Source organism: Camelina sativa, chromosome 8 (genome assembly GCF_030686135.1).
Source record: "Camelina sativa cultivar CO46 ecotype springtype chromosome 8, ASM3068613v1".
Taxonomy (NCBI): domain Eukaryota; kingdom Viridiplantae; phylum Streptophyta; class Magnoliopsida; order Brassicales; family Brassicaceae; genus Camelina; species Camelina sativa.
Genome location: NC_141887.1, coordinates 3,634,748 through 3,858,217, shown reverse-complemented (window position 1 = coordinate 3,858,217; position 223,470 = coordinate 3,634,748). Strand labels below are relative to the sequence as shown.

The 223,470-nt window shown below is 36.0% G+C and overlaps 47 protein-coding genes, 2 long non-coding RNA genes and 7 pseudogenes across 88 annotated transcripts; 34 read left to right on the top strand and 22 right to left on the bottom strand.

Moving 5' to 3' along the window:
- Nucleotides 1-2,161: 2,161 nt before the first annotated feature.
- Nucleotides 2,162-4,363, top strand: LOC104706078 (WUSCHEL-related homeobox 12-like). The gene is made up of 3 exons (XM_087461416.1): nucleotides 2,162-2,943; nucleotides 3,223-3,398; nucleotides 4,210-4,363. Exons 1-3 carry the CDS (start codon nucleotides 2,343-2,345, stop codon nucleotides 4,225-4,227), a joined length of 795 nt encoding a protein of 264 aa, XP_087317542.1. The 5' UTR covers nucleotides 2,162-2,342; the 3' UTR covers nucleotides 4,228-4,363.
- Nucleotides 4,364-5,223: 860 nt separating this feature from the next.
- LOC104706077 (transcription factor MYB56-like) lies at nucleotides 5,224-7,770 on the bottom strand. The gene is made up of 3 exons (XM_010422206.3): nucleotides 7,040-7,770; nucleotides 6,202-6,660; nucleotides 5,224-5,592 (listed from the first exon to the last, which is right to left on the bottom strand). The coding sequence occupies exons 1-3, from the start codon at nucleotides 7,422-7,424 to the stop codon at nucleotides 5,429-5,431; spliced, it is 1,008 nt and encodes a 335-aa protein (XP_010420508.1). The 5' UTR covers nucleotides 7,425-7,770; the 3' UTR covers nucleotides 5,224-5,428.
- Nucleotides 7,771-12,764: 4,994 nt separating this feature from the next.
- LOC104706076 (zinc finger protein VAR3, chloroplastic) lies at nucleotides 12,765-15,847 on the top strand. Of its 2 annotated transcripts, none has more exons than XM_010422205.3 (5): nucleotides 12,765-13,375; nucleotides 13,466-13,589; nucleotides 13,684-13,958; nucleotides 14,189-14,287; nucleotides 14,386-15,847. In XM_010422205.3, the coding sequence occupies exons 1-5, from the start codon at nucleotides 12,918-12,920 to the stop codon at nucleotides 15,719-15,721; spliced, it is 2,292 nt and encodes a 763-aa protein (XP_010420507.2). In that variant the 5' UTR covers nucleotides 12,765-12,917; the 3' UTR covers nucleotides 15,722-15,847. The 2 variants fall into 2 exon arrangements, with proteins under 2 accessions (XP_010420507.2, XP_087318702.1); XM_087462576.1 differs by having other exon boundaries at nucleotides 12,777-13,375; nucleotides 13,466-13,584.
- A 396-nt stretch (nucleotides 15,848-16,243) lies between these two features.
- Nucleotides 16,244-18,344, top strand: LOC104706075 (putative lysophospholipase BODYGUARD 4). The gene is made up of 5 exons (XM_010422204.3): nucleotides 16,244-16,771; nucleotides 16,873-17,204; nucleotides 17,305-17,492; nucleotides 17,578-17,900; nucleotides 18,012-18,344. The coding sequence occupies exons 1-5, from the start codon at nucleotides 16,366-16,368 to the stop codon at nucleotides 18,044-18,046; spliced, it is 1,284 nt and encodes a 427-aa protein (XP_010420506.1). The 5' UTR covers nucleotides 16,244-16,365; the 3' UTR covers nucleotides 18,047-18,344.
- A 215-nt stretch (nucleotides 18,345-18,559) lies between these two features.
- LOC104709195 (NADH--cytochrome b5 reductase 1) lies at nucleotides 18,560-21,166 on the top strand. The gene is made up of 9 exons (XM_010425847.3): nucleotides 18,560-19,141; nucleotides 19,338-19,479; nucleotides 19,705-19,795; nucleotides 19,880-19,957; nucleotides 20,059-20,139; nucleotides 20,225-20,314; nucleotides 20,410-20,475; nucleotides 20,591-20,677; nucleotides 20,885-21,166. Exons 1-9 carry the CDS (start codon nucleotides 19,024-19,026, stop codon nucleotides 20,975-20,977), a joined length of 846 nt encoding a protein of 281 aa, XP_010424149.3. The 5' UTR covers nucleotides 18,560-19,023; the 3' UTR covers nucleotides 20,978-21,166.
- A 2,076-nt stretch (nucleotides 21,167-23,242) lies between these two features.
- On the bottom strand, nucleotides 23,243-24,140 carry LOC147939643 (uncharacterized). The gene is made up of 3 exons (XM_087463097.1): nucleotides 24,110-24,140; nucleotides 23,470-23,921; nucleotides 23,243-23,347 (listed from the first exon to the last, which is right to left on the bottom strand). The coding sequence occupies exons 1-3, from the start codon at nucleotides 24,138-24,140 to the stop codon at nucleotides 23,243-23,245; spliced, it is 588 nt and encodes a 195-aa protein (XP_087319223.1).
- Nucleotides 24,141-25,178: 1,038 nt separating this feature from the next.
- Nucleotides 25,179-27,339, top strand: LOC104706073 (AAA-ATPase At5g17760). Its single transcript, XM_010422203.3, has 2 exons — nucleotides 25,179-26,330; nucleotides 26,580-27,339. Exons 1-2 carry the CDS (start codon nucleotides 25,332-25,334, stop codon nucleotides 27,090-27,092), a joined length of 1,512 nt encoding a protein of 503 aa, XP_010420505.2. The 5' UTR covers nucleotides 25,179-25,331; the 3' UTR covers nucleotides 27,093-27,339.
- A 672-nt stretch (nucleotides 27,340-28,011) lies between these two features.
- On the top strand, nucleotides 28,012-29,590 carry LOC109126061 (AAA-ATPase At5g17750 pseudogene; annotated as a pseudogene).
- A 763-nt stretch (nucleotides 29,591-30,353) lies between these two features.
- Nucleotides 30,354-34,665, top strand: LOC104709193 (AAA-ATPase At5g17740-like). Of its 5 annotated transcripts, none has more exons than XM_087463174.1 (4): nucleotides 30,354-31,364; nucleotides 31,481-31,824; nucleotides 32,120-32,141; nucleotides 34,491-34,665. In XM_087463174.1, exons 1-4 carry the CDS (start codon nucleotides 30,377-30,379, stop codon nucleotides 34,637-34,639), a joined length of 1,503 nt encoding a protein of 500 aa, XP_087319300.1. In that variant the 5' UTR covers nucleotides 30,354-30,376; the 3' UTR covers nucleotides 34,640-34,665. The 5 variants fall into 5 exon arrangements, with proteins under 5 accessions (XP_087319300.1, XP_087319301.1, XP_087319299.1 ...); XM_087463175.1 differs by having other exon boundaries at nucleotides 31,481-31,847; nucleotides 32,136-32,145; nucleotides 34,505-34,665; XM_087463173.1 differs by having other exon boundaries at nucleotides 30,354-31,379; nucleotides 31,481-31,847; nucleotides 32,136-32,145; nucleotides 34,505-34,665.
- Nucleotides 32,488-34,288, bottom strand: LOC104709192 (AAA-ATPase At5g17740-like; annotated as a pseudogene).
- A 1,827-nt stretch (nucleotides 34,666-36,492) lies between the features above and the next one.
- LOC104709191 (uncharacterized) lies at nucleotides 36,493-39,877 on the top strand (annotated as a pseudogene).
- On the top strand, nucleotides 37,269-39,274 carry LOC147939642 (uncharacterized). Its single transcript, XR_015564610.1, has 2 exons — nucleotides 37,269-37,650; nucleotides 37,802-39,274. It is a non-coding gene; the product is annotated as an uncharacterized LOC147939642 (long non-coding RNA).
- A 215-nt stretch (nucleotides 39,878-40,092) lies between the features above and the next one.
- LOC104706072 (AAA-ATPase At5g17750-like) lies at nucleotides 40,093-41,893 on the top strand. The gene is made up of 2 exons (XM_010422201.3): nucleotides 40,093-41,162; nucleotides 41,248-41,893. The coding sequence occupies exons 1-2, from the start codon at nucleotides 40,164-40,166 to the stop codon at nucleotides 41,686-41,688; spliced, it is 1,440 nt and encodes a 479-aa protein (XP_010420503.3). The 5' UTR covers nucleotides 40,093-40,163; the 3' UTR covers nucleotides 41,689-41,893.
- A 1,878-nt stretch (nucleotides 41,894-43,771) lies between these two features.
- LOC104706071 (AAA-ATPase At5g17730) lies at nucleotides 43,772-45,479 on the top strand. Its single transcript, XM_010422200.3, has 2 exons — nucleotides 43,772-44,831; nucleotides 44,938-45,479. Exons 1-2 carry the CDS (start codon nucleotides 43,860-43,862, stop codon nucleotides 45,334-45,336), a joined length of 1,371 nt encoding a protein of 456 aa, XP_010420502.1. The 5' UTR covers nucleotides 43,772-43,859; the 3' UTR covers nucleotides 45,337-45,479.
- Nucleotides 45,480-45,881: 402 nt separating this feature from the next.
- Nucleotides 45,882-46,704, bottom strand: LOC147939641 (uncharacterized). The gene is made up of 2 exons (XM_087463086.1): nucleotides 46,264-46,704; nucleotides 45,882-46,118 (listed from the first exon to the last, which is right to left on the bottom strand). Exons 1-2 carry the CDS (start codon nucleotides 46,702-46,704, stop codon nucleotides 45,882-45,884), a joined length of 678 nt encoding a protein of 225 aa, XP_087319212.1.
- Nucleotides 46,705-47,884: 1,180 nt separating this feature from the next.
- On the bottom strand, nucleotides 47,885-51,007 carry LOC104709190 (splicing factor SF3a60 homolog; annotated as a pseudogene). The gene is made up of 8 exons (XR_015564495.1): nucleotides 50,936-51,007; nucleotides 50,551-50,664; nucleotides 50,188-50,283; nucleotides 50,074-50,108; nucleotides 49,138-49,576; nucleotides 48,889-49,047; nucleotides 48,645-48,785; nucleotides 47,885-48,567 (listed from the first exon to the last, which is right to left on the bottom strand). The product of XR_015564495.1 is annotated as a splicing factor SF3a60 homolog (transcript).
- Nucleotides 51,008-63,551: 12,544 nt separating this feature from the next.
- Nucleotides 63,552-65,975, top strand: LOC104706070 (uncharacterized). The gene is made up of 3 exons (XM_010422199.3): nucleotides 63,552-63,899; nucleotides 64,504-65,004; nucleotides 65,564-65,975. Exons 1-3 carry the CDS (start codon nucleotides 63,648-63,650, stop codon nucleotides 65,780-65,782), a joined length of 972 nt encoding a protein of 323 aa, XP_010420501.1. The 5' UTR covers nucleotides 63,552-63,647; the 3' UTR covers nucleotides 65,783-65,975.
- Nucleotides 65,976-71,579: 5,604 nt separating this feature from the next.
- LOC147939640 (uncharacterized) lies at nucleotides 71,580-72,545 on the bottom strand. Its single transcript, XM_087463083.1, has 4 exons — nucleotides 72,294-72,545; nucleotides 72,162-72,180; nucleotides 71,758-72,076; nucleotides 71,580-71,640 (listed from the first exon to the last, which is right to left on the bottom strand). Exons 1-4 carry the CDS (start codon nucleotides 72,543-72,545, stop codon nucleotides 71,580-71,582), a joined length of 651 nt encoding a protein of 216 aa, XP_087319209.1.
- A 10,137-nt stretch (nucleotides 72,546-82,682) lies between these two features.
- Nucleotides 82,683-85,834, top strand: LOC104706068 (protein DETOXIFICATION 25-like; annotated as a pseudogene). Its single transcript, XR_015563927.1, has 8 exons — nucleotides 82,683-82,848; nucleotides 83,072-83,363; nucleotides 83,782-84,323; nucleotides 84,689-84,775; nucleotides 84,899-84,959; nucleotides 85,058-85,303; nucleotides 85,405-85,523; nucleotides 85,636-85,834. The product of XR_015563927.1 is annotated as a protein DETOXIFICATION 25-like (transcript).
- A 504-nt stretch (nucleotides 85,835-86,338) lies between these two features.
- Nucleotides 86,339-89,045, top strand: LOC104770079 (chromo domain-containing protein LHP1). Of its 2 annotated transcripts, none has more exons than XM_087461903.1 (6): nucleotides 86,339-87,056; nucleotides 87,450-87,475; nucleotides 87,576-87,662; nucleotides 87,769-88,521; nucleotides 88,605-88,665; nucleotides 88,756-89,045. In XM_087461903.1, exons 1-6 carry the CDS (start codon nucleotides 86,703-86,705, stop codon nucleotides 88,801-88,803), a joined length of 1,329 nt encoding a protein of 442 aa, XP_087318029.1. In that variant the 5' UTR covers nucleotides 86,339-86,702; the 3' UTR covers nucleotides 88,804-89,045. The 2 variants fall into 2 exon arrangements, with proteins under 2 accessions (XP_087318029.1, XP_087318028.1); XM_087461902.1 differs by having other exon boundaries at nucleotides 86,442-87,056; nucleotides 87,555-87,662.
- A 74-nt stretch (nucleotides 89,046-89,119) lies between these two features.
- LOC104709188 (disease resistance protein RML1A-like) lies at nucleotides 89,120-93,663 on the bottom strand. Its single transcript, XM_087461901.1, has 4 exons — nucleotides 92,874-93,663; nucleotides 91,695-92,799; nucleotides 91,296-91,595; nucleotides 89,120-91,205 (listed from the first exon to the last, which is right to left on the bottom strand). The coding sequence occupies exons 1-4, from the start codon at nucleotides 93,347-93,349 to the stop codon at nucleotides 89,196-89,198; spliced, it is 3,891 nt and encodes a 1,296-aa protein (XP_087318027.1). The 5' UTR covers nucleotides 93,350-93,663; the 3' UTR covers nucleotides 89,120-89,195.
- An 11-nt stretch (nucleotides 93,664-93,674) lies between these two features.
- On the bottom strand, nucleotides 93,675-95,368 carry LOC104706066 (uncharacterized). 2 transcript variants are annotated; one of them, XM_087461904.1, is made up of 6 exons: nucleotides 95,207-95,368; nucleotides 94,916-95,088; nucleotides 94,762-94,814; nucleotides 94,515-94,622; nucleotides 94,289-94,411; nucleotides 93,675-94,204 (listed from the first exon to the last, which is right to left on the bottom strand). In XM_087461904.1, exons 1-5 carry the CDS (start codon nucleotides 95,321-95,323, stop codon nucleotides 94,311-94,313), a joined length of 552 nt encoding a protein of 183 aa, XP_087318030.1. In that variant the 5' UTR covers nucleotides 95,324-95,368; the 3' UTR covers nucleotides 93,675-94,204; nucleotides 94,289-94,310. The 2 variants fall into 2 exon arrangements, with proteins under 2 accessions (XP_087318030.1, XP_010420498.2); XM_010422196.3 differs by having other exon boundaries at nucleotides 94,502-94,622; nucleotides 95,207-95,366.
- A 4,215-nt stretch (nucleotides 95,369-99,583) lies between these two features.
- LOC147939639 (uncharacterized) lies at nucleotides 99,584-101,736 on the top strand. The gene is made up of 4 exons (XM_087463081.1): nucleotides 99,584-99,782; nucleotides 99,929-100,002; nucleotides 100,313-101,212; nucleotides 101,293-101,736. The coding sequence occupies exons 1-4, from the start codon at nucleotides 99,584-99,586 to the stop codon at nucleotides 101,734-101,736; spliced, it is 1,617 nt and encodes a 538-aa protein (XP_087319207.1).
- A 2,790-nt stretch (nucleotides 101,737-104,526) lies between these two features.
- LOC104706065 (uncharacterized) lies at nucleotides 104,527-107,069 on the top strand. Its single transcript, XM_010422195.3, has 8 exons — nucleotides 104,527-105,253; nucleotides 105,456-105,512; nucleotides 105,607-105,682; nucleotides 105,957-106,036; nucleotides 106,154-106,203; nucleotides 106,301-106,385; nucleotides 106,491-106,589; nucleotides 106,671-107,069. The coding sequence occupies exons 1-8, from the start codon at nucleotides 105,005-105,007 to the stop codon at nucleotides 106,890-106,892; spliced, it is 918 nt and encodes a 305-aa protein (XP_010420497.2). The 5' UTR covers nucleotides 104,527-105,004; the 3' UTR covers nucleotides 106,893-107,069.
- Nucleotides 107,070-107,121: 52 nt separating this feature from the next.
- LOC104706064 (uncharacterized) lies at nucleotides 107,122-109,015 on the top strand. Its single transcript, XM_010422194.2, has 3 exons — nucleotides 107,122-107,438; nucleotides 107,963-108,262; nucleotides 108,479-109,015. Exons 2-3 carry the CDS (start codon nucleotides 108,004-108,006, stop codon nucleotides 108,715-108,717), a joined length of 498 nt encoding a protein of 165 aa, XP_010420496.1. The 5' UTR covers nucleotides 107,122-107,438; nucleotides 107,963-108,003; the 3' UTR covers nucleotides 108,718-109,015.
- A 4,115-nt stretch (nucleotides 109,016-113,130) lies between these two features.
- Nucleotides 113,131-115,677, top strand: LOC104706063 (uncharacterized). The gene is made up of 3 exons (XM_010422192.3): nucleotides 113,131-113,539; nucleotides 114,105-114,776; nucleotides 114,865-115,677. Exons 2-3 carry the CDS (start codon nucleotides 114,175-114,177, stop codon nucleotides 115,556-115,558), a joined length of 1,296 nt encoding a protein of 431 aa, XP_010420494.1. The 5' UTR covers nucleotides 113,131-113,539; nucleotides 114,105-114,174; the 3' UTR covers nucleotides 115,559-115,677.
- A 31-nt stretch (nucleotides 115,678-115,708) lies between these two features.
- LOC104706061 (xylulose 5-phosphate/phosphate translocator, chloroplastic) lies at nucleotides 115,709-117,118 on the bottom strand. Its single transcript, XM_010422190.3, has one exon. It carries the CDS (start codon nucleotides 117,116-117,118, stop codon nucleotides 115,856-115,858), a length of 1,263 nt encoding a protein of 420 aa, XP_010420492.2. The 3' UTR covers nucleotides 115,709-115,855.
- A 239-nt stretch (nucleotides 117,119-117,357) lies between these two features.
- Nucleotides 117,358-120,039, top strand: LOC104706062 (AUGMIN subunit 7). 3 transcript variants are annotated; one of them, XR_015564263.1, is made up of 8 exons: nucleotides 117,358-117,496; nucleotides 117,641-117,702; nucleotides 117,876-117,967; nucleotides 118,112-118,237; nucleotides 118,586-118,687; nucleotides 119,035-119,142; nucleotides 119,339-119,437; nucleotides 119,630-120,039. XR_015564263.1 is itself a non-coding variant. In XM_087462608.1 (8 exons), the coding sequence occupies exons 3-8, from the start codon at nucleotides 117,962-117,964 to the stop codon at nucleotides 119,819-119,821; spliced, it is 609 nt and encodes a 202-aa protein (XP_087318734.1). In that variant the 5' UTR covers nucleotides 117,358-117,496; nucleotides 117,641-117,702; nucleotides 117,876-117,961; the 3' UTR covers nucleotides 119,822-120,039. The 3 variants fall into 3 exon arrangements, 2 of the variants coding, with proteins under 2 accessions (XP_087318734.1, XP_087318733.1); XM_087462608.1 differs by having other exon boundaries at nucleotides 118,125-118,237; nucleotides 118,597-118,687; XM_087462607.1 differs by having other exon boundaries at nucleotides 118,597-118,687.
- Nucleotides 120,040-120,070: 31 nt separating this feature from the next.
- LOC104706060 (uncharacterized) lies at nucleotides 120,071-121,412 on the bottom strand. Its single transcript, XM_010422189.3, has 5 exons — nucleotides 121,216-121,412; nucleotides 121,072-121,121; nucleotides 120,656-120,761; nucleotides 120,511-120,569; nucleotides 120,071-120,339 (listed from the first exon to the last, which is right to left on the bottom strand). Exons 1-5 carry the CDS (start codon nucleotides 121,306-121,308, stop codon nucleotides 120,294-120,296), a joined length of 354 nt encoding a protein of 117 aa, XP_010420491.1. The 5' UTR covers nucleotides 121,309-121,412; the 3' UTR covers nucleotides 120,071-120,293.
- A 2,275-nt stretch (nucleotides 121,413-123,687) lies between these two features.
- LOC104706059 (RING-H2 finger protein ATL52) lies at nucleotides 123,688-125,240 on the top strand. Its single transcript, XM_010422188.3, has one exon. The coding sequence runs from the start codon at nucleotides 123,931-123,933 to the stop codon at nucleotides 125,059-125,061; it is 1,131 nt and encodes a 376-aa protein (XP_010420490.3). The 5' UTR covers nucleotides 123,688-123,930; the 3' UTR covers nucleotides 125,062-125,240.
- A 2,021-nt stretch (nucleotides 125,241-127,261) lies between these two features.
- LOC104706058 (uncharacterized) lies at nucleotides 127,262-128,249 on the top strand. Its single transcript, XM_010422186.2, has one exon. The coding sequence runs from the start codon at nucleotides 127,372-127,374 to the stop codon at nucleotides 127,951-127,953; it is 582 nt and encodes a 193-aa protein (XP_010420488.2). The 5' UTR covers nucleotides 127,262-127,371; the 3' UTR covers nucleotides 127,954-128,249.
- Nucleotides 128,140-130,248, bottom strand: LOC104706055 (BTB/POZ domain-containing protein At5g17580-like). 2 transcript variants are annotated; one of them, XM_010422183.3, is made up of 3 exons: nucleotides 130,125-130,248; nucleotides 129,958-130,030; nucleotides 128,140-129,889 (listed from the first exon to the last, which is right to left on the bottom strand). In XM_010422183.3, the coding sequence occupies exons 1-3, from the start codon at nucleotides 130,160-130,162 to the stop codon at nucleotides 128,306-128,308; spliced, it is 1,695 nt and encodes a 564-aa protein (XP_010420485.2). In that variant the 5' UTR covers nucleotides 130,163-130,248; the 3' UTR covers nucleotides 128,140-128,305. The 2 variants fall into 2 exon arrangements, with proteins under 2 accessions (XP_010420485.2, XP_087318727.1); XM_087462601.1 differs by having other exon boundaries at nucleotides 129,958-130,022; nucleotides 130,125-130,233.
- Nucleotides 130,183-132,908, bottom strand: LOC104706057 (uncharacterized). Of its 7 annotated transcripts, none has more exons than XM_087462606.1 (9): nucleotides 132,316-132,512; nucleotides 132,154-132,223; nucleotides 131,979-132,060; nucleotides 131,829-131,879; nucleotides 131,641-131,741; nucleotides 131,366-131,519; nucleotides 131,093-131,290; nucleotides 130,889-131,006; nucleotides 130,183-130,248 (listed from the first exon to the last, which is right to left on the bottom strand). In XM_087462606.1, exons 2-9 carry the CDS (start codon nucleotides 132,201-132,203, stop codon nucleotides 130,232-130,234), a joined length of 771 nt encoding a protein of 256 aa, XP_087318732.1. In that variant the 5' UTR covers nucleotides 132,204-132,223; nucleotides 132,316-132,512; the 3' UTR covers nucleotides 130,183-130,231. The 7 variants fall into 7 exon arrangements, with proteins under 7 accessions (XP_087318732.1, XP_087318729.1, XP_019083854.2 ...); XM_087462603.1 differs by having other exon boundaries at nucleotides 130,889-131,018; nucleotides 132,154-132,227; nucleotides 132,316-132,494; XM_019228309.2 differs by having other exon boundaries at nucleotides 132,154-132,227; nucleotides 132,316-132,490.
- A 7,459-nt stretch (nucleotides 132,909-140,367) lies between these two features.
- Nucleotides 140,368-141,627, bottom strand: LOC104706054 (protein BOLA4, chloroplastic/mitochondrial-like). Its single transcript, XM_010422182.3, has 3 exons — nucleotides 141,241-141,627; nucleotides 140,932-140,999; nucleotides 140,368-140,633 (listed from the first exon to the last, which is right to left on the bottom strand). The coding sequence occupies exons 1-3, from the start codon at nucleotides 141,556-141,558 to the stop codon at nucleotides 140,492-140,494; spliced, it is 528 nt and encodes a 175-aa protein (XP_010420484.1). The 5' UTR covers nucleotides 141,559-141,627; the 3' UTR covers nucleotides 140,368-140,491.
- A 45-nt stretch (nucleotides 141,628-141,672) lies between these two features.
- On the top strand, nucleotides 141,673-143,860 carry LOC104706053 (peroxisome biogenesis protein 19-2). Its single transcript, XM_010422181.3, has 5 exons — nucleotides 141,673-141,849; nucleotides 141,958-141,997; nucleotides 142,215-142,500; nucleotides 143,190-143,506; nucleotides 143,589-143,860. The coding sequence occupies exons 1-5, from the start codon at nucleotides 141,804-141,806 to the stop codon at nucleotides 143,632-143,634; spliced, it is 735 nt and encodes a 244-aa protein (XP_010420483.2). The 5' UTR covers nucleotides 141,673-141,803; the 3' UTR covers nucleotides 143,635-143,860.
- Nucleotides 143,861-144,439: 579 nt separating this feature from the next.
- LOC104706052 ((Z)-3-hexen-1-ol acetyltransferase) lies at nucleotides 144,440-146,442 on the top strand. Its single transcript, XM_010422180.3, has 2 exons — nucleotides 144,440-145,226; nucleotides 145,443-146,442. The coding sequence occupies exons 1-2, from the start codon at nucleotides 144,783-144,785 to the stop codon at nucleotides 146,340-146,342; spliced, it is 1,344 nt and encodes a 447-aa protein (XP_010420482.1). The 5' UTR covers nucleotides 144,440-144,782; the 3' UTR covers nucleotides 146,343-146,442.
- Nucleotides 146,443-146,708: 266 nt separating this feature from the next.
- Nucleotides 146,709-148,522, top strand: LOC104706051 ((Z)-3-hexen-1-ol acetyltransferase-like). Its single transcript, XM_010422179.2, has 2 exons — nucleotides 146,709-147,342; nucleotides 147,557-148,522. The coding sequence occupies exons 1-2, from the start codon at nucleotides 146,902-146,904 to the stop codon at nucleotides 148,499-148,501; spliced, it is 1,386 nt and encodes a 461-aa protein (XP_010420481.1). The 5' UTR covers nucleotides 146,709-146,901; the 3' UTR covers nucleotides 148,502-148,522.
- A 138-nt stretch (nucleotides 148,523-148,660) lies between these two features.
- LOC104706050 (uncharacterized) lies at nucleotides 148,661-153,407 on the bottom strand. 2 transcript variants are annotated; one of them, XM_010422177.3, is made up of 18 exons: nucleotides 153,261-153,407; nucleotides 152,573-152,776; nucleotides 152,305-152,371; nucleotides 151,930-152,110; nucleotides 151,661-151,713; nucleotides 151,344-151,432; nucleotides 150,997-151,227; nucleotides 150,810-150,874; nucleotides 150,612-150,672; nucleotides 150,423-150,540; nucleotides 150,270-150,351; nucleotides 150,096-150,168; nucleotides 149,962-150,023; nucleotides 149,642-149,737; nucleotides 149,413-149,567; nucleotides 149,244-149,340; nucleotides 149,068-149,145; nucleotides 148,661-148,989 (listed from the first exon to the last, which is right to left on the bottom strand). In XM_010422177.3, exons 1-18 carry the CDS (start codon nucleotides 153,265-153,267, stop codon nucleotides 148,882-148,884), a joined length of 1,827 nt encoding a protein of 608 aa, XP_010420479.1. In that variant the 5' UTR covers nucleotides 153,268-153,407; the 3' UTR covers nucleotides 148,661-148,881. The 2 variants fall into 2 exon arrangements, with proteins under 2 accessions (XP_010420479.1, XP_010420480.1); XM_010422178.3 differs by lacking the exon at nucleotides 152,573-152,776.
- Nucleotides 153,408-153,504: 97 nt separating this feature from the next.
- Nucleotides 153,505-156,351, top strand: LOC104709186 (maltose excess protein 1, chloroplastic). Its single transcript, XM_010425838.3, has 9 exons — nucleotides 153,505-154,011; nucleotides 154,128-154,301; nucleotides 154,434-154,724; nucleotides 154,859-154,948; nucleotides 155,389-155,490; nucleotides 155,582-155,700; nucleotides 155,799-155,861; nucleotides 155,948-156,009; nucleotides 156,104-156,351. Exons 1-9 carry the CDS (start codon nucleotides 153,733-153,735, stop codon nucleotides 156,184-156,186), a joined length of 1,263 nt encoding a protein of 420 aa, XP_010424140.3. The 5' UTR covers nucleotides 153,505-153,732; the 3' UTR covers nucleotides 156,187-156,351.
- Nucleotides 156,352-157,378: 1,027 nt separating this feature from the next.
- On the top strand, nucleotides 157,379-159,504 carry LOC104706047 (uncharacterized). Its single transcript, XM_010422175.3, has 2 exons — nucleotides 157,379-157,970; nucleotides 158,598-159,504. Exons 1-2 carry the CDS (start codon nucleotides 157,480-157,482, stop codon nucleotides 159,226-159,228), a joined length of 1,122 nt encoding a protein of 373 aa, XP_010420477.1. The 5' UTR covers nucleotides 157,379-157,479; the 3' UTR covers nucleotides 159,229-159,504.
- Nucleotides 159,505-159,897: 393 nt separating this feature from the next.
- Nucleotides 159,898-162,847, bottom strand: LOC104706046 (glycosyl hydrolase 5 family protein-like). The gene is made up of 5 exons (XM_010422174.2): nucleotides 162,310-162,847; nucleotides 161,679-161,926; nucleotides 160,989-161,315; nucleotides 160,540-160,736; nucleotides 159,898-160,445 (listed from the first exon to the last, which is right to left on the bottom strand). Exons 1-5 carry the CDS (start codon nucleotides 162,715-162,717, stop codon nucleotides 160,042-160,044), a joined length of 1,584 nt encoding a protein of 527 aa, XP_010420476.2. The 5' UTR covers nucleotides 162,718-162,847; the 3' UTR covers nucleotides 159,898-160,041.
- Nucleotides 162,848-164,509: 1,662 nt separating this feature from the next.
- On the top strand, nucleotides 164,510-166,702 carry LOC104706045 (DELLA protein RGL3). Its single transcript, XM_010422173.3, has one exon. The coding sequence runs from the start codon at nucleotides 164,930-164,932 to the stop codon at nucleotides 166,514-166,516; it is 1,587 nt and encodes a 528-aa protein (XP_010420475.1). The 5' UTR covers nucleotides 164,510-164,929; the 3' UTR covers nucleotides 166,517-166,702.
- Nucleotides 166,703-167,421: 719 nt separating this feature from the next.
- LOC104706043 (putative calcium-binding protein CML29) lies at nucleotides 167,422-167,913 on the bottom strand. Its single transcript, XM_010422172.2, has one exon. The coding sequence runs from the start codon at nucleotides 167,835-167,837 to the stop codon at nucleotides 167,586-167,588; it is 252 nt and encodes an 83-aa protein (XP_010420474.1). The 5' UTR covers nucleotides 167,838-167,913; the 3' UTR covers nucleotides 167,422-167,585.
- Nucleotides 167,914-171,242: 3,329 nt separating this feature from the next.
- LOC104709185 (putative calcium-binding protein CML32 pseudogene) lies at nucleotides 171,243-171,870 on the top strand (annotated as a pseudogene). Its single transcript, XR_015564605.1, has one exon. The product of XR_015564605.1 is annotated as a putative calcium-binding protein CML32 pseudogene (transcript).
- A 241-nt stretch (nucleotides 171,871-172,111) lies between these two features.
- Nucleotides 172,112-173,926, bottom strand: LOC104706042 (uncharacterized). The gene is made up of 4 exons (XR_015564606.1): nucleotides 173,798-173,926; nucleotides 173,383-173,599; nucleotides 172,570-172,829; nucleotides 172,112-172,475 (listed from the first exon to the last, which is right to left on the bottom strand). It is a non-coding gene; the product is annotated as an uncharacterized LOC104706042 (long non-coding RNA).
- Nucleotides 173,927-175,551: 1,625 nt separating this feature from the next.
- On the top strand, nucleotides 175,552-176,773 carry LOC104706041 (uncharacterized). Its single transcript, XM_010422171.3, has one exon. The coding sequence runs from the start codon at nucleotides 176,257-176,259 to the stop codon at nucleotides 176,476-176,478; it is 222 nt and encodes a 73-aa protein (XP_010420473.1). The 5' UTR covers nucleotides 175,552-176,256; the 3' UTR covers nucleotides 176,479-176,773.
- A 3,099-nt stretch (nucleotides 176,774-179,872) lies between these two features.
- On the top strand, nucleotides 179,873-180,561 carry LOC104706040 (putative calcium-binding protein CML32 pseudogene; annotated as a pseudogene).
- A 291-nt stretch (nucleotides 180,562-180,852) lies between these two features.
- LOC104706039 (uncharacterized) lies at nucleotides 180,853-182,695 on the top strand. Of its 2 annotated transcripts, none has more exons than XM_010422169.3 (4): nucleotides 180,853-180,956; nucleotides 181,058-181,137; nucleotides 181,387-182,236; nucleotides 182,346-182,695. In XM_010422169.3, the coding sequence occupies exons 1-3, from the start codon at nucleotides 180,907-180,909 to the stop codon at nucleotides 182,190-182,192; spliced, it is 936 nt and encodes a 311-aa protein (XP_010420471.1). In that variant the 5' UTR covers nucleotides 180,853-180,906; the 3' UTR covers nucleotides 182,193-182,236; nucleotides 182,346-182,695. The 2 variants fall into 2 exon arrangements, with proteins under 2 accessions (XP_010420471.1, XP_010420470.1); XM_010422168.3 differs by having other exon boundaries at nucleotides 182,338-182,695.
- Nucleotides 182,696-182,888: 193 nt separating this feature from the next.
- Nucleotides 182,889-184,686, bottom strand: LOC104706038 (heavy metal-associated isoprenylated plant protein 21). Of its 2 annotated transcripts, none has more exons than XM_010422167.2 (3): nucleotides 184,086-184,686; nucleotides 183,772-183,847; nucleotides 182,889-183,344 (listed from the first exon to the last, which is right to left on the bottom strand). In XM_010422167.2, exons 1-3 carry the CDS (start codon nucleotides 184,161-184,163, stop codon nucleotides 183,049-183,051), a joined length of 450 nt encoding a protein of 149 aa, XP_010420469.1. In that variant the 5' UTR covers nucleotides 184,164-184,686; the 3' UTR covers nucleotides 182,889-183,048. The 2 variants fall into 2 exon arrangements, with proteins under 2 accessions (XP_010420469.1, XP_019084574.1); XM_019229029.2 differs by having other exon boundaries at nucleotides 183,772-183,843; nucleotides 184,086-184,359.
- A 1,252-nt stretch (nucleotides 184,687-185,938) lies between these two features.
- Nucleotides 185,939-190,343, bottom strand: LOC104706037 (U1 snRNP-associated protein usp106). 10 transcript variants are annotated; one of them, XR_015564089.1, is made up of 15 exons: nucleotides 189,990-190,273; nucleotides 189,607-189,693; nucleotides 189,454-189,506; nucleotides 189,165-189,333; nucleotides 189,011-189,074; nucleotides 188,443-188,522; nucleotides 188,216-188,363; nucleotides 187,805-187,866; nucleotides 187,558-187,620; nucleotides 187,131-187,189; nucleotides 186,950-186,999; nucleotides 186,747-186,828; nucleotides 186,618-186,661; nucleotides 186,303-186,530; nucleotides 185,939-186,214 (listed from the first exon to the last, which is right to left on the bottom strand). XR_015564089.1 is itself a non-coding variant. In XM_010422165.2 (14 exons), the coding sequence occupies exons 2-14, from the start codon at nucleotides 189,649-189,651 to the stop codon at nucleotides 186,196-186,198; spliced, it is 1,287 nt and encodes a 428-aa protein (XP_010420467.2). In that variant the 5' UTR covers nucleotides 189,652-189,693; nucleotides 189,990-190,273; the 3' UTR covers nucleotides 185,939-186,195. The 10 variants fall into 10 exon arrangements, 6 of the variants coding, with proteins under 6 accessions (XP_010420467.2, XP_087318415.1, XP_087318416.1 ...); XR_015564090.1 differs by having other exon boundaries at nucleotides 186,950-186,996; XR_015564087.1 differs by lacking the exon at nucleotides 189,607-189,693 and having other exon boundaries at nucleotides 189,990-190,343.
- A 4,364-nt stretch (nucleotides 190,344-194,707) lies between these two features.
- LOC104706035 (AP2-like ethylene-responsive transcription factor BBM) lies at nucleotides 194,708-198,181 on the top strand. The gene is made up of 9 exons (XM_010422162.3): nucleotides 194,708-195,094; nucleotides 195,493-195,907; nucleotides 196,132-196,214; nucleotides 196,352-196,360; nucleotides 196,464-196,552; nucleotides 196,729-196,802; nucleotides 196,969-197,019; nucleotides 197,144-197,220; nucleotides 197,322-198,181. Exons 1-9 carry the CDS (start codon nucleotides 194,860-194,862, stop codon nucleotides 198,029-198,031), a joined length of 1,743 nt encoding a protein of 580 aa, XP_010420464.2. The 5' UTR covers nucleotides 194,708-194,859; the 3' UTR covers nucleotides 198,032-198,181.
- Nucleotides 198,182-199,137: 956 nt separating this feature from the next.
- On the top strand, nucleotides 199,138-204,268 carry LOC104706034 (cellulose synthase A catalytic subunit 7 [UDP-forming]). 2 transcript variants are annotated; one of them, XM_010422159.3, is made up of 12 exons: nucleotides 199,138-199,469; nucleotides 199,869-200,064; nucleotides 200,168-200,446; nucleotides 200,858-200,972; nucleotides 201,065-201,331; nucleotides 201,418-201,763; nucleotides 201,851-202,114; nucleotides 202,192-202,404; nucleotides 202,485-202,698; nucleotides 202,796-202,992; nucleotides 203,081-203,434; nucleotides 203,515-204,268. In XM_010422159.3, exons 1-12 carry the CDS (start codon nucleotides 199,395-199,397, stop codon nucleotides 204,094-204,096), a joined length of 3,102 nt encoding a protein of 1,033 aa, XP_010420461.1. In that variant the 5' UTR covers nucleotides 199,138-199,394; the 3' UTR covers nucleotides 204,097-204,268. The 2 variants fall into 2 exon arrangements, with proteins under 2 accessions (XP_010420461.1, XP_010420462.1); XM_010422160.3 differs by having other exon boundaries at nucleotides 199,226-199,469; nucleotides 202,802-202,992.
- A 54-nt stretch (nucleotides 204,269-204,322) lies between these two features.
- On the bottom strand, nucleotides 204,323-211,537 carry LOC104706033 (gamma-tubulin complex component 2-like). 6 transcript variants are annotated; one of them, XM_087462596.1, is made up of 22 exons: nucleotides 211,264-211,537; nucleotides 210,029-210,139; nucleotides 209,857-209,903; nucleotides 209,663-209,708; nucleotides 209,299-209,433; nucleotides 208,761-208,892; nucleotides 208,164-208,247; nucleotides 207,986-208,084; nucleotides 207,801-207,892; nucleotides 207,458-207,530; nucleotides 207,236-207,388; nucleotides 207,029-207,148; nucleotides 206,896-206,949; nucleotides 206,697-206,780; nucleotides 206,507-206,581; nucleotides 206,308-206,418; nucleotides 205,948-206,073; nucleotides 205,731-205,838; nucleotides 205,236-205,298; nucleotides 205,086-205,160; nucleotides 204,797-204,936; nucleotides 204,323-204,649 (listed from the first exon to the last, which is right to left on the bottom strand). In XM_087462596.1, exons 2-22 carry the CDS (start codon nucleotides 210,110-210,112, stop codon nucleotides 204,526-204,528), a joined length of 2,025 nt encoding a protein of 674 aa, XP_087318722.1. In that variant the 5' UTR covers nucleotides 210,113-210,139; nucleotides 211,264-211,537; the 3' UTR covers nucleotides 204,323-204,525. The 6 variants fall into 6 exon arrangements, with proteins under 6 accessions (XP_087318722.1, XP_087318724.1, XP_087318721.1 ...); XM_087462598.1 differs by having other exon boundaries at nucleotides 208,748-208,892; nucleotides 209,663-209,711; nucleotides 211,264-211,400; XM_087462595.1 differs by having other exon boundaries at nucleotides 209,663-209,711; nucleotides 211,264-211,400.
- Nucleotides 211,263-213,231, top strand: LOC104706032 (ADP/ATP translocase ER-ANT1). Of its 3 annotated transcripts, none has more exons than XM_010422155.3 (4): nucleotides 211,263-211,397; nucleotides 211,912-212,194; nucleotides 212,279-212,650; nucleotides 212,736-213,231. In XM_010422155.3, the coding sequence occupies exons 2-4, from the start codon at nucleotides 211,931-211,933 to the stop codon at nucleotides 213,015-213,017; spliced, it is 918 nt and encodes a 305-aa protein (XP_010420457.1). In that variant the 5' UTR covers nucleotides 211,263-211,397; nucleotides 211,912-211,930; the 3' UTR covers nucleotides 213,018-213,231. The 3 variants fall into 3 exon arrangements, with proteins under 3 accessions (XP_010420457.1, XP_010420455.1, XP_010420456.1); XM_010422153.3 differs by lacking the exon at nucleotides 211,263-211,397 and adding an exon at nucleotides 211,520-211,672; XM_010422154.3 differs by lacking the exon at nucleotides 211,263-211,397 and adding an exon at nucleotides 211,520-211,672 and having other exon boundaries at nucleotides 211,875-212,194.
- On the bottom strand, nucleotides 213,154-214,466 carry LOC104706031 (uncharacterized). Its single transcript, XM_010422151.3, has 3 exons — nucleotides 213,903-214,466; nucleotides 213,731-213,816; nucleotides 213,154-213,618 (listed from the first exon to the last, which is right to left on the bottom strand). The coding sequence occupies exons 1-3, from the start codon at nucleotides 214,384-214,386 to the stop codon at nucleotides 213,322-213,324; spliced, it is 867 nt and encodes a 288-aa protein (XP_010420453.1). The 5' UTR covers nucleotides 214,387-214,466; the 3' UTR covers nucleotides 213,154-213,321.
- A 1,279-nt stretch (nucleotides 214,467-215,745) lies between these two features.
- On the bottom strand, nucleotides 215,746-216,926 carry LOC104709184 (F-box/kelch-repeat protein SKIP6-like). The gene has a single exon (XM_010425836.2). The coding sequence runs from the start codon at nucleotides 216,839-216,841 to the stop codon at nucleotides 215,831-215,833; it is 1,011 nt and encodes a 336-aa protein (XP_010424138.2). The 5' UTR covers nucleotides 216,842-216,926; the 3' UTR covers nucleotides 215,746-215,830.
- Between the last annotated feature and the right edge of the window lie 6,544 nt (nucleotides 216,927-223,470).

The following is a 223,470-nucleotide window of genomic DNA, read 5'->3' as shown; positions in this document are numbered from 1 at the left end:
TTTCCTGCTGTGCATGAAACTAAAGGTATTTCGAGACCCTTCTGTAATATATGTAAATCACTATATTTAAAAGTGTCGGCGTTTTTTCTTTCTTCAGAGAATACTATAATATATCGGTGTTTCAGTTATTCTCGTTCATGATTTTACAAAGTGTAAAATAAACGTTGTAGATCTTGTCAAAAAAAAAAACGTTGTAGATCCAAAAAGAAGTTTTATGCATAATATAGTTAACAAGAAAATATTCAAACAGATTACACTATACTAAGAATCATTTTATAAGTATCAAAACAAAAAGTACAGAAATTATTATAATATAAAACTCTTAACTTAAGAAAAGAGAAAATGCTTATTAACTTGATCGGTTATAAGTAAATTTTAGAAGGTGGCCATGTGAGAAGAAAGAGAAAGTACAGAGAAATGAAACTTTAAAATAGTATTTTGAGGTAGTAATTAAACAAAAAAAAATTGAGCTGAAACAGCTAAGCGAGTAACACAAATCGTCAAAAACCAGAATGCATCTGAAAAAAACAGATTGTCGCCTATTGTATCTTTCGACGCTCTTACCTTTTAACGCAATTTTATATATGCATACGTACATGCACCAATACCAATACATACGCATACGGTACACGGACAACTTTGTTGTTAACAATCAAAAAGGAAGTGTATTTAAAACAAGACTCTTTTTGGCATTTTAACTTTTTAAGTAATGTTAATAGTAGAAAATTATTTTGTATCTTTGTCCCTCCACGGCTCCACAGATAACTAAGATTCATGGTTAATGAAAGTGGATTGTGAATTCTAGAATAAACTAGACTAAATTATGTACCACCTTGATCTAATTAGTAGTTATCGTGGATGTTGACTGAAAATGACAAATTGTTGTGTAAAACTTATTTTAAGAAAAAAAAAGAAGAAGAAATATCTAGTTTGTCAAGTACGTAGGCAATACTAGAGTGCTTTTATCTGAAGTCACTGGTTAACAATGCAAATGTTACGTTGGAAATCTAAATTCAAAGATTGAAACAAAATCCTAAGTATCTATTTCTTGTCATTTTTAATATTAGTTTATAAACTTCTCGACCAACTATGATTTACATAAAATAACGTTTCAAGATTCAATCCAGTACTATAAGAATCGATTCGGATGACATAATAACATAAGAATAATCAACAAAATCGCAGAATTAAACTAAATTATTTCCTCTAACAGCATAAAATAACTGTTTCTTTCATGTATTCAACTTTTTCCTTTGAGAAATTTTCTTTTACAGGATACGACTTTTTCAGAGTAAAACATATTAAAGTGACTCTATAATCTAGATAGTTTTGATCGGCTAACGTTGCTATATATATATATATGTGTGTGTGTGTGCGCGTGAGGAGTTAAAATCTTATGTCTTATCACTAGAAATCTCAATCTAAGACAACTTTTACTTGACAAACCAAATCTTTTTTGGCCTCTGTTGCATGACGTCACGATAATCTTTTTTCCACATTTAAAGCAACGAGGTCCGCCCAAGGTTTCGAAAAATTATTTGCTATTCAATAAATTTATAAAAGAACTAATAAATTTGTATCGCAGAAAGCAAGACAATCATAACCGGTATTTTTCCGTGTAATTAATTTTCGGTTAGGGCCTACGAACTTTTCACATTGCTTTTTCTAAGGTCACGAAATTTAATCACAACGGATTAGCATATATAATACCTTCGAAATCGCATTATTAGATAGAATAGGAACTATAGTACTATTAGAACAAACATGTCTGAGTATGACGTAGTTTACTTTTTTATATGTTTGATAAGATGATTGATATAGAATCCGTCATTTTACAATAACCTAATTGGATACTTTTCTCATTTGATAGATTTTGCTACTGGAGTTTGAATTTATTTGCATTGTTGTGATGACGCCGTTCTATCAGTGAGAGCATTTCTTTGCTAGTTTTATCATCAACTCAATGTTTGTTTCTAACTTGGTCTACTTAATATATAATGTAATGGTGTAAAGCATTTCTTTGCTAGTTTTGTTATATCATCAAATGATATGCAATCTCAATTTTTTAACCCGTCTGCCTCTCGGGAATACGTGTTAACATATTCGACCGTACCTTATATAATAATATTTATATATTTGAGTGAGAACACTCCAGTAGTGTAACTTAATATTTAAGGAAAACAAAGCGAAGATTCATTGCGAATCTCTCTCCTATAAATCCATTACAAAAATCTTCCCTCAAGGCACCACACAGTCTCCTTTGCGTTTACTTAATATCCATAGTCCCAAAAAAAACAAAAACAAAAACAAAAAACAAGCATATTCTTGAATCTTGATAAATAATGGATCAAGAAGGAGCATCGCAGAGCACCTCCACTTCTACCGAACCGGTACGGTCACGCTGGTCACCTAAACCGGAGCAAATCTTGATACTCGAATCCATCTTTAACAGTGGTATTGTTAACCCACCAAAAGACGAGACGGTGAGGATAAGAAAGATGCTTGAGAAATTCGGTGCAGTGGGAGACGCAAACGTCTTCTACTGGTTTCAAAACCGACGGTCAAGATCTCGCCGGAGACAGCGGCAGCTTCAAGCCGCCACCGCCGCACCCGCCACCTCAGGAGGAGCTGCAGACCACCAGCACATGACAGCCATGACCATGCATCAATATCCATACAGAAACAGCGAGATTGATTTGGGATTTGGAAGTTGTAGCAACTCATCATCAGCTAATTACTTCCTTAATGGAACTTCTTCGTCATCTCAAGTCTCTTCTTTTTTACTCGGCCTCTCTTCTTCAAGTGGTGGGTGTGAGACCAATGGCATGGAGAATTTTTTTACAATGTTTGGCCATGAATCTGATCATCATCATCAGCATAGCTCAAACGCTCATTCGATGTTTTGCCCTTCTGATGAAAACTCCAATTTCCAATACCAACAAGGTGAATCGTTCATTTGCATGGCTCCTTTTTTATTTTTTACACCGTAAAATTTTGGGTTTATAAATTATAAATATTTGAATGGCTCATGTTTTCAATAAACTAATTAAATACAGTATTTGAAAGTGTAAAGAAAGAAAGTCATGTTCCTTTTTCAGGTGGGTTTGAAGTTGTTTTTTTTAAGTTAATACTTATGTTAGGCTACCATCTTGTGTTTTTTGAGAGCTAACTCTCAAATCTTTGTTCTTGTATAAATTATTATACTTCTTCTATCACTTAAAGGGTTAATGACGGTGTTCATAAATGGGGTTCCGACGGAAGTAACAAAAGGAAGGATAGACATGAAAGCAACGTTCGGTGAAGATTCGGTGTTACTTCATTCCTCTGGTCTACCTCTTCCCACTGATGAGTTTGGTTTCTTGATGCATTCTTTACAACATGGCCAAGCTTATTTCCTGGTAACTAAATTTTAATTCACTATTTTTATTAATATATACACTATGAACAAAAAGTGCTGATGAATGTTTATAGATATGATTTAACCAAAAAAAAAAAAAATCATATATGATCTCTAGACCTTTTTCTCATGATGGAAGTCATTATTTTACCACATGTATTTCATAAATGAATTCTATAGTATTTCGTATTTCAAATTAGTCTGTGAAAATGGGCTGGAGCCTGTAACCTAATTCTGGTCAAGTCCTAATTGTCTGCATAAATTAATCTCAACCTATCTCTGATGCACCTGTTACTATAATAAAATAGTTCTGCAGACAATATAATAAAATAAAAATCAATATGATGATTGTCGGTTTACGTAATAAATGGATATCATTTTTTGTAGAAATTTAATATCTGTAACTGAAGTTTTGTGATTTAGTTAAGCTTTACGGATTGATGTCAGATGTATCGACCTTTTTGGTTTGGTTAAAGTTTTTTAATGAAAACATATACAATTTCTCGAAATATAAAGAATATAGCCAAGAAGTAAGAACACAAGAACCAATAAAATCCGAGTAATTATGCAAAACTATCGAGTATTTTATTGAGTTCATTGGTAAAAGAGACCTTGGGAATTTATATTCTCTCTTGATCAAATACATAGACGGTGTCAACATTTTCAGATTTTCTAGAAATATAAAATGTTTCTTATTAGGGTTTTTCAACATAATCATTAATTAATCACCAATAATAAAACCTAACACGATTACTATAATTATTTCCTAATTGTAAATCTGTTTTTATTTGTTTCATTTTTGTCATCGACAGGTACCGAGACAGACATGAACTACTGAACTGGCTATATCTTGTGTGGAAACATTATACAGTCGAATTATTATTTTATTTTCTTTTTCTTTACGTCTATTGATTTTGTGTCTTTCGTGTATAATTGGATTAAATAAATGTTGGACTCTGTCAGATATTTTGTTTTCTTGTCGATTCTTGCTCGCCTGAACACAAACCTTAACCAACAAAACAAGCCAAATCTTAATTATAGATCTAGTTTGTGGAAAAATATGTCCTTTGAACTCAAAATATTTTAACGATGATGTTAATTTTGATTTTGTTAATGTAATGCTAGATCTTAATTAGTACATTCCTAAAACTCAAAACAGTTCCCAAGCATATTCCGTTGTTTATACACAAAATTTTAAAGTCTGTTTTATGGGTTCTTTGGAGATTAACCAAGTGGGCCTATTAGGCCCTTTGAAATGAAAAGTCTGTTTATGGGTTTCTTTTGTATATCTGTGCCCAACTAACCTATGTGGCTGGTATAATTGAAGCGGACACTAGGGATCTGACCCGACCGAGTAATTGAGATTTATACAGTAAAACATCTTATAATAGTAATACTAAGTATAATATTTTACTAATTTCTATTATTTATTTAACTCTATATTGATTCATCTAACAGAATAGTTATTTTTTATGAAAGGTTATACTTTAACTTCTTACATTGATTATCAAATATTCATAATGATGATTTATAACAGAGATGACAAAAAAAAAAAAAAAAAAAAAAAGAAGTTCTGAATATGTTTTACATATAGCATATTCAAGAAAAAATATAACATCTTCCATATAATTATGCAATATGTTGTAATTTACTACCAAAAATTGATCAAAGCTTGTGAAATACTATACCAAGAAAATGATCAAAATTTGTAACTCAGTTCGAAACGTTAACACATATTCACGATGCAAATTATTTTGTAATTTTATTTTAATTATACTGGAAAGAGATTACTTATATTCAATTTTATTTCTTGACAAGTAATTAACTTCTAGAAAATTATTATTATTATTATTATTATTTTACTTTTTTAGTTTTCGCTAATACCCCCGGCTAATTTCCTCCAAAGCCCAAATTAAGATGTTAAACAAACATGCCTAAAATTAACCAGGAAAAATAGAAGAAACTAAACCCATATTTTTATCTCACAGTTCTCCCTCATCATTACTGAACCCTAGTTCTGCAACTAATTAATCAAGAAGCTCCAACTCCAAGAAAATCAAAGAAGTAAAAGCCACTCTTCATCTTCATCTCCACCTTTCTTTCACTGACTGAGATTGTGTGGTGATTTTGATGGTCCATCTTTTTACCATATATGCCATTTACTTCTGCTCTCTGCACACACTGACCATCTTTACCTGCAAGATTAGAAAAATAATTTCTCAGCCCCCACGTGAAATTTTGTTGTATTGAAATAGTAACGTGACAATAGTACTTCACCTCCTTATATTATTAAGCCTAAAGGTACTCTTACGATGTAAAAAACGTATTCTTACTCTCTCTTGTCATTCAAAATTTATAATTATAGCCATATATATGAAAATATAGGAAGTGGTCACTCATCGTCGGTTAAACAACATGCAGGCCAAAATTATCATTTAATATGCTTTCAACATTAAAAAAATAAATAAAAATCTTAACAAGACTGGAATCACTAAGCTAAATTTAGACCACAAATCATATTTGGTTCTACCGGTATAAGCATAAACTAATCATGATCAACGATACACCCAGTAAAGATTGCAATCTGATCTCGACCAACCGACCGAAATCATTATAGTTAGATTCACGAAAACACTTCTCAAGAAAACCAAAAAGAGAAAAACATTCCAAAATTTTTTTTGTTAAAGCAAAAAAAACATTCCAAGTTTCTATACTTTCAATGTCTCAACTCTCAAGGTCAATAGAGTTAAAATAAAAACAATAATAGTAAAAATAATAGCACAAGCTAACAAATAAAATGTTACCTGAGGCAAGGGTGTTATCGTAATTCAAGAAGCGAGGCTGGTAAGCCGAAGAAGGTGGAGTGAGAGAGAGCTCCGTCGTACAAGTAGAGACAGCTGAGCCATCGTCGTCATCTTCATCGTCTTCTTCATTGACGAAACTACCGTTCGCAACGTTACCGAAGAACTCCTCGTGATTATAGCGGCACGAGGACGAAACCGTCCTTTCAGCGTCTCTCGACGGCGCCTGAGGAGGCTGTTGACGTTGTCGTTGGCTTTCTCTAGTCCGTCGAGCCATGATGACGTGCCAATGGTTCTTGACGGCGTTATCGGTACGTCCCGGGAAGAGACGTGAGATCATAGCCCACTTGTTCCCATACGCTTGGTGAGCTGCTAAAAGCCTACACTCTTCTTCTTCCGTGAAGGCTCTCTTGTTAATTCTTGGGTCGAGTTGGTTAAACCATCTCAATCTACAGCTCTTGCCTGTAATCCAAGAAGCAACATTAGTTACGTATCCCTCATAATATATAAATTAGTTACTATCAAGCGTTATGTCACTAGCCATTGTATATTGTTGAATATTTAATTATATAGCCGTATATATAATGTAGTCTAACTTACTGATTACATACATATTTAAAAAAAAACTTTTTTAATAAAAATATCTAAACACGCACGGTTATGAAAAATGCTTAATAATTTTGGAAACTCAATTTCACCAGATTGTTTAGATTTCTTAACATATATGATTAATTTTCTTCTCCTTAACAATATTTGTTGACAATACTTACATTTACGAAATTTTGAGTAAAAAAGTGAAGGAAATAGTTAAGTTGACCAAGAAAAGTAAAAATAAATGTACCTGATCTACCAAGAAGGTGGTGAGCAATCAAGTTCCAATTTTGGGGACCAAACTGGGCAACAAGCTCCTTGAGTTTAGCATCTTCTGTTGGTCTCCAGTGTCCTCGTGAGCATACTTTTGTGTTAATTCCACTTTTACCCCTCATTCTCAGACTCTTTTCGTTTTCACCCTTCTCTTTCTCATGTTCATCTTCCGGCTCCAAGGCTGAGGCTGATTTGTTGTGAGGATGGAGTCTAGAGAGAGAGAGGTTGGTGAGTGAAGTTTTACGAGAAGCAGTAGTGTGTGAGTTTGGTAGAGATCCGAAGTTGTTTGCGTCTTCGAATCTTCTCGACCCATTGATAGGTTCATTACCCCTTAGATCTTTCTCAAGGAGATTTGGATTCATTTTTTTTTCTTCTGGGTTTAGGGATGAAAGGAAGAGAAACTAAGAATAGAGGGAGGAATAGGATAGAGAGAGAGAGACCACTTGAATGGCTTTTCACTGTTTATATGGTGGAAGAGGAAAGAGAGATTCTCTATAAAAAAATTATTGAGTTATATTTGACTGACATTTATTTAGAAATTAATAAATACAAGAATATGTAAGAGTAAAAATGATGATGAGTGGTTATTAAATGTTCATTGAGAACAAAATTGATAGCTAGCTGTTTATTCAAACACCAAAAGAAAATGTAAGGAAACTTTTATAATAGCATATGTTCAATCAAATGTTGTGTTAATTATCATCTCAGGCCTAATGATCCCATTAAAATGGTTTTATATTCGTTTCTTGGTGAAAACAATGGGTTTATATAATTAATTACGTACGAATACGATCTTAATTATTTGAACTACAGTATATTTATAGTCGATGGTGGTAAAACTCGTTCTTATAAGTTTCGAGCTAGGTCTGTAACCAATTTTAATAATTTTATATGTATGCGCTACTTGTTATCGTTTCTTCTGACAATTAGAAAATGTATTAGAAAGATTTAAGGTTCACGTTTTCCATAACGTTGCATTCTATTTTCTGTTGAAACGAAAACTTCGAATAGTGAGATACTTTTAGTACAACAACTAATCACTCACTCACTCTCTCTCTCTCTCTCTCTACACGTGCAAAAGTAAAGGCTTTGGAAAAGTCGGTGGGTACGTGTAGTGTTGATGCATGCAAAACGAGAGACCCGCTCGTGCGTGTGGAGGGTTCGATGACCATAGGTCCCACAGTCTCAACAGTCTCGGAAACTCCAAAAACATTTTTGAACCGCTCGTGTGGCTCTACTATACTATGCACACATACAGATATTGCACGTACGTTCGTGTGTGTGTGTGAGTTAATTATGGGAAAAAACAACAGAATCAATTTTTGTCTGTTTCGGACACAAAGCAAGAAAAGATCTCAAAGGGTGTGAAATAAATTGCTTTTATGAGTTTTCTGTTCTCCATAACCATAACGTATATGTGTGTATGTATATCTATATATATATATATATATTCGTCTTGTGTAGTTAAATTATAAAGTAATCATCATGATTAGCTCAACAACTAGTTCAAGTATCAAAAAAAAAAAAAAAAACTAGTTCATCAAGTACTTCAGAGATCTTTTGAACTTCGACGTCGTTTTCGATATAATCAGTGGCATTAAAGCAATGTTTTTTTTTTCTTCTTATAACTGAAATGCATGAACTCAAACCAAAGTTGTACGACATTTATTGGAAATACAGGCGTAGCAAACGGAAAATATATGCGCATCCTATATTTTTACAGATTTGGTGTAAATTTCTCCCAGGAAAGAAATATATCATCTTTAATTTGTAAACTTTTTTTTATTGTAACTATTGAATTGATTAAAATAATTATGGATTAGGTACGAAAAGTTAGAGAAAATAGTTTTCCTAATGTTAATGTAAGACAACTGAAAGTAAAAAAGAAATTGAGAATGGGTGACAAAGAAATTAAAGGTTCAATTAATTTCTTAAGAACTAAAATAGTTAAAAGAAAAACTACTGAAGACCATTATTATTCAATGATGTGGACCATTTATGCTCCCATTAAACACTATAAGTGGTAAACTTTAGATTCTTGCATATCTACTTTATAGTATTAGAATTGAGTGGTCATTCGTTTGAATGTATCTTTCATGCGTAACAACTTACTCCATAATCTTTCTTTAACTCCATAAATCTTGAACTGAAGACGAGAGATGTACTAGATTAGATCGAGTATGCCAATCACATATTTTTTCATGGATTAAAAATAGAGACGTAAAAGAGAGAAATCATGTAACTGATGAAACTCGAACTAAAATTAAATTCAACAAAAAAATAAATAAATAAATGAAGAAGAAAACAAAAATTAAACACGAATAAACGTTAGAAACTAGAGAAAACGACAGAAAAGTACCCAGACATATAAATTTATTGTGTCTTGTTTTTATTCGAGTTTCGGTTATGGGAACGGTTTCGTTAATTTTGAAAACTTTGTGTTTGACGACAAAACAAAAAAAAAAGGTCTTGTACGTACCGACGTGGAATGACGACATCATTGGCTGTTACACACGAGCGGATCGTGTTCTTACCTAACACGTGTACCGTCCTCACGATTTTCTGTTTCCGGTTCAAATAGAAAAGTTCCCCGAACCGTTATGGACCAATCCCACCTTTTTCTTTTTGTTTGTTTGTTTTATTAAGACTTTTGAATTATAATGCAAGTGCCTATTACAAATTTACAGTACAGAAATAAAAGAGAGAAAGCCAGCTTGTTTAGCTAGAAGAGAAAGTGGAAGAGGGAGTTTTTGGACTGTAAATTTATCTAGGGGTAAATGATATAGTATCAAAGAGATACACATACACAACAAAAAAAACATGGAAGATGTTGTGCAATGTGCATATATAATCATATATAATCATTTTGATTTGTTAGACCGAGTCCGGTGGGAATGCTTATTGGGTTACTCATGTTTTTTGTGGGCCAAATTTTAATTATAAATCTCAAAAGTTAACCCCACTAGGAAGAGAATTGTTTGTGAAATTGTTTGTTGTAGAAACGTTTCTCCTATTGTTTATAGGCCATACATAATTTTTATTAGTTTAGTTTTATTAAAAAATTAAAATATAACTATATAATTATTATTTTTTTTTTTTTTGAGAATCTCCTGCAATTTCTGTGTTGGACATGCCCTTAGTTTTTAGGGATTATAATTATATCTGAGATTACTATTTACACAAACAAATATATATATATATATGAGATTACTAAGAATTTGACGTCTTCAATTTAAATTTCTATTAGATTTTTTTTGCAATTGTTTTTAAGCTATAAGAGATGGTGGTATAGTTAAAATGGTAAAAATGTTTTTTTTAAACACGATATTAAGTTAAAAAATATCGGTTTATATTAATGTAATTGACATATATGTAAATGGTTGAAACCATATATATATATATCAATATATGTGTAAAATGTATTAAGGTAGAGTTAGAAGTTTTAGAACTTTAATTTGGAAGTAATTGAAAAAATTAATTTTGAATTATTTTTCACTTACACTTATAAATATTAGAAGTTAAGAAAATAAGTTGAACACACTTCTAACATTTTCTTAGACCGTGTATATAATTGTGGGTATACAGTAGTAGTTGGCTATGTCGCGAGAGTTGAACGGCCAAAACTCTTAGTATAGTACTTGCTTTTTTTAACCGTTATATTAAAGTATTACTTCACGAAAAATTTGGTACGCAAAACACAGAAACATTGTAATATCATAGTGGTACAAGGGTACAACGTCATTAGTTCCCTATAACTTCAAAAGTTAAAAAGATATATTAAAATAACTGTCATAGGGAAAAAAAAAAAAAAAAAAAAGAAGCTAAAATATACTGCAAAACGCATGATATAGACTTGAATATGGTACAACTGACACGGTGATCTAATAAAACTCGTTAGAAAAGATCCAGCTGCATTGAGTTTATTTGAATGAATAATAGGATTGCTTTTTCTACACAATTCGGAGTTTCGTTCTTTCTTTGTAGTTCGTGGATCCATCAGATTATGTTCGTCATTTGATAAAGTCGTCGGTGAGTTTTACGAAAATCGCATTTCTTTTAAAAAATTAAGTTTCTGTGATGTTGACAACAAAAAAGGTTTATAACCTCAACCGAAATGGTTAGTGGTTGTTATCGGTCCAAGTTATTGATCGACCAGCAGAAGATATGGTCGAAGAATATGATCATTAATTGGTTAACCATAATTTCTAACACTCGCACTTGTACCATTTTTTGTTAATGGAATTGTGTTTAACTTATCCTTATAAAAATTTGAGACAATCTTTCAACAGAACTATAGAAATCGAAAAAAGTGGAGAGAAAAAGGTAAAATCGAAACTCCAAATGGTAAAATATTGAACGTGCATGTAATCATGATTCATGAGATAAGTCACACTAATTACATTCACTTAGAGAAAGTTTCTTTTAAAACTTCTTGATTAATTTAAAAGAAGACACTTTAACTAATTTGAGGAATTTAGGGCTTTATCTCATGATGTAATGACATAAAGTCTCTTTATTTAAATTGAATTTAAATACAAATCATGCCAAAGTTGTTAGCCGGTCCATTGAACTAAAACATATCACATCAGCGTATAAATAGTAATTAATTAATGATAAAATACAGTGTTAGGGGAATTAATGAGGTTATACCTTACGGGACTAGATTGAGGTCATTATCAAGGCAGTTAATTGTCCACGTAGTCACCAATACTGTACTCCACATAGATCCAAACAAAAAATTTCGTTATTGCAATATAAATAGCTTAATGTATGCAAAAGTATTAATCAAAATAAACATTAGTCAAAAGTTGACGGCAGTGATCGGCAACTAATCCACACCCAACTTTAACTCACAGTGACTCCCACGTTCAAGATATTAAGATAAAACACACACTATTATTCTTTCCCTTTCACTCTAACCACTAATGTATTAATCTTCATTTTCTTTGTTTAAATTTCTATTTTTAGGTTTCATTATATACTATATTCTAAGTTTATATACTACAAGTTTCGGTGCGCACAAAAAAACAATATACTACAAGTTCTGAAACCAAGAAGTGATACATACACGATTGTAGATCCTCGAAATTGCTTTTCTCTGCAGTATAAGTGGAAACTTAATCATTTTTAAGTTTTTACGGCTTTAAGTGAAAAAAGAAAGTGTGCATGCGTGTGTCAACAATGTACATTTCAACTTTTTCAAGTCACGAAAATTGATGTTGAAGCAACGTGAAATTTAATAAAAATGCCGAATCAGGCCCTTTTTTTATACTGTAAAAATTGAAGATTTCAAGATACAAGACTCATGCTAATCTTCAAAACATGGCTCTGCTACTGTCTAGTGTCTACTGAAGGAAGGGATACTGTAAGATTGAATTACTATCAGTTGGTTAATTCCACTATTAGTACGATTCCTTTTAAAGGAATGAATTACATATTTTTGATTAATGAATAATTTTTTAAAAATAAAATAGATAAACATGCGGCCTCTGACACTGACACAGCTTTCTTCGTTTGAAATCTGTTGTTGTCTTAGTGAGCTCCCGAAGTTGATTACACGATCTTAAGAAAATCTTCACAACATCCTTCGATGGAAAGAGAGATTAACAAGTACCAAACACATTCATAATGATAAAGCCCAATTAGTACAAAACAGGACATGGGCTTGCTTTATAAACTATATATGGCCTATGTTAGCCATTGTAATCTATTTTGTTTTACAATTTACAGAAATGATCCTCGCCGATAAAAATATTACACTAACCATCCGAATAATAAAAGAAAAATAAAAATAAAAACCCGTCACACTTCTATCCTCTCCGCCGAGCGGCCACCGTCGAAGAAGGAGAGTGACGATGAACAACTCCACCAGACTCCTCTCTCTCTTCTCACCTCATCCTCCTCCTCCTTCTTCTATCTTCCTACTCCGTGGCCTCTACATCAGCCGCTTAACCAACGTCCGCCGTTTCCACCGCCGGGCGTATTCTCCTTCCTCCGTCGGCTCAACCAATAATGGTCACCGTTCTCTCCGTCAACTCGTCTCTTTACCGCCGCTTATTCCCACGTTTCCCATCGGACGGTTCTACACTCACCAAGCCCGTGTCTCCGCCGCAGATTTTGTTCCTTCATATCATCACCACCAGCTACCTGAATGGACAGAGCTACTCCAATCTCTCTCCCAAGCTGGTTACTTCTCAGATTCCGGTTCAGTTTCCGGTTCGGAAAACGAGTTCTTTCCCGGTTTTCCTAATGAACTTCTCCGTCCAGCTGTCGCTTGCTTAGCTCTAGCTCGTGATCGACCTGAATTACTTGAGTAAGTTTAGCTGCAGTTTCGTGGCTTCTCTATTCTCTTCTTGATTGAATTGTTCAATCTGATGATGTTACTAACTTACTATTTTACTAGAATGCTCTCGAGGAGAGACGTTGAAGTGGTGGTGAACAATGGAAAGCCATTTTTGTTTAGGAGTGGTCCAGATTCACTTAGAAGGTTGAGCCTTTATCTAAGAAGTGGCATTGGCATTGGTAAGGTAAGTTCTTTTAGTGGTGGTGGATTGTGAATTCTCGTCTTCAATAGTGATTTGTGCCCCCAGTGGTTTGATATTTTTGTGTGTTTCTTATTAGATACTGGATTCGGATAAGGCGAGTACAGTTGATTTGATGAGGCTTCTTTTGAGTTATGTTGTGGCTGTTGCTTCTTCTGAAAGGAGCAAACACCATAACCAAGATATTATGGAGTCATCTGTTCGAAGCCTCTTGAGCCAGTTAGCTAAGATGACTGTTCGTACTCCTGAGTTGAATGTTCATCGCGCGATTCAAAATCAGATGTCAGATAGTAATGGACAAGGGTCTTATCAGAAGAACATTGAGATGAAACGTGGTGACTGGATTTGCTCGAGGTATGAATTTGTTGAACTCTCAGTAGCCTTTTAACGCAAATCTCTTATGGCCTGCTGGTTGCTATACTTCTGTAGAAAGATATTAAAATTTCAGGATCTGAGCTTTGAATTTGTATATGGCTAGTTTTGTGGTTGAAAGCTGGTATCTTTAGAGCTAAGAAATCAGTAAGTTGTAATTGTCTTGCTGTTGTTTCGGAACCTATATATGATGTGGGAATTTGTTGAAACAGGTGCAGTGGCATGAACTTTGCGAGAAATGTCAAATGCTTCCAGTGTGATGAAGCAAGACCAAAGAGACAGCTAACTGGTAGTGAATGGGATTGTCCCCAGTAAGCAACTTCGTTTTCTCTCTACTGCTTTATGGTTAATGCAATGAGGAATGGTGAGTTTAACAATTCCATTCTTTCTTGGTTGTTTCACCCATCAGGTGTGATTTCTACAACTATGGTAGGAATGTAGCTTGCTTAAGATGTGACTGCAAGCGACCCAGGGACTTCTCACTCAATTCATCCAACTCGAGTTACTCAAATGATCCTGAACTTGAGAGAAGACTGGCTGAAAATGAAGAGAAAGCACAGAGGTGGTTTAATAAAGTAGCACAGGGTGGTTCTGAAGCAAACAATATTGATACAGATGAAGATTTTCCAGAGATTATGCCATTAAGGAAAGGAGTGAACAGATATGTTGTTAGCACTAGAAAAACACCTCTTGAGAGAAGGTTGTCTAATGCTGAGAACAGTGTAGCTACAGATGGAAACAACAATAAGGTTTTGGGAAGTAAAACACATAGGAGCTTGAATGAGATTCTCGGTTCTTCATCCTCTTTGGCTTCTCAATCTGATGACAAGAATGTATCGTCCAGGAGGTTTGAATCTTCTCAGGCAATAAACACCAATTTTGTCCCGTTTGTGCCACTACCTTCAGACATGTTTGCCAAGAAACCTGAGGAAGAAACACAGATAGGTCTGACGGAAAACAACCAAATGGATGGTGTCTCAAGTGACAGTCAAAATGTCTTCCAAGAGGACAGGTCAAATGCGAATCTCTCTGGCAAAGAAACAAATAACCCTGAAGAGGATGATAAAGAATCAGAGGAGAAAACTGCGAGGTGGTTCAAGAGGGTCACCGAACTGCATAACGTTTCAGACCTGGAAAACACGATACCGGAAGAGATTTCATCTGACAAAATGCCAATGCGGAAAGGAGAGAATCGGTTTGTGGTGAGCAGGAAGAAAGACCGTTCACTTACTTCTCCAGCAAACAAGAGACCACAAGATTCAGACTTTGTCCCCTTTGTCCCTTTCCCACCTGACTATTTCGCCAAAGAGAAACAACCCGAGCAAAAAACAGATACTATTCCACCTCCAGCTCCAGCTCCAGCTCCGGCAACAGAAAACATTTCTCAGGTAGTAGAAGAGGAACCGAAACAACCATCAAGCAACAATCCGGAAACAATGGCTTGGAGGAGCAGTAATAGAAAGAGCTTGGAAGGTTCCTTAGTGAAGGAACCTGACTTGTTGGACATGTCAGAGGAAGCAAAAGCAGAGAGATGGTTCAAGCGAGTGGCCGAGATTAAGAACATATCCGAGCTAAGTCAGATCCCGGACGAAGATTTCCCGTCGATAATGCCGATGAGGAAAGGAGTGAATAGATTTGTTGTCAGCAAGAGGAAAACCCCCTTGGAACGGCGTCTAGCTTCTCAACGACAACAGAGAAATCCTCAGATCAACAACTATGATCCTACCGGTGAAGGAGATAAATGACCTTGTAGCATAACATTTTTGCGGAGTAACATACAATTACGTTTTTTGTATTTCTTTAGTTCAACTTCTTAATATTATATTCTCTTAAACATTTATACACAAAATGGGTAAAAACTCCATTGTCCATCTAGAGTGAACAATAGCATCCTTTGAAAAGTTGATGTGCTTCTTCTCCCATCCGATGCACACAAGTAAAACAACACTATCACCACCTCAAATGGTCCATACGAACTAACACAACAAGCTTTGATAGATGATAGCAATATAGCATTAAGACAGTTAAACAGAAAGCTCTTAAAAGTTAAAACACAAAGAGAACCTCAATGTTAAAAAGGCATTGATACAACAAAACGACGTCGTTGTAGATTATGGTAAATTAAGAAAAAGAAAGAAAAAAAAACATAAAAACCCGCGGGTAAACAGGCCTTTGCTCATTTGGGCCGGCCAAGCTTGTGGCCTTTAAACATATCCGTAAGAATTGCCGACAAGAAAAGAAAAAACATTAAAGTAATTTCAGAGTGCATGCATTGAATATTTGTTGTTTACTTTGGTAATAAATTTCAAAAACTTCTCTCTTACGACGTGGCTTAACCACTCATCTCTCAAATTTCTCTGGCGCTCTAGATTCCCTCCTCCGCTTCTCTATGTCTTTACCGAGAAGATTCGGGACAGCCATTCACGCCGCCCTATCTTACATCGTATTCTTCTTCTTCGACCTCATCGATGCGGTTCTCTGCGTCGCTTACGAGTTCGCCGACGAGATTTTGGAGGGAAAATCCCAAGGCTGTTACTGCAAAACGTCTCCTCTACATACCACGGGTGAAAATGAGTGTTCGGAGACTTTATTCCAGAGGAATAGCATTTTCCGGGGAACGTGGTTTGTGGGATTCGCGAGAAATTTCAAATCCAAGCTCTCTCGGAGAATGCGAAAATCTAAGATTCATGAGTCGGTGAATAGATGGTCAGATTGTGGATGTCAATCTTGTAACTCGTGGACTAAAAACGAAGATAAGAATCTTCACGTTGTGGTCAAAGATTCAACTTCTCGAGGTCAAAGATTTAACATATATTTTAGTATTTTCTCTTCATCGTTTGATTAGTTTAATGTTTGCTTACAATTTGCATTTGATGTTACATGTTGAATTAAACAGAGGACTCTGTTCAGGAATCGTTAGAGAATGTAATATTCATACATGGTTTTATGGGTTCATCACATTTTTGGACAGAAACTGTGTTTGAACACATTAAGCAAGATCGTTATAGGCTCTTCGCGGTTGATCTTTTGGGTTTTGGTGCGAGTCCTAAGCCAAGTGATAGTCTTTATACATTGAGAGAACATGTGGATACGATAGAGAGATCTGTTATCAAGCCTTACCAATTAGATTCGTTTCATGTGGTTGCACATTCCATGGGTTGCTTAATTGCTCTTGCTTTTGCTGCTAAACACTCCAACATTGTCAAATCCGTCACTCTTGTCGCACCGGTGAGACATTACTTTTCTTTCTTATCTTATGTTTTCAGCCTAATCTGACAGAGATTCGATTTGTGAACTTATGTTTGTGTGTGTGTGTTTTACAATACAGCCTTATTTTCCTTCATCCCCCGAAGGATCAGTCTTGAACCGGATCGCTCGAAAGAGGTTATGGCCGCCACTAGCATTTGGAACAGCGGTGATGTCTTGGTATGAACATATCGGTAGATGCGTTTGTTTCATAGTTTGCAAGCATCACATGATATGGGAATGGCTAATAAAGCTATGTCTTGGTAAAAGGTAAAACGTTTGATCCGGTTTGAGTGATTTGCTTGGTTTGAAGCTATCTTTTTTTCTTTCAATAAAGGTTTGATGTTTTGTTTAGGGAGATTCCTTGGAAGATAAAGGACATAACAAGGCATACACATCACTCGGCATGGCATAGTATGCACAATGTGATATGCGGTGGCTCCAAATTCGCTGACGAACATCTCAAAACCTTGATTGATAATCATGGCGTTAAGATTCACTTGATACAAGGCGACTGTGATATGATCGTTCCTTCACATTGCTCCAGCAACATGAAGAGGAATTTTCCAGCTGTGGAAGTTGATATCGTCGCTGGTGCTGATCACGACAGTATGATAAGTGGAACACGAGAAGAGTTTGCTGAGAAATTGGCTAGCATATGGTGTTCACGTAGAACAGGTTCAGTTACTTATAACATTGAATTCAATTCAGTTTGCTATAGAACAAAACAAGAAGCAGGATTGTACTGAAACTAAACTGCGGTTTCTTGTTCTTTTCTTTGACATGAAGTGATGGATACCAAACTGGGAACACAAGCGAGGTGATAAGGCCACTGATCAAGCAAAGAATCAACCTGAATCATCTTGAACGCATCTCCTTTCACAACGTAGATGCAAGCTTTTCCCAATTTCATCACAAAGTACACATATTGTCTTGTAACCCCGGGAAATTAGGTACCGGAACCGCCATTAACGAACTCCATGACAGTATGACACATCCTCGTCCTGATCCTTTTCACAGTTAATAATGTTTCCTAGTCCCCCGAATCTTGATAATCTTTGTTGTACAAGATTGTTGCAACACTGCAAGCCTTATCTCCTTAAACCTAAAGAACTACTTGAGTATATGCCAAACTAAACAACACATTAGTCTCTCAAATAATGCCAATGAATTTGAAATAGTCTCTGTAATCTACAAGAAGAAAATTACTTTTTTATACAATGGTTTTGACTGTTAGAATTAATTTTTTTGTCACCATAATTCAAAATACTCTATATCCTATTTTGAAATGGAAGTCTTTTTAAAGAAAAGTTTACAAACTAGATATCACTTTCCCTACCCACTTTCGTATACAGATTGCACCAGTCAGTCAGAGCCGACATGTATGAGTCTAGTAGCCATCGAATTCACCAACCACCACCATACTCAATCCTTGAATGTAGTGTTTTTTTTAATCCACAAAAAAATTTGGATAGTCATATGATTTGATAAAATTGTGGTAGATGAGTGATTGAAAATTCTTTTTTAAATATTAGAAATTGTATTTTTTGGTCAAATATTAATTAATGGAATAATTAAAAAAAAAAAAGTTTGAAAGTGGTAACTAGAACGTGATGGGGGTAGGTCTACCAGATTCCATCCCATTCGTTTTAATGACGGAAATAACAAGGCAAAGATCCAACCCCAACTCCAAACCAATCCAAAAGCTCTGATTTTTACAACAATCCTTTTTTTTTTTTTTTTTTTTATCATTCAATTTTGATTCTTTTACTTCTTCCTTTTGTTTGTTTTGGGTTAAGCTATGGATACCGAGTTTCTCCGAACCCTAGATCGTCAGATTCTTTTGGGTGTCTTCGTCGCTTTTGTCGCCGCCGGTGCCGGTGCTGCTTATTTTATCTCATCTTCCAAGAAACGTAGAGGTTCGGTCTCTCAATTCAAAACTTTTCACTTCACAAATTACGTAGCTGACTGATTTGAGTATTCATTCTCTTAGAAGGCTGGTTGATTTCAAAATTAGGCAAAGAGATTGTGTTGTATGCATCTGTTTGGGAAGGTTGAATTAGTCCCATAGAAAAACGAAAAATTGATCCTTTTTTTTGGTTGGTTCTTGGATAGTGTGCTTGGATCCAGAGAATTTCAAGGAGTTCAAGCTTGTCAAGAAAGATCAACTTAGTCACAATGTGGCCAAGTTCATCTTTGAACTTCCTACTTCTACCTCTGTCTTGGGTCTTCCCATTGGACAACACATCAGTTGCAGGTTTGCGACTCTTACTTCTCTTCTTATCTATCCGCTCTGTATATTATGTTCATAATCTCTGAATTTTTTAGATCAAAGTTCAAACTCCTGCAAGTTGCTAGATACTAGTATAACCTTTTAGAAATTGCTATACTCATTTGTAGACTTTAGGTTAGATTTTGTGTTGAAATCCACTTGATAGAGTTTTGATGGGTGTTGTGATGAATATGTTGACTTTCTCAATAGGGGAAAGGATGCTCAAGGAGAAGATGTTATCAAGCCATACACCCCAACAACACTAGATTCAGACGTTGGACGTTTTGAACTTGTCATCAAGGTATATGCTTCAAAACACTTGTCAACTTGACTTGGTTTTTGAATTGCTCGTTCTTTCTCTTTTAACGTAAAATGCTGGAACTAGATGTATCCGCAAGGAAGGATGTCTCATCATTTCAGGGAGATGCGTGTTGGAGACCATCTTGCCGTTAAGGGACCTAAGGTATTTTTAGTTCAGTTGTTATGCTTAGTTGATCAAACTTGTTGGTCTTTACTTTTCTTGAATCTCAAACTTTTGTTGTTGTATTACCTTTTCTTTGATAGGGTAGGTTCAAGTATCAACCTGGTCAGTTTAGGGCATTTGGAATGCTTGCTGGAGGTTCAGGCATCACACCTATGTTCCAGGTATGTCTGATATGTTTGCGTTTAATGTTGTTTTTTTGTAGCCAATGTATATATTTGAAACGCATTTTATTTCCTATTTGTGAAGGTCGCTAGAGCAATTCTAGAAAACCCAACAGACAAGACAAAGGTGCACCTCATTTATGCCAATGTCACATACGAAGACATTCTTTTAAAGGTATAACGCTTCTCACCTGCTGATTCTTAAAGTTTTGCGTTTCCATCGACTATTTTCAAACACTAGATGTGAATTAATATTTTTCTTTTTTTCAGGAAGAATTGGAGAGTCTTACCGCCAATTACCCTGATCAATTCAAAATCTACTATGTTTTGAACCAGGTTAGCAAGGAAATAAAATGTTTTTGCGTTCCATCTAATGTAATTACCTAAAGAAAACTCTTCTTGATACCTTTTGCTCTTGGTGGTTTGCTTTATCTTCTGTAACAATGATTAGCCTCCGGAAACATGGGATGGTGGTGTTGGATTTGTATCTAAGGAAATGATTCAGACTCATTGCCCTGCACCGGCATCTGATGTTCAGGTACACCCTCCTCTGTTCTTGATTGAACATTCCCGACCATCATGGTTTCTAACTATAATATTGAAAACATCATCTTGTAAATGATAAGTGAAACAAAACTGCAGCATATGTCAATGTTTGAAACAGATCCAAGAATACTGAAGAGAATGAAACATTGAACAATATCAATGGTGTTTTAATCCTGTTATGTTTCATTTTATGTCGCAGATCCTAAGATGCGGGCCACCGCCAATGAACAAGGCCATGGCTGCAAACCTTGAAGCTCTGGGATACTCTCCGGAAATGCTGTTCCAATTCTGATCTACATCTCTGCGTTTGATTACTCCACTGTGGATCTGATTAATAATTTAGCCCAACTATAAGAGTTTGTGTCTTAAGTCTTGACTGAGTGAGAGTTGTATTTCTGTTGGATGCTTTATAAACCCTTTGTCCGTTATGTTGTTTCTTATCCCAATTGAAGTATTAATTGATTGGTTTACAATTTGGTTAGACATACGGTTAACGTATACCGGTTTAGTACTTGATAGTGCGAGTGGTGGACATACTGACATGACCTACCCTATTTGTTTTGGTGTTTTGCTATACCGTATAGCCTATACGTGAATCATCAATCCACTTTTAAAAAGCATTGCTACAAAAGATGATTGAAATATATTGGTAGAATGATTAACAAATTTATAATTTTTATAGACTGCTTTTACAAGTCGGCTTGTTCTTTTCCAAAAGCTTTTTTTTTGTTGAAACATATAATGCTTTATGATTTTTTAGTAGATTCATGATGAAGTTGGCAGTACCTTAATTCTTTACATGCAGAAATACAAGTTTATCTTCTCTTTTTTTATCCTCATCTTTGTAAAGTTTTTTTCCTTGGCAGTCATATACATAACTAGTGAGTAGTGACATTGTGAAATGAGATTCTAGTAGTAGAAAAATGAAAAAAAAAAAAAAAATTCTTAAGTTTCACGTTAGGAGTGAACCACTCCTATTCACTCCCTCTTAATTAACCAATCAAAATACAACAAACTGCCATGTCATATCATATTTATAAAATAAATCAAAATTAAAATAAAAAGACAAAACAAGTTAAAGAAACCAATTTTGTAGATTTTTTATTAGGGAAATGATGTTGGTTTAAGTTTATAAAATAACGATTAGAGTTTAGATTTTACAATTAAACGAAATCATATGTCGGTTTGGGTTTACAAAAAAAATGGTTAGGGTTTAGTTTTTACAATTAAACAAAATTATATGCCGTTTTGGGTTTACAAAAGAGTGGTTAGAGTTTAGGGTATACATTTTACAATTAAATGAAATTATATGTCGGCTTGGGTTTACAAAAGAGTGGTTAGAGTTTAAGGTTTAGATTTTACAATTAAACAAAATTATATGTCGGTTTGGGTTTACAAAAGAGTGGTTAGAGTTTAGGGTTTAGATTTTACAATTAAACGAAATTATATATCGGTTTTAGTTTACAAAAGAGTGGTTAGGGTTTAGATTTTAAAATTAAGCAAAATTATATGTCGGTTTGGGTTTACAAAAGAGTGGTTAGGGTTTAGATTTTAAAATTAAGTAAAATTATATGTTGGTTTGAGTTTACAAAAGAGTGATTAGGGTTTAGATTTTTAAATTAAGCAAAATTATATATCGGTTTAGGTTTATAAAATAGTGGTTAGGGTTTAGATTTTACAATTAAAGAAAATTATATTTTAATTTGGGTTTACAAAAAGAGTGATTTGGGTTTAGATGTTATAATTTAAAACTATAATATAATGTTTAGAATTAATAAATTTAAAATTAATTGATATACAGAATTTGTTTGCTTAATCAAAAATTTGTTTCTTTAACTAAAAGAGGGTGAATAAAAAGTAGTTAGGGGTGAACCCAAGAATTGTCAAAAAAAAAAATACGTAGAGTGTTAATAACCAAAATAGTTAAATGAGGCCGTATAGAGTTAAATTAGAACGAAATCATAATGGTACGTTATATAGCCTAGCTTGTAAACCTTTTTGTAAACGATAATATACAAATTATAACGAAAACGTATATATCAAAAGACAAATGTTTTTATAATGATCGTTCATAACTATGGAACCGTAGAGTGGTACTTCTGTCCTTCGACCATATCTCATGATACCAATCAAAATCTTAATTCTGTTATTTTCAAAATGTGCATCACATGACCACACCAGATAAGATTCAAGATTATTGATTCTATTATATTTTTTTGTAAGCAGCTTGAAAATGAGACAAGAGAAACTCAATTGATCGTTTTTTTTTTTTCCAAAAAGTTCATCTTATATATGATCTTATACTGTTACATCCATCAGTGAAGAAACCAAGTTGGAGAGACAAATTATTACAGCAAACTTGGACGCATAACAAACATTCTACAACATAGCTACCAAGATTAGGTAGATGATAGTGAAATAAGTCTGTCTTCATCACTCTCTCATTAAGACTATCTAATCAATGAAAGTCATTGCAGCCAGTCTTAAAGCATACTTCATAAGCAGGGGGGAATGACAGAGCCTTATACTTCACCACATCATCTTCAAAAAACAGTCATCAAGGTCTTAGTGAATTTCTTCCACGACCTATATCCTTCATCAAAATAACCAGAGCCAAGGCACCAAGAGGTGTGCCAGCATCCATTGTCAAGCTAAAGTAAAACTAACGAAAGAAACAACCTACAAAAAGCCTAAATCAGAAAGAGGAGTCTCAGAAATGAAAGTCGATTAGCTTCTGAGATTCCTGACTTGCTATTCATCTTTCCTGGAGGTTCATGGTCAAACCGGATAGAACCTCAGTCCTGGATCCTTTCTGCATTGACGAGTGTTCCTATCAGTCTCCATGTGCATCTGTTTCCCTTTTTTCCTTTTCGAGCTCTCCCCAATTTCATATTTTCCTTTAGGTTTTCCAACTGTAAAAAACAGAGGATCTGATGAGACTTTGATGGAGGTAGAACTTGAAGACGGAAAACATTGGAGGGGATTAGCAGCAAAAAACTCTTCCAGATTGGGCGCAGGAGTAGCGGGTCTCGGCGGCTGTGAGATAGGGGAGTACGAGGAAATTGCAGAGCTCTGATCTGATTTAATGTCTTCATTACAGCTGTTGTGAGAGGAGATCCCTTCTTCATCCTGACCAGGAGCCTGAGGAACATCGAGGTAGTCATCATCAAAAACCGGAGGAGCAAGATACGGACAGTGAGCCAAGTCGTGATTGAAGCGACAACAATTGGTGCAAACTTTTTTGAGTTTTTCATACTCAAGTCGTGATCGTTTATGAAATTTTTTTTAGTCCGCGCTTTTAACAAAAAAGAAAGAAGATAGGGACGTTTTTTCGACTAGAAAAAAAAAAAAGTTACTTTACTATTTTATATTTGGATAAAAAACTGTATTGTTAAATTCACTTTTGAAGTATTGGTGTACGTACGATGCAGAGCTTGCGTGGTTTGAATATTCATGAATAAAGTAACTTGATCTATTAATATCAAGCCACGGTCCAAAATGAACGAAACTATATGAATCCATGACTCATAGTACACTTATTAATTTTGATATTTTTTTCTTGGGTTATGAGTCGAATCATCCAATGATACTCTGACACGTACTTTCTCCTTTTCACATTCTGCACTTGTTGGATTACTACACGCAATTGCATTGGCCCCCCCACATGCCACGTCGCGACAATCTAGCGGAATCTTTTTTTCTTTGGTTTTGGTCTTTTATGGGTCAATCATTAAATATCTTTAATAATACTAAGGAATTAATTACTATACTAAAAACCCAAGTTTATATTGTAACCATAAATAGTTACTGTACTATATGGCATACGCAGTTATTAACATAAAAACACATCTACTAAAACTTCCCAAACTGTTTTGGAAGATAAAAGTGTCCGTGTAATAGGTTTTGCTCTTGAAGAAATTGTTAAAAAGACAGCAAACATTATTTTGGTAATCGAGCTTTAGAAAAAATCAAACTAGTTTTTGAGTATATAATGACTATGTTACGTAAGTGTATATTGTCCAAGTCATCTTCCACCTTCAACAAACAAAATCCAAAAACTTGTATAATCAAAACAATTTGTTTTTTTTTTTTTTTCCCTGTCAAGCTATAAACGTTTCCAATAATAACATAAGTAGTATACGACGTTGTATCTATGTAAAAAAGTCACAGACTATGCCAATTGGCTAAGTAATGGATTTATATCTTTACCACATATCATGCTCATTTTTTTGTGTTATGGATATATTATCGAGAAGTACAAATAAGCAACTTGTACTTCGTTTGCGATTTTGAATGATCATGATGCAAGCGATGAATATTTAAAAAATAGCACTGTTCATATGAGATAAAAATAGAAAATGGATGGACATGCTCTTCGTGGAAAGAGACGTGGAAATTTTCCATGAGTTTCTTTTGTCATCTTATTACTTACTTTTCCCAATTCTCAATTTTTTTTAATAATATTGTGGAAAAAATACACACATCCATTGAATAAAGACAGCAAGATAATTAACCCCACATGAAACCTTCTTTCTTAAGCTTCTTCTTTATATATCTCTTTCACCCTCTCTCGCTTTCACTCTCTCCATCTTCAAAGTAACACACACAGTGAGCAAAAACAGAGAAAAAAAAAACAGAGAGATACGATGATTTTCTCAAAAGATCTTCCTTCACCTACATCGGTTTTCACAGCTTACGCATCAATGGCAGGTTACATGATGATGATACGATCAATGGCTCACGAGCTAATCCCTGCTCCGATCCAAGAATTCATTTACAGGAATCTCCGGTCTCTGTTCTTCCGTTCTTCTTCCACCACTCTGACTCTAACCATCGACGACGACAACATGGGTATGAACAACGAGATCTACCGAGCCGCTCAGACTTATCTCTCCACCAAGATCAGTCCCGACGCAGTCAGGCTCAGGATCAGTAAAGGTCATAAGGATAAACATGTCAATTTGTATCTCAGTGATGGAGAAATAGTTAACGATGTGTACCAAGACGTGGAGCTAGTATGGAGGTTTGTAACCGACGGCGGAGACAAGAAAGGTGGTGGCGTAGGAGGAGTAGGAGGAGGAGGAAGAAGAGGCGGTATGGATGATGACGGTAAAAGCGAGTACTTTGAGCTAAGCTTCGACAAGAAACATAAAGATTTGATCTTGACCTCTTACGTTCCTTACATCGAGAGTAAAGCTAAAGAGATTAGAGACGAGAGGAGAATCTTGATGCTGCATTCTCTCAACAGCCTTAGATGGGAATCAGTTATTCTCGAGCATCCTTCCACCTTTGAGACAATGGCTATGGAAGATGACCTCAAGCGTGACGTCATCGAGGATCTTGATCGGTTCATAAGAAGGAAAGAGTTTTACAAGAGAGTAGGGAAAGCTTGGAAGAGGGGTTACTTGCTGTACGGACCACCCGGAACAGGGAAGTCTAGTCTTGTCGCAGCCATGGCTAACTACCTAAAGTTTGATGTTTATGATCTTCAGCTAGCCAGTGTGATGCGTGACTCTGATCTAAGGAGGCTTTTACTAGCCACACGTAACCGCTCCATTCTTGTCATAGAAGATATCGATTGCGCAGTGGATTTGCCCAACAGAGTGGAGCAGCCGGTTGATGGCAAGAACCGTGGCGAGTCTCAGGTTAGATTTCTCGTTTCTACTATAATTGGTTTTGGTATATGATTGGGCATTTTATTTTTAACCAAATTGAACCATACCAAAATCAGCACCAACCAAATTTTATATATAAACCAATAGTTTTTGTTTCCTATACCAAACTGAATAGTGTAACAAGACTAATTAAATCTGATTAGTGATCCATATCACTTGAGTATAATTAAATGGTTTTTTTTTGTTTTTTTTGGGTTTTCTATGACAATGTGTGTTTAGGGACCATTGACGTTGTCGGGGCTGTTGAATTTCATAGACGGACTATGGTCAAGCTGTGGAGACGAGCGGATTATAATATTCACAACAAACCATAAAGATAGGCTTGACCCGGCATTGCTACGTCCGGGTCGTATGGATATGCACATTTACATGGGACATTGCTCTTTCCAAGGATTCAAGACTTTAGCCTCCAACTACTTGGGTTTGAACGATGCCACAATGCCACACCGTCTCTATCCGGAGATTGAGCGTTTGATCGACGGGGAGGTAATCACGCCGGCGCAAGTGGCAGAGGAGCTGATGAAGAGCGAGGATGCTGACGTGGCTCTTGAGGGTTTGGTGAATGTTTTAGAGAAAATGCGGTTAAAATCCGAGGAGTCGAATCCGGTGATGATGAAGAAGAAAGAGAATAGAATGGAGATGGAAGAGATGAGCATAAGGCGTCGTGATACAGAGGGTTCTCCGAGGAAGAGCAGCAAAAGAATTAAGAAACTTGTTCTGTTTTGGACCTAATCGTACGTGTGTTAGTTACATGATCCATTAGTTCAAATGAGATTACGAGGGAACAAAAAAAAGTAGACGTAAGAGGCTAATTACAAATCTAAGTTAAGTTTCAAAAGTTTGGAATTCTCTGAGATGATGATATAAGTTGAGTGTTTTTCTTCAGAAATTTCTAATATGTTTATTTTGTAGGGTTGCATGTGAACCATTAATGTAAGACGCATTATGAAATATGAAACTTTATTTTTCTTTAAGAAAACTATTGAGATAGTCAACCATCACGTTGTGGGCTAGTGGTTCTAGCTTGGAAGGAAGAGTCGCCATGTTGGTTATCGCAAAATTGCTAGCTTTACCCTTTTGGCCACATGGATATGAACTTATTGCTTACGACGGTCTATTTAAAAGTTTGGGGACCAGATACCCTCTCCCCAAGGATTAGTTTTGGACCCCTCCATAAATAAAAAAAACTATTCAGATAGTCTTTGGAGGTACTTTACCAAAAATGTCATACAACACACTATCAATATACAAAGGACGAACCAAAATATAAGAAAAATATATAGAGTAAATCTTTTAATATCTTTTAATATCTTCTTAGTTGTTACACGGACTTTGAGAAGAGCAAATCTTTTAATATCTTACTTTATTTCTTTAATTTATTTATATGTGGTAATTAATATTCTAAACGGACTATATATTTAATGAAATTAGATATATATGTAGGCGAAACATATATATATATATATATACAAGAAAAAAAAGGAAATTGTTTATATCTTTTGTTCGGAAAATAGAAGGAAAAATACTTATTAAAAAATAAAAGAATTAGAATTTTTTTCTTTTTTAATATCACAATACAATTACAGTTTATATATAAACTCAATTTAACCAAAAGCCGCAAACGCACATTATATTGAACGGAGACCAAACCCTAAAGTCGGAAACGATGGTGTTCTCTGGAGATCTCCCTACTCCTGCATCGATATTTTCTACCTATGCATCACTAGCGGGAACCGTAATGATGATCAAACCAATGATTCACACGATAATTCCACAACCGGTGCATAACTTCGTTGTCTCTTACATCAAATCTTTAGTCGGCTCTCGTTCATCGACTCTCACGCTTGTCATCATGGATATGAACAAGACTGAGAGAAACGGGATGAGCAGGCAAAACGAGCTTTATTATGCGGCTCAAGCTTATCTCTCAAGCAAGATAAGCCCGGATGCATCAAAGCTAAGGATGACTAGAGACCCTAACAACAAGAACGTCAACTTAATTATACCCCAGCGAAGGAGAGGTTGTCTCCGATGTCTACAAAGGCATTGAGCTCAAGTGGCGGTATTTAGCTGGAAGCAACAAGAAAAGCACGGTTATAGATGGAGGAGTAGATGAGGAAACCGTCAATTGGGAATGCTTCGAGCTTAGCTTCGACAAGAAATACAAAGACTTGGTCGTGAACTCCTATGTACCTTACGTGGAAAAGAAAGCAGATGTGATCAAGAACAAGAGGAGAATCATCAAGATGCACTCCTACTCTCTCTATTCTTATAGCTGGCAATCTGTCAACTTCGAGCACCCTTCCACATTCGACACAATGGCTATGACGCATAAGCTCAAGCGTTCTGTGATGGAAGATCTTGATCGGTTCATCAAAAGAAAAGATTACTACAAGAGAGTTGGAAAAGCTTGGAAGAGGGGTTACTTGTTGTACGGGCCACCGGGGACCGGGAAGTCTAGTCTAGTGGCAGCAATGGCTAACTACCTCAAGTTTGATATCTATGATCTCCAGCTCGCAAGCGTGAAAGGGGACGCCAGTCTGAGGAACTTACTTCTCGCCACTAAAAACAGCTCGATTCTTCTTGTCGAAGATATAGATTGTTCTGTGGATTTACCCACAAGGTTGCAACCAGCAACCACGACCTATGGTGCTCCCGAGGTTTGGTCTTCACTTAATGGTTTTATGTTATGTAATCTATTTTGTGCTAGTAATACATGCATGGATCCTAAATAATTTTTGTATGAATAGGGATCAACACCACTAACATTATCAGGACTTTTAAACTGCATTGATGGGTTATGGTCTAGTTGCGGAGATGAACGCATAGTAATATTTACGACTAATAACAAGGAGAAGCTCGATCCTGCATTGCTCAGACCAGGCCGTATGGATATGCACATTTACTTGGGACATTGCAGTTTTGAGGGATTTGAAACATTGGCATCTAACTACTTAGGCTTGTCTCAGGACAATGGTGACACTCACCGTCTCTACCCGGACATCAAACGTTTGATTGATGGAGAAGTGTTGACTCCAGCTCAAGTCGCCGAGGAACTAATGAAAAATGAGGATGCTGATGTGGCGCTTGAGGGTTTGGTTAAGGTTCTCAAAAGGAAAAGATCAGAGTCGGAGAAATGTGATGATGAATCTAAGAAGAGGAAGATGCTCGAAGAGGGAGAAGAGGATAATCTAACATTGAGGAGACCTGAACAATCTAGAGTTGAGTGATTACAGTAAGGATTTTGGTACTTCATATAGTTTTTAGAGTTTCTGGTTTTGGGTTTTCAATTCTATTTTCTTGGTTCATCCATCAAACATTCTAAGGTTATATTTAAATTTATATTTTTTTGATAAGTAATATTCTCAAACTAATATGGCTATAATTATTGATAAGAATCAAACCACAATTTCACAACTGATCAATATCGAACAATCACAGCGATCGGATTACAAGATGAGACTCCAATGTTCGTAAAACAAGGAAGACTTGGATCCACCTTGAGAAGAAGAAGACTCTTCACAGAGATGAATCACCAACAAACCTAGAGAGAATCTAAAACGTTACAAAAACTTTTACAAATTCGCAATTAATGAAGCAGAAGATTCAAAACTTCTAATCGTTGCCGTTGAATATAATTTTAATCATCACGTGTCCACTCATTCCATATCAATTATCTATAGAGATCTACAAGTTACGCCTAATATAGTTTGAACTAAAAAATATCCAATGAAAAATAGATCCATACTAGAAAAATTATTAATTTATGTTTTATAAGATATTTATTTATAGAGATTTTACCTTATATTAAAAGGAAATATTCTATCGTTATATTATCACAAAGGAAAAAAGAAAAATACTCAACCAGAAAAAAAGGAAAAAAATATAAAAAAAGAAAAATTAAAGGAAAACTATCTCCCAATACAATATATAAACTAACAAAAATTAATCTAACTAAAAGCTTCAGACGCAACAACATATTGAAAAGGAGAGACCAAACCCTAATCTAAAAAACGATGGTGTTCTCTAGAGATATCCCTTCTCCGGCATCATCAATGGTCTCTAGTTACGCATCAATGATGGGATACATCACGATAATCAAGCCAATGATTAACACAATCATTCCACGTCCAGTTCAAAACTTCGTCGTCTCTTATCTCAAGTCCTTGGTTGGCTCTCGTTCATCGACGACTCTCACGCTTACCATCGATCAATTGTCAGCGGTGCATATTCACGACGAGCTTTACTACGCTGCTGAGGCTTATCTATCCACCAAGATAAGTCCAAATTCGTCCAGGCTAAATATAGCTAGAGACCCTACGCAGAAGGAGGTCAAATTTTACCTCAGTGACGGAGAGGTTGTCCCCGATGTCTACAATGGCGTTAAGCTTAAGTGGAGGTTTTTTGCTAACGACAAGAAGAATTCTATGGTTGATGAGTATGGGGAACGCTATCATGGAAACTTCAATCGGGAATATTTTGAGCTGAGCTTTGACAAGAAACACAGAGATTTGGTGGTGAAATCCTATATACCTTACGTGGAGAGCAAGGCAATGGTAGTTAAGAGCAAGCGCAGAATCCTCAAGATGCATTCCAACTTGCAAATGGCATGGAAATCCGTGAACTTGGAGCACCCTTCAACCTTCGACACGATGGCTATGAACGAAGATCTCAAGCGCTCTGTGATGGAAGATCTTGACAAGTTCGTCCGAAGAAAAGATTATTACAAAAGAGTTGGAAAGGCTTGGAAGAGGGGTTACTTGCTATACGGTCCACCAGGGACCGGGAAGACTAGTTTAGTGGCCGCTATGGCTAACTACCTCAAGTTCGATATTTATGATCTCCAGCTTGCAAGCGTGAAGGGAGACGCCGAGCTAAGGACATTGCTTCTCGGCTCTAAGAACAGCTCGATTCTTCTTGTAGAAGATATTGACTGTTCCGTGGATTTGCCTACAAGATTGCAACCTGTAACCAAAACAACCCAAAAGTCCAAAAAAACGTTATGTGCTTCCAAGGTTGGTCTTCAAGATGATTTTAATATGAGTTTTTGAATCATTCTGTTTCTTGCAAACGATACATGGGTCGTACCTATACTTTTTTTATGTGTGAATAGGTATCAGCACCATTGACGTTATCAGGACTTTTGAATTGCATTGACGGGTTATGGTCGAGTTGTGGAAATGAACGCATAATAGTATTCACGACGAACAACAAGGAGAAACTCGATCCAGCATTGCTCAGACCAGGCCGTATGGATATGCACATTTACATGGGACATTGTAGTTTTGAGGGATTTAAGACATTGGCGTCTAACTATTTAGGCCTGTCTTCTAAGGAAAATGGTGACACTCACCATCTCTATCCGGATATCAAGCACTTGATTGAAGGACAAGTGTTGACTCCTGCTCAAGTCGCTGAGGAACTAATGAGAAGTGAAGGTGCTGATGCGGCCCTTGATGGTTTGGTAAAGATTCTCAAGAGAAAGAGGTCAGAGCTAGAGAATTGTGACGATGATAAATCTGTGAAGAAGATGAAGAAACTTGAAGAGGGAGAGAAAAGTATAGCCGACGATGAGGATACAATGAAAGTGGATACTCCGGCTCAAGTTGAGGATGGGGAGGAACTAATTGATAGTGAAGATGATGATGTGGCTCCCGAGTGGATCTCGAGGCCGACTGTTAGGCGTGGATTCCCAGGGTTCCCTGGAAGAGGGTTTTCTGGAAGAGGAGGGTTTCCTGGAAGAGGGTTTTCTGGAAGAGGTCACAGTTTTTGAAGATTTGAGCCTGTGAGAAGATGATGAAGACACTTGCAATAAGAACTGATGAAGTTAGTTTTGCACTTGAATTTAATTTATTTTGATATACGGTTTTGAAAGCCATACATGGGGACAGGACAAAATTATCATGACACTTTCTTATCAATTTTAATTTATCTTTATAATTTTCATTTTAATATTATAATGTCACATATTGAACATTATTTTAAGAAACATTTGTGGCTCTGTAAACCACATAGAGAAAAACAGAGAGACTTCAACATGCTTAATAACACAAGCGTGTCAGTAAATATTTTTAATCGATGTTTAAAATAAACTAGTTGTTAATCAACATGCTCAAGACTAGCAAAACTTTCGAATACTCCTTAAGGAAATATACTCACAACCTCACAAGTATTTTGTCATCTTCGTCAATCTTACTTGATATTAAACTACTCTTCATCTCCAAAGTCCTCACCAAACCTTGGAGGGCGATATCAACGTCTAGGCTCTTCATTAGCTCCTCTGCGACTTGACCTGGTGTCACAGCTTGTCCATCAATTAAACGTTTGATATCCGGGTAAAGAGGGTGTGGGCAATCATTGTCATGAGAGAGGCCCAAGTAGTTAGACGCCAACGTTTTGAACCCCTCAAAACAGCAATGTCCCATGTCAATCTTCATATCCATACAACATAGCAATGTTGGGTCAAGACTCTCCTTGTTGTTTGTCGTGAATATTACAACGCGTGTATGGCCATAAACCCGAGATAAGCAACCTAACAGTTGCGATAATTCCACATTCGATCCCTGTTGATCATACACACACACAACAACAACAAAAAGGTAAAACAATGGTAATTAGTTTGTAAATATTCTCTCTTTTTGAAAGGGGGCTTATATCACTTTCAAATTAAATTGCGGGAATGGGTTAAAATTGATATCAATAAATAAATTTGTTTTGGAACAGTCTTTGTAAAAGAAAAGAAAAAAAAACATAACCTTAAAATTACACACTTTGCGAATTTTAAAATGTAACTTTTTGGGAGGGGTATGGTCTAAAGAGATGTGTGTAATTTGGAACACTAATCAAGCACAAGAAGCTTGTTAAAGAAAGCAATAAATATAATTTTGAAAAGAAATCAAGAAAAGGAGAACAGACCTCGAGGGAGCCGTCTATATCCTCTACGAGGAGAATCGAGCTGTCCTTGGCTCTGGAGATAAGTCTCCTCGGGTCGAAGTCAGTTTTCAACCCTAGAGGGAGGGTTAGTTTATAGACATCGAAGTTAAGATATTTAGCCATAGCAGCAACAAGACTAGTCTTTCCGGTCCCTGGTTGCCCATGCAACAAGTGAAATCTCACCCAGTGCCGCCGTCGCCGGTCTCTTTTGTAGAAATCTTCCTTGCTGATGAACCGGTCAAGATCATCGATGAGGTCACGCTTGAGCCCTTCCTTCATAACAATCGTTTCAAAGGTTGAATGGTGATTGAGGCTCTTGATTGCCCAAGAGTCTCAGAGCAAAGAGAGTATGTGTGCATCTCGAGGATTCTCTTCCTGCTCTTGGCCTGGCTCTCCACAAAAGGTATGTAAGAGTCGAAAACCAAATCTCTGTGCTTTTCGTCAAATCTCAGCTCGAAGCACTGCTTATTGATATTTCCAGTATTTTTGTTATCAACGAAAATCCTCCACTTGAGCTCGACCCCTTGGTATATGTCGTCGAACATACATTCACCGACGTAAAACTTGACCAAGTCGACTCTGATTTTACTGAAAAGATATGCCCGAGTGGCGTCATGGAGTACGTTTTGCGTCCCAGCATCCGTCTTTTCCTCGATGATAACCGTGACTTGATGATCCTTTATACCAGTCAGCGAAGGTAAGCCGACAAGATACCGGAGTAGGAGATTAACAAGTATTGTATCGGACGAGTTATTGCTTGAACCACCGATTTGATCAACTTGAGAATCATGATTTACCGCCGCCGACGAGAAAGTCGATGTAAAAGAAGAAGAGATTTCTAAAAAACTGAGACTTAAATAGGGTTTAGTTTTAGTTTTTAAATATCAAGTATTTTGATATTTCAATCTCAGTTTTTTTATCTTTATTTTCCTCTTTCTTTGTGTAAAAGAAAAAAAAAATTGGGATAAATCTAATTGCTAATGCACGTTATACGACATAATTGATTCAAAATATATTTATAAGTTAAAAATTAAGGTTATGTAATTGCATAGTAAAGAAATAAAAATATTTTCCTACCAAAAAAAAATTAAAAATATTTTGCATAACTTATGAATGTTTTAGAGAAAGTGAGACTAACATCTGAGGAATTGAATCCGTTGGCGATGAAGAAGAAAGAGAGTAGATTGGAGATGGAAGGACTAAAATCTGAGGAATCGAATTCGTTGGCGATGAAGAAGAAAGAGAGTAGATTGGAGATGGAAGAGATGAGAATAAGGCGTGATACAGAGGGTTCTCCGAGGAAGAACAGCAAAAGACTTAAGAAACTTGTTCTGTTTTGGACCTAATCGTGCGTGTGTTACATATTCCATTAGTTCAACGAAGATTATGAGGAAACAAAAATAGACGTAAGAGGCTAATTACAACTAAAAAAGTTTGGAAATTTCTGAGTGAGTGTTTTAAGAACTTTCTTTTGTAGGAATATTTATTAAAATAGGGCTTTTGTGGGTTAAATATTTGAGATTGGGTACTCTAGTCCGGACTCTCGATTTTAGACTTTTTGTGTCAAAGACAATTTTGTTTTTGCCCTTCTGTATCTTCTCATTCGTTCTCTTCACCAGACAAACAATAACCATTTTTTCTTCCGACTGCCGCCGATCAAAATCCTTGTTTCTTCTTCCAACCATGACCTTCAAAACCATGGCACATGCTCCATTAACACTATCTCTGTCACTTTGACACAAGAAATTTTAGCCTTCGAGATACAAACGCCCCAACACCATCTCCAAACCAATTGATTTAATCTATTTCTTTTTGGTTAAAGAAAACTAAACCTTAAGGAGATACTATCTAGTGAACCCGAAGGCTCAATCATAAACATTGATCAATCAAACTTCTTTAATTTTCCATAAACCAAACAAGAAACTATGAGATAGAAATAATTGGATGGGTTTTTTATCCATTGGAATGGGCGGCGGCCAGCGTGTATAAACTGGGAGTTACTTTAATCTCTCACAGATCCAAAAATATTCATCTTCCAAATCACAGATTTAAGTCACGGGGGAAAAATTAGCTGAGAAAACAGAGAGAAAATCGTGAGAGAAGAGAGAATCATGAGAGAGAAGAGGGGCAATTTTATAATTTTAGATCAAATTAGATACTTATTTTTTGTAAGTCCGGATAATAATACCTAAATTCATAAGAATTTGAGAATAATACCTAAATTCATACCTAAATAACAAAATTTGTAAGTAATTTTTTTTTCGTTTATTCAAGTTTGCGTTTATTTTGTGTAAAAATATGTTTCATCCGTGAAATATTTAAACGTGAAAAAGAATTTCAACGTTGTGGAGAAAGTTTTGATGTCATTTTTTGTGTTTCTAAAATCAAATTCACATTTTTTATGTTTCACATTATTATCTACATGACTATGTCACTAAATAGATAAAGTAATATTTTTTAGACCAATCAATTTAATTTAAACTAATCCTAAGTGTAAAAATGCAATGAGAAAAATGTATAAAAAGTGGTAAATAATTAAAAAGTGTAGCTCTGGTGGAAACTTATAGAAATAAATGATTGTCTAGGATTTTCAAAAAATTAAATAACACATACCATGTTAAGATTCTGAGTCACATATATTAAAAAAATTATTGAAAATTTTAAATAGGAGATGAAGTTTTGTTGTTCAAAAGTTTAATTGGTGAATAGATTTAAAATAGTTTGCTAGATGTTATTTATTTTTAAGATTATATTGTGATAATTAATTTTTAATATACATGAATAGTTATCAGATTTTTTTTAAAAGGAGAATAAGTTTTGCCTTTAAAAATTTAAATAGATGAATAAGTTTAAATTGTTTGTGGTATGTAATTTATTTTTATGATTATTGTGATAATTCATTTAATTATTATTTTAAATATAGTTGAATAGTCATAGACTTTTTCAAAACAGGACACTAAGTTTAGTATTTCAAAAAGTTAAATAAATGGTTTATAATTTTTGTGAAATGTAATTTAATTTTCATAATTAAATAGATTGTGAAAGTGATAATTAAATACATTTTTGGATTTTAATAGTTGATTAAATCTTTAATTTTATAAAATTAATAGAAATAAACATTGTCTCATATATTTTAATAATATATTTATGTAAATAATAATAAAAAGTAAGGAAAATTACATTTCAGGCTCTTCTCTCTTAGTGCGACGAAAAAGGCAATACTTTGAACGCAACCGTTTCGTTAATTTTTTTCTGGCCGGCATCACCTTTGGCGTCGACCATAATTCCAATTCATATTTCGTTTGGAGTTTCTTCTCTTTACATAAAATTCATTTAAATCCAGAGACCCTCAAATCCATCTTCTTTAATTCATGAAAAAGTTTCCAAGATTTCCGATGAAACGAGATGGGTTTCACCGACAATTAAATCCATGCAGTCTGCCTCAGATCTATTCCCCTAATCATATAAAACTGGGTTCGATTTCAGAGAGTCATGTTGCAGAGCCACCATCAGTGGCCTTGAAGATGGACCAAATTCCTCAGTTTCGGCACAACCGTCGAAGGTCTTGCGGGCTCAGTAGACCGAAATCTCTCTCTTCCATAATTATGCGTTTCGGTTGGCTATTCGTAGCCATCCATCTCTCTTGTAGAACGTTTTTCCGGCGATCACAATTGTGTTGTTGCCGGTGTTTCGTCTTCAATTATGTTTCATCTTCTTCTTGAAGCCAATTAGACATCATTGGCCTAAGAATGAAGTGGCATTTTCGGCAGTTGTCGTTTCCCTCCGCCAAATGGTATGTAGATGTAATTTGGATATTGATCCTGGTATCATTTGGATTTGGATTGACAATAAAAGCGAATGGAAGAGATTCTTAATGCAGACATCGGTTCATAGCCCCGGTTCGAGACATTGCCTAAGACCTTCCCCATCGGCAAGTTTATAGGGGAGTTCTTAGCAATTTGGTGGAAAAAAATAAATCAGAACAAAAGGAAAAATCTAAGAGAACCCCTTATATAGTATACCCATTTCTGATCTAAGAGACGATACGTGTCAACATTGTATTGGTCGAACAAAATACCCAAATTTATTTTCCTTATTTTTCTTCTTCTTCTTCTCTCCCTCTCTTTCGCGAAAATCTGCGAAGAACGACAATCGGAACGATAATCGGACGAGATCGAATCGTTATATGAGGTTATCGAGCGTTTTAGCAACATCTCCATCGTGGCTGAGTCTCAACGTGGACTATGGTTCAGCTAATCGGCGAGTCGGTTCATTGAAAACGTTGAGTCTCCTTCACCAAATCGAAGCATTTCTTTCACCAATTCGGAGATTTGAATCTACAATAGTTTTTCTCATGGTACGTTTCTATTTCTAATTGTGTAAATTAGTGTTTAGTTAAAGTTTAGAGATTAGACTTTGAGGTACACAATACACTTCAAAAACTTCTAACAACTGTCGCCATTGATCTCTTCGGATGGGTTTGATTCTGTTTATCCCATCTTTTTCAGGTAGAGGCACAAGACGCTGCGGAGCTAAAGCACAAGACGCTGCGGAGCTAAAGCACAAGAGACTCGTCAAGTTGTTGGGATACTGTTTCGATGAAGATGAAAGGCTTCTTGTTTCAGAGTTCATGCCTAATGATACTCTTGCTAAGCGTTTGTTCCATCGTATGATTCCTTCTCTCTTCATCTTTTTCTTTTGTGAATCTGAGGTTAAAGACGTTGCATTGTTGGTTTATGTGACATGTTTTGTTTTAAAGATGGTGTTAAAGTATCTGTTGTTATAGAATCGATTGAAACAGAACTAGCTAGCATCTTCTCTGTTTTGAATCTGGAGGCAAAGAGAAGTAATATTGGTGATTTATGTGTCACATTAAACATTGGTGAATCTGAGGTTTGTGTGTCAAGAACTCATGATTGTGCATGTAGAATTGATTGAAACAGAACTTATTAGCATTCTCGGTTTTAATTCTGAAGTCATAGAGAGGCGGCATTGGTGGTTTAAGTAGCATGGTTGTGCTTTGGATTCTTAATGAAAGAAACTTTTACATGACTAGCATGTATAAATGTATCTGCTTTTGTGGAATGTTTTACAACAGAACTTGTATCTGCTTCAAGAGAACCCAACTCTCAAAGAAGCGAAGAGAGAAACATCAGAGGCAACATGTATCAAAGCTGAAACACAAAGAAGAAGCTTCTTCAGATGCTATGGAAGTGGAAGACAAAGCCAGCGTTGACGGTCATGTCTCAGCACTGTCCACGCTAACCACTGCAGACACAAGACCTTTGTTCCACGGTCTGTTCATAGGGAGAAACAGACCAAATTTTATATCTTTGAGACAATGGAAATCAGGTGAATAAGCGTTCTTCTGCTTTTGGTTGTTAGTTCAATTTTGCGGGAAGGCTTCTGATTCCTAGAGGGAACTCATTGAAGCGAGTAGAAGCAACTACTGGTTGTCGTGTGTATATTAGAGGGAAAGGTGGTTCAGTAGCAAGCAGATTGAGGAAGAAGACTAGTGTCGAAAGCAATACTAAACCTTTCCATCAGCTTGATGGTGATGATCAATCAGAAGATGCATTAAACTTTTATGCTGTGTAAAAACTCTTAATCACCTCTTGTTTGTCTTAGGAATAACGATATGGGACTGCTATCACTCCCGTTGTTATATGGAACAAAGATAAACGATATAATCATTGCTGGAGAATGGTGGAGAATGGTCACACCCAAATTTCTGGTACAAGACCAACAAATTGGGTCTGTTCTCCCATTCTTTACTGTTTTAAAAACACACTCAACCAAAACACAGCTTGTTTAGAAACAGAACCTAAAAATTTGGCACAAATCAATATTACATTAATCATTTTCCCCATTTATGAATTGCACTTCTATTGTAATATGTATTAATGTTTTTATTATGTTTTGTATGTTTGAAAATTAATTAAATGCAATATCTTCTATTTTTATAAAATCTTAAATGTTTACACATTTATACCACTTCTATTCTATTTAAAAATTTTAAATTTCAAAAAAAAATTATTTTCAAAAATAAGATACCCAAAATTAGAACCTACCATTGGAGAAGAAAATTTTAACTAAGAAATCATGGGTTCTTATATTCAAAACAAAACACAATTAATTCATAAAATAACCAAACAGTGTTTAAACAACCCACAAATAAGAGACCACCGATAATCTTGCTCTAAGGATATGGTGGCGAGAGATCAGATTGTCTTTGATTTTACGAATAGACTTTAACAAATTTTTATATGGGTGCTTTTGGGGATGTCAGCATGGAACGAGATTCAGAAGATGATATTCAACATTTCATCATTTATGGGCATTAGCTATAACAAAAAAACATGTCATCTCCCGTTTGCTGGAGATGTGTTGTTGGGAAGCGATGCGACGTTTATTGGAGTTTCGTCAGAAGAACGATAGCCAAACAAGATAATCATGTAAGGAAGAAGACGAATAAGGAAAATAATAGATTTGATTATCTATTAGTTTGTAAAGCTTACAAAGAACAGCTGCGTTTATTTCACTTTTTCGATGGTGTTTTCTTCTTCTTAACTTTTAATCTTTAATCGTCTCTTTGTTAGATTTGTATGTCCTAGAATAATAACTATGTAATCTCTGTTTCAATTTTAATAAAGTAAAGTAAGATGTTAAAAAAAAAGTATGAACATTTATTAAAAAAAAAAAGTAAGAGCATTTATTAAAAAAAAGTATAGGAGATCTGTGAGGAAGAGTGATTCTCTGTTAATATATAGGAAATTTAACCATTAACCAAAAAAGAAAAAAAAACTCAATTTGAGTAGAAGCCGCAAACGCAACAACATCGAAGGGAGACCAAATCCTAAACTCGAAAAAATGATGGTGTTCTATAGAGATCTCCCTTCTCCTGCATCGTTATTCTCTACCTATGCATCACTAGCAGGAACCATCATGATGATCAAACCAATGATTCACACGATAATTCCACAGCCGGTGCAGAACTTCGTTGTCTCTTACCTCAAATCTTTAGTCGGCTCTTCTCGTTCATCGACGACTCTCACGCTTGTCATCAGTGACATGAAGGGGAATGAGGGAAGCGGGATAAGGAGGAAAAACGAGCTTTATTTTTCGGCTCAAACTTATCTCTCAAGTAAGATAAGCCCCGATGCATCAAAGCTAAGGATGACTAGAGACCCTAACAATAAGAACGTCAACTTATACCTCAGCCAAGGAGAGGTTGTCTCCGATGTCTACAAAGGCATTCAGCTCAAGTGGCTGTATTTAGCTGGAAGCAAAAAGACAAGCACGGTTATAGATGGTGGACAAGATAATGAAATCGTCAATTCGGAATGCTACGAGCTAAGCTTCGACAAGAAACACAGAGACTTGGTCGTGAACTCCTATGTACCTTACGTGGAGAGGAAATCAAAGGTGATCAAGAACGAGGCGAGAATCATCAAGATGCACTCCTACTCTAGCTATTCTCATCGCTGGGAATCTGTCAACTTCGAGCACCCTTCCACATTCGACACGATGGCTATGACGCATAAGCTCAAGCGTTCTGTGATGGAAGATCTTGATCGGTTCATCAAAAGAAAAGATTACTACAAGAGAGTTGGAAAAGCTTGGAAGAGGGGTTACTTGTTGTACGGACCACCAGGGACCGGGAAGTCTAGTCTAGTGGCAGCAATGGCTAACTACCTCAAGTTTGATATCTATGATCTCCAGCTCGCAAGCGTGCAAGGGGACGCCAATCTGAGGAGGTTGCTTCTCGCCACTAATAACAGCTCGATTCTTCTTGTAGAAGATATAGATTGTTCTGTGGATTTGCCTACAAGGTTGCAACCTGCAACCACGACCTATGGTGCTCCCCAGGTTTGGTCTTCACAATTGTTACATGTTATAAAGTTTGTTTTCTGCAACTAGTACATGGATCCTAAAGAAGTTTTGTATGAATTAGGGATCAACACCACTGACATTATCAGGACTATTAAACTGCATTGATGGGTTATGGTCTAGTTGCGGAGATGAACGCATAGTAATATTCACTACTAACAACAAGGAGAAGCTCGATCCTGCATTGCTCAGACCAGGCCGTATGGATATGCACATTTACTTGGGACATTGCAGTTTTGAGGGATTTAAAACATTGGCATCTAACTACTTAGGCTTGTCTCAGGACAATGATGACACTCACCGTCTCTACCCGGACATCAAACGTTTGATTGATGGACAAGTGTTGACTCCAGCTCAAGTCGCCGAGGAACTAATGAAAAATGAAGATGCTGATGTGGCGCTTGAGGGTTTGGTTAAGGTTCTCAAAAGGAAGAGATCAGAGTCGGAGAAATATAATGATGAATCTAAGAGGATGAAGATGATCGAAGAGGATATCCAAGATTGAGGAGACCTGAACAATCTAGTTTTCACTAGAGAGAGATTCTTACAAATCGAGGTTTCGATAAGGATTTGGTACTTCATATCGTTCTTCTAGTTTCGTGTATTCAACTCTTTTTTTTTTTGGTTCATTCATCAAATATATTTAAGTTATGTTTAAATTTGTATGTTTTTCAATTAAATATAATTATTCTATGGACATCTTTCAAAAACTTTGAATTCTTCGTAAATATTAACTACTAACATATAACATTCAATTAGTTTCTCTAAATAAGAAATGTCTTAATTTTTTTTTTACTAATATAAAATAATCAAATTCACACAACAATAATTATGATTTTAGTGATAAATACCAAAGGTGTTATTATCATTAGTTATTTTGTAAATTTGTGATTTTGGATTAAAATTATTTTCTAAATTTGTTAAGATCATAATCGAAATTTTGAGAGCATATTCAATATAATATTTTTTAATTTGTAAAAATATTACATAAATTGTTTACAAAAATATTTAGGGAGATATTTTGCTAAAGAGAGATTTAGGGAGATAAAAGAGAGATTTAGGGAGATATGATATTATAATGTCAAATTGAATATTTTTTAAACAAACTAGTCATTGTTTAAAGGTCAAACATTTGCCAACTTGGATATGTTTGAATTTGTTTGCAAAAAAAAAAAGATATCTCTCAATTTATTTAGGGGGTATATTCAACTAAACATTTTGACTGATTTGTTTAAAATTTACAAATTCCATGTTATTCAATCATGAATTTTAAAAAGTCTTCTAACATCCACTATTATTAAATTAATGATTAAAAAAATATACTTTAAAATCTACTCTTATTCAAAAGAGTTTGTGGATTTGAATTTTAATAATTTTAAAGGATTCTAAAGAATTTGAGAGTATTTCTTTAGTTAAAAATACAGAAATCCAAATTTCATGGTTTTAGATAGAATTTGAAAGAATTTAACAATAAATTATATCATGGATCAATTGTTCGCAACATGTACAAAACACCATATACTTATTATTCATTCTTCACCACATGTAATGTCAATACTTATTATGGGAATGATTTTATAGAGGTTAAATGTGAAGCAAAATACATATCATTTGTTTTAGATAGTTACCCGCCATATGTGGAGAAGGAAGCAGCTGAGATTAGAGCTAAAGCCAAATTAGTGAGTTTCTATGTGAATTCAAACTCTCTATAGTGGAATAATATTAGGCTTCTTCATCCATCAACCTTTGATACAATGGCATTGAACCAAGAAGCAAAAACTATTTTGATAAATGATCTTAAATGTTTCATTGGGAGAAATTAGGCCATTGTTTTATTATTATCAATATTACTGCCAAATTTAAATAAATGTAATAATTGCCACCTAAAAATGAATCTAGATTTTTTTCTAAATATATGTTATCCTTTAATTTCCACTAAAACATAATTTTATAATTTCCTGCAAAATTTCTAATTCCGCAATTTACTAATTGTCTTACAAAAATAGAATTAAAATAATAATAATCCAAAATTTTCTCAACCTTTGAGTTTTTATAAAATATTATGAGTTTGTTTTGAAATTTTGGATATTTAATGCTAATTTTGTTAAACAAAAAAAAGTGAGAATTTTTGTAAAGGAAATACTTATTATGAGGAAATATTTACTTTTTGTAAAGGAAATACTTATCATGATTTAGAGTTATGCATTTCTTTCCATTATATTATCATGAGAAAATACTTAATTTTTGTAAAGGAAATTTTAAGTTTATAAAACTTACTAAATTTTGTTCTTTTGATTTTTTTTTCTTTAAGTCTATTATCTTGAAATTTTTTTTTGTCTGAGATACTCATATTACAATTTTCATTATATTATATTTACATATTTAAAATTGGTATAAAAATCTGGTTCTAGTTAATAACATATTCTAAAACATTTTCTCAACCTCTCAATTATAAAGAAAGATCTACATTAATATGACACAGGTACTAAAACAATCCAATTTTACTAAATAAGATTTTCAATATATGGGTTGTTCCCCCAATTTTCATCAAGATAAATGATTAGCTCCCTATTGGAAAAAAAAAAAAAAAATTGATTAGCTCCCTCTCTAGAGTATTTATAAACCTCTTCTACTTTGGGTGCCTTTGGTAAATTCGGTGCGTTTCAGATCATAACGATGTTTTCTCTTAGAAATCTTCCTTCACTTGCACCGATTGTCTCGGCCTACGCATTATTGACGGGATACATCATGATGATCAAACCATTTCTTGATACAACAATTCCACCTCCGCTACAAAACTACATCATCGCTTATATCAACTCTTTCTTTATCTCAACTCCATCGACTCTAACTCTCATCATCGATGACCAGATCAAAAATGGAATGTACAACGAGCTCTACGGGGCTGCTCAGGTTTATTTGTCCACCAAGATCAACACCGACGCGGAAAGGCTAAGGATCTCTAGAGACCGCAGTGAAAAAAACGTCAATTTAAACCTCAGCGTAGGAGAAGTTGTCTCGGATGTCTACCAAGGCATTGAGCTCAAGTGGCGGTTTTGTGTTAACAGCAAGAAGAGCAATATGGTTCACGACTTGGGGGAACACTTTAAGCTAGACCCCGATAGGGAAAGTTTTGAACTTAGCTTTGAAAAGAAACACAGAGACTTGGTCTTGAATTCTTATGTACCTTACGTGGAGAGAAAGGCAAAGGTGATCAACAATGAGAGGAAAAGCATCAAGATGTACTCCTACTGTTACATGTATTCAAAATGGCAATCCGTGAACCTCAAGCACCCCTCAACATTTCACACCATGGCTATGAAAGAAGAGCTCAAGCGTTCTGTGATGGGAGATCTTGACCGGTTCATCAGAAGGAAAGACTTTTACAAAAAAGTAGGGAAACCCTGGAAAAGGGGTTACTTGCTATACGGCCCACCTGGGACTGGGAAGACTAGCCTAGTTGCAGCTATGGCTAACTACCTTAAGTTTGATATCTATGATCTCCAGCTTGCAAGCGTGAGGGAGGACGCTGATCTAAAGAGATTACTTCTCGGTACTACGAACAGCTCGATTCTTTTGATAGAAGATATAGACCGCGCCGTGGATTTGCATACAAGGTTGCAACCTAAGACTCATGAAGATTCTAAGGTTTGGTCTTCTTCACATTAGTAATTTTATTTTCACTAAAAACTACCATTAATTTATAGATTATCACGAAATGCTTGCAACCAATACGTGGATCCTTGGTGGATAGGGATCAGCAACGTTGACGTTATCAGGGATCCTTAATTGCATAGATGGGTTATGGTCGAGCTGTGGAGACGAACGCATTGTAATCTTCACCACAAACCACAAGGAGAGGCTCGATCCGGCATTGCTTAGGCCAGGGCGTATGGATATGCATATACACATGGGACATTGTTGTTTTGATGTATTCAAGACTTTGGCGTCTAACTACTTGGGATTGTCTCCCGATGACCCTCACCATCTCTACCCGGAAATCAAGCGTTTGATTGATGGAGAAGTGTTGACTCCAGCTCAAGTTGCAGAGGAGCTAATGAAAAATGAGGATGCTGATGTGGCGCTCGAGGGTTTGGTTAAAGTTCTAAGAAGGAAGAGGTCAGAGTTGGAAAAGTATGATGGTGAAATATAAGGAAAAGATGGAGAAACTGGAAGAGAAGGATTGATGAACCCGGGAATTGTAATCCTTTTATGAGTTACAATCTTGATTTAAACAATAATACTACACAAATATATAAACCCTGTTTGTTTTTATTTATCATCCGAGTAGTCAGTCTAGATTTGTGGTTTGGCATTAAAGTATTGAGTCTAGATTTTAAGCTTCAATTGCCCGATTCTAAAATCAGTTTAGAATTAGAACTCGGATTCTAGGATTTGATATTTTGTATTTGCAAAATAAAAAGGAACAACATCAATGATGCATGGCATTTGCTTTTAAAATAAAACAACGTAGGAGAGAAAAACCAAACTGATATCCACTATTAATGAAGCTTTTAGCCATAGAGTACGAAAAACATAATCCACATAAAGACAAAAGAGAAAAGCTAAACTTATCACATATCAAAGGTTTCTAATTTTAAAGATTAACAGAGCCAAAACAAAATTTTAAAATCAGTAATCGTTTTTAATATTTGGCCACCAAGTTTATAAAAGCTGCATCCACCAGCTAGCGTTAATTCACAATTCCCAACACAAAGTTAAGACTTCTTGTGCTCCTACATTGTAATATGCAAGTGACATATCGTCCTTTAATACGCCAGCTTTCCCACTCAAAGTCTGTTTGCTTGCTGGAATTCTGAGGATCACAGCTATTTTCTCTTTCAAACGTGCCACGTTTTCCAATAACGACGGCACCATGACCTCCATGTATGCATCTAAGGCGTGGGGAAAAGAAATCCTGACTCTACCCCAACCCTGAAAATGTTATAACTAACTGCTTAGATACAACAACTCAGACGAAAAGAAAAAAGAAATGACAGGTAAGCAAGAGTCCGGAGAAAACATTACCGGATGTTGAGCAAGAAACTCGTCTTCTGGAACAAGGGCCAACTCGTCACACCTTTGTCTCTTTGGCTCTAATGGTTTTGGTGGACGAAGAGCAAATTGCTTCATCACTAAAAAATGTGCAAATCCTGGATCCATATCCTCCCCCTCTCGCTTGCCACTTGCTTTCTCCCCATGCTCCTTCCGTTTCTTCTACCAATGCTCCTTCTGGAAACGATCCCATTGAACACGATGGAAACAAACAGTTCTCAAGAATGGTCTCCATATCAGCGGCCTTCTTTCTCAGCTTTTCTTTCAAGATTTGAGGACATAAAACTTCCCCGTACGCTTGAACAATTCCACTGAAAAGAGTGAACCTGCCATCACTTGGATTCAAAATAAACTCAAACCGAGGATCCATACTCACTCTTTCCTTGAAACCCACCCATAACCCTTCCCCATACCGCGCCACAAACTGCGCTGTGAGCTTAATAATATCAAGCTCCTCAGGCGTCATCCCTACATGAAGTCTATACGCAAACTTGTGATATTCTAGGGGTGGAGGAGGAACCATGAATTCTGCTGGAAGAAAGGTCTGTGAATCACCATATCCTGAATTCCTAGTTGCAGCTATAGCTGTCAATTGGGCGGGCCGCCCATTTTTGTGCTGACCATGGTCAGACTAAAAAATAAATGGTCTATTTGGGCATTTGACCATTTTTGTCCATTGACCATATGAGTTTAACCAAATGGACAATGGGTTGTCCACTTACCAAAATGAGAAATTCCATTTACAACTAAATAATTTTAAATTATTATATTTTACATTTATAAATTTTTATTTTCATAAATACATTTATAATTTTTTTTCATAAAACAGATAAATTATTGTATTTGCGGAAAAGTGATTTTACGATTTTAGCGGGAAAACACAGTTTTACGGTTTTGGCAGGAAAATGTAATTTTACGGTTTTGGCGGGAAAACACAGTTTTACGGTTTTGGCGGAAAAACGTAATTTTACGGTTTTGGCGGGAAACACACAATTTTACGATTTTGGCGGGAAAACACAATTTTACAATTTTGGCAGGAAAAGTGATTTTACAAATTTGGCGGGAAAACACAGTTTTACGGTTTTGGCGGGAAAACGTAATTTTTCGGTTTTGGCGGGAAAACGTAATTTTACGGTTTTGGCGGGAAAACACAATTTTTACGTTTTTGGCGGGAAAACACAATTTTACGATTTTGGCGGGAAAACGTAATTTTACGGTTTTGGCGGGAAAACACAGTTTTACGGTTTTGGCGGAAAAACACAATTTTACAGTTTTGGCGGGAAAACGTAATTTTACGGTTTTGGCGGAAAAACATAATTTTACGGTTTTGGCGGGAAAACGTAATTTTACGGTTTTGGCGGGAAAACACAGTTTTACGGTTTTGGCGGAAAAACACAATTTTACAGTTTTGGCGGGAAAACGTAATTTTACGGTTTTGGCGGAAAAACATAATTTTACGGTTTTGGCGGGAAAACGTAATTTTACGGTTTTGGCAAAAAATGTGGATTTTCTAATTTTGGTTTTGAGGAGAAACTGTAATTACGTAATTTTCCACCAAACTCATAGTTTTAGAAGAGAAATAACAAAAATAAATTAGATTTTATAAAGGAAACGACAAAATAAAATTCATATTTTATAAAAGAAAATAACAAAAATAATACTTAGATTTTATAAGTGAATAACAACAAAAATAAATTCAGATTTTATAAAAGAAAATAACAAAAATAAAACTCAGATTTTATAAGTGAATAGAAAAAAAAAATAACAAAAATAAATTTCAGATTTTATAAGTGAATGGCAATAAAAAAAATGGGCTGTCCATGGTCATGACCATTTGAAAATGGTCTTAATGGGCATGGACATTTTGTGGACCATTGTCCATTTGGGACTGTCCAACTTTGGCCCATGCAAAAGAATGTCCAGATGGACTCGCCCAAATGGTCCATTTGACAGCTCTAGTTGGAGCAACTGGCTGGATATGTGTAGCCTGAGCTCCATCTTGATTCTGAGCACGGTACTCAGTAAGCTTATGCTGGTAAAACGCGTGATAAGGATCAGAGCTATTCAAAAAGCTGAATATTGCTTCATTCTCATATTTGTCTGTGACCCTCCTCTCAGTCTCCAACCCTTCTTTTGCCAGGAAAAATGCAGTTCTCTCTAGCATAGTTTTGATATCTGGAGGTGGAATTGCTACACCCGTTGGAGCTTGACTTGGATTGCTCTCTTTGAATTCCTGATCCTTCAAACGAGGAAGTGGTCTGAGATTCCCGTCAGCCCGGAGCCGCACTTTTTGACTCTCTGGTAACGTATTCCACAGATCTTTTGCTTCCTGAAATAAAAAATAATCACAAATCAAATCACACAAGCTATAGCTTTTAAACTAAGAAAAATGTTGAGATAACATACCTCAACCAAAGTGATTCTGTTGACCTTCCCTGTGATTCCCAAACGAAGCAATCCGCGTCCGTGACGCCATTCTTCAAAATGTCTCTCAAAGGCCCTTTTTCCCCCATAGCTATAGTTTCCACAGATCTCACATTTATATTCCTACAAGAAAAGTTTAATATCAGTATCACAAAACTCTCTCTCTCTCTCTCTCTCTCTCTCTCTCTCTCATCATTTAACATCAATGGTCTAGTAACTACATTACCTGGCCAAGGCCTAGTTTGTAGAGCCAGTATGGTATTGGCTTCCCATCCCAACCCATTGCTACACTTTCTGACTCTGTATGAGCTTCCTCTTCCTCCATCACTTCAACTGTCAAAGCCTTTCTCTTCTTTTCTACGTTTTGTTTTGTCCTCTCGATTGCCTGTATATAAGGTGACCGCATGATAGTTCAAGCACAACTAAATACCTGACATGCTCGGGGAGGGGAAAAGAAAATGTAAATATAACAAACCTCATCAAGTAAATCACAGAGTTTCTTTTCCAGTCGCGCTTGCTGAACAAAAATGGAATCCATTAAGCATAACCCACTCATACTGGAAACAAAATGCGCTACTAGGAGATCATAACATGTGTAAGTTAATACCTTCGTCAGGAAAAGTCTCTCAGCACACTGCTGCTGAGCACCACTAGTGCTCAGTCCCAATGCCACCAACGCTTGAATGACATAAAAAGGACAGACAAATTAGGGGAATATATATGCTTCAAGAAGCATGATTATTACCTTCGTTAGCTTTTCAAGCTCCACATCTACCAGTTCCTCAACTGTGGTATAGCAATCAAGATCCATAACAGCATGGTGAGATGGATTAGGCTCATGTTCCTGGTTATGGTGGTTCTCCCCGCCTTTCACTTTCCCCTCTGCATACTGCTCTTCAAAAATCAGTTTCAAACTGCAAGAAACCAGCAAAAGTAATTTACAAAATCATAATATGAATCAAAACCTTATCATAACATCTCAGCACTTTGGGATTTTCAATACAAGCATCATCTAGTTATAATCGCTCTGATAGAAACAAGTTGCTAGAGGTACCCAAAAAAAAAAAAAACAATCCCAAATTTTATGCAGAAGTAGTAAAGAACCCGTACACACGCCTTATAAATATACATGTAGAACACGGTAAAACAATAAAGAAAGAGAGGGGCAAAAAACCTTGTGGAGTATTCTGTCCAAATCTTGCAGCGGCTCAGTTCGCTGGAAAAAGTAGATTAAATACTCTAGCAGAGCTTCCATATACTCTGCGTATTGCCTTACATGGATAGAAACAAGTCCAAAAGACAGAGAGAGAGAGAGAAAAGCTTTCAGTTGAAGGTAGAAGAAACAACGAATGGAGATCTCTAGGTAGAAGAAAACTCAATGAAATATTTTACCTCGACAACTTAAGTTTACATATCATGCAAGTCCAAGAACCGACCAGAGCATTCCTGCGCAACAGACAAAGAAGATTTTAACAATGTTGAACAAAGGGACTTAATACAATGTTATCAAGAAACAGAAACTCACCTCTACACTGAACCCAATTACTGGTTCATCCTTGAGGAGTGATTCATGAGCATCAACGAGGCATTCAGAAGGATGAATTCTATGATATTCATGTATCTGTAGGTTTATGAATGAAGATAGATAGTTAAGAATTTAAAGAATTTCACCATCAATAAAGCAAAGACTCGGAATTCAGCTGGGAAACGTTACTAAAATATAGACAGTGATTTTTGTATAAGAGATTCTTAATTTTGTCAAATTAAACCGAGAAACAAAGATCATGCTGGATTGAAAAATAAGAAGGGGTCCATCTACTATAAATATATAAAGATAAAGGTAAAAGCAGGTCCTGATACAGAATATGCAAAAGGGAAAGAAGCAAACCTCTTCCAGTCGAGACAAAAATGCATCAGACAAATTCGTAAACGTTGCAGTCTGGTCAACATGCGGAGCTATTGCATATTTAATCTCCCCATCCTTCTTGTCATCGGAATGAACCTTACAGTAAACAAGAAGCAAGGTTAACCAAGCAGAATAACTTCGCCCAAGGCATCTACTGATGTGAACTACAAGTGATTTTACAGTCAAGACTAAAGTGGCCTCTAGGTTAGTAAGTAACATAACTCAAACAAGAATCTCGGAATTCAGCTGGGAAACAGAACTAAAATACCGACAGTGACTTTTGTATAAGAGATTCTTCAAATGAAACTGAGAAAACAAAGGGGTCCATCTACTATATATATATAAAGGTAAAAGCAGGTCGTGATACAGAGGATGCAAAAGGGAAAGAAGCAAACATGTACCAGTCGAGACAAAATTGCAGATAAAACTGCATCACCATCCTCCTTTTCATCGGTTTGAACCTTACAATAAATAAGAAGAAGCAAGGTTTAGTAAGCAGCATAACTAAGACTAAAGTGGCCTCTAGGTTAGTAAGTAACACAACTCACATGTTATTTCTAATCTATAAATAAACCTCAAGAAAACGAAAACGAAAAATAAAACTGAGGAGAAGAAAGAAGGAAAAACTTACAAGTTCCTGAGTCTTAAGTATGATAGTGTCAAAAGCGATTATGGTTTGTAGGCTCGTGGACTTGTAACCGTGATATGGGCTTTGCTGTGTTAGGCCCAAAGAAGAAATCGGTTTTGGATGAAATGGTCCTCACTTGTACGAACACATGTCTCTGCTTCTTGTCGAGTAACAGATCACGACAAGCTTCAGCGTGCGACTCAAGAGAGTCTGTTATAGGGTAAAACGGGAATTAACAAAGGTGACAAAGAGGTTTTAAAGAGGGGACAAGCAAGCAGAAGAGTAAAATAAGAGAAGAGAGTTACCTTTTGTGCAGAGAGAGTTTGAGAGGGTTTATTGGGTTTTGGTGAGAGTTCTTCATCATTTTTAATATTTTCTCTTAAGGGTTTAATCTTTCTGCAAGGGTGAGTGATTCTCTGGTTGTAATCTGTTCTTTGTTCATAGTGGAACCTCTAGTGAGCGGTCAAGCTCACCGTACCTTGGCTGGTCTAAGCCTTGGGAACTCGTAAATCATGTGTCTTGCTTTACTTTATGTTCAAACCTGCAAACAAACAAACTTAGTTTCAGTTAACAGACCAAGTATGAGCTAAACGAAGTTACAACAAATGGTATCAGAGCTTCAGGTTGCAGCTCAAGCGTGTCTAAGGTACTAAATCTAAGAAAAGTGCAAACTTTGTGGGTTTTCAGGGTAGTAGATCTATAGAGGTTTGTAGATCGGAAACCCCTGGGTTGGTAGTGGAAGTTATTTACTTCGTTATCTGGTAGAAGAACTAGGTGAGTATGGAACCCACTCAAGGAAGGTTTGAAGTAGAAAAGTTTGATGGGGAAGGAGATTTTGCTTTATGGAAACACAAGATCCAGGCTCAGTTAGAGATTTTGGGACTCGAGTCTGCCTTGTTACCAGTCTCGGCGTTTGTAAAAGCTGGAGAGGCTAAGGACAACGTTAAGGAAGGGGAAGACGAAAAACAAGCAGAAGAACGAGTTCAATCTGATCCAAAGTGGCTTGACAAGGATAGGAGGGTGAGAAATCTCTTGAGCATGAGCCTACACGATATTGTTCTGAGAAAGGTCATGAAGGAACCTACAACATACGACATGTGGAATGCACTGGAATCTGAGTATCAAGTTAAGACACTACCTCACAGGTTTTACTTGAAGCAAAGGTTTTACAGCTTTAAGATGGATAGTTCAAAGAATCTGGACAAGAACCTAGACGTGTTTAACAAGCTGATATCAGATTTGTCGAGTGTGCATGTTGAGATGAGTGACGAGGATCATGCAACAATTCTCATGAATAGCTTGCTGAAGCAGTTTGAGAGCCTAGTTCACACTCTCAAGTACATCAGCGGAAGAAGTACTATCACCAAGAAGGAAGTTATCAGGACAGCTTACTCTACTGAGTTGGAGCTGAAGGATAAAGGGATATACAAGCTGCAGTCAGAGAGTGAAGGGTTGGTCATTCAGGCAAGAGGAAGAACAAATAAGAAAGGTAAAGGAAAGCAGAACAACAGTAGGTCTAAGTCAAGACCGAAAGGCAGAGAGTGTTGGATATGTGGAGAAGAAGGACATTTTAAAAAGGATTGACCAAAGAAGAAGCAGTCATCAAACAATAGCAAACACGAGGTTGGGGAAGCTAGTGTCGCAAAAGATGAATGGGCAGAACCTGTGATGCTATCAGTCTCGGTGAATGTTGCTAGAGAAGAGTGGATTCTGGATTCAGCATGTTCATACCATCTGACATTCAGAAAATACTTTATGTTTGATGTGGAAGAAATCGATGGAGGAAGAATTCTAATGGGAAATGATTCCTACTGTGAAGTAACAGCTATTGGGAAGATAAAGATTGTTAATTACAACAACACATCAGTTGTATTAACACAGGTTAGGTATTCATCAACGGCTAGGAGAAACTTAATCTCTTTGGGACAATTAGGAACACTTGGGTGTTGGTTTCAATCAAGGAACTTCAGAATGCAAGTATTCTATAAAGAGAGAGAAGTGTTAGCTGGTGATTACAAGGATACTCTTTACTTCCTAGATGGTAAACTTGAGGTGGAGCAAGCTAATGCGGCTGTCAAGTCAGTGAATACAACTGACTTGTGGCACAATAGATTGGGCCATTTGAGTGCAAGAGGACTACAACAGTTAGTCAAGAAGGAGCTAATAAGCTCAAGCACGTTTAAAGACTTTAAATAGTGTGAATGTTGCATTCTCGGAAAGGCTAGGAAATCATTCAAGAAATGAACTCATACATCCAAAGAACCATTGGAGTATGTCCATTCGGATTTTTGGGGTTCTCCTAATGTCACTCCAAGTTTGTCGAAGTGCCAATACTATATGTCATTCGTTGATGATTTCTCAAGAAAAGTATGGGTCTACTTTCTCAAGACTAAGGATGAAGCTTATGAGAGGTTTGTTGAGTGGAAGATAGTCACTGAGAATCAGTGTGGAAAGAAGTTGAAAGCCTTAAGAACATATAACGGTCTTGAATACTGCAACAAGACCTTTGATGACCATTGTAAGCTTCTTGGTATCTTAAGGCACAAGACGTGTCCGTACAACCCTCAACAAAATGGAGTCGCTGAGAGGTTAAACAGGACCATACTGGAGAAAGTAAGAAGTCTCTTAATCGAGACTGGATTGGGTGAATCCTTCTGGGCTGAAGCTACATCTATTGTGGTGTAGATGATCAATCGAACACCATCTACACCACTAAATTTTGAAATTCTAGAAGAAGTATGGTCTGGGAGAGAACCAGATTATTCACACATGAGGAGGTTTGGATGTCTAGTCTATTACCATGTTGAACAAGGGAAGCTCACCGTACCTTGTCTGGTCTAAGCCTTGGGAACTCGTAAATCTTGTGTCTTGCTTTACTTTTTGTTCAAACCTGCAAAACAAACAAACTTAGTTTCAGTTAACAGACCAAGTATGAGCTAAACGAAGTTACAACAGATAGAATCGGTCAATCTCCGGAGACAGTGGCCTTGCAACAATCTCTCCACAGGAGTCCGCTCTTCTGTCTTTAGCTCTTCCATAATCAATTGCTCTAACCTTTCAAGGTCCTCGTGTTTGGAGCGAAGTTCCTCGAGCTCGTGATTGCTTAAGGCAGAAGCTGGAGCCCCGAGTGAAGAAGTTGAGCATGACATTATCTACAAGCATACAACAATTATGAGAAACATTCAAATCATATACTGATATTATCGCGGAGGTGAACACGAACTTTGATCGATAGGGAAAACAAAGAGCGAGTGTAAAGCTACTAATTAGGTTTTCGAGAGAGATTGACTAATTAAGAAACACCATACGTACCTAAAGTCGGTTAGGAGCAGTGGCGTTGAGTCGAAAAGAAGCAGAGAGCAAACGATTTCGAGATTTGGTAACAGATTACAAAACGATTGACGCAAATCGACAGACGAGAGAATAACTAAGCCGGTTAGGAGCAGTGACGACGACGGCGAGGCGAATTGAATTGCCGCCATAAGGGCATTCTCACTGGTTATACAGCCATTAGGTGTCAAGAAAGTTAAACAATAATATTTTTAATTTAATTTAATTATTTAATTATCTTTTAGTTTGTCCAACCAATCAGGTGATGACAGTTGTAGAGGTTGTGTCTTAATTGTGCTGGGCAGAGACACTTTCCACACATCTTTCTATTTTTTTCTTATTTTTTAGTTTTTTATTCTTCTGATTCTCTATCAAAGATGTGTAATGAGAGTGCTCTGAAAAATCTAACTTGGAACCTATTTATATTTTACAGTTCTGGTTTCGTAATGGGCCTTAATTCATTGGGCCGACCGACTTAGAGATATAAAAGGGGGGGGAGGGGGTCTCCGTTTAGTGATTGTAAAATTTTTGGAATTTTGAAATTTAATTTGATCCCTTTCACGTTAATTCTTCACAAAAGTTTATGTAGTTCAATCATGGGTAATTTTAGTGAATACCACAATTTTGGAAAAAAATTAAGTAAATACCACATTGTCAGAAAAGTTTGGTAACTTCCATTTTCAAGAGAAGGGAAAAGTCAAAACTGCCCTTAAACAAAAGACAAAAGTACAACAACGTATTGCTATTTGTGAAAAACATGTGAGTTAATAAAAATATCAGTATATACTAAAACAAAAAGCGTATCATTTTAAAAAAAAGTATTTTCATATTAAAAATCGTGTTTTCAAACAAAAGCATATGTAATCTTCATAAATAAAGTAGATATGAGAGCATAAAATAGATTATTAAAGAGAGAGATATTATGTTGTTACGTGTAATTTGATAAAGTAGCGTGTTGTCACATATAGTGAGATATCTTCTGCAATTTGAAGGAGAAAAACCGAAAATAATAAATAAGCAGGAAAAGGAAGAATTGATGTTGTTTGATGTGTTTGTAAAGTCAATTGTGAAAGAAGAGAGAGAGAGTGAGAGAGCATGAGAGAAGAGAAGAGAAAGAAAAAGTACTAGAGAAAGTTTAGTGGATATGAGAGCATGAGGGAAGAGAAGAGAGAGAAAGAGTAATAGAGAAAGCTGAAAGAGAGAGAGAGAGTGCATGAGGGGAGAGAGAGTGTGGAAAAAAAATGACATGATATTTAAAAAAACATGTAATATATGAAATGAGTATAAGTGTAATTGTATTTGAAGAGAGAGAGTACTCTGTGACAAACACTGTACAATTGTGGTATTTTCTTAATTAAGTTTTGTTTTTATGGTATCTAGTGCATATTCTCTTCAATCATCTATAGTAATAATTTCTCTCTCTTAACTCTCTCCAGATCTTTTAGAGAGAGAAACTCAGTTTTTTTGTTTTCTTTGAATAAAATCAGAGTTCTCCGACTACTTGTCGGGTTTAGGTTTTGTATTATAGTCTTCCGGTGTTTCCCGGACTTTAGTTTTCCGATATTTTTTCGGTACAAACTCCGACCTTGTGTCGGTTTTTGAAGCCTTTTGTTTGTTCTTCATGATAACACTTTTCACTAAATGAGTGCTAAAGAGATTGTTGGCTCTTTGTGTACTACGCACTTGAATTTTCGTCCAATTGATGGTAATTCCTCACTCTTCCATAGATGGAAAGTTATGAGTGATGGTTCTCGATGGTTGATTAGTCTCAAGATGATGCAGTTTGAAGGAATTGGAGTATGAAGATTTGGAGTTCCGGTCGAGTTTTGATAGTTCTCCGAAGAATACTTCATTTCAGTCAACTGAGGTTTCACTCCGATAAACAAAGAAAAACCCAACTAATTTCTTTCGGTGACTATTAACAAGAGGCTAATGGTACAATAGAAGACTTGATCCGTAAAAACTGTGTGAAGATTTTGGAAAACTGGCTGGCAAAAGGATTCCGGTGACCGGAACTAAGTCGGTGAAGACCTTGCGATGAAACACAGATCTGTTTGGATGTTGACACGTTGCTTACACGTGTTTTTTAATTTTTGATGTATTGCAACTTGTTATTGGACTTAAAGTTGTATTATAAATTTGCCCGTTGTGGGCTTGTTTATTGCATTTATTGCTACTGCACTCTTCATTGCTAGGAAATCATTCAAGAAAGGAACTCATACATCCAAAGAACCATTGGAGTATGTCCATTCGGATTTGTGGGGTTCTCCTAATGTCACTCCAAGTTTGTCGAAGTGCCAATACTATATGTCATTCGTTGATGATTTCTCAAGAAAAGTATGGGTCTACTTTCTCAAGACTAAGGATGAAGCTTATGAGAGGTTTGTTGAGTGGAAGATAGTCACTGAGAATCAGTGTGGAAAGAAGTTGAAAGCCTTAAGAACATATAACGGTCTTGAATACTGCAACAAGACCTTTGATGACCATTGTAAGCTTCTTGGTATCTTAAGGCACAAGACGTGTCCGTACAACCCTCAACAAAATGGAGTCGCTGAGAGGTTAAACAGGACCATACTGGAGAAAGTAAGAAGTCTCTTAATCGAGACTGGATTGGGTGAATCCTTCTGGGCTGAAGCTACATCTACTGTGGTGTAGATGATCAATCGAACACCATCTACACCACTAAATTTTGAAATTCTAGAAGAAGTATGGTCTGGGAGAGAACCAGATTATTCACACATGAGGAGGTTTGGATGTCTAGTCTATTACCATGTTGAACAAGGGAAGCTCACCGTACCTTGTCTGGTCTAAGCCTTGGGAACTCGTAAATCTTGTGTCTTGCTTTACTTTTTGTTCAAACCTGCAAAACAAACAAACTTAGTTTCAGTTAACAGACCAAGTATGAGCTAAACGAAGTTACAACAGATAGAATCGGTCAATCTCCGGAGACAGTGGCCTTGCAACAATCTCTCCACAGGAGTCCGCTCTTCTGTCTTTAGCTCTTCCATAATCAATTGCTCTAACCTTTCAAGGTCCTCGTGTTTGGAGCGAAGTTCCTCGAGCTCGTGATTGCTTAAGGCAGAAGCTGGAGCCCCGAGTGAAGAAGTTGAGCATGACATTATCTACAAGCATACAACAATTATGAGAAACATTCAAATCATATACTGATATTATCGCGGAGGTGAACACGAACTTTGATCGATAGGGAAAACAAAGAGCGAGTGTAAAGCTACTAATTAGGTTTTCGAGAGAGATTGACTAATTAAGAAACACCATACGTACCTAAAGTCGGTTAGGAGCAGTGGCGTCGAGTCGAGAAGAAGCAGAGAGCAAACGATTTCGAGATTTGGTAACAGATTACAAAACGATTGACGCAAATCGACAGACGAGAGAATAACTAAGCCGGTTAGGAGCAGTGACGACGACGGCGAGGCGAATTGAATTGCCGCCATAAGGGCATTCTCACTGGTTATACAGCCATTAGGTGTCAAGAAAGTTAAACAATAATATTTTTAATTTAATTTAATTATTTAATTATCTTTTAGTTTGTCCAACCAATCAGGTGATGACAGTTGTAGAGGATGTGTCTTAATTGTGCTGGGCAGAGACACTTTCCACACATCTTTCTATTTTTTTCTTATTTTTTAGTTTTTTATTCTTCTGATTCTCTATCAAAGATGTGTAATGAGAGTGCTCTGAAAAACCTAACTTGGAACCTATTTATATTTTACAGTTCCGGTTTCGTAATGGGCCTTAATTCATTGGGCCGACCGACTTAGAGATATAAAAGGGGGGGGAGGGGGTCTCCGTTTAGTGATTGTAAAATTTTTGGAATTTTGAAATTTAATTTGATCCCTTTCACGTTAATTCTTCACAAAAGTTTATGTAGTTCAATCATGGGTAATTTTAGTGAATACCACAATTTTGGAAAAAAATTAAGTAAATACCACATTGTCAGAAAAGTTTGGTAACTTCCATTTTCAAGAGAAGGAAAAAGTCAAAACTGCCCTTAAACAAAAGACAAAAGTACAACAACGTATTGCTATTTGTGAAAAACATGTGAGTTAATAAAAATATCAGTATATACTAAAACAAAAAGCGTATCATTTTAAAAAAAAGTATTTTCATATTAAAAATCGTGTTTTCAAACAAAAGCATATGTAATCTTCATAAATAAAGTAGATATGAGAGCATAAAATAGATTATTAAAGAGAGAGATATTATGTTGTTACGTGTAATTTGATAAAGTAGCGTGTTGTCACATATAGTGAGATATCTTCTGCAATTTGAAGGAGAAAAACCGAAAATAATAAATAAGCAGGAAAAGGAAGAATTGATGTTGTTTGATGTGTTTGTAAAGTCAATTGTGAAAGAAGAGAGAGAGAGTGAGAGAGCATGAGAGAAGAGAAGAGAAAGAAAAAGTACTAGAGAAAGTTTAGTGGATATGAGAGCATGAGGGAAGAGAAGAGAGAGAAAGAGTAATAGAGAAAGCTGAAAGAGAGAGAGAGAGTGCATGAGGGGAGAGAGAGTGTGGAAAAAAAATGACATGATATTTAAAAAAACATGTAATATATGAAATGAGTATAAGTGTAATTGTATTTGAAGAGAGAGAGTACTCTGTGACAAACACTGTACAATTGTGGTATTTTCTTAATTAAGTTTTGTTTTTATGGTATCTAGTGCATATTCTCTTCAATCATCTATAGTAATAATTTCTCTCTCTTAACTCTCTCCAGATCTTTCAGAGAGAGAAACTCAGTTTTTTTGTTTTCTTTGAATAAAATCAGAGTTCTCCGACTACTTGTCGGGTTTAGGTTTTGTATTATAGTCTTCCGGTGTTTCCCGGACTTTAGTTTTCCGATATTTTTTCGGTACAAACTCCGACCTTGTGTCGGTTTTTGAAGCCTTTTGTTTGTTCTTCATGATAACACTTTTCACTAAATGAGTGCTAAAGAGATTGTTGGCTCTTTGTGTACTACGCACTTGAATTTTCGTCCAATTGATGGTAATTCCTCACTCTTCCATAGATGGAAAGTTATGAGTGATGGTTCTCGATGGTTGATTAGTCTCAAGATGATGCAGTTTGAAGGAATTGGAGTATGAAGATTTGGAGTTCCGGTCGAGTTTTGATAGTTCTCCGAAGAATACTTCATTTCAGTCAACTGAGGTTTCACTCCGATAAACAAAGAAAAACCCAACTAATTTCTTTCGGTGACTATTAACAAGAGGCTAATGGTACAATAGAAGACTCGATCCGTAAAAACTGTGTGAAGATTTTGGAAAACTGGCTGGCAAAAGGATTCCGGTGACCGGAACTAAGTCGGTGAAGACCTTGCGATGAAACACAGATCTGTTTGGATGTTGACACGTTGCTTACACGTGTTTTTTAATTTTTGATGTATTGCAACTTGTTATTGGACTTAAAGTTGTATTATAAATTTGCCCGTTGTGGGCTTGTTTATTGCATTTATTGCTACTGCACTCTTCATTGCTAGGAAATCATTCAAGAAAGGAACTCATACATCCAAAGAACCATTGGAGTATGTCCATTCGGATTTGTGGGGTTCTCCTAATGTCACTCCAAGTTTGTCGAAGTGCCAATACTATATGTCATTCGTTGATGATTTCTCAAGAAAAGTATGGGTCTACTTTCTCAAGACTAAGGATGAAGCTTATGAGAGGTTTGTTGAGTGGAAGATAGTCACTGAGAATCAGTGTGGAAAGAAGTTGAAAGCCTTAAGAACATATAACGGTCTTGAATACTGCAACAAGACCTTTGATGACCATTGTAAGCTTCTTGGTATCTTAAGGCACAAGACGTGTCCGTACAACCCTCAACAAAATGGAGTCGCTGAGAGGTTAAACAGGACCATACTGGAGAAAGTAAGAAGTCTCTTAATCGAGACTGGATTGGGTGAATCCTTCTGGGCTGAAGCTACATCTACTGTGGTGTAGATGATCAATCGAACACCATCTACACCACTAAATTTTGAAATTCTAGAAGAAGTATGGTCTGGGAGAGAACCAGATTATTCACACATGAGGAGGTTTGGATGTCTAGTCTATTACCATGTTGAACAAGGGAAGCTCACCGTACCTTGTCTGGTCTAAGCCTTGGGAACTCGTAAATCTTGTGTCTTGCTTTACTTTTTGTTCAAACCTGCAAAACAAACAAACTTAGTTTCAGTTAACAGACCAAGTATGAGCTAAACGAAGTTACAACAGATAGAATCGGTCAATCTCCGGAGACAGTGGCCTTGCAACAATCTCTCCACAGGAGTCCGCTCTTCTGTCTTTAGCTCTTCCATAATCAATTGCTCTAACCTTTCAAGGTCCTCGTGTTTGGAGCGAAGTTCCTCGAGCTCGTGATTGCTTAAGGCAGAAGCTGGAGCCCCGAGTGAAGAAGTTGAGCATGACATTATCTACAAGCATACAACAATTATGAGAAACATTCAAATCATATACTGATATTATCGCGGAGGTGAACACGAACTTTGATCGATAGGGAAAACAAAGAGCGAGTGTAAAGCTACTAATTAGGTTTTCGAGAGAGATTGACTAATTAAGAAACACCATACGTACCTAAAGTCGGTTAGGAGCAGTGGCGTCGAGTCGAGAAGAAGCAGAGAGCAAACGATTTCGAGATTTGGTAACAGATTACAAAACGATTGACGCAAATCGACAGACGAGAGAATAACTAAGCCGGTTAGGAGCAGTGACGACGACGGCGAGGCGAATTGAATTGCCGCCATAAGGGCATTCTCACTGGTTATACAGCCATTAGGTGTCAAGAAAGTTAAACAATAATATTTTTAATTTAATTTAATTATTTAATTATCTTTTAGTTTGTCCAACCAATCAGGTGATGACAGTTGTAGAGGATGTGTCTTAATTGTGCTGGGCAGAGACACTTTCCACACATCTTTCTATTTTTTTCTTATTTTTTAGTTTTTTATTCTTCTGATTCTCTATCAAAGATGTGTAATGAGAGTGCTCTGAAAAACCTAACTTGGAACCTATTTATATTTTACAGTTCCGGTTTCGTAATGGGCCTTAATTCATTGGGCCGACCGACTTAGAGATATAAAAGGGGGGGGAGGGGGTCTCCGTTTAGTGATTGTAAAATTTTTGGAATTTTGAAATTTAATTTGATCCCTTTCACGTTAATTCTTCACAAAAGTTTATGTAGTTCAATCATGGGTAATTTTAGTGAATACCACAATTTTGGAAAAAAATTAAGTAAATACCACATTGTCAGAAAAGTTTGGTAACTTCCATTTTCAAGAGAAGGAAAAAGTCAAAACTGCCCTTAAACAAAAGACAAAAGTACAACAACGTATTGCTATTTGTGAAAAACATGTGAGTTAATAAAAATATCAGTATATACTAAAACAAAAAGCGTATCATTTTAAAAAAAAGTATTTTCATATTAAAAATCGTGTTTTCAAACAAAAGCATATGTAATCTTCATAAATAAAGTAGATATGAGAGCATAAAATAGATTATTAAAGAGAGAGATATTATGTTGTTACGTGTAATTTGATAAAGTAGCGTGTTGTCACATATAGTGAGATATCTTCTGCAATTTGAAGGAGAAAAACCGAAAATAATAAATAAGCAGGAAAAGGAAGAATTGATGTTGTTTGATGTGTTTGTAAAGTCAATTGTGAAAGAAGAGAGAGAGAGTGAGAGAGCATGAGAGAAGAGAAGAGAAAGAAAAAGTACTAGAGAAAGTTTAGTGGATATGAGAGCATGAGGGAAGAGAAGAGAGAGAAAGAGTAATAGAGAAAGCTGAAAGAGAGAGAGAGAGTGCATGAGGGGAGAGAGAGTGTGGAAAAAAAATGACATGATATTTAAAAAAACATGTAATATATGAAATGAGTATAAGTGTAATTGTATTTGAAGAGAGAGAGTACTCTGTGACAAACACTGTACAATTGTGGTATTTTCTTAATTAAGTTTTGTTTTTATGGTATCTAGTGCATATTCTCTTCAATCATCTATAGTAATAATTTCTCTCTCTTAACTCTCTCCAGATCTTTCAGAGAGAGAAACTCAGTTTTTTTGTTTTCTTTGAATAAAATCAGAGTTCTCCGACTACATGTCGGGTTTAGGTTTTGTATTATAGTCTTCCGGTGTTTCCCGGACTTTAGTTTTCCGATATTTTTTCGGTACAAACTCCGACCTTGTGTCGGTTTTTGAAGCCTTTTGTTTGTTCTTCATGATAACACTTTTCACTAAATGAGTGCTAAAGAGATTGTTGGCTCTTTGTGTACTACGCACTTGAATTTTCGTCCAATTGATGGTAATTCCTCACTCTTCCATAGATGGAAAGTTATGAGTGATGGTTCTCGATGGTTGATTAGTCTCAAGATGATGCAGTTTGAAGGAATTGGAGTATGAAGATTTGGAGTTCCGGTCGAGTTTTGATAGTTCTCCGAAGAATACTTCATTTCAGTCAACTGAGGTTTCACTCCGATAAACAAAGAAAAACCCAACTAATTTCTTTCGGTGACTATTAACAAGAGGCTAATGGTACAATAGAAGACTCGATCCGTAAAAACTGTGTGAAGATTTTGGAAAACTGGCTGGCAAAAGGATTCCGGTGACCGAAACTAAGTCGGTGAAGACCTTGCGATAAAACACAGATCTGTTTGGATGTTGACACGTTGCTTACACGTGTTTTTTAATTTTTGATGTATTGCAACTTGTTATTGGACTTAAAGTTGTATTATAAATTTGTCCGTTGTGGGCTTGTTTAATACAAAGTTAGATTGTCGACGAAAAAAATAATAATAATAATTCCAAAAAAATATATAAAATAAAATGTTTAGCAACTAAAAAAAATGATACTCCATATTTGTTTTGTGAAAATGGTTAGTCTATTTAAAATATCATTACAATTTACAAGTTCTAGAAGTTTCTGTCACAAGAATATCTAAGAACTGCCTACATACTTCTGTTAAACAACAACCGTCCGATCAACATAGTAAATACTAAATCCAACGGTTTAGAAAATCAAACAAAACAAAAGAAAGAACTCTTTGTCCCCTCCCCTCTCTCTCTTCCTTATCTCTCTCCGCCACTCTCTCTCTCTCTCTCTCTCTCCCCGAACTCTCCAATGGCTGGTCTACTCAAAACGCCGTCTTTACATCTCACACCAACGCTGCTACATGCTCCCTCTGTACCCTTTAAGCCCTTTTGTGTCTCCTTCGCCGGAGGAAGAAATACCACTGTCTCACTCTCTCGCCGAGCTTCTCTCCGGTCTGTGTCTAGCGGCTATCCTCTTCGGTTACTGAACCTTGTACCTTTTGCTTCGGGAGAAGCTGAGACTACGGAGACGGAGGTGGAATCGAACGAACCTGAAGTCCAGGTTTTTTAATTTCGGCTAACTTCTGTTTACTTTTTTGGGGTTATGTTGGCTGGAGGGGTTAGGTTTTAGGGTTTCGAAATTGGGATGCTCATGTACTTAATTAGAATCTTATGATGAAATTTTGAGAATTTTGGATTTGGTAATGCTGGATTTGCTTGTTCTTTGCGTAAAGTTTTAAGCTTTTGGTTGATTTTGTTTTCCTCTTTAAGTAACGTTCACATGAATAAGAGCAATGAGTAGGATTCGTATTCAGTATAATCAGGCGTGAAATGGTGATTGTTAACGTTTCTAAGGATGCATCAAGTCTGATGAATGGTGGGTTTTAGATTCTTTGGGCATGATGTATTCCCAAAATGAAGGAGTTTCACAAGCATTTTAGGGCCATGGCTTGTACTATCGAAATCGAATTGACTCGTTGATTCTTGTATGAGGGTTCACAGAGAATGTCCTGAGTATTTTTGGTGTTAATTCTGATTGTTTAGGTGTTGGTGTTGTTTGTTTCAAGATTATATTCTGTTCTGTCTCAGCTTTTATAAGGAATTGATGTGAAAATTTCTGTATTGCTTTCATCTGATTCTGTCTTCCTTGTGAAAACATGGAGCAGGAGACGGATGGTGCTGTTGGTGTCGAGAGTGAAAATGTCGGAGCTGATGAAGAAGAAGCGGCTGCTATCACAGCGTTGCTGAGTTCATATAAAGAAGCTTTAGCAGACAACAATGAGGGGAAGATCGCTGAGATAGAAGCAACTTTAAAATCAATAGAAGATGAAAAAATTCTGCTTGAGGATAAAGTAGCGTCTTTATCCAATGATTTATCGGTGGAGAGGGATCGGCTCATAAGAATCAGTGCGGATTTCGACAATTTCAGGAAGAGGACGGAGCGGGAAAGGCTAAACCTTGTTTCAAATGCTCAAGGAGAGGTTGTAGAGGATCTGTTGGCTGTTTTGGATAATTTCGAGAGAGCTAAATCCCAAATTAAGGTGGAGACTGAGGGAGAAGAGAGAGTCACTAATAGTTACCAGAGCATATACAAACAGTTTGTTGAAATTCTGGGCTCACTTGGTGTTATCCATGTGGAGACAGTCGGGAAGCAGTTTGATCCAATGGTAAGTTACTACTATATCTTTCTTCTTTCCTGAGATCGAAAAACGTATTTTTGTTGCTCTGCTTGCGCCTTGCTGGACCTGGTGGTGTTAGTCTTTAACTATGGAGGTGATCTTTATAATCGAAGTGTTTTGGAGATTAATTAGGATAACTCAATGGTACAGTGCCACCGGAATAATCTTGATTAGAACCTAGATATGGTTGTTACTTTGAAAGATGGCTAGATCAGATGGATGGAACAAATTATGTTGAATGATACTTTGTGATGCAAATGATCAGGGAATCTCAAGGTTTGGTTTAAGGGTCCCTTATTCCAGTTAGATAGCGTTGGGTTATCACAAAGTTTGAAGTACATAACCAATCATGAATCTAGTACCAATCATAAAGTGTTGGGAGACTTTAGATGAGCTTGTTACTTTGCAAGATGGTGTGATAGGTTTCAATGAGTTGGTAGTTGTTAAGCTTATCTAATGTCTTTGATTGATGTCCTTTCCAAATATATAAAAGCTGACATCTCTTTTTTTATAATCTTTTTGCTTTTCTCTTTGTTGTGTAAAAAAGCTACATGAGGCAATAATGAGAGAAGACTCCACGGAATATGAAGAGGGTATAGTACTTGAAGAATACAGGAAAGGTTTCTTGCTAGGGGAAAGGCTTTTACGTCCGTCGATGGTGAAAGTATCAGCTGGACCTGGACCAGAGAAGCCTGGCGAAGCTGAAGCTGAAGGAGAAGAAGCAACTGCACAAGGAAACTCAGAAGAAGAAGCTTCGTCATCTTGAAATTGAAGATAGATCAAGACTGAGCAGTTTTTGCGTGCGTGTGAGTGAAACGATACAGAGAAAAGAGGGAGAGGTCGTTTGACCATATTAATTGTTGTTTATTGTTATTGATACGTTATTTCATTTCTACAGAGTCTATAAGGAAATAGAAACGAGAATTTTCTTTTTTGAAAGAACTATTAAATTTTGAGTATTTGATACCGGTGGAGAAGATCATGGATTTTGGTATCTGTATACAGCTTGGAAAGTAAAGAACATGAAGAAACCAAGAAAATGCCAATACAAATATTTGTAACTAAAAATACTACTGGGTCAGGTTATTTTGGGTTTTCGGGTGTGTTAAATGTCTAAGATTTGTTCATTTTGTCGTGTATGGGCCACGTTGATTGGGATATATCAGTTAAGTTGGGACCAATACATTAGGACACGGAAGAACAACAATAGGATGAAAAAGTGAGTGTTTCTCTTCATTTATTGGTAATTATCACAAAACTTTTAGACGGGATTCGAGGTGTAATAATAGGGGTCATATAGGTCTGGAACATCTTTAATACAATGCATAATTGCATATGTTGCGTGTGACGTACAAATACAAATGCTAGCAAAGTGATTCCTCAGGACCTCAGGACCTCAGGCCCTCAGTAGTCGTCAGTAACTGTCCCGGTTAGCTTTTGAGCAACGAACCGAATGAATATAGTAATTCGTATCCGATTGGGTTTGTTTACCCAATGTCATAGGAAACAAATACAAGAAGACATTAAACAAGGCCATATGACACGTGAAACACATTGAATGAAAAGCGATAGTTAGTAATCAGTCAATTATTATTATGATTATTTCACGACAGAAATGGAGAAAGACAGTAGTAGTTGACAATAACTTGAATTACTAATTACATTATTATATAGAGTCACAAAAACTAATGGTTTGTCATGTTTGGAATGGCAAATTGCAAGTTGGCAAACCATTTCTTTCTGAAAAACATTAATTAAATGCAAAGATATAATAATCAAATGATGATTTAGGACATACTTTAAAATTTCTGCCGAATTTTTACCAAACCGGTCGTCATATATATGATAATTGTCAGAGAAATTAAATGACAAGTCTTTGTACAATCCCATGTTCGAAACCGGACATTTAGACCAAGACCAACGGAGCAACGATGCAAAGTTCCTTTAAAAAAAATTATTTTAATCATATATATATATATATATTATCTTTTATTAGTAGTATCTATTAAAAAAATAACACTTGTCTATTTGGTACAAAAAACGTTTTTTAACTAAGCAACTTTAGCATCAATTAAGAGACGTTTGTGTTATAAATAATAATGCAAGTATATAAAATTATTATATATATGTGTATACATATACTATAATATATAAATATATACGTATGTGTATTGTTATGTATATTAGCAAGTAAATATATATATGTATATAGAAAAGAGAAAAAGAGAACCAGGGTGGAGGTAGAGAGCAAAACAATACAACACTTTTTGATATTACTTCTCTCCTCATATATGTGTCTGTGTCTTTAACAAATGTATGAGTCATCATGTTTTCCTTCCCACTATAAAAAGGGATTATGGACATGAGAAAAATTGTGAGTGTTGTTGACAAATAGTGATTAAGTGTTTCATCACAGAGACATATATTGCATATAATGAACAAGTGTCACTGAATTGGAAGACACATGTAGTGATGGATAATCATATTTATTTTATAACACTCCCCTTGAGTATCTATCACTAATGATGAGTTATGCATTGCCTTATTAAAAACTTTGTCACGAAAAACTCTTTTCGGATAAAAACCAAGACGAGCAAAAAAGAGTACAGTGACATAAACTCCCCTTGCAATAGAGAGTCATATTCTCTTCATAAACTCCCCCTACACTCATATCAATCATTATTTGCTTCTCTTCATCTTTATCATTGACATTCTTCTTTGAAGTCAATATTTTACGTGTTATTTACTGCCTCGTTAGAAACCTTGTCATGGAAAAACCCAGTGGAATAAAAACCATGATAAAGGAAAAAGAATGCAGCCATGCAAATCATCATATTCTCCCCTGGAAGTATCATCTTCAAAAGATGCATTTTGATCTCTGAAGATGCATTATGTATGAGGTAGTCGGAAGCACCTTTGTAAATAACTCTACTACATTGTTACTTGAGTTGATGGACTGGCTATCAACTTCTTTATTCTTCTCGAATTCTTGAGTGTAAGAGAGGAATATGTCTTGTTTTGTCGCTCTTTGTGTAACTTCTTTTGATTTGGGCGACATATGCAACATAGTCTTCAAAACAATGTCGTTTCCTTTCAGTTGCTTCTTGCTAATGGGTCTCAACAATCATTAACTAGTTGATGCTGATCGAACCCTCAGTTTGATGTTCTTCGCCAACATGTTACGAGGCTCCAGTCTTAAACATGTAACTATTGTTGACGTTCGGGCATCATCTGAGCTATTACGGATTCTCGATATATCATATGAAGTACAACTATTTTTGGCATGACTTGAATAAGCGACGACCAAAGTATGTCACTAAAACGTCACGAAGTCGTTGTTTTGTTATATATCTTATATAGATCCGATATAAATCTTCCATCTGCAAAAACAACTAAACCAAACTCGGGGTTTCTAAAATATAATAAGCCCAAGTTAATCATACCTTTGCAATAGAAGAATATACGTTTTAATTCATGTCAAAATCTTCTCATAGAGAATGAGTTATATGCTGCAAAGAGATTAGTAGAAAATGCTATGCACAATTCATAAAATATATAAATGCTCGTCAGCATTTATATATGATTTTATATGACTATATATATATATATGACTTCTATTAGAAGTGATTATTATAGCATCTATTTCGAAAGATGTTTCCAAGATTTTTTTTTTTTGCAAATAACCTTTAAGGGTTTTGATGATCATCAATGAGTTCTCGAGAACATAATTATGATATCATATATCTTTCGGGATTAGCTTTTCAAGCATCCCATGAGACATATTTCAAGTCATTCATATAGCAACTATTTTGTTTGACAAAAAAGGTATTTTAACAAAACATGGCGCAACACACCATTTTGTAATATATCATTATACCATTTTGATGCTTGGACCATTAGTCCAAAAATTACTTGTCTTTCATACGAGTTTAATATAGACTTGATTACCTCTTTATTGGCCAATTGTACGCTCACAGAGCGGAGATTTATGATCCTCATTAATCATATTGCGTTATATAATATTTTTATTGTCGATATTATGTCTTTGGTTCCATATTTCCCGTAAAGACATGGTTAATCGAGATCTATTTGAATCATTCTATAAATGATTTTATTCAGGTGCCTGATTTCGTCATTAACCATATCAATTGGTTTCTCTACTCCTCTTGAGAAGTATCTTGCTCCTCTTTAGGAGTCTATGTGCTCCTCTCTGGGAGTCTATTAGCTCTTCTTTAAGAGTCTATGTACTCCTCTTTAGGAGTTTATTTGTTCCTTTTTGAGAGTATAATCCTCTTTTTAATTTGCTCCTTTTTCTTTTAGAGGATTTTATTTATCTTAGGAACCAAAGTAGTCTATCACATTCCTTATGTGTCATAGACTTGTATGTCATCCGTCAGAGACATATTTTTATTGGAGCATTTCTAGAAGGGATGTGAGATTTCTGAGAACTACAAGTTCATATTCATTTATGTGAAGATCAATATGAAATCTCATCCATCAGCTTTTTGCATTTGATTTGCAATATATATTTTGAATAGTGATTTTGAACTTTTGAACTTTCAAGTTTATATCATTATATTCATTTGTTCAAAGATCCAAACTATTCAATAATTCTCCCATAATGATGGGGAACTTTATCATCCAACATTATGGGAGAATCTTGCAGTAAGCACATCTCCCATAAGATAGTTTTGATATTATTAGACTGGAGAGTCATCTCTGCATCTATATATTTTATCATCTTTAGATGATACTTTTATTCGGCGTGGAGGAGCATTAACAACATATATCACACACGCATAAGATTCAAAATGAAAAATATTTAATCCCCAACCATGAATATATAACATGGGAAAAAATTTTCTTACTCTTACAAACTATTGGCCTCATATATAATATATTTTACATGCAAAGTTGCATGTTCCATGTAAAATCATAAAGACTACATCACCATGAATCGTTTTGCAATCTCTTGGGATGCGCTATGAATGATTCATTACAGCTCATTTCAAGATGAACATCACATATGTTCCATGAGTTTCTTTGAGAATTTGGAGAATGCTAGACATCGATAATTATGAATCTGATGTCTTTGGAAGTTGAGAAACTAACTCATCTACACCTTCCAATTATTTTTGCACTGTCTAAAATATATTGACTTGTGCTTAATATATTCTCATAAAAAATATATATTTTTGATCATAAAGACATTTTATTGTCTAAATCTCATATAAGATATATTTATTATTTAACGAATCAGATAAATAAACAGAGAAATTTAGAAAATAAAATAGAAATCATAGTTTCCCATGTAAGAATACAGGAGGCCTCATTTTCATTTTAATGAGGTAAAGCCAAAGCCTTTTATTTGATCATAAATTAGGCAGAGCCTATATATGTATAATGATCAATCTGAAACTTATATAGCTTTATATTTGATCGTATATGAGGCAGAGCCTGTCATATAAAACAAATTTTCTGGAAAAGACATAGCTTTTTATTAATCGTGAAGGAAGCATAGCCTACCATATATAACGATCAATCCGGAAAAGATAAGCTTTTATTTGATCATGAAGGAGGCATAGCCTACCATATACCTCATGATTGGTCCATAAATCACTTAGCTATACATTTGATTGTAAAGGAGGCAAAGACTACTACTTACAACAATCAATACGGAAAAAGGCATAATCTCACGATGCCTATAATATTTATGTTCTATAAACATAAATTGAAACAATATAAATTTACTTACCTCGGAAAAACTCTAGCGGTAAAGACATCGAAATTTACTTATCTCGTAAAAACTCTAGCGGTAAAGATATCGTGCTGATAACATGTTATAAATAATAACGCAAGTATATAAGATTATTATATATATATATATGTGTGTATACATATACTATAATATATAAATATATATGTATGTGTATTGTTGTGTATATTGGCAAGTAAATATATATATGTATATAGAAAAGAGAAAAAGAGAAAGAGGGTGGAGGTAGAGAGCAAAACAATAAAACACTTCTTATTATTACTTCTCTTCTCTTCTTACAATTTTTCTCATGTGCATAATCCCTTTTTATAGTGGAAAGGAAAACATGATGACTCATACATTTGTTAAAAACACAAAGACACGTATATGAGTGTTGTTGACAAATGGTGATTAGTGTTTCATCACAAAGACATGTATTGCATATAATGAACAAGTGTCACCGAAGTGGAAGACACATGTAGTGATGGATAATCATATTTATTTTATAACAGTTTGAACATTTTTTTTACACAAGTTGTATTATTTTGTATGAATATTTAATATTTGATTACTAGAATCATGATTCATGCAAAATTCAAAAACATCCCATTCTTTTTTTTCCAACCATACATTAAATTAGAAAAGGACTCCTAGATTGGTTGCCCAAACTAGAGGGTAAGAGTTTACAAAAGATAATTCTGAAACTAAAGATCTCGAAGAGCGAGCAAGACAATTTGCCATTACATTTGACGCTCGCTGAATCCTAGTAAGAGTGAAGCCGGGAAGAGATGATCTGAAGTGGATGAAATCATCTAGCAAATTGGAGAAAGCGGGTCATTCCTCTGGAGACTGCACCATCGCCACTACCTCTGCACAATCCGTCTCAAAAGCATGAAAAAATAACACCCGCATTGAGGAGAGACTCCATAGCCCAAATCAACGCTTGTAGTTCCGAGTGAAGGGGGGAAGGGCTTCGTCTAACACACCGAGCTCCCAAGAGTAATGTCTTGTCCACACCATTGCAATACCACCAACCCAACCCCGTAAATCGATCCGAGGCATTCCAAGATCCATCGACCTGGCAGCGAGTAGAGGTTTCCGGGGTGTACGGGATTTTCGATAAAACCAGAGGAACCTGGATTCCCGCGGAAAAGGACTTGGCCTCCTCCCACATCAACCGATCATTAGTAGCCTGATTAATCACATCAATTGGCTCTGCCTGTGTTCCCTCAAAAACTTTTTTATTCCTATCATTCCAAATTGACCATAAAATCCAAGGGAGACGGAAACCAATATCCGAAACTCCTGATTGAGAGGATGCCCGCCAGTAAATAAAGTCTAAATTTGTAAACACTGAATCATAAGGGAAACCATCAGGAAGTAGTCTAACCTGGGACAACTCCCAGATCCTATGGGAATGAACGCACTCGAAAAGAGCATGATTAATAGTTTCCACCACAGAATCACATCGCTTACAAAGGGTATCACACCACACACCCTAATAAGCAAGTCGTTCCATCACTGGAAGAAAACCAGAAGCTATCTGCCAGAAGAAATGTTGAATCTTCGGGGGAACTTCAAGTTTCCATGCTTGTGCCCTAAGGGCATTGCACGTCGGTCCATACTCAACTTCCCTAATCAAATCTCGTGCAAGACGGTAACCTGATTTAACCGAATATTTCCCTATTTTAGTGAAATGCCAAATTAATCTATCCGGCTTAAAGGATTTACTTATCGGCATACTAAGAATAATCGGAATTTCCTCCGGATCCATAAACTCCTCGAGAATAGGCAAATGTCAATCCTTAGTAACTGGATTAATTAAATGATTAACCATTAAATTAGGGTGTAACACTTTCCCACGACCATTAGCTAGCCTCGGTAAATTATCCGGCATCCAAGGGTCTCTCCATACAGAAGTATTACACCCAGAACCTATCGCCACCCTTGCCCCATGTTCCACCAGCCTTTTTGTCGAATAAATACTCCGCCAAGCAAACGAGGGAGAGTATGGTTTCTTGGCCGCTTAGGATATTTATTCCTAAAATATCGACCGCGCATTACCCTAGCCATTAAGGACGATGGGTAATTAATTAATCTCCAGTACTGTTTGGCTAGCATCGCATCATTAAACTGCTCTATAGCACGAAAACCCAAACCTCCTTCACATTTGTCCTCACACAGTCTATCCCAGGCTGCCCAGTGTAAGCCACGTGCCTTATCATTAGATTTCCACCAGAATCGTGCAATAGCAGTTGTTAATTTTGAAGTCAGTTCCTGCGGCAGCTTATAACATGACATAACACGTGTTGGGAGGGCCAAAGCAACCGATTTAATCATGACCTCCTTGCCACCTTTTGATAAATATTTTCCGGACCAACCATTCACACGTTCATCCATACGCTCGTTAACATAGCTAAAAACCTTAGTTCGCGAACCCTGAAGATTCTCGGGAATACCCAAACAAGAACCCATACCACCTTCCATTGCAATGCCAATAACAGATTTTATCTGTGATCTTATCTTAGACGGAACACTCTTACCAAACATGATGGAAGACTTCGCCAGATTAACCTCTTGGCCCGAAGCTTTTCCATAATTTCCTATTATCTCCATAACTGTCTTACATTCCTTCGCCTCGGCTTTACAGAAGAACAAACTGTCATCCGCAAACAATAAGTGCGAAATAGTGGGACAATCCCGAGCTAGAGTGATACCTGTAATTTTCTTTTGCTGTTCAGCCTTTTTAATATTAGCTATCAGCACCTCTGTGCAAAGTATAAACAAATGCGGGGATAGAGGGTCCCCTTGGCGCAAACCCCGCTGTGGTATAATATGTCCACGAGGCTGGCCATTAAGAAGGATTTTATACGAAACGGAAGAAACACACCACATAACCCAAGAAACCCATTTCCTATCGAAACCCAACCGAATCATGACCGCTTCCAAAAAATCCCATTTAACACGATCATATGCTTTACTCATATCCGTTTTGAAGGCAAGAAATTCTGATCGGCAACGTTGATTAGTATTTAACCCATGAAACATTTCTTGAGCAACCAGAATGTTATCTGTTATTAACTGACCAGCAACAAAGGCTGATTGAGTCTCTGAAACAAGAGACGGAAGAAACCGCTTTAACCGAAAACACAATACTTTAGAAATAATCTTGTAACTCACATTACATAGACTAATCGGCCTAAATTCCGTCATTCGCTGAGGTCTCTCAATCTTCGGGATTAGGCAAATATTAGTCTCATTTAAGCATTGATCAAAACAACCCGTGCGAAAGAACTCTCGAACCAAGGTCACCAAATCCCCTTTTAGTGAAGGCCAAAATCGTTGGAAAAACAGAGCTGTCATTCCATCTGGTCCTGGTGTCTTTTCCGGATGCATGGCGAACAGAGCTTTTCGAACTTCCAATTCAGATATCTCATGGATGATGTCTCTATTCATCCTATCTGTAATGATTGGAGAGATCTCCTGAAGCATATCAGAAATGCCCCGTACATCTGATTTCTTAAAAAGATCCTCAAAATAGTTAGAAGCGATATTTCCTATCCCTGACAAAGATTCCTCCCAACCATTATCAGGACCAAACAAACCAACTATCGTATTTCTCACTCGCCGCTGCTTAGTAGAAGCCTGAAAATTTTTTGTATTTTTATCGCCAACTCGTAACCAAAATTTCCCACTTTTCTGCTGCCAGTACAATTCCTCATCCCGGTAAGCTTCATTTAATTTACCTTCAATACTTCGTATCTCCGCCTGAGAGATTGTATCATCCATCTTTGCCTCGTGCAGAGCTGCCTTCAGTGAAGAAATAAGCAAAGGCCCAGGAACAATATTATTTTTACGCCACCAAGAAATTGAATTCCTACAATTCCTTAATTTATCCACGAAAACCGGTACTCGGAAATTATTTGTACGGTTCCACCCTGACTCGACCGCCCCTGTTAATCCATCTTTCCCTAGCCAACGTTTATCAAACTGAAACTGCCTATTCCGTTTTAAAAATCTTTTCAGACACGTAGCTAAAATGGGAGAATGATCAAAGCCAATCATCTCCAAATAATCGACATGTGAGCATGGGAAGAAGCAATGTCAATCCCCATTACTAGTGCACGGTCTAAACGACAGCGAACCACCTGGTTATTACACCGATTACCTCTCCATGACAATGGTTCACCATAACAAGGGAATTCTAACATACCACAGTGTCGAATCATTGTATTAAAAGGAACAAAAGAGGATAAAGATTGCAGAGCACCACCCTTTTTCTCATGGTTCCCCACAAGTTCGTTAAAATCCCCGATCATAAACCAAGGGTCAATGCGAAAAGATCCAATATCCACTAACTTATCCCATACTTGCTGTCGACGTTGGGGTAAAGGATCACCATAAACAAAATATAGAAAAATCAATTGTTGCCCAATGAATGCTTGAGTATCAATAATACGGTTGCTCTCATAAAGAACTGATAGTTTTATTTTATCCATAAAAAATAAAGCTAAACCACCACTGGACCCACAAGGTTCAACGGTATACAATTTATTATAACCAAACTTTTTTTGAAATTTTTATAAATAAGAAAAACATTTTTTTGTTTCTGATAAAAATAAAATGTCTGGACGATGTTTCTTCCATAAATCTCCCAAATACTCCTCTGTTAGGTCCGCCCCTATGCCCTGACAGTTCCAGCTTAGAACCTTCACGTTTGAGCCGGTGGTTTCGGGAGAGCCACCATCCCTCTCTTAACTTGGCGTCCACCTCCCGAAGGTTTACCGCCCGTAGTGTTATTCCCCTGTATCCCCATCACCTTTTGTTTGTTACCGTCACCTGCATATTTAAACATTACCTTAGCAATTAAACGTTTTCCAGGAGAGGCCAAAGGCAATGCAGTTCTCCTAGGGTTTCTAACACCTTTCTTTGTTGGGACACCTTTTTCTCTAAATTAACATCACCCAAAGCGGTACTAACGGTGCCCATAACCAATTCAAACGGGAGAGAAGAAGAAGTACCTTGCAGAGTATTAACCGCATCATCATGTGGCGCTACATTATCATCTCCCTTACCCGACTCAGATTCCCCATTCACCATGGGATCACCATCTGGATATTCACCGTCCTCCAACAAGTCATATGTTTCTTCCTCAAACTCCGAAGCCACCAAAGCCGTATCAACTCCGGGATGTTGAGAAGCCTCCATATCCATATCAGAACCACTCACTTTTGCCGCCACCAAAGCCTCATAGTCATTAACCTTATCCCTCCTCTCACTACTAGTATTCTTCACCTTATACAAAGGCTTAGGCCACACCGGACCACCACCCTTTCTATTAAGATGAAGGGGGGCTCCATAACCGAGAGTATCCCCACCAACAGACTGAAATCCTCTCTGACCACCGGATTCACTAGACTCCCCACCCAATTGTTTCCTTTGACCCCATGCCGGAGTTGGATACTTCTCCAGCTGACGAGAATTGTAACCACCAAAATCACCAACACTAACACTCGATTCCTGCTTATGAAAATCAAGAGCTCGTTTTGCAAATTTTCTCGGCTTCTCCCAGCCACCATCACTATGAGATGACCCTTGTTTTGCCACAGATTGCTGTCGCTGACCTCCCCGCTTATCAGTCACAATTTCCCCACCATGAGCACCCACCACTTTGTGTAGCTCTGGACACACCCTCACCTCATGTGTTAGACGAGAGCAATGATCACAGAAACCCGTTAGTTTCTCATAATCCATAGAAACAATAACCTCATCGCCAATATCAAAAGGCACCACCAACTGGAACAGGAGTGGATTGTAACCATTAACCGTGATACAGATGCTCCCAGATTCCTCATCAATCTCCCGAAGAGTACCAATCTTTTTACCAATAGCTTGCAATGTTGCTGTCTCCCAAAGATGCATAGGAATCCCCGCAACATCCCATTCTTATCATGAACAAGGATATTGTTTTTTTTTATTTGACGATCAAACCCTATATATTAAGTTATCAGAGATTACTCTTTTCGAGAGAGAACCCGTTAGGTACTGATGAGTTTACATGAAAAAAACAGAAACCACGTATTCTTGTACATTTTGCAAGTTTATCAGCACGGATATTATCCTATCGAAGAATATATCTAATATTAAAATTAGCGAATATATCTCTGAAATGAGTAAAATTTTTCAAATCTGATGAAAAGGTCGACGACATCATCCTTAAGAGGTCTGAACAATCTGTAGTGAAAATAGTTTTGTTCTAGTCCAGCGCTAATAAACATTCCATTATCCGAATAAGAATATCTAACTCATGTAAAGGGAATAGGCTTGTGTAAGATCCGAGCAATGATATTGCTTTTTTGACGACTAAGTTGGTCCTACTCTTACAAGAAAATTAATTAATGTGTATATTCACATACACCCAACTTATATATGTACGAAGGACTGTCGTCAGTGGCTTCGCTAAATGGTCCTGAACCTGCTACCGTTTCATGCATTTTCGTTCTTAATCAAATATCCCCAATTGCACCCCAACACTTCGGGAGAAAAGATAATACAAATTTCAGAATTATAAAAGAAAAGAAAAGAAAAAGATCGACAACGTTCTATGACCTACATTTTGATCTGGCTATTATTTACTTTAGTTTCTACTATTGAAAAAAGGAATCTTTCAATAATGCACTTATTTCTGGCCGTTAGAATACCATCAATCAAATCAAATTTCGGCGGATAATAATAATTAAGACAGTTTTTTTCTTTTTTTAGAAAAAAAAATAAATTCTTCTAGCTTTTGTTGTTGTTGTTGTTGCTGTTCTCTAGACTATGTGCTGCAAGCCAACACTTGTGAATGGGGTAGATGGAAAATAGCTTTATCCGCGATAAAATTACAATGTCATGTCATATCCACTAATCCTAAAATTTACTAAGATGTAGATATATTGCATGATTAAGACAAATCTAGCTAGATTTTGTTAATTTCGTTATCCAAAAGTTACATTTTGGCTTTTCATTGTCATTTAATATGGAGTGTCATTTATATGTAAAGTATCTATAATTAGAGTTGTAAAACAAGGGATAATTAATATCATATAAAGACAAAAAGGAATGATTTTGATCGCAATCACATTTAAAGGCGCAAATATTTATTTTGCTATACCAAAAAACTAGGTGACATTGATGTATATACATGAAGCTGTGCCTCAAAACTTGTTTACATAGCTATGCGCGGCCATGTCTTCAATGAACCCACCTACTAGGCTACTACTCGGTTCAGCCAATTTTATTTACGACACTAGCGAAAATATAACATGTTCATAATAAATAAAGTCAATAAACCTACCTTATAAATACGATCTTGATGCTGGACACGATCCACACAAATCCTCGACGCTCCACCATCCACCTCCAATTGACCGTCCATGTTAGATTTGATCTTCAATACTCATCATGATCGTCTTTTTAATTGAGGTATTGTCTCTTCTTTTGTTTTTTACTTTTACATTTCTTACTATTGTCTTTTCCGCTTGCTTCTCCTTCTCTTTTGTTCTTCCATATATCGGGTTTCATTTTCGGAAAAGATTACAAACTTACAATCGTGTATCACTTCATCTGTATCATGAGGTTAATTGCTTTTGTCAGTAAACTGATTTTCGAATATGTTTGTGCGTCATGTTTTTATATATTTTTGACATAGGATATCAATTTCATAGATTATACAGATTTTGTAAAACCTAAATACCTTTTTTATTATATAAATGAAAAACCAAAGCTCTCTCTCTGTTGACGAGGAACGTGTTCTCTCTTTTTATCGGCAACATTATCCTTTATTTAATTTTGACTAAAATCACTCATGTCATGTCTACAAAAGTAACATTTCAAATTGAATCATTCAATATGATAGCTGTGAACCATCGATTTGATCATCAATGGTTCATCTGATTAAGTTAATCACTAGCTATACGTGGCTCATGTCTCATGAGAGGAGATAAGAGCTTCTTTTGTTTTTGTTAAAAAGAGGCAGATAAGAGGTTATACTTCCTAAGCGGCTAAGCCTAACAAATCAATATAAAGAAAAAGATAACACATAAAATGGCAATAAACCAAGTATATACACCATGCAGTTGAGAGTCTCTCTAATTAATTGTAGATGCATCACGTGAGAAAATAAATAAATAGTATTCAGTTATAAAAAATAAAAAATAAAATCATAATAAGTGTCATAGTAAATAAACAAAATATGCTGTAGTATTTAAAACAAAGTGCTCATACATCACGAGAATATAGAAAAATATATACATACTTCGAAAGAATAATGGTGGTTTTAAAAAAGAGGGTTGATGCAGGTATTTGTAGATATATAAATTAAAAACGAAATAGATGGAAGTATCCAATTACACTTTATAAATGAATTGTCCCAATTTACTTCATGTCATTTTTGAGCTTAGTATCATCTCGTCTACTCGAATGTATATTTAAACATCGCGTAGTCATGTTTCTTCTCAGGGCCTAATTTATTAAACTTTGATATTGATATAGTAGTAAACACTAACCTGGTCAGGAGATTCGGGACCTAGGTTGTTCCACGTAGTTTAAACATGTTTATTGTCACCACCAATAGGGATCGGTCGGGTCGGGCATAAACCACTTATAATGAGCAGAACAGAGTTATAAATTTAAATGTAAGAAAAATAATATAGGTCAGTAGTTAGCTCATTATATCATTATAGACAGTAGAATGAATCTGCGCATACGACGATTCCATCTATAGACATAAATATTTTAATATTATTCAATTGCATAATATGTAAAAAAAAATTAGCTAAAACAAAAATCTACATAATAAAAAAATGCATAAGAAAATTATTTTTAAAATATGTTGATTGAATACATTAATTTATGGAATGGTGGAAATACAAATATAATTTTTAATAGAAATAATATTATAGTTGTTACCAATATAGAATTATATTTAATGAAGAAAAAAATGTCATTAACAAATTTTAGTATTTTTTAAGTTATATTGTATATTTGAATTAAAAGTTTTAAATATTATTTGAAGATAAGACTATTTTCATTATAAAAAATTAACTTCTTATTTTTGTATGGATAAAAATAATAAAAAATTATTATGCAAATAAGCAACTATATATAATCAGTACTTAACAAAAATAATCTTTGAAAAAACTAAACAAGAAGATAAAATTAAAATAAGATGCGCCAAAAACCTCCGCTATGAAAAGAAAAAACTGTTTTTAGCGAATCATCCTGTAATAAATAAAATATAAGTAAAATAATTAATTACCAGAAAAAAAAAACGTTTAAGAAAATTTTGGTTTCAAAGAACATCTCTCGGTTACTCAAAAGTTCAAGCTCGATGCATGAATACCTTGATATGATGCTCATTTACTCCAGATTAAGTCCGACCTTTTTTTGGATGTGACGATGCATGGGTTTGATGAATCTTTTGAGCACGTGGACTCGTGGACAACAACATCTCCACACTTCACCGTCGATTGGTTTTCTCTTCTTCCTTCTTTGTTTATTTTTACTAGTTATACACCCATACTTCGTACGGGAAAAAAAATAGAAACAATTACATTTGGTGGAAAGCGTATTTACTAAAAGAAAAACAAACATGAAATATATTTACACAAAGTAACTAAGTACAGACAAAACTATTAAAAGGAAAAAACTATTTTATTGTATGCATTTTATTGTATGCAACAATTGTCTTCGTCCTTCCTCCTCTGTATACATCATATCACCATATATATATACTGCTTGAACGTTTGAATTACGTTTTGGTCATCATATCACCATATATATATACCGTTGTTCTCCAGGTTTGGCTACTTGTCTTCAGTGAGGAGGATCTTCTTCTAATCCTCTTTACCCTTAATCCACACTATTGATTTGTCTTAATTGATGTAGCCGGTAATCACCCATGACCCACCTCGAAGATAGAAACATATAATTAGAACTTAGACGGAGGACACATATGGGTGTTATAGAAATTGGGAGACAGCATACAAAAGTCAGCTATTTTTTTAAAACGTTATATTGAATACAAAACAGTATAATGCAAATCAGCTAATCTTTCAATCAGTCAAATCATCTACATAGACATTTGAATAACACACAAAAGATTGAGATTGGAGGTATTACTCGTTACCTTCATCAATGGCGTTAATTTGCATGCCGAGACTTTTATTTCATGTAAAATCAGAGAAAATTTAATATGACATAAAGAAAGAAAAAAATACGAAATTGAACAAATAATCATAAAAACCTGGATCAGGTTCTTTGCTAAATTCTATGAATATGAAACACGCAAATAAAACGATGAAGAGGAGAAACGACCGGCAAAATGGGATGAGAAACTGAGAAAGGAATGAACATGAGAATTCTTAGAGAAAAAAAGATGGCAAGGGAGAGAAATAAATAAAAATAAGTTGTGTTGATTGGGACTTAAATATGTGATCAAACGGTTTCAAAACGTGACCTATATTTTAATTTGATTTTCGAACGTGGTAACGGTAGTGTGAGCAAATTTAGCGATCTAAAATTTTGCAGTTTTAGAAAATGTAGATTTTTAAAAAACTTATTTTCTGTTTAGATCTCACTGAAATATCCTTGTTTCGCCGGTGAAATAATGTTTTCTTAAAAAACAAAAATCAATTTGACAGTTATTTCTTTTAGCTTTTTTTTTTCTTTTTCTTTTTCCGTTTTTTCTTACCACTATTGTTAACTGTTTTTAATCGAGTTTTTAAAAAAAAAATATGAAAACAAAATCTATGTGGCATATTTTTATTGGTTTAGTGACTTGTGCTTTATAGGATAAAAAATTACTATAGATCTCTATGTATAGACCTATCGTAGTTGAAACAAACAAACCTATCGATATTTTCCATTCGAGATTAGGTTTTCTGCAAGCTAAGATATCGTTTTTTTTTGTGTGTGTTTCTTTTGTATATTACGTCACTTTTGCATGATTTATATTTCGTATTACATAATGTATAATTTATCCAAAAATGATCAATCATAACATATTAACATGATATCAATTGTATGTTTATAAGTAACGTTTAATAACTAGTTAATATATTTAAAAAAATTGTGTCCCCTTTTCCACGCGAGTGTTATTGGAGATGCGATTTGTAAATCTATATAGAATTGTAAATAATAGAAATCAAAACATATGGATTTTGAAATAACATGTTTTATCCTTGGATTTGAATTCTTCTATTTTACACTTATAAATCCATGTAAATCCATTTAAAATATAATGTGGATTTTAAAATCCAAAAACAAATCATTAAATAAATAACATGGGATTTTAAAAAGTATTTGTAAATCATATAACCAATAACACAGAATTTTGATAAGTATTTTAAAATCAATGATTGAATAACACATGATTTTTGTTTGGATTTCCAAATCCATTAAAATCATAGAACCAATATCCCCACCTAAATTTTCACTTAAACTAGACTCCACACAATAAAAAGGATCAAATTAACTGATCACTCCAAAGAAAACATAATATAATACATCTAATGTTTTAGTATAATTTTTTTTTTAAAAACACATCTTAACTACTACAACAGATTGGTGATGTATCCAAATCCAAAAAGGATTAGAGCCATTTACAAACACTAGTTAATTTAAAAAACACTTGCCCATTGTTAATTTCCTTAAACAAACAAACATTTCCTTTCTAAAACGTTTCCACATAAGAGTATAATATACACTTTTATGTTACGTTGTTTGTAAGTACACTCAACTCCCATTTGCTCTCTCAGTATATGTACAAAACTCCTTTTAGGTTAGGGACCCCTTTAGTTTAATTTAAAACTCTTCGTTTAACAAAAGCAAATTTTATATATATATTCTCCTTCTCTCTTTCTTTGTCTCTCAGTATATATAAACCACACTTCCAAGAGAGAGAGAGAAAAAAAAATAGTATTACACTAGCTTATTCTTTCTTTTTTTTTTTCTTTTATTCGTTTGAGTTTTCTGGGGAACATCTTTTTGTTCTCGGTTTCTCCGACTCTTTCCACTTGAACTTATAAGGTTAAGAGGTAAGTACTCCATACTTCAACAAAACTTCTTTAACTACATATATATACATGCATATATAGATATTCTGTTTATAGGATGAATTATATGTTGATGATTCATTCCAAGAAAAGTTTTATATATCTTTTTGGAATTTAGGATGCACTTAGCTTTTTTCATAAATTTGGATGAAACTTAGCTAGAGTGACACTTGACTTAAAAATTGTAACGTTTTTTTTTGCTTAGAGAAAATCAAAGGGATAGAGAAAAAATGAGTAGGGGTGGTGGAGAAATGGAAGAGAGACTACTAAACGAGTCAAAGACAGAACAGAGGAGGGAGATCCTCTACCTGAGAAAGAAGATCTGGACTGAAGTAAGGAAGATGTGGAGAATAGCTTTACCATCAACTTTGTTCAGAGTGACGTCGTTTGGGTGCATTGTGGTGGCTCAAGCCTTCATTGGTCACTCCAGTGATACGGGTATCGCTGCTTATGCTCTCCTTCAAACCACTTTCATGCGCTTCGTCTACGGTATTATGGTAATTAATCTCCCTATACGATCCATCATATTATATATAAATATTAAACTCCTTCGGCCTACGATTGTCGTCAACTTTTTTTTATTATAACTTTACAAAAAGGCAAATAATATTTTATTATTTTGTGTTTGTCACTCTTTTGTGATTAATTAAGCAATCAAGGGAATTATTAGATTTAAATCACAGATTTATACAATTGACTCACATGGGGATATTTATTGACAATTATGCATAAATCCATACGACGAAAAGCAATGAATGATATATATGTTAGCACTAAGATTATTTAATTGATGATCACACGTACATGAACACGTATAACCTAATGGTTTGGCTATTTTCGTAGTTGTGTCTCACTTTAACTGTGACAAATAAAAGGTTATGTAATAATATTTAGGATCTTATGGTGATATTACAGGCAGGTATGTCAAGTGCTACGGAGACGTTATGTGGACAAGCATACGGAGCACAACAAACCACATGATGGGGATATACTTACAACGTTCTTGGATAGTAGACACCTTTGTAGCAACTCTCTTCGTCCCTTTCATTGTCTTCGCGGGTCCCATTCTCCGGTCACTAGGCCAAAACGTTGAGATCACTGAGACGGTAGCCGAGATCTACGCTTGGGCCATCCCTTATCTCTACAGCATCGTGTTCACAATGACAATGCAAATGTACCTCCAAGCGCAGATGAAAAATGCCATTATAGGCGTTCCCTCCGTCATAGCCCCTGGTATTGGACATCGCAGTGACGTGGTGGTGTGTTAGCGTGATGGGGATGGGGATCCATGGTGCGCTTCTAGGGCTTAATGTTAGCTCGTGGTCAATGGTAATAGCCGAGTTTGTGTATGTCTTTGGAGGGTGGTGCCCGCATACTTGGACTGGCTTTAGCACTGCTACTTTTGTTGATCTTATTCCCACGCTCAAGTTATCTGTTACCTCCGGCTTCATGCTCTGGTATTTTACTTCTTTATCTTCGCGGGATTATCCACGAAGATTAAGGCTGGACCGGGCTGTAGGTTTTTAGAAATTTCTAAGGGCATGTCCACTGGCAATTTCTATTAGGGTACTCTTAATATAAAATTAAAAAATAATAAGAAACAAGAGTTGAGGAACGTTTCTACACTGAGCAATCTGAGAATCGTTTCTCTTACCACGTGTCAACCTATTATTAGCTAACCTTTTTCTTCAGTTTTTTTTTTAAAATAAATAATAATATTAAAACAAAACTAATTAAAATACACTATTAAGAGAAACTAGGTGGCGTTTCTCCAATGCTGATGGTCTAATGACTCTTCTTGAATCTACTTCTCTTTAAACAGCTTAGAGTACTGGTATACGAGTATCCTCGTCTTGATGTCTGGATATGCAAAGGATGCGAATATCGCAATTTCTGCTTTCGCCATATGGTACTACTAATTAAATACACCATGCAAAAAACTATAATTAATATTTGAATAAGCGTTTTGTAAATTTTTGATTTGTTTAGCTTTCACCATGATGAAATTTAAATACTCAATTGAAATTTACAGCCAATATATATACACCTGGGAGGCAGGAGCTGAACCGCCTCGGCTTCTTTGGTGCAGCATGGTATGCAACTATCTTGTATATATGTAACACTTCGTTTACAAATATTTTTTTGTTTAATACTCCGTGAATTTCGTTATATATATGAAGAAAATATGCAGCGTACGAGTGGCAAACGAATTGGGAAAAGGTGATGCGGACGCGGTGGAGTTCTCGATAAAAGTGGTGCTTGTGGTATCAGCGGTGATCGCGCGGTGTGATATGTTCCGCTCTTTGCCTAGCGTTTGGTGGTCAAATTTCGTACTTGTTCTCCGATAGCCATGCAGTTTCGGACGCGGTCGCTGATCTCTCCATGGTCCTAATTAGCATATCTATAATCCTCAACATCATCCAGCCCATTCTCTCTGGTGAGACGATTCAAACTCTTCTATAAAAATTATGACATAAACTTTTAGATTTCACTATTGTGTGAATCACATAAGGTGTTTTAACATTTGAACATAAACAGGGGTAGCAATCAGAGCCGGGATGCAAAGTTTGGTAGCAATTGTAAACTTATCAACTTACTATGCAATTGGTGTTCCTTTAGGTGTCCTCTTCATTTGGGTTTTCCATTTTGGTGTTAAGGTATATATATATAATAGGAACTCGCTAATTAATTAATATCCATTATTATATTTTAGAACTAATTATTAATGATAACTTAGTTTAATTATATATTGTATTTTTTAAATTACAGGGACTCTTGTCTGGAATGAGTTGCTCTCCAAACATTGACATTGAATTACAGGGACTCTTGTCTGGATAGGGGTACTCTTAATAGTCGCAGTTCAACTTCATGTAGTCGAGTTATCTTGCATTTAGAGATTTGATTATCAATCATACATTACTGATCGAAATGATAAGCTACAAAAAAATAAAAAAAATAAATACAGAAAGTTATTCAAATATAGTTAAAGAAGAACTAATAATCACGAAGACACTAATTTCGATTAGAGAAAAAACAGAACTAAACGCCAAATTAATCAGAAAAATAGAACTATTGCTCATACATAATAAATTAAGTCCAAAACTCGATCAAGAGAACGCTACTTTACGAATCGTCATCGTTTGTTTAATACAAAATGTCTACCGATCTGTCGATGGTATTATTTCTACATATATTTTAGATTTGAACGTTTTCAACCCAAACTATAATCTATCGTATTGTAAATTTAAAAAAAAAATATTTTTCACTTGTTCATACTTCTTTATATATATCCATTTATTATTTGTGAGGAATTGTTTATTTTTGGCACGAAAAAGAAAGACAACAAATATCCATTTATTATTTGTGAGGAATTGTTTTATTTTTCCTTCTTCAAAAGATGTTAGGTATATTTTTTTTTCTACAGTTCTATTTTATTAGTTTCAGTAATTCACGACAAAATAATGTTTGTTATAAAACCAACAATTTTGTTTGTTTTTCGACTGAACGAATATTGATTACTCATTAAACAAATAAATTTGTGCTATATCATTAATTAAAAAAAAAAGATTAAAAAAGGATACAAATCTATAAAAAAAAAAAAAAAAAAAAAAAACAGGTCTTTCAGGTCAGGGTCAGGTCTTCTTCCAGCAAACCATCTCCAAAACCTCAGAAATAGGGAAAAGTTTTCAATCTTTCTCCTTTTTTTTTATTTTTTCGTTTTGTGTTGCTTCTCCTTCTTCCTCCAGAATCGTTGATTTCTTTTTAAGGATAAGAAGAGGAGAAGAAGGCGATTACACAGATTAGCCCCTCCTTGGGGGTTTTGGAGCTCGGAGGATATGAAAGGGGCAAGTGGTGTTAAGAAGAAAACCCAGGTGTTGAACGACGCTGGTGAGGCGGAGACGGCTTTTGAAGAAGCTGTCGGAGAAACCCGGAAAATTAGTGGTGGAGACGGTGGGTTTGTCAGTGACGACGGCGGAGGTGGAGGTGGAGAGTTGAATCTTCGCGAGATGGGTGATGACAGGCGTACGGAGGATGGTGAAGAGTATGAAGAAGAGGATGAGGATGAAGATGATGGAGGAGATGAAGAAGATGAAGGAGAAGGAGAAGGAGGTGGAGGGCAAGATGAAAGACCCAAGCTTGACGAAGGGTATTTCGAAATCGAAGCTATTCGTCGTAAGAGAGTTAGAAAAGTAAGCTCCTTTTTTTTTCTACAGGCAAATGAGGTTTTAATGTTTTGTGTAAGTCTAAGATTAGGTTTACTTCTTCTCATAGTTTACGTTGGTGTGAGACAAATTTGGCTGCTTCGGTGATTTCGTAATAATCCTAACAGATTGCTCTTTTTGATGATGACGTCTAGGAGAGAAAGAAATCGCAAAGTTTTAGTTTATGATCTAAAGCTGGTTTAGTTATAGTGTTAAGATTATGTAATTTGTTATGTTGTAGGAAGAAGATGGTGATTTTGTGATCTTTAATGTTTTGATATCTTCTTCTTTCTGTTTTTGATTGATTGATTCGTTCTGCCTTTTTAACTTTACTGGTTCTTCTGCTCTAATGTGTATTTGGATGGTGCTTTTGATTTGTAGGGCAAGGTCCAGTATCTTATTAAATGGTGAGTTCTTCAATTCATACTCGGTTTCGTTTTTAAGTTTGTGTTCTTGATCAAACATATGCTTTTCCATTGACATAAGTTATAAACTCGGTTGTGAAAGGCGCGGGTGGCCAGAAACAGCCAACACATGGGAGCCTTTAGAGAATCTCCAGTCTATTGCTGATGTTATAGATGCATTTGAAGGAAGGTATATAATAAATGCATCACGTTCAGCAGATTTAATGATAACATTCAATTGATTTTTTCATTGATTTTCTTGGTTTAATGTATGGATTTGCCTTTTTGTTTTCTAGTTTGAGGCCAGGAAAGCCTGGTAGGAAGCGGAAGCGCAAATATGGAGGACCTCATTCGCAGATGAAGAAGAAGCAGCGTTTAACATCTACATCACATGACGCTACTGAGAAATCTGACTCTTCTACGTCTCTCAACAACTCTAGCCTTCCTATTCCTGGTACGCAAGACCTAAGCGGTTCTAGTCTTCTAAAAGGAGATGAGGAAGCAAAGAATGCTTATGCATCCAGCCAAGTTGAAGCTAACAGCGGGAGTGTTGGGATGGTCCGGCAAGTTCGTTTGGTTGAAGATGAGAAAGAATATGATCCAACACTTAACGAGTTAAGGGGACCAGTCAATAACAGTAATGGTGCAGGATGTTCTCAAGGAGGAGGCATTGGTTCTGAAGGTGATAATGTAAGACCCAATGGCCTTCTCAAGGTTTATCCTAAGGAGCTTGATAAGAACAGTCGTTTCATAGGTGCTAAGCGGAGGAAGTCTGGTTCTGTGAAAAGATTCAAACAAGATGGATCCACAAGTATCAACCACACAACACCTACAGATCAGAATCTGACACAAGATTTGACTACATTAGACTCTTTTGGTAGAATTGCAAGGATGGGGAATGAATATCCTGGTGTGATGGAAAACAATAATTTGTCTCAGAAAACCAAGATTGAGGAGTTGGACATCACAAAGATACTTAAACCGATGAGCTTTTCAGCATCTGTATCAGACAATGTTCAGGATGTGTTGGTCACCTTTTCAGCGCTGAGGTTTGTCTCATTTGTGCTTTGGTCATTTCTCGCAATTTGATTTCATATTTTTTACAATTGTACTTATTTGGCTACTCTCATAGGTCTGATGGCAAGGAAGTGATGGTGGACAACAGATTTCTCAAGGCTCACAATCCTCATCTGGTAAGATTATCTTTACAGCTTTTTTTCTGCACTTGCTCATTTGGATGTTTCTTCTAAGCTTTTCTAATTTGTTTTTTTTTTCAACACCAGCTGATTGAATTCTATGAGCAACATCTCAAGTACAATCGCACTTCTTAAGTCACTCCGAAAGGTAAGAATTTGTTTGTACACAGCACTTGTAGGTAGAAAAAGATTAGATGGGGTTTTTTGTTCTAGCAACGCAACATGTAGAGTCGAGGTAGCGGCAAGTGGCTTTTTGTATCGCGTCTCCGGGAGGTTTCAGATTGTATTTTATCTCCTTGGGTTCGTTATGTTCACTCTCTATCATAGTAAATCTTGTCACTTGGACTTTTGCTTCTTATAGCGGAGGTTTTGTTGCACTTGCTTGTTTTTTTTTTTTTTTTTTTTTTTTGTCGACAGCACTTGCTTGTTCAAAGATCAAGTTCATGATGTATTGATGCAATCAAAATATATGGGTCCATCGATACATAATTATGTATACAACAAGCCAACAAGTGAATCTTTTACTCTCAGATACCATTTGGTTGATATAACTTGGAATGTCCCTTTCGAGCCAAAGGAATTGGACGAAACTTGACCCTCTTGGGATTTGGTTGCTCCTTATGCAAGAACTCAGCTTCATATGCTCTTCTTTTCAAAACTCTTGCGTCATCAGTTGCCTTCGAAATATCCAAATCAGAACTCTGAATTTTCTCAGAGTCAGTAGAGAACTCTTGCATCATGTCTTTAAATGATATGAGGTGCACCGCACATTTTTTAATCACTCCAACCGGGCTAAAAGAATCTTCTTCTGTGTTTTCGATTGAGAATTCGAACAGGGCTTCGTTGTAAGCTCCCATGGACATGCATGTTCTGCTGAATAAGAGAAGGTGATCTGATCCAAAATACATGTTTGTGAAAGCTTTTGGATCAGGATACCACACCTCATCCATAACTATCAGCTCACAAGCATCAGCATCTTTTAAAATACAAGAGCAGTGTATCTTCAGATTGTTCATCGGGTACTTTCCATCAACTCCAATCATGATGCAGGCAGAAAATCCCAAAATGTCAGACGATTTACTCTGAGGTAAGTGTATATTCAGCGACGAACCCATGACTTGGTGATTGAAGCAAGTTGGTACATCACTACCAGGAAAGTAAGAGTGTTCTGGTTTTGCTGACTCTAGCCTCATGTTACGATGAATGAGAATCCGTGCTGCTTGATCCAATTTGTAACAGTTGCTGGCTACAAGCTTGCGCAGACAATATTGGTTGAAGCTTCCTGAGATACTCACTAGGGATGTGCAGCTATGGATGTAGATATACAAGAGACCTCGTGGAAGCTCATCGGGCAATGCTTGAAGTCTCTGGCAATTGTTTAAATTCAGTCTGTTCAACTTGGTGAGCCGTTTGATGCTTGCAGGGATGAATTCAAAATTGTTCCCACTCAAATCTAGCTCTAGTAGACTCCACAAGTTACCAATACTGTTAGGGATCTCAATCATGTTCATGTTGCTTAGGCTCAGAACTCTCAAGTCATCAAACCTTGATAAGGGTGGACAAAGAGAATGCAACAAACCTTCTGGAGTATAGAAACTATTCCCAATCGCTAAAACTTGAAGACGGGAAAGTCGTGCAATGGACCAAGGTGCTCGCCTTATAGCTGTTCTACTGGCTTGAAGCACCTCAAGAGCTACTAAATTCCCAATGCTTTCAGGTAGTTCTTTAACGCTAGTCCTATCCAAATCAAACCACCTCAAGCAGATCATTTTTTGACAAATTTCTGGTGGAAAGCTCTCGAGTAAAGAACATCCAGAAAGCTTGAGCTTTTCAAGTGATCTTAGCTCAGAAATGCTTACTGGAAGTGATTTCAGTCTTTTGTTTTCTGAAATATCCAAGGACCTAAGCTGAGAGAGATTGCAGATCCTTGCAGGAACTTCTTCAATTGATGTCTCAGATATACGCAGAACTTCTATATTCGTGGCAACGCGAGGGAACTCGTTGACATTAAGGCAACCAGACACTTCAAGAGTTTCAAGAGATGTTAGACTCTGTAATGTGTCTGGGAGGTTCTCAAGATGTTTGCAACCATCCAAATTCATGGATTTAAGTGAGACCAAGTTCCTTACAGAGCTTGGAAGAACCCTGAGTCTCTGGCAATCTGACATATCTAGTTCAACGAGATAAGAGAGATGGCTGATTGATGATGGTAGTTCTTCTATCTTTGTACTGCTCAGATAGAGTCTTCTAGTATTCCAAGAAAGTTCTGGAAATTGCATTAGACTTGAGCATCCACTCATTCCCACTGTTTCAAGCGACTTCAAAGTAATTCCAACCGGAATGTTCTGGAGTTGGATGCAATTAGTCAAGTAGATACAAGAAAGTCTCTTAAGATTCTTGATAGATGGAGTAACCTCAACCAAGTTTTGGCAACATGAAAGGTTTACTTCCTCCAGATTTGGGGCTTTTGAGAGATCTGGAATCTCGACAAGGTATTTACTGCGAGAAAGATCCATCTTCTTCAAGTTCCTAAGAGGCTGAAAATTTTTACATCAAATGTTTCAGTATCTAGTCCAATAGTAAATAACAAAAAGAAGAATTATCTCACAGTTTATATAGAGAATTACCTGGATCCCATCCCAAAGTTTTTCAAGCTTGCTATTACTCATACAAAGTTCAACAAGAAATTCAGGACAAAATCTTGAAGGCATAGTCTTTAAAGGGTATCCATCCCAACGTAGATAACGAAGCTTGCGTGGGAGATAACTCAGGCCATTAGGTAGATGCACTCTAGTCTCTCCATCAAATGAAAGATCATAGAAGTTGAGTAGCTTGAGATTAGACAATCCCTCGAAAGCTCGATCACTAGCAAATACCTCAGGAATTTCAGAGACGTTCAGAGAGATTCCTTCAACAAGTTGTGTTCCCTAAAAGAAATTGAGAAGAAGCTATGAAAAGTCAAAATCATTTACATGAAAATTCCGAAAAGATAGAATGAGAAGAGAAGCACAAGCACTTTAACTTACAGCAGAAATTTCTGACAGCAACTCACAGATGTCTTCAGGATTCCATAAAAGTAACCGTTGGGCTGGGTTGTTAGCTGCTTGTTGACGAACAAGCTCTCTACCCATCTGTTCAAGCAAATCATGCATCTTTATGCATCCATTTGATACAACTATCAAAGACTTCTCTGTAAGAATCTTGATACCGATTTCAGCAGCATAGCCACAAATATCAAGAAGTTTTGTGACATAATCAACATGCTTCGTGTTATAGAAACATGATATATAGAGAAAAATAGCCTTCTCTTGCTCATCCAATCCATCGAAGCTAACTCTCAGAACTTCCATGATATCACTTTGAGGGTAAGTTTTAAGCCTAGAAAGAGTGCTTTGCCATTCTCTACGGCTTCTTCGATAAAGGAAGGAGCCTAAAACTCTTAGAGCCAGTGGAAGACCAGAAGCATAGTTAATAGCTTGAACCGATAACTCCTGAAACCCATGTGGAATTATAATCTCATTTCTGAAAGCATAGTAACAAAAGAGCTGGAGAGCTTCTTTCTTGGGTAAACACTTCACTTTATATACCAAATTTATGCCATGAGAAACTAGCAAATGTCTATCCCGTGTTGTCACGATGATTCTGCTTCCCGGACCAAACCAATCAATCTCTTTCACCAGTTCATTCAGTTGCTCAGATCTATCTACATCGTCGAGCACAATCAACACCCTTTTGTGCCTTAACCTTTCTTTTATCATGCTGCAACAAGAAACCGAACTCCACGCTTCTTTATCCCTTTCTTGAAACATTCTGCATAAAAACTCCCTTTGTAAACGCCTAACTCCATATCTGTTACTGACTTCCTTCACATTCTCCATGAAGCAATGAGCTTGAAATCGACATGAGAGTTGATTGTATAAGTATTTAGCAATCGTGGTTTTCCCAACTCCACCCATTCCCCAAATCCCCACCATCCGAACATCTTCTTCGTCCTCCATAGACATCATAGACTGCAGAAAGTCCATATGGGAACTCATTCCAATCAACTCTTCTGAGTCATCATATAAAGTTGAAACCAACTTATCCGAAATGTCTTTAACAATCTTCTTAATCATCTTCGACTCATCCCTCCTACCAACCATACAAATTTCATCACTTTAATAACTTTATGTACACACCAATAAGACTTATCTTAGAACACTTACCAATTCCGAGAATCTTCACCAGAAATAGAAGCCAATCTCGTCAAAGCTTCTTTCCATTTCCTCACTTTCTCTTTATCACTGTGACTCTCAACATCTTCACCAAAACCTCCCTTCTGTCTTCTCACATCCGAAGGATCAACCTCATAGAAAATGGGTAAAACTGTCTGATTAACCGTTTCTTCACATTCCATGATCTTCAAGACCTCGTCTAAGCACCAACTTGAAGCTGCGTAGTTCCTAGAGATCACGACGATGGCGAATCTGGAGCCTTTGATAGCATCTACAAGCTCTGGGGAGATGGATTTACCTCTCTGTAGATCCAAATCGTCCCTGAAAGCGTTGATCCCCATCCGATCAAGCTCGCAGAGGAGATGGCTCACAAATGTTTTACGCACATCTTCTCCTCTAAAACTCACGAAAACGTCTGTTTTCCAAACTGCTGAAGAAGAAGGAGAGGAAGAAGGAAGAGAAGCCATGGATTCTCTCTGAGCTCTACCACAAAAATTCCATCATTTTACAAGATAAAGCCGACAACTTTTGCCTTCCTTACTATTTTAGCATAAACAGATAGCTCTACTATCACCATCCAGTTATTCTCCAAAACGGAAAGTCGGAAACCATGAAAATGATCCTCAGAACTCAGAAGTCAAAGGTTCACAACTACGCGTGGTAGAGTCAGAGTCAAATTGAAAAAAATCAGACCTTTTCGTCCGCTTTTGCCATATAGCCGCGTCAATGGTTTAACGGTGAATATCAAATCTATCAGTGAGCTTTGAAGATTTCCAACTTCAAAATCAAAACTTTTCCAAAAACCCTTCTTAATATCTTCAAAATCTTAGAGACATTTGACAGAACTGGGTTCAAAGGAGTAAAATATAAATATACAATGTGATTAGAGTTTGAATTTGTGGGTGAAGTTGATAGAAACAATTGGGACATTAAGTTCTTGAGGAAGTTCTAATCAAAATCACTCAAGGAGGTGGTGAATCCAGTCCTTTACAATAACTGGTGAACCATACCAAGGTCTGGTTTCATCGTCTGAACCAACAGGCGAATGGTAAACACCGTCGAAGGTAACGTTAAGTGCACCTTCAAGATGAGCTGAAACCTCAGGGACCACTCCATCACCCCACACATTAGCTGTTCCACATACTTGCTTGTATCCTTGTCCTACAAAACGAGCACGAAAACTAGGTCCTGAAGAAACCGATGAATCGCTCTTCTTGTTGCTTGCTATAGCAAGTTCTGAAATCGCTTCTCCACTGTCGATTCCAACAGTCACATCAGAATCAACATCTGCATTGTCCACCAAAGGAGCTCCACGAATGTATCTACAATATGAAGTACTGAATTCAGATTCCCAAGTTTTAGACATAGGTTTCACACATATGTGGTTTTAAGAAAGAAGCATTTACCTCCCCGCAATACAGACATATCTCAGCTCAGGAGTGTAAACAGCTTTTGCACAGTTATCTTCGACATAGTAGAGAAGACCTCTTGTTTGGTCAATAACCCCTGGTTGCCCTCTCGGTGGTGGTCTAAACAGGAAGCAAAACCAGATGGTTAAAACATGGAAGCGATATCACTTGAAAGGTCTAAAATAGTAATCGACATGTTTTGTTACCTACAAGTGAGGCGTACCAAGTGTCAACAACAAGGAAATATCAGACTTCCCGTATTCTTCCATGTAAACTCGAGCAAGCCAGCCTCCAGCTGAGTGTCCAATCAAAGACAATCCTTGTCTTTGACCTATAAGTGACGCAATACTTAAGTTTTTTTTATGGTCACCGCAATTCACAACTGAAACTAGCAGCTAAGTCTGATCCAAGAACACAAAGCAGCAATCTTTGGAAATCCTATCGGCATACAAATCAAATGTGAGACTTACCTTGAGATAACTCATTGGCTTCGCGTACTGCATCATCAATTCTATTCAAATACCTGATCATCCATCCAAAAAACAAGAGTCATCATTTGAAACCAGTCACAAAAACACTCCAAACACAGAACAAGTGATATGTTGATATAGAAGAAATCAATACCAATCAAGAACAGGACGAGGGCGGAGCGTGCCGCGCCAGTAGGCTGGATCAACCAAACCGGCTGCATTTCTAAACCAATCAAGCCTTGATACAGCTGCAACCACCGCAGGAACACCGTACTCACCCAATGTTACCTCCAGCTTCTTGTAGTCTCCTGAATTGTTCCCTAAACCCTAAAAACCAATTCCACAAAGGAGCCATGTATTGAAATATGAAACCCACCATGGAAGAATCATATAAACACTGAAACCAAGCTTTGGACTTTAAATTCAGACGGAGGAGGTTAACTACCGGGAGAATGACGGCGGGACGGTGTTTGACTTCACCGGCGGAAGAGGAGGAGGAGGTTGACATGGCGGCGGAGAAGTTTGGTCTCAGCCTGAGTGATGGAAGAATCGCTGAGGCCATCGTATTGGGTTTAGTGGCTCTGAGAGCTCTCCAAGCGGAGAAAGCTGAGAGTTTTAAAATCCACAAGTTCTTGTACATTTTGATGTATTTGCAGAAAAACCCCCATTTATTTCACTTCTTAGCACATTAAGTACAAAACTCTTGATTTTATAGATTGAGAAACACAGCTTTCTCCTCTTCCGAATAGTCAATGTCTGCGATATACCTTTAACGTTACAAACTAGCAATTATGTCGTAGCTGTATAATTTAAGTTTGAAGGTAAGAACTCTTATCTCTTATCTCTTCTCAATCCATAATACAATCTCAGCCCTAATTGATAAGCTTGGAGTTACAGACTTACAGTTCTCCAATCTCATCACCTAAGAACAGAGCCATACGCTATAACAACACAAATGATCACGCAGGATCATGTTCACAATCCTACTCTAATTCTATTTATACTCTAATTTCTTCTCTTTAGCTTCTGTCACGTGCCTCTATTTCTCCCACATTGCTCTCTTATCATAATCCTGGCCAGCAACAACATGTAGAACTAGAATAGAACCTACCTCAAATAGAAACCATATATAAATGATGATAATAAGAAACCTTCTTGACATGCCCTCGGTATGGTACTCACTCTTTAACAAGTAACTATAAAGTGGCACAATCAAAGAAACAAGGCCACGTAAAAGCAATTAGTTAAGTCATTCAGATGTGGAGGCCCAAGGCTAATCACCAGATACACAACAGAAGGACACTATTCTCAGAGAGGAGCCGTAATAGGCCATTAACAACACCAACGTTTGTGTAAAAAGTTCACATCTACACAGGTAGGAGATGCAAAACAAATTAGATCATGTTGTAAAACAGAATGGCTGGCAAGACAAATCTCTTCTCACTTTGACTGAGTTATCCGGAAAAAATACTACAACGCCATGTGCATATCTAATGATCGAATGAAGCCTTCTTGTGTTCTCCCCACAACCATAGCATGTCAGCTTGGAGTAGTATGTTGGCTACCTAACAGTGACAGATAGCCACATAAACTCAGAACATATAAAACACTAATGGATATTCATGTTCCTTTTAAATTGCCGGAAAAACAGAGTCACAAAGTAGCCAGAAGGAAAGACAGACAGGGCAAGGTCAAGTTACCTGATGATCGTATATTCGTATATATAATAACTGCAACTTCATTTCCAAAAGCAGCGAATGTGTAGTCATGGTAAGGAACCTGGAGCTCCAAAATTCGTTTGGCAGATGAGGACCTTCATGACAGATTAGATAATAAGAATGAAGCTTACACTGCAAAGCAGGGGCGGATCTACAGTCATGTTGGGTGGGGCATGTGCCCCGTGCTAAGTTAATTTTTTTTCAATTGACCATTGCTTGTTATAGACTCCTAGCTCTTTTAGCTATATTGTGCCCCACGTAGCTCAACAAGTGCCAAGTTCGATCCTTCACCTAGTTAATTTGGTGTTTTTCATTTTTCCTTTATTCTCTTTTTTTCTTTGGTTTGCCATCTCTCATGTCTTTGTTACCATTTTAGTGCCTTTCCAACATGTTTTTTTAATATTTATTATGATTGGGTGCATTATTGTCTATTTATATTTCTAATTCTATTTTAACTCTTGAAAAAAAATCAAATCATCATTTAATAATAGTGAAGTGACCTGCAGTGGCAAATGGTAAGTCATTAATGTACAAGGCATCATCACACCCGGGATAGAGTCTCGCTCCTTACGAACGTAGAGATTTGGCTAATGGGTCGGCCAGTTGTGGTCCAATGGTTGACAAAAAAAAAAAAAATTACATTTCAATTTAAAAAATGTTGGAACAATTAGTAACTTAGTAAACATTATTATCTACCTTGTAATTCATTTCATATTTTAGTGTTTAAATTTGTCTATATATTTAGATATGTGAATTCAAATAATAATTTTTACATATAATTAAAAAATAAATGTTTATTTGATTTGTAACAAGAAATTTTAGAATTACATTTTCTGAATATATGTAACATATGTATATCAGTATAATTTAAAACCAATATAAATAATATTTTAAAAAAATAACATCCTTTTGGATTTCATAGATTAAATACATTAAAGTATGAATTTTTAATATTTATTAATTAAGGTAAAAGTGTTATTTATTTTATATAAATTTAAGATTTTGATTATATATATTTTGTGCTCCACCCAAATTAATTTTCTGGATCCGCTATAAAGATGCTAATCAACTAGACAAAATTCAACAGCTAAGGCATAAATTTTAGCAGGATGTGTTCAACCTATTGATACATTCGTTATATAGCTGCATATTATTATTGTGGTTCTCATCCCAACGGAATTTCAAATTAGAACATTAAAATTTTACTGATAACGATTAGATTTTAGCATGGCACACTGCACGAAAGTGATAAAATTTATAAGAGAAGAGGACCAAAAAGGACATTTCTTTGTGTAATTTAACATTTGAATAACCTGTAAAACAAAAACAAGACCTCTCACATTCCGGTTTTGTTCATCCCAATGTCGACTGAGTCTAGAGTTTTGAGAATGGAGATGCCAATGCATCAATACTTCTTCATGCTGTCATGGGCCTCTTGATTATTCCCATTTGCTGCCGATTCATCTGGAAATTTAGTAACTTGCAAGTAAGTAAGCAGTAAGACACAACACAATATCCGAGATATATTCTCATTCCAAGAAAGATGACAAACTTTTTCACATAGAGAATCTAAGGAATTTAAAAGATTGATACTAGAAAAAATAATAATTTCATTTGTTCCCAAACCGCTAAGTTAAGAGAAACCACATACTCGGGATCGAATCTAATTGGCTGTGGACTTTTGCTTTTCCTTTTCCGCTCTCATTGGCAAAATGTGTTGCCAATAAATAACCATCGACTGTGAAAGACCTGGCAATGTGCTTCCCGATCCCGAACCTCTGGTGGGAACACACAAGGATTTGAAGTACAAAATATAATTAATAGAAGATAATAAATAATGTAACATATGCGGATAAAATGAGGTTTTTTCTTCAGTTCATCATATAATTTATATAATAAAAAACATATTCAGACTAAACCAAAAACATTCGTTGAAATATGATAACAACAACGTCATGCACATAAATGAATAAAGAAAATTTAAGATTAAAATAAAGGAAAACAACAAAATATAGCCAAACTAAAATAACTAATGATTATAACAATAAATAGAAAACAATAACAAAAATTAATAGTAGCAAACTTGGGCCGGGGTCTCCTCCCTAGTTCGAATAAATAACTGTGTTTAAGTCGGTCTAATTGTATATGGGCTTTATAGCCATGAGCCTCAACTTAAATTTATAATCTTAACAAATTTAGAAAATACTTTTAATCAAAAATCACAAAATTATAAAATAACTAATGATTATAACAGCTTTTGTATTTATCACTGAAAATTATCCTTATATCAAATCATAATTATTTTTGTGTCAATTTAATTATCTATATTAATAATTATTTTAAGAAAAATCATAATTATATTAAAAATCACAATTAAGACTTTCCTTATTTAGAGAAACTTATTGAATGTCGATAGAATAACTACGTTAACAAGAATTCAAAAAATTTGAAGATTGTCCAATAGAATAATTACGTTAATTAATATGTTTCCATAACTATTTAAATCTCTTACTATGAAGTATGAAGATAATCCTTGAATCAATTTCCTTAAGTTGGTTTTTTTTTTTTTTTTTTACTATCATTGCATCCCAAGAGCCTTTCTCTGGATCATTATATAGCGATTATATTGTAAGACACTGGGACCAGATTGTTTACCAAGTAAAAGTCTTCAGGTTCTTTAGAAAGAAGCATTTACCTCCCGTCAATACAGACATATCTCAGCTCAGGAGTGTAAACGGCTTTTTTTATAGGTTGAGGATCCCATTAGTGTGTATGAGGAAGAAGCTGAGGACTAGTGGTAGAAGAGCTAGACAAATGGAGAAGAAGGAAAAGATCAAAAGTGGCTAAGGGTGGCTTAAGGAGTATTGAAGTCTCTTGGAGAAGAAGAGGGTTCTATCTATGTTAATGCACTGTCGTTTTACTTATTGCAATGTGTATTTAAATAAAACCTGAAACAGTAGGGTTTCCTTATCTAATGAAATCAAAACATTAATCTTCTACTCTTGCCTCCTTCTTATTTCTCTTATCTCTTTCTTCCCTTCCTTAACTCTTTTCTTACACGCGTTAGGTCGCAACCTAACATTTGGTGCTTTCATTGAGAGGTCATGGCTTCCACACCGGATCCACGACAAAGCTCTTCGAAACTTGAGTCTCGCGTGGTTGCTGAGACACCACAACCTAATGAACCGGCGGACCAACGCGAAGCTCGCCGCGACAGGGAGATGGCGTCGCTGTGGGAAGTGGTTCATAACATCAATGCTCAACTCCAGTCGTCATCGCTCAACCGCAGTGTCACCCCACCAGGTTTTACGACTCCGACGACCGGGGCTCTTCCTTAGACCCCAGTCACAGCTTCGGGAAGCGTTGAGCAGAGCCGAGCAGAAAGGGTGTTGCCTTTAGCTAACCCTAGAACTTCCGAAGGAGTCATAACAGCTCCGCCGGTGGTCCAGAGGGTGACGCTTCTGCAACAGCGAGTGGAGATACCTACCGAGGGTTTGTTGCCGACTCCGCCGGCGGTGCAGAGGTTGGAATACGCACATAATCGGGGAGATTTGCCGTGAAAACGAGTAGATCTACCACTTTTTGAAGGTCAGAACCCAGATGATTGGTTGTTTAGGATGGAAAAAGGGTTCTTAATGAACAATACACCGAAGTATGCGAAGTTGGAGGAAGCGGTGGCTTGTTTGACTGGTTCGGGAATAAACTGGTGGAGGAACTCGGAGGATAGGATGCGGATTACCAACTGGAAAGACTTCTAGGATCGATTCAAGGAGCGATTTAAACCAAGTCGAGGCTGCTCTACTTTGGATTACTTGCTCAATATCCGACAGCAGGGTACGGTCGATGAGTACCGAGACAGCTTTGAGGATTTAACGGTGGAGTTACCCCATGTCTCTGATGACGTGTTAGAGGCGGCGTTCTTGCGAGGGTTGAAGAAGAGCCTGCGAGACCCAATGATCAGAAGTAGACCGGTGGATATGAACGTGATAGTAGACATGGCAAGACTGGTGGAGTTTCAGGAAAACGAGAACTCGAGCTATCAGCGATCTTTTCCAAGACCGATGGGTTCACCGTCCTATACAAACCAGGGACATATGGCACGGAAGCCACAAGAGGTGACGAGGGTAGTAAGTAAGCCTAACACTGGTAGTGGGTTTAATCCTTGTAGGCATTGCAGTGACAGATGGTTCAGTGGCCACCGATGTAAACCAACGCAGAAACTTAAGTGCTTGGAGGTCGATGAGGGTGAAGAGTACAATGCCATAGCTGAGGAGTATGAGGAAGCCAATATCGAACCGGAGGATGAACCTGAAATCATAAACTTGGGGTCGATGGGTGCAGAACAATCGATGCGACTAAAGGGTAAAATAAAAGGTAAACAGGTAGTTGTCATGATTGATACAGGGGCAACCCGAAACTTCATTTCTGACAGATTGGTGCAGGAGTTGGGATTGAATGTTTCAGGAAACAAGGGTTTTGGGGTGAGAGTAGCTGGTGGCCAGATTATCAGAGGGAAAGGGAAGTGTTCTGGTGTTATGTTGGACATTCAGGGGGTAGAGATCATTGAAGATTTCCTACTCTTTGACCTGGGAGAGACGGAAGTCATCTTGGGATTTCCTTGGCTTGCAACCTTGGGTGATACCCGGACTAACTGGGGTCTACTTAAGCTGAGCTGGCAGATTAGAGCTATGTGGGTGACTATAGTAGGCGATCCTGCCTTGAGCAAGGTGCAGGTTTCTCTGAATTCGATGGAGAAGATTTTAGGAAGAAGGGAGTGGCCTATCTTTTGGAGATAACTGCACTCTTTGAGAAGGAAGAACCACCAACAGCTCGTGAAAATGTCTGGGAAGTTTCGGGGTTGTTGAAGAAATATCATGGAGTTTTTGCGATGCCCCACAAACTACCTCCAGTCCGCAACTGTGAACATGCAATCACACTGAAAGAGGGAGCTGGTCCTGTCAACTTAAGGCCTTATCGGTATTCGTTTGTGCAGAAGAATGAGATAGAGAAGCTCATTCAGGAGATGTTGGATGCACAGATCATTCGACCAAGTGTTAGTCCCTACTCCAGCTTAGTTCTGTTAGTCAAAAAGAAAGATGGAGGGTGGAGGTTCTGTGTGGATTACAGGTCCCTCAACACCATAACAGTTCCGGATAGATATCCTATTCCAGTAATTGAGGAGCTTCTTGATGAGTTGAATGGAGCGAGGGTCTTCTCGAAACTGGATCTTAATCAGGGTATCATCATATCAGGATGAAGACGAGTGATGTGGCTAAAACAGCTTTTAAGACGCATCAAGGGCACTACGAGTTGCTCATGATGCCTTTCGGACTTACGAATGCACCTTCAACCTTTCAGTGCGTCATGAACGACCTGTTCCGACCTCATCTTCGTCGATTTGTTCTGGTGTTTTTCGACGACATATTGGTGTACAGTCCTAGCATGGAGTCACACTTACAGCATCTGGAGGCGGTGTTACAGTTGTTGCAGCAGCATCAGTTCTATGCTAACCTCAAGAAATGTTCTTTTGGACAAGCAAAGGTTGCGTATCTAGGACATATAATCTCGGGGGAAGGAGTGGTTGCAGATCCTGATAAAATAGCTACCATGATTGACTGGCCTGACCCTCGATCAGTTACGGAATGAGGGTTCCTTGGTCTAACCGGATACTACCGCAGATTTGTCAAAAATTATAGACAGATAGCGAGGCCTCTCACCGAATTGCTGAAGAAGAATGGATTTGTGTGGACTCCGGTGGCAACAGCTGCTTTCCAAGCCCTTAAGCAAGCAGTAACCAGCCTACCATTCTTAGTGTCTCCCAATTTTGAGAAGGAATTTACCATTGAGACTGACATGCTTTATCCCAAGAGAGGCGACCAGTGGCATTCATTAGCCATGCTTTTTCTGCACAAGGGCGTATCAAATCAGTGTATGAAAGGGAGTTGATGGCTATTGTCAAGGCAGTTACGAAGTGGAAACACTACTTGACGGGCATAGAATTTGTTATCAAAACTGATAAACGAAGCTTACGACACTTGCTGGAACAGAAAGCCATATCAACGGTTCAACAAAGATGGGCAGCCAAATTGATAGGGTTGAACTACCGGATAGAGTACAAACCTGGAGTGGAGAATAGAGTGGTTGATGCTCTATCCAGGACACCCGCAAATGAGCATCTGTTATAGCTCACGCTTACTGCACCTCTGTCTCTGGACAGGCAAGAATTGCTGGAGCAAGTGAAGAATGATGGTGAACTGGGAGAAATTTTTAAAGCCTTGGTGAAAGGTGATAAGACGAAGGAGGGGTACAGTCTAGAAAAGGGCATGTTGCTTAAGGAGGGACGCTTGATCATACCTACAGGATCTCTGTCTCTGGACAGGCAAGAATTGCTGGAGCAAGTGAAGAATGATGGTGAACTGGGAGAAATTTTTTAAGCCTTGGTGAAAGGTGATAAGACGAAGGAGGGGTACAGTCTAGAAAATGGCATATTGTTTAAGGAGGGACGCTTGGTCATACCTACAAGATCTCTTTTCATTCCAAAATTGTTGGATCAGTTTCATGCAAGTGCTGTAGGGGGGCATGAAGGAGCCCTTAAGACGTATAAGAGGTTGACACAAGAGGTTTATTGGAGAGGAATGAGGAAGGATGTCGTCGATTACATCAGAAAATGCCAAATCTGTCAGGAGAACAAGTATTCCACACTCTCACCCGCAAGGTTGTTGGCTCCTTTACCCATCCCCAAACAGATTTGGACTGATACCAGTCTTGATTTTGTCGAAGGGTTGCCAAAATCCAAAGGGTTCAATGCTGTTCTGGTTGTGGTAGACCGTTTATCCAAGTACAGTCACTTCATAGGCTTAAATCACCCCTTCACAGCTAAAACAGTGGCTGAAGCCTTTATCAGAGAAGTGGTCAAGTTACATGGGTTTCCCGAAACAATGGTATCTGATCGTGATAAAGTGTTCCTGAGCAGTTTTTGGTCAGAACTTTTTAAGTTACACGGCTCGGCTCTACACAAAAACACCGCTTACCATCCTTAAACCGATGGTCAGACGGAAGTGGTAAACCGTTGCTTGGAGTCGTTTCTCAGATGTTTCACTAGTCGGAGACCAACCTCTTGGGCACAATGGTTTCCATGGGCGGAGTACTGGTATAACTCTTCTTACCATTCCTCTATTAAGAACACACCATTCTATGCAGTCTATGGCAGGGAACCACCCAAACTTGTTCGATATGGGGATATGCCTACGGTCAATGCTCAGGTGGAAGAGTTGCTACGGGATCGTGACAGCTTGTTGGTGGAGCTTAAGGAGAATCTCGAAGTGGCTCAGCAACAAATGCAGAAACAGGCCAATAAGCATCGCCGTGACCTGCAGCTAGAAGTGGGAGATTGGGTTTACCTGAAGTTGAGACCATACCGTCAACAGTCCTTGGTGCAGAGAAGAAATGAGAAGCTGGCTCAGCGCTACTATGGACCATATCAGGTAGAAGAAAAAGTGGGCAGAGTAGCTTATCGTTTACGACTTCCTGAGCACAACCAAATCCACCCGACCTTTCACGTATCACAATTAAAGAAGGCGGTACCGAACACCTACACGGCTCAAGCACTACCTCCAATCATCACTCCCGCCTTGGAATGGAACACCAAACCAGAAACCATTAAAGACATCCGCAGAAGCATCAAGGATAAGAATGGAACTGAGGTGTTAGTTCAGTGGAAATGGTTGCCATCAACTGAGTCTACTTGGGAATCTCTGTCCACTTTGGTTAACCAGTTTCCAGATATTAACCTTGAGGACAAGGTTAGTTCACTTCGGGAGAGTATTGATAGGTTGAGGATCCCATTAGCGTGTATGAGGAAGAAACTGAGGACCAGTGGTAGAAGAGCTAGACAAATGGAGAAGAAAGAAAATATCAAAAGTGGCTAAGGGTGGCTTAAGGAGTATTGAAGCCTCTTGGAGAAAAAGAGGGTTCTATCTATGTTAATGCACTGTCATTTTACTTATTGCAATGTGTATTTAAATAAACCTGAAACAATAGGGTTTTCTTATCTTATGAAATCAAAACATTAATCTTTTACTCTTGCCTCCTTCTTATCTTTCTTATCTCTTTTTTCCCTTCTTTGACTCTTTTGTTACAGGCGTTAGGTCGCAACCTAACACTTTTGCACAGTGATCTTGGACATAGTAGAGAAGACCTGTTGTTTGGTCAATAACCCCTGGTTGCCCTCTCGGTGGTGGTCTAAACAGGATGCAAAAACCACATGTTTTGGGTTTAGTGGCTCTGAGCTCTCCAAGCGCGAGAAAGCTGAGAGTTTTAAAATCCACAAGTTCTTGTACATTTTAATGTATTTACATAAACACCCCATTTATTTCAATTCTTAGCACATTAAGTACAAAACTCTTAGATTTATAGTTGAGAACCTCATAAACGCAGGCAGAGGAGAGAACACTGAAAAGAAAACATTTTTATGGTCGAATCCAATAAAATCGAATCCTACTTTTATCTTCCAATACAAAAAAAAAATGGCTACTCTATATCAAGCTTGCTCTTCGTCTTCAACTACACCATTGCTTTTGGCGAAAAGGGTGTTTTCTCTAGCTTCATCGCCGCATAGCTTCACGAGCGGATACAAAATCCCTCGCCATTGTAGCAGCTTCAGAGCATTTAGCTCTGCGTCTACCTCAATTTGTATCGATTTAAAGGAACTGAGAAGCAATGAATTGGTGGACTTGGAGTATGCAGAGCTAAACATCATGCATAAGATATCTGAAGTATCCTCCTTTCTTTGCTATTTGTTAACTCTAATTTCATTTTCTTTTATTGTATTTGTATTGCTTGTATTTCCGATAAATGTTATTTTCTCTCTGTTGTTCCAAGTTGAGAGCTTTTCATCTGCATAGGCTCTTCTAATTAGTGGATATTGGATAGGATTGATTTATCATTTGTTTTTTTTTTCTCTGTGTTTGTTTTCAGGAAGTGGGTCATGTAAGAATCAGACAGCATGTTAATCCTCTCAGTTCCTCTTTCTCTGTAAGTTGATGATTTTGCAAAGTTTGTGACAGCTTTTTAACCTTGATATGTGAGAAAGCATGTATGATTTACAAATGGTCTTTCTTTCTGATAGAAACCAGCTCCAGTTCCTGTTTGGGATGAAGTTTATAAGGATCCATCACTTCCTTTGATGGTGGATATTGGAAGTGGTAACTTGTGAGCTTACTTAGAACTTGTGGGACTTATGTTTGCTTCTTCAAGTTATGAGCGAGAGATGATTTCGTAGGAGGCAAAATATTATTTTACCACCAATCTTGTTCTCTCGATTGATGAGTTTCACTACACACTAGTTATCTTGGAAGCTTTTGTTTGCATAATTGGCATCTTTTCGTGGAATCTGAATACGATTTTGGGCAGTCTTATTAAATGGTTTTTGGATTTGGATTCATCTACTAATCCTGTGGTTACTTCCTTATATTTTAGGTAGTGGCAGATTTCTCCTATGGCTAGCTAATAAGAATGCTGGATCGACAAATTACTTGGGGCTGGAAATACGTCAGAAAGTAGGCATCAAGCTCCTCTGACAGTTTCAAATTCACTTGACTATTCATTTGCTTTAGCTAGTTGTAGTTTCGGTTACATTGGCCTAACCAAGTTCAATTTCTCACATTTCTTTGCAGCTGGTCAAACGCGCCAACTTTTGGGTGGATGAGCTCGGACTTTCAAACGTGTAAGTTATTGCATTCCAAAACCTTAGGAAGATCTTTACAATACTTCTCTGTGTTATACTAACTTTCTTTGATGGATATTTTGGAATGGGTTTTTAGACACTTCATATTTGCAAACGCCATGGTTTCCTTTGAACAACTGATAACGAGTTATCCTGGACCGTTGGAGATTGTCTCAATCTTGGTAAGTGATAAAGCATCTGAGTAAGAGAATGTTTCCAGGCTCTGTCTTCTAGATGTGATAATGATGATCCAACTTGTTTGTTTTGGGGACGTGTTAAAAATGCAGTGTCCAGATCCTCATTTCAAGAAACGTCATCAAAAGAGACGTGTTGTCCAAAAGCCTTTGGTAAATTCCATTCTTCAAAACCTAAAACCTGGCGGAAAGGTAAAAAAGCTTTATTTACCCTCTAATGCTTACCAACATTATTTACTGGTTGTTTGAAGTTTTGTTTTTGGCTGTGAACAGATCTTTGTGCAATCAGATGTGCTGGATGTGGCTCAAGACATGAGAGATCAGTTGGACGAGGAATCAAATGTTCTTCAACACATGGACGACACAGTTGAGACAGAGGAGGATGGTTGGTTAATGGGAAACCCGATGGGTATACGAACGGAACGAGAGATCCACGCAGAATTCGAAGGTGCAAGAATCTACAGAAGACTTTACCAGAAACGTCAGCTTACATGATTCAGTTTTGTTTCCAAACAACCAAATTTGGTCGTCGTTTGAGTTCTTTAGTAATGCTAACCGAATCGTTTAAAACCAAACCGTACCAGGACTTTCTTAGTTGATTAAAAACAAGACATGTGACTTGTATTAAATGATAAAAATCTGTAATGGATTAGGTCATTAGGTGTGTGTCAATTTGACTGGAATCAGATCCTTATCGTAATAATTTCCATTATCTGTAGAACTTATTCGTATGTATTTTATAAAAATATTATTAATTGGTCCAGAGAAAAAAAACAATAAAAAGGACAAATGTTGAAAAATAGAGAGAAAAATCTGATTAGTAAATAATAAAATAAAAAACGAAAAGCGTGGCGGGGAAACTACGGCTCGATTAGCAGCGTCTCAGGCGTTTCCTCTGCTTCGACAAAACGCGCAAGTATATAGATGCAGACGACGTTGTGATCTTTGGAATTACGAAATCGAATCAAGTCTTAATCTTTCTTTCTGGGCAATTGCTTGAAGACCGTCGCAGTATCGAATTCGGAGAAGAAAAAAAAATTGGTACAAACACAATCTTTAATCTTTTGTTTAGATTTATAATTTCTGGAGTTTTTGTGTATTTGAATAGCGAGTGTTTGTTTAATCTTCTGATATGGGAATTATTTCAGTTATGTCTATGTTTGAGCCTACTGAATCTGAGATTTTTATAACCCTAGAAATCAGTGCTATAAACCCTAGACTGTTTCAAAGGAAAAATTTATCCTTTTTGTTCGTTTAGAGAAGGAATTGTACGTGTGGACAAGAGAAATCGGATTAGAATGTTGGTGAAAGTTTCTTAATTCTTAGTCAGAAGCATCTTTTGTGAATAGATTGTTTCGATCTGTAGATTAAAAAGATTACTCTTTATAAGTCTCTTGATGCCTTTTCTCTTGAGGTTTGAGTGTTTATTTTACTAGCATTAGCCTTAAATTTAAAGTAGCCAAACACTCACTTTGCCCCTTAGTAATTGATCTTCACAGAGTTGATGTAATTAAGTATTCTGTTTTCTTTCATAATCTAATGTCAATGTGTTTTCTTCTTTACAGTTTGGTTACCCTTTGCTCTGAAAACCAAAGTGTGAAAAAAGATGGGAGATGATCAACGTAATGATCACAATGACAAAGGACTCTTCCACCACTTAGCAGGATTTGCAGGCGGACATTACCCACCTCATCATGGTCACGGTTATGGTCATCATGGTCATGGTTATGGAGCTCCTTATTCATACCCGCCTCCTCCTCCTCCTCCTCCTTCTTATGGCTATCCACCAGTTGCTTATCCTCCACACGGTGGTTACCCTCCTGCTGGTTATCCTCCTCACGGCTATCCCCATCCATCTCACTCTGGTAACTTCAGTCTCAACTTTTACATTCTTCCTCATACAAATAGGATCTTTACATGTTGGTGACATTTAGGCTTTTGATTGTTGTTCTGCGTTTGCTTATATGTTTAGTGTTATTTCGTTTTCGCGATCCTATAACCTTTAGCATCTTTAGCAAATGGCTTTTGAAAAGAGTCCTTTTGACTTGATGTTTGATGAGGAAACCAAATTAATGTTACAGGACATCACCACGGAGGTCTAGGAGCTATAATAGCTGGTGGAGTGGCTGCAGCAGCTGGTGCTCACCATATGTCTCACCATGGACACTATGGTCACCACCACGGTCACGGCTATGGCTACGGGTATCACGGTCACGGTAAGTTCAAACACGGCAAGTTCAAGCACGGAAAATTCGGAAAACGCTGGAAACATGGCATGTTTGGGAAGCACAAGGGCAAATTCTTCAAGAAATGGAAGTGATCTCTTTCCAAAAGATTGATCCAACTTCAAAGACATTATCATTACATAGTAATAAATATATTAACAAGTCTGTAAAATTACATATGTAGTAGTTATACCGAGCCTAGCTAGAGGTTAGAAAGTTGTGATCTTTCTTTCATTCTGGGTTTTGGTTTTATGAAGCTTTTTATTTTTGTTTTTACTTTGGCATGTATAAAGGTTTCTCCTTTTCGTACATAGTTGGAAACTGAGATCCACTTGTTTGAAAACGATCGAGTCTTTAGTATTGATGTGGAATCGTCAATAAGCTTCTTGCCTTTTTTTTCTGGAGTTGAAGTGTATATGATTAAGACTTGTTTAGTGAAATACTTATCCACTTTTGTTTATTGGGTTTCTTGGTTTGGTTTAAGGAATATATGACCGTAAAAAAAAAAAAAAAAAAAAAAAGTAACTTGGATTTTGTATGTAAAGAGAGAATTAGATGCTTTTGAGTTTGTTGCCAACCTAGGAAATTTACAAAGTGGAAAGACAAAAATGCGAAAAGAGTGAGAAAAGTTTGCAAAAGACAACATTATCTCTCCAACCTGTCACTAGCTAGTTTTTTTTTTATTTTTTATTTTATCTACTAAATTTATACATTTCTCAATTATTTTATCAATGGTTGATCTGTATATATGCAATGTGATATTTGATGATCCTCTAATTAATCATATGATAATTGGATGTATACGACTAATAAAAATAAAATAAAGGATTAGGCGGGTACACAAACTTTGATTTGAACTGAGTCTGTGTTTGTTTAGACTCTAGATTGGTATATATTAGTTGACTGAGGTCTTAATATATACACATTCACTCATATGACCACAAACAGTTTGAATATATAATTTGATGATAACAACAACATGTCTCAACGTTTAGTGATGCTCTGATTTGAGATTTTAGGAATAACATGTGTTATTAAATATCAAAAGTAGAACATGACAAAAGATTGGTTTAACCATAATTTTGACCTTGTTCATTTATCCGAACTTTCATGGATGCTTACCAAATATATAAATTGCAAGCTCTTTAATTATTAAGAATTTTGGATCTGTAGTGAATAAAGAAAAAGAAACTACTTAAACAAATCCGGGAGGTAAGAGTAGATGAATAAAAATTAAAAACTATTGTATTGATAAACTTAGCTATTAACTCTTTACGACTTGAAACAATTCCAAAGTCGTTCAAGAACGGTCAGTAAAAAAAAAGTAATCAAGATGACCAAACGGTATAAGATCAGATAGAGGTCGGTCACTAATTGATTCTCATAATCAAGTGTCCACATATTCTGAAATGGCAAGAGGATGGATGCAATCAAACTCTCTAAAGCAAAGAAAAGAAAGTAACATTTTGATGCATAAAAATGCATGTAAAAAGAGTATCCTGAAAAGAATGGTTTATAGATAAAGAAGAGAAGACAAAAAAAGGAAAGATAATTGACAATTTCGTAGACAAATTAAAACTTAATATTCATGGGTTTCACGTGTTTATCATCCTATATTAATCGAACTCGAAATTGCTTTTGCATGATGCATTTATTTGTTTTGTTTAACCCCTATTAGATCTTAACCAGGGGCGGATCCTCCATATATATGGGGGGTGCAGGTGCATCATATGGATTAAAAAAAATATACGTATATTATATAATTTTTATAGCATTCACCACATTAAAATATGTAAAGTTGCACCCTACGTATTTATTCCTACACCTCAATAAATGTTAATTTTTGAAGGTTTAAAGCCCAATAGATATACCAAATTTTAAATCTATTTAATTTTCTTCTTTTTTTCTTTTGATTGAGGATAATAATAGGTAATTTTCTTATAAATCTAATTAAATCCTTCATGCAAATATTTGTTTTCCATTATTTTCTAAACTACATAAAATGTATTGTATTGAATTCCTTTCTCAACGTGAAACAGAGGATTAGAGAAACAAAAAAACTCATTTTTAAGTGACTGTCTTATATGTTATATTGAAAAAAAGTAGCTTGATTATGTCACTAATGAAACAGTGATAAAGAGATTTAAGTCTATGAGTGAGCCTAGAATATGCTTGTAAACTATATACTTAAAAAAAATTTAAATAATTTTTTAAATTATTAAATACACTTTTGCACTCGGTGAAAAATATTATTGGATCCGCCACTGATCTTAACTATGCAAAACTTCGGTAACTAGCGTACCGCAGTCCATTAAAGGTTTCAACAAACACGAACCACACAATCTATACTGATATAAACTCCGTAACATCATCTCGCATATAATGTGTGTTCTCTCACACTTATGCTTGTTTGGTGCGCTTACTCTTCAGCAATGACCACTACTCCACTTTTATAATATCCACGAAATAACCAAAAAAAATCTCTTTGAGAATGTTAGAAAAAAGACATTATCAATATTCTAAAGCATTTTTCTATTTTTTGCTTAATTAGAGGATTCTTTGTACTCTTTTTTTTTTCTAGTCCACAAATCTTTACATTTTTATATTCCTCTTTTTCTGCTTGGTTGTACCCAAGATTTCCATTTTGCTTAAACGTTCCTTTTTTCTTGAAACCCCCAATTCATTTGACACAAAACAGTTTAAAACATCATTAATCCAGAGAATCTAGACATGACCATATATATTATGTAGTTAATAGTTCTGATGCAAAAGAGAAAGAGGGCAAAAGAAGTTCTGAGATTGATGAAGTAAATGACAGTAAGAGAGGCACATGTCGAAGATGTCAGCCTCCTCGAAAACCCATCTCTATCCTCTTTCCTCCTTTGCGGCTCTTTCTTTCCTTTTTTTTTTATAATCCAATTTCTTTGATTTATATTTCAATCATCTTATTTAGTGAAACTTGGATGTGTTATAATTTGATACTAACCAAATCAAATTAATATGAAGTTATGAACACTAGATATTAGTATAAACAAACTTAGCTATTCTATCTACATGTATGGTAGGTATATGTGTTAAAGATAATAGTATGGTTTATAGTAAACGTAGTGCAAAATATTATTATCCATTTTTTTATGTGGTGCATGTAAAACATTTCACTGTAAATCTGGTTTGCGATACTAAAATGATTAAAAATAAATTTACGAGTTTCGATGACCACGTCTAGTAGACTACTAGTGCATTATTTCATCAAATATTCAAATACATGTAATTTTTTAAAAAAGGTTGCATTCTTGAAAAATCTAATAAAATAAAGTGGACAGTTGGGATATGAAGTCAGGCTTATGTGTCTGAAAGTGATTAGATTTTTTCTTTGTTTCTTATTTTTGTATGTAAATATTGAATGGGAAAAGAAAAGGAGAAACATGGCTACAGCTGTATTCACGTACCCATCCATCCATCATCTACTTATATTCTTAAATTTTTTTTTGTTTATTCCATATTCTTATAAATATTAGATAAAACTCATAAGCATTGCGTTTTGGTATTAATTAAGCTGTTTCATTTGTTATTTGACTTGTAGTTTTGCATTATTAGTAGCATCTCTTTTTTTCCCTCACCAAACACTACTAACCTACCTCCTAGTTCAATAATTCGACTTCGTTGAAGTTATTGTTGATACCATAAGTGATACCCATTTATTTAATACTAGATCATTAGTTCCTCAACATGCTTTGAGGATGGGACTACTATTTTTTAAAAGTTAAAAAAAAAAAACTAGGTATAAAATATTGACAAGACAAGGATCTCATTTCATATACAGAGAATTTAAATATCTAATTTATTTATTAACTTAAAATAATATTTATGAAATTTTGTTTACAATTATTAAACTATCTCAAAAGAATTCTGTTTTAAAAATCTTAAAATATCTATATAATATAAGAACCAAAAAAAAAAAACTAATATATGATGTGATAGAATTTGAGTGGACAGTTGTTTTAAAGCATTAATTTCCATAGCATGTTTGTTAGTACACATTTAAGAAACCATATCAGTTTTAAATAGATAAAATAAACTTTACACTTGAATTTTTTGTAATAATCATAACTACTACTATCATGTTTTTATACTATTAAACTTTTATACTAGTAATTAGTACCGAGTAAAATTATTTTAATTATATAAACTAAAATTTTGATGTATGAACTCATATCTAAAGCTTCCATATCATATAAAAACTAAAATGTAGAAGGAAATTTATTATACTTAAACCTTACTTTTTACTCGATAAAATTTTGTTACTCTATATATGAGTTCATTATGCCAAAAAAATCGAGTTTAAACTACAGGCTGATTTTGCAGAAAATTGTCAAAATGAAACACATTATATTTGTTGTTTCGAACCAATGAAAATATATATATATATATATATGTATTTGATATTTGTTTGTACGTTGACGTTAAAACTTAAAAAGGATAAAAAGAGGAGATAAATTGTAATATAAAGGAGCAAAAATAGAAACCCCTTTATTTGCGTTTATATTCTCCCCGTCAATTTCGTTCTGAAGAATATCTCCATTTTTTTTCTTCGGGTGTTAGAACATTTTTTACTTACACAGCAAAAACGAGAGAGAGAGAGATAGAAGAGAGAAGAAGAAGAAGAAAAGTTTCTCTCTTTGAAAGCCAAAAAAAAAAAAAACGAATCATAATAATCTTAAATCTCTCTTCTTTCTATGAATTCCATGTTCATGTTACATCTCTCTTGATTCTTCTCTATCATTTCATTTACTCACATTTAAAAAAAAAAAAAAAAATCTCTAAAATTCTTCTGCTTTTGGTTTTACGAGAGGATATTGAAAGGTTCTAACTTTTCTTGAATCTTATCATATTGTCTTGAAAATAATGCTTAAACAGGTTTGTATCACAACTCTAATTTGCTTTCTTTTTTCTATCTGCTCATTTGTTGTAAAATCCTAATTCCATAAAGTTTGTTCCTTTTTTTTTTTTTCATTAAAATTTTTAGCTCATTTCACTTGATTAGATTCTCTCTCTGCTTCTTTGTTTCTTTTTACCTTGACTTCAATTGGTTATATATAGCTTAATCAGCTTCTATTCAGCTTTAAGGTTTGTTAAATGTAATGAAATTTGTCATGTGCTGTTTGTTTAATCTAAAGTAATTTAATTTCTTAGAGCTAGATGTAGCTTGAGAGTTTACTAATGGTAGAAGTCATGTGATCGTTGTTCTTTAAAGGTTTAGAGCTATGTGGGAAAATAGGAAAGATATTAAATTTCTCTAGCTTAGTGGTGTTGTTATAAACAAAAAAAAAAAAGAGGGAAACTTTAATTTCAGTACAAGTGTTTAAGCCTATTAGTTGCTTGGCACCAGAGCTCAAGACTGTGTTATTTTTTTTTCCAGTGTTCTGTTGATATTGGTTTAACTTTAGTTTAATCTCTTTCGTCTTTGGTGTTGGCTTGTTAGGTTGACTGATCATACCACCATGGATATGCATCCTCTGTGATCCAATGGGGAGATTTTTTCTGACATTTTAATGGATCCCCAAGCTTTTATTCGCCTTTCAGTAGGCTCTCTTGCCTTGAGAATTCCAAAGATCCTTTTAAACTCTTCCTCAAGAACAGATGAGAAGAAGAACTGTTCTTCCCAATGCTCTTGCGAAATAAAACTCCGAGGTTTTCCCGTTCAGACAACATCTGTCCCTTTGATGCCTTCCCTAGATGCAGCTCCTGACCATCAGGGCGTTTCCACAAGCTTTTATCTTGAAGAATCTGATTTAAGAGCTCTCCTGACCCCTGGATGTTTCTATACTCATGCTCACTTGGAAATATCGGTTTTTACTGGTAAAAAGAGTTCGAATTGCGGGGTTGGTGCTAAAAGACAGCACATTGGGATATTTAAGTTGGAGGTAGGTCCTCAATGGGGAGAAGGGAAACCAATGATTCTCTTCAATGGATGGATCGGTATCGGAAAGAACAAGCGGGATGGTGGCGCTCAGCTTCATTTGAGAGTGAAGCTTGATCCTGATCCTAGATATGTTTTCCAGTTCGAGGATGTTACTACCTTGAGCCCTCAGATAGTTCAGCTTCGTGGCTCGGTCAAGCAACCTATCTTCAGTTGCAAGTTTAGCCGAGACAGGTGACATTTTGATTTTATTCATAGTTGCACAAATCTTGTCTCTTTGTGTTCTCTGTTTAGTAACTGACAGGAGCTATTGATTCTTCAGGGTGTCACAGGTGGATCCGTTGAATGGATACTGGTCAAGTTCAGGCGATGGAACTGAGCTCGAGAGTGAGAGACGTGAGAGAAAAGGCTGGAAGGTGAAGATACATGATCTCTCTGGCTCTGCAGTTGCTGCTGCTTTCATTACAACTCCTTTTGTCCCATCCACTGGCTGTGATTGGGTCGCCAAGTCCAACCCGGGTGCTTGGCTTGTGGTCAGACCTGACCCATCTCGACCCAACAGCTGGCAGCCATGGGGAAAGCTCGAAGCTTGGCGGGAACGTGGGATCAGAGACTCGGTGTGTTGCAGATTCCATCTTCTATCAAACGGGCTAGAAGTTGGAGATGTTTTAATGTCTGAAATTCTCATCAGCGCTGAGAAAGGCGGGGAGTTTTTAATCGACACGGATAAACAGATGCTAACGGTTGCAGCTACCCCGATTCCAAGCCCGCAGAGTAGCGGAGACTTCTCAGGTCTGGGACAATGTGTCTCTGGAGGCGGGTTTGTAATGAGCTCAAGAGTGCAAGGGGAAGGAAAAAGCAGCAAACCCGTGGTTCAGTTGGCTATGCGGCATGTAACTTGTGTGGAAGATGCAGCCATTTTCATGGCGCTTGCTGCAGCTGTTGATCTTAGCATTTTGGCTTGTAAACCTTTCAGGAGAACAAGCCGGAGAAGGTTCCGGCATTACTCTTGGTGAAAAGAAGGCTACTCTCTTTTGTGTTTTTTTTAGTGTACAGTTTTTGAATTGGACTCAAAAAGTCTCATTGTATTAGGCAGAAACTGGCTTGAGATTAAGAAATTTAACTCTTCTCAGAATCAAGAATATCAAGTAGACGAGGTCAAGAACTAAAGTAGATCAAAGTCTTTGAAGCAACTGAACCAGTTAACAGAAATGAAGAATCTAGTCTCATAATAAGATTAAAAACAACAAAAACAAAAAACAAAACTTGGAAAAGAATAAAACAGCTTGAGGAAACCTTGCTTGGATTTGCCCTTAGTTCTTCTTATCACCTCCCACTTCAATCTTCTTCTTCTTGGCAGTAGCCTGAGAATACAAGAAGGTACCGAAAATAGCAATGGCTGATCCAAGAGCATTCAAAGGCCTAACAGGATTCCTAAACACCAAAACCGTAGAGACAATCACCACAACTCTCTTCATTGTATTCCCTACAGAGAAAGTCAAAGGACTGATCTCATCGAGTGCCTGATACGAAGATTGGTTGTACAAATGGTAGAAGACACCAGAGAGCAAAACCCAAAAGTAGAACGTTGATGGTTTCCCAACAGATGCAATGGCTTTATGATAACCAGGAACCCAATGTGATCCTTCAACGAAGATCGCCACGGGGAACAAGTAAAGCAGAGAGAGTATACTGATGCAACCGTATAGATTCAATCCATCAATCTCTTTGAAGCTCTGTAAACTTCGTTTAGAGTAAATGTTACGCAACACGAAACCAACGTTACTAATCATGGCTCCTGATAAACCACCTATGTTGAATGAGACTTCAGTGACTGCAGCTAAAGAACATCCCATAACAATTGGAAGAATCGATAACCAGACAGCTATAGGGTACGAATCACCGAGCAGAGAAGAGAAAATAACAGAGAACACAGGCTCCGCTGATTTGATAACATGAGTGAAAGAAACAGCGACTTTGGAGAAAGAGACACAAGCTGAGATGTGTCCAACAGTGTGGAACAATGCAGGACCAAGGAGAGCAACGATGAAAGGTTTCGAGATCTTAGGGCAAGGGTAAAGCTTAAAGGACCATAAGATTAGCATCCAAATAGAACCTGCGAAAAGCTGAAACGAAGCGAGAAGCCATGGATAAGGGAAGACATTGAGTGCCTTTTTGTTGAAGATGTTGAAGACGATGTTCTGAAAATACCAAAGACCGAACACGATCCCTAGCTGGAGCGTCTTGGCCTTCTTCTCTTTCTTCTCAGCTTCGCCAAGATCGGATTTTTCGTAATCCCCGTCTGGATTTGAATCCGATGAGTTAGTTGCAGCGGCGGCGGCGATGGATCTAGGTTTCCTCGAGAACCCAGATGAGTAAACCGGGTTGGTGAGTGAAACAGAAAGCAAGGGTTTTGAATCGGCGCGAATCGGAGAAAGCCCTAATGGGTATCTGTGATTGAAAGGTTTAGAGTTGGTGAAGGGAAGAGCAGAGAGACGGGTCGGTTGTTGACGGGTCCGGGTCTTGTGGAGGAGGAGACCCGGGTTTAGGGAAGGAGATAGATTCAGTGAGATCATTGCTGCTTAAGCAATAGAGCAACTCAGCAAAACACGAACGCAGGAGAGAGAGAGAGAGAGAGAGAGTAAAAGAGATAACTTTAGGTTTGAGAGCTGGTGGGTCGTCGTCGGCTCTGGACCAAACGTCAGAGATCCGTTGGGAAGTACAAATTTTTTTTTTGAAAGCTCTGTTCTTGGAGTTTGTGTCTCCCCTGCCAAAATACAATAAATTTAGGTTCTTTTTTTTTGCAATCACAATGGAGATTTTATACGGGGTTTAACTTAATTGTTCTTCTTTTGGCTATTCTTGTAGGTTATTAGGTGATAAATCTCCTTTCTCACAGCAAAATCTCCAAGGAGATGCTGGGGTTCGTGATGAAGAAACTGTTCGTATTCAGTGTAAGTGTTTTATCTGATCATATAGACTATGTTTCCATTATTGCTTGATTGATAGAAATGTTGCTTAGTTCCGTTGATATTTTGGTACTTGTGGGAAGGGTATGTCTATTGGTTTTGATGAGTAAAGTGATATCTCGTTTTCAGATTTGGCAGAGATCGCAAAGTTTTTGGGGATTACACCAACTGTCGATATAGAAGCCATTCAAGTAAGCTTGTTTAGATTGTTAGATCATCTTCTTCCTTTTTTTTTTTTTTTATCTAGACTTACTGGATTTTTCATTACCTATATTTGCTCAAGTTCCATGATTTGTTTCAACAACGATCAAAGATTTGTAAATTTTTAGACTTTCACGATGCAATAATAGTATCATTGCTTTAGGGACATGGAACCTATGAAGATCGGATGGAAATGCTTCGAAATATTGTTGATTTAGTGGAGGCAAGCCTCTTCTCAGATAATCCAGAATGGAGGTAGATATTTCACTTGTATCTGATATCATCCGCCAGTTTTTATCATTAGAGTAGAATTTTGTAGTCTGTTATCTTCCTAATTCCCGTCTACATTATAGTTTGTCTTGTTCTTTGAGCATAACAATGATTTTGCTTATTCTTCAGTATTGATGAGCAGGTTGCCAAAGATATCCAGCTTATAGATGCTATTGCAGAGAGACAGTCTCTTATATTTTCTGAGGAATGCAAACTGTTCCCTGCTGATGTGCAGATCCAGTCGATATATCCATTGTAAGAACTAGTTTCTCCTGTTATCTCCAAGTTATTGCACCTTTTGTCGTTATTTAGTGATTGTGGGTAATGGACTTTTACAGATGAATTGTAAATGTAAACTTAGTTTTCCAAATCAACATATGAAACTTAGCCACTATGAGCCACAAGGGTTAGCTATGTGTGTTTTGGTGCCAGTTTTACATCCTTTTTTTTTTTTACTTATGCTTCCAGATCTATCTGGTCTTAGAGTTTCCATTTGAGATCAAGCTTTTTAAGTTATACTACTATTGTACATGCAAACCTAGGTCCTTAGATTCTTGCCTCATGTTTCAGCAGATGTAGTGACATTATGTTCCTTAATGGAAGTTTCTTTGCAGACCAGATGTTTCAGAACTGGAGACAAAACTTTCAGAACAGGCCAAGATTCTCTCTAATCTTCAACAGAAAGTCGATGACTTGGCAGCAAAGGTGTGTTTTGTTTTGACTCTGAAGTAAAGAGCTCACTGGACCAATTTGCTGTTTCGTCAGACTTGAAATATTTCACCTAATTTATTGCTTATCGCACGTTACCTGTAAACTGCATATACCAATTGTTTAACATATAGCTCCTATATCTCTTTATAAGTAGCTTTGGTTCTGATGTATCCAAGATTTGAACTTCATAATCTAATTACTGTAATATGTACGTATATGCAAACTCAATTCCTACTACTTATTGACTTGTTGATATAAGGCCTCAATCTTGTCTTTTTTAACAGCTAGGTCCAGATTGTTTTCATTAAAGATGTCTTTTTCTGCTTGATATTTCCTTTCAGCATGCTTACAACCCAGATGAAGAATATACTGAAGTGGAATCTCAACTAAGGGCTCGTTTAGAATCGTTTCTTGAAACTGCTAGGGCGTTCAATACAATCTACACAAAGGTATTTCTTTTTCATTCAAACTCATAATTCTCTCCGTCTATCAACCTAAATCAGCTGGAAGCAAAATGTTTAACTTAAGCGTTTTTCTTGTAGACATAAAATGTGCTATGTCTCTCTAACTTTTGATCTGACTAGCTTTTCCAGAAACTGAAAAATAAGCCGCTATATCCTTATCACTATGTTTGGATTTTTTCAGGAAATTCGTCCATGGACACATATGATGGAAGTGCCTCAGCTTCATGGTTTTGGTCCTGCTGCAAACCGTTTACTGGAAGCATATAATATGCTTTTAAAGGTACCTAATTGTCTCCTTCTATCTTAATACTTGGAAGTATATAATATGCTTCGTTGTATCGACTATATTGACTAGCTCTCGGCAGATGTAACTTTAGTTGATAACTGTGTTCAAGAGCCGGATCAAGTCCATATCAGTTATACCTGATTCTGATAACACAATGGAATAAAATGAGTTGTGTATTGTCAACAGTTCCTAGGAAACTTGAAGAACCTAAGAGACTCACATGCAGCACTTTCCATTGGATCATCGGGGACAGTAGCTGGAGAGCCTTCTTCTGTAACCAGAATCGTATCTGAGTGTGAAGCTGCATTGACTGTTCTCAATAGAGATCTTGGAATCCTCTCTGCTTCAATTGCTCGTGAGCAAGGCGAGCGTCTATAACTTTCACGAATTGACCATACTTGAAAAGGGGCTGCGTTCATTGCATCATTCAATCCTACTCCATGAATGTGATGATTTGTATTTGTTAGAAATCATTTTAGGTGTGTGTTTTGATCTCAAGAATTGTAACTCTTTTCAGCATTTTTGTTTTGTTTCCGTGTTGCCAAACTTATTTAACCAAATCCATTCTAAAAGTAAAATCTCTCATCGTTTCTGAATGCAAGTCTTAGACTTTGATTTGTACAATGGTTTATAAGATTTGATGGATTTAGCAATCATAAACGTAAACGTCTCATATAAACAACCCTATACGCAAAAATTGACAATTGTAACAACAATCAAAGCCTTATATGGCTTCAAACCTGATAGAGCAGAATACTATCGGTCTCTCAAGCTCAAGAGCTACGCTCAGTTTTGGCAAAGGTAAAAGAAAAAAAAAGTCTTCATTGACAAACTCTCTTCTTTGATACAATCAAAAGCTGCCTCGGACACCTTCTAAGCTTTCCCCGATTGATGACCTGCAAAAAAACAGATCGATATACAGATGTTTCATATCCTTTAAGAAATCTTTGCACATCACCAATCATTCCTATTGACCTCAACTAATGAGAAGTGAGAACCACAATGATTGTCAAGTTTCCAAAAAGTGGTAGCAAAACCAAAAAGAGAATTGTTCGCTTTAACCTTACTTGTACATACAATACTTGTACTCTTGGCTTCTAATCAAATCTTTTTCGCCTTCTTCAAGCTGCACAACAAAACAAAGACATTGCATACAGAATCTACAGAAAACTCAACATGATCATAATCATCATCGTTTTTAAAAAGTCTCACCGGATCACTCTCATAAATGAGTTCATAGCAAACCGGAGAAAGGCATCGCAACGCACAATTCTCTTTTGCTATTGCAGATGATTTGCATTGCCAACCCCATAACCCACTGTTTGTAATTCCACAACACAAAACACACACAAAAGTGAGCAAAGAAAAGCCAAGAATTTTCTTAACTAATTCACAAGTTTAGCCAAATTGTTCTACAATGAATCACAATACAACCAAGAATCAAGCCACAAACTTTCCCAATCTGTAAGGATAGTAACCAAAGAATCAATCTTAGGGTAACACAGAGAACAAAAAAGTTTTTTCAAAGCTGATGGTGTTCCTTATCAACCTAATCACATCAGTAGAATCAAGAAAATTTTCTCAACAGAAGCATTAAAAAAGCAATTCCTTTATAATTCTGAACTAACCTCTCTATATCAGCATAGCATTCGTTCTTCTTCTGCCTGATCTCTACATCCTACAAAATAGATAAAAAATTGATTCCTACCGCAAAATCAGCAACCATATTGCAACGGAGCTTAGAGATTTGAGTCGAGCACAGAGATACTTACGGAGATAGGACGAGGAGATTTAGCCAAAGCACATGATAAGAAACAAAAGGAGAGTATCAGAAGAAGAAGACAACGAGCTCGGGAAATTTCCATGGCTTCTTCCCCGATCGCAGTGTGGTGGTGGTGGGGCTTACTAATCCCAGCTTTCGATTTAGAGAAGAAACGGTTTTTGAGAATTCTTGAGAAAACCGAACCGGTTTTTTCCGGTATTATTGTATGGGCTTATATTGGGCCTATTTTATATTTATTTGGCCGACCTGACCAACACAGGTGGACGTGGGAATGATGAAATGTGGTGGACAGATCACTGCATAAAAAGACAAAGTTTAATGCCGACTTAACCTCAACTACTTCCTCGATGTGAGTAATCAGATTAGATTCTAGTCTATCTTTCAACCTCATCTTTTCTTAAATGTAATTTTTATTCGTTAATGGAATAATTAGTGAGAGATGACAGTAACTTTGGACTCAAGTTGAAGCATCGGAAACTTTTTTTTTTCCCTTACCCTCACGGTTTATAATAGTAATACATTGAGCTATTTGGCATTCGTCACCACGTGACATATATTATATAACTGATAACCAAAGGTTTGATTATTTACTTACTAATTCCTACTGCCCTTTAACAATTAAAGTTATCTTCTTCTTTACATCACTTCAATTATTTGGTGTTCATGTCCACTCGAAAAAAGATGAAAGTATGTACAACATTACATTTCAAATGCTCTAAAAACATACAAGGATATCACTCTCTTTCTTTGTACTCTGATTTTTTTGTTATTTTGCCATATTGTTTTGTAGTCATTTTGTATATATTTGGTTAAAATATGAAAATGTTGGTTAACAATACTTCCCAAAGGATAAAAACTCAATTTTGAAACCATGGTAGAGACACTTACCTATCATTAAATACTTTTCTTTTTTAGCATTTGATACATAGATTTGGTTAGAAATCGAATTAAATATGTTTGTTTAGCTCTCGCATCTTTGGGTTGGTTTGAAATAGATGGTTCTTTTCCCCCCTCCAAATACAAATTAAGACATACATTTAGCCACGTGGGTTTATATATTCATATCGTTTTATACTAAAAGAGTCAGTGCCTCACATGACCGACCCTGAGCTAAGGCAGGTGAATCTCATACTTTATGCGCTTAAAAATATACATACGTGTAAATTGTAATGCAGTGGTCGATTCTTGTTATCATGTATTCATGGTGTTTAGCTTTTATTTTATTTTCTTTTCGAGTTATATTGAATTCATGCCATGTGAATTGTGATTATCAAGATCCCAACACAAAAAAAAAAAAAAGGATTACAAGCTCAGAAAATAGAGCAAAATGAACATTACAATGCCTCGTAGGTTAGGATATCTTTCGAACAACGGACACTATATAATAAGTAACCAACCAAACGATCAATATATTAAAAATTACATGAATGATTAGCAGTTACCAGGTGGCCAATATATGGTCAAGACTCCTTTAGGTAGTCGTGTTCACCAACAAATGGTATGCTTGAAATGAAAGGTACTTAACCCCTATATCTACGTAACTTCACCCATTACCAAACAATAAAAAAAAAACATGATAAGTATCATCAGACCTATCATATATATATCTACTATATATCATTCTCAAACGCCTTACGACAATGCTTAAAGATATACACACACGACAAATGTATTATCTACTCCTAATTTTGTGAATTGCCCGTTTACTTATCTAGAAGACATTTAAAAATAAAAATGAAACTTGTAACAGCTATCTTTAAACCTTTTAGTTCCATGTATATTTGTGTTTCTTTGGTTAAATTTTTAGTTCCCATATTGTACACAAGAGATCATTGTATTTGTTAATATATATCCTAAGAGACAACAGGTTAGGCCAAATCATTCTTTTCACGAAAGCGAGACCATCTAAATACCTCAACATAAATAATTAAGGTTTAAAATTTATTTATTTAAAGAAAGTTAGTTGTAAAATGATGTTAAACATGTACAACAATATTAATAAACATCCAGACATATCTTTAAGAAAAAAAAGAAAGTTAAAAGTTAATATTATTGAATTCTAATTTATAAAAATTTTTGAAGAGTTCAACAAAATCATTAAAAGTGAATAAGTGAATAAGTGAAAGATTGTTAAAGATTGAGTTTTATTAATTAGTTTTCTAAAATCTTGTAAAATGGTCTAAACAATTCATGTATTTTTGTGATACTTTCATGACTTTATTTTGTAAATAAAGTGTCTAAAATCATGAACCAATAACATAATAATTGAATTCATTAACAATTGTAGATTATTTTGTTTTAATTGAATAACACAAAAATTTTAATGACTTTAATAAAGTTTGAATCCAATAACTCAAATTTGTTAAAATTTTAAATAACTTTTTACAAATCACAAACTAATACCTTTAAATCTAATAACGGTAGATTCTACATAACATTTAAAAAATTTTAAACTCTGTTTAAATCTTAAACAAATAATCTCCACTTATTTATCCAATTGTCCAAAGATATTAATCAAACTCAAAAAATAAACCACTTATTTATCCAATTGTCCAAAGATATTAATCAAACTCAAAAAAAAAAAAAAAAAAAAAATACACTCTTTGGAGAGAGAGACAGTGACACTCCACCTCAAAACTCTCTCTCTTCATCTTCTTTCATCTTCGTCCTCCATTTCTCTCTCTTCTGCAACACAAACAAACAAATGGGTTCAATGTCAAACCCTAACCCATGGTCACCATACGATTCATACAACGATTGCTCTCAAGGAGTCTGCAACATCTACTGCCCTCAATGGTGTTACCTCATCTTCCCTCCTCCTCCTCCTTCTTTCTTTCTCGACGACGACTCTTCCTCCTCTTCCTCCAACACTTTCTCCCCTCTCCTCATCGCACTCATCGGAATCCTCGTCTCCGCCTTCATCCTCGTCAGCTACTACACTCTCATCTCAAAATACTGCCATCGCCACCACTCCTCAGATACTTCTTCTACTCTTAACCTTAACAACAATCGTAACGGTGAAGGTACCTTCTCTTCCACGCAAAGACTCTCCAACACCAATACTACCGGAGATGGTCTCAACGAGTCTACGATCAAATCAATCACGGTTTACAAATATAGAAAAGGAGATGGTTTCGTCGATGGTTCTGATTGCTCTGTTTGTTTAAGTGAGTTCGAAGAGAACGAGAGCTTGAGACTGTTGCCGAAATGTAACCACGCGTTTCATCTTCCTTGTATTGATACTTGGTTGAAATCTCACTCTAACTGTCCTCTTTGCCGCGCTTTCGTCACCGGAGTTAATCATCACACTCACACCACCACAACCGCGGTTGATGATGATGACTCAGTCGTCGTTGTAGCTAACCGAGCCGTACCGGAATCGGAAATCGATTCGAATTCAGCCGGTTCTCAAAACCAAACCGGTGATTTCGATTTCGGTTCCGTTGTTGTTGCGATCGAAGATCTGGAAACCGGATCTCGGAGTAGTAATGACGGTAGATCGGGATCAGAGGAGCAACGACGGGAGAGTAAGGATGGAGAGTCGCAGCCGATTCGGAGATCGACGTCGCTGGACTCTGGTGTAGTGGTATCGATCGCTGATGTGCTGAGAGAGATTGATGATGAGGAGGAAGACGGAGGAGAAACCGGCGGCGTCGGGACTTCGCGGCGGAGAGAGGAAAGGGGAGAAGGTGACGACGACGGGAAGACGACGACGACGACGGCGGGGGGGAGTGAGAGAAGCGGAGTTTCGAGTTTTGTGGTGAGGAGTTTATCGACGGGGAGGTTTGTTTTCTCGAGGTATGATAGATCGAGAAATTACCGTTTACCCAATTAAATTAAAACACGTTTTATTTGTTTTACTTTTTATTTTTAAGTAAATGTTACTATGAACATAAACTTAAATATCATTGACTCTCTTTTTTTTGTTTGTTAATACTGTGCTTAGTAAATGTTTTACTGATATAGTAAACACTTTTTGAAGATTAAGAAAAAAATAATCATTATTTTATGTAATTTGTTGTCTCCCTCCTCCTGAATTTATGGAACATCCACTACAAAAAAACAATGTGATTTTATGATTACTAACAATGAAATGACCTAAAAAGATACTAAAAAGAGACGAAATGTTTACCCATGGTGGAACTCCAATAGCTAGCTTGTTGTCTTCATACATCATCGACGATCTAGGGATAAATCATAAATGTGAACATGTTGACTAAAAATCACGTATAATCCAAAAAGAACATGCTGACAGAAAGAAAAGTTGGTGATCAGAGAAGAATCTTTAATAATACATGCAAAACAAGTTAGTATGCTCATCGATTTCGAACGGAGCATAAAACGATGAATACATTTGCAGGGTTGTAGGTCCTTTGGGACCCCAACTCAAATAAAAACTTACCACTCGTAAATACCAAATGAGATTTTTCAATTTCTAAATATCATTGATCTTCTTGGATTATGAATTATGTCTGGAAAGAATGTCATTCACATGTATAAGGTTTAAACGAATATATATAACAAATTTTGATTTCCTTAGCTAGTGTCCTACTTCTCGATTTGTTTGAATTCGATTGCCTATGACTGTATGAGTGGTTTGCTTTTATACAGCGTGTATAAAAGCAAACCACTCATACACGCTCACTTCGCAATATTACGTTTTTAGTGGTTTGGTTTTTTTGTTGTTGTTGTTGTCGTGACTTTGTGACTTGTGAGAGTTATGTTTGAATTTGTACGTTTGTTTGTATTGTGTTTTCTGACTTTGTTAAAGAACTGTTGCAATGTTGAAAAGCGAGACTACTTACTGTCCTACATGAAATAGATATAACCACAAAATGTGACTAGACAAAGCATAGGCATCACACCATATGTTGTTTAACATAGGTCAACAAAATTTATATGCTCACAGACTTGAGGTAAAATTTGATACTCGATCCGAGTTATATATATGCCCCATCGATCGGCCATCGCCATCTTCTAATAATGAATGCGCAACTCTCAATATTTAAAACAATTGAGCTCAAACACAACAAATAACACTAAATGACGACCCTTCATGCTAATTAACGTAAGAGTTTAACATGATTTTTGTGTAACTTCTTGTTATTCGTAGCTCGAGCAATTGTACCAAGTTCAATGTGCATTCATCCGAGTTATACTTAGGTCACTCAGAAAGTCCCCTGATAAAAAAAAAATCCCAGTCATATAGGATGCGATAAAATCAATATCCAATGATGTTAGAAACTAAAAAAAAAACATTTTTTCTCGTCAACGACTGTTGAGTTTGAGGTAATGAAGCTTAGTTGACCTAAGATCTGAAGCTAGGAAGACCAAGAATAGAATCTGAATTTGAAATATAATTAAGAAACAAGGATATGTTTCCTTAGTAGGACAAAATTGTTTCATTAGATCTGAATTTTAACTTATGCTAATTGTACGTGATTAATAAGTTTGACATTTTAAAAGGACACATGTTTTTGGATTCAATTCAATGTGAACAAAGAAAAGAGACGGTTGTGGGGATTGTTGCTAGAAATGTGAATAAAATAGATGAACAAAAGATCTGTACGTTGTGTCACCAAATAAAATCTTAAGTAACCTTTTTCAAAAAAAGTGGAGCTCATGTATTAGACATCGTGAACGTTCGTCGCATCTTGGTCGATAGCACGACAAGTCGATAACATAAGTCTTAAATTTTTTATATACATTTATTTTACGTGGCCTTTTTGGTATATTATCATCAGCACTAAAACAAAATGACTCGGGAGATAATTAATCAAACCGCAACAATCATACTGGGAAAAAAAAAAATTTAACCATAGTTTCTCGAACTAAATTTGTTACTAATAAGTTATACATTTCCTATTTTCACTCTTAGAGCGTAAAAAAGTCTCCAACAACCTCACAACGACTCTACTAAATAAAAGACTCTTTGCAGTAATAATTTAGCGAAAAAAAAGAAAGAAAAAAACAAAGTCAATAAATAAAACCGAGTCCGCATTAAGCGCTCTTTTCAGTTTTCTGTTACACCCAACTTTTTTTTGTTCAACACAAATCTTCTCGAGGAAAAAAGAAAGAAAGAAAGAAAAAGAGAAACCAAATTCTTATTGTATTGTTTTCAAAGATCCAGTGGTCGGGAATTCGAATGGATCAGAGAAAAGGTGATCCAAGAATATACATTGTCACACTTCTGTTTCTTTCATGTATCTTATCAGGAGGAGTTCTTTTAGGACTTTACCTGGTCCAGTCTGATCCGAACCCTTTGTTTCTACAAGCGGGTATGTTCTTTGTTGGTGTCCCTTGGCTCTTTTGGTTCTTGGCTTACGTTTACTCTTGCGTCCTCAAGCCTTGCACCGTCTCCGTTAGCAAGAGCGTCGCAAATTACGATCCGGAGAAAGGTGATCCGGAGAAGAATGTCAACAAGACCCCCGAAAACGTCACCGCAACGTCAGTTTCGGATCCAGCGCTGAGGAATTCGCCTAGGGAAGGTGAGAAGCACGTGCAATTCGGGAATGTGGTGGTTCTTGGTGATGAAGAAGGAGGAGGAGGAGGAGGAAAAGAAGAAGAGGAAGATCGGAACGAGGGTAGTTCTAATAATTTGATTCAGAATCATATGCGAATCCAAGAAGATCAAGAAGTTCGTAGATCGAATTCAAGAAGCGATGATGAGAGTAGCATTGATGAGGATTGCGATAGGACTCCATTCGGTCGCAAACAAATGATCTGATATACTGTAATGATCAATGTTTAGCGCACGGATCAATACATGATCGTTTTTATCGGGTTGTGTTACCAGAATGAACAGAGAAAGAGAGAGGCTTCGAAGAAAGCTAAACCTCGTTGACGTGTGAGACAAGGAAAGCTGTTCTTTTGAGTAAGAACTAAATACCATGTGAAAAGACCCATAGAAGAATTTGTTTTTGTTGTAGCTTTACTTTTTGTTACTCTTATGGTTTTCATAAATTAAAAAAACATAACTGAAAAAAACATTTTCTCCAATGTCAGAAACAGAACTAGAACAAACAGAGCAAAAACAAGAACAAGATCTGAGTCTGGACGGACTGTAATCAATAGTTAATTTATTTGTAGTGATGATGAATCTTCTTCTTCTTCTTATTATTATTGACATCACAGGTGCAAGCATCAACTGAAGAAGAAGATGAAGTCAAGCAACCAAATTTTCTCTTCACCTGTCTCCACACACTTGGCTTATTACTCTTCTTCTTCTTCTTCGTCTTCTTCCAACGATGAACAACACATTCATGATTCTCAATCTCACGGCCTAACAGATTATTACTCATATTCTCCATCTCATCTTCATCGCTGGAAACCCCAATCTCTCCTTCTTCGTCTACTTTCTCTTCTATAACCTTGATCTCTTTAGCCACTGTATCACGTATCTGAAGCTGAGAAGCAAACAAAACCTGAAGAACGATTCTAACAGGAAGCCTCTGGTTTTTCGCGGCTTGGTCGCATCCTTCTTGAGAGAGTTTCTTACATTCAAGAACTTTACAAACTTCCATCTTCTCTGATTCAGTTAAGTATCTATGGCTCTCCAAGAAAGCATCAATGGCTTTGTAAATCCCATCCGCGTATCTCAAAATGCCTTGCGAACTAGCCACTGTGATCTCCGCTAACTCCACAAACGCTTCTAGCTTCAGAGAAGTCTCACTCGCAGCCAAGAACAGAAACTCTTCCAACAGTTTCGCTACTTTCTTGAAATGTGAAACATCTTCACAGTCTTCATTGGCATAGTAACTGTAATAGCTCGTGACAACGGTTTTAACGAGACTCATATCTTCGAAACTCTCAGCTTTTTCTCTGTATCCTCGAGATAGAATCTTGAGATCTGTTGGTCTAGCCATGTCGAGCTGTTTGGTGATTCTGATCTCGAATCCTTTTCGACATTCGGAGCTAGCTTCTAACCAGATCGAATGTTTTAGCGATTCGAATAAGAACTCGCAAGAGAGTAGCCCTCTCGGATGTGGCAAAAGCCTCTCAACCGCTTCAACTACTTCTCTCCTTTGCCCTAGTTGGCTTTCTTCCGCATCAAAAACCCACTTCTTTGCGTATTTGCAGACAGATAAAACGATGTATTCCACGGGAATGCTGCGCGATTTTATTGCTCGGATCATCAAAGGTTCATATAACCGAAGCGGAACTGTGATCAAATCTTCTGATTTCCAATCTTTAACAAACAACCGTCTCCTAGGGTTAGGTCTATAATCATCACTTTGCTCTTCCCTGTTCTTGATCATTTCACCGAGGAGTCTTGGATCGTATGAAGCCTTTTCAATAAGAGAATCAAAGAAGAGATCGACGAGTCCAACATCAGCTAGCTTGTCAAGACTCTTGTCCCCTGAACGAAGAGCATTTACTGTCTCATTCCAGCACGGGAAAACTCGCTGCTCTAAGAACTCAGATGCCTTACCCAACAAGTTATTAGAGCTTTGTTCTTCATTCATACCTAAGTAATACGCTATGCAGAGAACAGAGACAATGTTATCAGAGGTAAACTTGACTTCAAGGCCATAACAGAATCTAGCAACAAGCTCAAAGGTTTCAGGGTCGACTTCTAAATCTCGTAGGATCAAACGCAGCTCATCCATCTCGTTTCGCTCGAGTAATAACCTCACTTGTGACGATCTCTTTGCTAACATTTCCTGCAAAAACAAAAACTCAATATCTCTGTTCTGTCTTTTTTTTTTGATGAATGTTTTTAGAAACTTACTTTGTGAAGATGAAATGGAACAGCCTTTATGTTGATATGAAGATCCGGTGCAGATGATGCTGACACTGAATTCCTTCAAGCAATCATTGTAATTAGGGAGATCATCGATTAAAATCAATATGAAATGATTCTTATAATTTGAAATAGAAGAGACTAAGAAATCTCACCTGTTCTCGTTGTTGTTGTTCCTATCTGAATCTGACATTTTTGATAGCAGTTCTTCAATTTTTCTGAAGGATAATAGATTTGTGAATTTTCTGTATAAACAGAGTACTTAGTTTCTCATGTGTTCTGCAACAATGGAAACAAAAACAGAAGTTTCAGAAAGAACTCTTGAATGAGAAAGAACACTAAAAGTTTATCAAGAAAAGTATGGCTCTTCCCGAAATATAGGATTAGGTTAAGATATAAGTGGGATTCTCCGGGGAAAATGTATTAGTTAGTTTATATAGCAAATTTGAAACAATTTTACTACTACAGATTAAGATTAAATCCTTTTTCTTAGTAAGGAACTGTACGCAAAAGACTCTAATCACATCATCACAAAATGATTTTTTTTTTATCACACAAAGCCATCATTATCACTTCTATGAATAATTCTTAAAACTCATACTGTATATGGGGTTATACTTAAAAATTAGAATAGGCCTCTTCTTCTTCCAAATCACACAATCAGAAAAGTGTGACTGTCTGTCTATTAATCTATTATAACACTGATACAGTAAGTCCAAATTCAAAGCCTCATAACAGAGTGATGAGAAACACTATAATACATTAAGAACTCATGATATGTGTTGCTGACTGGTTTTGACTGTGGCCAGAGACATCACCAGTACCTAAAGACACAAATTTATTCTATGTTTCATTAATAAGTTGATTCAGGACCCAATAAAAAGATGTGAAGAGACAAACTAAAAGTAATCATTTTTACCTTTCTCAAGGAGCATCTTGGAACCTGGATAAGAGAACAATCGAACAGCATTCCGATAGCTTAGCTCTGCGAGTTCTTCGTTCTTCATGTCCAACAACCGCGCTACATACTCAAGTACCTGAAACCATAACTGATCAGGGTCTTAATTTTCCATGGTTCTATGAAACAGAAGATCAGTTGAGAATCAACAAAGCAACAACGTACGATATGAATATTAGCCGGGTGATTAAGTGTTTCCTTGGACAACTTCATCGAGTCACTAGAAGCCGAATCAAGGTGCTGAGCTGACTTTTCTTCTTCGGGTAAAGAAGGATCTCCTTCTACAAAGTAGAGACTACCTGGCTCTGCCTTTGGTAGTGCGTCTGGTGAATCAGTTTCCAATAAGATCCTATCAGATGGAACCTACCAAGTACTGAAATCAAGATTCCATTCCACCTTAAAGCTGTGAATCGGTGTAGAGAAATATGAAAATTTTACCACTTTCAACATCTTCTTGGCTTTTTTCTCACTCATAGACATAAGAAAACCAGAGAAGGAGAAATATGCACCGAGCTTAGCAAACTCAGGAACCATCTCAGCAGAACCTAAATACGAATGAAGGATAATCCCAGAAGGAAAAGGCCCCATAGATCTGCGTATTAAGGTATCACATCACACTACATAAGAACACATCATAAAGAGACATTTTCATAATTTTAGGAACACTCAATAATATCTCACTTTTGTTATGTACAGGAAGCAAAAGATCATACTTTATTATGTCGAGCAGATCTCCAAATGCACGGACACAGTGAACTGATGCAGGTTTATTCAATCCCTTTGCAAGTTCGAGCTGTTGACGAAACACGGTAACCTGAGCAATTAAAAATGCTGTATTTAGCATCAGAAGCCATCACAAACAATTTAAGCAAGCAAAAGGTCTGATATCCAATTCTGAAACCTGGTCTGAGAAATCAATCTCCTTTCCCTTAGACCCTTTGTCCAAACCAATCTGTTCAAAAAAAAAAAAAAAGCAGTTTCAACCAACACATATCTCAAGGAGGGTTTCCAACTCAAATCAAATGTGATTAAGAGAAGACAAGAGATAGACTTCTCCAACAGCAGCTGTAGGAGTGGTCTCAAACAAACTCTTCAATGTATCAAACCAATGAGGAGTCCTCTCTGCTACATACCTGAACTCAACCACAAACACACCAAAAGAGATCATAAAGTTTGAAACTTTACCTGTAAATTTGTAGCTAAGCTATATTATACACAACTCGTACCATGGATGGATCCCAAAGCAGGGAACAACAGAAGGGTATTTAACCCCCATATCTCTGACCAAATTCCAATCTTTCTAGACCAAATCAAACGAAACCAAGATTTGATTAAACATATTTAAGCTTGTATAATTCGAAAGCTATCAATCTGACAAATTTAAAAACCTCGGAGACTCCATTGACGGCGAAGGCAGAGACGCCGGAAGCTACGGCGGAAGAGATGAGCTGTGGAGCTTTGGTGATAATCCTCGGGTCTTGAAGGTGACAGTGCGCGTCGAACAGTTTCATCTTCTCCCAAACCGCTTCGTTATGTATGTATCTTCTGAGTTCTTCTTCCAAATACTACTCAAAAAGAATTTAGCATTAATTATACAATCACCCCAGAAGTATTATACATTTCACGGAAATGCCCAAAACCTTTTATTATATGTGTCTAGTGTTTTTTTTTGTTTTTTGGACAAATATGTCTCTAGTACTTTAGTTTACCAATAAGAAAACTGAAATTTGGCTTAAGAGAGTATAAAGTTAATAGTAATGCAGGGTGTTCAACTTAAATTAATTTAATTCAACTGATATGAATCAAACTAAAGCAAACCAATTACATCCACAAAAAACAAAAATAAAGTAATACAAAATATTTAATTATCGGATTTCGAATAGATAGACAAACTTAACAAAAAGTAAATATTAAAATTTTTTATGGAGCGAAAAATGTAACTATGATAGAAGACCAACACGAGGATGTTCTTGTTTAGAACACATCAAAATGTTAGGGACCAAGTGGATATCGCCTGCGTTTGGGTGTGGATTGAGATCATCACTCAAAAAAGTCAAAAAAAAAATTCAAGCAGCAACAACTTCAAAGTTAGAAAAAACATCAAGGTCGTTGGAAGATTCAACTTTTGACACATTTTGCATTTATTATGGATCTGCGGTTTTCGATAGATTTATCATGGAAGGAGATTCGGAATAATCCTCAAATTTTGGACTTTAACATTGTTCAAAGAAAAGAAACGTAAAGAGAAAATTTAATCTTTAATATCAATTATTGACATAATTTTATTCTGATGTTCTAATGATTCAGTTCAGACACGAAACCATCGCTGACAAATCGATTCGAATAAGACAAGTTTTATTTATTTATCTCAGCATTTAAAATCTCGAATCTATCAAACTTTGGACCAATAACTTTTTCAAAATATTATCCAAATATTCTAAGTCTAATAACGATATATAAGATTTTAAAATAAGTTGAGAGTTACAATTAAAATGCATGGAAAATGCAGTTATCAAGATTTTTTTTATATATAAATAGGTTAACTCTTAGATAATTGACATTTTGGAAAAAAAATTCGATTATGACTTTAAGTTTTAGGATGGTTAACGATTTCATATTTTTAGAGCATTTCCAACCAATTACTCTATTTGTTTTACTCTAAAATGGGGCAAGCTCTTCCTCAATCCATTGCTCAATTTTTATCCAAAAAACCTAATCCATTATTTTTTTACTTAATTGAAATTTAATAACACCCTGAATTTTCGAAAGTACAATTTTTACCCACTTTTTTTATTTTTAGCAATAATTCAAATGAATGATTAGTTTCACTAAAAATATATTATCAAATAAATTACATGTCACAACATAGATAAATAAAAGGCATAAAAACACAAAACTGAGTTAATTAGATTCATTTCATTTTTGCATTTAAAATTTAAAATTATTTAGATAATTAGTTTTCTTAAAATGATAAACCATTTGATTTTTTTTATAAATAGTTTAATTTAATTGCTAGACAACTAATAATCATTGTTTAATTATAAATGAAAATATCTCATATTTAAAAACTATTTTATGTATCAAAAATATCAACCCTCTAACAGAGTGAGATTCAGTAAAGATGAAAACTATTCATTACTCTTTTTGTAGTTGAAAATAAAGATGATTTTCTTGCTCCAGGATGGAGTTTGGAGTGGAATTAAAGTTTTATTGTTTATGCTTTAAAATTTTAGAATTTATGCTTTGATAATTTCTAAAAATATCACTTCTTTTTGTACTTAAAGTATTAAAGTTTTTTAATCGTACAAAATTTACTTAATTAAAAGCCCTACAAGGCTACACATACAGAAACCAAAACAGTATATAGCTTATCCGTACTAAATTGATTATTCCACTCATACTATTTGATTATACTAATTATGTAGTTTTGTCTTTGAAAACCAAATGTTTAAAAAACTTGTAACTTGAACTTAAAACCTAGATTCATTTGCAGTGATTCTAGTAAACTAGTAAAATATATAATGCAATTATAAGTAAGAAGAAGTCAGGAAAAGGTTCGATTCAAGAATGAAAAAGCAAAGTAACTTAAGTCACTCTCATTAGTTAGAGTTGCTTTTTTACTTACACAAACACTTGTAACCCCTAAATTCTGCTCAAAGTTACAAGCGTTACAAAAACAATTTTTAAAGAACAAAAAACAAAATCACAAAAAACTTGTTATTGTTTCTATATATACAACTATTCTCTACAAGAGCTCTCTCTCTCTAGTCTCTAGCAATGTCTCTCTCACAACTATTACTAACGATACTTCTTTTTCTTCTCCTCCTTCATGGAAAAACTACCGGAGAAACACACAGGTTCCTGAAATGTTTTAACACTACCAGTACCACCAGACCGGAACCCTACCGAAAATGTAGAGTGTTATCTGGTTCCACCTTCAGGTCCATCGAGAAGACAAAACTTGGACGATGTAAACGCTATCCCCGCAACAAGAACTATAACAAAGGTGATAAAGTGCTGTGTGGTTTAGAATATTCAAGTAGTGTTTTTCTACAGGAATATGTATATATGAATAAATCTATTTTTGTTATCTATGTAACTATGTTCGTTGTGAAAATGAAGGCATGAACGTATCTTTGTGTTTACACACTGTTCATTATTTCATTTTCTCCTTTTCACTTCTCTAGACCTTGTAAAATACCACTCATTGTGTAAAAACCACATGATGGGCTAGCTGTGTTATCTATGTGTCTACTATGTTTCCAAAGCTGTGTACTTGTAATAATTGGAGCTAAATGAACTTTTGCTCCAAGTTGTTAAAATATACAACTCTTTGTACTACTACTATATATTTTTACTAAACAATACTAAGTTCAGCTGTAGTCGCATAATATTAATATAAGAACCGACAAAAAACAAAAACTGTTCGTTCATGTAACTACGGATGTGGGAATTTGAGAAAATGGACGGGTTATAACAATTACGAAGTGAAGTGAGTGTTAAAGCTGATAATGGCTATAAACAAAATCCAGGTTTGCGGGACACTTTTTGCCTAGTTGATGGAATCTACGATTAGATACAAAATTAGAAAATCAACCATATAAAATCTTATTATATAAAGTTTGATATCAAAGTTACTCATTAATAAGATCGTGACAAGTGTCAATTGTATCATTCAGATGATGACATATGTCAATTCTAAAATTATTAAAAAATTTTAAAAATAAAAATATAAAAATTTAACACCTACCATAAAAAGGTTTTATATAAAAAGTAAAACCTAATTTTACTTAAAATCTTTTAAAGAAAAAAACCTTTATAAACTTCCAAATGTAAAACAAAAGTTTGTTTTTAACAAGTTAAAAATATTAAAAGGCAATCACAGGAAAATTATAAAATTTAAACAGCTTTAAAAACTAGAAAATATCATTATAAGGAAACTATATATATATATCATAAAATTCAAAATTATAATATTGTTTATTTATTATAATTTTAAGTTGCTTATTTTACAAGAAAAATGATTACTTTTTATATAAGATAAAAAATGATTGTAAAAATTATACAATTAATTAATGTTTCTAAAAAAATGTAAACACTCATCTTTACATAAAGAAAAAGATTGTTGAAGTAAAATAAAAAATAAAATAAAAATAGATCGTCTAATATTTTTTCAACCAATCAAATAATTTATTCAAAAAGACTGCAATTATAATATATAAGATAGGAGTATGTACGATTAACGTATGTGTTTTTGTAACTATAAAAATGTTAAAGTGAAGAGACATATAATAGGTTATTTAATGTGTTCATAAAGACAATTTGTTGATAGTAGTAAAGACTAAGGCCCTGTTCGGGAGAAGGTCGCAGCGACAGCGACTGGAGACATAATTTTTGTCCTTCTCCTTCATCTGCTTTTCATCTCCCTTGAATTTCTATTGCGCGACTTGATTTTGAAGATTTTGGAATCGCTGGAATAAACAGCGACACTTTACAAGCTTTGTTTTGAAAACAGCGACTGTCGCTGGATTTTAAAAGCCACCGAGAAATTTTCAGATCTGTAACTTGTGTCTTCTTCTCCGGCATAAAAATCGATACTTTTGTTGGACTTTTCTAAATTATAGTTATAACCCTTAAAATACTCATAATTACAAAACTAGCATATAAGAAAAAGAAAAGGAAAAAAAAACCAGTCGCCAGCTGCTGTCGCTGCGACATGCTTCCGAACAGGGCCTAAAAAGTATATTTTAACAGTAAAATATATTTGTGTGTACAAATACACTTTTGGTAGTAATGTAGATAGTAGATTTGTAAATGAATATACATTAATATGTATTATAGCAACAAAAAAAAAACAACTATTTTCAATAACTAAAAGTTTATCTTTTTTACTTTTATACAGTGTATTTACTTATGAAAATTAAGTATATACTTTTTGTTAAATTTTATTTTATTTTAATAAATTTGAACTCATGTACAACTACTTTCTTTAAGTAAAAGTGTATATATTTACTTTTTTTTTTCCAACCAAACAATAAGTTAAAAGGAAATTCTTCGGTTAGTTGCCCAAGGCGGAGGGAAGGGGTTTACAAAAGAAACTTCGGAGATAAGAGAACACGAAGCACGAGCAAGACAATCCACCTTCGTATTTGATGCACGCGGGATCCAAGAGATAGAGAATAGTGGGAAGGACTCCAGCGAGTTAAACTCATCGAGCAGGTTGGAGAAGGACGACCAATTTTTAGGGGACTGCACCATAGTGAATAACTTAGCACAATCAGTCTCGAAATGTTGACAAGCGATCCCTGCAGCACGTATCCGCTCCATGGCCCACAACAATGCTTCTAACTCCGAATGCAGGGGAGAGACTTCGTCTTAGACACTTGGCCTCCAACAGCAAGGTTCGCTCCTCACCAACACAACACCACCAGCCTAATCCTGAATGCACATTGGTTGCTTTCCAAGAACCATCAATCTGACAATAAGGTGAAGAAACCTGGACATCTAAAGACGGAGATGGAGCTGACATGACCGCCGTAAAAGAGAGCGCCTCTTCCCAAATTAACTTATTGCCCAAAGCCTGAGCAATTATATCATTCGCCTCGATCTCTAAACCTTGAAAAACTTTTTATTTATGGTCTTCCAGATTGCCCATAAAATCCATGATAATTGTAGAAGTTGATCAAGATCACTCATATGGAAAACCCTCTGACGAGACAGGAGTCGGAGATAAATCCTAAACTTCACACGAGTGAGGACATTCAAAGAAAACATGATTAATAGTCTAAACTGCGGAGTCACACTTTTTACACCAAATATCACATTGGACACCTCAATGTATCTATTTACTTTTAAGGATAATTACTTACTAAAAGTATTTACTTTATATTTTTTTGTTAATTTTTTTTTTTTTAACTCTACACCCGCACATCGGGCGGGTCATAATCTAGTTATAAATATATACTTTAACAAAAAAGAAAGCAAGCATATAAATATATTATTACAACTAAGAATATATATATATATATATATATATATATTTTTTTTATCATCTAAGAATATATATATATATTTTATCATCTAAATATATTTTAGTTTTTTAATACATTTGTTAAATAAAATACTTATAATAATTGATAAAAGATGACAAGGTTTTGTTAAAAAGAATCACCACCATCACAAAATACAAACGCTAAATTTGATTTGATTATTTTAAAAACGATTTAAAACATCAAACACTTGTAATCACAACCGCTCTAATGTATAACATGTGTTAATCATAAAACCGATTACATACTTAAAAGATTTTTTTTTTTAAAAAAAAACCTTTCTTCATACATAGAAATATATTTTCACAATTCCAAATATATATTTTGGTTTAGTTAATAATATACTATCACCTATAAAAATTTAGATATGATAAACATATATACTAATAAAAAGTAGGAGCTATAAGCTCCTAAGGCCGTCCACATAGGATTTTAAACAACCAATAGAAATTTGACATATCACTTATTAACATTTTATACAATTTCCATAATTTTCTATATTAAAAATTATGTTAAACAACCTATCATGATTTGACATGTCATTCATTAACATTTTTTAAATTTACAGATTTTTTTAGAAAAAGGAAAATTTTAAATTTATGGAAATCAAAGAACTAAGCATAATATCCCACATCGGCTAGAAATTTTTTAGACAATGGTACAGAACCAGTATAAATAAGATTAATATGCTTCTAACAACGAATGAGTAGGAAAGCTTGATTTATCAGGCGTCCAAGTTTAAATTTTTTATTTGGTTTGATCTGGTTTTTTATTTGATCAAATTAAAACTTAAAACAGTTTCAAAAAAATATTATAATTTTTAAAAATTTTAAAAGTTTAAATATTATAAATATTTAAACTTTTAAAAGTTCATAGCTTTTAAAAAGTTTTTAAATATTATAAGTTTTAAATTTTAAAAGTTTAAAATATTATAAATATTGAAAATTAATTTGAACCTTTTAAAAGTTTTAAATATTATAAATATTGATGCAAAACATAAATTATCTTATTTATCTATATTTGTGCTTTTTATTTCTTATGAGCTATAAAACATATTTTTGTGTATGATTTTATAGATGAGTTGATATTCTTTCATTAATTTTTTATTTTTGGGTTTAAGGAAGAAGGATCGATATCGCAAGACATTAATTTGATGTTTGAGTCAAATTTTGAGGTTTAAAGAAGAAAGATGGACGACAAACACACATGTTTTATTAGCTATACATAGGCATGACCAGGATTACGGTTGTCACGGTTAAAATTTATTAACCATCAGTTATGGTTAGAAATTTTTGTAACTTTAACCAGAACCGTTTAACAAATGGTTAAACGGTTACGTTTAAATACGGTTACGGTTCAAGGGGTTACTGTTATATACGGTTATGGTTATTTGATAATATGATATGGTTGATATTATTTGATGATATAATATAATTGATATTATTTATTTATAATTAATATGTTTTTATAGTGTACTCATATTTCTATAAATTATATGATTCATATTAAATAAATAATTATTAGTATAGGTTATTATGTTTTTAAAATATTATAAACCAAGTAAGGATTTTGGTTTGAGAAGTTTCTAAACGCATGGATCTAAAACCAAATAAGTATATGGATAAAATTGTCAATAATTGGGTGTATGTGTTGACTATGCTGGTAATCATGAATTTCATAAATTTTATGAGAAAAGAAATGATTTTGTTATTGGAGTTTGATGGGTTAACAAGTTGTGTGGTAGTCTAAAAAAAGGTTTTTCAGTGGAAGAATGTGAAGAAGTTGACGAGGAAGAAGAAGAAAAAAGTATAACGAATAACCAAACGGTAAAAGTTACGATGACAATTAACACAAAATTTGACAATGAAAATGACAAAAAAAAATATGAAGAATAAGAAAACATTGAATAAAAAACACGAAAACATAGGTGATAGCGATCAATTAAATATGAAAACGAGTTAAATTCATGATTATAAAATTGTTTCATTTTTCTGATGGTCAAAGAAAATGGTTTAGGATATGTGAGGTCATCAGTTTGATTTGCCTCGTCTGGACGTCAAATTAAATTTATGATTTTTTTTATCAGATTTAATTTTATAACACAACTGATTTTTATATTTTAAAAAATAGTGTATCTGAAATTTAATTTTTTCCTTAGTACTAACTTTTTTTTATAAGATAATATTTTATTACCATAATCAATCATATATAACACTAAAAGATAACAAGGTTTTGTCGAAGAAGTTCCACTACTACAAACACTAAATTTTTTTTTTTTTTAATTTATAACGATTTAAGATGTCAACATTTGTAATCGCAACCGCTCCAATGCATAACATGCGTTGCCAGTCGCAAGAGAATCAATCAAAGTACTTACAAGAAACAGAAAAAGATCCAAAAATGTATTTCAATTAATAAATTATTTCTTAAAACAAACAGCATTGTCCGCTGCTAATCAAATACTAATAATAGATATTGAAAGGCATTTTAATGTTTCAAACTTTGAGGCTTCATTTCAAACTTCTGAAGGAGTCTTTGTAGTCATTTGATCAACGGCATGAACTACGTTCTGAAGCTCTTCCCAAATGGCTTTGTAGACCATCCTTTGTCTGTTCACCGCAGATTGTCCCTCAAAAGCCGATGATACCACATTGATGCTACCAAAACAGACATTAAGCAATCTCTGCTGTTAAGTCATAGAAGCAAATCTAATACGACAAGTTAAATCTCGATTCATATCTACTCTGTTTATGCTGATAAGACCAGTTCTTGATTAAGTACTAACTTAGAAACCCCAACTCCGATCAAAGCTACAAGAACTTATCTAGTATATGAAAGTGAAAGTTTCTATGTCTCACAAACTCAACAAGCACTACACCAAACACAAATTGAGCAACGTGTAACAAACGAATCATAAAGGGGGAGATAAAACTGGCTAAAAGCCAGAGTAGGTACCAGACATGACGTCCATCGCCAGACATATCCGTTACAGTAACCGACTCAGCATTCAATTGTTCTTTAATCTGCACAGCCACAGAGCCAAGCAAACAAAAAATAAAACAACTCATCATGTTGAGATACATGTGTTGATCAAACCTTACAAAACGAATCGACCTTGTAATCATATGCGTGACAAGATTCCCTCATTAATGATTCATAACAACCCTAATCTTGATCAACATTTGTGAGCTACTGAGAGTAACAGATGTTGCTAAAATTGACACTGACACACCCACCACCAATGAAATAAATTAAAAATCTAACCTTTAGCTCCATGGATTGCATAAGGGTTAGGTCAATAGACCCAGCGTCGTTGATTTGAGAGGATCTGGTACTGAAATCACGGCTGCGTATGTCCACAACTCCAAACCCAGAAGAAACCCTAGAAACTCTGTTGATGTAAATCGACGACGACGGCGGCAAAACGGCGCTTACGCATCTTGAGTTAAAGCTTCTCACAACGAGAGGTGCTGAGAACGAAGCGAAGGGTCTCTTAGGAGATTGAAACAGGAGACGAAGGCTCGCTCCTGTGGAAGAGAGAAGAACGTGTGGTCGTGTGGTCGCCATTAAGGTGTTCGCCATTGGCTCAGTCAGACTCGAGAGAGCTGTGAGAGAGAGAGCTGATGTTAATGTAATGGGCTTTAATTGGGCCTTTCCGCGAAAAAACAATTGAAGGTCATTTTAGTCATTTTCTTCTTTTAATGTGAGCCGTTGGATCGAATCCTTTAAACTTGATCGTGATTAGTCGATGTATCGGAATGATCAATTGAAACGCCACCGCCTTTGTCTAAAGTCCTCTCGAAGAGGGAGAGAGAGACTAGAGGAAAATGGCCAACGACACTCACACCGATGACTTAGACGAGCTTCTCGATAGTAATAATTTCCCTCTCCCCCAAGTTTGATTTGATTGATGATTTTGCTTTCTAAAATTGAGAATTCTGGGTTTTTTTTTGTTTTGTTTCTGTGTGTGTACTTTCTCAGGCGCTTTGGATGATTTTAAGGATCTCAATCTTACTCCTAGGTTACTCCTTTTTTTCCTTGCAATCTATCTATCTAGTTGTACCTATGGCATGTGGTTAGCTACTTTACTTACCTCTAAATTTGAGAATGTTCTTGAGATTTTGGTTTACCTATTGTGAAATTTTGAGTTTAGAGTTCTGGACCTGAAGTAGTAGAGATTTGTTATGTTTTTTGTGTGGGAATTGGGGGGTCTTGATTAGCTTTTTGGATTTGTGTAGAGCTGGAGGGGTAGTAAAACAAGATGGTGATAAAAAAGAGACTGAGTCATTGCCGAGTGGGGTTCAAGGTCTTGGAATGGGGTTACCTGATATGAGAAGCAAGAAGAAAGGAAAACAGAAGATTGCAAAAGATGACCATGTTGCTGAGGCTCTTGATAAACTCAGGGAACAAACCAGAGAAACTGTGAAAGGACTTGAGTCCTTGTCGTCGAACAAGCAGCCTACAGGTGATGATGCTATGGTCGAAGATTGGATCAAGCAATTCGAGGATCTTGCTGGCTCTAACGTAAGGATACACAAACTGAGTTTTTTTACTTGTTGCATTCTATATCTTGCTATACTTATCTAGGAGTTTTATGCTCTCTTTAGATTCCAGTGCTATGATTATATTTTAGGTGATATTCTCTCATGGAATAAAGATAAGTTTGACCTGTACTAATGAAGTCTATGGTGGATTTGGTTTTCTTTGTGTAAATCCGATTTCTGGTTATCTTTTACTTATGTATATCAAGGTTGATTAGGTTCCTGCTTCTGTTCATTTTTCTTCGTTTCAGCTTAATGTTTGTTGGTCTTGCTTGCCATTACTGATGGCAGTTTGATTTGATTGTTATTATTCTTCATAGTGGTTATTATTTGGTATAACTGTTTCCTCCATCTTATCTGAAGTTTATTAGTATCTATATTATTGTTGTAACTAGTACATTCTTTGGAGCGATGATGCCATTTTATCGTTTACGATGCTTCTAATTTTTATCTCAAACCATTGAACTGAGTTGAGATGTAATGTTCTTTATTGCTAAAGTTTCATCTAGTTGAGGTTGTTCCAAAGTAGCATTAATGGCTGTTTTCATATGAGGGATTGTGACAATAATATCCAAAAATCGCACTTCAAGATGAGAATTAGTTTGCAGAACCACTTGAAAGAAATTTTGTTTTTATGATTTTTGGTCTGATCATTCCCCTGTTTGGTTTTAGGACTTGGAGTCGATAGTGGACACGATGATGCAACAACTATTATCAAAGGATATTCTTCACGAACCAATGAAAGAGATAGGCGCAAGATACCCGAAATGGCTAGAAGAGCATGAGACCAGTCTAAACAAGGAAGAATTCGAACGTTATTCGCGCCAATATGAACTAATCAAAGAACTCAACTTGGTGTATGAGAACGAACCAAACAATTCGACCAAGATCATGGAGATTATGCAGAAAATGCAAGAGTGTGGACAGCCACCGAGTGATATAGTACAAGAGATGGATCCTGGCTTTGATTTCGCTAGTCTAGGCCAAATGTAAGTCTTCTTCCTCATCGTAACATCTGTGATCTCTAATGACCAATGGGACTGAGTGTTGTTTGTGTATATATGTTGACAGGTCTCCGGATATGCTCGAGTCTTCACCAAATTGTTGTGTAATGTGAGGGAAGGAAGAAACAAGTTTTAGAACTATTTGGCACTTGTCCAGCCATTGGAGACCATGTGTTTTTTTTTTCCTGAATACTACAGTTATTCTCTGTTTGGTTAGGTTCAGGTTCTTTTGGTTTATTCAGTTTGGAAATAATATAAAATCTCTAAATGAATAGGCCAATGAGAAAGAAACAAATATTTGAAATTTATAAATAAGACGAATTTCATTGAAAAACAAAAGTAATGTCTGACCCTCATGCGTAAAAGTTATGATCCGTTCTTCATCCAATTCGTCTCGCGTGTTCAATAGTTCATAGAGGATAGAGTCAAAGAGGCAACGTAGAGCAAATAACTTGTATGGTTTTATGCTTCTTAATAGTTATAATCATTCGTACTACAAGTAGACATGGTGGTCCAAAACTATTAATTATGTGGGGTTCTAAACATGTGAACGTTGTGTGTGATATAGATGTGTCCATGATGTTTAACAGAATCGAAACAAATGCTATTTCAAAACTTACAAAAAGTTGATCCTGGTTTCAAACACATGTTCAATATCAACTGAAATAGATGTGTCCGGACATGCTTATAAACCTGGTTTGATATACGGGTTCAATCATCAAAGCTTTTTCTAAAGAAAAAAAAAACACACACACACACACACAGATGTACACTAAGTTTAATAAGAACATGTTTTTGATGAAAAATACTAAGTTCCATCAAAGCTTTCCAATTCATACTTAGTAAAAAAAAAATACGAATACGGATGAGTAGAGAAAATCATGTCCCTTATAAAACGAAACATGATTATAATTCATTTCAATTTCTATATCTTGAAAATTGAACAGTTTCAATACTATTTAACAGAAAAGGGATGGGTACATCCTCATAAGTCATACTCTTGTACATAAATTTCGACATCTTAATTAAAACCAAAGCTAGGGGCCATGGCAGACTATTCCCGTGAATAAGAACAGAGACCATTTGTATACGTAAATGAATCTAATTACGGGTACGGATGTGTGCTGCAATAACTATTTTTAATGCATATGTGCAGCCATCCCTCACTCTTTATATATAACAAGATCATTATAAGTTTGTAAATTGTAACCATAAAAATAATAGTATCTCAGCAACGGAGCTGCAAATCCCTTCACCCGTAATGTCTGGATCATTGACGTTTAAGGTTCACCGTCAGAAGCCAGAGTTAGTTTCTCCGGCGAAACCAACACCGAGAGAGCTCAAACTCCTCTCTGACATCGACGACCAACAAGGACTAAGATTTCACATTCCCACTATCTTCTTCTATAGACATAACCCTAAAGCTTACTCCGATCCAGTCGCAGTGATTCGGAGAGCCCTCGCAGAGACGCTGGTTTACTACTACCCGTTCGCAGGTAGGCTTCGGGACGGACGACCGAACCGGAAACTCGCCGTGGACTGCACCGGTGAAGGCGTTTTATTCATCGAGGCAGATGCTGACGTGACGCTTTTAGAGTTTGAAGAGAAGGATGCTCTTAAGCCTCCTTTCCCTTGCTTTGAAGAGCTTCTTTTTGACGTTAAAGGTTCAAGTGAAGTGCTCAACACTCCTTTGATGCTCATGCAGGTCAGTTTCACTAAGTACTAAATATCCATCATAGATACACAGATAAAATATAAACAAAGTTCAGTTTACGTTTCTTCAAATGAACACTATTGGAGTTTTATGTATTCCAAATAATGTTTTTTTCCCTATGTTTTATAAAACAAAATGGAAATATAATGTTACGTACGCCTTCACGTTATTAGGTAACATTAATCTCAGTCATATAATTTCGTGTAGGTCACGCGCCTGAAATGTGGCGGTTTTATCTTTGCCGTCCGTATCAACCACGTAATGTCCGACGCCGCCGGTCTCTCGCTCTTCCTCAAAACGACGTGCGACTTCGCAAGGGGTTATCACGCGCCTACGGTTGCTCCGGTGTGGGAACGTCACCTTCTGAACGCCAGGGCCCCGTTGCGTGTGTCACACGCACACCGCGAGTATGACGAGATGCCGGTAACTGTTACGGACAACGACAGTAAGGAAGACAATCTGGTAAGCCGGTCATTCTTCTTTGGCCACAAGGAGATGTCCGCAATACGGAGGCTCCTCCCACCAAATCTTGTCAACCGCAGCACGGATATGGAAACGCTAACGTCATTTATTTGGCGTTATCGCACTGTCGCTATACAGCCTGATCCGAACAAGGAGATGCGGCTCATATTCATCGTCAACGCGCGTTCTAAGCTTACAACCCCGCCTCTGTCTCCAGGATACTATGGGAACGCGTTTGCGTTCCCGGTCGCAATCGCAACCGCCAGAGAACTAGCTAAGAAGCCGTTAGAGTTTGCTCTGAGACTAGTAAAAGAAGCGAAATATAGTGTGACGGAGGAGTACATGCGATCACTTGCGGATCTGATGGTGACAAAGGGAAGACCAAGGTTTTCCTCGGACGGAGCCTACTTGGTATCGGATGTGAGAATTTTTGCAAACATTGATTTCGGAATTTGGGGGAAACCGGTTTACGGTGGAATCGGGACGGCCGGAGTTGTGGATTTTCCAGGGGCTAGCTGCTACGTTTCAGCTGAGAAGAGAAATTGTGAGAGAGGGATCATTGTACCAGTTTGTTTGCCAGAGAAGGCGATGCAAAGGTTTGTGAAAGAGCTCGAGGGCGTGTTTTCCAATTTCCATATCTTGTAAATTAAACAGTTCGAAAAAGCCAAAAGCTCTAATTAGCACAAGAAATGGATTGTACATCCTCATAATACTTTATAACAAATTTCGACTTTTCAAAACCAAAGCTAGGGGCCAAGGCAGACTACCGTGGATGAATAGACCATTTGGAATGTTAAACTTTTTTTTGAGTAAAAAAAAAAAGGAATGTTAAACTTTTTTGTTTATTTTCTAACTCTCGGAAGATAAATTCAAAGCCACGTAGTAACGTACAGGGAATAATTTAATCAACACAAGCTATTTTCAAACGTCCTGGATTTATTTAATGATAAGATAAGAAAGTTGGGCAATTATAACAAAATTTTAATCTAAAGATAGTGGAAGAAGTAAACAAATGTGTGCAGTAATTAATTAGTATTTGTATACATGAATATAATTAAGGGTAGGTAATCAAAGAATTGTAAACGAATGTGTGCTGCAGTAATTTTTTTTTCTCTCTCCCTCACTCTATATATTGAGATCATTATATAAGTTTGTAACCATAAAATAAATACTATACCAGCAACGGACCTTCACCCTGCCCGCAATGTCCGGATCTCTGACGTTCAAGGTTCACCGGCAGAAGCCAGAGTTAGTTTCCCCGGCGAATCCAACACCGAGAGAGCTCAAACTCCTCTCTGACATCGACGACCAAGAAGGACTAAGATTTCACATTCCTACCATCTTCTTCTATAGACACAACCCTAAAGCTTACTCCGATCCAGTCGCAGTGATACGGAGAGCCCTGGCCGAGACGCTTGTTTACTACTACCCGTTCGCCGGCAGGCTTCGCGAAGGACCGAACCGGAAACTCGCCGTGGATTGCACCGGTGAAGGCGTTTTGTTCATCGAGGCAAATGCTGACGTGACGCTTGTAGAGTTTGAAGAGAAGGATGCTCTTAAGCCTCCTTTCCCTTGCTTTGAAGAGCTTCTTTTTGACGTCGAAGGTTCAAGTGAAGTGCTCAACACTCCTTTGATGCTCATGCAGGTCAGTTTAATTCACTAAGGATCCATTTACAAATACACAAATATAAATCAAGTGTGGTTCACTTTTCTTCCAGTTTTACTCTTAAGTTTCTATGTTTCATAGAATGTTATTTTACTATATTTTTTATAACAAAATGACAACAATATGTTCGACTTCACGTTATTACGTGAAAAATATGTTGGAGTGGTAATAGTGATCATATAATTTTGTGTAGGTCACGCGCTTGAAATGTGGCAGTTTTATCTTTGCCGTCCGTATCAACCACGCAATGTCTGACGCCGTCGGTCTCTCGCTCTTCCTCAAAACAATGTGCGACTTCGCCCGGGGTTATCACGCCCCTACGGTTCCTCCAGTGTGGGAACGTCACCGTCTTAGCGCTACACTCCCGTTGCGTGTGTCACACGCACACCGAGAGTATGACGAAATGCGGGTAATAAGTACGGAACACAGCGGTAAGGGAGACGATCTTGTAGACCGGTCATTCTTCTTCGGCCACAGGGAGATGTCCGCAATACGGAGGCTCCTCCCTCCGAATCTTGTCAACCGCAGCACGGATATGGAAACACTAACTTCATTCCTATGGCGTTATCGCACCGTCGCTATACAACCTGATCCGAACAAGGAGATGCGACTCATATTCATCGTCAACGCGCGTTCTAAGCTTAAAACCTCACCGCTGTCTCCAGGATACTATGGAAACGCGTTTGCATTTCCGGTCGCAATCACAACCGCTGGAGAACTAACTAAGAAACCGTTAGAGTTTGCTCTTAGACTAGTAAAAGAAGCGAAATCTAGTGTGACGGAAGAGTACATGCGATCGCTTGCGAATCTGATGGTGACGAAGGGAAGACCAAGCTTCTCGTCAGACGGGGCCTACTTGGTATCGGATGTGAGAATTTTTTCAGACATCGATTTCGGAATATGGGGGAAACCGGTTTACAGTGGTATTGGGAAGGCACGAGTTACGGATTTTCCAGGCTCTAGTTTCTACGTTTCAGCTGAGAAGAGAAATGGTGAGATAGGGATCATTGTACCGGTTTGTTTGCCAGAGAAGACGATGCAAAAGTTTGTGAAAGAGCTCGAGAGTGTGTTTAGCGGTCAATTTGTACCCAATGGAGGAACCAAAAGCCCAAATAAATTGATATTGTCATCTCTATAAAATGATTACTGAGGTTTAGAACTAGGTGTCTGCATTTCCAATCGGGTTAATCTATCATAAGATGTGGAGAGTTTAAATCATATGATGTCCTAATGTATAATAGCAAGAGAAAATTGAGAGTTGGGGCTAATTCAATCTCCATCAGGGACCAAAACCAAATGCTACAAAACTCCTTTATTGATAACCTCAATGCAATGATTGTTAATAGTTTGTTGCTTGGGGGATTTGGAAGATTGAGAAATGATTTGGTTTTCGAAGATCAAAAGGTGATTTGGTATATTCTTGATTATAAACAAGACTCTATAGGATTTTCATCTTTGGACCAGAAAACAACAATAAACACCAGGAAGTTACTGGACAATGTAGAGAAACCAAGTACCTCAGGAGTGAATGAGATTGGACAAGGCAGAGGTGTCCAAAGCATTGAACTCCTTCACTGCTGCATCTACCACAAGGCCTAACTTCACAGCATCATCCTCACTCTGCGCCTGTGTCCACCAATTGGAGAATTCGAGTGAGTATTTGGCTACCTAACTAAAGTCAAGTTTTATAAATATCATGTTTACCTCAATGTTAAGGGGAAGAACAGGATCGTGGAGAGAAAGTCTGAGAAGAAACCATCCACCAAAGCCGGAAACGCGGATCTAATTTTTTGTTTAAAAAGAGATGGAAAGAATTATATTATGCAGTGGAGGCAGAATCTGCCTGGCAGATGTTAGGGAGAACGCAATTTAACACTCACCCCTTCATAGTTAACTGGAGCTCTTTTAAGATTTGGATTTGTTTCTATTGAGTTCGACAAGTGTTGCAGGACCTTCTCTCCATACTCCCGGAAATCTCTACATTTTGCAGTGGTTAGTGAACTGCAATAAATGAAGTTAAAAAACTAGTTACCAAGTCATCAATCATACCTTCCTTCAAGGTCGGGATGATTCTTGTCAATTTTAAGTCTCAGCTCTAAAGCCACTCTGGGCTCCTCCAGTCCTTCAACAAGATCTGTTAAAACTTTGCTGCCACTCCCTTGACCAGCAGCTCTGGCCGCAGCCAGTTTATTCAAGAGTTTTACCTGTAGGCAAACTTCAGTTTCTTTCTTCTGTTCTTCAGTCCTTAGCAAACATGTAATTGAGAAAATAAGCTAACCATGAGATACGCCCCATCATCGAGCCAATGGTTTTCTTTTAGAGCTCCATGACCACTGGTTTCTATAGCCAGATGTGATTCTTCTCCGTTCGAGTTCTGGCGTCACATCACAACTCATATTTTAGATAACAAATATCAACTGTCCGTAAGGAGGAGTAAACTAGAATGTATAGCTTCTTTATCTAACTCAAGTGAAACTTAATATACCCTTTTTTATGATTAACACTCTTAGACACTGTATCAAGTCTAGCGCAACTTAAATAATATCTAACAACAATTGGCACCAAAGCATGAGTTCTATAATCATCAAGATTTATTACCAAGCGAATAGCTTCATCAATGACATTCTTGTAGCCTCTTTTGAACCTGTGATGCTTTCCGCCTGTAAGACGTTTGGGTCAGTGAAAATTTCACAGAAAAAATAGAACAACATGGTGGTAAACTGTTGGCATACCAAGCTTCTTTTCAATGAATGTGGTCAAACCATCCGAAGTAACACTGTCTGTAACAATAGTTGTGCCAGGGTGCTGGATGGACAAGGAAAGAACATCAGGATATAAAATTCAGTTATTATACATTATATATGAAACCCTTTCACGGTTGTGGTGAAATGGTTAGATAATCTCACTTCCTCTAGAACAATGGCCGAAAGCAAGGCAATAAGACGATTACGGTTGAACTCACGGCCAGTTGAATCCACAGCAGCAGACCTTCATAAAATTGTTCGTAAGAGGCAATCTAACAAATTCTTCCAAGTAAAAGAGATAGCTATAGTTACTACCTATCAACATCAGTATCAAAGATGATACCCAAATCAGCCTTATTATCAAGGACAGCCTTGATTATAGCTTCCATCGCTGACTTATCTTCCGGATTAGGGATATGATTTGGAAACATACCTGATATCTAGAAAGTTTAATCAACTATTAAATAAAATAGGCCAAGATATACTCATAGGCATAGATATTACCATCTGGTTCCAGAAACTGACTGCCAGAAGTAATTGCTCCTAAAGGCTCAAGCACCTTCGCCTGTCAGGTTTCAGATGAAGAAACAATCAACTGCGAACAAGTAATTGGATTAAAAGAACAAACTGCCTGAACAGAAAATTCAGTTTCACGTCCTATCACCTACAACTGAAAGTAAGAAACATGAGCACTGAACTTACAGCAAAAAATCCTCCAGCTCCATTTCCAGCATCAACAACTATATGGAATCCCTCTAGAGGCTTCTCTAAGAGTCAGAAACGCCATAAATTAAGGTAGTTATATTAGCAGCAGATAAATATAACTTCAGAACTTTATTTATTATACGACAAGAATTCATGAAAAACAAATATCTCAAAGGAGTAATACCTAAATCTCCTGCTGCTCTCCGAACTGCCTTTACAAGACCAGATGTATATACTGACATGTAGTCAACCTTTTTAATAGAAGTTTCTTTTTGTGATTTCTTCAGGTTTTCATCAGAAACTTTCTTATAAATATCTGCAGCTCGCTCTAAAATGTTTTTGATATCTACCTTCCCAAGCCCTCCATCACTGGTAAAGAACTTGAAACCGTTCCTGTTGTAAGGAAGATGGCTTGCTGCTCAAAATAAAAGCATCATACCATATGAAGTAAAAAACGGAAAAGTCTCCTTAAGTGATGACTACTATAAAGAGAAAAACTACTTGTTATGAAAATCGAAATCAATAATGTACCTGTTATCATGATAGCTCCATCAGCTGGGCACAAGAACGATTCATCTTCAGTTAATGTACTATTAAACATTGCTGGTGTTGATGCTAGTCTGCAAAACAAACGTAAACCTATATTCAAGACATGTGCTTCAATAACTACTTAAATTGGAAATGTGATTCAAACAACCATATGACCACCCAGCAACACTACCTACACACAAGAGTGTTATCAAAATTCTTGATTGTTACATCGCTTCCAGTTACATGGGGATATAATTTTGTAACAACATCCAGTTAAATTGAATATTCCAGAACAACAAAGGCTAGTCATCACTCACCCGAATTGAACAACATCTAATCCAGAAACACCAAGACCTCGAGAAACCGCCTCCTACAAAATAAACAATGGAATTGCCAGTGGAAAAACTACTTATTCCAAATTGCATAAAGAGACAGTGGTTCCACTAGTGAAAAAAACGTCTTGGGCAAAAATGGAGGATAAAGAGAAAGGTCGACCAATCACATAGAGGTAAAAATTTAAAAGACTCAGAATCTCAACAATTGCCACATGGAAAAAGTCCAATAAATGAAGGATTTAGATTCATACCAACAAGGTTTGTGCAGATATGCGAGAGTCATGGCCAATAGATACTCGCAAACGTCGGGATTCAGCCTTCTTCTTGTGTTGCAGCCATTGTCCAAAAGCAGCAGCTATGGCTTCAGAAACTGGTTCAGGAAGGCTTACAGGTTCCCCCTCAACCCCAGGGACCGCTACACCCCGAATATCACTGGGAAAAAGAAGTGTAACGTGAGTGAACTAGGGTACACGAAGAAGTCTTACATGATTATATTTCTTGAAGACAAAATAGACATCGAAGTGGAACCATTCCAAAATGTAAATGCATAAGGTATTTTCTACATGTCGTTGAACAGAGATAATTTACTAAAATTTAGCTCGTAAGTGATGTACAGTATAGTTCACCTGCCGTTCTGAAGCTTCAGAAAGTCAATTTTGTCAAGAGACGGCGCAGTAGCACTTGACGTAGCAGCTGCAAATGAAAGAACTAAAGTAAGGAACCAATATAAACAAGAGAACGAGAATTGAGAAACACCACATCATGTATCTAAGAATCAAAAGGAAACCATACAGAATGCAGGGCTGATGGCAAGAAAATTAAAAAAAGTAAAGAAGTAAAGCAAAAGCGGGAATCAGTGGACAAGCTGAAGCCTATCAAGAGTCTAGAACGGACCATTGCAGTAAAAAGTAGTTTGCTTTGAAATAGCAGAGTGGTATTTAGAGAAAGTGTGGGAACGCATGGAAGAACTGAGGTGCAATGAAAGCTTCCCTCTTGGACAGGGAAGTAAAGCAGAGGTTTGGCTTTGGAATCGTGTCTTAAACTGCTTATTTTGTAGGTAGCAGCTCTGTACTACATTAAAGTTTTGTAAAACCTTCCCTGAAAGAAAAAAACCTCACCATAAGAATTCATACTTCTATTTCTGTTTCTCGACTTTAAAACATATAAAAAAGGGATAGGCTTTTTAAGCTATCGAATGAAAACTGAATCCAATATTTCTCAAAAACAGAGTTTCTGGAGTTCTCTCACCTCCCCCATAACCACTTCCTAAAGAGCTTTCTCACATTTATATCTAATATTTACAAATCTCTACATATACACTCCTCCAATGCCACCAGCGTATCCCATTGGAGCTTATCATAAAAGTTGCCTTAAAATGATCTCAAGTCAACAAATGCACAGTTGATAGAAAAAAAGAAGTGAAATTTACAGAAAGAAGCTACAAAACAGGTTTCTGATCATCAGTAGATTTTTGTTTGTGATGCAAAACGGAAAAAATCAATAAAACACACTAGAGAAATCAATTAACTGGATCCAACTATGGAATCGAATAACTTAGCAAATCATTTAAAGAATAGTTTACCTTCCATTGGAGACGCTAGAGCTCACGATATTCAGTTTGGAGATTGGAAGATGAAGATTGAAGAAGAAGGCTTGCCTGAGAGACTTCGATTGTGTTAGTAAGTTGTTGCCTGTTGGTGAAATATTTTTTATTATTGACAATAACGTCAAAGTGGGCTGGCTAACCCAACACAGTAGTTATAATGGGCTTTGGAAAGCCCTTACACAGATTACTTTTACTATACTCGACGACGGTGACCGAAGCTAATCTAGGATCACTACAAACAAAACACATGATAGAGGGGCTACAATTTACGATAATAACATCCACGTGGCATGAATCCACTACACTTCCCCCAATAACACAACTCATCATCAGTCTCTTTGGATTTCACTGATATACCCTTTTCTTCGCTTGTTCGTCTCTGTCCTGTCCTGTTCCAAAAAAACAAGAGAGGTAGAGAGTAGTAATAATAATAATTCTTCCCATTCCCATGGAAGCTAAATCTATCGCGACGTCTCTCGGTCTTGGTGGTGGTGACCGCTTTTTGTTATTCTCGACTTCTCCGTGCTCTCTCTTCGTTTCTACATCCCGCATCTCCCGCTTGCCGCCGCTGCTGAAGCGTCCGTGTATACACGGTGGTGCTGCTGTCTCTGGTTCCGGCGTCAATGGCTTAACTCTGACTCGGCGGAATCCGATTGTTTCGACTCGCCGACTCGTTCCTGTTCGTGCAATTGACTCTGACTCGGACCTCCCTCACGAGAATCAGCAGGTGTGAGGTTTTAAATTAATTTTGTGCTATTATGACTTGCATTTGTAAGTGAAGAAGGTGTAGTAAGGACTTTTGAATTTTGTTAATTTTGGATGTTTTTGATTTTGATCTCAAAGGGAGCTCCAGGTTTTGGGAAACTAAAGGAATACCAAGAATGGGATTCATGGACGGCCAAGTTCTCCGGTGGAGCAAACATTCCCTTTCTTATGCTCCAATTGCCTCAGATCATCCTCAATTCCCAGAATCTCTTGGCCGGAAACAACACCGCCCTTTCTGCTGTTCCATGGCTGGTAATTACTATCTTCATCCATGAGAACACTCTTTACTCTTAGATTATGTATACATACACAGATAAGTTTGATTTCGTTTATGAAATTTCATTCTGTTTATTGAGTGTGAAACTGCACCATTTTTGAATACAGGGAATGTTGGTTGGTTTGTTAGGAAACCTTTCGTTGCTTTCGTATTTTGCAAAGAAGAGAGAAAAAGAAGCAGCTATAGTGCAAACGCTCGGAGTGGTCTCTACTCACATTGTCCTTGCTCAGCTCACGATGGCTGAAGCTATGCCTATGCAGTATTTTGTTGCTACTTCAGTTGTTATTACGATGGGTCTCATATTGAACTGTTTGTACTATTTCGGTAAGCTTAGCAAACCTTTGTGGGGACTCTGGGAAGATTTTATCACTATTGGTGGACTCTCCGTTCTTCCTCAAGTAAATCTCTCCTTTACTACTCTTTTCCCCCTGAAGTTTTGGGTTCTTCCTCAGTATGGGTTCTATTTTGACATGTAATCCAAAGGCATTAGAAGCAGACACATGTTTATATTAATCTGAATATGAAATTGCAGATCATGTGGTCAACTTTTGTCCCCCTTGTACCAAACAGTATCTTGCCTGGGACAACTGCTTTTGCTATTGCTGTAGCGGCTATAATTATGGTAAGCGTTCAAATACTTATAAAGTTATGCTTTACTTTCTTGCCAGAATTTTCTCTGAAAGTAATGTGTTTGCATTGGTTAGTCATATTGGTCACTCTAGTCTAGCCTCTAGGAGATTATTTCAAAACCTTTACTTGACTGGAAACTAAGCCATCGACAGAATCGTGGTTGTGGGAACTGATGTTGTTTTCCAGACGCTGACTGCATTCTTAAACTTTCTGGACCTTGACTTGCATTGAGCTAATTTCTGAATTGTTTTATTTTGGGATTTTATGAACAAAACCACCATGTCAGGAGACATAGGAGTTTTTAGTTATAGAAATGATGATGGCCGCTGTAAATGATTTGAACTGTTAAGATGTGTAGTTGTTTTAAACAATTTGTTTATCTGGATGAAATTATGCTTCTTTGCTCTTAACTTTCGTCTGGTAAGAATTCAGGCTCGAACTGGGAAACTCTCAGAGGAAGGTGTTAGCATTGTCGGGTCTTTATCTGGATGGACCGCAACTCTCATGTTCATGTGGATGCCAGTTTCCCAAATGGTACAACAGCGCGTTTTCTCTCTCTCTTTCTTTGAACGTTATCCTTACTGCTCTTTGATTATTGGATATCTGATGTTCTTTTACATTGCAGTGGACAAATTTCCTAAACCCGGACAACATAAAAGGCTTATCGTCAATCACAATGTTGCTCTCGATGATGGGAAACGGTCTTATGCTCCCACGAGCACTATTTATCCGTGATTTGATGTGGTAATAAATCTAAGCTTTCTCAATTTAAACCCTTGCAGCTTAAACTATATTCACCCATAGTAACAAAGCCTCTTGATATTCATTAAACCGTGACGCAGGCTCACTGGTTCGTTATGGGCAACTCTCTTTTATGGATATGGAAACATCCTGTGCTTATACATGTAAGAATCTTTGAAAACCTCTCTTCTTGAATGGTGGTTTATGTCTTGAGTCCATGAGTTTACCGATAATTTGGTATTGTCCATAGGGTTAACTGCACCAGCAAGTCATTCTTTGCGGTAGCTACAATTGGTTTGATCTCATGGATAGGTTGGCAGACTCTCTTTGATTATCCTTCCAATTATACTTTTGTTCGTAAAATTGAACAAAAATGCGTGTTTAATTCCCCATTTGTGTGAAACAGGACTGGCTTTGTGGAGAGATGCAGTGGCTTATGGTCACAACTCGCCGTTTAGATCTTTGAAAGAACTCGTTTTTGGACCATAATAAACTCAATTAGAGAGTGTAAACACCATACACGCGTTTATTTCATTCAAGCAAGTCGGTTCATACACATGTATTATTATTATTATTATTTTCCTGAGTTGTTGTATAAAACGACTATTTTGTGTAATTAAAGAGATTAAAATATATTCTACAAATTTGGAAAAAGTAAAAGAGCAATACGGTATATTAATTGAAAAGTACCAATATACAACAAAAAAACAAATAAACATTTGTCTAACTTTATCAAGTGTAAAAAATTGCATAACACAAATGTTTATTTTTTTTGGTAAGGTTAAAACTGTGATTTAAATATTAGCTAATAATTTTAAAAAATAATTATTAGTTTCCAATAAAAAATTTACTTCTAAGTATGCTATAGAATTATTTTTAATAACTATATTTGGAAGATTTTGTTAAGATTTTAAACTATGATTCTTTTATCATCTTTCTTTTATTTTATTTACATATTTTCTTGAATAATCATATAATACATATGATTAATAAATATGTAAAAAAAATTTTCTGCATATGTTGTGATTTGAATTTTTAAAAGCGAAGATATATTACTCAATCTGTAAAAAACGACTAAACACACAAACTTCCTCCTCCATATCAATTGATCGCAGCTATTGCAAATCATATGCATTTCGATATGTAGGAGCTGCAGATTACAGCTGTGCAAGATGATACCAGTTTGAGAAAGCTTCTCATTGGTATTAGTAACAGTTACATTCGTTAGTTGAGTACGAGGAAAAAAAAGATTATGAGAAAATTTTCCAAAAAAATTGATGTGTTTGTGATTGTTTAGTTTTTAATTTGATTTCAAATTTTTTTGGGTTAGTCGGTTATTTAAAATAGTATACATCAAATAGATTAAAATAGTATAATATTCTAGAATAATTATTATTCAAAAAGATATACGTAGATTTCCAAACAATTGTAATATTAAAAGTAAATATTGTATCAAATAAAATAACATTTTAAAAGAAATAAACAGTAATTTTTACTATAAATTTTGAAAAAAAAAAATACTTTTGAAATTGAACGAAAATCGAAACATTCCCGGTTCAGTGTTTGGTTATCGAGACTTCCCGGTTCAGTTACGTAGTTGGGCTAAATTATATTGGGTCTTTAATTTTGCAAGCCCAATTATGCTGGCCAAGAAAAACCACATCCACATGTCTCTCGACTCTCTCTTTCTGATCTCACCTAAACCACACAAACCTCCTTTATTAACGGCGAAGAACACTTCCCGTGAAAACCCTAAAATCCCAAAATTAGGACGAGAAAAAAATGGAGGACACGAAGCCACCATTGGGAGGCAACAATCCTCAGCAGCAGCAGCAACAACAGCAACAGCAACAGCTCCTCTATCAACACCAATTGCAACAACAACAACAGCGACAACAACAGATGCTTCTCTTGCAGCAATTGCAGAAACAGCAGCAGCAACAAGCAGCAATGTCTCGATTCCCATCGAACATCGACGTTCATCTCCGTCCTCCGGGTTTGATCCAGAACCGACCTATTAACCCGCCACAGCAGAACACTCCCCCTAACCCTAATCCTAGCTCTAATTTGGGACAGACTACACCAGCTTTTCAACAGCAGCAACAGATTGCATCGAGTCAGCAGATGATGCAGCAACAGCAACAACAGCAGCAGCAGAAGCTGATGAGGCCATTGAATCACATCGAGCTTCAATGCGCTTATCAGGACGCTTGGCGTGTTTGTCACCCAGATTTCAAACGGCCTTTCTCTTCTCTCGAAGATGCTTGCGAGAGGTTAGTCTTATCAATTCAATTATCAAAGTCACCTCTCTTCGTGGAAGATCTGTCGAAATCGAAATCACAGCAATTTAGTTTTGTAGTTTCAATTAATGTTATATCAAAACATTGGTCTAAGTGATCTATCTATCACATTTATTGGGTTTGAGTTCTTCTTATCTCTTAAGGCATCGCCCAAGGCTTTATGTTGTTCTGTTTGGTATTTGGATGATAATATCTGTTACCCTTTCATTAAATATAGCTTGTGATTATTGATTAAAAACGGGATCTTTGTCTACTGGAATCATGAGTTCTTGAATATGTGTCTTCCTTTAAATGCTAGATGCTGCATCCGGTAAAAGTAGTTCCTTTATCTAGTCTTGTTTAGTGTGAGATCCATATTCCCGTCTATTCCTCCGCATGGTCCTCATTCTTTTATGGTTAATGTGGATCTACAACCTGTCTTTCCTCTAAATACTTTCGTTTGTGGAACATTACTCTTGGCATTTATTCTGTGTGAAAAGGTTCCATTGGCATAGTATTAGCTTCGTAAATGTTATATAGATACATTGCCTTGTATGAACATTCTGTATATGGTTTGATGTGTTCATATCTCATATGTGTGTTCTCCTACAATCTATGCAGGTTGTTACCTTATCATGTCGTAGCAGATTACGAAGCTGAAGAGGATGATAGGATCCTTGATTCAGACCCAACAGGCCAGGCCTTATCCCGCTCTCAACAATGGGATAACAACATTGCTGCTAAAGTTGCTGAATTCACGGCAACGTTTGAGAAACAGGCCCTAGCTTTTAATATAATAACTCGAAAGCGAACAATGGGAGAATTCAGATCCGAGGAAAGGTTGATGGTTGAACAAGCTTTGCTACAAGAAGAAAGGAAAGCATTGTTTGAACTGAAAGCAGAAATGGATAGGGAGAAGGCTGGCCGGGAAGCGCAGGAGGCTAAGTTGCGAATGGCGGCTTTAGCTCAAGCTGGACAGTCACAATCCCATGCTGAGATAATGGCTCGTAACCCATTGAGGGCTAATGCGGTTGGGAATCAGGGCAGCAATATTCCGCTAAGCCACGAGATGGGAGAACAGGGACGTAACATGAACCCTGATGAGATGATGAATGGATGGGGAAACAACAGTCAGAGAGAGGAGAAGGAACCTTCAGAAGATTTCTTGAATGATGAGGAGAATGAGAATGGGGAGACGGGTGAACAAGAAAACTGGCGTGAAGCAGGAGAATTCGATTTGAATAGCCGTTAGATGACCAAGGTGAAGACAGTTTGCAGTATCATGTATTTGAAACTGGTAAGGAAGTTCTAGTTGCTCTGGATAATACTAATTTAACTAGATTCAATCTGCTATATATACATATGACAGGTACTGGGTTCAGGTCAAGTATTATATGTGTAAGACAGTATATAAAATTGTTCTGGTTATGTATTATGTATTGGCCATGTATGGAGTGATTGTTTCTTATATTGTAATAGTTGGACTTGAGATTTATGATTGGTTACAGAAGATTTTTGGTTTGCCTTATTTATTTCTACATTCGTTTCAAGGATTTCGCACCACTGGCACTAACACTAGTGGTGAGAATATATTTGCACCATTATATGTGCCTTTTAATCACTATTTAGTGTTTGTCTATTATGATTTGAAGTAAAATAGTGTGAGAAGAATTGACATTAAAAGGAATCACAGTGTGTGTGGGTAAAGCAGATTCTGTCTCCTCTAATCAGGTTGAGAATCTCTAATGTTTTGTCTTCGTTTAGCTTGGATTTAGGAGTGCTTGGGAGACGTAGGGATATGGACCGAACAAACAAGAAACATAAATTGAAGAATTTGCAAGTAGGCAAACATAAGAAAAGATCGGTTGAGGTGTTTTCCTTAACTTGTCATATATGGAACCAAAATCCAAGCTAGATCATGTGAAGTGAAGGCACTAAAAATTAATTCAAAAATCACGGATCTCCAAACTTAAAAAAATTCAAAAGCTTAAACAATTCACTTATCCTAAATTCCTAATTAGACATTTTTATTCTAATAAGCATTTTTATTATCAATAAATATATCTCAGAAGATTTTGAACCATTGGCTTGCAGGTTCACAACTAACATCTCCGGTCAAACACTTGCATGGATTAGCGACAACATTGTTATCTGGATCCACGTCTAAGCATACCAACGAACCCTCGTTAGTCTTGAACGACAGATGCATCTTTGTGGCCGATATTTGCATAATCTTTGTGCATCTCTTGCCAAGTTTCACACTTTTTCCCTCTGCCGTTTCGCCTTCTAAGCAAGATTTGTGACCGCCTTTGATCTCAAGTACGCCTCCATGAGAATAGCTCCACGGTTCGTCCTTTGTGCATGGACCTAACGTGAGCTCGGACTCATGGCAGGGTGACTTTCTCACTAGGCAGAGTCCGGTTAACGGATGGAATATTTTCTTGTGATGATTGTGCTTTATACCGGGTCCTGTTCATTAATTTACATCAAAGTTCTATATCAATCCTCTGTATAACGACATATCATTTATAATCTGATAAATTTACAAGCAAGATTGATTTACCTTTGTGCGGTTGTTGAATGACGGAGAGCCTGCGGAGATAAGTAGAGTTATGAACATTGTGCCAATTCGCATCTAACATACCGTAAGATTCAACTACACCGCGTTTGCCTTCACGGATATAGTAAACTCCAGTAAGTGCCCAAACCGCCCAATCCATATCTTTTTCAGCCGCCCATGCCAACATACAACTCATGTACCTAATGTTACGGTTGATAAACACAATGTTAAGGTTGGTTGTTTGAACCGCCACTTATATATTAGCGTTTACATAGCATAAGCAAATAAATGGTTAAAGCATTAGAATTGTTTGTAAACGCGCGTAACACAATCAACGCTTTTCTAATTTAATAACGTGATATTAATTCATAACTTGATATAAAGATAAACCAGTTCTTCCCACAAATGTGAATTCAATCAAAGAACTTAATATAATGTAAATGTATGCATACCTGTTTCCTTCTAAATCGCCACCTCTTTGATCGGTCCCAAACTCGCTCAAGAACAAAGGAAAGCCTTGTTCGAGAACGAAACCACCGGTACGACGCTCCTTAGCGAACATTTGGCTGCAAAAGTCGTTGACGTTGTGTGACTTCCATTGACCAGCACCGTTCGTGAACGCATACCAATGAAGCTCCAAGACAAGTTTTTTATTGAAGCTAAGATTCACTGGACGCTTTTTTAGGAAACTTAGGTCAACGTCGAAGTTAAGCCCGGAGAGTATGACCAGAACGTTAGGGTTTGATGTATGCACTGCTTCTGCTCCTTTTTGCATGTATCTACGCACATGTGAACGGAAAAGAATAAAATTTCCAATTAGAGAAAATATATATAAAAACAATCAGATTAGTGTATTATTTCTATGCATTGATTCTTGTTGTTACTTTACGAACATTGGATCCCTTCTTCCTATATCAACCGATAAATACAATAAATATAAAATCATATGATCATTTTTCTAGATTTGCTTGTACTTAATTATTATTGTGGATTTAATAATTTATAGCACAAGGGAATATAATCGGCTAAGATCTAGAATATAGAGACAAATAATTATGTAACGTGCATTAATTTCCTTCGACTTCAAGCTTCACATGGGCATTATTATGATAAAGACCAAAAAAGGGAATTTAAATACGTACTTGTACCAATCTTTTGCTGTATGATTGTAGCCTCTAAGTTCATTCCTCAGGCTCATACCGACAACGTTGTTTACGTTCAAAAAGATTGTGGCCATCTTTTTAAGACCGAGCATCCATAGATCCGGGTTGAATTTCGGGTCGCCGAAGAACGCATCTGGGTCATCGTTGCTGCAACACCAACCCGGCACGGTCTTGTGGTTGTCAAGTATCACCATCACATCATGCCTCCCAAGACTATGCACCACCGCCTGCACAAAGTGTTGCATTGCATTAGAAGATAATATAAATTAAGTTGAAACAAATAACAATATATATTCCCTAAAAAATGCCTTTCAGCGATATATTTTTCGCAATTACAACAATAATCAGATCTCAAAAAGAAATGAAACAGTACGTATACACAGCAAAAATAAAGTGTTAGTCACAAACCATACACTTAACATACATATGGTTGTCCAATTGAAGATGAGTGGAGTATAGTTTTTTTTTGTCTTTTAATTTTTACATTTCATGTTTGTTATTAATCTCACAAGCGATATAGGATCCTAAAAAAAATTCTATTTTCTTTTCTTATAATGAGTTGTAGAAATAACAGAAGTAAAGAAATGAAACAAATAACAATATACTTTACCTGAAAGACATTAATAAGAGGAATATTGATAATGGATGGATTGTGAGTGTAAATTCCTTGAAGCTCATGATCCAATCCATATCTCTCAAATGATTGTTTTACGGTAACATTAAAGGCTAAAGTGTCATTAATCATTAACTCAAGTGGCCAAGTGAGCCTAACACAATTGAAACCCATGTCTTTTATCTTCTTCGATATGAAATCCATCGGCTGGCTGCTCAGCCCCTCTGCCACCACTGGCTTAAGGTGAGAAGGCCAGTTCGTGCAAGCTAGCTTCACGCGGTGTCCTTTCTTGTTTACGATCCATCGTGACTTTGTGTATAGTGGATAATCTGTTGCTAGGGTTAGAGATAGTGATGACAAGAGTAATAACGAAAAGAGAGTTAAAGGAGAGATTGCTTTTGCCATGCTAATTTCGTAGTGATATTGTGTTTGAGGAAGATCTAGGCATTAAGTATATATATATTAATACATAACGTGAAATGAAAGGTTTTTGTCATCACGATATTAGGAGATTTGTTGAGTACATTTTAAAGATAATTGACTAAATTAATATTTCAGGGTTTAGTTTGATGATAGGTTTCAAAATGTAATTAACTGAGATTTTTACGGAACACTGTATGGATATAGATTATCTTCTTGCCACACATTTTGGATAATCCATAGTGTAGATTTTTTTAAAATTTTCGAATATAGTTAAGAGGATAAGTCAATAGATCATCCGCCTGAAATATCGAGCAAGTAACTTGGGTAACGATGTTCGAAAGGTAATCATATAGGCATGAAAGAGCACACATGTAGTACAATATAAAAGTAGCACACATGTAGTACAATATAAAAGTAGAGAAGAAATTACTTGTTCACGTATAAGTTCTATATATTTATCGAATCTTTTTTTATCAGTTATGCAGTTTTCATACGATAATCGAGAGTTTCTTTTCCAACAGTTTTTTTAGGAACTTTTTCTTGTTAATTTGTTTGGTCAATAAATTGTGTGTGTATATTATATTGATATGATTAATCAAAAATAAGAATAAAAAAGAAAGAAGTTGTGGACGTCTCGTAGGCTATGTCGACTGCCGCCACACGTCGACCGTGAAGTTGGTCACGTTGTCTCCCAAACTGGAAATACTTTGAGCTGTACTTCATTCGGAACCTCTAGTTTATTCTAAATTTTAGGATTTCTTTAATAATATACTATAAAAAATATCATTTTTGAAAAGATATTTATTCATGTAATCATGTTCTTCTTTTTTTGATAATTATGTAATCTTGTTTATTAGTAGTACTAATTAAAATTCAAAACAAGATATTTTGATTGAAAAAAAAATATATATAGTTTAAAGAAAAGGGGTAATTATTTGTTGGAGTCAACAATATGCACAAGAAATTTCAATATCTGTTTGGGGTTATCAATATAGAGGTCATAATCTACTCGAGCACTCATTTTAATAATTATGGAAACTTTAAATTCAACATTTAGTGGGGAATTAAAAAAGAAAAATATTTAGGTAGAGGTGAACCTTTTTTTTCATCCCTTTTCTCTCAACCAATCAGAATCTTCCATTTAATATTTTATTTAAAAAATAAATCAAAACTAAATTAAAAAGCAAAACAAATTAAGGAAACAAATTCTGTATACTTTTAATTACGGAAAGTTAAATATTGACTTGATTTAGATTTTTAAAATTAGAACAAAATTATATGTCGGTTTGGGTTTACAAATGAAATGGTTAGGGTTTAAATTTTACAATTAAAACGAAATTATGTGTCGGTTTGGGTTTACAAATAAGGTAGTTAGGGTTTAGATTTTATAAGTAGAACAAAATTATATGTCGGCTTAGGTTCACAATTGAGATGGTTAGAATTTAGATTTTTACAAGTAGAACGAAATTATATGTTGGTTTGGGTTCACAAATGAGATGTTAGGGTTTAGATTTTATGATTAGAACGAAATTATATGTCAGTTTGGGTTCACAAATGAGATGGTTAGAGTTTAGATTTGACAAGTAAAACGAAATTATATGTCGGTTTGGGTTCACAAATGAGATGGTTAGGGTTTAGATTTTTTAAATAAAACAAAATTATATATTGGTTTGGATTTATTAAAGAGCGGTTTAAGTTTTTAATTTTATAATAATGTATATAGATTTTATTTTTTTATTTTATAAGGAAGTGAATGAAGAGGTACCTCTAGAGATGACCCAAGTATAGTTCATTAAAAAAATAGTTTAAAAGACTGTGACAGTCCACTCCATTGGACCATTAAACACACACACAAAAAAAATAAAAACTACACATCGAGCGACGAATTTTTTGTAACTTGGATCAGAAATTTCAATAAAGTAATTGAAAAAAACAGAGAGTAGAAGAAGAAGAAAAAAAAACACATGCGAAATTATAATGGACTGCCTCTGTTTCCTTATCTCTTTACTTACACACTCTCTCCAGGTCCCTCACTTGTCTCATTGGACCTCTCTACTCTCTCTCTCTTTCTCTCGTGTTTAAATTCTTCTCTTTCTTTCCACATTTCTTGTCTAACCAATTCCAAACACACTCATAATTAAAAATTTCAATCAACCAAACCCGAAAAAAAAAAAAATTACCATTCTTCTTGATCATGAAACGAAGTCATCAAGAAACGTATCTTGAACAACAAGAAGCTCCTTCAGTGGCCGAATATGGTAAGAAGCTTGAAGGTAGCAGTGTTGGTGGTGGAGATGATAACATAGACGAGCTTCTCGCTGCTTTAGGGTACAAGGTTCGATCTTCGGACATGGCTGATGTTGCAAACAAGCTTGAACAGCTTGAAATGGTCTTGTCCAACGACGTTGTTGGCTCTTCTAATAGTTTCTTAAACGACACGGTTCATTACAACCCTTCTGATCTCTCCGGCTGGGCTCAGACCATGCTCTCGGGACTTAGCTACTACCCGGATCTTGACCCGACCCGGGTTTGCGATCTGCGACCAATCACAAACGACGACGAGTCTTGTTGCAGTAGCAACAGCAGCAACAAGAGGATTCGACTCGGTCCTTGGTGTGACTCAGTTAGTAGCGAGTCGACTCGTTCCGTGGTGCTCATCGAAGAGACCGGAATCAGACTCGTCCAGGCGCTAGTGGCGTGCGCCGAGGCGGTGCAGCAAGAGAATCTGAGCCTCGCGGACGCTCTCGTGAAGCGCGTGGGATCGCTCGCGGCTTCTCAAGCCGGAGCAATGGGGAAAGTCGCCACCTACTTCGCCGAAGCCCTAGCTCGTCGGATTTATCGGATCCACCCTTCCTCCGCCGCCGTTGATCCTTCCTTCGAAGAGCTGCTTCAGATGAACTTCTACGACTCGTCTCCGTACCTCAAATTCGCACATTTCACGGCCAACCAAGCGATTCTAGAAGCTGTTACGATGGCGCGTGGCGTGCACGTAATCGATCTAGGGTTAAATCAAGGGATGCAGTGGCCGGCGTTAATGCAAGCCTTAGCTCTCCGACCCGGTGGTCCACCGTCGTTCCGTTTAACCGGCGTTGGTGCTCCGTCGAATCGTGAAGGGATCCAAGAGTTAGGCTGGAAGCTAGCTCAGCTGGCGCAAGCCGTCGGCGTCGAATTCGAATTCAATGCTCTAACGACGGAGAGATTACCCGATCTCGAACCGGATATGTTCGAGACCCGACCCGAATCAGAGACTCTAGTGGTTAATTCGGTTTTTGAGCTTCATCCGGTTTTAGCCCAACCCGGTTCGATCGAAAAGCTGTTAGCTACGGTTAAAGCGGTTAAACCGAGCATCGTAACGGTGGTTGAACAAGAAGCGAACCATAACGGCGTCGTTTTCTTAGACCGGTTTAACGAAGCGCTTCACTACTACTCGAGCCTGTTCGACTCGCTCGAGGATAGTGTTGTGATACCGGGCCAAGACCGAGTCATGTCGGAGGTTTACTTAGGGAGACAGATTTTGAACGTGGTGGCGGCGGAAGGAATCGATCGGGTCGAGCGGCACGAGACGCTGGATCAGTGGCGGAGACGGATGGGAACCGCCGGGTTTGACCCGGTTAATCTCGGATACGACGCGTTTAAACAAGCGAGTTTGTTATTGGCGTTGTTCGGCGGCGGAGATGGATACAGAGTGGAGGAGAATGACGGTAGCCTAATGCTTGCGTGGCAGACGAAACCGCTCGTTGCTGCTTCGGCTTGGAAACTCGCGGCGGAGTTGCGGCGGTGATGACAATGACGACGTCGTCACAAAGAAAAAAACAGAAGAAAAAAAACTTAGGGAACTTTTTTTTTTTTTATTATATAAAATAAAATAAAATTGCGAAACCGTAACCTTTATGTTTTTGTTATACTGTGACTTTACCCCACTAGTTTCTTTTTATGACAATTTCGGCCGAAATATTCCGTGCTTTTACTTTTTGGACCCCATTTGTGTGTGATTTGGTCGTCGAAAACGAGGAAATTGTGTGTATGTAAAACAGCACGAGGGCACGACCGAGAGGCGAGAGTAGTAGTAATAAAGAAGTGACTTTATTTATTTTATACTATAATTTTGCAACGAATTGACCTTATTTAATTTCATCCTAAAAGAGTTGTGAATGACGCATGAATGAATTTGGACCGACTCGATTGTTGTTAAACGTTTGGGGAGAGATGACGACGATGAGAGAAGCAAAGAATCTAACCTATTTTCTCGAGTCTTTTTCTGAAAAGCCGGAGTCCAAACTCTAGTTTTCCGTTTTGTGGTCTTCATTGTCAGCTTTTAATCAAGTGGGTGGAACCGTTTTGCCTAGGAATGTGTAAAACAAAAAACAAAAAACAAAAAACAAATCTTGAATTCATGTACTAGTAAGTACTAATTACCCTTTTTGAAAAGTACAATAATGTATTCACTGAAAGATATGTTAAAGTTGGACCAGCATCACATTCTCTAAAACTCACTTAAAACATGCGATGTTTCAATATGTATACAGTACAACTCTTGGAACATCTTCAGTCTTATCATTTCTTGATTTTTCGCGTACCATAAAATTATGGATGAAAAAAGCCTAAACCAAATTACGACAAACCATTCATTGTTGACGTAGTAACAAAAACTAAACGAACTTGTTGCTGTAGTTCCCTTTTCAACAATGATCCAAAACCACCCATCACATTACATGATATTTTTAGGATATAAAATAAAATTCACCGAGTGTTACAATAACAAAAGAAAAATTGTACGATGCTTAGAACCAAATCTCTCAATAAAAAAAATTCAGACATTTCAAATGAAAAAAGGATATCGCAAATACATTTTAGAAAATTTTGGCAACATCCTTCATAAGTCCACGATTTGCAGCTGCAAAATCGGTGAATTCTTGATACGATATGTTTCCATCACCATCGGTATCGATTTCAGCCATCATACGCTTCACGTCATCAGGCGATACCGAACCAAGTGTCTTAAGAGCTTCTTCTAGTTCGGCTGCTGAAATTTTTCCGTCGCCGTTAGCATCAAATTTCTTGAAAATACGGTCGTGTTCGGCTTTCTCCGTCGCATCAGCCATATTGTCTTGATGATATAGTGTGTGTTTTTAAAGATGTAAATAAAATTTTGAACTCTTTTTTTGTCGAGGAATAAAAAGAAAGATCAAATTGTATATATATCTGTGAGTGAAAAAAATAATTGAGGTTGTGCTTTTACTTAGGAACTTTTGGAGGAGTGATTAATATAATAACTGAACGAGAATGGTCCAAGTTAAAACTAAACTTTGCAAAATTAGGATGTGACTTGGTCTTACACAAAATTTAGACAAATTCAAGTAGCTAATGTATTTAACTGTACTCGGATTACCTGAAAATTAATTCGAAATTCCAATTTACATCCTAATTGAACGGTGGTTTGTCTATGTTACTTATCAGTTTATGGTATTTAACTTTTATGTATTTCTTACCATGTCTAATCCTCGTAAAGACAGGTTTCATGCTTCTTATATATCTTTTTTGTATAGAGAAAAATAATTCTGAGTATCAACGTGTACCATTTTTCTTCCAAATCTATGTGTACATACATATAATGTTACTAACAATCCAAATATTTATTTACCAATAACTTTTTAAAATTACATAGATTATATAAAAGTTTTTAAAACACAATAAAAATGAATTTATAAATTATTGTATCATTATAACACTTTCATGTAGAAACATTTGTAAACTGTATAAAAGAAATATTGTAGACAAGAAAAATATGAGAAATATTTTTCAGATCGTTTTTTAGATCAATACTAAACTAAGACCCGCCACATATATGCTTGATTTAAAATTCAATAAATTTAAATTTAACAAAAAGTATATTAATATTTTGTTATAAATATAAACTATTCATAAAAAGTAAATAGAAATATTTTATAAATGTTTAGTGAGGAAACAATATATTCATTTTGTGCTTTAATACAATAATTTATAATTGTATATTTTAAATTTCTTATAATAATCTAAAGCTAAATTATAAATAACCAAAAATTTTATCAAATATTCATCATTATTATTATTACCAAATCGCCAAACGTGATTTCACAATCTTGCTAAATTATGGTTTCACAATTTGTTCATAAATTATTTTACATACAAACATGTTGTCAAACCGTCATTTTATTAACATCCAATTTTACTATATAGTTTACTACTAAAATATGTTTTTAGAATCAAAGATATTTTATTGTTAAAATAAGTTCTTATCACTGCAAGTCTGTAACACTTCGACCGTGGGATCCACATCCTTTCTAGGCATATGAGCCCACTTTTATCGGATGACCGGTACATTATATTTAAGATGTTTTAAACACTTGTTTACCGATCTTACAAATCATCAAACAATATTTTCCGTGTTTTGTTTTACTTGCATCATTGCAACAATCACTTTTCTAAAAGTCGTCTATTATGAAACTTTCTTAGCTCAAACACGCTTGAATATGAAGTTCTCTTAAGATATTTGACTATAAAGATAAGTGCATTTTGGTTACAAAGGTGGACAAATCAATTCTTTTAAACATATCTGCATACAATACCATATTTCTTGAAACCGGGATGTTGCAATCATTACCTATTAAATATCTCTATGAACACCTAAAGCCAATTATATGGTTTACTTCGACATACTTTCTTTAGCTACTAAATTTTTGTTGACATTTTGTTTACTCAAAAGAAAAATTCATTAAAAAAAATATACTCGATTGCAATGAGTTTATTACCAGCCGATAAATGTTGAGAAATTGAGAGAAAACTAATTAAATAAAAGAATTATGAGTATGGTGGTATATAAACCTTAAATAATTTAAAGATACACAATATAAACTGAAATAAACAATCCAAAAATATTATATCATAAATTTTTTAAAAATTAAGAAACAAATACTCTTCTTACATGTCTTTAACTAAAAAAGGGAATATATATATATATATATATATAATTAAATTTATTATAAATTATTGCAAATTTTCTAATTAGAAAAGGAATTTGAAATAAATAATATAAATTCTTTAAGTAAATCATCACAATTGGTTGTAGTGTTGTAATCTCGTCTCAAGTGTTTGTTTTAGGATATATGAGATAAAAATAAAATATTTTCTTTTGACATGTTTCGTAATCTTAGTTCGATACGTTAACACTTGTCTTGCTTATGTTACCAACTTATATTGAGTTAATATCTTAAATCGATAAATTAACACATGTCAAGATCGCGTTCACAATTAATTTTAAAAACCAAACTTTGTTAGTACTTTTCTATTTATCTTTTTTTCCCAACTTCTCAAAAACTTATCGATAAACTTAACACGTGTTACAATCATATTAATGACTAATTTTCAAACCAATTTTTATATAGTAAAAAGAATTAAACTAATAATGTAAAAGACTACACAATATAAACAATCATAGTATTTGAAATTAATCAACAATTTTGCATATAAATTTGAGATAATACAAATTTAGCTTCTCTAAATAAATTATAAATTAGTGTAAATGGTTTTTGATATATTAATAAAACTTTTATGACATTTGTCAACTTTTTATTGATATAATTGACAAGTATAAAAATCTTGTTAATGAGCAACTTTGAAACCAAACTTTATATAATATACAAAGTACCTTCTATAATTAACAAAATGCCTTTACAATTTATAGATAAAAATATTATACTAAAGCATTATATTTATTATTTATGATAAAAGAATTTATTATTATAAAGCATGTTGATGACAAAAAAATGATATTTATTGAAAAGTTACAAAAATTAAATAAAAAATGTCTAACAAGTTTGAGATAATTACATTTTTTACCTTTATTGAAAAGTTAAACATTTGTTTAAGATCAATGACATGACAATGTAATGTTATACCTTATAAGGTTAGTTTCATATCTTTACTTCTCAATTTACATAGTAGGATTTTGCATATAAATTTGAGATAATCTTATAATATGAAAAGAGCTTCTCTAAATAAATTAGAAATTAGTTTAAATGTTTTTTGATATTTTAATATTTTTTTTTGTTATTTATGTGTAGATTTGTTTGTTTATGATATAGGTTTATAACTTTTACATATTTTATATAAATATTTTAATAAATCTAGAATTGACATGTGTCAACATTTTATAGATACAATTGATAAGTATCAAAATCTTGTTAATTAGTAAATATGAAACCAAACTTTATATAATAAGATATATATATACAAAGTACCTTCTATAATTAACAAAATGTCTTACAATTTATAGATAAACTATTATACTAAAGCATTATACAGTATTTATTATTTATATTTAAAGAATTTATTAGATAAAGCATGTTGATGACCAAAAAAATGATATTTATTATAGAGATAAAATGCAATTTACAAAAATTAAATTTTTAAAAATGTCTTAAAAAGTCCAGAACCATCTTAACAGGAATCTAAACTGTAATCGATTTTCTTCTATAAATATAGATTTGGTTTTTGATTTCTTCCATAAAAACATTGTTCATTTACCTCTCAAAATATCTACATTATCATCCCTTACTCAAAAACAACAACGATGTCTGTTGCAGAGGTCTTTGAGACGGTTGACAAGAACAAAGATGGAAAAATCTCGTTGGACGAATTTGCCGAAGCAATGCGTGCCTTTAATCTTTCAATAACATCTGAAGAACTTGAGAATATGTTTAGAGTGCTTGACATGGATGGTGATGGTCAAATTGACGCTGATGAATTTGTTTTGGGTTTGGAGCTAGAAAATGTTAATGTTGAAACTACTCTGAAACAAGCTTTTGATTCATATGATATGAATGGTGTCGGGAAGATATCGGCGAGTGATATTCATTTTGTGTTGAACCGACAAGGAGAAAAGCATACAATGGAAGAATGTGTTGTTATGGTTCAAGCTGTTGATGCAGACGGGGATGGTTTTATTGACTTTGAAAAGTTTAAAACTATGATGATGGTGTAAGAAAGAGCCTATATACTTACACAATTTCTAAACCCATATAAGTAGCTCAAAATTAAACTAATCATCTAATTAATATTAAATTAATCAAATTAATCCACTAACAACTTTAAACAAAATTCATCTACTTTATCGAAGTTGCTCAACCATTAAAATCATAATTTTTTAAACAATTATTTATTAATTATCAAAATTTAATAATCTAAAATAATAAAACAATTATTTCAATTATTTATATTACGTTAAAAAAGAAAACAAAAAATATTAAAATATTATGCATATTTTACTAAATCGATAAAAAATACGAACATAAATTCTTGACATGTTTATGCCTCATACCACATATTGTGAAAAAGCTTGTTTGTTCAAGATCTTTATAATCTTATATAAAGTGAAAAACAAACTGTTTAGCATTTGGTCTGATATACTTAAACCATACCCTACTCCTACCGCCCATTGTGTTTATCTATTGAGTGATAATGAAAAGACATAACTATGATTAGCAAGGGGCAAAAGTAAGGATGCCCCTTCTTCCGAACAGAGGATTATTAATCGACAATGGAGAATGACGTCTTCATTCTCTGCACAATATGAGGCAATGTATCGAGATTATCCTGAATGGATCTGTTCACACAACCCTCCATAGCTTTGGCGGCATCAACTCTGTTCTGATGGAGCCTTGCAGACTCAAATTTGTCTTGACAGACCATGAGGGAGCTATTCCCTGTGTTTGTTTCATTCATATATAAACATCAGAAAAAGCCGAAAAAAAAAAACTAGGAATAAACCATTATGAATATCTTGAGTAGGGCACATACAGCCTGTATGATACAGGACGAGGGTGTTTATTCACTATCTCTACAGCTTGCTGGTTGGTCATATGTTCCCAGAGTCCATCTAATGCAAATATCACAAAGCTGTCGCTTGTTTGTAAGACTTGTGTAAAAACAGAAGGCTGTGCTGATAAGATCGGTCTTTGTAGCCGTACTGCGAGATGGAAGTTGGAACCGTGGGAATGAAGGGTCAAGAGAGAACTCTGGGCGCTTCAAAAATATGCATCCCCTATTGATTTAGATACCTGCACAAATGAAACACAAGATTGACTTATAATCCAAAGATGACACAGAGGGTCTACGTGAAGATGTAAAGAGCTACTTATTAATCAAGTCTGTCTGGTTTGGTCAATTGGATCAATAAGAGCAGTTTCATAGCTTTGTTCTTATCAGTGTCACATGCCTTTTTGTGATATGTGATTTTAGGGGAAATGAGAAAAGAAGAAAGCTCTGCAAACCAGAATGATGCCCTTTGTCGTCAATCTCATCTCAACAATCTTTCTAACTTGAAATGGGAATGCTAAATACAGTACTCATCAAGCAGATTTCATACAAAGAGATGAAGTATAAAGTTATGAAATAACCCAACAACATGAACAATATAAGACCTAGCAAAGTAACCAGCCAAACAAAGAGAAACTCAATCAAGCGGCATTGGAAAAATACATTCCATTTACAAAAGAGACCACAGCACATTCAATAACTGTTATAGGTGTTCATCTCCTTGAGAATCTATCAAACTTGATTCATAATAAGATGATTAATGTTCTAAGTACTGACTCCGCAAACAAAACTCACCAGTAGTGATAGTCCGAAACCGTTCTTGGCTATCAAGCTCAATCGTGTCTTATCTTAAAGTCAATGCTACAATCAAGGCAAACAAAAAAGAGTCGAGGAACAAAATCAAAACATACATAACTGAATTCAATATATCCACAAACCCAATGTTGGTAATGAAGCTAGTGGTGAAAGATCCATCAGAGAAACGTAAAAGAAGAAAACTTTTTACCAAAACCTGCAGAAAAATAACAGAAAAAAAAAAAACCTTAGGTTTACAGAGATCACAAAACTGTAAATCTAAAGGAAACAAACAAACAAACAAATAACTCAAAGATCACAATACTGTAAATCTTAGCTTCATCGAAATCGAATTAGATTAAACAAAAAGAGAGGAAGAAATCGAAATGAACCACCGAAGAAGAAGATCACGTACCGGATTTGAGGTGAATCGCATGGACGATCGCCTGACGTTTCCTTCGAGAGAGAAAAAAGAGAAGAGAATGAAAAAAAAATTGTCTTTTCTATCCAACTGATACGTATCGCGTCTTATTTGTTGCTTCCTGAAATTAGTTTAAATGGTTTTTGATATATTAATTTTTTTTTTTTGTTATTTATGTGTAGATTTCTTTTTTTATGATAAGTTTATAACTTTTACAAATTTTATATAATTATTTTAGTAAATCTAAAATTGACATTATCAACAATACAATTGACAAATATCAAAAATCTTATTAATGAGTAACTTTAAAACTAAAACTTTTTGTTTTTGTCAACCAAACATTAATTAAAAAATAACTCCAAAATTGGTTGCTTAAACCAGAAGAAATAAGTTTACATAAGAAATTACAGAAGTAAGAGATCTCGAAGTTCTAGCATGGCAATCCACCTTCAAATTAGACGAGCGTGAAATCCTGGATAAGGAGAAAGCAAAAAAGAATAGAATCCTTGAGCAAATTAAAATCATCTAGCTGGTTGGAGAATACCGGCCAATCTTCAGAAGACTGCACCAATGCAACTAGCTTCGCACAGTACGTCTTAAAACTCTGGCAAGGCAGATCTCCAGAGATAATAAACTCTATAGCCCACAACGAAGCTTCTAGCTTCGAACGAAGGGGGGAAGGACTCCGCCGAAGACACTTTGCTACCAATAATAAGGTCTGGTTCTCACTATTACAGCACCACCATCCTAGACCTGAGTTTACATCTAAAACTTTGCAGGAACTATTTTGAAACCAAACTTTATATAATAAGATATGTATACAAAGTACCTTCTACAATTAACAAAATGTCTTTACAATTTAATGAATTTATAGATAAAGCTATTATACTAAAGCATTATATTTGTTATTTATATTTAAAGAATTTATTATCATAAAGCATGTTGATGACAAAAAAATGATATTTATTATAGAGATAAAATGCAATTTACAAAAATTAAATTGAAAATGTCTAATAAATTTGAGATAATTACATTTTTACCTTTATTGAAAAGTTAAACATTTGCTTAAGATCAATGACATGCCAATGTAATTTTTTTACACTTTATAAGGTTAGTTTCATATTTGTATTTTTTGATTAATATAGTAGGATTTTGCATATAAATTTGAGATAATATTATAATATGAAAAGAGCTTCTCTAAATAAATTAGAAACTAGTTTAAATGTTTTTTGATATATTAATATATATTTTTGTTATTTATGTGTTGATTTGCTTTTTATTATAGGTTTATAACTTTTATAACTATTATAGAAATACTTTAATAAATCTAGAATTGAGATGTGTCAACATTTTATTGATACAATTGACAGTATCAAAATCTTGTTAATGAATAACTTTGAAACCAAACTTTAATATAATAAGATATATATATATATATATATATATATATATACACCAAGTACCTTCTATAATTAACAAAATGTCTTTACAATTTATTGATGAAAAAATGATATTCATTATAGAGATAAAATGCAATTTACAAAAATTAAATAATAAGAAATAAATGTTTAATAAAACCCATTCATAACGCAATTAGATTTCACATTCCAAAACCAAATCTTAGCAGGAATCTAAATAATAGTCGAAGCTCTCCTATAAATATAGATTTGATTTTTGATTTCTTCCATCAAATCATTATTAATTTATTTATTTTGTTTAAAACCTCTCATAATATCTACATCATCATCATCCCTTATTCAAAAGATTATTAAGATGTTAATACCATAGTTTTTTCTAAAGATTATTACGAGTGCATAAGCAAATAAGTAAAAAAACAAGAAGATTATCTGGAGAGTTATTATTCATCTATCTTCATACTTTTCTCGAAACTGGTTTTGATCTATCGTTATAGAGTTTTGTAGATTATCCGAATTAAATTCTTAAATCGATTGATCTTTCTGACATGCATAGAGATGCTCTACATAAACTTCAAATACCTTTACCATAGTCATCGTGCCACGCCGACATAGTCATAATTTGACCTTCTAAAAAAAGCCTATATACGTAAGAGAGTTTCACAACTAACATCCAATTACGTTAAGTCACGTGTATACTGACCTTTGTGCTGGCCCCGAAACGTGTCTATCTTCTTATCATTGACACCTCTTTAAAACTTCAAATTCAAGAAAATAATTAAATAGTAACAAGCCGACATCAAACCCAAAAATATCTATGACCATTACAATATAAAACACAATGACCCTACGTGGAAACAAGAAAGATACTAAATAAACTCAATTGATTTATCTCTATAAAGACCCGTCGTCTCTCATCACCTTCAACAAATCACATCTCTACTCTTTCCTTGAACCTGATTTCTCCAATCAAATAAATAGTTAGCTCTTTGTGTACTCATCGATCGTAGTACAAATACTACATACTCAAAATCAACGATGGTGTTTCCAGCGTGTATTCAGTGCGGAACGAGGCAAAACCCATGTCGGTGCAAAGTGGTCGGACCAACGCTAGGGTTCGTGGCTTTTCTGATAACAGGGATCATCGAGTGGCCAGTTGGTGCGGTGGTTTATATCTTCAAACACGCCAAGGGTCGCCGTATCATGGGTCACCCAGCCAGACATGTCTACCCCAAAGTCTCAAGATCTATCCCCATTTGACTTTCTCATCGTTATCATGCTTTTGTATTTGCTTGACTACTAAATGCTCCTACTTTTTTTTTTTCCTTAATAAGATATATATGATCACATAGTCAAAGAATATGTAATCGTTGTATAATAATGACCAAAATATAATTATATTATGTGTTTGATTCGAGCCTTTTCAGTCTTATTTGATTTTACTTTGATCATTGATGTATACTTTTTAATTTGTTTTCTTTTTCCGTTCTTTGTAATGTAATGTATACTCGTGTAAGGTAGTAAAATTTTATAATGAACCCAAGCTTATGATCAAGAGAATTATTGGCGATGCATCATAAACTAAAATAAAACTCTAATTACTTTTTAATGAAAATCCAATCCATTTTTCTTTTTTTCCTACAACTGGAATAGATTACCCAATATTAATTTAATACAAAGAAGAACCGCAAGAATTTTTTCTTTCACTATAAGAAATAATTTTTGTATTGAAAATTATTAAATGAATTCAGATAAACTTCACTGAAATTAATCAAATTCGATAATTTTGTTTTGACCAAAAAAGGAATTTGTTTTACTTTAAATGGACTTGTAACTTGTAAAATAAATATATTTTAGTCTTCATAACATAGGCGTCGGTTATTTAAAAGATGTTCGCGCGAAGAGTCTTCTCTCTGTTCTCAAACCTAACCAAAAGGTTGGTTCTTTATGGGTGTAGATAGATCAGTTTCACCTGTAGTTCCATATGTAAACTATAAAAAATCATTGTTTAAATTGAATGCTAACATTATTTATGTTGAACATGTCCCAGTTTAGCAAAGATCTGTTCCTCGAGTGATCACACTGATCATGAGACCAATCTTGCATGTGTGATACTTTGTGTTTTAAATTTCCTCTTTTTCGTTAGAGAATGTTTTATAGGGGAGAAAAAAAAAGAAAATTTGTTTTTTTTTTCAGGGTGAATTAGCTCAATAACCAAAATAAAAAAGTCATAGCAGCATATAACACTATATTTGAAAAAATTAGAGAATTAGAAAAGGGATAGAGCAAAATTACCACTTTAGTGTTTTGTATAGGGAAGGAGTGATGGCTGTTGATAAGAGGTCAGCGGTCGGAGAGGTGGCTGTTAATAGGAGGTCGGCGGTCGGAGAGGTGGCCGGAGGTCGGCGGTCGGAGAGGTGGTCGGAGGTCGGCGGTCGGAGAGGTAGCCAGAGAAGGTGGCCGGAGGTCGACGGTCGGAGAGGTAGCCGAAGGAGGTGACCGGAAGTCTCCGGCTGGAGGAGGTGGTCGGTGGTCGGCGGCGGAGTTTGTCGGAGGTCGGTGGCCGGAAGTCGGTGGCTGGAGGTCGGCGGCCGGAAGAGGTGACCGGAAGTCTCCGGCCGGAGGAGGTGGCCGGAGGTCGGCGGCAGAGTTTGCCGGAGGTCGGTAGTCGAAGGTTGGTGGCATGAAGAGGTGGCCGGAAGTCGGCGGACGGAAGAGGTGGTCGGAGGTTGGCAGCGGAGGAGTTGGCCGGAGGTCAGTGGCGGAGTTTGCCGGAGGTCGGCGGCGAAGGAGTTGGCCGGACGTCGGCAGAAATTGGCGGTGAAGAAAGTGGCCAGAGATAGATTTATTAGTGGGTGAAGGTAAGGTGGTGGAAGAGTAAAAAGTGTCGTTGATACATATTATACAGAGTATATTATAGATATATAGTTAGTATAATTAGTATTTAAATTATAGTTTTATTTTTGGTTATACAGCGCAATTTCACTTTTTTTTTTTCTAAAAACCATAAAAGTTTTGGATTTTTAAAAAATAAGAAATAAATGTCTAAAAAATCTATTCATAACGCAATTAGATTTCACGTTCAAAATCCAAATATTTGCAGGAATCTAAACAATAATCGATTTTCTCCTATAAATATAAATTTGGTTTTTGATTTCTTCCATGAAAGTCATTATTACTTTGTTAAAACCCTCCGATAATATATTCCATCATCATCACTTACTCAAAAGAACAATGATATATGTTGCAAAGATTTTTTAGAGAGTTGACAAGAACAAAGATGGAAGAATATGATGGGATGAATTTGCCGAAGCAATTCGCGCTTTTACTCATTCAGTAACATCTGAAGAACTTGACAAGATGTTTAGAGTGATTGACGTGGATGGTGATGGTCAAATCGATGCTGAGGAATTTGCTTCATGTTTGGTGCTTAGTGTTATGAATTTTCAAACCAAATTTTATATAGTAAAAAGAATTAAACTAATCATGTAAAAGACTACACAATATAAACAATCATATAGTATTTGAATTTAATCATCAATTTTGCATATAAATTTGAGATAATCCTATAATACAAAAAGAGCTTCTCTAAATAAATTAGAAATTAGTTTAAATGGTTTTTTGATATATTAATATTATTTTTTTGTTATTTATGTGTAGATTTTTTTTATGATAAGTTTATAACTTTTACATATTTTATATAATTATTTAGTAAATTTAAAATTGACATTTTTTAACATTTTATTGATATAATTGAGAAATAGTCAAATATCAAAATCTTGTTAATGAATAACTTTGAAACTAAACTTTATATAATAAGTACTTTTAAAAAGTGACATAGGAAAATGGGTATTTTTGAAAATCCCCCAAGATATATATACAAAGTATCTTCTATAATTAACAAAACGTCTTTACAATTTATAGACAAAACTATAACACTAAAGCATCATATTTTTTATTTGTATTTAAAGAATTTATTATCATAAAGCATGTTGATGACAAAAAAATGATATTTATTAAAGAGATAAAATGCAATTTACCAAAATTAAATAAAAAAATGTCTAATTTTTTTGAGATAATTACATTTTAACCTTTACTGAAAAGTTAAACATTTGCTTCAGATCACTGACATGACAATGTAAATTTTTACACTTTATAAGGTTAGTTTCATATTTTTACTTCTCAATTAATATAGTAGGATTTTGCATATAAATTTGAGATAATATTATAATATGAAAAAATCTTCTCTAAATAAATTAGAAATTAGTTTAAATGTTTTTTAATATATTAATATTTTTTTGTTATTTATGTGTAATTTCTTTTTTATGATAAGTTTGTAACTTTCACATATTTTATATAATGATTTTAGTAAATCTAGAATAGTAGAATTGACATGTGTCAAACAATTTATTGATACAATTGACAAGTATTAAAATCTTGTTAATGAGTAATTTTGAAACTATGATACTAAAGCATTATATTTATTATTTATATTTAAAGAATTTCTTATAAAGCATGTTGATGACAAGAAAATGATATTTATTATAGAGATAAAATGCAATTTGCAAAAATTAAAAAATAAGAAATAAATGTCTAAAAAATCCATTTATAACGCTATTAGATTTCACATTCCAAAACCAAATCTTAGCAGGAATCTAAGTCGATTTTCTCCTATAAATATAGATTTGGTTTTTGATTTCTTCCATCGAATCATTTATTAATTTTTTTTTTGTTAAAAAACCTTTCATAATATCTAGATCATCATCTTCCCTTGCTCAAAACAACAAGGATGTCTATTGCAAAGGTCTTTCAGAGAGTTGACAAAAACAAAGATGGAAAAATCTCATGGGACGAATTTGCAGAAGCAATACGCGCTTTTACTCCTTCAGTAACATCTGGAGAACTTGAAAATATGTTTGGAATGCTTGACGTGGATGGTGATGGTCAAATTGACATGGAGGAATTTGTTTCGGGTTTGGCGCTAGAAAAATATAATGAAGAAACTGTTCTGAAAAAAGCTTTTGATATGCATGATATAGATGGTGACGGGAAGATATCGGCGAGTGAGATTCATTTTGTGTTGAACCGTCTAGGAGAAAACCGTACAAAGGAAGAATGTGTTGTGATGGTTCAAACTTTTGATGCAGACGGTGATGGCTTTGTGGACTTTGAAGAGTTTATAGCTATGATGTTTTTTAACTAACAATATATAATAAGTCAATATGATCATGTTTAACTATTTATGAATTTGGTTTGGATTTGTTTTGATCTCTTTCTAACAATATGTGGGAACTATAATAATTATTAATTATTTCAGTTTATAATTTATATTTTTTTGACAAATTACGTTTCGTTACAAATCACTCTGGTGATCTCCTTGCTCAAATCTCAAGATGTTTTTGTGATATGTTTTTCTCTGTTGGTTAAATTGATCCGGTTTGATTTGGACTCTATGGATAAACAATATTAATTTTTAACACAAAGAAGAACGAGAAGAGAATTTTTTTCTTCACTAGAACAAATAAAATTTATATTGAAATTATTAAATGAAATTAGAGAAAATACACTGAAAGTAATTAAATTTGATAATTGATATTTGTTTTGACCAAAAAAAAAAGAAAAAGAAAATTATAAATATGGACTTATAATTTTAGCCTCCTAGCACAGGCGTCGTCGGTTAATTAAAAGATGTTCGCGCGAAGAGTCTTCTTCTCTCTGTTCTCAACCCTAACCAAAAGGTTGGTTCTTTCTGGGTATATAGATAGAGATATCTCAGTTTAGTCATCGTTCAAATCGAATTCAAAAGCTGACTTATTTTCGTCGATTGTTTTAATTGTAGATCGCAAAGTCTCTTGCTTTCGGATCCTGCCACTTGTACTCAAAATTGGGTATTTACTGGGTTTCGCCACAACTTAAAAGGTTTCAATTTTCTCCAGTATTTTTTTGATCTTTGTAGTTTATATGCTTTCTCCGAGTCTTCTTGTATATGGGGTTTTGATATTTTTGGTTTATTCGGATTCGTCCAAGTTGTAGATTAGGTGTTTGTGAAAATGCCGCAGAGAGTTTGTTTGCTCACGACTCTTTTAAAGTTTCGTTTCTTTTGTTCATCGTTGATTGTTTAATACTAATGGATTGTTTAAAAGCAGTGTTTTTAATATTCAATTGCAGCAACTAGGTTATATGCAAGTGGAAGAGGTAAAGATTACAATCTGTTTGGTAATGTGAAACCTGGTGATGAAGACTTCAGAAAAGCCTGGGAGAAAGAAATGGGAGATGATGATGATACTCTTTGGTCAGGAAGTGAAGACGAGAGTGATGAGAATACAAGACAAGAAAGTGGAGGAAACCGCCTTGAAAAAGAGATCAAGAAAGCTAGACAACAAGCTAAAGATAGCTCTGATCTAATTGATGCAGACGACAGTGATGAACTATACAGTGTCTGGTCAGGAAGTGATGAAGAGAAAACGTTGTGGACTGGCGATGAAGGTGATGATGACGACGATATACCAACAGAGCCACGTCCCAACGAGGCATCTGATAAGTACTTAGATAAGTTGTTTGAGTTTGAAGAGAAACCAAAGTACAGGACAATCTCTGAGTTGCTGAAATCTGAGAATGAGCCCGAGGAGCTTTCACCTGGTAAAAAAGCGAGGAAGCTTGCTGTTGAGAACGCGCTGAAGAAACTGAACAAAGGTCCTGACGGGCGCTACACAAACGTGTGGGAAGTTATGAGTGATGTCGACATACTGATTGGAGCGTTCGAAAACATTATCTCAGGACCTGAATATGAAGAGCTAAGAAAAGGCGGACCCAAGAGACTGAACATGCAGTTCTTTAAAAATATACAAACTCGCATGAGAGATCCAAACTTTAAATTCACACCTGAGATAAAGTTGAAGCCGAAGAGTAAACTAGTGCCTAGGAAGAAATGGCAGAAGGCACAGTCCAGAATAAGGAAAGCGAAGAAGCGGTAAAAATAGCTTCTTGGTTTGCTCAAGGATCTTGATAGATTTAACAGGTGAGTAAATTCATTCATTGTTTTAAAGATTGATTCTTAGTGATTCAATTAGCAAATCCGTTTCTAGTAATTTCTTGCTTCTCTGTTTATTCAAAATGAAGCTTTGTAGGTTTAAGTCATTCTCTAGAGAACACCAAACAGCCTCATCAGCATCGAGTCTTATGACACTGTGTCATTGTAATGTGGTACCGTGATTGAACAGCTTTCCTTTGCCGTGATTCTGATCTTTATATTCCTTCTTCTAAAGAAAGAAGCTTTGAAAGAAAAGCTAAAGATGCTTTGGTCCCTCTTGGACATTTTTTTTTTTTTGGGGATGAAGAATACAAGCTATTCCCACTTTGATCTTTAAAAGTTTTCTTTTGGTATGAAAAGTTGGAACTTGTAAATGTTGACACTCTCTTTGCCCTTTGAAGCTTATTCTAAGAAAAATATTAAAGAGGAAGCAATTTGCCTAACAAATCACAAGATGCTGATTTTTGGGTCTCTTCCCTAATATTATTCCTTGCTCATTTATATGATTATCGTCAAAGTATCTCATTCATGTCCTAAAGAAATTAGACAATTTCACAAAACATTAGCTGCTTAATTGGTCCTTTATACCTACTTCCACCCGTAAGATTCTACATAGCTTATGGTTATTGGAAAACAAATATTGTTCGAAATATAAATAGATTCCGTTTTGAAGTGTTGTCTCTATAATTTTATTACAAAGTTTTTTCTACATTACCTTTTGTTTTGTTATGAAGATAAAAAGTAACAATAGTATACAAAGAAGAAATATATATTTAGAGATAGTGAATAATACAACCCTCTCACATGATGGAACAAGCGGCGTGTACGTTGTCGTCGCTGAAGAGGGAAACGTAATTTTCCTCCGGAGCGTTTGCGGTTGGAAACGATTGTGTGGGATTACGGATGTGGCCTGCAGGGGCACGTTTGTCGTACATGCCAGGAGCAAAAGGGTAATAGACCATATGTTGAGGTATGTACGGCCAAAACTCAGCCTTTTTACCTGTGCTCTTCACTCTCTTCAACACCTTGTTTGGGTCTACGTGTCCATTCACCGTTATTCGGCTCTGTTTCCGGTTCACCTCCACCGATTTCACTCCTGTACCGGTTGGTTCTAAAATGTTTTAGATTACAAGATTTATTTTATTTAAAAACTACTAAAACTGTAAGGACTCAAAAAAAGGTATATGAAAAATATAATTGGATCACTTTTTGCTGATAATTAGAACGACTCTTAATATATGTAATGTAAATAAAGATAGATTCCTGACCATTTGACCCATAATATTTTTGGACTATAAAAGTTGGCAAGGGAATGAGCAAATGATTAGTAATTGTAACTCTGTATTTTTTGCCAGCTATAAATTTTGCAATTTTAAGGAGGGAATACGAATCTTTAAAAGAGAAACTAAAAAAGCGTATAGAATAAAGGAAATGGAAACAAAAAGGTAAAATAAAATAAAATAAAGAGAGAGATTGGGGAAAAGTTTTGATTCAAAGTCAGTGAGAGAGATGAGAAAGAATACCTTTCATGCGACGAACCACGTTTCTAACTCTTCTTTCACAACCATCACAGTCCATTTTCACCTTGATATCCACTGTCTACACAAACCCCATTAAATTACATACCAATAAACATCTGTTTAAGAAGAAAGAAACAAAGAGCATGTTCACATTTTGAAACGTAACATTTGATTATTATTATTTGGCATACACGTATAACGTATTAGCATATAGTTTTGATGTTAAACCAAATCAAGATATGTACATGTATATAGAGTAGTATTTGAAAGAAAGGATGAAAGAGCAGAATTGTGAAGGTATTGAGAGAAGAACAGACCTGCAATGGCTTACGCTTGGTTTTGGCATTGGCGTATGTATATGAACAAAAGCTAAAGATGTAATCAAATGCCCCCATTCTTATCTCTCTTCTCTTCAACAAGAAAAAATTATGTATATAAAAATATGATCAAATGTGTGTAAGTATGTATTGTATGTGTGTATATTGTATATATATATCTATGAGTATGTGTGTGTGTGTGTGTGTGAGAGAGAGAGAGAGAGAGAGAGAGAGGAGAGAGAGAGAGAGAGAGAGAGAGAGAGAGTATATATATAGGCAGAGAGAAGAAGATATAGGCTTTCTTAATAGAGAAGGAGAAGAGAGTTACGTGACATGCATTCAAGATTCCATGTCTATATATAGGTTTTCTTAGTAATCTATTTTTCAAAATAAACTCAATAATTTGGGACGAGAGAGTTGTAGAAGAATTAAAAGGTTGATTTGGTATGTCTTTTTTGAAAAATTTATTAGAGATCAAAACATGAGATTAACAAAAAAAACATTTTAGTGAGAAATGAATCTTCTCCTCAAATGTGGTCTTCAATTCGACTTGAATTTTATAAAACCGAAATAGGCGTGCTCTAATTAGAAAAAAACCTATGTTTGATCTTAAACTCTTTTACTTATATAAATGCAATGAGAATTTATATCTTAAAAAGCTCTTTTATTGGCCTTGTTTTATTATACAAATCTCTTTTTTTATTGACCTTTGCTTTGGTTTCGATTCAAAAGAGTATGGCTAGCTTGTGCATCACCCAATTATTATTTAATTTAAAACAAAGTTCCAATAATTGCCTAGCTAGTAGTATGATTCCATTAAACTATAAAAAAAAAATCATTAAACTATATAGAAATACTATTATAAGATGCCTTTTCAACACTAAAATGAATTGTGTCCGTTATTTATTATTTGAATAAAAAGCATTGAACAATGCTTAAACTTGAGATGCTTTGTGATACAGTGTGATGTTGAGTTACAAATGAACTTTGACCTTCCCTTTTTCTATTATTGGATAGAGTAGCATTTTTATTTGGATATTTTCAGTAAATACATAGATATCTAAAAAATTAACTATATAGACATAAATAGTTTGTGAATAGAGATGTTTACCTATGTAGGTTGTTTTGCTGATAAAAGACTAGGAAGTAGGAAATTGTATGAAATAATCGAGAAATACTATGTTTCTATAAAGAAGTTTGGTTAGGGTGCTACAAAGACACTAACTCGGTGACAATACATTTGTCTCATGTTTTTTTTTTTGTTGCTGATCTACGTTTTGAACCGAACACTTTTGGGCATGACAAGATGAAAAGAGGTTGCAATAAAATTCGACGGTGATGAGTTTCTAACGAGGTGTAAATGGTGTTAAGGTTTCAGATTTTGGGATAAAAATATAGAAATTTCCATGAGGCTAGACTCACTTGGTATCTTTTTAACTTAGTAAGATGTACGCAGAAACTCGAGAGAACATGGAGCGAATACGATGATTTGACGTTGAACCTATGCTCTTTTTTTGGTAGGAGAGTTTTATTATATTCTAACTTTACTGAAACATATCAGACAATTTTTAAATCGCTCGTAGATTCTAAGCGACTTGTGTGTGTGGTGGTCTTTAAGGCTTTAAATCAACCGTTAATCTTGTCATTAGCTAATAAATTAGTAATTACAGTACTAGCTAGCTAGTATACGATTTTTTTTTTGTCTTGGTATATAATTGCCACCGGTTAAAGAAATTGAATAGGACCTTGAAAGCACGAATTGGTTTTTTTTTTTTTGGTCAACTAGACTGTCGTCTTCTTTCGTGGTGTTTGGATGAATGATAAAACGTTGTCCATAAGAGAGAGACATGAGATCATCACAATCCTTCTTTCTTTTTCTTTTTTTTCGAACACCAATCTTTCTACTCACAAGTCTTTGATGTCAACACAAAAGTAAAAAGAGAAAGAAAAAAAAAACATCTGAAGAAGTTTCTCTTAGTAACTTACAATCTCAAAAGACCTGAAAACACAATAAGCAAAGAAGAAAAAAAAAGGGTCTGGCACTCCAAATTGATCCTAAACGCAACCGTAAGAACCTCTTAAACCTGGTGCAATCATCTTTGGTAGGGTCTTAATAGCGGTCATGGCGTCTGCAAGGTAGTTAAAGTACGTATTTAAATGCAGCCAAAAGATTTGCAGTAACAATAAGGATGTGTCTCTGTTATTTATCAAAGTTACCTGCGGCGATCATAATCCATCGGTTGTCTTTCCCTTGACCTGGACCGCGAACTGCGCCGGCTTCTTGAGTCATAGCCACGTGACTGATTATAGTTTCTGTCATGTTCACGGTGGTCATGGTGCCTGTCGCGGTCTCTACTCCTACGGTCAACATCTCTTCCACGGTCACGGATATCTCCTCCGTCTCTGTCTTTACTTGGTTCTCGCTCTCTACTCCTTTCCTTTGATCTGAGATTGGTTAAGATTTTCAGCAAAAATGTTAAAGTTTGAAGGAAGTAAACTACTAAAGTGTTTAAAAGCTTGAGAAAAGTAAACCTCCTTTCTTCAACCCGTTCCTTCTGAACTTTGTTCTTCTCCTCCTGAAGAAAACAGAAAGAATATAACTATACAGCATACATTGAGACCAACAGGAAAATCACAGTAGAAAGTTTCTATGACTCTTACCTGAAGCTCTGCCAATTTGTCGCGGATCAGCATGTAACCCAAATGTAGTTTCCCTCCAAAATGATCAGCTAACCGACGATCACTAAAGGCAGTACAAAAGATTTTTGACATTGCCAAATGCAAATAACAATTGGTGACATAATTGTAGTTTAAAGTTCTATTGCATATCTCTAACAGGCACAATAAATCAAGAAAGAACGCACATTTATTAGCTGCAAAAGTAATCCTCGTAAAACTGGGCCCAATTAGCCTGCTGGTGAAAAGGAGGTACAATAGCCGGGGTCAAATAATGAACCACTTGCAACCCAAGAATCTATCTCTAGCTTTCTTATGAAACACCAAGGAACCATAAAGCATAAATATGTTTGAGTAACCAAACCTAACCTGTCATAGACGCTCAAAAATGCTCCACATATGTCACATAGACGCAGTTTCTGGTCTGTCTGAGAAAACAAAAGAACAAAGAGTGAGGGCTACCAACTAACAAGCTGGTAAAAGAAACAGAGATGGTTCATCGAGAAAAGATGAGAAGATGGTATACTTCTCTTCAAAAGCAATTTCTATTAAGCTGTTAAACAATTGAGAACACTGCACCTTACTAAGAGAAAATAAAAAAAATTATCCTATCAAAACTTATAAGCCATTACTTCTTTTCAATTACTAGAAGCAGGACTATCTCCCGTAAATCCTAACGGTCATCAGCCTAAACAAATACCTAAGCATCAAGAATCTTGAGGGCCGCTACACGAAAAAAATTTCAATAGATTATTATGTCGGAGATAAGGTGATAAAAATGATGATCTTGACTTACAATGCGCACATCAGCAGCAGTGTACTTGGTTGAATCCACTACAGCTTCTTGTCTAACAGTAACCTGAAACATATACGATAAGTGAGTAGGGAAAGACATAAAGAACATGCAGAGCTATTCAAGCAATTTACAGAAACCGAGAAGAGAGATCCCAGTGTTGATAGAATTCATTAACATCTCCACATCCTATGAAGCACCTCAGAGATAAGAACCAAACAAAAAAAAAAATGTACAAAAGAAAACAAACCTTCTTAAGTGCTTCCGCCTCTTCTAGTGCTTTCTGCGCGTCATCAACCATCCCTTGTTCACCTGAAATAACATACAGATATCATAACTGTAAAGTGGCTGTTCCCAACATTGGAAAATTAAAATATTCCTTCTGTCGGTATGTAACTATAAACTGCCTTCTTCTAACAGACTAACACTGCCTATCACAAAGGCTTCCCAAGCTCAGTTTTGTACATACATAAAGAATCAAGTAATAGGCTTAGTAAATTTCTAGATCAGCCACCAGAAACTCACACATTGGCGAAGAAAGTTGAATATAAAAATGATACGATCAACTATAGAAACCAAAATTTGGCACAACTGCAATGATAACTTAGAGAACTATCGGTTCAAGGTCACCACAGATATGACTTAGAGGTTTGCCCCTTACCAAGTTCTTCTGCTTTCTTTAATTTTTCATTGATCATTTCTTGAGTACGAGGATCAGGCGAAGGTAATACTGCAGCTGGTGGCTGAGCTGGCACGGGCTGTGGCAAGGATGCCCTATCCTTGTTGAAGGCATCCAACAGTAGCACAGCCTGTAGGGAAACAAAACAAAGGACTTGACTGTTAACAATGTACCAAGCACAGCAAATAGCAAATTACATGATGACACACCTGCAGGTCGGCTCTTTTAATCCTCATTTCTTCAACTAACTCGAGAGCTCTAATCTTCGGATCCATTTTGCCTTCAAGATCTGCGATATGAAAACATGATTTCTGAATAATATAGTAGCATCCAAAGTTTTATATATCACACAACGATCACTAGCAGAAGCTTTACATTCAATTCATTTAGTGCCAATTATATAGAAAGATGATTTTTTCAACTTCAGACTAATTAGAGAAGGTGAAGAGTCACCTCTGGCACCACTACAGGAAAACTTTATTTTCCACAAGATGAAAAGATTAATTTACATCTTGTAGCTTTAAAGTAAATTAACTATTTTGTTCGTCGAAGCAAGCACATATCAAAAAACACTTCCAAATTCATAGCCTACTCTAGATGTTGTAGAGAAGCCTACAGAAATAACAATGAAAATACAATACCAACAAAATGTAGACACAAAATGTTCCAGATTTATATGAGCCGCAATGAACTTCTAATCATAAGAAACCCTCAAGGAGAAAGGAACATATAGTGGTCAATTAAGCAGCAATTTTTTAAAAAATTCTTTTCTATTACCGTGCAGGTCTGCTTCCTTCATCTTCTCTTTGATTTGCTTCGATAGTTCGAGAATTTCAGGTGACTGAAATAAAAAAAAAAAAAATAATGAGGAAAAAGCTTGAGTTGGAAAAAAACACAAAAAGAACTGATAAATTAAAACTTAGATAATCACCTGAGTAACTTGGATGACTGAAATTGCAAATGCAGCTTTGGCATCCTCTTCCTGAAGACGATTAAGGGCCCTACCAATCTTCCTATCACACTCAATAATAAGCCTATCTATGCCATCTTCCAATTCCCTATCGTAGTTGTCAACACCTTTTGCCTTTGCTTCTTTATATCTTAGGAGGAGTTAAAGCAAAACATTCCACTGAAAACTTATGTGGATATTAGGATAAAAAATAAAAGATAGGTTCCAGAGTTACACATAAGAAGACTCTACTTTCGTTCAAAAAAGATACTCTTTCCTCAGCTGCAAAGAGTGCACCTTCGGGCAAGGACCCATATCCATTTTCTGATAATATAACAAACATGTCAAAGAGTACTCACAGATCAAACTAGCCAACTAATATAAAAAGTGAGCCAACACAAAGTTCAGATGTACAACAACTTACGAATCTTGAACCCGAAAATTTCACTCTGAAGTGTTCAATATGCATATAAGAGCAAAACGAAGACTATGCAGTAGCAATGTAGCGCCACTGTGATAACACAAAATTTCACACTGTTACCTAAATCAACAACCTCCCCCCGAAATCAAGCTAGAATTTATAACATTATTCAAAGTACTATATCAACTAACACAGACCAATACTAAAAATTCATGTATCAAAGCTATCTCTTACTAATATTTATCATGTCTCATCGACCCCGTGCTCAGAAGAGATGAGGAAATTAGGGTTTTTTTTCCCCTTTCCACAAGATACTAATGATAAAAGCCATTGAGCTTAAGAAACAAAACATGGGAATCGAAGAAGAAAGATGTATATATACACACCGTCAATTGAAAAAGCTCGTGAGGACAGAGACCAGAGAGGTAGAGACGGCAAACATCGCGGTCGTAGTATTTGCGATTCACCTCCGTCACGTCGCCGTTTCTGTTAGCTCCCATGAGCACATCGAGCTGCTTCCTCATTGCGTCCATCTTCGTTATCTCTTTCTCTATTTCACCCACACACTTTTGATTTCTCTGAATCACCAAACCTGATCTTCTCTGCGGACACAGAGACTACTGTATTGGGTTTTTAAAATTTTTGATCGGAAGCTTTTACAATTCACATTGAAGATTTTTGGTAATTAGGGTTCTGTGTTTTTAAAGGTCCCTAAAGTTGGAACAATTTTTAAGATTTTACCCAAATTAATATTAGGTGCTTATTGTGACAATTTAAAAGTATTGGGGTAATGTACGAAAGAAAAAACCTTTTATAATTTTATAATTTTTTTTAAGAGAGAAAAAAAAAAAAAAAAATTAAGCTGATATTTACGAAAATGCCATCACTGCTCGGTTACACTAAAAAATCGTTTTGAGTGTCCTCTTTTTTTTTTTGGTTGAAAATGAACTCTGATGCGTTAGGTTTTGCACTCGTGCAATTTGCTAGTAGTTTGTGATATCGGACTCGTAAACGGACTATTGATTAGTAGTTTGATGTTTGAACATTATGTGTTAATTAGGTACTTATATAGTCCATGATCATGATGACAAATGGACTTTATGAAATTGACATCTTGGATGGATCCATATATCTTATGTAAGTATTCCTTTAGTATATTGGTATTTTGAAATCTGTCTGATGTTTGTGTGTGTCGAAGTAACATAATTAGATCCATATCCTATAAGACAAACGATGGACAGAGAGAAAGATAATTATATTAGACTTCTAGTTGATTGAGTCCAATTTATGGATGACGATTATTCTTGGAAGAAAAATGCAACCATGAATCGATCCAAGTTTTGCTTTAAGAGATTAGAAAAACGGTGATCACTAAAGAACAATGAGATACAAAATCTAACTAACACTTGGGTTTCTAATTTTTACACCATACTTTTGTTGTTGCAGTTACGACAGAGCGTGACATTTATATTTCTTGAACAATATACCATTAATGTTTCATTTTCTTACGTTTTTTTTTTGTTTTTTTGCTGCGAAAATTGTTTTCGATTTGCATTTCTTCACTTTAGCATACACATCGACTCTTCAAATCTCTTTCTGTTTCCAGCTTGAGTTCATATGTGGACGGAGATAGAGCTGTAACTCCAGGACAAAAATTGCATTGTTACTATCTCATTTTTATCCACTTGAAGTAACTCATAATAAGAAATCTTTAAGAACATCTCGAATGCATCTCTATTTTTTTCCTCTATAAATATTTTATAGAGAAAAATATAGCAATCTATTTTAAAAGGTAAATTTGTTCTAACCCACCTCTATTCTCATCTCTATAATAGAGATTGCTATATTTTCCTCTATATATAAAGGAAAAAAATAGAGTTCCTCTAGATACAGAGGAAACAATAGCAATCTCTATTTTAGAGATGAGAATAGAAGAGAAAAAAATAGGGAAAACCATTAGAGATGGTCTAACTATTACTTTTTCCCGTTCGATTTTATCCTTTTAATTGTAACATATCAATATTTTCTTTAATTGACAGAATATAATGGAATCGGGATCAAAATAATCATCTATGTATAATATGTTTTTTAAAATGAAAAGATATCTAATTAGCATCAGTTGCGTGGTGAGAAAAAAAAAAACTCTTAGTTCTTTTTCAAATAGAAATTGAGCCTTATATTGTTTTTAAAAGTATATAATTGTAGCATATTTTTCCATTTTAATGTTTTTAATTAACATTATACTTTGTGTTTTTTTTGGTTGTTGTTCCATATTGTATAACATGTTTTTTTTTTTGAATTACAAATCATTCATGGGACCGTGTGTATCGCACGCCAATAATTTTACCATTCGATCGATTATAAAATCTCTGAACGAATACAAGATTGTTTTCTTTTTCCAATAAATACAAGTAGTAGTAGTAATAAATTATCATAAGAAAAGAAAAAGTTGTCGAAAAAGAAAATGAGATGTCAGTCATGCAAAGAATCAGTGTGATGTGGAGTGGAAACAGAAGAAACTAGCCCGCTTTAGCCGGGGGAAACAAAAAGCTTTTCATGTTTATATAAATGAAAAAAGTGAAAATGTTGATTTGTTTGTCTTCTGAAAAATATGGAATAATATAGAATAGAGCATAAATATAAAGTACTTATGATGATATGACAATGACACTGGCTGTGGGCTGTGGCTGTGGCTGATGCAATTGCAATGTGACAATGTTATGGGTTTTAGTACGCAAGGCAGACTTCTTGCAGTCGCAGACCCTAATCATTTCCACATTCGTCTTTTTTACAATTTTTTTTTATAAAGAAGAATTTTATCTACTAGTAAGAAGAAACATGAGAAAAAAAATATAAATAAGGTTGATAAATAGTAGTTTGTGGAAAAAAAAAGGTTTATAAATAGTAGTATTAGGTTTACTTTTTAAAATACTAAATAATGTCCAAAGAATTAATTAGCTTGTCGAATTATTTAATTATATACTTTTGTAAACAGCCGCCTAGGTTGTCTCATAAATATCGGAATGTATATAAGAGTAGATAAAATACTACTTCTGAGTTCTGACTAAAAACATGTTAGGCAAAAGGAAACAAAATTGACTTGCAACTCCAGATCAAGTTCAAAGAAGTAATTTCACATCAATGACATATACTAATGTGTGTATATAGTAAATGAGTAAAAATGTGCATGCAAATGAACAATGAATGGGCAAAGTAAAAGGTATTGGGTGGGGGAATGGTAGAGCAGCAACAGCAGCAGCAGCATTTATACTGACAAATATCTCAAAATCATCCATCTGACTTTAATAGTAACATTTTCTTAAACTTTTTATTTTGTTGTTGTTTTTAACACTTTTCTTTCATTTAGTTTCTTTTTCGTATTCAGATTTTCTACTACTTTCAGATTTTTTATCTTGCTATTTTCAGTCATACGCTCTTGTCAGTTTGTAGTTATCTTCAACTACAGGTGTTTCCTTTTATTTTCAGATGGAATCTACAGGTGTTTCTCACTTCAATGTATTTACAATAACACATCATGATAATTGATTCCTATGGTTTTGACAAGTAATACTATTTTCACACGAAACTTTGGATGATAAGTCTAAAACCTCATCTCTTTCGCTTTTTTAATTAAATACATGCAAATGAAGTCTTATTCTGTTATTATTGAATGATAAACATTTTGTTTTGTTTTCAAACTCGTTTCGATGTAATATCGTCCCGAATCAAAATATATATAGCAAGTGAAATCTAAAGTTTCTTTTGTAGAGATCAGAAAATTTGAACCGTGTATCGAAAGTGTAAAAACTATTTTAATTCCTAGATCTAGAGGTATTGAAATTATTGGGTACCAAAGGTTTGGGGGATATATAAAGCAGATATGAACAAATTGTTAGGAAATAAATAATGTGATTTTGTAGGTACGAGGCAATTCTAGAACGTGTGTTGGTGGTGTGTTAGATATTGCAGGCATAATAATTGAGAAAGTAAATTTAAATAGACGACGAGAATCCATTGAATCGTATCTTACAAAAGAAAGTCCAAAAAACTAAAATTGTATATATATTCGAAAGATTATAAACCCATGCACATGCTCACTATCGTCTCATTGATCCATGTGTATACCCTATGTTTTCCTCCCTAATTACCCTAATTCATTTATTAATTCGAAACTAGTCGGATAAGCTCAACTACTTTACTTTTGCTTAGCATGTACATCTCTAGCATCCCTACTTGTCATCCACATCTTATGTAATTATACTTCCTTTAAGTATTATTTACTATTTTTTTTACGTTTGCAACGTGATAGTTGGAGGATCGAACCAGATTTGTTTTGAAATTTGGGACGTTTTTATTGGTTAATTAAACCATAACCACCAGACATTACATGCTTTTATATACATGCATGTCAAATTGAGTTCGAGACACAATTTTAAAAATTTAAACGTCGTAACTCTTTACTCTATAAGGTTTAAAGTAAGCATATTGAACCAAACATGAATATCAAGATCGTAAATATCAAGATCATGTGTGGTGTATATTGCACAACCTATCTCTTGAGAAACATATGTTTCGTGGAATCCGGGAAATATAACAAAGTACAAAACCAGGAATCTTCGAGTTCTTTTTATTTATTTATTTATTGGTTTAACTTTGAGATTGATGTAAAAATACTAAAAATGACGAATCGCCTAACACAAACGCAATCGCTCGGTCGTGTTATACGTCCAAACATACACATGTCTCTAACAGACACAGCATCATTGGTCTTAAATCGACAGCGAGTGAGTTTTTGGATTTTACTATTGGTCCTTGTGTTACACTTTTTTGTCTTTTACATTAACCTTTTTATGCGCATGAAGAGAGAGAGATAGAGAGAGAGTGAAACAGAGAATTGAAAGGGTTTTTGACTGAATAATTAAAATGTTACTAAAACAAATTAAAATTAAGAGATTACCCACTTGAATTACAGTACTACCCCTACCCTTCAAACCGACCAATACATCTCCACATTTTTCAAAAAACAACTGTTTTTTAATATTTGCTTTCTGAATTTTAATTGCAAACTTCTTTTATATAAATGCGCATATTATGTCGCCTCGGAAGAAATGAACATTATATTTTTGACTTTTCTTCTTCTTCTTCTTCTCTCTTCATTTAACACCAAACCTTTTTCTTTCTCCCATTCATGCATGAACCCTAACTAAGTTCTTCTTATTTTCTTCATCATCTCTTAACAAGGAGTTATTAGATTACATGAACTCAATGAATAACTGGTTGGGTTTCTCTCTTTCTCCTCATGATCAAAATCATCACCACACGCACCTCGACTCTTCTACCACTACAACCGCCGTAGATGTCGCCGGAGAGTACTGCTTCGATCTGGCCGCTGCTGCCTCCGATGGGTCTTCTGCCGTTCAAACATCGTTTGCTTCTCCTTTTGGTGTCGTCCTCGAAGCTTTCACCAGAGACAACAATAGTCACTCCCGAGGTTTTTGTTTTAAAATTTTTATTTATTTATTTTATTTCTTGTTTTTGTTCATTTTCCCCTTCTTCCAATGCATAGAACAAAGACCAAGACTCACGCACGTAACCCTATTTTTGTTTTTGCTTATTTATCGATTTCATATCTTTTGAGAATTTCCATGAGTGGGGTTTGGTGCTTGTTCACATCTCATGAATTAAAAACTTAGTCAAATATATGATCTAGACATATTCTTATTCTCCATTAATCAATATCAAAATATGATCACACATATTTTGTGTACATATGTTTAATTTGTGTCCTCTAAATCAAATCCCATTTCGTTTCGAATATAATATGCGGGTTATGAATCGAACTCAACAAACCATAATCAGTTAGGGATCTCTTTGTTTTTTTGTTTATAGATTGGGACATCAATAGTGGTGCATGCAATACCATCCACAATAATGAACCAAATGGACCAAAGCTTGAGAATTTCCTCGGCCGCAACAGTACGATTTACAATACCAACGAGAACGTTGGAGATGGAAGTGGCGGTTGTGGAGGAGATGGTGGTGGTGGTGGCTCACTAGGCCTTTCAATGATAAAAACATGGCTGAGTAATCAGCCGGTGGCTAATGGTAATCATCAAGACAATCGTAATGGCGCACGAGGCTTGTCTCTCTCTATGAATTCATCTACCACTTGTGATAGCAACAACAACAACAATAATAATGATGTTGTCCAAGAGAAGACTATTGTTGATGTCGTTGAAGCTACACCAAAGAAAACTATTGAGAGTTTTGGACAAAGAACGTCTATATACCGCGGTGTTACAAGGTTCTCTTCATCCATTTATATATTTCTGTTGTCTAAAATGTCACATGAATCATGATTTTTTTGGTAAAGTTTGGGACATTCTAATGGTTAAGGTGAAAGAGTGCTACGGAATGTTCCTAGATATATATTAAAAAGATACATTAATTAGTGCATATGGGCTTGGATATATAGAGTAATAATACATACATATGGTATGCTCACATTTGTTTGTATTAAATGTTCAGGCATCGTTGGACAGGAAGATATGAGGCACATTTATGGGACAACAGTTGCAAAAGAGAAGGCCAAACTCGCAAAGGAAGACAAGGTATACATATGTATTTTTTTTTCTTTTTTCAATTTATGTATAATTTGATACACCAGTATCTATTTTCGAACTAATCTAGGTTTCTTTTAATTTACATGTGTGTTTCCAAAATTTGCGTCTGGTGGTTATCTTCTCAGTTTATTTGGGTAAGTCATTGATATAAGTTCCATATAAAGCTATAAATAGATGTACATGACTAGTAGATCTACTTTAAGTATAATCTAATTAGATTGTTATCTGATCATGCAGGAGGTTATGACAAAGAAGAAAAAGCAGCTAGGGCTTACGATTTAGCCGCACTAAAATATTGGGGAACCACCACTACTACTAACTTCCCCGTAAGTTAAATTAATCAATAATTCATATAAATTCCTATCTCCAAACAAGTTTTATTCTTTTTTAATGGCTGAATAATTCTTTTTTTTTTTTTTAATTATCTTACTTTTGAATGTCATGTTTATATCGTTACATTTTTTACAATAAACTAATAATGTTGGCTGGATATAATATTCAGATGAGTAGTTATGAGAAAGAGGTAGAAGAGATGAAGCACATGACTAGGCAAGAGTATGTTGCCTCTCTGCGCAGGTATATAATGGAACTGTTGAAATTTATTGCATATGACATATATTATCCAGTTCTATATTACATGATAGAAACCCATCACGTATATATTTATTGATATTTTGTAATTCACATTATAAACTCATTAATATTACAAGGAAATATTTATAATAACCATTAAAATATGCAGGAAAAGTAGTGGTTTCTCTCGTGGTGCATCGATTTATCGAGGAGTAACAAGGTACTTAGTATAAATAAACAGAACAAATACAATACTTTCATTTTTTTTTAATGTATATATAACAATTAATATAATACTATGAATCTAAAATAAATGGTAATTTCTTCTAATATGGGTTCAAAAGGCATCACCAACATGGAAGGTGGCAAGCTAGGATCGGAAGAGTCGCCGGTAACAAAGACCTATACTTGGGAACTTTCGGTAAGTTTTTTTATTAATTTTATTCTCATACAGTGTTACACTATTCAATCAAATCTACAGACAGTAGATATTAATTATGCACAAATATACAAATCTTGTAGGCACACAAGAAGAGGCTGCAGAGGCTTATGACATCGCAGCCATTAAATTCAGAGGATTAAGCGCAGTGACTAACTTTGACATGAGCAGATACAATGTTAAAGCAATCCTCGAGAGCCCAAGTCTACCTATTGGTAGTTCTGCAAAACGTCTCAAGGAAGTTAACAGTCCGGTTCCAAGTATGATGATCAGTAACAACGTTTCAGAGAGTGCAAGTAATGTTGGCGGTTGGCAAAACGCTGCGTTTCAGCATCACCAGGGAATGGACTTGAGCGTATTGCCGCAACAGCAGGAGAGGTACGTTGGTTATTACAATGGAGGAAACTTGTCTTCTGAGAGTACTAGGGTTTGTTCCAAACAAGAGGAAGAACAACAACGTTTCTTGAGTAACTCGATCGATCATCATAGTTCCACTTCTGATGATTCGGTTACCGTTTGTGGGAATGTCGTTGGTTATGGTGGTTATCAAGGATTTGCAATCCCTGTTGGAACATCGGTTAATTGCGATGCTTTCACTGCTGCTGAGATTGCCTACAACGCAAGAAACCATTATTATTATGCTCAGCGGCAGCAACAACAGCAAATTCATCAGCAGATTCCGGAAGGAGATTTTCCGGTGGCGATTTCGAATAATGTTGGCTCTAACATGTACTATCATGGGGAATGTGGTGGAGAAGGGGCTTCAATGTTTACCGTTTGGAATGGCACTTAGAAAGATAAGTAAAAGATCTTTAGTTTGCTTTATGTTGTGAACAGTTTGAATCTGTTTTTGTTTTCTCTCTTTTTTGGTAAGTTTCTTAAAACTTTTTCATAGTTTCGATTATTTGGATAAATTTTTCTGATTAAGGATCATTTCATTTTTTTTAGCATTCTAGCCCAATTTATTAGTATTGTATTAATGTTGTTTGTTTCATGGATTCATGTTTTTTTGTGTGTGTATAAATAGTGTGATCACAAATTTATGCTATGTTCTTTCATATAAAAAGATCAACCATGTGAACAATTCTGTTATTTTTCTTTTAAAGATTGTAGGTATAGGATGCAATTGCAGTAGATAGGTTTGGCAAGAGACTCAAAAATTCTGGTTTTAATGTTAAGAATAATGTATCAGTTCCCAAATTTGACAAAAAATATAAATTTTTCAATGTTTTGGCCTTGGTTACACAAACTACTTAAGTAGATATGGATTCAAGATCCGTGGTGGGTTGCTAACGTGGGTACGTGACGACCCTGCTCAACGTGTGGACGTATCACGTATGGCCCAAAGATTGACTTGTGTGGTAATTGGGTTGGTTAGTTGGGATCGCCGATAGACTGATCATCCGTTTCGTATTTGAGAATAATCAAAAAGAGGGACGACAGGACTGGTGCAAAGGTAAACTAGCATGGAACTCGAATAGATAAGAAAGGCTGATGAAAAAGCACAAACGCATCTCATCTTTAGATTCTCTTTAAGCTTATGTATGCAGAAAACTCACCTAATTAGGGACAGAAGAACGTAACTTGGCTTGTACTCTACTCACCAAGCCCCCTTTATAATATGTTAATAAAAATTACTCTACTAGTATATTTCTTTTTGTTAGTTACTAGATTTAATTTATTTTCTTCAGTTTAATTGCCTTTTTATATAAACTTAACAGTTAACACCAACAAAAATCTTCCTTTAAAATACGAATCGAAAACTTATTTAAGATAGAAGGTATGAGATTAGGACAGTGAGTAAACTGAAAGAGACAGGCAAGTTACAAAAAGGTGAATCTTGAGGAAACCGCGACGGTGAAAGAACAACATATATGTCAAGCTGATGGATTGATCAGTGAGTTTGTTGCACTTCCAGCAAAATGTCAAAAAATTATTCTATAGAAAAAAATAATATTATAAAAACGAAAGCTTAGCTTGAAGGCAATGGAGACTCTACAACAAACTACGTACCATACAGAGAGAGAAAAACCAAAGGTTTCATTCATAAAAACCAAACTTCTTCTTCTTCTCACACATTAATGAATACTGTCCTATGATCTCCGATTTGTGCTCTCACTGTCGACGTTGATCGCTGCTAATCTCCGGTCGTCAGTATGGAAGCTAGCGCCGGTCTTGTTGCCGGTTCTCATAATCGTAACGAACTTGTCGTCATTCATAACCATGAAGAGGTTTTTCTCATTCATTACTCTTACCAATGTTTTTATCAATTCACTAGTAAAATATTTTTACTGCATATGGTTATTTTTTTTTGTTAAGATTTGAAGTTGCAGTAATTGTAGTAAAATTATATTTTTCAATTTTAACATTAGCAAAAAAAAAAAAAATTACTATGTTGTTAATAATGAAAAATTGAGCAATTTTTCAATTACTGTGTATATTTTATCATATTATTAACAACATGGTAACTTTTTTGTTTTGTTGTTGCTAATGTTAATTGAGCAATCAGAGTTATTAATTTAACCACTTAAATTAGTTTATATGGTTATGTAATTAAAAACCAAAGAGAGAGACTCTGTAATGTCTCCACAGTGCTGAAATTTTTTTTTCCTGGGTAATTTAATTTACAGCCAAAGCCTCTGAAGAATCTAGATGGACAATTTTGTGAGATATGCGGAGATCAGATTGGTTTAACAGTAGAAGGAGACCTGTTCGTGGCTTGCAATGAGTGTGGTTTTCCAGCGTGCAGGCCTTGTTATGAGTACGAGAGAAGAGAAGGGACTCAGAACTGTCCTCAGTGTAAGACTCGTTACAAGCGTCTCAGAGGTAATTTAGTTATTCTTCGCTCTTATCTTGTTCGACGAAATGCCTCAATGAAAAATAAAAAGCTTACTCTTTTTTTTTTGGTTCTGTTTTTGGTTTCTTGAAGGAAGCCCAAGAGTGGAGGGAGATGAGGATGAAGAGGATATTGATGATATTGAGTACGAGTTTAATATCGAACATGAACAAGACAAGCAGAAGCATTCAGCTGAAGCTATGCTTTATGGGAAAATGAGCTATGGAAGAGGTCCTGAGGATGATGAGAACGGGAGATTCCCACCCGTTATAGCCGGTGGACATAGTGGAGAATTCCCACTTGGAGGAGGGTATGGGAATGGAGAACATGGGCTTCATAAGCGTGTGCACCCATATCCATCATCTGAAGCTGGTGAGTCTCTCTGCTCATTGTCCTCTGTAACTTGTTGTAGCAAGCATAAACTTGAACTTTCACAATACCTGTTTGTGTATATATAAAAAGTTATCATTACGTACACATAAACTTAAGGACGTCTCACAGTGATGACTAGGGTCACGTAGTTTTGATATGTGCATAAAAACAGCAGTCCGAGGCTTGCCGGCTTGGTATGGAACTGTTTTGGTAGTAGATAGAGACTTAATTTTATAAACATGGATGGTTCTTATATTGTTATTTGAAATTCATCAGCAGAGTCTTGTCTATGAAAAGGGCTGCTTCTTTTAGCAAATTTCACGCACATGTAAAATGCAGTTGATACAAGCGAAAAGCAACTGATGTAGAGGTTCTAACGATATTTTTCTCTGTGTAATTTCAATGTGGTAGGGAGTGAGAGATGGGATGACAAGAAGGAGGGAGGATGGCGTGAAAGAATGGATGACTGGAAGCACCAGCAAGGAAATCTTGGGCCAGAACCAGATGATGATCCTGAGATGGGACTGTAATGCCGCCACAAACATTTTTCTAAGACTTCAGTTTTATATAATTCGGATTCTTGCTTTACAAACTTTGGATTTTGATAAATGGCTGCAGGATCGACGAGGCGCGGCAGCCACTCTCGCGGAAAGTGCCCATTGCCTCAAGCAAGATCAATCCATATCGGATGGTCATCGTTGCTAGGCTTGTGATTCTAGCAGTGTTTCTACGGTACAGGCTATTGAATCCAGTGCACGATGCTTTGGGGTTATGGCTGACCTCTGTGATCTGTGAAATCTGGTTCGCTGTCTCTTGGATTCTTGATCAGTTCCCCAAGTGGTTCCCCATTGAGCGTGAGACCTATCTAGATCGGCTTTCGCTCAGGTAAAATTTACATATTGTCAAGTAGGAGTCTTAAAATCTATGAAGTTGGAGTTCAGATATAAATAGTTTTTTTTTTGCTTATACAGGTACGAAAGAGAAGGTGAACCAAATATGCTTGCCCCTGTAGATGTCTTTGTCAGTACGGTGGACCCTTTGAAGGAGCCTCCCCTCGTCACATCCAACACTGTGCTGTCAATCTTGGCCATGGACTATCCAGTTGAGAAAATCTCCTGCTATGTCTCTGATGACGGTGCTTCAATGCTCACATTCGAATCTCTTTCAGAAACTGCTGAGTTTGCAAGAAAATGGGTTCCCTTCTGTAAGAAATTCTCCATAGAGCCACGGGCACCGGAGATGTACTTCACGTTGAAAATTGATTATCTCCAGGACAAAGTCCACCCAACGTTTGTTAAAGAACGTCGAGCCATGAAGGTCAGTGTATATTACCTGATCTAGCTGTACCACCACCCAGTTTTTTCACTATAATCTAAACTCATAAGAGAAATTGACTTATGACAGAGAGAGTATGAGGAGTTCAAGGTCAGGATCAACGCTCTCGTGGCGAAGGCCTCAAAGGTTCCTCTAGAGGGTTGGATCATGCAAGATGGAACACCATGGCCAGGGAACAACACTAAGGACCACCCAGGAATGATCCAAGTCTTCCTCGGCCACAGCGGAGGATTTGATGTCGAAGGCCACGAGCTTCCGCGGCTTGTGTATGTGTCCCGTGAGAAGCGTCCCGGTTTCCAGCATCACAAAAAAGCCGGCGCCATGAACGCCCTGGTAATTTTCTTGATCTGCCTTGGACCAAACTAGAAAATGATCTCTGTTTCTTGGACCTAACCTGATACTTCTTTCAGGTTCGAGTGGCAGGCGTACTCACAAATGCTCCTTTCATGCTGAACTTGGATTGTGATCACTATGTGAACAACAGCAAGGCCGTAAGGGAGGCAATGTGTTTTTTGATGGATCCTCAGATTGGAAAGAAGGTCTGCTATGTTCAGTTCCCTCAAAGGTTCGATGGTATTGACACGAACGATCGTTACGCCAACAGAAACACAGTCTTCTTTGATGTAAGACACAATTAATATTTCTTCAAGTTGTGGTCTATGAGATAAATATACCCAATTCCTTACCCTCTTGTTTGCAACAGATCAATATGAAAGGTCTAGATGGAATCCAGGGTCCAGTTTACGTTGGTACTGGTTGTGTTTTCAAACGACAAGCTTTGTATGGTTATGACCCGCCAAAGGGTGCTAAACGTCCAAAGATGTTGAGCTGTGGTTGTTGTCCTTGTTTTGGACGCCGGAGAAAGAATAAAAAACATTCCAAGAATGACATGAATGGTGACGTTGCAGCCCTTGGAGGTAAATTATCCCAACAACCTTATAACATCAGTCCATATCTTGAAGTAGGTTTAGTTTACGTTGGGATTTTGCAGATCTAATAGTTTTTTTTTGGCAGGAGCAGAAGGTGATAAGGAGCATTTGATGTCTGAAATGAACTTTGAGAAAAAGTTTGGGCAATCATCCATCTTTGTAACCTCGACTTTGATGGAAGAAGGTGGCGTTCCTCCATCATCAAGTCCTGCAGTGCTCCTTAAGGAGGCAATCCATGTCATAAGCTGCGGTTATGAAGACAAGACTGAGTGGGGAACTGAGGTAATAATGCTGAATCGTAAGATAGTACCTTCTTTGTGATTTAGAAGCTGGCCAGCGTAAGAAACTTTTGTGTATCTCCGAATTGCAGCTGGGTTGGATCTATGGCTCTATCACGGAGGATATTTTGACGGGTTTCAAGATGCATTGCCGTGGCTGGAGGTCTATTTACTGCATGCCTAAGAGGCCTGCATTCAAAGGTTCAGCTCCTATTAATCTATCAGACAGGTTAAACCAGGTTTTGCGTTGGGCACTCGGATCGGTTGAGATATTTTTCAGCCGACACAGTCCTCTCTGGTATGGCTACAAAGGAGGAAACCTCAAGTGGCTTGAGCGTTTTGCTTATGCCAACACAACAATCTACCCGTTCACATCTATACCACTCCTTGCCTACTGTATCCTTCCAGCCATCTGTCTCCTTACAGACAAATTCATCATGCCACCGGTTAGTAAAGTCATCAGATAAAGCGCTTACAAAGCTGCATTAAGTTTGCTAACTATCTGTTTTCCCGAATTGTCTTTCAGATAAGCACATTTGCTAGTCTCTTCTTCATCTCACTGTTCATGTCGATCATTGTAACGGGAATCTTGGAACTGAGATGGAGCGGAGTTAGCATTGAAGAATGGTGGAGAAACGAGCAATTCTGGGTTATTGGAGGAATCTCAGCTCATCTCTTTGCGGTTGTCCAAGGTCTCCTCAAAATCTTAGCAGGCATTGACACAAACTTCACAGTCACATCAAAGGCAACAGATGATGATGACTTTGGAGAACTTTACGCATTCAAATGGACAACACTGCTTATCCCTCCAACAACCGTCTTGATCATAAACATTGTCGGCGTTGTTGCAGGCATCTCAGATGCCATTAACAATGGATATCAGTCATGGGGACCTCTATTTGGTAAACTCTTCTTCTCCTTTTGGGTCATCGTTCATCTCTACCCATTCCTCAAAGGTCTGATGGGAAGACAGAACAGAACACCAACCATTGTGGTCATTTGGTCAGTGTTGTTGGCATCTATCTTCTCGTTGCTTTGGGTCAGAATTGATCCTTTTGTCCTCAAGACCAAAGGACCTGATACTTCCAAGTGTGGCATCAACTGCTGAAGCAAAATCTTTTCTATTTCTTCTGAAACTTTTCTGTACTTTTTCCAGTGTGTTTTCACTTCTTTTTTGGATTGCATAATTGGATTTTGTTTATTGTATATTAGCCAGCAAAACAGATGGATCTGGATTTATTGTGAGAGATTAATGCAATGTACAAAGAAACTCAAACAAATTACTTTTGAGTTACAGAGTAAGAGATTCACATATACTTTCCCAAAGAGTATACTTGCAGTGAAACCACACAAATCTTGATAGCAAACTGTAACAGAGATAGCCTGAGTCTTTTTCTTCTATCGTGGAAATTCACAAAATAAATAACAACACGACTAAACACCCTCACATATCTCATTACAACTTCAAGCTGAATATCAGTTGATAACATTAAGAAATAATTGAGTTGCCTGAGTTTGTTTAGTAAAAGTCTCACTCTCATTCTTTTGAAACACCGAGGATCCACTGGGAGAGATGAGTCAAGTATGGCTCAGCCTGGGAGCCTTTGCTCAAGACTGGTCCTAAGCTCTGCAACTCCGTGTTGAATTCCCTTTCGAAATTGCTATGTAAAACGCGTTACAGCCATGTTAGAACAATACCGTACTATGAAGTTCAAAAATTGTAACAGGAACTGATTTTATGAAGATCTAAATGTTACACCAAGAAAGTGAAGCAATTAGTCTTAAAATAGTACATTGCCACTACTTACAATATGGATTCTGTGACGATTGTATCTCTTATCATTGTCTTCTGTGGATGAGACTGGCTATTGATGTCGATAGATGATGATATCAGCCACTGTGTAGCTGCAGCATATTGTAGACACACTGATTTCAACTTCTCCATTTTCTGCAATGCAGTAAACACGAGTGTAAACTATTGATAAACATCACACTATTACTAGCGCGTTCAGAATTTCTGCTATCGTTGCACGAAAGAGAAGAACATAATTACATCGATTATGAGAAAACACAACATTTAATGGAACAGGGGCAAACCTTAAGGACATCAGGTAAAAGAAGCAAGCATCCTCTCAGACATTTATCAAGAAAGAATTCATGATGTTGTATCACCTGTAAGATGATGGCACATTGTTCAATGAAGAATGTTTTCCTGCAAACAAAAATAAAGCAGCTCTCTTATCTTACCTCATCTACACTCCTTGTGGATTGTAGTCTATCATGCATCACATGCCAATTTGGTTCAAGAACCTGAAGAGACATCCGACATAAAAGCAAGCAAATGCAACATTAGACAGAACTGGAGAGCCAATAGTTGCCAAAATAAACACCAGATCATCTCATAAAAAATTATGGCTTCATACACTTCTGGTGTGATTTCTCTCAACTGTTAACTGATAGTGTACTAACATATATCTCGTAACTTGCAGTTGCAGTTGCAAGAAGTGCCTACATTTGTAAGTATGAGTTTTAGGACTACAGAGATATCTGGATTCAATATTAGAGTGTATGTCAGCAATTCCAGACGCCAGTCTTCTAGAGACTTATACCACAAAATATCAATGGAAAACAGGAGCTACGGATAGACAATCAAATCTTAAAAAAATAAAAAATCCAAATTTCATTCAACTAGCAATCATAATAGTTTATAGCAAACGAAAAAACAGAAACTTCATGACTTGCCTCGAATGTAAGATAATGTAGAAGGCTACTGATGAATTTAAGCATACTACGGCAGAGAAGCGATGATCTAGGAATTGCTGTACCCTTAGAGTTCATAGACCGAATCCCCTGAAGAATTTCACAGCAGTTTATTAGAGAAGCAACATGATTAAAAGGGTTTTATAAGAAACCAAAAATAAAATGAAGTACAAGCTAGAAATTTTATATCAGTTCATACTTGATGTATCTGCCAAGCACCACAAAGCTGGCGTTCCACATGTTTGCAATGAAAAAGAAAGCGGAAAATCAACTGGTACTTTGACAGTGCTTTCTTTGAGATGACAATAGATAGTGGCCACTGAACCTGAAACACAAAGCCACAACCAACATATCAAACAATTGAGTAGCCAATCGAATATGAATTTGTCGGTTACTTATATAAGTATGAATGATGAAATCTAGAAGGGACTTAGTAGTTATATATAATAATTATTAATAGTATTTACACTGAGGAATTACTAAAATATATCACGACGAACATAATAGTAAGAATCCAAATATAATCAGGTAGTTGCAGACAAGCAAGAAAGGAGAAGACCTTATAGCTCAAGGAAAATGTCTCTAGACCAGTGATGCTCACTGGGTCCTCTATACTATTGCTATCAGAGTCCTTGTGCATTCCCAAAGTCGTAAGCAATGAAGCTCGATCCTAAGAAATGAATGCAAAGTGAGAATATATTATGTATAAACAACATTGTAACTGATCACATCCAGGAAAAGAAAAATTAACTGCTCACCACACAACAAGTCAAGTCTTCGTGGCAAGGATCTGCTGCAGCCGCTGTGGTACGTAGAGCAAGATCTAGCAAAGACTAAACAATAGACATCCATTCAGATTCCAACTAAAAAATAGCGAGCCCTATCGATTAACTAATGGTAAGAAACTATGTCTAATACTTAGATCATGCTCTAAAGGGGGAAAAGCACCTGCAACTTTTCAACAGATACTTCATGCACTTTTTTGTTGAGCTCCTCTCGAGCAATGTCCATAAAATGAACCAAGAAATCACCCTGTAGTTCATTAGATTGTTGTACCAAAATCAATTAGAAATCAAACAACTAAACAACAAACTTTTCGGATTGATAAATTATGCCTAGAAAAGTCTGATGAACAGAACCAGCATACCTGGTCGAGAAGAAGATAGTGCTTTATAGATCGAAGCCTTCCTACGAGGTCATACTGAATCATATACTGATGATCAGAGAGGTGTATTTACGAGTAATGACATCAAAGAAGCCGTCATAACACAATTTATTACCTTATCCTTGATGAGATTCACAAGCTCTATACTGGCGAATTCGTGAGCAGCCTTTATGCATTCAAGATAATGATGATTTGAACCAAATATTGTTAACTTAGATCTCTCTGAAAGAGGAACCTGTTAAAAAAATCAGCCAATCTCATGTTCAATATCACAAACACTGTTAATTGTATCAAAAGACTAAAAATTCATACACAATCGTACCTGAACATTGTGCCCACATTCTCTCATAACGTTTAGATATTTCCCTGTGGTCAATATTGTTGCAGCAATGTTTGCAAGGAAGCCAGGGATGGTATCCTTGAGGCTGTATCTTTGGCTCCAATATTTAGCTGTAGAGTCCTGACTGAGGCTCTCCTGTACGAAAAAAATGACATTGTAAGCAATTGACAATTGTGCTGGTGAGCTGAGCAAAAATTGAAGTACCTTTTTAAGTGACCTGTTCTCGGCAATGAAAAACTCCCCATACGGATCTTCAATGATCCCTTCGTAGACCCACCTTAATTAAACACTAATTAAAGTTAGTTGACACATCTAACATTGTATTTTAGCAAATATCCATGTACAGATCTGCCAGACAAAAGATAATAAACATGCTCGCCAATTACTCCTTCCAAACAATAGAAAAACATAGCCACAGGTTAGACTAGATTATCTGAGCATTCCATGTGTAATAACAAAGGAGAAAAGGCAGAGATTATAGCACAACTTTTTTTTTTGGCTATGAGTCTAGTTACGAGCAAGGAAAAAAGAGGCGTAGGTAACCAACCTTTCCAATATGCTCAGGTATGCATTGCTTGCACACTCCGTCATTTTCTCTAACAATGACCTTACTGAATTATCACCAGCCATCGCTTTAGCCTAGGCATGACAGTCTTCAAGATTAGGACATATAATAAGAAAGTTCGAGTACAAAAAAACTCAAAAGATTTTATGACTAAAGCAAAAATCTACCTGACTCTGCAAGAGATTGAGAACACCAGAACCCACAAAATGCTTCGTCGAGGCCTGCTGAACTACTGCAGCCAATGCGCGCATGGATCCCATCATGGGCTGAGAGATACGAAAAACAATCAGTCAGCAAACTTTTTTACGGAACCAGTAGGTTGAATTGTCTAGAAGAAAGACAGACCTGACAGTAAAACCATAATCCTTGGATAGAAAGTCTTTCAAGTCGAAATTGATGTTCCAATTGTGCCACCATGGCTTGATAATCCTGATAAAAGACAGGATTGTTAATACTTTCAGCAATAGAAAAGAATGTTGTCAAATAACCTCAGAGCTAACAAGAAATGATATCCTTAGTCCAATCAATACATGACATGGACTAGACACGAAACCCCACATGTGAAACAGAAAGAAAAGAATCAGACTATCATTTTATTCAATGGGGAAATAATTAGAGAGAGATTACAGAGACAGCAAGAATTTAACACAAAGATGACAGTATGAGCTATATGCGTCATCTTAGATATTCATACATACGCATAACACACACTCAGAAATGTGCTAAAGAAACCAATTCCGTGGACAAAAAAAAGAAAAGAAACCCAATAAAAAAACTAAAATCATGCTTTTAGTTAACTGAGTAGATCCCCAAAGTTGGCTACTAGTTTAAGGAATCCATATTCAGCTCGCAAAGTCGCTAAAATGAAACATAAGGGAACGAAAATAACTCAACAAACAATGCATCATAATAATCACAAAGCTAGCAACCTATATCACATACAAGGAGGAGTGCCCTGAGTGCAGCTGCGAATGCATGGTTAACTAGCCCGTTCTTGAACTGTGAACTTGACTCCACAAATTGGTCAATCAGCAGATAATATTCACATAAAGGGAATATTCTTTTTGCCAATTCCTGCAAAAATAATTTGTATTGGTCAATATATTCAAAAGACCCAATAAAACTAAGAGTTACAATGTTAATTCTTTATAACATCTCTAAATCCTTGTCAAAAGAGTTCCAAATAAAACAATAACACTTTCAAGAAGTCAGAACACCAATTAAACGCCATATTCTTTCAAATAAAACAGCACCAAGTTCCATAAACATACAAGACGAGGAAACACCTTTCAAATAACAGTCTCAAAATGTGAATGACTTTGTCAGTTTTGCACTAACTTTTACTTTCTATTTGACAAACTTAGCACCAAAGATAGAAGATCATGCATGGTTAGAAATCACTCGGTTGACCACTTGTAGACCATCATGATTAAAATGCTTGGGATAAGAACCAAAATTAAATGAGTTGAGTACGACTTGCCTGTAGTGCCAACTCCATTGATCGATCAACTTGGAAAGCTATACTATCCTCCTTCCCATGGAATCGTTCAATTGATATATATCTCCCTTCAATTCCAACCAAAGCAGACAAGAGATCATCAATGACAATAAGTTCCTGCATGCCCAAAAGGGCTAAACAAGTTATTGAAATGGACATAACAGAAGAGATGACACCAAGTCTCAACCTAGGCAAGCAAGTTCCACAATTACTTGGCTCAGATCAATTACCCTAGTCTAGTTAAAACCACACACCATAAACCCAAGCTTTATGTACCTCACCACCAGTTTCAAGGATACACAATAAATGGAAGCAAAAAGCACTAGGTTTGTAAAACAACACAAACCTGAAGCGCTGTGTCATAGCAGCCAATTGCCTGATCTACTCCAGAACTGCTGAAACCAAATGGAGAGTGGAAATCACACAAACAAAAAAAAAAAATCAGTGATTTTTTCTTTTGGAATGTGCTCGGAAGAGTAATAAAGCAATTGACTTGGGAGGTTAAAACTAGAAATTTAAACGTAGAAATCGAGAACACACCTAGAGGACCTCTTAGAATCAGCAAGTTTGGAGCTTGGCCTCGTTTCCTGAGAAATAATAATACACCCACCCACCCATTGTGTCAAAAAAGTATCTTTCTTTCTTCAAAAAAAATCAAAAATACGAAAGAATTAAAACGAAATCAAGCACAAGTAATAAAGATGGGGAGAACCTGGTGGAAGCGACCAGTGAGAAATGGCCTGTCTTGGTTCCAACGAGGAGTCGTTGGGCACGAGATTGGCGACATTGATTCCATTGGTTCTCTCGCTTTCACTCTCTGCAACTTCAAACCAAAAACAAAGCTTTTTACGCGAATTGCAGAAGAAAAAAAAAAAAGAGATTCACAGAGTCTCATTCCACCAAGTTCCGGTTTTCGTAAACCATCAATTTCAGGGTTGTGAAAATGTCCGGTTTTGAATGAACCAGTTTCAAATTCGAGATCTCGAGACCCACCCAATTCAAACAATAACAAAAATCACTGATTTCAAGGTCTCGGCATTTTAACGGAATCTGAAACCCGAACCTGAACTCGATCTGAAATAGGCAGTTTGGTTCGGATTCGGGTAGTATGAAATATCCGATCAGATTTAGTTTTTCTGAGATTCGGATACCCGATCGGGTTCAGGTATTATCCGATATCTGAAGAGGATCCGAATTGACCCGAAATAAGTACAAAACTCCACTTTTGTGGATTTGAACCCAGTACTTTATGCATTAATTAGTGCATTATAAACCATTTTGCCACCTTACTTATTATGTCTTAGTATAAAAATATTAATATTTATATATATTTATACATCTGTAATTTAAAATTCTTAATTGACTTATTTTTTTCTTTCATAATCAACGAAAGAACTATAGAATCCCTAATCGATTTAAATTTTCATTATCCAGATCAATTTTATGAGAAATATGATAAACAAATCTAAAATATTGAGTGATAGTTTGTGGTGTTTGACTTTTGAGGAGTGAGTGAGATTGAAAACAGAGATGAATATGAATCATATCATATAATTTGCTGTAGATGTTGTTAGATTTGGTAGAAGATTTAAAAGATTTGGTTCTTGAAGTGGTGGTTATGGATGAATAAATCTAGGGTTTTTGGGTGAAGATTAGAGAGATGAAGAAGAGGGGAAAAAGAAAAGGAAGCTAGAAGCTAATTTTTTTTTTCTCTTTTCATGACAAAAAAAAAGTTATGAATTCGGATATATCTGAAATTACTCGAACCCGAAGCCAAATTACCTGAACCTGACCCGAAATTATAAAATACCTAATTAAATTTTATATCTCTACATCCGAAAATCCAAAAACCCGAATCCGATCGGGTATCTGAATGCCCAGGGCTACTGATTTCAAAACCCTATATATCTGAAAGAAGAAGGAGAAGTATCGAGAGTTTAAAAAAACCTATCTCGGCGCAGTAAGATTCAAGGTAGTAGCTTCACTTCACCGTGAGTGGTGGTGTCTTCGATTGTTGACAGTGACACCTGAGTTGTGAGAAGACTCGATTCGCTCTCTCCTCGGCGGGCAAATTCAACTTTGTATATTTTTCTCTCTTTCAGTTTTTCAATTTTGTCAATTGAATTTAGATGCTAAAATAAATTAAAAAATGAAAAGAAAAAAATATTAAAAAAACCCATCCTTTTGCTCTTCCTCTGTCGTCCACCACCTTGAATTACACAGAAACGTATGATTATCTCTCTATTCTATTTTATTGAGTTCTCAAAACGAATTAAACACAAAGAAAAACATAAAAAAGGGATATCGTCAGCTTCTCTCTTCTCCCTGTACCTGGAAATCATATAGCAATCTCCAGGTTTTTCACTTCAACAATTTTATCAATTATTGTCCTTTTGAATTCGTTGTTTGATTCTTAAACTCCTTGTATTGTAAAAGTTGACCCTTTTGGGGAGGGGGGGGGGGGGGGGGGGGGTTAGCTTTTAGAATTTGAAATTTCTACAACCCTGAAGAATCTGTTTTGTCTATTATGGCCATCATCACAATTTTATTGGTTATAGGGACTTTTGTTGAATCGTTGGTATTGAATTGAGTTAGGTGAGGGGAGAAGAAGAAGATGGCTTTGGTTGGAAAATCTGAGAGATTCTCTGCTGATTTTGTGATGGGAGGTGCTGCAGCCATTGTTGCTAAATCTGCAGCTGCTCCAATCGAAAGGGTCAAGCTTTTACTGCAGAATCAAGGAGAGATGATCAAGACTGGCCATCTCATAAAACCTTATACTGGTTTGGGTAATTGCTTTGGCAGAATCTTCAGAGAAGAAGGTGTTTTGTCCTTTTGGAGAGGCAATCAAGCCAATGTCATTCGTTATTTCCCTACTCAGGTACTTTTCCAAGGACCGTTACTCAGATCAGAGTGCTCATCAAGTCTTAGATTCTTATTGTCACTAAAATTTAATTGCTCTTAGGCTTCCAACTTTGCATTTAAAGGTTACTTCAAGAGCCTTCTCGGATGTTCCAAAGAGAAAGATGGTTACTTGAAGTGGTTTGCTGGGAATGTAGCCTCTGGAAGCGCTGCTGGAGCAACGACTTCTTTGTTTCTGTACCATCTTGATTACGCAAGGACTCGTTTAGGTACTGATGCAAAGGAATGTTCAGTTAATGGCAAGAGACAGTTTAAAGGGATGATCGATGTGTATCAAAAAACTTTGTCAAGCGATGGCATTAAAGGGCTTTACCGTGGATTTGGTGTGTCAATATTGGGAATCACTCTTTACCGAGGAATGTATTTTGGGATGTACGATACCTTCAAACCTATTGTTTTAGTTGGTTCCTTGGAGGTAATCTCATCTACCCTATGACGGTATAGTTGCTTAATCTATCACAGAATATAGCTAAAAAAATGGTTCTTTGGTTCTGTGACAGGGAAACTTCTTGGCTAGCTTTCTATTGGGTTGGAGCATTACTACCTCTGCAGGCGTCATTGCTTACCCTTTTGACACACTTAGGAGGAGAATGATGCTTACATCAGGACAACCTGTAAAATACCGGAACACCATTCATGCCTTAAGAGAGATTGTTAAATCTGAAGGGTTCTATGCGCTATATAGAGGAGTTACTGCGAACATGCTTCTTGGAGTAGCAGGAGCAGGTGTGCTTGCAGGATATGATCAGCTTCACCGGATTGCTTATAAGCATTGGGTTTAGTAGTTTTGAACCAAAACCCGAAAACTCAGCTCAAAGAAGAAAAGGTTAGTAAACACCAAGAAGTCTTCACTTACATTCCAATGTGTTCTGTTAATTAACAGAATCTCGGAATCATTAACCGATTGAAGCAGCAGAAGATAGGGAAAAAAATTGTTCATAATTTTTGTGCAGTTACATTGTTATATGAATAATCCAAGAAAAGCTTCTTTGCTAATTGTGTATTTATGAGAAATGAAAAAGGTGAAAACTTAAAAAAAAAAGCTTTTTGATGATACAAACAAACAAAGGAAAACTTGCGGTGAGCTTAAGCGAGAAGCCAGAAGTTTTTGTGGCGTTTGGTGGTGATTAAGTAACCACCGAGCTTGCGGTTCTTGGGTTTAACAGCTATTGTCATGCAAGAGGCGTTTTCGAGACAGTATTTGAGGACACCGCCGTGTCCACGGCGTCTTTTCCATGCCCATCTCTTCAATAGCCTCCACACCGGAGGTTTCTTCTCTTGTCCAACTACTAAAAGGCTCACTTGTTGTTTCTTTGCTTCTTCAACTATCTTCTGTCCCTTGTCTTTGTCTTTCCCCTCTAACCTCCTTATCTCCACTTCTATCTGACATATATAGAACAAAACACCACGTCACCAATGCTAGAAACCTAATTTGATCAAAACAATGAATAGTGTTAGTTATGATAAACACAAACAAATACCAAGTGTGACTAACCCCGGGTCGTTTTGTTTGGCAAAGTTTCTTCAAAGTATGGACCAATTCATCCGTTTTCACCTCGCGTTTTCGGTTCTTTCTTTTGCCTAAAAGCCAACCCGAAAACCCTTATTAGCCAAACCAAACAAACCTTTAGAGAAGGAAATGAAAAAGAGGAGGGTAAGAGAAGAACTTTTTCTAAACGGTTTTGCAAAGTATAACAGGAAAAGAGTGTCTTGTGGCTGTAAAGTATGCGTGATAGCCCATTCCAAAGCTCCGGTGGAAGCAAGGGCTTTATCGACCACCACCATTACTCTGTTCCCGCCTTCTCCCTCCTCCTCCTCAACGGCTTCAACCGCTGCCACCGCCTCATTTTTTCCTTCTACGCATCCATTGTGAAAGCTCTTGCCATCATCTTGTTCTTCTTCTTCTTCTTCTTCTTCTACTATTACTTTGACTCTTTCTTCTTCTTCTTTCTCTTCAGCCTCTTCACTTTCGTTGTTCTCTTCTTTGGTTTCTTCTTCTACGGATCCGGCATCATCACCATTTTCGGGTAGAAACTCGATTCTTTGGTCTCTCTCTATGGAACTCGAGTCCGGTTTGAACCTAATCGAAGGTGAATTGATCCGGACTCTTCTTAGACTCAACTTGGCTGATTTCTTGAGCGATCTCGCCATGTTTCTGTTACAAACTGCAACTCAGAAGAACAAACCTTAGCATTGGTTCTTGAATGTCTGGAGAGCTAGCTAATGTATACGTGAGGACAAATTTGAAAGAGAACGTGCGTGCCATTAAAGATGTTTGATTGTTAATGGTTCCACACGTTGCTGTTTTTATTAAATTAATCGAGTCCAGTTTTATTTGATATTAACCGTATTTAAAACTAAGACGTATACACAAAAAAAACAATAATCTCAAAAGAATATCCAAAAGTTGACCCATGTATGTAGTAGATTAGAGAAAACTTGTTAGCTTCTCAATCGGTTGATCAAGAAGGGGAGGGGATACCTGGAACCATGTTGAAGTTGGTGGAAGAGATGATCTCCAAACTCAGCACATAAGTTGAAGTTGGTGGAACCTTGTTGAATTCCATGTCTTCTAACTTTACTTGGGAATAATTAGCACCTTGTCGGGACCCAGTGTTCTAACGACTGGCATCAGCTTCTGCTGTTTTTATCAGATACGCGCCTTGACCGCCTGGGAAGCTTTTTCGCACATTACACTTTTCAACTTACGGTGTATACCATCTGGAGAGAAGCAACGGACGACTACATGGTCAACATGCCAACACATCAGGACAATTGATCAAATGGATTGATCGCCAGGTGAGGGATCAGATTCTGTCTATTCAGCGAAAGGGGGATAGGAGGTTCGACAATGGCCTTCAGGCTTGGTTCCAAACTAGACCCTGAGTTTGTTTTCCTTCTAATTATGTAATCTTCTCTACTCTCTAGCTCAAATATTCAAACACTAGCTGCACTTGTTGTAACAAAGCTATTTTTTCTTTGAATATAATTTAACATTAAATTCAAAAAAAAAAAAAAAAATAGCACCTTGTTATTTGCTTTTGGTCCCCCTATAGCTAATGAAAACTCCTCTTCATTTTCCAACCAAAATCTACCAGGGTCGACAGTCAAAGTATAGTAAAAGTATCGTATAACAAACAAAAACTAGTAGAAGAAAACCCAAATGCATTTTACAAGAAACTAAAAGCCAGTTTCAATCAGCCTAATATTCTCAGTTCTTTCATTAGCAAACCTAACTGTTTCTTTGATCCACCTAATATTATCCTTATAATATCGATTAAGCTCTGTGTCATTTCAGTGCTGATTCATCGGAAACTGCTGCTACATGTGTAACGATACAATTATTTCATCTACCTCTTCTCTTGCTGGGTGGGAACTCTTTAAACCACGGATAAGTGGAGAAAAAAGAAAAAAAGACTATTATAGTTATATGTAGATGAGGTTTCTTTTGTTCTATGTAATCTTCAAAGCTAGCGAAAATTACACTTGATTCCCTGAGAATGCACAAGAGTAAAAAGCTTTCTGACTGAATTGCTATAAATTATATAAATCACAAAACAAAACAAAACAAAAAAATAAAGTTATATGTGAATATTCAGACATAAAGAGAAACAGCATATAACAAGTTAAAGGGGTCAGTACATGATGAGTCCGAGGAGAGGACAGCACCAGACCACTCAATGTTCGCCACAACCTGCAATACCTGGCCTTCCACGCGTGGCGCAATGGAAAATTCGGCATACCAAAGCTCCAAAATCTGATCATCAGGACCTTGAGGCCGAGCTTCCCAGAAGATGGCCATCCTGCCACGACGACGAGAGAAGCAGAATTTGATGATATCAAAACCAGAGTGTTGCTGCTGCAGCTCTTCCAAACCCTTGACTTCCCTCCAAGTCGACTTAAATGGAATACGCCACAGTATTCTCCCGCCGGTACCACGGCAGAACAATGCTGGATGAGCTAAAAGCCAATCGTTTCCGTAGTCTGCGTCTGCGGCTGCCTCTGTCTCTGCCTCAAACACACATTCACTTGTTGAGAACTTAAAGATTTGACCATCCTCATCCACCGCGTAAACATGCTTGCTGTCGTCCGTCACCACACTTTGTTGGATTTTGAGGGGCATCTTGGGCGTAGACACAGGCAGGAACTCCCAAATTCCGGTTTCGAGATCATACACCTCTGCCCACTTGGAGGAATCAGCAGCGTCCCAGCACCCTCCAAACACGTATATCTTCTTGTTGTCTATCAAGCTTGCCGATGCTCCGCTCCGAGCCATCTTCATGGGATTTACTCGGCGCACTGTGTGATCGGTACAATCAAAAAACGTGACTTCCGATGTGGGTTTGCCGTCTATGAGTCCACCGATTATAAAGATCCCCCAAGCCGTCTGCACGAAACAGGATCCTGCTACCGGGGCCGGATACGAGTAGTCCATATTGAGCCGTTTCAGCCGACGTTGCACGGGGTGGAGGACGAACCACCGTGGGCTTGGATCTGGATACATGTGCATATATACGTACATATATGGGTGAAGGCAACCGCTCCGAGACCTCAAGATCCTGAGATCATGGGACTTTGCGACACACCGGTACCTCTTGGAGACCATCGATAAGGCCACGAGGTCTAATCTCGACAACAGAGTCAGGCAGTCCACAACCACATCATCTGGAACCCACCATAACCCACACAACTCCGTCTCATTATTCAATTCCAATCCACAAATCGCACTTCTTCCCTTCATTGATTTTATTACATTACCGGAGGGATCAAATTCCTTTCTTGCGCTAGGGGTTTTTGTGAGAGACCTAAACTAGATTGTGTGTCATTGCGCTAATTCCCCCAATATATATACGGTCAGTTGTCGTGTAAAAAAGGAAACAAAACTGCTGAAAAAAAAAAAAAAAAAGGGAAACAGCAATATTAAGACATTGAATCATTGGACGAACCAAGCGGTTTAGAACAGTTCAATTACAAAATCGAGATATTTGGCAAAATGATACATTTTTCAAACGAAAGAAAATATATTTACTATTTGCAATTAGAAAAATCCACATTTAACACTATTTGACTATTTTCTTGCTTTTTTGGCATTCAACAATCTTCTTAATTATATTTCATGCCATTATACAATTACTCTTCTTTTCTTCCTCTTTCTTGATTTTTCAAATTAATATAATTTTTTTAGAAAACTTCTTAGATACAAAAAAAATCTATAGTTTTTTCTTTACAATTTGATATGAATTTTGTTTAATAATTTTTAATATATTATATAAATCTTTTGTATCCATACACATTTTTAAGTGTACAGATGTCTATACACTTTATTAAGTGTACATATGTTTGTACACACTATTAAATGTACATATGTAATTTTTACAAAACCATTATGGTACAGACATCCAAAACCCTAAGAATTAAACAAATTACATCAAAATTAAACAAATTATATCTGTACACTTAATAATGTGTACAAACATCTGTACACTTAGTAATGTGTACATACATTTGTACACTTAATAATGTGTACAGACGTGTACACACATATGTACATTTAATATGGTGTACGGATACACAATTTGTAAAACATGTTTAACATTATCAAATAAAATCATCAAACAAAATGCATATCAAATTTACAAAATCATTGTGTTACAGACATCCAAAAACCTAAGAATTAAACAAATTACATCAAAATTAAACAAATTACATTTGTACACTTAATAATGCGTACAGACATCTGTACACTTAATAATGTGTACAGACGTGTACACATATATGTACACTTAATATGGTGTACGGATACACAATTTGTAAAAAATATTTAACATTATTAAATAAAATCATCAAACAAAATGCATATCAAATTGTAAAGAAAAAAACATAGATTTTTATATATCTGAAATTTAAAAAAAAAACAGATTTTAATTAGCCAATTTTTTTGTTTTTAGATTCTATGGAATATAATAAAGAAGAAAAAAAAATTCATGCTTCCCTCTTCTCTCTCTCCGCTTCCACCCTCTCTTTCTCCTCTAACGAAACTAAAAACACACGTAGGACTAACTAGTAATCTCCACCAATCTCCTCTGTCCCACCATTATGTTCTATCTCTCCTATCCTCTATCTCTTAACACCCTGTTTTTTCTGTTTTAAATAGTGATAGTACCAAACACCCAATTAAGTTCTGAAAACGTATTAAAACCCCAAGAAACCCTTACAAAATCTAAGGGAAAATTAACTATTCCTATTCAGTATTCACTATAAGTATAAATTATTATTGTTAGTGTAGAAAAATCTGAGAATCTCTTTTTAATATTGTGTGACCATTGGTGAAACAACAATTGAATCTTTTCATAAATTTAATATTTTTTTTGATTTTTAAGGTAATATAATATTTTTAATAAAATTTGGTTTCAATATTTATTTTGTATTTTATCTTAACTAGATGGTTTTTTTTGCAATATCTTTTAAATATCTTAAATTACATATAAAATATATTTCATTTCATTAAATTAGATATATATACATATGTTTTCATATCATATTAACAATAGTAAAATTATATATAATAATAATATAAATACCAAAATAATTATGTTTTTTAAACAATAAGCACAAATTTACATAGCAGAAATTTACCAAAAAAAGTAATACTTAAATACTCTAATATGTACTATACTAATGTTTCTATTGTATCAAGTATCAACTAATATTAATTTAAAATAATATTCATATATAATTTAAAATTATGAAGAGAATATAAAAAGAAGTCAATAATAGGCTAATGTTATCACCATTTATGCAAAACACAGATCGGTTGTTACATAATTACATGTATGTGTCTTGTGGCTGCAATGGCTGTAAAGTATAACAGGAAAAGAGTGTTTTTAAAAAAATAAATAAATAAAAGATACCTTCATTTCAGTCCAGAAAGGCTGGACCTTGTTACAACCGCCTTCTAATTGAGTAACACCTAACAAAATAAGAGAACAACAACATACAAATAACATCACACATACACACAACATTAGTCAAAGAAACCAAACCATGTCACCAAGTAGGAGTTTGCCGGATCAATTCGACGTTGTGCTCTTGAGAGAGGATCCAAATGGCAACGAAAGACTTTCTTTATCTCAAGTATCAACACAGAGGCAGGACGAGAAACGACATAGTGTAGTGGGGAATTTCTTTCTTTCCAGATGAAGTAGACTAATGCTTGATAGGCTAACCGAAGGATCAGAGCTATGTTTTTATCTCGGCTTGGATTCCTAAGCCAGAGAGATCTATCATCAAACATAATCGGAGGTGTTACCTGAGCTTTGACCGTGAAATAATGCCAAATCTCTGCACTATAACTGCAGACAAAACAACAAGTGTTGGTGATTTTCAGCATGAGCATCGCATAAGAGGCACAAGGAGGGCACTGTCAGTCCCCATCGTATGAGTTTGTCCCTTGTGTGGAGTCTGTTCCTAACGTTTACCCAAGTAATGAACGCATGTTTAGGTATTCTACCTTTGAACCACACGACATCATACCAGGGTACTTTGGGTCTAGTAGGATACAGAAACTCCCAAGTTTTGGCCGTCGGGAAGCAATGAGTAGCGTCTTCATCTCCTATCTTCCATAAATACCTGTCATCCTCAGCTTCAACCTCTGAATTGACAATCGAAGCCTGAGGGAGGCAATTTTTTAAAAGCATAATGATAGGGTTTTTGGTCCTAACCCGATGAATCCACCACTAGCCATTCCTCAAAGCTTCTAGTACCACCGCATCCTTATGTAAACCGGTTATGATAGGTCCTCTGTCGCTAGCAATGTCTAACAATGGTCCCAAACCAGTCCAATTGTCAGTCCAAAATTTGCACGTCACTCCTGAACCCACTTGACAAACAATGAAAGGTTTTGCCAAATGACGAAGCTTGCACAAACTTCTTCAGATCCAACTCCTCGAGGCTGTAGCATCTAAATCCCATAAACAACGAGTGCCAATGAGGTTCAAACACACCCAAGCTACCCATAGCGAGCCCCCAGTAGTGAAGATCATCCATATTAATTTCAAGGTGAAGATTTTGTTCCTGTGCTTAAGCCGTTTAAACCCAAGACCTCCATTTTCCTTAGGCGTACACACTGATTCCCAACTGATCTTTGCTCCTCTTGCAGAGTTGGGTGCACCTCTCCATAGAAAAGCAATACACATACTCTCTAGCTTTTCAAGGCACTTGTTTGGAAGGATGGATATTGATGCCCAGAACGTGATAGTGGAATAAATGACGGATTGAAGTAACTGAAGTCTTCCTGTAAACGTCAAAAATCTCACTATCCACGCTGAAAATCTCTGCTGAATACGATCGATTAGTGGTTGGTAATCCTGCCTTCTTAGTTTCCTAGAGGTGAGAGGAACTCCAAGATATCTCACCGGGAGTGATCCTTTTTGGATTCCAGCATTACTTACGATTTGATGATTTGCTTGAGTGTCTTCTCCATCCAAAAATAGAGCTCACTTATCCTTATTGATACCCAATCCTGAGCTGATTTTAAACCCATCCAATATGCGCAAAATTCCAGTAAGAGACTCCTCTTTGTCATCAAAGAATATAAGAATGTCGTCTGCAAAGCTGAGATGAGTACGGTGCTTCACACATTGGATGGATCCCAAAGGTATTCTCGAAGACTCCTTTATCATGCTTTTTCGACAAGACATCCATTGCAAGGACAAACAGCAATGAGGAAATTGGATCACCCTGTCTCAGACCTTTCCTACCTGGGAAGTATCCTATAAGCTCCCCGATAAAAGCTATGTTGTATGAGGTGGTTGTGAAGCATTCTTTAAGCCAACCTATGAACTGTTCTGGAATATCAAATGCACGCAGAACATTCAGTAAGAAATACCAGTTTAGACTATCATATGCTTTCGCCAAGTTCACCTGCAGACAACCTCTTGTGGTAGTTCCAGAGGAGTGAAAATTTGTAACCAGTTCAGATGCAAGAAGAACATTTTCACATAATTGACAACCATGTATGAAGCGTACTTGATTTTCTTGAACAGCATCTGAGATAAAGGACTTGATCTTTTGCTTTAAGAGGCGAGTAATAATCTTATATACAGTAGAGCAACATGATATAGGCCGATATTGAGAAATCTGATCTGTTCCTTGGACCTTCGAGATGAGGATGATGGCAGTTGCATTAAAATTCCTCGAGAGATAACTAGAGGTGAAGAAATCTTTAACCGCATCAACTATATCTTGATCCACAATATCCCATGCTTCCCAAAGGAATTCCACTGGAAACCCATCGAGTACAGGTGCTTTGCCCTTTGGCATAGAAGAGGTTGTATTTTTGATCTATGCATCCGTTGGAATCCGTAGCAGTGACTCAGCAAGAACCGATAGGCATCTAAAATGAACCAGGTTCTGAATCTCACTGACAGGCATCGGGGTAACCGAACTATTCTCTGATCCCAGAAGTCTCTGATAATAGGTCAGCATGTCCTTTATTTGACTGATGTTATGAACCCTCTGATCATGATCCCCTCTGAGATATCTTATTGAGTTTCTCCCTTGATTAGCAATTACCGCCTTGTGATAGAAAGTTGTATTGGCATCCCCATCTCTTGTCCAACGAAGCCTTGACTTCTGCTTGTAGAAGGATTCTTGTGCCTTAGCAAAAAATCCCACTTCTTCGTGGCCACATACTCCTCTCTGAACAAAGAATCCGAGGGAACAGTCAGTAATTCTGACTGAATTTGTTCCAAAGCCTCCAAAGATTCTTTAGTCCTCTGCTGAATATTCCTAAACCCTCCCTATTTAATTGTCTGCAAGCCAATTTGACTTTCTACAATCTCTGCCCAATTGTGAAGAGTTTAGAGCCTACTGTTACCTCTTCCTGCCAGGCCTCTATGATGACATCTTTATACCTTCGATGCGTAGATAAGAACGAGAAATATTTAAAGGATTTTTTACTTCGCTCAATGAGTGAGGTTGTAAAGACAAAACTTGGCGAGTGATCTGAATCTCCCAGGGGATCAAACACTGTCAAAGCTTCAGGATATTGTTCCCTCCAATAATCATTCACGAGGAGTCTATCAAGTTTCCTAAGGATTGGGTCTTCCTGTCGTTCATTAAACCAAGTATAGAAAGCTCCTCTATACTGCATATCAGATAAGGAGTTGTCTTCCAAACACGAATGAAACTCTTGCATTCCTACTAGAGGAAGTATGCGTAATAGCCCATTCCAAAGCTCTGGTGGAAGCAAGAGCTTTATCAACCACAACCATTACTCTGTTCCCGCCTTCTCCCTCCTCCTCCTCAACGGCTTCAACCGCTACCACCACCTCGTTTTTTTCCTTCTACGCCTCCATTGTTAAAGCTCTTGCCAACATCTTGTTTTCTTTCTTCTTCTTCTTCGTCTTCTACTATAACTTTGACTCTTTCTTCTTCTTCTTTCTCTTCATCCTCTTCACTTTCATTGTTCTCTTCTTTGGTTTCTTCTTCTACGGATCCGGCATCATCACCATTTTCGGGCAATAACTCGATTCTTTGGTCTCTCTCTATGGAACTTGAGTCCGGTTTGAACCTAATCGAAGGTGAATTGATCCGGACTCTTCTTAGACTCAACTTGGCTGATTTCTTGAGCTATCTCGCCATGTTTCTGTGTTACAACGAACCTTAGCATTGGTTCTTGAATGTCTGGAGAGCTAGCTAATGTATACGTGAGGACAAAATTGAAAGAGAATGTGCATTCCATTAAAGATGCTTGATTGAAAATGGTTCCACACGTCGCTGTTTTTATGTTATATTTTGTCAAAGGTCTTATTTTTTTATTAACTAAATTAATCGAGTCCAGTCAGGGGCGGATCTAGGTGTAATAGAGGTTGGGCAATTGCCCCACACTCATTCTTAACAATTCTTCAGTTTGATCTATTGTGTATAACATATCCTAGCACATTTGGTAAAAAGTGTCACATACTATGTCAAAAGGAGGGGGTTAATACCTCTCATCTACAATTTTTTTTAAATTTTTTTTGAGGGGTTAATACCTCTCATCTACAATTGCTAAAAATTTGTTGTTTAGGTAAGTATTCATTTGTGTCCCATGTAAATTTTTCTCCTGGATCAGCCACTAAGTCCACTTCTATTTGATATTAACCGTATTTAAACTTAGACTTACACAAAAAAAAAAAAAAAATCTCTAAGAATATCCAAAAGTTGATCCATGTAGATTTTTAGAGAAAATTT

Bases quoted from the DNA above. Each gene is read 5' to 3' on its own strand.
- LOC104706065 (XM_010422195.3), top strand. From the start codon at position 105,005: ATGGCTACTCTATATCAAGCTTGCTCTTCGTCTTCAACTACACCATTG. The intron at 105,513-105,606 runs GTAAGTTGATGA...TCTTTCTGATAG, and splicing joins CTCTCAGTTCCTCTTTCTCT to AAACCAGCTCCAGTTCCTGT. The intron at 106,204-106,300 runs GTAAGTTATTGC...ATGGGTTTTTAG, and splicing joins GAGCTCGGACTTTCAAACGT to ACACTTCATATTTGCAAACG.
- LOC104706058 (XM_010422186.2), top strand. From the start codon at position 127,372: ATGGATCAGAGAAAAGGTGATCCAAGAATATACATTGTCACACTTCTG.
- LOC104706039 (XM_010422169.3), top strand. From the start codon at position 180,907: ATGTTCGCGCGAAGAGTCTTCTTCTCTCTGTTCTCAACCCTAACCAAA. The intron at 180,957-181,057 runs GTTGGTTCTTTC...TTTTAATTGTAG, and splicing joins TTCTCAACCCTAACCAAAAG to ATCGCAAAGTCTCTTGCTTT. The intron at 181,138-181,386 runs GTTTCAATTTTC...ATTCAATTGCAG, and splicing joins GTTTCGCCACAACTTAAAAG to CAACTAGGTTATATGCAAGT.
- LOC104706032 (XM_010422155.3), top strand. From the start codon at position 211,931: ATGGCTTTGGTTGGAAAATCTGAGAGATTCTCTGCTGATTTTGTGATG. The intron at 212,195-212,278 runs GTACTTTTCCAA...AATTGCTCTTAG, and splicing joins TTCGTTATTTCCCTACTCAG to GCTTCCAACTTTGCATTTAA. The intron at 212,651-212,735 runs GTAATCTCATCT...GTTCTGTGACAG, and splicing joins TTTTAGTTGGTTCCTTGGAG to GGAAACTTCTTGGCTAGCTT.
- LOC104706060 (XM_010422189.3), bottom strand. From the start codon at position 121,308: ATGGAAATTTCCCGAGCTCGTTGTCTTCTTCTTCTGATACTCTCCTTT. The intron at 120,762-121,071 runs GTTAGTTCAGAA...AATTACAAACAG, and splicing joins TGCTATGCTGATATAGAGAG to TGGGTTATGGGGTTGGCAAT. The intron at 120,570-120,655 runs GTGAGACTTTTT...TTTGTTGTGCAG, and splicing joins TCATTTATGAGAGTGATCCG to CTTGAAGAAGGCGAAAAAGA.
- LOC104706051 (XM_010422179.2), top strand. From the start codon at position 146,902: ATGTCCGGATCTCTGACGTTCAAGGTTCACCGGCAGAAGCCAGAGTTA. The intron at 147,343-147,556 runs GTCAGTTTAATT...AATTTTGTGTAG, and splicing joins CTCCTTTGATGCTCATGCAG to GTCACGCGCTTGAAATGTGG.
- LOC147939640 (XM_087463083.1), bottom strand. From the start codon at position 72,545: ATGGATCCGGAGGAAATTCCGATTATTCTTAGTATGCCGATAAGTAAA. The intron at 71,641-71,757 runs GTGTGTTAGACG...CGGATTGTGCAG, and splicing joins ACATTACTCTTGGGAGCTCG to AGGTAGTGGCGATGGTGCAG.
- LOC104709193 (XM_087463172.1), top strand. From the start codon at position 30,377: ATGGTGTTCTCTAGAGATATCCCTTCTCCGGCATCATCAATGGTCTCT. The intron at 31,376-31,473 runs GTTGGTCTTCAA...ATGTGTGAATAG, and splicing joins AAACGTTATGTGCTTCCAAG to GTATCAGCACCATTGACGTT.
- LOC104709186 (XM_010425838.3), top strand. From the start codon at position 153,733: ATGGAAGCTAAATCTATCGCGACGTCTCTCGGTCTTGGTGGTGGTGAC. The intron at 154,725-154,858 runs GTAAATCTCTCC...ATGAAATTGCAG, and splicing joins GACTCTCCGTTCTTCCTCAA to ATCATGTGGTCAACTTTTGT. The intron at 155,701-155,798 runs GTAATAAATCTA...ACCGTGACGCAG, and splicing joins TTTATCCGTGATTTGATGTG to GCTCACTGGTTCGTTATGGG.
- LOC104706055 (XM_010422183.3), bottom strand. From the start codon at position 130,162: ATGTCAGATTCAGATAGGAACAACAACAACGAGAACAG. The intron at 130,031-130,124 runs GTGAGATTTCTT...GATTGCTTGAAG, and splicing joins AACAACAACAACGAGAACAG to GAATTCAGTGTCAGCATCAT. The intron at 129,890-129,957 runs GTAAGTTTCTAA...TTGTTTTTGCAG, and splicing joins TTCCATTTCATCTTCACAAA to GAAATGTTAGCAAAGAGATC.
- LOC104706062 (XM_087462607.1), top strand. From the start codon at position 117,900: ATGGAAATGCTTCGAAATATTGTTGATTTAGTGGAGGCAAGCCTCTTC. The intron at 117,968-118,111 runs GTAGATATTTCA...CTTATTCTTCAG, and splicing joins TCAGATAATCCAGAATGGAG to TATTGATGAGCAGGTTGCCA. The intron at 119,438-119,629 runs GTACCTAATTGT...TATTGTCAACAG, and splicing joins CATATAATATGCTTTTAAAG to TTCCTAGGAAACTTGAAGAA.
- LOC104706047 (XM_010422175.3), top strand. From the start codon at position 157,480: ATGGAGGACACGAAGCCACCATTGGGAGGCAACAATCCTCAGCAGCAG. The intron at 157,971-158,597 runs GTTAGTCTTATC...CAATCTATGCAG, and splicing joins CTCGAAGATGCTTGCGAGAG to GTTGTTACCTTATCATGTCG.
- LOC104706071 (XM_010422200.3), top strand. From the start codon at position 43,860: ATGTTTTCTCTTAGAAATCTTCCTTCACTTGCACCGATTGTCTCGGCC. The intron at 44,832-44,937 runs GTTTGGTCTTCT...CTTGGTGGATAG, and splicing joins AGACTCATGAAGATTCTAAG to GGATCAGCAACGTTGACGTT.
- LOC104706050 (XM_010422177.3), bottom strand. The intron at 152,111-152,304 runs GTGAACTATACT...TCTTTTTCCCAG, and splicing joins CTGAAGCTTCAGAACGGCAG to TGATATTCGGGGTGTAGCGG. The intron at 149,341-149,412 runs GTATGATTGATG...TGCAAAATGTAG, and splicing joins CATCCCGACCTTGAAGGAAG to AGATTTCCGGGAGTATGGAG.
- LOC104706031 (XM_010422151.3), bottom strand. From the start codon at position 214,386: ATGGCGAGATCGCTCAAGAAATCAGCCAAGTTGAGTCTAAGAAGAGTC. The intron at 213,817-213,902 runs GTTCTTCTCTTA...GTTGGCTTTTAG, and splicing joins TGCAAAACCGTTTAGAAAAA to GCAAAAGAAAGAACCGAAAA. The intron at 213,619-213,730 runs GTTAGTCACACT...TATATATGTCAG, and splicing joins GCCAAACAAAACGACCCGGG to ATAGAAGTGGAGATAAGGAG.
- LOC104706061 (XM_010422190.3), bottom strand. From the start codon at position 117,118: ATGATCTCACTGAATCTATCTCCTTCCCTAAACCCGGGTCTCCTCCTC.
- LOC104706045 (XM_010422173.3), top strand. From the start codon at position 164,930: ATGAAACGAAGTCATCAAGAAACGTATCTTGAACAACAAGAAGCTCCT.
- LOC104706057 (XM_087462602.1), bottom strand. From the start codon at position 132,438: ATGAAACTGTTCGACGCGCACTGTCACCTTCAAGACCCGAGGATTATC. The intron at 131,019-131,092 runs GTACGTTGTTGC...GACCCTGATCAG, and splicing joins ACCCGGCTAATATTCATATC to TTATGGTTTCAGGTACTTGA. The intron at 130,794-130,888 runs GTAAAAATGATT...TTGTGTCTTTAG, and splicing joins CAAGATGCTCCTTGAGAAAG to GTACTGGTGATGTCTCTGGC.
- LOC104706064 (XM_010422194.2), top strand. From the start codon at position 108,004: ATGGGAGATGATCAACGTAATGATCACAATGACAAAGGACTCTTCCAC. The intron at 108,263-108,478 runs GTAACTTCAGTC...TTAATGTTACAG, and splicing joins TCCCCATCCATCTCACTCTG to GACATCACCACGGAGGTCTA.
- LOC104706053 (XM_010422181.3), top strand. From the start codon at position 141,804: ATGGCCAACGACACTCACACCGATGACTTAGACGAGCTTCTCGATA. The intron at 141,998-142,214 runs GTTACTCCTTTT...GGATTTGTGTAG, and splicing joins GATCTCAATCTTACTCCTAG to AGCTGGAGGGGTAGTAAAAC. The intron at 142,501-143,189 runs GTAAGGATACAC...GTTTGGTTTTAG, and splicing joins AGGATCTTGCTGGCTCTAAC to GACTTGGAGTCGATAGTGGA.
- LOC104709188 (XM_087461901.1), bottom strand. From the start codon at position 93,349: ATGGCTTCTCTTCCTTCTTCCTCTCCTTCTTCTTCAGCAGTTTGGAAA. The intron at 92,800-92,873 runs GTAAGTGTTCTA...TATGGTTGGTAG, and splicing joins GGTGAAGATTCTCGGAATTG to GAGGGATGAGTCGAAGATGA. The intron at 91,596-91,694 runs GTAAGTTAAAGT...AATTTCTTTTAG, and splicing joins TGCTGTCAGAAATTTCTGCT to GGAACACAACTTGTTGAAGG.
- LOC104706035 (XM_010422162.3), top strand. From the start codon at position 194,860: ATGAACTCAATGAATAACTGGTTGGGTTTCTCTCTTTCTCCTCATGAT. The intron at 196,553-196,728 runs GTAAGTTAAATT...TATAATATTCAG, and splicing joins CCACTACTACTAACTTCCCC to ATGAGTAGTTATGAGAAAGA. The intron at 197,020-197,143 runs GTACTTAGTATA...TGGGTTCAAAAG, and splicing joins ATTTATCGAGGAGTAACAAG to GCATCACCAACATGGAAGGT.
- LOC104770079 (XM_087461902.1), top strand. From the start codon at position 86,703: ATGAAAGGGGCAAGTGGTGTTAAGAAGAAAACCCAGGTGTTGAACGAC. The intron at 87,476-87,554 runs GTGAGTTCTTCA...CATTGACATAAG, and splicing joins GTCCAGTATCTTATTAAATG to TTATAAACTCGGTTGTGAAA. The intron at 87,663-87,768 runs GTATATAATAAA...TTTGTTTTCTAG, and splicing joins ATAGATGCATTTGAAGGAAG to TTTGAGGCCAGGAAAGCCTG.
- LOC104706054 (XM_010422182.3), bottom strand. From the start codon at position 141,558: ATGGCGAACACCTTAATGGCGACCACACGACCACACGTTCTTCTCTCT. The intron at 141,000-141,240 runs GTTAGATTTTTA...GTGGCTGTGCAG, and splicing joins TGCAATCCATGGAGCTAAAG to ATTAAAGAACAATTGAATGC. The intron at 140,634-140,931 runs GTACCTACTCTG...CTGTTTTGGTAG, and splicing joins GGCGATGGACGTCATGTCTG to CATCAATGTGGTATCATCGG.
- LOC104706075 (XM_010422204.3), top strand. From the start codon at position 16,366: ATGTCTTTACCGAGAAGATTCGGGACAGCCATTCACGCCGCCCTATCT. The intron at 16,772-16,872 runs GTCAAAGATTTA...TGAATTAAACAG, and splicing joins CAAAGATTCAACTTCTCGAG to AGGACTCTGTTCAGGAATCG. The intron at 17,205-17,304 runs GTGAGACATTAC...TTTACAATACAG, and splicing joins CCGTCACTCTTGTCGCACCG to CCTTATTTTCCTTCATCCCC.
- LOC104706059 (XM_010422188.3), top strand. From the start codon at position 123,931: ATGGGTTCAATGTCAAACCCTAACCCATGGTCACCATACGATTCATAC.
- LOC104706034 (XM_010422159.3), top strand. From the start codon at position 199,395: ATGGAAGCTAGCGCCGGTCTTGTTGCCGGTTCTCATAATCGTAACGAA. The intron at 201,764-201,850 runs GTCAGTGTATAT...GACTTATGACAG, and splicing joins AAGAACGTCGAGCCATGAAG to AGAGAGTATGAGGAGTTCAA. The intron at 202,699-202,795 runs GTAAATTATCCC...TTTTTTTGGCAG, and splicing joins TGACGTTGCAGCCCTTGGAG to GAGCAGAAGGTGATAAGGAG.
- LOC104706037 (XM_010422163.3), bottom strand. From the start codon at position 190,136: ATGGACGCAATGAGGAAGCAGCTCGATGTGCTCATGGGAGCTAACAGA. The intron at 188,364-188,442 runs GTGTGTCATCAT...GTTTCCCTACAG, and splicing joins TTAAAAGAGCCGACCTGCAG to GCTGTGCTACTGTTGGATGC. The intron at 187,000-187,130 runs GTTAGGTTTGGT...CCTTTTCACCAG, and splicing joins TTTTTGAGCGTCTATGACAG to CAGGCTAATTGGGCCCAGTT.
- LOC104706066 (XM_010422196.3), bottom strand. From the start codon at position 95,323: ATGGCCTCAGCGATTCTTCCATCACTCAGGCTGAGACCAAACTTCTCC. The intron at 94,815-94,915 runs GTATTGATTTCT...ATGGATGATCAG, and splicing joins CCTCGTCCTGTTCTTGATTG to GTATTTGAATAGAATTGATG. The intron at 94,205-94,288 runs GTAAATGCTTCT...TTCATATTGTAG, and splicing joins TATGTCTGTATTGCGGGGAG to ATACATTCGTGGAGCTCCTT.
- LOC104706077 (XM_010422206.3), bottom strand. From the start codon at position 7,424: ATGAATCCAAATCTCCTTGAGAAAGATCTAAGGGGTAATGAACCTATC. The intron at 6,661-7,039 runs GTACATTTATTT...CTTGGATTACAG, and splicing joins CCACCTTCTTGGTAGATCAG to GCAAGAGCTGTAGATTGAGA. The intron at 5,593-6,201 runs GTAACATTTTAT...CTAATCTTGCAG, and splicing joins CGATAACACCCTTGCCTCAG to GTAAAGATGGTCAGTGTGTG.
- LOC104706043 (XM_010422172.2), bottom strand. From the start codon at position 167,837: ATGGCTGATGCGACGGAGAAAGCCGAACACGACCGTATTTTCAAGAAA.
- LOC147939643 (XM_087463097.1), bottom strand. From the start codon at position 24,140: ATGAATATTCAAACCACGCAAGCTCTGCATC. The intron at 23,922-24,109 runs GTACGTACACCA...AACTCAAAAAAG, and splicing joins AACCACGCAAGCTCTGCATC to TTTGCACCAATTGTTGTCGC. The intron at 23,348-23,469 runs GTTTGACCATGA...TTCTTTCGTTAG, and splicing joins CAGGACTGAGGTTCTATCCG to TTTTACTTTAGCTTGACAAT.
- LOC104706072 (XM_010422201.3), top strand. From the start codon at position 40,164: ATGATGGTGTTCTATAGAGATCTCCCTTCTCCTGCATCGTTATTCTCT. The intron at 41,163-41,247 runs GTTTGGTCTTCA...TGTATGAATTAG, and splicing joins CGACCTATGGTGCTCCCCAG to GGATCAACACCACTGACATT.
- LOC104706076 (XM_010422205.3), top strand. From the start codon at position 12,918: ATGAACAACTCCACCAGACTCCTCTCTCTCTTCTCACCTCATCCTCCT. The intron at 13,590-13,683 runs GTAAGTTCTTTT...GTTTCTTATTAG, and splicing joins GTGGCATTGGCATTGGTAAG to ATACTGGATTCGGATAAGGC. The intron at 13,959-14,188 runs GTATGAATTTGT...TTGTTGAAACAG, and splicing joins GGTGACTGGATTTGCTCGAG to GTGCAGTGGCATGAACTTTG.
- LOC104706078 (XM_087461416.1), top strand. From the start codon at position 2,343: ATGGATCAAGAAGGAGCATCGCAGAGCACCTCCACTTCTACCGAACCG. The intron at 2,944-3,222 runs GTGAATCGTTCA...TATCACTTAAAG, and splicing joins CAATTTCCAATACCAACAAG to GGTTAATGACGGTGTTCATA.
- LOC147939639 (XM_087463081.1), top strand. From the start codon at position 99,584: ATGGCTTCCACACCGGATCCACGACAAAGCTCTTCGAAACTTGAGTCT. The intron at 99,783-99,928 runs GTTTTACGACTC...CCGGTGGTCCAG, and splicing joins CCGCAGTGTCACCCCACCAG to AGGGTGACGCTTCTGCAACA. The intron at 100,003-100,312 runs GTTGGAATACGC...ATCCGACAGCAG, and splicing joins ACTCCGCCGGCGGTGCAGAG to GGTACGGTCGATGAGTACCG.
- LOC104706070 (XM_010422199.3), top strand. From the start codon at position 63,648: ATGGCTGGTCTACTCAAAACGCCGTCTTTACATCTCACACCAACGCTG. The intron at 63,900-64,503 runs GTTTTTTAATTT...AACATGGAGCAG, and splicing joins CGAACGAACCTGAAGTCCAG to GAGACGGATGGTGCTGTTGG. The intron at 65,005-65,563 runs GTAAGTTACTAC...TGTGTAAAAAAG, and splicing joins GGAAGCAGTTTGATCCAATG to CTACATGAGGCAATAATGAG.
- LOC104706038 (XM_010422167.2), bottom strand. From the start codon at position 184,163: ATGGGGGCATTTGATTACATCTTTAGCTTTTGTTCATATACATACGCC. The intron at 183,848-184,085 runs GTCTGTTCTTCT...GGGTTTGTGTAG, and splicing joins CCAAGCGTAAGCCATTGCAG to ACAGTGGATATCAAGGTGAA. The intron at 183,345-183,771 runs GTATTCTTTCTC...CAACCGGTACAG, and splicing joins CGTGGTTCGTCGCATGAAAG to GAGTGAAATCGGTGGAGGTG.
- LOC104706033 (XM_010422156.3), bottom strand. From the start codon at position 210,211: ATGAGACTCTGTGAATCTCTTTTTTTTTTTTCTTCTGCAATTCGCGTA. The intron at 207,893-207,985 runs GTAGATTTTTGC...TGTCATGCCTAG, and splicing joins TCAATCTCTTGCAGAGTCAG to GCTAAAGCGATGGCTGGTGA. The intron at 206,074-206,307 runs GTCTTCTCCTTT...TTTGTGTTTCAG, and splicing joins CATTTTCCTTGAGCTATAAG to GTTCAGTGGCCACTATCTAT.
- LOC104706063 (XM_010422192.3), top strand. From the start codon at position 114,175: ATGGATCCCCAAGCTTTTATTCGCCTTTCAGTAGGCTCTCTTGCCTTG. The intron at 114,777-114,864 runs GTGACATTTTGA...TTGATTCTTCAG, and splicing joins TGCAAGTTTAGCCGAGACAG to GGTGTCACAGGTGGATCCGT.
- LOC104706046 (XM_010422174.2), bottom strand. From the start codon at position 162,717: ATGGCAAAAGCAATCTCTCCTTTAACTCTCTTTTCGTTATTACTCTTG. The intron at 161,927-162,309 runs GTAAAGTATATT...CACTTTGTGCAG, and splicing joins CTCTTATTAATGTCTTTCAG to GCGGTGGTGCATAGTCTTGG. The intron at 160,737-160,988 runs GTATGCATACAT...CCGTAACATTAG, and splicing joins GGCGATTTAGAAGGAAACAG to GTACATGAGTTGTATGTTGG.
- LOC104706041 (XM_010422171.3), top strand. From the start codon at position 176,257: ATGGTGTTTCCAGCGTGTATTCAGTGCGGAACGAGGCAAAACCCATGT.
- LOC104709184 (XM_010425836.2), bottom strand. From the start codon at position 216,841: ATGGTCTCCAAGAGGTACCGGTGTGTCGCAAAGTCCCATGATCTCAGG.
- LOC104706052 (XM_010422180.3), top strand. From the start codon at position 144,783: ATGTCTGGATCATTGACGTTTAAGGTTCACCGTCAGAAGCCAGAGTTA. The intron at 145,227-145,442 runs GTCAGTTTCACT...AATTTCGTGTAG, and splicing joins CTCCTTTGATGCTCATGCAG to GTCACGCGCCTGAAATGTGG.
- LOC147939641 (XM_087463086.1), bottom strand. From the start codon at position 46,704: ATGACGCCTGAGGAGCTTGATATTATTAAGCTCACAGCGCAGTTTGTG. The intron at 46,119-46,263 runs GTGTGACGAGTT...TAACATTTTCAG, and splicing joins TTAGAGCCAAAGAGACAAAG to GGTTGGGGTAGAGTCAGGAT.
- LOC104709195 (XM_010425847.3), top strand. From the start codon at position 19,024: ATGGATACCGAGTTTCTCCGAACCCTAGATCGTCAGATTCTTTTGGGT. The intron at 19,480-19,704 runs GTTTGCGACTCT...CTTTCTCAATAG, and splicing joins GGACAACACATCAGTTGCAG to GGGAAAGGATGCTCAAGGAG. The intron at 20,315-20,409 runs GTATAACGCTTC...TCTTTTTTTCAG, and splicing joins ACGAAGACATTCTTTTAAAG to GAAGAATTGGAGAGTCTTAC.
- LOC104706073 (XM_010422203.3), top strand. From the start codon at position 25,332: ATGATTTTCTCAAAAGATCTTCCTTCACCTACATCGGTTTTCACAGCT. The intron at 26,331-26,579 runs GTTAGATTTCTC...ATGTGTGTTTAG, and splicing joins AGAACCGTGGCGAGTCTCAG to GGACCATTGACGTTGTCGGG.